The 279,733-nt window shown below is 35.7% G+C and overlaps 11 protein-coding genes and 1 long non-coding RNA gene across 35 annotated transcripts in view; 4 read left to right on the forward strand and 8 right to left on the reverse strand.

The window, feature by feature from the left end:
- Nucleotides 1-46,578: 46,578 nt before the first annotated feature.
- Nucleotides 46,579-126,532, reverse strand: Proc-R (Proctolin receptor). Of its 2 annotated transcripts, XM_017614164.1 has the most exons (8): nucleotides 125,464-126,532; nucleotides 58,178-58,618; nucleotides 54,290-54,462; nucleotides 53,490-53,606; nucleotides 50,462-51,160; nucleotides 47,756-48,075; nucleotides 47,479-47,703; nucleotides 46,579-47,394 (listed from the first exon to the last, which is right to left on the reverse strand). In XM_017614164.1, the coding sequence occupies exons 2-8, from the start codon at nucleotides 58,291-58,293 to the stop codon at nucleotides 46,999-47,001; spliced, it is 2,046 nt and encodes a 681-aa protein (XP_017469653.1). In that variant the 5' UTR covers nucleotides 58,294-58,618; nucleotides 125,464-126,532; the 3' UTR covers nucleotides 46,579-46,998. The 2 variants fall into 2 exon arrangements, with proteins under 2 accessions (XP_017469653.1, XP_017469656.1); XM_017614167.1 differs by lacking the exons at nucleotides 53,490-53,606; nucleotides 54,290-54,462; nucleotides 58,178-58,618; nucleotides 125,464-126,532 and adding an exon at nucleotides 51,513-51,800.
- Nucleotides 126,533-127,726: 1,194 nt separating this feature from the next.
- On the forward strand, nucleotides 127,727-129,349 carry LOC108361557 (uncharacterized). The gene is made up of 2 exons (XM_017614204.1): nucleotides 127,727-128,475; nucleotides 128,545-129,349. Exons 1-2 carry the CDS (start codon nucleotides 127,882-127,884, stop codon nucleotides 128,776-128,778), a joined length of 828 nt encoding a protein of 275 aa, XP_017469693.1. The 5' UTR covers nucleotides 127,727-127,881; the 3' UTR covers nucleotides 128,779-129,349.
- Nucleotides 129,350-129,412: 63 nt separating this feature from the next.
- LOC108361538 (pyruvate dehydrogenase E1 component subunit alpha, mitochondrial-like) lies at nucleotides 129,413-134,264 on the reverse strand. Its single transcript, XM_017614174.1, has 6 exons — nucleotides 133,071-134,264; nucleotides 132,799-132,988; nucleotides 132,510-132,712; nucleotides 130,903-131,074; nucleotides 130,237-130,559; nucleotides 129,413-130,166 (listed from the first exon to the last, which is right to left on the reverse strand). Exons 1-6 carry the CDS (start codon nucleotides 133,230-133,232, stop codon nucleotides 129,813-129,815), a joined length of 1,404 nt encoding a protein of 467 aa, XP_017469663.1. The 5' UTR covers nucleotides 133,233-134,264; the 3' UTR covers nucleotides 129,413-129,812.
- A 154-nt stretch (nucleotides 134,265-134,418) lies between these two features.
- LOC108361546 (probable pyruvate dehydrogenase E1 component subunit alpha, mitochondrial) lies at nucleotides 134,419-138,117 on the reverse strand. Of its 2 annotated transcripts, none has more exons than XM_017614185.1 (6): nucleotides 137,937-138,115; nucleotides 137,652-137,720; nucleotides 136,052-136,241; nucleotides 135,788-135,990; nucleotides 135,195-135,689; nucleotides 134,419-135,130 (listed from the first exon to the last, which is right to left on the reverse strand). In XM_017614185.1, the coding sequence occupies exons 1-6, from the start codon at nucleotides 137,994-137,996 to the stop codon at nucleotides 134,948-134,950; spliced, it is 1,200 nt and encodes a 399-aa protein (XP_017469674.1). In that variant the 5' UTR covers nucleotides 137,997-138,115; the 3' UTR covers nucleotides 134,419-134,947. The 2 variants fall into 2 exon arrangements, with proteins under 2 accessions (XP_017469674.1, XP_017469682.1); XM_017614193.1 differs by having other exon boundaries at nucleotides 134,423-135,130; nucleotides 137,930-138,117.
- A 2,702-nt stretch (nucleotides 138,118-140,819) lies between these two features.
- Nucleotides 140,820-151,083, forward strand: Polr3A (RNA polymerase III subunit A). Its single transcript, XM_017614211.1, has 13 exons — nucleotides 140,820-141,037; nucleotides 141,090-141,219; nucleotides 141,275-141,918; nucleotides 142,339-143,423; nucleotides 143,510-143,655; nucleotides 147,864-148,281; nucleotides 148,375-148,532; nucleotides 148,636-148,913; nucleotides 148,989-149,256; nucleotides 149,323-149,463; nucleotides 149,524-149,642; nucleotides 149,959-150,466; nucleotides 150,755-151,083. The coding sequence occupies exons 1-13, from the start codon at nucleotides 140,994-140,996 to the stop codon at nucleotides 150,947-150,949; spliced, it is 4,134 nt and encodes a 1,377-aa protein (XP_017469700.1). The 5' UTR covers nucleotides 140,820-140,993; the 3' UTR covers nucleotides 150,950-151,083.
- LOC108361587 (brachyurin-like) lies at nucleotides 145,842-147,750 on the reverse strand. Its single transcript, XM_017614230.1, has 2 exons — nucleotides 147,125-147,750; nucleotides 145,842-146,625 (listed from the first exon to the last, which is right to left on the reverse strand). The coding sequence occupies exons 1-2, from the start codon at nucleotides 147,215-147,217 to the stop codon at nucleotides 145,888-145,890; spliced, it is 831 nt and encodes a 276-aa protein (XP_017469719.1). The 5' UTR covers nucleotides 147,218-147,750; the 3' UTR covers nucleotides 145,842-145,887.
- Sou (required for meiotic nuclear division 5 protein souji) lies at nucleotides 151,081-153,151 on the reverse strand. The gene is made up of 4 exons (XM_017614222.1): nucleotides 153,111-153,151; nucleotides 152,524-153,040; nucleotides 151,686-152,467; nucleotides 151,081-151,622 (listed from the first exon to the last, which is right to left on the reverse strand). The coding sequence occupies exons 2-4, from the start codon at nucleotides 152,780-152,782 to the stop codon at nucleotides 151,350-151,352; spliced, it is 1,314 nt and encodes a 437-aa protein (XP_017469711.1). The 5' UTR covers nucleotides 152,783-153,040; nucleotides 153,111-153,151; the 3' UTR covers nucleotides 151,081-151,349.
- Nucleotides 153,152-154,626: 1,475 nt separating this feature from the next.
- On the forward strand, nucleotides 154,627-158,238 carry LOC108361697 (transcription initiation factor TFIID subunit 8-like). 4 transcript variants are annotated; one of them, XM_017614405.1, is made up of 8 exons: nucleotides 154,627-154,883; nucleotides 155,042-155,328; nucleotides 155,386-155,533; nucleotides 155,595-155,723; nucleotides 155,790-156,023; nucleotides 156,434-156,439; nucleotides 156,475-156,664; nucleotides 156,720-156,914. In XM_017614405.1, the coding sequence occupies exons 1-7, from the start codon at nucleotides 154,742-154,744 to the stop codon at nucleotides 156,624-156,626; spliced, it is 1,098 nt and encodes a 365-aa protein (XP_017469894.1). In that variant the 5' UTR covers nucleotides 154,627-154,741; the 3' UTR covers nucleotides 156,627-156,664; nucleotides 156,720-156,914. The 4 variants fall into 4 exon arrangements, with proteins under 4 accessions (XP_017469894.1, XP_017469908.1, XP_017469899.1 ...); XM_017614419.1 differs by lacking the exons at nucleotides 156,434-156,439; nucleotides 156,475-156,664 and having other exon boundaries at nucleotides 154,629-154,883; nucleotides 156,720-156,849; XM_017614410.1 differs by lacking the exons at nucleotides 156,434-156,439; nucleotides 156,475-156,664; nucleotides 156,720-156,914 and adding an exon at nucleotides 156,156-156,377 and having other exon boundaries at nucleotides 154,629-154,883.
- Nmd3 (60S ribosomal export protein NMD3) lies at nucleotides 157,844-159,853 on the reverse strand. The gene has a single exon (XM_017614388.1). It carries the CDS (start codon nucleotides 159,498-159,500, stop codon nucleotides 157,950-157,952), a length of 1,551 nt encoding a protein of 516 aa, XP_017469877.1. The 5' UTR covers nucleotides 159,501-159,853; the 3' UTR covers nucleotides 157,844-157,949.
- Nucleotides 159,854-161,046: 1,193 nt separating this feature from the next.
- On the reverse strand, nucleotides 161,047-242,925 carry LOC108361595 (protein NipSnap-like). 19 transcript variants are annotated; one of them, XR_001847340.1, is made up of 10 exons: nucleotides 216,109-216,574; nucleotides 203,145-203,364; nucleotides 202,950-203,016; nucleotides 185,471-194,180; nucleotides 181,077-182,210; nucleotides 178,600-179,096; nucleotides 162,447-162,521; nucleotides 162,177-162,356; nucleotides 161,927-162,095; nucleotides 161,844-161,867 (listed from the first exon to the last, which is right to left on the reverse strand). XR_001847340.1 is itself a non-coding variant. In XM_017614354.1 (8 exons), the coding sequence occupies exons 3-8, from the start codon at nucleotides 162,494-162,496 to the stop codon at nucleotides 161,302-161,304; spliced, it is 816 nt and encodes a 271-aa protein (XP_017469843.1). In that variant the 5' UTR covers nucleotides 162,497-162,521; nucleotides 163,021-163,121; nucleotides 163,183-163,352; the 3' UTR covers nucleotides 161,047-161,301. The 19 variants fall into 19 exon arrangements, 17 of the variants coding, with proteins under 17 accessions (XP_017469843.1, XP_017469856.1, XP_017469849.1 ...); XR_001847341.1 differs by lacking the exon at nucleotides 178,600-179,096 and having other exon boundaries at nucleotides 216,109-216,575; XM_017614354.1 differs by lacking the exons at nucleotides 178,600-179,096; nucleotides 181,077-182,210; nucleotides 185,471-194,180; ... (1 more) ...; nucleotides 203,145-203,364; nucleotides 216,109-216,574 and adding exons at nucleotides 161,047-161,450; nucleotides 161,531-161,673; nucleotides 163,021-163,121; nucleotides 163,183-163,352 and having other exon boundaries at nucleotides 161,743-161,867.
- Nucleotides 242,926-248,335: 5,410 nt separating this feature from the next.
- The window catches only part of LOC108361680 (putative metabolite transport protein HI_1104), a 37,547-nt gene continuing 6,149 nt past the window's right edge, over nucleotides 248,336-279,733 (reverse strand). The window contains exons 2-5 of the mRNA XM_017614381.1: nucleotides 250,025-250,271; nucleotides 249,683-249,946; nucleotides 248,763-249,604; nucleotides 248,336-248,694 (exon numbers count right to left, since the gene is read on the reverse strand). Coding sequence (XP_017469870.1) covers nucleotides 248,432-248,694; nucleotides 248,763-249,604; nucleotides 249,683-249,946; nucleotides 250,025-250,251 — 1,596 coding nt within the window. The 5' untranslated portion in view covers nucleotides 250,252-250,271 and the 3' untranslated portion in view covers nucleotides 248,336-248,431. The remainder of the gene's footprint in view (nucleotides 248,695-248,762; nucleotides 249,605-249,682; nucleotides 249,947-250,024; nucleotides 250,272-279,733) is intronic.
- Nucleotides 261,764-273,014, forward strand: LOC108361718 (uncharacterized). Its single transcript, XR_001847349.1, has 3 exons — nucleotides 261,764-261,850; nucleotides 269,735-269,737; nucleotides 273,003-273,014. It is a non-coding gene; the product is annotated as an uncharacterized LOC108361718 (long non-coding RNA).

Raw genomic sequence — 279,733 nt, forward strand, 5'->3', positions numbered from 1 at the left:
CCCGTCTAACCGAATTTAAGCTAATCTATAAAGTTACTGGATTTTCCTAAAGTTGCAGACAGCATTTTCCATTGCGCCACGCCAGGGGTGCATTATTGGAGCCACTCCGACGAATGTGGTTTAAGCGCGCGTGCGGCTTGGAACAGGCGCCTCGCTATATAGATGTGTGCTCGACAAATTTGGCACAGGATATTGTTGGTGGCTGGGTTTACGATCCGCCAGGCAAAACAGAGTTCCAATGCAAAGTACCATTTTACCCTTTTCTTTTGATGAAAAGCGAAACCAGTGACCGTATCAGTTACAACTTTTATTAAAAAAAAAATCGATTTTTAACAATTATTTTTTGATTTTTATTTAATTACTCCTTAAATAACAAATATTTCTGATTTTTATTTTATAAATCCAAAATAACAATTATTTTTGATTTTTATCTAAATAATCGGCATATAAAAGTTATTTTTGATTTTTAAATTATTTGTCTTAGATAACAGTTACTGAAGACATTTATTCATAAAAGTCATAAATAAAAAACAGTCAGTGATTTTTACTTTTAAAAGTCATCAATGTAAATCAGTCACTGTGTTTTATTTTTTTAACCATTCTATTAAAAGTTATTTGCATAAGTCGTAGTAAACTTTTGTTCTCCAACACGTTCTTAACTTCCAAAAATGATATGACTTTTATACGTATGAATTAAAAAATATAAGTAGGCGACTGATTTATATTGATGACTTTTAAAAATAAAATTCACTGACTGATTTTTATTGTTGATATCTATAAATAAAAGTCTTCAAAAACTGTTTTCTAAGACACTCAATAAGAATTTAGATATAAATCAAAATAATTGTGATGCTAGATTTATAAAATAAAAATCCAAAATAATTGTTATTTTTCTAAATAATTTTGCATAAAAAATCGCTAATAGAAATGTATTTTCAAATTTGATTCGCGGTGAAAAAATAAATCGATTGGTATGTATTACCTAGTTGTAGAAGATTTCTTTAATAGTGAAGTTTTCAATGACAGTTTTCATCAATAACTGTTATGTTCGGTCCCTGACCGAAAGCTTAAAAGCATATGTGCCTTTGCTTAGCTGGTTGAAGTGCTCGCGATGACAAAGGCTGGTTTTAACGCCATCCAAGAAATGCGAGGATCGGGGCAAAGCAAGTGAAATGTGGTGTCTCGTGACGTGTACTACAGCTGCCATTAAAACAACGCAAATTCGGTTTCACATTTGTGGTGAAAAAGAGACTTCGCCGCCTAATAAAGACTTATCGTTCACCCTAGTGCACGAGTGTCATACCAGAACACGCTTTAAAGTGAGTTTCTTCAGCGTCTCATTCAATCGCGCCGCGACGGAAAATAAAGACCATACGACCACAGACCTCTTATATAAGCGCTGTCCCCACCACGCTTGTCGATTTCAATGTCAGCATGGGCAAGAAAGCCACCATTGGTCTCATGTTCGAAAAATTCAACCTCCACGGCAAAACTTGTGTTTACGTACTGAGGCTGATTGACCTCGCCGATGCCTGAGACATTGTAGTCGGCAGCAGCACCCATTCAGCTGCATACCTGTCTCCTGCTCGAAAAACGATTGTAATATGGTACACGGAAGCCACGTTCTCAGCGTGTTAAATGTGCATACCACAGTCCGCCTATTACGAGGCCCGAATAGCTGTTTCGTGGCTACATAAATAAAACAAGCCTAATGGAACTGACGGGCTGTCAGCTGAGCTATTCTATTCCAATACGGTAGAGAGGAATTGATAAAGTGCATGCATTAACTCTTATGCAGAATATGGCCAGATAAACGCATACCTGATGACTGGTATATATTTGATTTTAATTTTGGGAGTCATGCTCACACCAAAATTAAACTGGAAAATGAGCACAGAGCACCGAGTAAAAAAAGGCCTATGGTGCTCTGTATTCTTGCAAGAAAGTACTGGGTAAGAAGTAGGGCCTACGACCTTATCTTAAGGTATGTATGTACAATGCAGGTTTGGTGGAAAGCCTACTACGGATGAACTATATACGCACAATGTTAGGATCAGAACATATCCAACGGAAGCATTGAAGGCCATCTATCATCTGCAACCGATTGTTCTCTTTATTAAAGAAAGTGCTTCACATAGTGCCCTGAGGTTGAAGGAACTTAAGCTGTGGGAATAACGTACGTACGGGCATGGACGTATCCTGTACTCTTTCAACGACCCAAGTATTTGCAAAAACTCTTGACTACATTTGTGCTTCGCTTCTCTGCAAGAAAAACTTCGACACGATGTTTCCACTAAGGAGGGAGTGGAATGCATTGAAATAACCTACGAACGCCCAAAAAAACAAGATTGTGACGTAGAGGCGGAAATTTTTTTAACTGACCTCCAAATCGAAGAGTCTATTCGACTACCGAGTGCGGCCACAGTGTTGCCACTGACGACAAAAAATACTTACCATCCGCTTGAAAAAAATTTACCAAATCTGGAAAATATCTACCAATAAAATTTTTATAGTTATTTTAATAAAAACTATAGTTTTGTTATTTGTTTAGTTATTTCAATAAGAATTAAAATTGCTTTTAAGGAATTTTTTATTTAATTAATTATACGGTATTCAACCAAAAGTGAAAGTGAAACTAAAGGCAACAATGAAACTTCATCATTTGAAAAAACTTCATCTCGAGTTATTACAGACAAATACAGTGACTTTAAAGCGCTTGGTGATTTTCTTCTTAATATTCACAATGTTTTTCAAGTAAAAAATATATGTATGTGATTTTTTTGCGTTTTAACCAACTCCATATAAAAATCAAGGATTTAAACTATATACAACATTTAGAAAGATTTAAAAAATTGTTGACTAAATTTCGAATTCTTTACTCGGAATTTGTAAAACAATTTAAGGTATGGAGTTTTATAGCGCATAATATTTGAGTATAGCCAACACTGTGCAGCTAAAAATTCCCGTTGATTTTTTAAAATTCTTTTGCCGCCAGTCTTTTGTGGTTTTTTTTTATTTAAGAATTTCCATTGATAAAAAATGGCATTGATTTAATATTTTTACCGAGCAATCATTTATATTTAGGCAATCAAAAGCTCCTCGGAATTTCAGTAAAATGAGTTTTGAATGGAGCACGAAATGTTCGCCTTATATCGATATATATTTATACGTATGTATGTAAGTTCAAAAAAAATCTACCAAAATTAGAAAAAATTTACCTTTTTACCAACCCAAATTTTTTCTACCAATTTTGGTAATAATTTACCAAAGTGGCAACCCTGTTCGGCCAGTGATTTTAAGGCAGAGGTCTATGCCTTCAAAGGGGCACAGCTATTTTCTCGGATATCCAGACGGCGATCAAGGCGCTTGGCTCTGTAAGCATCACCTCCAGCATAATGAAACAGTGCAGAGAGAACGATATGGCTTTAGTTGACAGGCATGTCGTTGCACTGATTTAGGTGCCAGGGCACGAGAGAATTCATGGCAACGAGTCGGCTCTGGATGTCTCAGAGGCAGAGGAGGTTCCTGTGCCTCTGAGCTACATATATGTAGATTAAGTACACTCATCGTGATAGATCGATGTTTTTACCCAAAAATAAATATCGATACATTTTTCTGTATCGTAATAGTAATGGCCTAATTATCGATGTGTTCATTAATGATATTGATATCGCTGTATTTAACGTTATAGTTAAAGATGCATTCTTCGATTTTATTTTTGATCGATTTAGTATAGTTATCGGTACATCAATTTATATATTTATCGATTCACTATTTTTGTTGATAAATTAATCGATATATTATTCTTATCAATGCATTTATCGCAAAACTTTCAAATTTACTACATATTGATATACATTGACTCAAACAATTGACCACGTGATGTTTTTTTTTTTTTAATATTCGTAATATTTTTTCAGCTAACTTTTTTTTTTATTTTTATATAAAAATATCGTCTAAGCTTTAACCAAAACCGTGTAAATCACAGTTTCAAATTTTATACAAAATTTAGTAATTTTAGTCTAATGAAGTGCAAGTTTCAAACGGCTAAAAAATCGCGTTGATTTTTGAGAAATTTTTTTTTGTGACGGTTTTTTGCACTTTTTCATATAAGTTTTTCAGTATAAAAAGTTGAAATTTTGATGAAAATTTGTTAAATTTTCCTAAATTTTGTATAAAGTTTGAAACTGTGATTTACACGGTTTTAGTTAAAGCTTAGACCGATATTTTTATTTAGAAATAACAAAAAAATAAAAATTCTCGAAAAACATTCTCAATATTTGAAGAAAATCAACACGTAGTCATTTGTTTGAGTCACTGTATGCACATACTTATCAATGCATTTATCGATAAATTTATAAATTTATTTGCATTTATCGATATATTTTAGGATCTAGTACTGCTATCGATGAAGTTATCGTCATGCTCATTAATCTTCTATAATTATCGATATCTTAGTCACTGGTTATGGCAATCACTATCGCTATATAAATCATTTCTTAATCGTATTGCAGGATATTTTGGCCTTTACGCAGAAAATGCTTTCTCATTGCAAGCATTTTTTTTTTAATTATAGTATACAAAAGCTTATCGTTGAGCGCTTTAACTAATTCGTTGCCTAATCCTTCAGAATGTCACAATTGCAATTGTAATTCTAATTAATTTAGACTAATTAAATTGCACCACAAGCGGAAAGTCTTAGAAATGCTTAAGCTGGAAGTAATCATATACATTCGTACAGACATACATATATACATGTATGCATAGCAAATTGGTACTATTATCTGCGCCCCAAAGTCCAGTAAATGGCTTAAAGCTTATTATGACTAATGTGACCAACCGTACTTCATTCTTGTACTTCGTACTTCGAAGTACAGTCAAATGTACTTATTTGCGATATTTTGTACTTCAGGAGGGAGATTCTGTAAACACTGTCACTCCTGAGGCGATAGTCAAGTACATTCATAATCTGAGGGTTCGAAACCAACTTAATAAGGATTACCTACAGCTTACTTCATGACAGAACTGTCGCGGCGGAGTGGGGGAGCTTCTGCACTCAGTGCAGAATCAATAAGAGCACTCTACAGGGTGGGGTGGTGTCTCTCTCGCCCCTGCTTCAGTTGTAAACGACCTTCTAGAGGAACTGGAAAAAGTGGGCTGGTGGGCGATCGCCTATATAGATGAGGTAGAACTTTTGTTTAAGGAACGATTTCTATACACCCTTTTTGATCTGGTTCAAGTTTAGTTGAACCAGGTAACTAGGTGGGCGATCAACAGCGGTTGTCGTGGTAGCCTAATATTGAGGAAAGGGTAGGAAAGATGTCGGTTGCCTTGTACTGCTGTAGAGGAGCCATTGGTTAAAGGTCGTGTCTCTCGCGCAAATTAATTCATTAGCTCTAGGAAACCAGATTTAAGCCTATATTATTTTAAGGAGCCATTGTCTGGTGGAATTAGCGCATTAGGAACCACACCTACACTGGCGCTTAATATACATACCTTGAACGCGGCGCCTGCTGATATTGCAGACAGAATTGTCGCTGCACGAGCTGCTAATTAGGCTAAGGGAAACCGGGTCCTTTTTTGCGATTAAAAAGGAAAAGAAGACGTTCTATGCTGCAGCAAATATTTTTGTAGAGCACTTTAAAACACGTTACCTCTCAAGGGCTAGTGATGGCGGCTCTGACAGGCCATTGTGCGATTGGTATTCATGCGCTGAAACTGGGAATTTCAACTGATCCTTTTGTATCAGCTGTCAAGAGGAAGATGAGGTGGAATCATCTCAACTCTTTTTTTTTATACTGTCCAGCCTTCGCAAGGCTAAGATGGAAGCATTTTGGCTCGCACTTCTTAACAAACACTGAGCTCTCAGCGATCGAAATCAGCCGCATACGAAATTTCGTAATCGCTGTATAGCTTCTTAGAACTATGAAATAGTTGGTCACATTAATTATGACTGTAACGATTGGTTTGAGCGATTGCAATTCGGAGGCAAGCTTTTGTTGCCGAAATATGTAATGCTCGGTCGAGATAACTCACAAATTTTCCAGCGGTGATCTTTACAAATGTGCGTCGTTATATATGTATGTATGTATTGTTGGAATGCAAGGGGAAACATTATTGTTTTTTTGCTAGCCGCACTGCATAGCCAAAATAATATCAAAGCATTATCTATGCAACAATAAGTTGCAAATACTTGGAAATGCCACAAATGCTTGTCTAACTGCTACTATAGCTTTTTACATGTCAGTATACATACATATATATTTATGCCAAGCTCTCATTTGTGATGTTGCGTTAGTCAAGCTGTCTGTCTGTCTATGCGGCTATTATCTTTTTAAACATTTTACGGCTTTTGCGTATTTTAATTGGCTGCCACAAACCACATCCTGACTTTGGTAGCTCGTCAACTGCTCACTGCCGCTGCAAAGCACTACATTGTAGCTGAATGTCAATGCATTTTGTTTTTATTTATGTTTTTGCTTTTGGTTTGGTTTTGTCGTAGCTTCCTTTTTCTACGCCCTTCACTTTGCTTCAGCTTTATTATTTACTTTGATTGCCATGGCTTTTGGTTAAGCAGAGTGGTTTAATTACCAGCACAAACAACAAGAAATACCGACCGTTGTCTACCGACCTTTTTCAAGAGTTACCTTCATACAAAAAGATGAGTATTTAGGTAAATACGTTGTATTACAAATACTTACCACAATATTCTAAATAGCCACCAGCAAAATATTTTTAAGCAGATTTTAACTTTTACTCGCCCCTAACTCATTCACTTCCGGTGATTAGTAATCTTTTTTTTTCAAACTCCTTATTAAGTTGTTTCACTTTTTCATATTTTCGTCCCCTTTTTTTAATTTCTTTTCTTTACTTGTAGTCGATTCTCTGCTTTAATTGCTCGTCTACAACCGCATTTCCTTGTAACATTTGCATGGTTTTGCATATCAACTTGTTCATTTAAATACAGTTGCTCTTGCGTTGTGGGCACCCACCTTTTCGGATTACCAAGTAGAAAACAGCAAAAGGTCAAATGTGGTTAGGTAAAATGCACGATGCGGCGCACCAAAGAGGTGAAGAAATGCGATGTATTTCTCGCAAAACTCAGTAGGTAGTAGTCGCATTTCAGTAACAAATCCAATGCGGTTTTTCCTGTGGCTTGAAATATCCTTTGTATCTTCAAACAGAGTCTCTAACCCAGTATACGCAAGATACTACTTTCGGTTTCCTGAATGATCGGCGTATTCTTTATTTGAAAGGATTCGACCAATAGAGCTTTAAAATAAATTAAACTTTGTCTGCCAAAACTGGACAGTAACAAAGAATGTGTTCTGAAGTGTCACCGTCTCGAAGACACAGTCGGCATTCTGACGCCGCGATGACACGTATTAAGTGAATGTGAGTCTGACGTAATTTCTATTAAATAGAAGAACATCCTCCCTGTTGAAATCGTAGCCGAAGAACCTGGCCTCTCTGTGTGGCCCCTACAGCCTCCAGAACTAACCACGTTCAGCGTGCACTCACTCAGTAATTATGGCTCTCGAAGAAGACCAACTGACCCTACAAAGTGAGCTAAATGTCCTACTCATAGCAACTCAACAGGAACCTCACGGCCTGCGATCCCACAGTGATCTGGTACGCAGCAGTGTTACCGTATTTTTAGCTGTCAACATTTGAAGCGTCTTAAAGCAGTCTAATTATGTACCTTAAGTTTTCTTTTCCTGTTAGACAGGGCCCGGATGGCTGCTTGGCTATCTCGAAAGATAACTTAAGAGGCGCCCTTTAAAGGCTTTAGTTGGCGCTTGTTAAGATTACTAATACTTCAGCCGAGAATACCTTCGGCCATCTGTCCATGGGAATTTCAAGTTTGGTGGGGACTCCATAAATGCCTCCACCTGTTCTGCCCTTGATCCTTGCAGCATCTGTGGTCATGCCGATGCACCTAACTAGAATCGCGGGCAAGTAGCCCATTTTTCCTATCTTCGCGATCAGAAATTTTCAATAGAAACCTTCTGCCAAAGTAGCAGATCACTTTAGTTATGGAATCAGAAATTCCGCTTATTTCCAGCCGTGGCATCTTCCAAATAGTTCTGCATGAAGCTTTTTTGTATGGAAGCAGTCGTTAGAAGGTCGAAATTACAGCTTCCTTGTAGATGTCGTCGCTAGACTAAAAATGTGATGGGAAGTCTCAATGGTCCAGCAACGTTGAGACATAATGGAAGGACCTAGTTCAGAAGAACCTGTCTGCACTCGGCGCAAATTCGTATAGGAGAGAGGCAATTGGAGAAGCTTTTTGGACTCTGCCCAAACCAACAAATGGTTGCAGTGCTAAATAATAAAAGGCAGAACCAACTGTCCTTTGATTTCCCTTTATTAGGTAAGGAAGTGGATTACCTCAGCATCTAAGTAATTTGAAGGTCCAACAGTCTCTCGAGAGTTTTGAGAATGAAGGAAGTCAGTCTAATAGACATGGGTGGTTTAGCTGAGGCAAAGGACCTGTTGCTTAATTTAGGAATACATAATACGGATACCTTCTTCCATGCGTGTGCTATGTATTCCCAGCAATAACTAGCTCCAAGAGGTTAGGGGATCTACATATGTATTGGCAATACGTCTTTGTAGTAGTGATGGAAAAATCCCATCACGATTCCATAGCTAAGCTAATAATGTTCTTTGGAATTCAGTGGCGAAAATTAGCTTGTTTAGTCAGCTAAAGAAGATGCAATGAGCTGTCCTTATTATATTAGAATATCAGCCGTCGACATTGCCAAAAACTTTCAAAACACTGTCCGTCTTATCATACTCTTAGTTACGCCTTCCCTTTTCGCAGTTTTTCAGAACCCCTTCGCTATTTGCAGTACCCAATTTTTCCCATATCTAAGTTCGTCACCTTGTGTTCTTCATACGCTTCAATTTTGTATGTCCCTTCCGAAATAGGTTACCTTTTTTTGCTCTTGCCGCCGACATGACTTCATTTCCTTTTGCTGTTATTATCCATCCCCACCCAGGCACTGCCCGTTTACCATTTGTTATCTTACCTTTTTACTCGTGGTACTCGAGTTGTTAGTAACTCGTTGCGCATTTCTGGGTCGCTTGCAAGCTTGGAACTTCTACTTCTTCTCCTACGCATTTGTTGGACCCACTTAGCTCAGATTTTTTGTCTGCTGACATTTTTTTTCTCGCATAAATAGCAACCAAAATGCTGAACAAAATATGCACATAAACTTCACCTTCGTCCACATCGTCCTTAATGCACGCATTTCTCACCTACCTCTCTACTCTTCAGGGTCACTTCGCTTCTCGTGTGCGGACATCAGGATGTCAACGACATTGTTAAAAAAGGATAATTAATTTGCGCGCAAGCTTTGTCAGTTACAACAGATTGTGTGCTTGCTGTTGTTACATTTGTTGTTACATTGTCCACTTAGTATGTAGTTCTTGTTGTTGTGCCACGCGCACAAACAAATAATTGAGTTTCAACGGAAATTTTTGTGGTTGTTTTGTGGTAATTCCGTTTTTATTTGTTCTGTAGTTTTTTTTTTTGTGCGTTATTGCTTGCTTTTAATCCATTTTGACTTTGTTTTTACTACATACAATTGTGGTTGCCATTGCGTATGAGTGATGTCAATTAATTTGTGGGAACTTACGCGTGCACGGCACTTGCGGTGGGAAATTGAAGTTGGCAGTGTGGACAAAAGTGAAATTAAGTGCTTACTTTAAAGATGAATTAAACATTTTTATGTACATTTTTATTTTTTGTGGTTAAAGCTTAGATTTCTCAATAATATTGTTCGTGCTCAGAATTAATCTGCAATTCTTAATTGGCTCATAAATTGTTTTGTATAAGTGAGAACACTATCTGGGGGCAATCTTTTGGGATATAAATTTTTAGCGCATTGGATTAAATTAGAGTGCTGCCGCGAAAGAGACTGAGAACAATTATTCCGTACATTGTATTAAAATTTTTCTCGAATGAGTAACTGCACATAAACCGTGTGAAGTTAGAAAAATCGTTGGATACTTAATATAAAGTTCCGCAGCCATCTGATGTCTATTCTATAGAGGTACTCGGGAGTGCTGATGAAACACAAGTCGTGGTTTTTACAACTTAAGCTAGCGAAAGCCGCACAGCTGATATTAGAGTGCTGAGATAATGCCTCCAAAGTTCACCAAACAGCTGCGGCAGTAGGGATACATGTAGATATTAAATCGCACCGGATGGGTACCTGAAGGTCAGTGTTTTCTCCGTGCACCCGTAAGAATCGAGAGTTGGCGCTTAGCTACCCGCAGAAGTTCGTTTGACCGCGCACGGTCGAACACCGCCCAAAAAGACTTTGCAGCCTTGCGTGTCGTGGATTTCGCCAAGGCCTCCATATCCAAATCTAAATAAGCCAATTGGCTGACCCTTTTTTAACGACCACCTTTGCCCGAAAAAGGCTGCAGAAACCCAGCAGCCGGTATATGACATTTACGGAGAGTTCTTGACAGGATATACATCCTTCAACACTGCAGATTCATCCGTAAATATGTTTATTTGACCTCTGTTCCATGGACTGCCACTCTCCTGTTTACCCCTTTGAGGACGGCGTGTACAGCAAGAAACGTTCAGAGCCGGTATCGAAACGCAGCGATCCATTTCTTCCGGTATGAAGTCGAATAAAAACCCAGAGCTTCTTAACCTGATGGCGAAGCGAATTTTGGAAACTTTACCCGCAATGTAAACAGGTATGACGTTAAGCATTGCGTTAAAAGGAGGAATAGGAGTGCTGCGAAGCGCTCTGCTTATTCCATCGGTTTCGACCGTTTGCACGCGGTCTAACTGTTTAATTAGAAAATACTATTCTAGTGAACTGCACCAGACATTTACCCCACATAACGTAGTTGGCTTGATTACGGTTTCTTGTTGGTTGTAACTAATGTCTTTTTTACCTGTTCCTAAACGTTTGGATTTTAAGTTAGCTCTCTGTCAAAGACCAAAAACATCACCGTGTCAGCGAGCAAAATTGGAACGCCATCCTTCGAGGGAACCTGGTCATAATGCACTTTATATCATGACTAAGTTTAGGCGTCCCTGTCAAAGATCATACAAAGGGTCAAAAAACTTGCATCTTATGATGAGTGCCACGTTGTCAGCGTAGACAATAACCTAATATCCTCACCTTTCCAGCCCCTCCTGGAAGGAAGCAGGGAAGTCTAATATAAATAACAGCACCGGTAGGGTTGCTCTGAGTGGAGTTAACTGGGAAACTTGGCGATTCTTCTCCGTTCATTATCAAGTTGCTTCCTTCGTCTCTCAATTAGTCCAAGGGAACGGAATCCCTTGCTAGGATGTGCCTCAAATGCGACGATTCATGGCAGGTCTTTACGTTTTCGCAGAATTTCCTCCATGACTCGCTTTTGTCCTTTCTTATCTTGGACTTGCATGCATATATGTAGATACCCAGTGCGTTCATGTAAAGTTCCCAGTCGGAGCGTGGTCCTCTCTGCCTGGCTTTATTGAAAATATGTCTATACCGCCCATCAACTCGGTCTGCCTTTGTCCGAAGGCCAGCTCAGCGAGTAGGAGCTTTTGATAGCACTGTTACATGCTGATGTGAACATCAATCGAACTCTCGATATGAAAGCTCTCAGGATGGCTTTTGGGAATAGTTCTTGCAGTTTCCTGCTGTAGAGGATCCAGTTTGTCTTGAAATTACTAAAGGAAATATTTGGCCATAAAATTTGTATGTGAAAAATGTTTCAAGAAACATTTTTTTTTAATTTTTTTAAAATTTTTCTTTTCATAGAGAATTCTGATGTGTGCATGTGTGATTTTTTTTTTAAATATTTTCCTCGCCCCATTCTCGAGATATGTGGAAAAGTATTAAATCGATTTGTTTTTGTTTTTGTGCTGTAAAGTTTTTATAAATGTATTAATCAAGCTCAAATTTCCTATTTATTTATTATTTATGTTTAATAAATTTGAAACAAATCAAACAAATGAAGTGTGAACCCCATCCGTTTGGGTATGGAACGCCCCATATACATGTCTATGGCCCTACTCTTCACTTCATACATACATACATATAACTGTAAATATCAATAATCGACGAATTTAAAAAGGAAAATATTTCACAGAAAAGCAATTAGTAAACTCAATAAAAAAATCATAATTACTTCATTGAGCGTACAATTTAATATTAAATGAATATTTATGCGTATGAGTAATCTAATTGATGCTGCCAAAGGTTGAGGTCATAAATGAAAAAAGCAACACAAATTAATTAGGAATTATATAAAGCTATAAAATAATTAGAGCAGCAAATAGCTGTGGAACAAATATACATCTCATTTTCAGATTTTAAGCAAAAGTGAATATTGAAAGCTGCATAAAGCTTGGAAGCCTTAAATTTAGTTAATTGATTTGGTTTTTTATGATTTTATTGCTGGGAATTGAAAAAAAAAATGGTTGCTGTTTTTTTTAGAGAAGTAAACATATTAAAATAATTACAAGTAAGCAAAGCTTTAAAAAAATGGCTAGTGTTTGTACATCTCCTAATATCCTAATATTGAAAAATAACGAAAATATAAATTTATTGGGATTGTGGATTATGTATCAGTTTCTGAAGTCAGCAGGTCACTCCTTCTCGCATTTTCTAAGTTAGATTTATTTGCCATTAGCCCTCGTCAATAAAACTCAACATACCTAAGCTATTCAAAAGAACAGGATATTTTCAATTTTTTTAACCATCTTCAAAATATTTTCAAACTAATACTTTCCTAAACATCCCTCTTGTTTTGAAATGAAGCCCTTTCAAAACCATTTCATTGAAATTATTGAATAGTTTGAATTTAACTTTTTAAACAGCTTTTCAAATTACCTAATTCCTATAATTCAAATTGAATTAGAATTTTCAAACAAGTGAAAACCCTGGTATACATATGTAGCTTAGAAATAAAGCCTTTTCAAGACTCTTTTGATTAATACCTCTATTGTAACCACCCATTTAACTTATAATATAATTACATTTGAATTTAGGTTTGGAACAGGTGGCAACCCTCTTCAAATACCTGAGAAAGTTCTACATGTGCAAGCTAAACATTTCTAAACACTCTTACGTTTGACATTTTAACTTGAAGGGCAACCCTCTTCAAAACCTTATTAAACCCCTTTCGTCTGACACCCATATTGTGATGCATATTCCGATTGATATTGATTAACTGAATTTAATTTTCAAGTGGGTGGCAACCCTTGTAAAACACCTCAAAAATATTCTAATTGTCCAATCTGACAGTTTCTTGACAATCTTTCTTTTTTTAGTTTTTCATATAGCTTGCGGTTAATTAATTTAGATTTGACTTTTCAAACAAGTGGCAACCCTTTTTTAAATATTTTAAAACTACAACCTTTTTAGGCATTTTTGTTCTGACACCCATATTTTTATACAAATTTCAAATAAATGATTCTCTTAATTTAAGCTGATTGCGATTTTTTAAACAGGTGGCAGCCCTCCTCCATAAGTATGCAATTGATTTTATGTATCTCCATACCAAGTTCCAGTACTCTATCACAAATATTTCCTGCGATATGCAGCATAAAAAAATCCGTTTGTATAAGAGCCACGCCCCCTTGTCTAATCGAGATTAAATCTATCCTATTGTGGTGGCGTAGCCTCTAGGCTGAAAAGTTTTCTATAGTGGAGATTGCTTGTAGATTTAATAAGACGGCCAGGTTTAACCTGCTTGATTGATGGTGTTCGCCGATCTATGAGGGATTAGGTGGCCGAAACGACAGACCTTCGACGCTACAACAGAAGGATTCGACAACCTAGACCGATTCTCGTCCTTCCCCCGCGCTCTTAAGAATTGTTTTCAGATTCTTAAATTTCATAAACTCGCGACGGGTATGCGATTCTTAAATTTCATAAACTCGCGACGGGTATGCACCTAGCTTCCAGTTCGCTAACGCCGAAGGCATTTCGCGTTCAAAACATCCTGCTTTACTATCAGTTTATTCACCCGAAACAAGCTTCCTTAAAGCTGCTTTAATTGCGCCTTTCATTGCATATTTTAACACCATTATTTGTTTACATGTAATTGATATAATATTTATGCAAATTTATGGCATACCATTTATGTTATTTGGCACGCGGAAGCGGCAACGCTAATTGCACCCAATTAAAAGGGCAAATGAAGCAAACACAACAAATTGAAAAAGCAAAAAAGAAAAAAACAACAATGGAAGCAATTAAAATTCCAACCCCCCACCCACCCCCACACACACACACACTCAGCAATATAGACAATGAATTATTTGCTGATATGTACGCGTTTAAGCACTACTTGGCAGCACTTCAATTGTTTTTGTTGTTTATACAACAGCAAGGAACATTGACTCAAAATGTACAAGTGTTTGTGTGCAAAATATTTTTATGTGTGTGTGTGTGTGTGTGTGCGTGCTTAAAACTTTTCAGTTCCAGTATGTATTTCAATGTCGGCATTTACTTAAGTGCATTTGTCTGGCAGCAACAGTCGATTTTTGGCGCGTCTGCAAAATGGAATTTATTCCGGCGGATGTAACTGGACTTTGAAGTGCGCTGCTGCCTTTGACTGCTCATCGAAATTTGCTAGTCAAATGGCTGGTATGAACTTGATTCAATTAAGCGGAATTTATTTAATACTTGCTGGTCATCATAAAGTGCCAAGTTATTAAAAATTAGTTAAGACTGAAGGAAGCTTAACGCTTGAAGAATTTAAAGGATGGATGATGATGATTTGGTTTAAATAGGAATACTTATACATATATAGTATATTAAGGAATTTCTTAGAATAACAGTAGCGCACCTTAGCAAACTTTACGAGCTTAGAAAGGCCATGGTTCTTGCCAATGAGTGAGGTGAATGAAGCTTGATTCCTTTTTCTGTTCAACTTGTCCTACTGTCGCAGATACTCGAAGCTTTTCCTTTTTTATTAATTAACCGATTCATTTAAGCTCGTGCCTTGACTGCCGATATGACTTTTGATCAAAACTTGTTTCTAATTTGTCTCTTGTTGGGGCCCTTAAGGAATTATATTTGCGTGGTCTACTCTGTATTACGATTCGAAAAGCAAATCATTCGAATTCGAATACTTGACTCTATGAATTTGTATTAGTCCGCGTGGCCTTTCGAATCGCAGTACGCAGTAGATCCCCAGAGCTGGAACAGTTTCAACCACAACCAATGCCAGCCCGTCTGAGTTTAGTATGCCTATTTTAAAGGCCGCGAACGGAGTTTCTCAGAGTGAATAGTCAAAATCTCTACTCTGGCTGCTCTTGCTAGGTGACTGCTTATTGGTTAATCACAACAGGCCATATAAACTCTCAGCTTGTTTTAGTCTCTTTCTACTTTTGGACACATCAAATGCCTGCAATATTTTTTTTTTTTTTTTACCAACAAAAAACCTCCCCTCTAAATATTAATAGACATTCATTAGGCAGCTGACAAATGTTCATAAATCTTTGCCTGCCTATGCTTAAAGCTCAGGCACACAAGAGAATAATACATTTGCCGCTTTTACTTAGAATGACTTTCGATTTTACATTACAGCCATTTCTCTTGAAATTTTACATTTTTAATGGCTCAATAAGGACTGTCTGCAGACTGATTGCCATCAGCGTCAATTCATTTGAGGCATTACACAATACTAAATGCTAATGAAAATGAGCAACTGTTGGCGTAGCAGCCTTGCTACGACTTATGTCTCCAAGCGCAAATGAAAAAAAAAACAAAAACAACAATTTTAAAGCCATCAAAAAATACACACAACAAAATTAAGTGATGATGATGAAGAACCCACATCTGCCGCCTTTCGCATAAGTTGCGCACTTCCTCTCCAGCGCGCGTCAAAATAAGGCAAGCACTTGACTTGCTCGGTCTACGTCTGCCAACAATTAATAATTTTTCAAGCGCGCAATCAAACAGATAAGTTGCAAGCGATACGAGCGCTGCTGCCAAGCAATGAGGCGTATTAATCTTTTTGATGATGAATTCATTTCTACGAACGGACAACTTGCTAGCCAATGTTTGGCAAATATTTGCACCGAGAAAGTACTTGACAGCACTGAAAAAAAAATAGAGAGAGCGGGAATGAGCAGGGTAAGCAGCTAGCAGAGTTGCTGGCAAGTACATCGCTCGCACCTACTCAAACACACATACACTTACTTATAATTATTTTGTCCTTTGGCGAGTATTCTGTTGCCTTCGTTTAAGTTTTTTCCCCGTAAAGTTAGCTCAGTAAAGTTAATGAAAATTTGTCTCTCTGTAACTTTTGATAATCCACTTAATTCATAATAATCGGCGAAAATGTCAAGGCAATGAAAAGTGGCTTTTATTTGTCCTTAAAAGTGTGGGTAATTAATCAGAAACATATTTTAATAAGAATTTAGTTGGCTTTCGCGAGTAAAAAAATATGGCAACGGAGTATTGCTAAGCAGATTTATTAATGATACCTCTATGCGTTAGCTGTATTATTTAGAACCGTGAATGATTGGCAGAGGATGATATTTGTAATTACTGAGAAACTTTGCTAGCTTTACGAACTAATTTATCGTAGCAGTTTTGTCTAATCAAAATAATCAAACAAAAAATTTTTGCGCCACAATTATGGAATTAACAGGAAAGAATAAACATTGAATTTAAAAAAAGTATTTTTCACGCATTTACATATTATAAAAATATTTTTATTAAAAAACGTTTTTCAATAATTTGAAAGGAGGAATAGATATTTTTATTTTTTATAAAATAATGGATTTTCTTAATATTTACCAAATAATTGATTAAAAATTTAATTTCGATTCATCAAAAAGGGCGTTCGTATTTTTTCATTTCTAATAGAATAATTTCTTGTTTCTTTAAAAGAAACACTAAAAATATTAAATATTTTTCTGTTTGTCACAGATTTTTTTTCGGTTAAATGTTGAACTCCAAAAAATTATAACAAAAAAAAAATTTATGTTTTTCATGTTTGTTTTTGTTATTTTTTTGGCCTTTATAACAATTATATTCAACAATTTATATTGAGCTCGAGGCCACAATAAAAATTTTCATTTAAAACGGCCTCGAGCTCAATATAGATTGTTGAATATAATTTTTCATGTTTGACAAAAGAAATTTTAAAAGTCGAACTGTATCAAAAAAAAAAAACATAAAAAAAAAATATTTTTCACGTGTTAAAACAAAATAGGCTTAGAACTATTTTTAACTCTAGAAAATTTAAAAAATTCAAAATAAAAAATTTTTTAAACATAGGTATCTTTGAAACCACAAAAAAAATTTCAATACAAATTTTATTTCAGTTTGTTGAAGAAGCACGTTTTTGAAATTCGCGCTTAATTTAATTTTTTAAATATTTGAACAGATTAGCTTTTTAATTGTCTCAAAAAAATTTAAAAAAAATGTATTCTTTTGATTTTTTTAAACGTAGTATTCTCATTTTCAACCTTTGAAAAATTATATTTTTAACGATGAACGGCCTTGCGTTTGTATTATTCAAATTTAGTCGACACTTTTCCATTCGCAAAAAAAACTCCGAAAGTCGTGTCGCAAATTTTAAGAAATTTGTTATTCATTCGAAAATTTAAATTAAAAACTAAGAAACGTAATTTTCATACATTTAAGAAAATATTTTTAGAAATTTATTGCAATTTGTTGAAAAACATACTTTAATAATAATAATAATTATGATTATAATTGTCCAAATAGTAGTTAAGAAAAGAACACTGAATATTGAATTTAATAAAAATAAATAAATTATACACGTCCTCAAAGAGTTTGTTGATTTTTTAATGTTTGTTTTTTCTAACCTCTTTAAAATTGGTTTGAAAGTAAAGCGAATATTTTAGTACTTCCTATAGATGTTTGGGCTTAAAAAGTTAAACGAAAAAAAAAAAATAGTTTTCTCAATTAAAAATAAAAAATAATGATAAAAACTATTTTCATGATTTTTGAAAAGCTCAATAGAATTCTTACATTTTTTAATTTTAAACAGAATTTTTAAAATATGACCTTATCCAATTTACAAGACTTTTCTGTTAGTTTGGGGCTCTTTACAGCGCTCTAGAAACATCGCAAGAAATATTTTTCATTATTTCTGTTGATTGAAAAAGTACTTTGTTTTTGCTGTAAATTTTCTTGAAGAAATAAATACTCTTAACATTTTTTGCTTGACAGCCGCAAACTGATTTAAGAAATTTTGTTGGAAGAAAATTTATTTTCCATTTCTTGTGCGACGATTTATATGAATTTTTCATTTTTCTTGAGAGCTGCAAACAGCCCTTTAGGGTTGAAAATTTTTCTTTGTAATCAGGGTAGTGTTGCCACTTGTGATCGCTATATTGGACAGTGTTTTTAAATGCATTGACCTACATTTATTCCTTTGCTTTAATCACACCTTCCGACCAATCACTTTGAAATTGCACCCTCGACTTTTCGCACAATCTTCTTTATACGCATCGCACCATCAAGTAAATTAAATTCCCAATAATTTTTATTGGGTCTTCGCCACATTTTTCGATAAGCAAATTGCAATATTTTCGCACACTTTTTTATGATTTTCGATGAAGCAAAACGCAGCGGAATTGGAAAAAGTGCAAAGGCAGCAAAGACTGCAGCCGTGGCAAAAGAGCGCTTACAAAGAAAACACTACCAAAGCCAATAGCCGGCGCAGCGTCGAGCTTGGAAAGGAAATTAAGCGCAAACGCAATAATAAAGAAGCCTCTACTGCGCCTGGGGTAAATTGCCAAACGAGCAGAGGGAAATGAAATCAAACGCAAAGCCGGTAGTGGCGAAGGCAGTTGCAATCATAGCAACAGCTGAAGCTTGGGGATGCAGTTGCGCCGAAATAGTATGTATGTATGTACATAGTACATTTGCAAAAGTGGATGCGCCGCACCGCACCGCACGATAGTGTTGGGAGCATGAAAAACGCATGCTTTGGTTGCGAGTTTCTTTGCGCATGGAAAAAGTGATTAGTGCAAAAATCTAAAGCTTTTTTTCTAGGGAGTGGCAAGAAGAGAGCAGCAGAAAAAGTTGTATCAAAGCTTTTTCTATCTTTATCGCTTAATAGAATCGAAAAATCCAGGAAATAATTTGAGTCTTCAAAGCTGAAACAAAAACTTTTAACTTTCCAGATGAGAGTGCCATATTTAATTATTTATAACTCATTCTAAAAAATCTAAAAAGTGTTCATCCTTAGTATGTACCCATGTGTACCTAAATATGTAAAAATAAATGTGATTTTTATTTTTGTTATAATCTGTGTTCAATAAACCTAGCGAGTAACAAAAGTGTACTGAAATGTACTGATTTTTTGGCGCTGGAAAAGTCGAAAGTAGTGCTTTCGAAAAAAAAAATCTGGCAACTCTATCTGGATGGTATATATGAAAAGCAAACAGAGCGAAGGCATCTCTGGCTATTTGGCTATGCGTCGACGCCCATCTCGATACTTATCAGTACCGACTGTACTCTCATCAAGTAGATACTAGGTGCGATAAACTTCAAGGAGAAAATGAAAGGAGAGTCAGAGGAGAAGTTAAGGCCAAATACATTTTTTCGGCTCCACGGTCACCGCAGACAAGCCTCTCCGCGTTCTTCACTATAAAAAAAAATGATTTTTTGCTCAGCATGAGGAGCTCTCGTGATCTTTTAATGTTCATTCCAATCACTGGAGTTTTGTCATATTGCAGGTGTTATAGTTTTTCAACTTTTCCTCAGCTTTAGATTGGAAGTTCCCTCACATATCCAGTTGCAGGTGGCGAGTGCCAGCGCGTCCTAAACTGAGACTAGAGCATCGCTCTCGCAATAGTTGGAAGTAGTCGTCTAAGAAAAATGTTGAGCAGCATTACCAACGAATGAGTCCTCAGACCAAACGGTAATAGATGTTACATATTTTTCGGTTGGATGAACTAATAGATAGACGTCAGAAAGCGTCGAACAACACAAAAAACGATTGCCCGCTCGCTAATTATTTTCGACTGCCCAAGTATTAAATGCGGGTACGCGCTTTTCCCGTTGTACATAAGTGCAAGTACATTTTCGCATTCACATACATACATACATACATACGTATATAGAGTGAAAACTCATATCAAAGCAATCACCGTTATATGCTTGATCGCCTGCCTTTGTGCGTTTTTACACGCACAATTTGCTGTCTGCAAACTGTAAAGCTTTTGGATGCAATTTGCGCGCATACTTTTTTCATATACAAAAAAAAAATCGTAGAATTTTTTTTTTATTTTTATTTTTTTTCACAAACTATTTCACTCAACTAGCGGCATTTTCTCCACGCAGCCACTGACTGACCTTTGTGCTCAAACGCTCTGGCGCACTTGTGGTTATAAGTGTAATATTTTCGAATTCAGAATTTTCTTTTTTTAAGATTTTCTTTCAGCGTTTGATGTATAAATTTTTTTACACTAACAACGGCGCATCGCTTATACCGTCTTGTGTAAAACAAAGTGTTAAAAAAAACGTATTTCATTTTATGTACTTTTCATGCATTCCGCTCCATTTCGCGACTTCACTCAGCTAACCAATCAACCACTCAGCCAGTTAGCCTGTCATTCACGCACTCACTCAATCACGGTTGGCAAGCTTTGGTAACACTAATTGCTAGTTTAAGTAGAATGTGATATTTTAGGAAAAGCAGAAATTCTTCATGAAGAAAGGGGTATGGGGAAATGAGCTGGGATTAATGATGAGTGCGTGAAAGGGTTTCGTGGATTGGAAAAGAAAGGTGGTACCTCAGAGCTGGTCCAATTCTAATTTGGTTCAGATCCGGTCATTGGATCATTAAGAAATTAACGGTACTCTTAAATTTTTATTTGAGAATTGAAGCCGATTTTGTTTTTTGTAGGGACGGGAACCGTTTCCAAAAAATCTGTTTTTTGATTAAACACCTTTTAAACCGTTTAAAAAAATTAATGGATTAAAAACCTGATATTTTCGGTTTTCCAAAAAATTCCCGATTTATACTAAAAAGACTGCAAAAAAAAACATGAGCAACACATCGAATTAAACTAAATTTTCATTTACACTTATTACATGCTGCTGTGCAACGCAAACCAATTAAAACAATATTTTTGCTTTATTTTATATAACATCTTTATTTACATATATATGGTAATATATTATTGACTTTGTCATGGAAAATATTTTTTGTTAATTCTTTATTAAAATATGGCTCATGTTCTAACAAACGACATATAAAACCAAGTTTCAAACTTAGTACGAAATTTCAATATTCACAATCGACTTCACAATCTACTATGCTTAGCTACCAGATCAGCAACAAAAAAAATTAGTACTCATTTTAAAATTTTTGGTCCGATCTTATTTGAACATCCCTAGTTTTTTGCTTAAAAGCTGCTTGCTTTATTCTAAATCTTCTATATCTAATTTTCTATTTTAGTTGATCATATTGAAACGTATTCTATTTTTTATTTTTATTTTTTTTCTTATTCAACATTTTCATTTAAAAACTTTTAGCGCTTTTTATTTTATTTTAATTCAAGTTGCACATATTTTTCTTCAAGTTATGTAATTTTTTTAACTTTAGTGTTGCTTCTTTTTATGTTATTTTTTGTTAATTTTTCTGAAATTTTTATTAATTTAGATTTATTTTTTAGTAGATTTTATCGTATTTACTTTGTTTATTTTTTTGCTTATGTATTTGATTTCGTTATGTTTTGTTTCATGTTTTTGTATCACTTTTGATTTATTTAATTTTTCATTTGTTTTATTTATTTATTTCTTTTTTTGTTTATGTTTATATTGAGGCGTATTCTTGTTTTCGTACGAATCGAAAATCTTGAAATTTCCGTACGATTTTCTATAAAAAAATTTCAAATTTTCGATCCGTACGAAAACCAGAATACGCCTCTTATATTTTATCGTATTTAGTTTATTTAATTTTCTTATTTAATTATTTGTTATTTTTTTTACTTTGTTTTATATATTTTTATTTAATTTTCTATTTTAGATCATCATATTTAACTTTATTATATTTTACTACTTATTTTCCTTTTTCACTTTTAGTTAAAACTTTTTTTAATAATTTTAATTTAAGTTATTTTAGCTCTTTATTTTATTTAATTTTTTATTATATTTTAATTTATGCTTTATACTTTTTACTTTTTGTTACATAAATTAAATTTTTAAATTTTCTATATTTTTCCTTTGCTTTTAATTTTGTATAACTTTTTATTTATTTTATTTGTCTGATATTTTTTTTAGTTCCATTTTAACTTAATTTATTTTTCTGATATTTTATTAGTGCCATTTATTTATTTTATTTAATTTTTTAATATATGTAGATGCTTTATTGAATTACATATATCTTTAATACTTTTTCTATTGATTTCTTTACTTTTTTGCGACTTATATTATATTCTACATTGTTTTATATACATATTTTTTAATTTATTTTTTTTTTTGGGTTTTTAAATGCGCTTACTTTTATTTTATTCTTGTTTTTTTTTGTAATTTTATATTACATTTTATTTTACCTTTTTAATTTGCTTTTGATATTTAATTTAATTTTTTTACTTCACTTTTGAATTTTTGTAATATTTTCTATTACATTTCATTTTGTTGCATTTTTTTCTCTTGTTCCAGTACCATTTTACGCTTATTTCAATATTCCCGGCACCATTATTCAATTTAAAATTTTTCCTCTGTGACTTTACCCTTTCATATCTCTTTGTTTCACTTATTTTTACAAATGACGTATTTTCATTCTATGTAGATAAAAAATGTTCCATTAAAATAATAAAACGCTGTTTTCATTATAAATTCACAAGCTACTCGCTAATGCATAAAACTCGTAAAAGCAACAACTCCTGCGCGCAAAGTAAACAATGGCAATGCTAAAATAAAAGGCACAATAAATGCAAAAAAAAAGCTTATCCATGAAAAGAGTAGAAATCGAGATTTGCTTTGAATTAAAAGAGCAAAATAAATAAAAAAAAACAAAAGTGAAATCCAAATGAACAAATCGCATAAAATTAGCGGTTTATATAATTTCCTTTTTTTATCTTACCAGGAATTACGCTTTCACCGCGAGTATTAGTGATGCTTCAAATTTATTTTGAATTTATGGCTTAACTAATACCATTATATTCGCTCAAGGACAGCAAAGAGTTAGATTCCTAGCTACGAAGGGATGCTTGCAGACTGTAGCGATGTCCTCTCTGTTTTGAGTCATAGTAATAGACGAACTGTTTTGCCTCCTCAGTGAGGAAGGCTTTGATGTTCAGGGATGGGCCGACCTAATTATAGGTAGGCTTAAAGTTACTATTTCTAACCGCCTACGAAACGCGCTGCACATAATCGTCAAATGGTTCAGTAGCTAAAGGCGGATTAAATGTTAACCGCAAGCAGAGGAGCGCAACCATTTTCTCTAGAAAAAGGAAAAGGAACAAATTGCTACAACCATTGCTTTAGGGAGGAAGGATGAAATTCTCTAAAGAGGCAAAATATCTAGAAGTTATCCTTGATAGCAGGCACTCATGGAACTCGCACCTAAATAAGACTATTCGAAAGGCCAGTGCTTCAATCTGGACTTGCTGGGAACTATTGGAGCAAAAGCGAACATCAGACCTAAACTGGGCGTATTATGCCATCTCCGGATCCCTTCTATCATATATCGCGTTCATCAAGAAAGTGGACAATGTGGAGGATGAGAAGCTTATACACCTCTCCACTCGCAGAGATATAGAAGAGGAGGATGTACAACAAAACCAACTGGGACAAAAAACCACCAAAGCTTCGGATGGACAAATTAAGTACTAAGTGGCGTCAGAGCAGAATTTTAACCCAGTTGTCTCCTTTTCACTATCTTGGGTAAATTTCAGGCCCGGGCGGCAGATATTCTCAGCACTAAAGAGGCTGCACAGGGATATGTTTGCCCAGGCCCCTTTGTTGGTTTACCAAGTGGCTCCGTCAGACGAAAATATTATATGTGGATGAAGTTCGAATCGCAACATAACTGCAGGCTAAGTCATTCATCTCAAAAATTTCAACGAGCCGAACCGTTTTTTTATGGTTATCTGGATAGAGATATCTTCGAAAATATTCGTATGAAGTTTCCACCTATTGGAAATTATATAAATTAAACAAAAAAAATCTAAACATCTACATTTCAAGGATATTTTTTAAAAGGTTTGCCACCTATGTTCCATTTTTACTTGAAACCGAAGGTACAATGTTACACTTCACGGGTGCTAGGGGTACGCTTTTAAGCAATGCTTTTCCAAGCGAAATCGTTGCTTTTTATGCGCTAACTATATCCACGCTATTAAAAGCTCATAAAGTTCGTCATTCCATCTTCTTCGTTATCCGTCGCCCGCAAGAATAGGGCATGGTTTTTGCATAGAATAAGGAGTCCCCTCATCGGCATCCTCCACGTGACTGCCCCATTAAAAAAAATACAAATTACTCTAGACACAATGTTTGCGAACTTTCAAGAATTTATTCATGCAAAGCTTATAAGAATCTGCAGAAAATCAAAAAAGTCTGCCCTAACCGCATATTCGTACTTTTCACTGGTGGCAGAAATAATAGTATAATAATAATTTTGAAAGGTTTTGACTAAATTTCTTTTGTCTTTTAATGTTTAATTAGTATTCGCCCATCGGTTGAAATTCAACCACTAAATTAAAGAGAATTGAGGTGAATTAAGGTGAGTTGAGTTATGCTGAAGGGAACTGAAGCTACATAAGTGAGTTCAGATGAGGTGAGATTAGATAAGTTAAGGTGATGTCAGCTGAGGTGAGGTAATTTGAAATGAGCTGTGATTAGACGAGGTGAATTGCGTTGAAAAACATAACATAACATAATATAACAAAACATAATATAACATAATATGTATAGCATACCATAACAAAACATAATATAATAAAATATAGCATAACACAACATAATATAGCATAACATAACACAAAAAACATGACATAACATAGCTCAACATAACATAACGTAACATGACAGCATTACCTAATATAGCGGAACATAACGTAACATATCAAATCATAACATAATATAACTCAACATAGCATAACATAACAAACCATAACATAACACAACATAGCGTAACATAATATAATAAAGCATAACACAAAAAATGCGCACTTTGAACTTTGTAAAAAAATTCAAAAAATTTCACCTACATCTCAAATTTTTTATTCAGAATTTTTAAATTTTTTTTGTTGTACCTCTTTAAGTTTTAGTTAAGTGCAAGTTTTAAGTGGCTACAAAATTTGGCTCTTTCTAATTTTTTTAGCTGACGTTGTGTGTTTTCTCCGTGTTTTCATAAACTGCACTTGTCATATAAAAAAAACACAAAAAGGCCGGCGGCGAAAAAATTGTAAAACGTTTTCTAATCACTTGAAATTTGCACTTTATCCTAATAAAGTTTGAACTTTTATAAGTAAAATTTTTCAAAAAATTTTAATTAAAAAGTTTGAAATTTAAGGGAAAAATTGTTGATTTTTTCAAATCTTTGTACAAAGTTTGAGAAGCGTATTTATGTATATGCAGTGTATTACTCACATAGCACACTGTTATATAACTTGGTGTAAATTTGTGAATTTTTATACAATTAATCAGATTTTTACCAAACCTCGTAAATTTATACCAAGTTATACACGAGTGTGCTACTTGAGTATATAATTTAACTCATTAAACGCTTAAAAACAAATACTAAACACTTAAAGACAAAATAAATGTAGCCAAACTAGGTCAAAATGAGGCGTTTCTATTATTTCTGCCACCAGTGTATGTATATTCAGTTGTATTGCGCTTGCGAAATTATTCAACAAGCTCTTTTTTTGGTGTTGCGCCGGAAACAAACAAATCAAATAGCCTTCAAAAATATATTTGCAAAATATGATCCACTTTTCTGCCAAATAGTAAAACACGGCGGCGCTTTCGCTCATTAAAATTATGCTAGCAGTCATTTATGTATTTTCAAAATACTATTCACATATGCCGCCGACAACGCGCATGTGCATATGTACGTTCCTAAACCTCCGAAAATAGAGTAAACCACTCGGCTATTAAGTAAATGCTTTGCTTGCTCGCATACACATACCTACATATACATACATTTACATTTCAAATCTGTGCAAAATTTTCGCTTTGTGACCACACAACTCAGCCACATAACGCACATATGTATGTATGTACTATATATCATTCATACGCCTAGTGACCTAATTCTGTGATGGATAGTAGAAAAACAACAAGTAAGAAATGTACCGTTAAAAATATGAAACTCAAAATTAGCAACTGACTGCTTTGTATATGCTTTCGCTTTCATGCTATAAATACTATGCAACAAACACATGCGTACATACACATACATACATATGTAGAACTCACTAAAATATCGCGCATACGCCGTGGCTTACACTCGACTGGCGGTCTGTGCGAATGCAATACCACAAAATGCATATGCAACATGTTATTGCAGCACAATTTAAATGACAACATGCGCTTTAAATTATTTAAATGTGTGTTTGGCTTTAAAAACAAAAAAAAAGCAACAGCAAAAAAAACGATAACGACAATGGCAACTGAAAATTGCACAACACAGCGCAATTGTAGCGAAATTTTCGCGGTGCAGCTGCCACGGAAAAACGCTAGCAGTTATGCACGTGCGCACCACTTGGCGTTTCCTGGTGAGCAGCAGGTCGTAACAAGCATACACACACACACTGCCGCCCATTTGCATATGTGAATGTTATATATGTAGCACTTTCAGCAAATAATAATTCATGCAAACAAACGCCCACACGCTCACGCAGCCAACGCAACAGACAGTATGCAACAACAAAGGGGCAGACGAAGCTGAATGAGGCCAGCCAGTAAAGTTAAAACTGTAGAGTTTGAAGTGCGGAGTTGGCAGTACAGCCTTGCTCATTGCGCGGCGCATAAAACACATTTGCATGCCCATACGAAAGTTGCAACGAAATTTAGCGAGCAACCACCCAACAAACAAACTAATGTGCGCCAGTACCAGTGCCTCTTCTGGTGGTGGTCCATTCGCCAACGCACGCACGTGTCATTTATAAGCGTTGGCACGCGCGCACAAACAGTAGTGCCAAATAGCGCGGTAGCTGCAACACCACAACACCAAACACTTAAGTTGTCTACCTCTTTTTTTATTTCAGTTTGCAGTAGCATTTTTATTTGCTCACTGATTTTACTGCTTTGCGCACATCCGTTGCATTGCCTAGCAGGCACAATAGCAAACAACGTTAATTATTCGTACGTGTTATACTGTTGAGTTGCGTTGGCCGTGTGTACAAGTGTGCGGCTTGTGGTAGCCGACTGAGTGACTGCAATGCTGAGTGTTTAAGTGCTACTAGTTAATGGGGTGTGGTGAACCCAGCAGGTGATGCGAACCGGGGTGAATTTTAAAAAATAAAATTTAATTTACTGCATGGAAATTTGTCAAAATAGCTAGCTGCAGCAGCACTTTGTATCTCTCCACTGTGTACAGTTCCCCTTCATTCAAGCATGTTTTCTAAGGACACTAATTGTAGCCTTTTTTTAGCTTAATTGGCACGAGGGGAGACTATTTAGTTGCCCGCCGAGGGCAAATCACAAGGGCCTAATAAATGCCAAAACCTGTAACCTATAAACTTAATTGCGAAGAATAGTAATTTGCATCCGCTGCCTGTTAAACCAGACTATGACGTTTCTCAGGACAGTTTTAACCCTCTTGGAACTGTACACCTATTATTAAAAATAAACACGACAAATTGAGAGCCCACGCCTTTTTTGAAGTCAATGTTCCTTACATATGAGATTTTTTTTTTAAATATCGAGAAAAAATAACTTTTTTAAATAAAAAAAAATATCTTAAAAAACTTTTGTTCTTATGTTTAATAAAATATTTTTGCCAAAATTTAAAAATTTCTTCAGAGAATATTAGGTTTTTAGAAAAAATATATATATATAGATAATAAAGCTAATTTTTACGAAAAAAAAATTGAAAAAGAGCCTTACTTTTAGGAAAAAATACATTTTATGAAAAAATCCATTAAAAAATATAAATTTTTAGAAAAAAATTAAATATGAAATAAATTATATTTGCCCGAAAAATTAATTTTTTTGGAAGAAAAAAATTGGCGCCGCACGAAGAAACACACCTTAGCGTCGTTTGGGAAATTTTACGGGACGTTACATCACGTTAAAAATCGACTCATAACTTACAAATAACGATGAAAAGTTAAAAGTCGAATTTTTTGACGTTCTTCGTGCGGCACATATGATGTAATTTTGATGCGTTTGTAAAAAAATTTTTACCAGCAATTTTTTTCTTCCAAAAAAAATTATTTTTCGGGCAAATATAATTTATTTCATATTTAATTTTTTCTAAAAATTTATGTTGCGTTTGTAAAAAAAAACTTTTTACAAAAAATTGTTTTTCCTCCAATAATATTATTTTTCGGGCAAATATTATTTTTTCATATTTAATTTTTTTCCTAAAATTCTCTTTTTTAAAGGATTTTTTTCCTAAAAATGTATTTCTTCCTAGAAGTAGGTCCTGTTCCAAAATTAGTTTTTTCTAAAAATTAGCTTTATTATTAATTTTTTTCTCTAATTTTTACGATTTTTTTAAATTTTGGCAAAAATATTTTTCGAATTTCATTACATAGAAAAAAGTTAAAAAACGAGGCAAATTGAAAAAAAAATTAAACTTCTTCACACTTTTCTTTAGAGCGGAAAACTCCTTGGGAGAAATGTTTCCCTTAGTCCTGAAAGGGTTAAAAATCGGACACACTTTAATATAGAGTAAGACAGTACGAGGATCTAAAATTAGTAAGGAAGTAGGAGCTGCTGTACTTTCTTCGGAGCTTCGGCTTGACTAGCCTAAACATAGTTACATATATGATTAAATCGCACGAGTTCTTTTTTGTGTCACTCCCTTCGTTAGCCAGAAAAATACGCTAAAGCATTCTTCATGCCTTTATTTCAATCCATGGAGTTCCAGAAACGAGTACAATGGATAATAAATCAAGTTTTTGGACAATTTTAGCCTAAAAACTTTTATTTAGGCGAAAAAGTACCGAAATTGCTAATTTTTTGATCGTCACTCAAAAAAATAATAATAGTTTTTTTAATAACTTTGGAAAGTTTTCATATATAATGTTCATAGTAGAGGCAATTGAAGATGATGAGAGTTGCCACCTCTTTCAATTCAAAATCAATTTAATTAGTAAGTTAAATTAAATATGTTTATATGGATATCAAAAGAGAGAAAGCTTTATCTCGATTTTTTGAAGATGGTTGCCACCTGTTTTTTAATTCAAAATAAATTTAGTTAACTTGTTAAGTGAACTATTTTAATATGGGGGTAAAAGGAGACAGGATGGAGGATGGATGGAGGATGGTTCCGTGCGCAGAAGTGGAAAACTTTTGACTGCCATTCACCTGGGAGTGGCCAGAAGCGATTCTTGTGCGTACGGTTCAAATCGCAGCTCACAACGTCCGGATATTTATATCCACGTATCCTCTGGGTAGCAACCAAACACCCGTTTGGGAGCGAGCTAAAGTGAGAAGGCGTAAAACTTCGCGTGCGCTGGGTTTGGGTCCCGCCACGTTAAAACCCCGCCCAATGAAAAGAAGCAAACAGCCTCGGATGAGACCCCCTTTTTCTGATGACGACCACGGCAAACGTATAAAGGACTATGATTTAAGGGTATGCACCTGGAATATCCGGACCCTTAATGGGGAAGGTGCCTCTGCCCGGCTGGTTGATGTCCTCGGGAAGACAAAGGCTGACATCACCGCCATCCAAGAAATGCGATGGACGGGGCAAGGTAAAGTAAGCGTGAAGCCTTGCGACGTCTACTACAGTTGCCACGTAAAGGAGCGCAAATTCGGTGTTGGATTCGTGGTAGGAGAGAGACTCCGTCGCCGAGTACTGGCGTTCACCCCGGTGGACGAACGTCTAGCCACAATCCGCATCAAAGCTAGATTCTTCAACATCTCGCTCATCTGCGCCCATGCCCCGACGGAAGAGAAGGATGAGGCGTCCAAGGATCTCTTCTATGAGCGCTTGGAACGTACATATGAGCGCTGCCCCCGACACGATGTCAAAATCGTGCTTGGCGATTTTAATGCCAAGGTGGGCAAGGAAGGGATCTTTGGCGCCACTGTCGGAAAATTCAGCCTCCACGACGAAACGTCCGATAACGGACTGAGGCTGATCGACTTCGCCGGGGCCCGAAATATGGTAATATGTAGTACTAGGTTCCAGCATAAGAACATCCACCAAGCTACATGGCTGTCTCCAGATCGAAAAACGAGAAACCAAATCGATCATGTTGTGATAGACGGAAGGCATGCTTCAAGCGTTTTGGACGTACGTACACTCCGAGGGCCAAACATCGACTCGGACCACTATCTTGTTGTAGCCAAGATACGCACCCGCCTCTGTGCAGCAAAAAATGTGCGCCCAACAATGCAAGGAAAGCTTAACGTCGAAAAGCTGCAATCACAACAGATGGCCAATTTATTCGCCACTCGACTCACACACCTGCTCTCTGAGAGCACTCTTCAACAATCCGACGTACGCGAGCAGTGGAACCACATTTCCCGATCATTAAGTACCGCCGCCGAAGAAGTAGTTGGATTTCAGCGAGCCCGAAAGAACAACTGGTACGATGAGGAATGTCAAGAAGCCGCAGAGAAAAAAGATGCCGCCTACAGGGCCACGCTGCGATCGGGCGCAACGCGAGCCATGTGGGACCGTTATAGGGAACTGAAGAAGGAAGCGAGACGTATTTGCCGCAATAAGAAGAGAGAGGCCGAAATACGTGAGTGCGAAGAGCTTGAGATGCTGGCCGACAGGAAGAACGCCCGAAAATTCTACCAGAGGGTTAGGCGACTTACGGAAGGTTTCAAGACCGGGGCGAACTCCTGTAAGAACAACAATGGCGACCTAGTGACCGATGTCCAGAATATACTTAAATTGTGGAGGGAACACTTTTATAACCTACTGAATGGTAGCAGCGCTGAAAGTAGTGAGGAAGACGAACCCGAGTCCCCAGTCGATGATGATGGAGTAGCTGTCCCACCGCCTGACTATGACGAGGTACGAATAGCGATTACGCGGCTGAAAAACAACAAAGCTGCTGGAGCTGACGGCCTGCCAGCCGAGCTATTCAAGTACGGCGGCGAGGAGCTGATGAGGTGCATGCATCAGCTCGTATGCAGAATATGGTCAGATGAACGCATGCCCGACGACTGGAATTTAAGTGTGCTCTGCCCAATCCACAAGAAAGGCGACCCCGCCATACGCGCCAACTACCGCGGAATTAGCCTTCTAAGCATAGGTTACAAGGTCTTATCGAGCGTATTGTGCGAAAGACTGAAGCCCACCGTCAACGAGCTGATTGGACCTTATCAGTGTGGCTTTAGGCCTGGAAAATCCACCATAGATCAGGTATTCACAATACGCCAAATCTTGGAAAAGACCCGCGAGAATAGGATCGACACACACCATCTATTTGTCGATTTCAAAGCCGCTTTCGACAGCACGAAGAGAAGTTGCCTTTATGCCGCGATGTCTGAATTTGGTATCCCCGCGAAACTAATACGGCTGTGTAAAATGACGTTGAGCAATACCACCAGCTCCGTCAGAATAGGGAAGGACCTCTCCGAGCCGTTTGATACCAAACGAGGTTTCAGACAAGGGGACTCCCTTTCGTGTGATTTCTTTAATCTTATGTTGGAGAAGATAATAAGAGCCGCAGAACTGAACCGCTCAGGCACAATACTTTATAAGAGCGTACAATTGCTGGCGTATGCCGACGACATCGATATTATCGGTAAAAACAAGGGCTACGTCTGTTCTGCCTTCTCGGGATTGGATAGAGAAGCAAAGCGAATGGGTCTGGTGGTGAACGAGGACAAAACGAAGTATCTCCTGTCAGCACACAAACAGTCAGAGCATACGCGTCTTGGCACCCACGTCACTGTTGACAGTTACAAGTTTGAAAAAGTAGACGACTTCGTTTATTTGGGAACCAGCATTAACACCAATAATAATGTCAGCCTTGAAATCCAACGGAGAATCACTCTTGCCAACAAGTGCTACTTTGGGCTGAGTAGGCAATTGAGAAGTAAAGTCCTCTCTCGTCGTACAAAGATCACACTCTATAAGTCACTCATCATGCCTGTGCTGGTGTATGGCGCGGAAGCATGGACAATGAAAGCATCTGATGAGGCGGCTCTTGGAGTTTTCGAGAGAAAGATTCTGCGAAAGATTTACGGACCTTTACGCGTTGGTGATGGCGAATATCGCAGACGATTTAACGATGAGCTGTATGAGCTTTACAACGATATAGACATAGTGCAGCGAATTAAAATTCAGCGGCTCCGCTGGCTTGGCCATGTCGTTCGGATGGACAGAAACGCTCCTGCTCTGAAAATATTCAACGCGGGCCGCGATGCTGGGAACAGAGGAAGAGGAAGGCCTCCTCTGCGTTGGAAAGACCAGGTGGAGAAGGACTTGGCTTCACTTGGCATTTTCAATTGGCGTCAGTTAGCACAGAAGAGAAATGACTGGCGTGCTGTTTTGGACTCGGCCAAAATCGCTTAGGCGGTTACAGCGCCAATTAAGAAGAAGAAAAGGAGACAGGTATCCATCAGTTAATTGTAATATGTGTCACTATATCAAACGGAAGAGATTTAAAAAATATTTGGTTTGAAATTACTTTTAAAAAAGGTTGCCACGTAATTGAAAGTCGAATTTGTTTAGCTTATACATAAGTTACATTAGATACTAAAATATGAGTGTCCAGCCATGTTTAATTCGAAAATGTTATTGATTAGGGTTGCGCGAGAACCCTCTTCTGTCACAAACGGCTGAATGGGATTAAATGAAACATTTGAAATATTTTTTTAGGTTTCTTATTAGGGTTGCCATCTGTTTTAAAAGTTAAGATATTTACTTGGACCTAAAAAATATTATTAAATTATCAAAAGATGTATTAATAGGTGGTAACCTTCATTTAGATACTTATGTTTGAAAGATATATCTGTCCTCTTTCATTTTTTTAATTTGGACAAGCGGTGTGTTTATTTTAACGAAATTTGTTTTGGCCTGACAAATGATATTGAATTATAAAAAAACGTTAACTGTTATTACTGGACTAAAAAATAGAAGTCCGAGTTTTTCAGTTATTACTGAACTAAAAAAAAAAAACAACTCCCGATTTTTCAGTTATTACTGGACTTTTTCCCAAAAAAATCGAAAATAAAAAGAATCCAGGATTCTTGTCCAGGCGGTCCTAGGATCAAAGTAACACTGATAATTTTATTCTACGACAATATTTTGCCAAGGACTTTTAAAACATCAAAAAACAAAAATTACTGTTATTTTCGGTCCCTGGTTTTATCCGTCTTACATTTCATTATTCTCATTCCCATCCCTATACTTATTCTTTTCCTCAGCCCTATGATTGTCGCTATCCTATCTCTATCATTATCTTTTGCTTGCCCCTGTTCTTACTCATATCCTTATCCCTATCCTCATTCATGCCCTTATCCTTATCATTATCCTTATCCCTGTCATTCTTTATCCTTATTCTTTAATTGCTCCTTATTCTCATCCTTATCTTTACCCTTATACTTATCCTGATAGTTTTCCTTATCCTTACCCCTACCTAATCCCCATCCTTAACCTTACCCCTATCCTTATCCTTATCATTATCCTTATTCATATACTTATCTTTATCCTTATCTTTTTTCCTATCCTCATCTTTAACATTATCCTTATCCTTGTGCTTATTCTCTTCCGTATTATGGTCCTTATCTTTATTTTATCCTTATCCGTATCTCCATCGTTATTGTAATCCCCATCATTATACTATTCCTTATCCTTACCGATATCTGTATCCCTTTCCTTACCCCTATACCTGCCAAAACTTCTAAAACAATGCACTCTTCATACTTCCTACTGGGTTCATATTTTGTAAGCCATCTACATACAAAATACTTAACTGTTGGTGCAGCAGTTTAAATCGCACACGTCTGTATTGACAGTAAATTATGTTTAACACCAAAGCAAACAGGACATGCAAACATCCACAAGACTGAGCAGAGAGATAGACAGTGAAATAGCATAGAGTGGCAACAAAAAAAAAAACAACAACGCGCTGAAAACAAATACCGCCCGACGAGTACAGCTACCAATTGCAGCTATGCAGAAGGCGAGGAAAGCTTTTTGTGCTGACCCGCTTGCCAAACGTGCGCTTTGAATCCACCAGCTGATGCAGCAGCAGCAACATCATTTCCAGCATTCACTCATTCGTTCGCTCGTTCATTTATCCTTGGCGCATTCATTGATTTACTCATATTTATGCGCTTTTCCATGCATTGGCATAAATAAAGATTTTCATTTTCATTTTCAATGCAATATTGATGATTTACTATTTATGTGTGTGCGACTAGTCGAGCGATTGGTGCGCAATGCAGCGCTGCTGGTTTAATGCAATGAAGGCAAATCAACAAGGCCATATGTGTACGTGGTATACTTTTAGGCGCCAGATATACATATGTAAGCATGTAAGTCGTATGTCATTATGCGCGGCATAGCATAAATTCAAGCGTCATTATTTTTGCTTACGTTTTGTTTTATATGAAATTAACCCAGCCAGCAAAGAAACGTAAATTTTGCCGATAGTGTAGTCTAGTACAATTTTCCGTTACCGGAAACGAATAGAAACGACCGTGTTCGATTTCCGACAGTCGCTTTTTTAATTTCATTTAATTATTTTTTTTGAACCATGAAAAGGTATCTGTGAAGTGCAGAAGAAAAGCGTATTGGGCGAAAAATTCAATCAGACAAATTTCAGAAAACAGCAAAAAAAGTATGCGTTTGAGAAACAATTTTCGTTACTTGGCTGTATGTACATTTCATCCGCAATCTAATATGTTTACCAAGAAAATACTAAAAGTCTCGCTGATGCTGCCATAACACACTGGGACAGAAGGCTGAAAAGGTGACCAAAAACCAATGTCATTTAAATAGAAGTTTTAAACAATAAAATTATTTAATTATGACAATTGAAACATTTTTTTTAGGTTCATAAGAAACTCAGAATACATTAAACCTGGAGAAGCATTTGTAAGCCTTAATTATGAAAAAATTTTAACAATTTATTAATAAACTCTAAAACAACATATCTAGCGTTTGGATTTATTTTTTTAATTATCAGTAAGTCTTAGAAAAAGACTGTAACACATGTATGTTCATAAATATGTATATATATATATTTTTTTTTTTGAAAACACATTTGAATTTTAAAAATTACATATTTAAGTAAAGTACACCGATTATCGCCACTGCTAGCCACCGCTCTTAATAAAAATATAGGGGATATTTTGCGCTTTTGTAATTAATTGTTAAATTTTAAAGAAAACGCGTGTGCGTCAATGAATATGTACATATGTATGTACACGGCGTATGCGTAACCTACCTCTCTGGCCATATCTATCCTTAGTACTTATAAAGGAAAGTCGAGATTCTTTGAAAACGCTAATCTCGAAAATTACTGAACGGATATGGGCGAGATTTTTTAATATAATCGGTATCGATAGAAGTATTATCTTTAGTACTTAAAAATTCTTTAAGGTTGCCCCCTGTCTAAAAAATATAAGATACGTCCGCCTAATTACCAAACGTGAGTTGTCAAATGAAAGGGCTTGGCCTGTAGATGTTCAATAATGTATTATTTTTGAAGCAGAGTTGCCACATTTTTAAAAATCATAAGATCTTCACCGTTCGTTGGACCAAAAAATTAGGTACTAAGTGAAAGGATGTGGTTTCTGGATGTGCAATAAGCTTTTCCTTTTTTTTGAGTGACATTTTTTTTGTTAATGATCATTCATTGCTAAAAAATGAGGTGTCCAATCAAAGAGCTTGGCCTTCAAATGAGATATAAGGTTTTATTTTTTCGAAGAGGGTTGCCACCTGTACGAAAAATTATAAGATGTGTGCTGTTCGTTGGACTAAACAGTGAGTTTTTAAATAACTTTTAAATGAAAGGACTTGGTCTCCAGATGCCCAATAAGGTTTTATGTCTTCGAATAGATTACAAAATTTTTTTTGCATACATTTTTTTAATTCCTAATTTTAGCTTTATTTTTTACATTACGTTGGCTGCGTCAACACTCTTTGTAATATTCCGATTTAGAAATGTCTGGACTTTATACGATTTACGGACAAATGATTCAAAGCAACCGCATTTTTGAGTGATTTTTCTGCATAAAATATTTAGATTTTTTCCAAAAAGGATTCCACTTTCTGATCAATGCTTAGATAGATTCCCAATGATTTTTTCGAATTTCAACTTGAGTCTCCATTTTCTGCACATATATCTGAAATGCTATTTTTTATCGGACACTTAATAAGAAACTGGGAAGTAAAAAACAATGTAAAAATTTTTTCGTGGGTTTCTTTAAAAAAAAATTACTTAATTATAAATTCTGTTTAAAGTATATTCAAACATCTTAATATTACAAAGAAAGGTGTGTACGAAGATTTTAAATATTTTATTTAAAATCTACAACTTTTGCTAACAAATATTTGTTAAAAGTATGTTCAAATTTCAAAATTTGTTTATACATAATTTTTTTTGTTCGCACCTGACATATCTACCACACAAATCACAACATTTTTACTTAAAAAAAAAAAAAAAATTCAAAGAAAATTTTAAATTGAAAATTTTTGAATACCCTGTATAAAAGTTTTAAACTTTTGTACTAAATGTCTCAAGCATTTTTTGAAGAATTTTTATTTGCAACAAAAAACCAACTTTATGTTTGCATGTATGTATGGTTATACATATCTACCACAATAATCATTTTATACATTTTCTAAAAACATTAAAAAATTGTATAGTTACAGTTTTTATAATATACTGTCCAAAATTTTTAAATACTTTTACAAAAAGTTTTAAATATTTTTAACCGACTTCACAAAAAGGAATATTTTTTTTATGTATGTTATCGCATAACTTTCGACCACGTTAACCGATTTCTCAAACTTTTTTTAAATGAAAGGTGTTACCTCACAGGCGGTCCGATTTTAATTTGGTTTAAATCCGATCATTGGATCATGAAGAGATTAACGATAATCTTAAATTTTTATATGAGAATCTTTAAATTGACGATCCCCGAACGGGTGAAAAGTTGGCCACAGGGCAGCTGAAGAGAAGCAGTCAGAAGGAGAAGTCTCGGCTTTCGCGAAGGTGAGTGTTCAACCTCCTTCGTACTTTGACTCTGCCCCTGAAGTTTTTATATAATATTTTCGCTTCAAAATGTATTTTTATAACTTTTTTTTTTAAGAATTATGATTGCTTTTAATTATTTTTAATTTTTTTTAGCAACTCTATTCTATATCATTATTTTATTGGAACTTTTATATTATTTTATTTTAGTTTTAATCTGTTTCATATGTTATTAATTTTTTTTTTATTTTTTAATACATCGCAGTTATTTCCATATAACCGTATTTAATTTATATAATTTTTTTCTATTTTATATTTTTATAAGTTTTTATTTTATTTTGATTTATGTATGTAATTTTTTAAGTTTTCTTTTAATTTTTTTATTAATTATTATGCGATTTTGTTTCGAAAATTCCTTTTTATAATTTTTGTTTGTTTTTTATTTGTTGTATATTGTTTATAATTTTCTTAATATCGTTTCTTTTTAATTTTATTAATTAATTTTATTTTTTGTTTTCATTTTTTTATTATGTATATTATTTAAAGAAAATTATTTTCTTATTTTGATTTATTTATTTTTTATTAAATTTGAAATTTGTGTTGTTTCATTATTATTTTACTATAATTTTTTCTTTATTTTGATATTTAATTTTTATATTTAGTTAGATGTATGTTTTATCATTATTTGTATTATTTAAAGATAGTAACTTTTTTTATTTTGCTTGATTTATTTTTTGTTTTATTTTGGTTTAGTTATTTTTTATTAAATCTTATTTTTTTGTTATTTTTTGCTGTATTGTATTCATTATTTTATTTTTATTAATTTCCTTTGAAAAATGTTTGTTTCATTTAATTTTTTCATTTTGTTATTATTCCGTTTTGCATTAGTTAATTTTTTCTAAATTTCTAGTTTTATTTAATTTCATTATTTTGTACAATGTTTTTGCTGTACTGTATTTATTATTTATTTTATTTTTTATTTTATTTATAAATTTCTGATTTCATTGAATTTTTTCGATTTCTGATTTCATTGAATTTTTTCAATTTTTAGATATTTTTTTTTTTTGTTATGGTTCTTCTTCTTCTTATTTGGCGCTGTAACCGCCTAAGCGATTTTGGCCGAGTCCAAAACAGCACGCCAGTCATATCTCTTCTGTGCTAACTGACGCCAATTGAAAATGCCAAGTGAAGCCAAGTCCTTCTCCACCTGGTCTTTCCAACGCAGAGGAGGCCTTCCTCTTCCTCTGTTCCCAGCATCGCGGCCCGCGTTGAATATTTTCAGAGCAGGAGCGTTTCTGTCCATCCGAACGACATGGCCAAGCCAGCGGAGCCGCTGAATTTTAATTCGCTGCACTATGTCTATATCGTTGTAAAGCTCATACAGCTCATCGTTAAATCGTCTGCGATATTCGCCATCACCAACGCGTAAAGGTCCGTAAATCTTTCGCAGAATCTTTCTCTCGAAAACTCCAAGAGCCGCCTCATCAGATGCTTTCATTGTCCATGCTTCCGCGCCATACACCAGCACAGGCATGATGAGTGACTTATAGAGTGTGATCTTTGTACGACGAGAGAGGACTTTACTTCTCAATTGCCTACTCAGCCCAAAGTAGCACTTGTTGGCAAGAGTGATTCTCCGTTGGATTTCAAGGCTGACATTATTATTGGTGTTAATGCTGGTTCCCAAATAAACGAAGTCGTCTACTTTTTCAAACTTGTAACTGTCAACAGTGACGTGGGTGCCAAGACGCGTATGCTCTGACTGTTTGTGTGCTGACAGGAGATACTTCGTTTTGTCCTCGTTCACCACCAGACCCATTCGCTTTGCTTCTCTATCCATTCCCGAGAAGGCAGAACAGACGTAGCCCTTGTTTTTACCGATAATATCGATGTCGTCGGCATACGCCAGCAATTGTACGCTCTTATAAAGTATTGTGCCTGAGCGGTTCAGTTCTGCGGCTCTTATTATCTTCTCCAACATAAGATTAAAGAAATCACACGAAAGGGAGTCCCCTTGTCTGAAACCTCGTTTGGTATCAAACGGCTCGGAGAGGTCCTTCCCTATTCTGACGGAGCTGGTGGTATTGCTCAACGTCATTTTACACAGCCGTATTAGTTTCGCGGGGATACCAAATTCAGACATCGCGGCATAAAGGCAACTTCTCTTCGTGCTGTCGAAAGCGGCTTTGAAATCGACAAATAGATGGTGTGTGTCGATCCTATTCTCGCGGGTCTTTTCCAAGATTTGGCGTATTGTGAATACCTGGTCTATGGTGGATTTTCCAGGCCTAAAGCCACACTGATAAGGTCCAATCAGCTCGTTGACGGTGGGCTTCAGTCTTTCGCACAATACGCTCGATAAGACCTTGTAACCTATGCTTAGAAGGCTAATTCCGCGGTAGTTGGCGCGTATGGCGGGGTCGCCTTTCTTGTGGATTGGGCAGAGCACACTTAAATTCCAGTCGTCGGGCATGCGTTCATCTGACCATATTCTGCATACGAGCTGATGCATGCACCTCATCAGCTCCTCGCCGCCGTACTTGAATAGCTCGGCTGGCAGGCCGTCAGCTCCAGCAGCTTTGTTGTTTTTCAGCCGCGTAATCGCTATTCGTACCTCGTCATAGTCAGGCGGTGGGACAGCTACTCCATCATCATCGACTGGGGACTCGGGTTCGTCTTCCTCACTACTTTCAGCGCTGCTACCATTCAGTAGGTTATAAAAGTGTTCCCTCCACAATTTAAGTATATTCTGGACATCGGTCACTAGGTCGCCATTGTTGTTCTTACAGGAGTTCGCCCCGGTCTTGAAACCTTCCGTAAGTCGCCTAACCCTCTGGTAGAATTTTCGGGCGTTCTTCCTGTCGGCCAGCATCTCAAGCTCTTCGCACTCACGTATTTCGGCCTCTCTCTTCTTATTGCGGCAAATACGTCTCGCTTCCTTCTTCAGTTCCCTATAACGGTCCCACATGGCTCGCGTTGCGCCCGATCGCAGCGTGGCCCTGTAGGCGGCATCTTTTTTCTCTGCGGCTTCTTGACATTCCTCATCGTACCAGTTGTTCTTTCGGGCTCGCTGAAATCCAACTACTTCTTCGGCGGCGGTACTTAATGATCGGGAAATGTGGTTCCACTGCTCGCGTACGTCGGATTGTTGAAGAGTGCTCTCAGAGAGCAGGTGTGTGAGTCGAGTGGCGAATAAATTGGCCGTCTGTTGTGATTGCAGCTTTTCGACGTTAAGCTTTCCTTGCATTGTTGGGCGCACATTTTTTGCTGCACAGAGGCGGGTGCGTATCTTGGCTACAACAAGATAGTGGTCCGAGTCGATGTTTGGCCCTCGGAGTGTACGTACGTCCAAAACGCTTGAAGCATGCCTTCCGTCTATCACAACATGATCGATTTGGTTTCTCGTTTTTCGATCTGGAGACAGCCATGTAGCTTGGTGGATGTTCTTATGCTGGAACCTAGTACTACATATTACCATATTTCGGGCCCCGGCGAAGTCGATCAGCCTCAGTCCGTTATCGGACGTTTCGTCGTGGAGGCTGAATTTTCCGACAGTGGCGCCAAAGATCCCTTCCTTGCCCACCTTGGCATTAAAATCGCCAAGCACGATTTTGACATCGTGTCGGGGGCAGCGCTCATATGTACGTTCCAACATCTCGCTCATCTGCGCCCATTTTGTTATGGTTACTATTATTTTATTTTTATTATTTCTTTTGAAAATTTCTAATTTAATTTAATTTGTACATTTTTTTTAACGCTTCTGTTATTTTTTTATTTTTTCCCCCAAACCTTAATCCGCTCGTCACATTCAGCCTTCATTTCACAACAACACATAGATAGCTTCCATATTTCTATATACAAATTTTCGCACATTTTCCATCATCACATATAATATTTATTTTCAAATATTTTTTCAACCTTGTAGGTTATATGCACAGGTACATACATTGGCTAGCATCGCTATTCCATCGAGTTCAATACTATTTGTTTTGCTTCGCTGAGGTGTGATGACTGGCTATTGATAACGGCGGCGGCGGTGCATGTGCTACGTGTGCGCACGTGTGCCTAGGTCGGGGTCAAAATATGCACATTTTATATGCCAGCGGGCATTTTATGAGCCAGCGAGGCTAGAAAAAAAAAACTAACGAAACAAAAGGAAGAATGAAAAATTGAGTCCAAAAAAATATGATAGTTAAAAAATATCCACATACAATAGTAAAAAGGATTGAAAAAGATTGAACATCCTTTGCCGCTGCAGCAACTGTCAGTAACTGAAATAGTATCTTTTTTCATTTTCTCTACTCAGTGCCGTGAGGGTAGTGGTTACTAGTTCGTCTCAATTTGTGCGCATTTTTGTATAGCTTTTTTCCATTTCTTTTTTCTAACACTGAAATATGCTGAAAATGCTGTGAATCGGCAAGAAATACATATTTTTTTTTCGATTTTTTTATTTCAACTGCATGCCTTGCAGCTACAAATTTTTTATGTGGTGTTAGATTTTTTGTTTTATTTTTTTTTTTTTAAGGAAATTCACTCCCTTGGTGCTAACCACTGTTGGATATTCTATGTAGCAAAGTAAATATTGATTTTGCATTGAGCAAATATATGCGCATAAAAGCGTGTGAAAAATGAAAAGCGAATGCAAATTGCACAAAAGAAAGAAAGAAAATAAGTCTTCAGTGTTGCGTAGGATTGAAAAAAAAAAGATTAAATTAAAAAATTGTTTAGTCGTAGAGTTTAATAACTTTCATCTTAAAGATTTAAATAATTTTTAATTTCCAAATGATATACTGAAATTTATCAACGATATATTTTTTCTTGAGTTTAAGTGTTGCCTTCTTATCCACCACAAACATTTCCAGGCGTATACCCGTGTGTGCATGGTATTTTCTAGTACTAAATATGTTTATCAAAACTTCATCAAAAAATTTAGTTCATCAAATTTTCTCTTATGCGTTGTACCACTATTTTCATGCACTTCTTATGGGCGCTCAACTTTTTTACGCTGCATAAATTCTAATTGGTTTCCCTTCTGCATGCTGCGTTCCACTTGTCGCCGGCTGCTTTTAGCACTATTAATAAGCAGGCGAAAAAATAATTGAGCGCGCCAGCAACCATATCTAGTGCATACTACTCGTAGTCGTAAAACCCTAAAAGCTTTGCAAATGTTTATTGCATTACACTTAAAAATATGTATGTTATGCCAAGCGTAATTGCATGCGTCAGACAGCGAGCGTGCGGGCAGTGTGTTGCGGTGAGTGCGAAACTCATGTATTACGGTAAATAGGAAGAAAAATTAACAGAATGCGAAAAGTTTGAAGAGTGGAACACTGCGCAAATGTTAGTAAATAGAAGTGATCAAATGTAGAAATAGTCCAATACATTTTAAAATAAACATAAAACAGTACTTTTCAAAAAATTTTACAAAAAAAATGCTACTATTTCTTTTGCACTTTCTACTACTTTTTTTATTGTTTCCTCTTTAACATTTTAAACTACTTTCATATACCCATTTTAATGCCTATGCTATTTTTACTTTAAATTTTCTGGTAATATTTTTATTTTTTCTTGTTATATTGTTTAGGTATTTGTTACTTAATCACGCAAAACCGGGTAAACAGATGGGAATAAAATTTGACGTGTTGGCAGATTTTTGCCTGGATTAACATATAGAATACTTTTTTCCTGAACCGATCTATTCGAAAAAATCTTATTTATGGTCTGATTTGCTTGAAATTTAGCCGTAGAAAGCTTATTGTCTGTATTAACATAAATTTGTTTGTTTGTATATTTCTTTTATTTTTTCGGTACAAGTCATTTAAAGTTGTTAATATTTCTTATTATATTTTAATTAAATTTCAAAAACATCTACTACGCTATATACTACTATTTTTAGTACATATTTCAAAAATCAATATAATTTTTTTATTTTTACTATTTTGTACCCTGCTGTCAGATGAAAGCTTACCCAAATTTTTCTACAGTTTTTTTTTCAAACAAAAATCGACTGCAATTTTTGAACTCTTTTATCTATGTTTTCTTTGCATTTGCTTTGAAATTATCAATTTACTTTGGCGCTACAAAAAAAATATTTCTTCTTTTTTTCTTCCTAAAATTTTTTTCATACGCTAAAAATTTTCATCTGATGGCCATTTTCTAGTCACATCTCACCACCATTGCTTGAATTTACCACTCACTATAAAAATTGCATATTTTCTAAAAAAAAATTTAAACTTTATTTTCACAAATTTTGGAAATAAAATCTACTACATTTCGTACTAAAATTTCTACTGCTATATTTTGGCATCTCACTTTTTTCCACTCTGTTTTATTTTTCAATGTGCCTACCTATTTGTTAACACAATGGGCCTCATGCATAAAAAGTGAGCTTAAGCTCCGACTCTATTTTCAATACAAAGCTTGATCTTGAGCGGCCCTCCCTAGTCCGTGTTGCGAATTTCAATCACGAAGTTTCAAAAAAGTTTATATCTTTTCTACTGCATTTAATTTGATTTATTTACTACACTTGTGAAAGTTAGTATCTCAGCATATTTAATTACATTTTTTTTATTATTTATCTAAAAAAGTTCGACTCCTTTTTCTACTACAGCTTTTAACCTAACCATTAAGCTTTTTCCCCCTTTGAGCTACTTTTTTACATTTAAAAAACTAACCATTTCTACTACTTATTTATATTTTAAGTTTTAGTACGTCTTTTAAGCGTTTTTGTTTTAATCTCTTTACTTTTCTTAAACTTTAAAAGAAAATTAAGCGTTTTTGTTTTAAGCCCTTTACTTTTCTTAAACTTCAAAACAAAATTATAGTACTATTTGTACTACGTTTTTAACTGTAACTTTTAGTACAATTTTTATGCTTTTCTCTTTGAATTTTTTAATATTTTTGAAAAAACGATCACTTTTATTTTCACTACTATTTTATAGTTTTTTTTTTTTTGTTTTTCTCTGCTTGCTTTTTTTAAACTAAAGTCATACATGTGCTGTATGCTCATTTATATGATCTGCCGCCTAGCCTTTCAATCAATTTTTACTCCCTTTCGGCTTCTTTCAGTACTACCAAGCAAAATGTAAAAAGAAGCAAAACGTATATGCATATCTTACCATTATATTTTTGCGACTTTTTCTTAAACAAAAAAAAAAAACAGAATTTTAAAATCTACTACTATTTCCATGGATTTTTGTACTACTATGTTTTCTATCGCTCTTAGGTTTTACCACGTTATTTCTATCTTATTGCTTATAATTTATGAAATAAACTCACTGAAATACTTGTCTTTAACATCATTTACTGACTATTTCCTCTGATTCATAAAACTTTTTACATTCACACGTCGACAACATTTTAACATTTTCCTCTCTATTTGTAAACACTTCTGCTTTTAATCTTCGCGAATAGTCTACATTAAACTGCTACCCTTTTGGGTACGCAGAGTTTAATTGCTCCCGTTTGCTCACATGTTGCATACTCTTTTACATTTCATTGCCCAATCTAATACTACTCACTTTTCATAATGTTACTAAATATTTCCACTCATTTTTATGCATTTTCAACTCACATTCCTTACACCCTCACTCACTGCTCTTTGTCATCAAATTTTGTTGACTGACTGAGGAAAGCTATCTATGTATGTAAGCAAGCTGGTAGTTAAGAAAAAATCTGCTACTTTTTCTTTTTTTGTTGTTGAAGACGAGAAAGTTATAAGGTTCATCCATGATAAAAACATAGCAAGGTATAACCGTTCTCTCAATTTGTCGGCCATGATTTTTTTTTGAAGTTTGCCAACATTTTAAAATCATATAAAAGTGAAAATAAAAAAATGAAATTGTTCGAAATTGTTGTTGCTTGAGATTGAAAATGAAAATGTGTGTGTGAGTTTGTGAGTAAATTTAAAAATTAAATTGTTTGGAAACGTCAAGAATTTTAAAAGTGACTCTCAGCGGTTCTACCTTACTATATTTTTATCATGGGTTCATCGACCACGCTGACATTTTGGCCGCAGCAGCTCCACAGCGCTGACTTCGGCGACTCGTGGCTTTTTTTTTAATGTATCATTTCTTTTTTATGAGTTTTGAATGATTCAGGCGAATCACGTGCATATACTAAACATGTCCCGACGAAATGTCTGCCAAATCGAAAAGAAAGTGAGCAAAAACTTATTTGGAAAAAAGTAAAGAAGAAGATAGTAAAATAAGAGAAATGAAAAATTAATTGTGAGTAAATCAGATTGGCTGTGCCTAGAGGAATGCAAATAAACTCAGATATTCTATATCAGATCACACCGCCCTCAAATATGCATTGATTTGAATTTTTAACAGGTGGCAACCATCTTCTAAAATATTTTCAAAATTAAGCTTTCTTAAACCGCTCCCGCTCTATTGCCCTATTAAAATATTTCGTTGGACTTTTTTAACTATACAGAGTATGAATTTCTAAATAGGTGGCAACCCTCCCCAAAAATATTTTCGAGAAAAAGCTTTCTCTCTCGTTTGGTATTCATATTAAAAAATTTGATTAAATGTGTTCGTAAAATAGGTTTCAAACTTTTCGAACAGGTGGCAACCCTTTTGAAAAAAAAAATGGAAATTAATCGTGTTTGAATCCCTTTCGTTCGACACCCGCACTATTGTAATATTTTATTTAACTTATTTTGATTTTAACTTTTGCAAACGGTGGCAACACTCTCCAAAAAATATCCTATGTTAATCCAGGTTATAACCTATCTATATGTGTGCCAAATTTCATTGAAATACGTTCAGCTGTTTATTGGAAAGAGCAGCAAGCCTACTCACACACTCACTCACAAACTTTCACAGTTATAATATTAGTAGAACGTATGTGCATTAGGGTGCAGTATTTCAACAGAATTATAAAATTTGTTATATATTAAGTCTTCCGCCAAAATATTTCGGACAATTATTAAGATTCACGTGGGCTAGATCGATTTGAAAATATCTCCGAAAATCAAATTTTTCTGATTCCGTTGATAAAATGTTTAAATATATTTATGCAGACCTTTTAAGCCTATGCTCTTCTATCATCTGCGGTGATTTCAAGAAAAAAGGAAAATTTTCAAAAACTCATTTTATTTGTGTATACGAAAACTCGATTTTTGTAGGATTTTTAAATTGGGTCCAGCCAGGGTAAGTCTTAATATTTTTCCAAAAAAATTTGTCGAAAGTCTTAAAATATAATAAATATTATCATACCGCTGGCTAAGCAGAATGATACACCCTAATGTACATATGCATGTATAAATAAATTGAAATAAAAAAAAAGATGAATGGACTTTTTTGTTTAGATATATTTTCGGTATATATTTTTATTATTAACTTTTTATTTAAAATTATTTTGTTTTCAAAACAACACACTTTTTTGACTTATGCAATAAAAAATACAAGTAATGCTTATATAAATTTATCCGTATTTTAATACATTCTGAATAATATGTATTATCAAAAAATTTCTAAAATTACCAAAAATTATACTAAATTTCGACCCATTTTCTTAGGCACGTAATTAATAACAACTAATCGCTTAACTTAAATACAATACTTAGCCAGCGCAAAATATATTTGCTTTTAAATTTCATACTTGTATAACTAAATAATTCTAAGCTATAGATAACGAGTTAAACTCAACGATCGAGGCACTCAGAGACAACAACATATAGCACACAAAATTCAACTATAAACAGCATACAATTTTAACTTCAACGCTCACTTCACGATTAACGACGTCGACGTCGGTCGATAACGTCGACTGCCATTCAACGCCTGTGACGCATGCGTACTCGTGTAGAGGCTCGCCGTGGCGCTGGTATTACGCGCATACGCGCGATATTTATTGCCAGTTATCAGCTCGCGCACCGTCTTCCGATACTTGTCCGAGAGTACGCAGTAGAGGAAAAAATTCGCAGCCGCATTGATGGCGGCAAGAAAATTGAAAATATTACCAATTATCGCTTGCACATTGTTATCGATATCGACATTCTCCGAAACAATTAGATATATAGCCCAAGGCAGTTGGCAAACGATGAAGAGCAAAACGACAGCGATCAGCGTAACAGTGATGCGATTCTCCTGCGAAACGGATGAGCTGTGCGCTTTGCGTGGCTGTGGGGGGTAGGCAGGAAATTAAAACACTTGCTGACACCAAAAAAAAAAAAACAAATAAATCCCAAAAACGTATACACTCACCCCTTTGCTGCTGCTGCTCATGCGCGAACGTCGTATACTATTCGCATTTGTCATTTCGCCGCGTAAATTCTTCGAACGTCGCACAAGCATTATCAGGAAGCAATTGAAGGTGGCCAGCAGGCATAGTGGTATCAGAACGAAAATGAAAAGTGTGAAAAAATACCACAGGCGCGTATAGAGCGCATTCTCGCCCAAGCTCGATAGGCAGTTTTGATAGTAGGTCACCTAAAAGCGGTCGATAATTTTAGGGTAAAATTAAAATTAAAATTTAACTCACCTCCTCGCAATAGTCCGTTATATTGAAGAAGACCGCTTCGGCATTCTGTTTCGTTGCTGCTTGATCTTTGGTTTGCGTTTGTTGCGTCCATTCCTCATCCACACCATTGTAATCAGCAATTAGTTGTTCTTTCTTGGGCTCTTCATCCTTTTCATTAACGGACTGCTCGCTTCCAAGTGAAATTCCAGCGCTCATCAAAAACTCTGAATCGAACAAATGTTCGGAGTGTCTATCCAAGGGTAGATAGCTTACAATGATGCTAGGAATGTTTCTATTGGCTGCTGTTAAGAAAGCTCCTTTTAAAAGCGAGCCTGCAGAAGCTGTATAAGAGAAAAGAAGAAGTGAATTAAAGGCGAAGAATTCGAGTTTACAGAATTTCGTCACAACTGCCCAGAAAAATTTATATATATTTTTCAGCAGCTAAAATTTCAACAGTCAAGCTGTCTGTAACGGAGAAAAAGTTTGAAGGGTAGAGAATCTGGCTGAGCCAACTTCAATATGTGTGATAACAACAACAAACGCATTCCTGCTGAAATCCGCCAGTTTATATCCCTTAGTGTGTTCATCTCTCTCCTAAGCTGCTCCTTTATAGTATTGGGACCTTCTCCCAGGAAGAGCTCTGGGCCAACTGTAGTAATGGCTGCGAATGGCTCATTACCCTCTATTCCCCTATGACCCTCTATTTCCCTTTGTACCCTCTACTCATTAATGTCTCCGCACATAGATAGATGGCATAGACTTCTGCTTGGAAGATGCTCGGATATTTCCCCATACGAACAGATATTCTGATTCTGGGCTCAAGGGCTCTAGTTCCTACTGATTCTGGGGTTTTCGAGCCATCAGTGTACCAGTGCAGTGTGCAATCCTGAATTTTTCGAGGTGAGGTTGGAGTTCTGAACTTCCTAGCCAACTAATTGCCACAAGAATATATACCAAAATATATATCTTTAGTTTAGACATCTGTTCGAGGAGTTCGATTATTCCTGCAAGTAAACGGTTCCTCTGCGTGGGATATGTAGTAATATAATCTTCTTGGGAACACGAATATAAGACTTATGTGTTTCGTACCTATTTTAAGCCAAGTCCTATACCAAAATCGCTTAGGCGGTTACAGCGGCAAGCAAGACAATACAATATTGGAAATTTTTCCGAGGTAGTCGACATCGTTTTCCACTGCATACATACATATGTTCCTTCAATGGAGCACGTTTATTGATCGGATACTAGACTCGGTTTATCTCGGAAAACATTGGCTGGTAACATGGGGGGAGCACATATGCAGATGGTTTCAGAATTAATAATTTTGCGTAGAAAAACTGGGTAAATATTTATGAGTATGAACCGAAATTAGATGGTAATGATTATTGTTCAAATTTCTAATAGAAATTTCACTTTTTTTTTAAAGCATTCCACGTTAAATATTCTGTAAGAAGCAAATCATATTGAACCGGTAGCATATGATTTTACTTTTTGTTTACATTTTACTCTAAAATTTCAAACTTTGTTTGCGTATATGGCTTCCAAAACCAACAGCAAAATATACCTCGGATACCTGTCCAATGTGCTGCGGTGTGCAGGCAATTTTCAAATTTTGTGAAGAGAGAAGATATTTTGTTAATTGTATGAGGGATAGTATCTTAAACATGAGAAACTCTAAATAAGAAGGCTACCATTCGAATCTTATAAAAGTAAAGAAGTTCTCAAAGTTGAATGGGAAGTGGAACCCTTCAAAGGTACGCTTTGCAAATCAGTTCCGGTTGCTATTCACTGCATTGCGCTTAGCCGAAATCCGAGTCTGAAAATAATCCTTTGAATATCACTCGTGCTTCAAAAGTAGTCGGATATTTCTTCATGTTTCCCTACCTAGGTTAGGTTAGGTTGTAGTGGCAGACCGACGAAGGGGACTCACTTAGACATTTAATTGCCCATTGTGATACCACATTACCCAAATTCTTAGAACGGTAACTGTGTTGAAACTAAGAGAAGCGCTGGTTGCTCACAAAAAAGTTCCGCAGACCTCTGATGTCCACTCAGGAGAGCCCCTTGGGAGTATTGACGACAGCCGGGCGGCTGTGGTGGAAGTACTTAGATGATTCCACCTCGTCTTCCAAGCAGCTGTGGCAATTAGCATTTAGCAGACAGTCTAGCCAGAGAAATGGCGGCCAGCACTCCAACTACCACTGAGCTATTTATTTTACAAAACCGATTAGGAAAGCGCCTGGCATTAGAAAAAGGTGCTTTTCAAGACTTCAGTATCTAGATTGCTTACTCTCCCATGGACAAATGGCATAGTTCCAACAGACCCACTCGGGACACAACACCCACATAAAGAGGTAAGGTTCTTTCCATTATATGTACTCTTCCTCTGAAGCAAATTGTTTGATTTGACATCTCCGTCCGATAAGCCAATCTTATCTTCGAAGCTGCAGGCACAATTTCTCGTTTACCTCAGCATCAAGAGTGTTTCACAAGTTCATACTACCATTGAGCCATACTACTCAATCGCTGTTAGCCATTCAAGCGGCAAAACTCCGCTTTAAGCTCTCGATGACACCATTTCGAAAACAACTACAGCACAAACGCATTTATACAACTCACATTGGTAGTATTTTGCCTCGATCTCTCCCCTTCAATCCACTGGTCTTCGTTTTGCCCCACTCATACAAACTTACCCTCAGTGCCCGCCAAAGTACCCATATTACTCACCTTTCACTTGCGTGCCACTCGGTGCGATTGCTGATGCCGTCGATGCTGCCGCTGCTGTTGTTCCTACCGCTGCCAGTTCGGACCATCCAAGCGTTACCGCATCCCCAGTTGTTAGCGCTATTGGCAGAGGTGTAGCAAGAGAAAGTAGCGGTGTGTGCGGCAAGGCGGTTAATGGCAATGGTGTCGTGGCTGTGATGGTGGCCGCAGCTGCATGCTTGGACCCGCCTTCCGCTTTACGTTTCAAACGACGCAATATTACATCCGGTTTTAGCTTCCTACTTCGGCTGCTACTGCGGCTGTCCAAATTGTCCTCTTTGTTCGCTACTGCCCCAATTGTGGAATCCAACGACCGTGTCTGCCAACTACGTTGCTCTGTGCGTTCATCCGCAACAGCCTGACCGCCACCACTTCCCTCGATATCGATGTATGGCGTCGCTATTGACGTTGGCATTGTTGGCATATAATGTTGCACAGGTAAATTTTGTTCGCCATCTTGTTGGTCCTTTTGTCGACGCTGTTGCTGTTGTTGCTGGCGTACACGTTCATTGTAATTCAGTTGTAGCAATGATAGGCGGTCGGGCGCATTCGCTAGGGTTATATTACATGCGCTGCCATGTATATCAATTGATTTCTTAGTGATGCGATACTGATGTTCGAAAGCTGTCGAAATTGTGGAGAACAGGCAGAAGAGGACGACTCCTTGTGTTTTCCATTTATTGTTGTTTTTGGGTATTTTTCGCAAGGCATGTTGCGTAAATCGATGAATAAGGCCATAGCATGAAACGCATGATGCAATTGCGGTGTAGATATGTATGTAAGAAGGTGGAAAGGTAAAAATGTGAAAAAATTTTATGAAAATTTTCAGCAGTGTGAAGGTAAAAGACGAACAACAGCAATCGAACAGCCACATATTGTTTTTGAAAGCACACAAGTTAGGCTACTTTGTAAGAACCTCATACGCAGCTGTATATTTAGTGTTGCTTTAATTATGATACTCAGTATAGCTTGTTGTTGATCCTTTTCCCATTTCACAGTTGATATAGTTACATACGTATACAGCACGAAAATATGTACATACGCATGCCAACGCACAGAACACATTGTTGTTTCAGCGAAATATTGTAGTGATGAGTGACCGGCAATTAATCGATTAATATTGCAATAGTTTAGATGAAGAATATATATCGATAAAAAATCAATAATTTTTAAGACTTACATCGATTGGAAAAAATTCTGAATCTTAATATCAATAAAATTATCGATATTAACATATTTATCGATTAATGATAACTACAGATTTATCGAAAAATATAATTATTGACTCATATAAAGCAAAAGTGGATGTAAATTAAAAAAAAAGATTGACCTGAAAAAGTTATTGAGCAGAATAACAATTATCAATCGATATTTTGGAAAGATATAAATTTTAGTATATATTACTTACATATATATCTCAAACTTTAAAGAAATCAGCAGAAACCAACATAAACAAGGTAAATACAAAATTAAAAAACAATTAAAATTGGCGACCGATTATTTCAGTTTTTCTTCGTTTCATCCGTGAAATTAAAAAACAACTTGGAAGATTTTAATAAAAACTTCAAAACAATAAGTGATCCAGAAATATAATATAAATATGTATGCAAAATTCAAAAACATTGAAAAGTTTATCAAGAAGTTATCGATTTCCACATCAGTTATCGATCTTTTCTTACCTGAATAAAATCGAGACTTTGGTTTATGTAAGAGATCGATAAAAATCGACTTTTGAAATCCAGGATATCATGGAATATTAAAATTTAATACCATTCTCACGGTTTTTATAACAACAAAAACAATAAACATTAAGTTATCGACCGATATATGTACATATCCATTTATCGATAACACTCTACTTATTGAAAAAAGAACGATATAGCCAAACAGAATTAGTTTGTAAAAAATTTAAAGAAAGTATTTAGCACCACTTAAAAAATAAAATAAAACCGGTCGATCAATTAGTAGAAAGTTTTCGATTTGTTCAAACTTGAAAATCAATACTTGGGCGTAGATTTAATTAACACTTGTAAGATTTCCTTTTAAAAAATTCTGTCAATGCAGATAATAATCGATAAAATATCGATTTGTAATAAATGTACTGTAAGGCAATAACTAAATTTGTATGCTATTTGTTACAAATTCAATACAATAATAGTTTCAAACCAAAGCGTTTATAGAGAAACGTATTGCAATAAATGGAATTATTTATGTACCTACCTAGAATTGTAGAATTGTAGAATTCTTAATTTTTATGAGACTAGTTTATCGTTTGAATAATGCTTGATATCGATTATAAGCGACTTTAATATAGTTTTAAGGAAAAAGGTTTAATCAAATCAAAATTGATTTAAAAGTTTTCATACAAAAGGGTTGATAGACAATATTTTGAAAATTTTGGTTAAGTATTCATAAAAGTTGACTTATCGCAATTTGAAAAAGAATCAATAGATAAATAATGTTTCTCGATAAACGGGCATGTTTATATTTATAAACGCTTCAAGAAATCTATTAATTAATTTCCATATCGATTAATCACTTTGCTATCGAATTCTTTAATCAGTTTTAATTAAAAGCTAAAAATTTATTAAAAATCAATTTTAACAAAAATATTAGGAAATTTACGCATAAGTTTGTCAATTAATTTTGTATATATCGAGATAAACTTTTGTTTTAGAAGGTTATCGATTATTTTTTATCATTGAACCGATCGTATATTTCGATAAACTGTAGATCTAGAAAATCTTAAACAATTTATCGATTTACATATGTCGATTAATCAATTATCTATTTCGATAAGAGACTACATACGATATCTAGTTTAAAATTATCCAAAAAATATCTACACTTAGTCAATTTCATCGCTTACTGTTTATGGCTAAAGCTATCGATTATTAACTTATTTTTCACTCCTCACTATCAAAAGCACATCACTAACGTGCACTAAACAACACGCATACACATCGGCACACACGCTCACATTCATACTCACCTGTGATGACGCTCTTAGCCAGCGATTCTGTGCAGAATGTCTGTCGTTTAAGCGGGTAACGTATCGCAATAAATCGTTCGATCGTAAAACACACAGCAATGTAAATGGAAATATACGCTGTAATAACAACAACAATAACAACATCAACAGCGGGCATAGTGGCATTGACAAAAACAATGTCAGTTGATACGTTGCCATTCGTTGCAATGGAGCCGAGAAGAAAAATAGCGAAAGAGAGAGAGAGAGAGAGAGAGAGAGAGAAAGTGATGACGGAAAAAAAAGCAAAGCATATTAAGGTATTAAGACACTGCAACTACGTGGATAAGCTGTATTAAAGAAGAAGAAAAAGAAAAACCCATAGTAGGCAAATGAGTGACGGGAGTAACTCAAATTGGTTTTCGGCGCCTCGAATCAATTCGAACGTGATGCTGACTGAATTACAATGCAAAATGTGTGCGTAGTGGTGAAGTTGGATGGCCAAACGGCTTGAAGGTTGTTTCTATGATTAAGTCTCAATGGCAGTCGCTTTGTTGTAACTATTTTTAATTGAATGGTAATGAAATTGCTTCGATGGCATACGATTTTTAAGTAGGCCGCGCTTAACTACATTACTCGAAGCATAACTTAATCACACTCAAAATTTTGTACTCTTAACAACACGTGAGTTTTTTCACCAATCTAGCAAATTTTAGAGACACCGAAATTGCAGTTACATATGTATGTACATAGGTACCTTTTACAGCCTCAAATCCTATCCTTCTTCTCTTTAATACAGCAATTACCCACGACTATGCACTTACCACAAGCATCGCATAGCCACACCACATAGCCATAGCATTTCCAATAAATTTCCACTTGACGCTGCACATAGTCATAATGTTTGAGTGATAACAGCAATGCCATGGTGAGGTAAATAATATCTGTGATGGCAAGGGCGGTGAGGTAAATATTTGTTGTACACCGCATGCGTTTTCTAAGGAAATCAAAAAAAGGAAACATTTTAAATAATGAAAAGAATTATTGCAAAAAAAACACAGTTCAATATTAGTTACATATTATTATTATGTACATATTTGTATATATACTAGGGTGGTACAAAAATGCATGTGAAAAAGGAGAGACGGAATTTTAATGCCGCCACCCCCTAGGATTGTTCTATAAAAAAAAACCAAATATACCCTATTTTTTATTTTGAAATCAAAAAATATTTAGGGAGTGCTCAAAGCGTTCAAAGTTGTCCATGTATTTTATATGGGGAAAAACAACTTTTTGTAGAAATAGTATAGAATTCTTGAAAATCAATATTTTTATATCGGAAAACTGTGAGAAGACTTAAAATTAGAAATTAATAAAAATTTAATTTATGTAAATAAATAACTTAAGCATTTTAAAATAGATGATTTATATCAATAATTTTTCCTATGGCTGCGCAAAATACTTTGAAAACTTTTAATTTTATTTTATTTTCAACTAAAGAATCTTGTTTTTAACCAACTTCAAAAAAATTAGTAGGTTATCAATTCGTCGAAACATTTTTTTTTTTTTTGTATGTTACCGCATAACTTTGGACCACGTGAACCGATTTCTATAATTCTAATAAGAGAAGAAATCCACGTTAGCTACTATTAAATTTTTGTCTTGTGTTTTCTGCTGGATTTCAAAATTTTTGTATATTTAAATATAGGACTAGATCAATAGCTCACGTATTTTAGACTGAATAGTTTTTTGATTTTTTTTCTGAAGATGCAAACAAATTTATAAAAATTTTAGTTTCAATGTTTTTAAACCTCAAAGAATGTTGCTGAAAATACATACATATATGTACAGTTGTCCACAAAATAATAGGAGTGCGATATTTTGACCAGTTTTGGCTATTTGTCTTTTGTTTATTTAATGTTTATTATTTTTTTATAAAAGCCTAGCTGGCTATACAACAAACACCATATAAATTCAGATTTTAAACTTTGTATAAAAATTATAAAAATTTTGCAATTTTTCACCCAAATTTCAAACTTTTTAATCAGAATCTTTAGAAAAAATTCTGGTATGCAGTTTTGTAGCACATTCAATTCTAGTCTGAAGAAGTGCAAGTTCCAAGCGGCTAAAAAATTCCGTTGATTTTTGAGAATTTTTTTGGTTAAAGGTGTTTTTTCCATACAAAGTATGTCGACAATTTTCTTTTATATGGAGGACACTGCCAGCAAAAAAATTGCCAAAAATCAACGGAATTTTTTAGCCGCTTGGAATCTTGCACTTCTTCAGACTAGAATTGAATGTGCTACAAAACTGCATACCAGAATTTTTTCTAAAGATTCTGATTAAAAAGTTTGAAATTTGGGTGAAAAATTGCAGAAATTTTTATAATTTTTATACAAAGTTTAAAATCTGAATTTATATGGTGTTTCTTGTATAGCCAGCTAGGCTTTTATAAAAAAATAATAAACATTAAATAAACAAAAGACAAATAGCCAAAACTGGTCAAAATATCGCACTCCTATTATTTTGTGGACAACTGTACATTAGACTGATTTCACAAAAAAGTTGCGGTTTTTCCGCCGGGATTACAAAATTTATTATGTTTTAAGACGTCCACCAAAATATTTCGGAAAAATATTAAGATTTAAGCGAGCTGGACCGATTTGAAAATACCTCCAAAAATGGAGTTTTTTATGAATAAAAATAGTTTCTTAAAGAACTTTTTGAAAAAAGTCCCCTCAGATGACAAAACAAGTTAGGCTTAAAAATTCTGCATAAAAATATTTAAAAATCTTTTCAACGGAATCGTAATAATGAGGTTTTTGATGCTGTTTTTTTTTACTTTTTTCAAAGATTGATTTACGAAAAACTTAAATAACTGGGCCAAAACTATTCTGATATAGACTTATGGGATCCCGGTAGAAAGGTATTTTCCCACTATTTCTATTTATGTGCAAAAAAAGTCATTCGTGTCTCAATATTTTTTTTTCAAATATCAACACATCTTAATTCAACTTTGAGTGATATTCGTTCATCCTACCTCTCTCTTTCAATTCTCCTTTGAATGAGTTTATTAGCAATGAAATAAAAAGGGCGAGAAAATACCTTTCCAATGATATCTCACAAGTCTAAATCGGGAGAGTTTAGGCTCAGTTATTCACGCTTTTCTTATACCAATCTTTGAAAAAAAGTTAAAAGCAGCATCAAAAATCGCATTATTACGATTCCGTCCAAATTTTTTTTAAAATTTTTTAAAAATATTTTTACGCAAATTTTTTAAGCTTAAACCGTTTTGTCATTTGAGGGTATTTTTTCAAAAAAAAATCTTTAAGAAACTATTTTTATTCATAAAAAAACTCCATCTTTGGAGGTATTTTCAAATCGGTCCAGCTCACTTAAATCTTAATATTTTCTTCGAAATATTTTGGTGGACGTCTTAAAATATAATAGATTTTATAATTCCAATGTAAAAACAGTACCGATTTTTTTTTGTATGGGGAGTGATGCAGTCTAATGTATATATATATTTTTTTCAATTAGTGCAATTTTATTAATTAAAAAAATTGCAAAAAATTTCAGCTGACAGAAAATACAAACACTTTACTTAGAGCTAATGAAACAACACCACCTTAAATGAATTCGCCTTGGTTTAGTCTATTAAAAAATAAAAATAAAATAAAACGAAATTGAAAAGAAAATTTTAGTTTAAAAAATTAAAAATAGAAACTACTGAACCACCAATACAACAGAGTTTTGAGTTTTTTAAGAATTTACAATAGAAACAATCGTATTTAGAATTTTGTTTTAGGCTTGTTACTGGTTTTTAAGCTTATAAGATTGTATACCTTAGTGCCAATATATTTTACATATTTAATGTAATACTTATATTTATTATACATGCATATTTATTTTTAAATTTGAAAATTACCTAATTTTTGGTTGAGAGAAGAGAGAAGACAAGTAATTTTTAAGCAAAAAATAAAACCGAATTCAGCTCGCATATGAAAATTTAAGATTATCGTTAATTTTTTCATGATCGAATGATGGGAACACAATATATTCCGATGAATCGACAACCACCTCCTTTTTTGAAGTCGGTTAAAAAAGAAAAAAGGACCAATTTTCTTTAATTAAAATTTGGGTGGAAAACTTTTTGATAAGTAAAATTTTTATTTTTTTGTTATTTTTTTGGCGCCATTTATTTTTCTAAAATTTAAATTTAAAGAAGAAGAGTTTTCTTTAATTAAAATGTTTGCAAAATTTTTTTTACAAAGAAAGATTTTAATGCTTTTTTTTGTTGTTTATGTTCTTGGTCTTTTCTCTAAAAAAAAATTTTGATTTATTTGTATTTCCATTTCGCTGATTTTTTTCTCATCGTTTTTCTTTTTCTTTTAGAACATTTAATCCTGAGTTTATTCAACAACCAAACCAAATCTATATTTTTTATATGCAATAAACGACAAGAGCACAACAGCACTAAGCACACCAACTAAACCTGACTAGCACAGCTGGTAAGTTGCATTTCATTATTTATCATTCAATATTAAAATTCATATTGACCATTTTTATTGTTATTCGAAAAATCTGTGTTTTGCATTCTGCGCTGCACAGCAATGCCATTTCCTACTCCTGCGAATTTTTCAAATAATTTAATGCGTTTTTGCATGCATTTATTTTTTGATTTTCTCTTTTTTTTTTGTTTTCGTACTCACCTGGTCAGTACGTAAATGCTCACAGAATTGCCCAGCAATCCGATCACAAATACACATGGCACCAATATGCGTTGCACCACATGACGCACTGCGGCCACATCCGCTGAGCTGAACATTTTTGCTGCACAATTGATTTTGTTGTTCCATAAAATGTTGCGTGGTTTTTGTCGCTTTTTTTTTTGTTTGCCGCTATGTTTTGGATTTGCTAACCACTTCGGTTTTATGTTTTTGGCTTTACTGCGTAGTGGTTTTCATAAATTTTGAGAAGAATTTCACTAAGCATAATGCGTTCTATGTTATTGGCTTCGATATTTGCTAATAATATGTAGGCACTTTAATGTTGCTGCAACAAGTTGCTAAGGCATTTCGTGGTTGAGTGTGCTCGGTTAGCTGCTTTAAAAATGGGAATATACATATATTTGTGGTTTTTTTTTTGATAAGCTGAAAAGAGAAAAAGGAGGAAAGTTATGATTTATTCCGAATTTAGTGCAAATAGAAAGTTAAATAATAGATGATTGCTTAATATATCACAGCAATCAAATAGAAAAGATCAGCTAATTTTATTGCCTGACTTTGATAACGTCACTCGTCATCAGCTGATATTTTCTTCATCAATTAAAAAAATGAGACGTCATATGATTTCATGCTTATGTTCAAATGTCACATCGCATGTCAGCAATTGATTTTTTTCTCTATCGTCTGATGTGCCTTATAAAACTACCTAAATTTTTAATAAATCGCACTTTGATTCTTTTTTATACTTAAATACATAAAATGCACCGCATCACCTCTCTTTAAGTCACATGATCAAGCACACAACTACCCACAATCTCAAACTCGTATACACAAATCAAATTTTTTCATTTGAAAATTCGCAATAAATGCTTCAAGCTCTGACAAATTTTACATGCAAATAAAGCATTTAAATTTTTTCCATATACATACACACATTTACATTTTTTTTTGTATTTATTTTACCCTGCACACTTTTTTGCCAGCTGAATTATTGCAAACTGCGCGCAACGATGTCGGTACAAAGTGTCGAAAATTAATCAGCTAGGCAATTTTATATTTACTTTTAGCTTCGCCGTAGCGCCAAATAAAATTTTTAGAATTCTTTTGTTTTAGCTCATAATTTTTATAGTATGCATTTATATGAGCAAATATTTTTCGCATGAAGTACATACTATATCATAAACTCATGCTGTTTAATATTTACTTAAAGTTTTTTCGTCAAAGTTTTCAAATACATTAAATTTTATATTAAATAAAAGCGGAAATTATAAGCAAATATTTAAACGTGAGTAAGTACATATTAGGGATGTTAATTTTTTCGATTTTTGCGATCTCGGGATTTTTGGGACATCGTTCTTACAATACCGGGATCCCGGGATTAGTCCCGGGATTTAGATATTCATTATTTTCCAACAACTGAACATGAAAAAATTGCATCAATATAGTTTGAGAAGCTGTCCTATCATATAATAAATAATAAATAAATGGGTTTGAAATTTACTTTATTATTCAAGTTGAAAAATATTTCATTAGTAAAATAACAAAAGACAATAACTGAATTTATACGCATTTACTTTAGCGTTTACATATCTGATAAAGTAACTTAGGGATGTCGAAAAAAGCAGGATGCCAAAATACCCTCTTTAAAAGAGTCACAACTGAAAAAAAAAATAAAATAAAAAAAAATATAAAATAAAAGCTCTCCGTACATTTTTAGCGCACAATCTCAAAAATGCCAAATTTTGAGTTGTGACTCTTTTTTTAGTAGCAGAAATAAAAGAAACGCCTCATTTCAACCAGTTTAGTCTATAGTTCTTTTCTTTATTTAATATTTAAATTTTTTTTATAAAAGTCTACCTCATTTTTATATAATTAACTGCACTTGAATGCACATTTCAAAATTTGTACAAAAATTTAAAAATTGTAAAAAAATGACAAAATTACAAACTTATTACTTAGCATTTTTAGAAAAATTTGAGGAAAGCAGTTTTAAAGCCCATTAAAATAAAGTAGGATAAAATGCAAGTTTCATGCAGTTACAAAATACCGCTGATTTTTGGGGAATTTTTCAAACGATGCTGGCCATTTTCTTCCATATAAAAAATTGTCGAACATACTTTAATGGCAGAAAATGTGTGTCACCGTAGGCAAAAAAATTATAAAAAATCAACGTTACTTTTAGTCACTTGCAACTTGCGCTCTATCCTCCTGTAATTTACTTATAAAATTGCGTACCTAAATTTTTCTAAAAATTCGGAGTAAGAAGATTGAAACAGTTTGAAACAAAAAAATTACAAAACACACCAGCAATCAATATACTCACGACACTATGAGCCAAATGTAGTAAAACTGCGTTTTTAGTTTTAGATTTTTTTTATTAGAACTTTATGATTTCAAAGATATGATGAATTCTAAAAAAATATTTTAAAAATTCTGTGCAATGTAGAATAAAAATGGGTACCAAATGAAAGACAAAATTCAGTAGGATTTAAAAAAATTAAATTTTGTTGGGTTCACCTAGGACGAACAGGTATTGAAATGCCGTTTTAATCAATTTTATTTTTTTAAGCTAATAAAGATAGAAGGACTATATTCGACGACGTTGTCGAGTTTATATTAGTCCTTAACATATCATTTTTTCAAAATAAATATTGCAAAATTTAAAGGATATTCAGGGATTAAATTTTTAAGGACATTTTCAATACCTTACGGACCAAAAACTTTAATTTGTTCTTTCTTCACAGAATTTTCTTTTTGATTTAATACCCATAGTGTTTTCCTAAGTACATGGCACTAAATTTTTTAAACCATTTTTTTAATTATTCATATTATTTAATTTTCAAAGTCCTTTTAAAAAATCCTGACGTCAGCGAGAAAAGCTAAGAACGCGATTTTACTGCATATATTAGGCCCAGTTTTTTTTTGTGTAAAATTTCCTGTCGCAGAATATCGAAATTTTTAAAGGTATTCAAAGTTTATCGAGTAATCGATTTATATCGAGAAGTATACATTTTTGAGTTATCGCAACTTATAGAGCGCTCGAATTTCACATTATCGAAATTAGTCGAGTTATCGAATTTTGTTGAGTTATCGGATTTTAGTGTTTTTTTTTTAATTCATCGAATTATCGATATGTATAAAATTATTGAAATTTATCGATAAAATGGAAAGAATCACGTTAATTCCAAATCCTGCAGAAGTCCTTCAAAGACACAGAAATTTTGAATCAGTTGAATTGGATTCACTTTGAGGTTTCAATAGTTCATTTGGAAAATTTGGAATTTGTCCGTATAAAAGATGTCATAACTTCAAAATTTTTTTTTTTTTGATTTTAATGAATGGTACCCAGTTTTAATCGGAATTAAACATTATTTCCGAAGTAATGACTAAAAGAGACTGTTTTCTTTTCAAATTTTGGCAAAAAGTGTTTTAGAAGTGGAAAAAATAATAAAAATTGGTCTAAATTTCAGATTTATTCCAAAAATTTTCCACCTATTTTCGTTTCTTTAAATCGTACAAATATTCTTCTTTCTAGAGCTATATAAAAACTTAAAATTGGTTAAAAAATAACCAAGCTAAAAATTGTTTGGTGCCAAAAGTCATGGTTTTTTAAGAATAACTTGAGAATTTGAGGGTGTTAAAAAATTCTCAAAACAGTTTCGTGAATTGCTCGGCCAGCTCTATGACCTGTGCTAGGTCACTTAAAAAGTTCGTGCAATTTTTTTATTTTGTAAAACCGTGTTATTCAAGTAGAACTATTAAAAAAAAAAAAATATCGCCGAATGTAGGTGTCACTAAAAAGTGTTCGGTGAAAAAATAATGAAATTTTTTAGAAATCGCTTTGCAAAATTTCTTTTGACTCAGGGGTATACAGCGAATTTTTTTTTGTGTTTGCTCGTAAGGTGGTACGATCTAATTTACATGCATGCATATACGTATGTGTGTGTGTGTTTAAGCAAACATATTTTTCTCGACTGCGTTAATGTGTAATTAAATGTATACAATTCCGCAAATTTTTTGCTATGTTTACGAAACATTAACACCCAAAATATTTGGACACATTTTATTTCAAATTTATGGATACAATTTTGTCAACAAAAGTTTTTTTAATGCACGCACTTAAAAATTTCATATGGAAAATCGCACATATAATTTCTGCACTGACATACTCCACAAAAGCCTTGCCCCCGACGCGAACTACCGGAATCTGCTAGTAACTTTTAAAAACATGTACCTCAAGTCGGCTCGGAGAGACTTCCTCCCGACCGATTCTGGGCCATTGGCGGTTAGGGAAGCTTAAGCTGACAGCCGGTTCAAGCAGGGAACTAAGTGACTGTTGAATTGACAAGGCCGAGCACCTTCGACTTGGTTTCTTTTGAAGACTGTGTACAACCTTCTGGTGGCTCTTAAAAACATGAACTTCAGGTCGACTCGGTGAGCGCTAAGTGGAGACCTTGAGGGCCAAAATTGTAGTTTTCCCCCCGGCCTATGCGGGACCATTGGCGGTTACGGAAACTTAAGCTGGCAAAACAGTAGAATGATAGACAAAAATTTTGGGCGGGCACTGTTCAGCTGGCATCTATACGAAGAGACTTAACAGAACATATCGTAATATAAGAAAATTAAGGCGAGATATCTCATCCAATTAAAAAGTAGCTTCCGTATTCTAGCCGCATTCATATGCTTGGCAATTGTCATCGACTATTTTCTGCTTCGAAATTGTCGAGTAACGAACTCCAGCGATGAAAATGAGCAGCTGAAAAGAAATCAAACTTTAATCCGGCTAGTTTTAAACTCCTACTGCATCTGGATAGTGCCGAAGGTTACTGGAAAGTGTCTAGCGTGTGAAAAGGATCCGCTCAACAACTTGCACCTCTTCGCAAGCGCCATAGACTCCACTTATCTGAGGTTAGCGGCACTCTGGAGCAAACAAAGAGAAACCACGTGTCTCTTAGGCATTTGGCCGACGAAAAGAGGTGGAGACGATTAGCCGACTAGCTTGTGAGGTAAGTGTTGCTAAAATAAGATAAACCACAACATTTGCCTATCATTTTCTTATATGTAAAGCGTCTATGCGATTCCCAACCGCTTTTCAAACTGGCCTCAATTAGTTACACAATATGAGTCACAGTTACGCCCAACTGGGTCTGTCCAACTGGTACTCTTATTACTTTTATGTTTGATTTGACTGAATTCATATTGCAACTCTTGTTATTTTATGGCACTCTTGCTTTTCATATTGAAATTTTTGAAGACGAAGATTTTACATAGCGGTGGGATTGAAAGTATTATAAATCACTCTGTCTCCGAAAGTAACTGGTTTCTATGTATAGATTAGAGCGGGCGATTCGTATGGGAGATTTTTTCGACGATGCGCGTATAGCACAGAAGGATTCTACGTGTGACATGGGTCTAAAATCAATTTGGACTTTGCCAAATTGCAAAAATAGGTTTCCTAACATTAGTAGTGTCGTAAAGAAGTGCTTAAATTTTGTATAAAAACATGCTATAAGGAGTTTTTTGGTATGAGGAATTTTTTTTCTGCACTTTTCTTCAACACAAAACTTTCACCAGAGGGCGCAACCGTGAAAATTTCCACATTTTCCTCGAAACCTATTTTCGCACGTTGGCAAACTCTAAATAAATTGTTGGCCCATGGTTTCCTCTGCAAATTTACTTAGAATTGCACGTAGAATCCTCCTATGCTTATACGCGCATTGTCAAAAAAAAATTGGCCCGCCCTAATATACATATGTACATACATACTTTTGACGCGATTTTCACAAATGAGGTGTCAAATTATAGGCTTGGCCTGTAGATGTACAATAAGTTTTAATTTTTTTTAAATGATTGTCATCTGTTGAAGTTAAATGAATTAGTTAAACCTAAATGCAAAATACATTAAAAATGCCATAAAGCGGTTCCAATTCCTGAGAATGACGGTGAGTCCACATAGTCAGCTTTCTGTGGACAAGCTTTGCAGGCGTTGGGGCTTTTGCAACTTATTTTGACAACTTATAGCCGAATAGAGTGCTGAAAGCTTGAAAAGTATTGTGTGAAGTTCTTACTTTACGATATCTGATCTAATGTGTTGGCGATTTTGTCTCCGGAAATATATGTATATTAGGATGCCTCACCAAAAAAAGTTGCGGGTTTTATATTTTATGACTTGCGCCAAAATGTTTGGATATATATTGAGATTTCAGTAAGCTGGACCGATTTTAAAAAAGCTTCAAAAATCTCATTATTTTGATACTTAAATATTTTTATGCAGACCTTTTAAGCTTAAGCTTTTTTATCATCTTAGGTGATTTTTTTGGAAACAATATTTTTAAGAACTTATTTTATTTATAAAAAAAAAAAACTATTTTGAAATCGATCCAGCTCAAGTACATCTTAATATTTTTCGAAAAAGGCTTAAAATATATGTATATAATTCCGATGACAAAACAGTATCGATTTTTTGTTATGGAGAGTGCTGCACCCTAATATACATATGTATGTAGGTTTGTATACTTAGTTGCGTACAAGAAGTAAGTTTGATAATTTTTTCTTGAATTTGATAACTTTTTTTGGAAATTTTGGTAACAAATACAAAAACATTGTGGCAACGCTGGCCAAAATATGGGTGTCAGACGAGAGAGCTTCAAGAAGAGTTTGCTTTTAAATATTTTGAATAAGGTTGATACCTGTTTGAAACGTCGAATTTAATTAAATTATACACAAGGTATTGAAATATTAAATGCTAAAAAATCTTCAGTTAGAACATTTATATAGAATATTTTTGTGGTATTTGAAGAGGATTGACAGCTGTTTAAAAAGTTAAATTCAAATAGCTTAATAGGTTCAGCTAATTTGTGAAATTTTGGGATCAAACGAAATAAATTCAAAAAGGCTTTATTTCTAAGCTGCATGTAAGGGATGTTTAAAAAATCAAATCCAACTTCAATTAAGGTACAGTATTCCCTGCTCAACTGTACTTCAAAAATTGCAGAATTTCTGTTTCAATTAGGCGGGGAATCAACTAAGGAGGGAACATTGAAGGTATATCTCTTTTCGATAGCACATATTTTTAACCCATTACATGGTGAGGGTCAATTAAACAGGGAATACTGTAACTAAGTAATTGAAATATGCATCACAATATTGGTGTCAAACGAAAAAGGCTCAAGAAGATTATAATTTAAATATATTTTTGAAGATGGTTGCCAGCCGTTTTAAAAGTGGAATTTAAATAAATTGTGCACAATGTATGCGAAATATTTCAATATTGGCAAAGTATTCACTACATTCATTTTAACGATACAATTTGAATTGGTTGATGCAAAAAGCAGTTTTATAATCTTTCCTATTGTGTGCGATTTCCTGAGCAAAGAGTTTGGCGTTTTAACGCCACACGAGTTCACTAGTCTTTTACTATATTTTTGCTTAATTCTTTCGAGAAAAACTTTTCAATTCTTCACAAGCATTTTATACACATATTTTATTTAAGTTGTATGCTTCCTTCCGTATTATATTTTCTACTTTAAAGCAAGCTTCCTCTTCAATAAGCAACCACATTTGACTTCTTTGTTATTCCTATTTTTTTTTTTGTTTGTATTCTTTTCCTGTAAAGCTCTCCTTAAAAGCCGGTTTTTCAAAGAACACTTTGCTCTAACTACACAAAAGCAGACTGCTGCTGCACTTAATCCTTACACGCCTTTCATGCCACCCGCCCCGCCCGCCCCTACTTATTTTCCTATATTTAATCTAACACATATGTCCTGTGCCAATTCTTGTTACATGTGCCATTATTTTGCCATAAAATGTTGCATCCTTACTGGCAAGAAAAGGGAAAATAAAGGAAACAATACTTTGCTATTGCCAGCTCGTGTGTAATATATGAGTGTAAGTATGTATGTGTGTAAGTGTATTTTTGTGTGCATTCACTTTCCTTACTTTACTTGGCTTTGGTCACAAACAATATGCGGCGACTGACTTACTTTACTTATGTACTTTATGCGCCTGTTTATAGCTTCTTAGCTTGTTTATACTTATGTGGGTTATTGTTTTCTTGCGCTTGTTCTTTGCGCCTTGTTGTTGTTTTTTTTTTTTCTTTTTTTTTATTTAACTTCAATTTTTCCGTTTTGTATAGCTGATGTGTGGCTGATGGTGGCGAACGGCATAGCCTTTGTTATAATGGTGTTGGCAATATTTGTCTAATTCAAAAGCAGAAAGCGACATCAACAATCAACAGCCAACAGCTAGGAGTCAACGGCTAACAACAGCCAACAATGAGCGCATATAGCGTTAGCTCTAACATTCATAAACCGCACAATTTGTGTAGCTTTCCGTTGTTTTGCTATCAACGTTTTTATTATATTTGTCTGACAGAGAGCAAAATGGCGTTGTTAACTTACAAAGATGCACATGCTTGTAGGACAATTTTGAAAGTTTAATACAAAAGGTCGCTTTGGGGGAATGGTGGGTGACAGTAAGGCATGAGGAAAATGCTTATATGTATGTACTTGGTTTTTACTTTTATGATGGGTCTAAATAATCTCTTATAAATAAAATAAAATAGTTGTTCGTAGAACTTGTAATAAAGAAGTAATACAATGGTTCCAGTTAGCCATTAGATATCGAGCAATAATAGCAGCTGTAAATGGCAGAAGCATACTCGGAGGTTTGCCTTTGTCTGCCAAGGAACGACCTCTATTTAATAAACAACTCTTTTCGATTTTGCTCGAACTAGGAATACAACCTGGGCGTCCTAGTACATACCGCTTATTAAAAGAAAACATCTTAAAATCATTTTCTACTAGATCGCTCTCACCTGCTTCGCTGAGTGTATGAAATTACTACGTGCTACATTAGGCGTTATTTATTTTAGTTAAACTCCACATACTTAAAATATTCAAAAATCAGGAGACTTTAAATTTTTTTTATATTTTTTTTTTTTTATTTTTTTGTTTTTTATTTTTTTTTCTAGTACTACAGGGTAAGACTTAGGTCTTTTAATAGTACTTCATCCATTATATACTGTACGTGGAAAGTAAAATAGTAATAGTAGTATCTTCAAAATATTTTCAAACCAAAACTATCTTAACCCTCTCTCTTGTGATACTTTTTCATACTTATGCACATGTAGTTTGAAATGAAGCCATTTCAAATCAATTTCGATTGATACCCATATTGTAATATTTCATTAAAATGGTTGAAGATTTTGAATTTTACTTTTTAAACCGTTAATTCAAGTTGAATTTGAATTTTCAAACCTGTGGAGTCCCTGCGATACTACATATGTTGCATAGAAATAAAGCCATTTCCAGTCTCTTCCGATTAAAACCTAGATTTTAATAACTCATTAAACTTATAATATAATTGTATTTGAATTTAGATTCAAAACAGGTGGCAACCTTCTTAAAAAACCTCAGAAAACTCTGCATGTTTAAGCTGAACATTTCTACTCTAAACTCGAATTTTAAAACAGGTGGCAACCCTCTTCGAAATATTTTCCCACTTAAACGCTATTAAATCCCTCTTGTAAGACGTCCATATTGTGATACATATTCCAATTATCAAATTCCTTTAATTTAAGAAGAATTTGATTTTTCAAACAGGTGGCAACCCTCCTACATGAACAGTTTAGAAATAAAACCCTTATCAAAAAACTTTCGATTGATACCCAAACTGTAGTAATTCATTTAAATTAAATGAATTAAATTTTTAAACGGGTGGCAACGCTTGTAAAACACCTCAGTAATATTTTAAATGTTCAATCTGAAAGTTTGTAAGCAATCTTTCATTTGACACCCATATTTTAATTTTTCAGATAGCTTGCGAATAATTAATTTATACATATTTGGCTTTTCGAAGAGGTGGTAACCCTTTCCAAAATACTTTCAGAGTACAACTTTTATAAGCCCCTTTTCATCCATCCTTTAATATAATTTTCAAATAAATAATTGACCTCGAGCAACGTTCGGATCTCACTCTAAATCGGATATACAGAGATATTTTCTGCTCTTAAATTTTCAGATATCGGGTAATAGACGGCACATTGCCCTGAATATATAACCTCAAAATAATGCGTGACCTATTCGTAAAACCAAAAACCCGCCCGGAACATCGCTGGAAATAAAGTTTTCATAACGGAAAACCCACAGGCATTTTGGGTAATTTCAAAACTGGATATAAATTTCGGTGCCAAACTGGACCCCATTTTAATATGAGCAGAATTTTATTTCCAGTTTTGAATCACCAAAAATGTATGTCCATTTTAAATGACCACAAATTGTAGCCAGATTTCTGATTACCAAAAATGTAGGCCCCGTTTCTTTTAGTTACGGTAAGTTCCGTTTTACAGTTGCTAAAAATTAAGTCTAGCTCTAAAATTATTAGAAATTATGTACAATTTCTTGATCACCTTAAATTTATTTGCAGTTTTTAAACGATCGGGAACTAAGCCCAGTTTTTTAAACGCCAACAATTTATGTTCAGTTTTTCAATTTACAAATATGTCACGTTCTTAAATAACCAAAAAAATTATCAGAAATGTGTGTCCGGTTCTTAAATATCCAACATTTTTGGCCAAGTTTTTGAATTACCAAAAATGAATGTCCAGTTTTCGAATTAGCCCTGTTTATAAATTATCAAAACTTTATGCCCAGCTGTTCAGTTGGCAAAAATTGTGTTCTGTTTTCAAATTAGCCCAAAATTATGTACAGTTTTAGGTATACCAAAAATGCATGCCCAGTTTTTAAAATTAGCAAAATTTGTGTTCAGTTATTAATAACCAAATTTTATGTCCAGTTTATCCAACACCAAAAATGTATGTCCAATTTTTAAATGATCAAAAAATGATGGCGCAATTATAAAGTTCCCAAAAACTGATGTCAAGTTTACACACACACAAATCAATATACATACTCGCAAAACTAGGGGAAAATGGCGTTTTTAGTTTTTGTTTTTCTCTGATGTCAAAAATTTTTTTAAAGCACTTTGAAACTTCAAACAATGTGGGTATCAAATTAAAGAGAGAAAACTGTGTCATTGAAAAAGATTATGTTTTTGGTGCAGAAGAACGAATAAGTACGGAAAATGTCCTTTTTAAATTTAACCTTGAACATCTTTGAAAATTTGCAATATTTATTAAGGCTCGACTTGCTATAGACTATTATATACACGATAACATCCTCGAATTTCGTTCATCTAACTTAACTAGCTTAAAGGGGCTTTTTTAATACCGCTACGAGTAATTAATCATCAAGTATAAGCGAGAGCTAAGGGGCGGGTCGTAATTAAGCCCAATCGATCTCGCAAGTCATGAGTTCAGGACTAATTATTGTGAGACTAGTCAAAGACTAATTAATCTTTAATGGATAACTAATTAATCTCCAACTGTACACGTATGAGATTAGTCGAGACTAATGACTGCACAATTGCGCTCATGGAGACAAATAGACCCGCTATTCTCTTTAGAGTTTACTCGCACAATTTGTTGCTGGGTATGCTTTTCTGCTTTCATGTGTGTGTGTGTGTGAATTATAATAATATTACTTCAACTGTCAACTATTTTGTCAAATTGTACATACAAATGTCAATTACTCGTTCGTCATTGTTCTTTATTTACATTTGTATGTTTATTTAAGCATTTGTATTATACACACACACGCACACAAGCATCCTCTCTTACGTTGGCTTGACGGCTAATGTTTATATCTCATATGCATACAAAGATATTTCATCGAAATTGTGTGTGCATTCATTATAGATACTTAAGCAGCTATGGCAACCCACACTCAGCCAAACGAACACACATTTATATGTATTTGTAGCTAATTAATCAACGGCAATGATATGTGCTCTTCAAGGAACTGTATAAGGAGCTTCGATTGCGAAATGGGACAACAGAGTGAGCGATTACACTGTGCAGCAAATGTAAGCGCACCCGAAGAGCAAAGGAATACAAATAATGTGTGGAGGAAAAAGGGATAAAATAATACTTGTTTTTCCTTTGAATTCTCACCTCTTAAGAATTTTTCAGTCAACGTCGAATTTAAGGTAAAAAAAATAAAGTGCGCCTGGGCCACACTGGAGAAGTAAAAATTACGTTACATATCTATTTTGTCTCACAACCAATATACATAATACATATGTACATCTGCTTTTGCTTAAGGTTATATTTTTTCTCTTTTTTCTATCTCTACCCATGTTCGTTCTAATAACATTAATGGTATTCTGTTTTCTTTTTTCTTCATTTCTATCTTTATACTCTATCGATATTAAAATCGATAGTAACATCCAACAAAATATTGATAACAAAACCGATAAAAAATCGATAACAAAATTGATGACAAATTCGATAAAAATTTCGAAAGCAAAATCGACAATACTATTGGTAACAAAATCGGTTAGAAAATTGATAACAAAATCGATAAATAATCGATTAGAAAATCAATAAAAGTATCGATAACAAAATCGACAAAAATATCGATAACAAAGTCAATAAATAATTAATAACAAAATCGATAAATACCTGATAATAATATCTATAACAAAATTGATAGGAAATATCGATAACAAAATCGATAAGTAATCGATAACAAAATTGATAAACAATTGATAACAAAATCGATACAATTATCAATAACAAAACCGATTAAGATATTGATTGTTATATCGGTAAGTCCCGAGAATCCCGAAAATCTCTAAAACCCGAAAATAGTTCCCTGATTGAGTCTCTGTGTCTCTATCTACATATATCCTTTACTCTATAACTACCTTTATTTTGATTTTTCTTCCTCTATCTTCATATTTACTTTTATCGGTATCCTCATCCTCATCTTTTTCTTTATATATATCTTTATTTTTACTTTTATATTTTTATCATTTTCTTCATCTACATATTTCCCTTCACCTTTGCCCTTATATAAGTAAAGTGTTTACATTTACCTTGGTCTTCATTATTGCCTTTATCTTTACGCATCTTTGTTTTGGTTTTTGTTTTTACCTTTGCCTTTATCCTTTATCCTTTTTTTATATACGTACGTACTCACTTTTACTTTCATTCTTGTATTGGTATTTTTCTAAGTGTTATTCTTTAACCTTTTATCAGCAAGTTTTTCTTAAATACTTAAATTCCATGTGCGTACACTCAAGAAGCACTTGTTTCAGCCTCAACCATTTCCGTTGCACCATTTCCGTTGAATTTGCCAATTTACTCCCAACCAACCAACCGCCGCTAAAGAAGTTTCACTTCAAAAGTAAAATATGTTGTGCAAAGCTGCATAGCATATAATACTTCCGTATTCGGCCGATTTTTTCAAAATTTAGAGTAATTTTAAGTGGTTCACAGTGTAATTTAAAGCGTCGCTGATTAGCACACAATGATATGAGCATGTCTAATGAAAGTGTATGTACATATTTATGTGTGCTCTAATAATTTAATACTCCCATGCACATTCTCCTACAGATATTTGTGTGTGTATTGTGTATTGTTTTAGTTTATACAAGGCATAAATAAATACCACGAGTACAAATGTCATTTGACTTAATGACAAATGCGCGCCTGACAGCGACAACTGCGACATGTCATTTTGTTGTTGCCTTTGATAACTGTTATGCGTTTGTTGCTGTTATTTACGATATTTGTTATTGTTAAGTCGAATTTAGTCGCATTGTTGCTGCAGCCGCTGCTTACCGTCGTTGATTTACGACTTTGACGAATGACATTTTTCATCACCATTTCATTTCAACAAAATAACCTTTTCAACTAAGGAATCGTTTAATTATAGGATCTTCCTTTCGCTCTTAATGGCTTTGACATGCAAGAAACTTGTAGGTTATGTGCTCACAGCGCATATAAGACGATGAAAGTTGTTATTCATACTTACATACATATGTACAGTTACAAATTTCATTAAACTTTTTCTCATTCTAAGTAAGTTAGTGGGGGTCGTAAAAGTGAAAGCTAAGTGTTTATGGCGAGTGAAATTAGGTTAAGAAAATTGTGTGCGTTAGAGACCATAAACAGAGGAGGAATAATACGAATATTTCTGCTTCTAGTTAGACAATACTAATTGCTTTATAAAGTGGACATTATATATATGTACATATACATGGTTTGTGACCAATTGGCTCAAAAATTAATTAACGGATTTCAACTATATTTTGATTTTGCGAATATCGAATAAACGGGATTTTTGGATCGTACAAACCGGTTTTTTTTTTCATTTCATCCAGATCATAACCTCGGAATAAAACTTATGTTTTTCGAAGTTTTGCAATTCAAGGAAGCCCCTAAATCGTTTCGAAATTATATCCTAGGTTATTTGGCGATGAATAGTATATCATATTTGATTTCAATAAACGAATGCTTGCTTAAACGCATTCTTCTTGTTTGGCCGAACTTCTCTTCGCATTCGTGTTCTGCTTTTTTTACTGCAGAAGTACACTCGGTGGGTTGCCACTGACTGCGGAGGGGCGAAAAAAATTTTAAAAAACTTCTGTTGACGTTACTGGATCCAGAAATTGAACCAGGAATCTCTCGTGGTACCTCTCAGCACTCGGCTACGTCGCCAAGAGCACTACTCCAAACCGAAAAAAGTCATAAAAATTGCAATAAAGTATTAAACAAAAAACCAAATGTGAATTTTTCACAGATTTTTATTTGTTTTAATTTTCATATAAAAAACTTTGATTTATTTTGCTTTGCTCTTTTCTTGATAACAGCTATATTTACTGTTAATAGTTTTATTGTATGTTTTAGTCATTACTTCATACCAAGATAAGCATTTTCGAATACCCTAACGTACTGTATACGTATAGGGTACTAAATATATTTGCAAAAAAAAAAAATATTGAAAATATATATAAAAATCCATTAGATGGTAACGTAAAATAGCACTCGCCTTTGCATCGTCTGGGATTGCTGCCACGTTATAGCCTGACGGTGAAACAGCACATACAATTAGGGTATTCACAAGATGTTGTAAGCGTCGTCATGTCTTGAAGTCGTAAAATTTAATTTTTTTATTTTGTCCAATTTATTATTTTATGATTTTATGATACGAAATAAGTTCCACATTTGATCTATACAAGTCGTTGTAAAAATTTAGAAAATTGGTATTCCACTCTTATTTTCAATTTTTAAGCTCATTCCGCAGACTGAAGATATTGTCGCAGAGAAACAGGATTTATTTTCAATAATAAGGGATTAAAATAGCATTTGTATTTTTCGACCCACCCTATTGTATATACGTGTTTGTACATAAGCCACTCTCAAAGTTACATTAAAAACGAAACACAACCCCATTTATACTTTCTGACAATCTCATTTTCACACAAACTCACTTTTGAGGTTTACAAGTCATCAACTGCCGAATATAATTTGTTAAATTACTTTTTTCGCATACGAAAAACTTCGCACACATGGTAAATCTGTGAAATTTAGTCTCTTAGTCAAAAATTCATACAAACTATATAAGAAACATAATTCTTGGCACCGCAACATTTTGAGAATACGCGCAAAAGTTTTCAAAACTGTCTAACACTATCTGCTATGCTGCGCTAGAACTCCATCCCACTCCACACACCACACACACATATGTACGTACATTACATTAAGTTTATGTAATCAGAAAATACCGCAAACATAAAATAAACTGTCAGCATTTATGAAAATAGTGGCGCAACATTGTGGCAAAAGCACGAAAAGTAAGGTACGAGCGCGCGCACAGGGCAGCAGCAGTGACATAACGAAATTTTGTCGAAATTTTATGTGGTTTTTGCTATACGTATGAATATGCTACATGTTTGTTATCGTTGTGTGTTAGTTTTGGTAAATATGAGCTATCGGCGCCCATCAAAACTTTCACACCTACACATGTACATAGGCAAACTAGTCAAGGGGGACCTAGTGCAATATGTACTCAGATACTAGCGACAAGTTCAACAACAACACCAAAAATATGTGCACGAAAACAACAATCCACTGTGCGGTATTGGCAACAATGTTGACCCATTTCGTTATTTGTTTGTTTGTTTTTGTGTGTGTAAGGGCGCGCTCATAACTTTTAACAAAAATTTATTAGGAACAATTGTTTGGTGTATTGCATATGCACAGGCGCTCAAGCGCGGCCAACCAACACATATGTGAGTATTATGCTGCAGGGAATAACGTTGCATTTTTGTTACTTTACAAGCTAGTTGGCTGTGTGTATGTGTGGCTTTTTCATAGTGGCTTTAGCCGCGCATTTCAAATGTTTTTTGCTCTTTTATCACTCAGCTAGTCAGCTACGTAGTCAGTGGGTTCGTTGATCGTTGCGCTTAACTTGTTACACAAAATATCGCTGCTAACATTCTGCAATTAGTGTCAGTATTTTTTTGTCCCATGTTATGCCACAACAATGCAACAGCGCGGAGTTTTGTCGCAACTTGCGCAACTTGGTAAATTTTTAATGAAATTGCTGTTTAACAATAATAAAAAAAAACATGAAAATATTAAAATTGAAGATAAATACTTAAAAGCACACAAAAACGAATGCTATATTTATCTGAGTGCTTTGGCATTGCCCTGCGGCAAAAAGGGTTATAAAATTCGATTGAAAAGCAGCTTAAAAAAAAATATTAAATTCTTTAATGATAGCTTTTTCAAGGCACCTAACTTCCGCTTGGCTTTGAGAGTAGATCCAGTCGCCTGCTTCCTTAATGCCAGCTACATATGTCTAGAAAACACTACGTGGATCTGAAAGCCTAAATTTAAGATGGATGTAGAGTTACCTGCGCAATTCTCACTCTCCGAACCCTGCGTCCACTCATCTCTAGGAAGATTTAAGAGGAGAACCCGTGATATGTTTTATTAAGGATAAAGTTAAGGCCTCCATCAATTTCCGAGTGTTTAGATTCTGAGACAGTTACAAAACCCACTGCACTAAATAAGTCCGACGGCGGTTCTTGCTACAGTAACCTTACCTTGTTCGTTGTTCCCGAACTTTTTGTCCTCAAAGTTCCCGAAAAATATCCAACAAAGCTCGACAAGTCCCGAAAAAATTTCGAAATATATTCCAAAAGCTGAAACTGATAAAATCTTAAAAGTTTCACAAAAGACCGAAAAATCCCGAAAAAAATTAATTACAATAATTCCCAAAAAGGTTAAAACAGATCTGTAAAAATAAAACACAAAGATTCCCCCAAAGCATGCAAAAAAGTTTTAAACGGGACTGGAAAAGGCCGAGAAAATTTCGAAAAGTTTGGACCGGAGAAAATTTCAATTTCCGAAATACTCTGTTAAATGAAAGACAAAAAATACGGAAAACTTCCTAAAATTCCACAAAACTTCGAAAAATGTAACACAAATATTTTGGAAAAGTACAGAAAAACTCCCGAGAAAATTTAGGAGTATCTTGCAAAACCAATTTAAAATAAAACGTGAAAGATTTCCGAAAAATCCTGAACGGAAACGAAAAGTCGCTACTCAAAAATAATAATTTTCAAAAAACAAGATCCCAAACACTAAAACCTGAAGAATTCAAAAGCGAGGAAAATTCAAATGATCCCGAGAAATTTCGAAAACTAAAACAAAAAAACTCTTGAAAAAATTTAAAAAGTCACGAAAAATTTTCAAAATAAGATCCCAAAAACTAAAAGCAGAAAAAACCCCGGAAAAATTCCAAACATCCCGATGAAAACTCAAATGGTATCAGAAAAATTTCGAAAAGTAAAACAGTAAAAGTCGAAAATTTTCAAAAAAAAACAGTCGAGAGAGTTTCGGTGTTTTAAAAAAAAACGAAGAATGCTCGAAGGATGCCCAAAAACCCTAAAAAAAGTTCGAAAGTGTGAACCTGAAATTTTTCGAAAAATTATAAAAATACTGCTGAAAAGTTTCTTAAAACTAAGAAAACTTTAAAAGGTTCTCGATAAATAAAATACGAGAAATACGGAAAACTGCCGAAAAGATCACGAAACTTTTCGGAAAATAAAATACGGAGAATACCGAAATTTTCCGAAAGCAATAAAAACTCACAGGTCCCTTAGAATCCCGAAAACATCTCCAAAAATAAAACACGTCCTAGAAAAAGTTCCGGGAATACTCCGACAGTCTCTAAAAAATCCCGAAAAAACAGAATACGAAGAAGCCCGGAAAATCCAGAACGGTGCCAAAAAATTCCGATAGCTCCCGAAAAGTCTCCAAAACGGAGCCTAACAAAAAATAAAGGAAGAACCCAGAATTTTGCCGAAACAAAAACCGAAAAGTCCCGATAAAACCTTAATAGTACCAAAAAATTCCAAGAAAGTCTCGAAAAATCGGCTAATCTTGAATGTCCAAAAAATACAAAGAAATAATTGTAGATAATCTTGCTCAAAATGATAAAAATTAAGTTCTTTATCTCAATAAATAGGTCTTCACTTGTGCGAAAGAAACTATGTAAATTTATTTATTATTTCATTTTATAGTAATTTCAAAATCTAAAATGCAGTCCCTATGTTACATAAATATATGTAAGTACATACATATGTACATATACATACATACATATGTATATCGCATGCATTTCACATTAAGTAATTCTACACTACATTCTAACACGTTGTCTTAATTAATTATGCGCAAGCAAGTTCACTAGTTGCTCAGTATGCAGCTGAGATGCCGCAGCAGCTGTCTACTATTTTTCATCACCTGCCACCAATGCATTTCTGAAGTATTTATGTAGATTCAAAATTAGTTTTGAAATTAATTCGCACACACACACACATGCATAGATATTCACACCCACTTAGTCAGCATAATTTTCACGTACTTTCCGCACACAAGTGAATGAGCGCAAAAAAACTTTCCAATAATGTGTTGTACCGCATGTGGCGTTAACCAGCGCTCATATGCACAGCTACAAACACTACAGTTCTCACACTAAACACGCAACCAGTGCACGGACTTTACCACTTTATTGGTAGATCTACCAACTTTTTAGCTATATCATATTTTCTACCATTTTTACCAACAAAGGCTAAGAGATTTAAGTGAACGCAGTGTAAGTGAAATTGCATCCCTATCAGCTGTTAATATAAATATTTTTCGTTTGCAATAAGTTTGTGTGGGAGACTGCCAAAAGAATAAGTTGCAAACTTCAACCATTTCAAATCTAATTTGTATAAAAAAACTTTGTAGCGCTGAGTAATTGTTTTAGCCGTTTTTTAAATTAATACAGGGCCCGTTATCGAATAAAATTCGATTCGATATTTCTTTTTGAGATTGCGGCATTCGGTAGTGAGTTTGCTTTTTCAATTAAAATTCTATTGGAGAGAAAACCGCTGTCTTTTTATTTTATTCGATTCGAATCGAGGCAAATTCATATAAGGCGGGGTAGTACCAGAGCAGCTGATTTCAATTCGAATTAAGCTGATTGACAAAATGATGTGTTTGTTGTACGATTGTTGTGTTCTGATTGTCATTGTGCGTATAATTTGTTAATGAAGTTTTTGTGATGCCGATATCATCTTATATGTATGTATTCGCCTCGATTCGAATCGAGTTTCATTCGATCACAGATGCCGTGAATCGGCCCCAGTTATATTGGTAAGGTTTTTGTTGAATATTTTATTGAAATGAAATACAGTTTTTGTTGTTTGATATAAAAATACAATTTGTAACAAGTCGAATTCATACAAAGTGATAGCAGGAGTACTAAAAAAAAATTGACCTACTTTTGTATGTAAAATCTACCACTATTAATTTTTTTCAAGTCCGTGCACTGCACGAAACCCACTTGCCAGTTCGGCACCTCCCTCACCTCCCGCATGTCAGCTTGCTTAGCGCATTGGCAACAAATTTTGTGCGTTGATTAATTGAGACATGTTGATGAGTAGATGAGCGCGCGCGTGTGTGCACCCTTCAGGCGTTTCTAAAGTATTAGCTGTTTGCGCCTAAAAGCACACCACGCATTCACTGGCAACAACGTGCATAAGTGGATATTCGCATTACTCGTGCCTGACAAGTGTATTTTAGCTGCATTGCAGGTGCTGTTGCTCCTGTTGTTGCTGTTGCTCTTGTTGTTGCTGTTGCTGTTACTTTTACTGTTGCATCAGCTGTTGTGGTTGCTACGTCATACAACTACTTCCCCAGCTGCGTATTTATGTTGGCAGTGTTACCTTAAAATGCCGTTCGCTGATTTGTTGTAAATTTCTTGTAGGTTGAAAGTTGGTGCTGTTGACGTTGTTGCAACATATGTTTGGATTTAGTGCGTCAAGTGGCTGATTAGATGCGCGCATTTGTCAACACCTCAGTTTTCGAAACTACATACGCCAAATAAATTAGTGACAAGCGCAAGCTGTGTTAGCGATTTGTAGCGATGAAGTGTAGGCATGGAGGTAAATTGAGGTGTTGAAGAAGCTTACAGTATGTATTTTGGGAAAGAGCAAAAATTTCAACGACAACTGCCAAAGTTTCTGTTGTTATGCTCGTTCCATTCTAAGCTCCTCCTCTCCTCTGCAGTACGATATTAGCAAGGATATCAACGATAAGTAACGCGGACTTGTGATAGAGTTGGAGATGTTGCCATGCAAGCCTTTTGAAAAATATAGCCGTTTAAGTTGAGACGCACAGAGCCCTGCCGTTAATAGCTAAAAGCCTATTGGACTTCGTTATAAGGTACCATCAATTCAGAATAAGCCCTTTAATAGGTGAATGGTTAACAATTTATCATGGCTTATTTGTGAAAAGGAGGAAATGTTTCATACTTCCGCAATTTGAAACCCCATTCTTCCTTGCACTGACTGTAGGAGATTATGATAGCTTTCTCAGCTTGCTACGCATTTCTAGAACTGTAGAAGTCAGAAACCATACCATGTTTGCCTTTATAAAAAACAAAAAACTAGTTCTATTTTTAGCATGAAAAAATAAGGTTTTTAGTTTATTTTAAGATATAAATGTGCTTTTGGGCCTGAAAGTTCCCAAAAAAGCCTGAAAGGTGCCAATAAATATCCGAAATATCTCGAAAGATTCCAAGTAATAAAACACAAAGAATACCGAATAGTTCCAAAAAAAAATCCGAAAGTTTCCGGAGAATAACGAAATTTAAAACTCAATGTAAAAAGGGTCCCGAAAATTCTTGAAAAACTCGGGTGAAAATCTCGAGAAGGTTCCGGAAAAAATTTTCTCATAAATAAAACACTAATTTACTTCCGAAAAAAACTAATTTATTCTGAAAACTTGCTTTAAAATTCCATTAAGTAAACTAAAAGCGAAGAGTTTGGAAAAGTGAAAAAGGCTACCAAGAAAATATTGAAACGTCTTGAAATAATCCAAAAAAATCGCGCAAAAATATCAAAAATGAAAGCACTAAAAATCCCGAAATCCTGGAGAAATGCAAAAAACTACCGAAAAATCAAAAAAAAATATTAAAATATCTGAAAAATAAAACCGCTGCGAAAATTTTTGAAAAACGCGAAAAAATCTAAAAATAAAATACGAAGAGTCTCGTAACTCATCGAAAAAAATCTTTAAATTTTTCAAAAACGGCTCAAAAAATTAAATACGAAGTTTCCCGAAGAGTTCTCAACATTTCATAAAACTCCCGAGAAATTAAAAAAATTTCGGAAAAGGCGCAAAATTAAATCACTAGAAAATCATGAAAAGTCACGAGAAAATCCTCAGAATCCCTAAAAGCCTTCATCAACCCCCTGAAAGGTCCCGAAAAATTACGAAGTTTCCGAAATTTGCCGAAAAATCGCGGAACGTAACACACTAAAATTCTCAAAAATCTCTGTCAAAAAACTTCCGAATAATCTAAGAAAAATAAAGTACGAAAAATCCTGAAAAGTCTCCAAATAAATGAAAAAGTCCCGAAGGAGTCCCGAAGGAGTCCCGAAAGAAATCTGGAAAACACCAGTTAATTCTGCTAAAAAAATCAAGAAGTTTCGTCTTTTATTTTTCCTTGAAATTAGACCAAAAAATTGCCGGATAAATTTTGAAATTCCAATTTTTCAAACATTGCAATTTTGCAAAAATTTTCAAACTTCCTGGAATCTCTTTAACACAATAACTCCCTTGGCTCTCTTGTATCTAACTGCCTGCAGCAGTGATTGCATACTAAAAATACTCAACTGAAACTGCAACTCCAATCTAACAAATTTCAGAAATCAGCTAACCGTTGAAATTCAAAATATTTGAACTATGTACGCAACAATTTTTCAAATAAACTAACTACAAACAAAATCAAAATTTCCATCAGAAAAATGCCGAACAGGTCAAGAATAGGGCAAACTGTATTGAAAGGTGAAATCGAAATGCCCAATGCAAAAGCAAATATTTATTATATAGGCAAAAATGCAATGCGGCGGCGGGTCGTGGCTGTGATGTAGTAGAGCAAAAGTTGTTATCAAATCACATTTGCACGTACTCGAAGAATATGCAACAATTTGTATGGGCGCGTGTGTGTGCGTGTGTGTGTGTGCTTCCACTGCAAATGCAAATAAACTAGCAAAACGCTCATTCACACTCAGAGCAGGAGCTGGAAACCAATTTGCATACATACTCAGGTGCCCAGTGGCATCCACAATGCCATACACATACCACACTACTAGCCCATTGACAGCATGCCGGCAAATGTGCATTTGCAAGTACTAACTATCCTACTCACTAGGGAGATTGACTCGGTTTTTCCAAACCGATTTCCACCGTTTTTTTTTTTTTTGAAAATCTATAGGCGTTTTTTTTGTAATCCTAATTTTTCGAATATCGAATAAACCGCATTTTTTGATCGAACATACCGGTTTTTTTTCATTTCATTCAAATCTTGACATCTGAATAAAACTTTTCGGTAACTTTTAGGTGTTTCCAAGTTTTACAGTTCAAGAGAAGCCCCTAAATAGTTTCAGAATTATCATATTTGATTCCAATAAATTCTGCTTTGTTTATGGCAGAAGTACACTCGGAGGGTTGCCATTATCTGCCGAGGGCCGGCAGCTGCTTAAAAAAACTTCTGGTGATGTTGCTGGACCCAGAAATTGAACTAGTGATCTACCGAGTAGCATTAGGCACCTCTAAGCACTCGGCTACGAAGGCAAGAGCACCACTGAAAACCGAACAGTCGGAAAAAATGCAATGAAGTATTAAAAAATTATCAAACGTGAATTTTTGACTGATTTTTATTTGTTTTAATTTTGTTATAAAAAAAAATTTCAACTTATTTTGGTTTGCTCTTTTTTCAATAAAAGCTTAATTTACTGTTAATAATTTTATTGTATTTTTTGCCCATGACTTCATACTAAGATAAGCATTTTCACCGTATAAAAACTATGTAAAATAAAACCTATTTATCCGGTTATTTCTTAATTTTTTTTCAATTTGCAAATTTTTCGCATAAATAGAAAACCGGTTTTGGAAAAATGGCGAATAACCAAATACCCTACTACCCACGCAAGAGTAAGAGTAGTAAGGTTATGCAAATGTAGCTGCACTGGAGTACTGGAGCAAGCCTGTGAAGCGATCGCTCGAGTGTCACCAATTTTCGAAAATTACATGCTACATGTGGCGTACACACCAGCAAACTAACTAAGTATGTGTTTATATATGTACATATTTACATACGTATCCTTGCATGTGACATGTGACACTACTATATTAAATGTACCGTTGCACGTTGCTTGCCATTATTGCGTCGCAGCAAACTGGGAGTGTGGCAAGTGGGGCAAATTTGTACCCATCTTCAATTGCAAATACTAGAAGAGGGTTTGTGGCTGCCGCAGGCGTGAAGAAAGCGAATAGGGTGTGAGAAAAGGCAAAAATGACATGCGCAAATAAATATTGTTTTCTATTGCATTTGCGTAACTCTGCTATTTTCAAATTACTATTGAGTTTGGTGAACTTTTCCGTTAGTAATCGGTTTTTTCTGTGCGAGTACTTGTTATTTTTTTGGGTATATTTGCAGTGAATTGCCTAAAAGTAGCAACATTCAGGTAATATACTCCGAATTTTGATTAATTCACCTAAGTAATCGTTTTCTTTTTTTTTTGATGATAATGCGCATATCTTTTTATTCGCATTTTAATGAAACACGTAAAAATTTTCAAAATATTTGTTTGTACCGTTTTCAAAATAGTTGTTTGTTTAGCCGAAAGCAAATGGATTGTTTCAAATTTTTTGTTATTGCCTGTAAATTACCGGTGTTTAATTATTAAATACATACTCTGTTAATGAAACGTAAAATTTTGCAAAAAAATTAATTTCAAATGTCTCACTTTGTACATAAATAATCGGTTTTTAACTATTACTCGGGGTTTTAGACGGTTACCTGCATATTTTTGCGAATTTTTTGCATCTCAACACTTATGTATAATATAACACTTATGTTATGTATAAATGGTTAGTTCATATTCTCAAATTGATATTCGTACCCAGGTAACAGGTTATATTGATACACAATTTTTTGCCATATTTTACTTGGCCAACGGATAGATTTCTAGAACATACTTGGTCTTAGCAGCGATTAATCGATTTTTATTTTGGGCACTCATAAAATTTGGGTAATCCGGTTACTAAGTAGTACAAATTTTTTTTAGTTTTTGGAATTATTTTCTAAAAGAAGATCTCTAAAAACATTTTTTAAAGATCTAAAAGCTAATCGACGGTTGTAATCCACTCTTCAAACTCGTAATACAAGAGTAGTGGATTTTGTGCACAAGTAACCGGATAAATTTTATGGGTACCCGGTTTTTTTAATTAAATTTGGAACTGCTGCTCAACATTCACACTACATTTCGAAATCAATTATGCTCGTAATTGGGGATGTTAAGCAAACCGTTTACTTTCTCGTTATTAGTACAGAAGTTTATTAGTTTTTGGAATTATTTTCTAAAATAAAAACTCTTAGAACATCTTTTAAAGATCTTATATCTAATCGCCGGTTATAGTTCACATTTAAAACTCTTAATACAACATCCAAACGGCGACAGATTGTACCCAACTGCTTAGTTTTCCTCGTACTCCCCTTTTTAACCTTTGCTTTCAGCGAGTAGTGGATTTGTGCACAAGTAACCGGATAAATTTTATGGGTACCCGGTTTTTTTTATTAAATTTGGAACTGCGGCCTAAAATTTACACTAAATTTCGAAATCAATTATACTCGTAATTGAGGATGTAAAGCAAACCTTCTCGTTTACTAATAGGTATATGGAAAAATCAACCGGTTTTAGTTTTACAATTCCACACGAATTTTGCAATTGGGCTTGACGACCTTCATTGGAATAACAATATTTTAAAGCATTTTCTGGCGGTTTTCGAGAATGTCAATATTTGCCTGTTGGCTTGACTGCGTTGGCATTCGAACGTACACTACCACATACAAACACCCACAAAAGTTTAGTGTCGAGAGTACATTCACAGATAAGTATATATGTACATATGTATATATGTACATATGTATATATGTACATATGTATATATGTACGTGCATATAATACTTAAATATTAGCATATCCTGTCTTCAGCTCAACTGACTTTTGCTTTTTTGCTGACTACTTTTTATTTTCTATTTTTTTTTGTATTTATTTTTTCCCTCGTTCTTATTTTGTTTTGCTTACCATGTTTGCAAAATGCCAGAAAATTTCATTTTCCACACATTACAGCATTACAAATGCAAAAGGCTGAAATGACAGGATAGAAATCATGTACATGTCCTGACAGCAAAATGCGCAAAAACGCATTACGGAAAATGAAAACATGTATGGGCATTAGGGTGGTCCAAAGGAGTTAAGTGGGAATTTTAATGCTCTCACCCCTAGGATTGTTCTATATCGAAAAACTCTGATTCTCTTCCGGAGACCTACAACAACAATATCCAATTGTTTATTTAACCATTTTTTAATACCAAAGATTTTTTATTCAACCCTCCATTGCATTTTCTGACATTTTCTAGGGGTTTTGGCGGACCTATAAAATATAGTTACTAGGAAAACCTGGTTAAAAAAATAATTGGCTGTTGTTATTGGGAATCTTCTGAAGAGAAACAGAGTTTTCCGGACGAAAAATATTGATTTTCAAGAATTCTATACCATTTCTACGAAAAGTTTTTTTGTCCCCCATATAAAATACATGGAAAACTTTGAGCGCTTTGAGCGACCTCTTAATAATTTTTTATTTCAAAATAAAAAAATAGGTATATATTTTTTCGGTATAGAATAATCCTAGGGGGTGAGAGCATAAAAATTCCGACTTTACTTTTCTACATGCATTTTTGGACCTCCCTAATGGGCATACATACATTACATACATTTGTATGTGTGTACAGGTTTGTGCGTGCCTGTGGTTATAGTTTGTGCTGACATTTAGAAAAGCTTATCTAGATTCACATATCCGCCGTTTGTAGGATTTTCTTTCAACAAACTAAGCTATCAAGCTATGCTGGAATTAAAAAAAATGTATGTGGATCATGGAAGGCAGCAAACTTTGGAGAATCGAGCGTGATAGAAAATATTGTTTTCTGGAAAAAATTTAGATATTCAAAGTAAAAGTTGGTACTATCAGTTAAATATCGGCAATTCTAAATTGTTTAGTTGACAGTAGTAATAATAAATAATTAGAAAAAAGTAAACTGGCTGTTTTGGAAGCTCTTCGGTCTAGAAAAGCTGTACAAAATATCACGTGGGCTAAAAAAAGGTTTTCCCAAGAGCATTGTACTTTAAGTTAATAAAAAAATTTAACGACATTCTACAGTGCATATTAGCAAGAGCTTTTGGCTTTTGTGAATGCTGTAAGGCTTTACGACATATTCGGAGAAAAGAGGAGTACAAACTTTTAAAGCCTCGTTATAGCTTTAAATCTGTCAAAAGTCAAAAAGTCACTACAGATGAAATAAACTTAATTTTTTTCTAACTGTAAGGTAAAAGTTTCCACAGTTTTTTGAAAGCTCAAAAGTTTTGTGATAGCCATAAAATCGTATTACAAAAAAATATATATGTATATTAGAATAGACTTTTTGACTACAGAAATCTGTTTGAAAGCTCTGCATTGAAGCTTCTAAAGTTTTATAAACTTTTTGCTGTGAATTGTAATCGAGAAAATTTGATCGTAAGACTTAAGCTTTTTTAACGTTCGAGGGAAAGTTTAAATGGTGTTGTAAAAGCTCTGAAGCTTTTGGAAAATTCAGTCTACAACATAGCTTTTGGATTACAGAAATTTTAGGGGCTTAGAAATTTTATTTTTCAATTTTTTTTTTCAATTTCAATTCTTCAATTTAGAGCTTTAACGTTTCCAATTAAAGCTTTAACGTTTCCAAGTAGCTGACGGAAAGCTTTATAGAGCACACTCGTTAAACATAAAATAAATATGAATTTCTAAAACTCTAAAGCTTCGGAAGCTTTATGAAAGTTTGATATATGTACCATATATGTACGTATACACATATATAAAATTATTTTAACAAGTTGTCCAAAACCAATATCACTTATTTTTTTACTATTTTGTTTCAATCGTTTCAAATTTGAAAGGTGAAAGCATGACATATTATAGCTTCAACGCTCAAAATTGGTATAGGCTGCACCTTGGCGACCTAAAGAGCTTTTTTGGGCTTTTTAAAAGTTTCGTTGTAAAGTAAAACCTATCCCTTTTCATTACTGATATAAATATGTAAACTGACGAACATGTACGTTTTGGTGAAAGTTTTCCGTTTACAATAAGAATTATGGCACACTTTTAGATCGTCTATCTATTAATTAAACAATATTAATTGTTTTATATAGTACTCACTATAGCAGCGTTATCACTTCATGCAGAGCTTATTTAAGCTTTCTGTACACTTTATGTAGGCCACTAACGATTAGTGAATATATGTTATAGTCTCGAGTGATATAGATGGTTGAAGGAGTAAAAGCTCTCTCTTGCGAACGCTGTACTACAGTTTTGTCTTATTTCACAAAAGCTTTGCTATTCGTAAAAAGTTTTAAGCTGAGAGAATACCGCGTTGAAGGCTCTGGTTTATACAGGCCAGGCACATGGGTAAAAGCTTTCTCTAGGCAAATGTTCACTACTCATAAAAGTCAAACATGACAGAAGGTTCGGTGAAAGCTCTTATATAAACTTTCCCTTCTCTGCTTTAGAAAGCTTTCAGCTTTAAGTAGCTTCCATTTTTTTATGCTTCACCGTTGAGATTCAAATAAAAACATCAAAAAAATGTGTACAACTCTTCAGCTAACAGCAGCTCCCATATAAATATACTATAGATAGTACATGTACGTATTTTACAACAAATAAATATTCACTGTCATTGCCGAAAGCTCCCAAAACACACGCGTACAAATAAAAGCAATTAATTTAATGGCGTAAAAAAACTATATCGTAAAAAAGAACTTTGTGATGACAAGCATTTTTCATATGGAGGCACGAGCTAATGGTGCAATGTGTGCGACTATAAAAATATCTATAAAAAAAAAATAATAATTTTAAATAAAAAGTTATGAATGGCATTGCGGCAGTGGCCGTTAAGCGAGAAGTATCTACTCCCAGTTTACTCATCTACTATTTACATTTACACATGAATATTGTTTGTAAATATAGAAGTACATACAATATTGTAAGCACTATATTTTTACATTTATGCCCGCGTTTACATGTACATATACGAGTAAGTATGTATGTATAGTTGTATGTACGCAGTTCACAGCTTTAATTGAAAATCTCACATTGCCAAAGAGGGGTTAACGATTTGTTTACCAATAAAAATGGTGCTTGCAGCTACGCAAATGTGCCGGCTATCAGTTAAAAAAAAATATATATATTTGTGTATGAAACAAAATTTTGTTTATTTGTTTGTAGTTATTGAATTGTAGTAGAAAAACTATTTCGGAGATCTCGGAAAAGATGTAAAAATTTATTGGTTGCTTGCGAGGTGAATGTTATTTTCAACGCCAACGATTTGGGACTGTTCTTTTCAATGGATCGGTTAATTACACTGTGAGACAAATAGTAGGGGTCAGTGATCGGGAAGGGTTCAAACTACCAGGGAAAGTTATATCGGTAAAAAAGAAGTTATACGTGTCCCGGCGTTTCGCTGGGTCACGTCTAGGAATCGAGATATATCGATTTGAAGTTAGTAACTAATCATATAGGGGAAATTGTCACCTTTGGTGGTCTTTTTTTTTGACATAACTCGAGAACCACTAGTCCGATTTTGCTCAAACAAATTTAAAAAAATTAAAAATTGCAATTCCTTTAATCTGTTCATATAACGTTTTTCTATATAATCAACAGTTTTGCCGGTAAAAATAAATGTATGCAGAAAAAAAATTTTTTTCCTAAAATATTAAATTTTTTTATTTTTTAAATTCATAAAAAATCCAAAACGGAAAAAAGGCAAGTCGTATTACTTTCACGCAAAGTCACATAACCTTTAAGCAAAATGAGACATAGATCATGAACATCGATGGACGCGTTTCGCTTTTATTCACAATTAAGTGAAGGTATCTCATGTATTTTCATGATGTATGTCTCATTTTGTTCATAGGTTATGTGACTTTACGTGACACTTTTTTCCGTTTTGGATTTTTTATGAATTAAAAAAAAAAAATAATAATTTTTAGGCAAAAATATTTTTTTTCTTCATACATTTATTTTTACCGGCAAAACTGTTGATTATATAGAAAAACGTTATATGAACAGATTAAAGGAATTGTAATTTTTAATTTTTTTAAATTTGTTTGAGCAAAATCGGACTAGTGGATCTCGAGTTATGTCAAAAAAAAGACCACCAAAGGTGACAATTTCCCCTATATGATAGTTACTAACTTCAAATCGATATATCTCGATTCCTAGACGTGACCCAGCGAAACGCCGGGCCACGTATAACTTGTATATAACATTTCCCGTTGGTTTCATCCCATCCCGATTTTGACTGTCGCATAGTGTTAACAAAGGGAAAAAGTCAGCATTCTTTTCAATATGATAATTTCGATGAGGTTAAATTCGTTTAAAGAACTTACATACGTATTTCTAGGTCTCACTACTTCAAGGTGAAATATTTTAAGAGATTAAAAATTTTACTTATAATATTTTCAACAAGTGAAATAGAAGATTCTTATGTTTTAATAATTTTATTGTTTAATTTAAGAGTAATCGGTTTTTTTTTTAACGGTTACCCGGTTTGTTTTTGGAAATACTTGAATTGCAGTACATTCACTAACAAATTATTGCTAACAAAAATTTAACTCATTAAGTGGAAATCCTCGGTAGTTTGCTGATTTCGCTACCCCCTCTGAAACATTATCAGTGTATCTCCAACGCGGCTATTTTAAAACTTAACTCAGCTAAACAATAACAAGATATATTGAAAGCGGGTAACCGATTTTCGCACAAGTAACCGTGTGTCTTTGTCGGGTACACTGTTTTTTAAATTAAATTTTAAACCTCGCCAAACCGCGCTTACAACAAACATTAAATTTCACTGTAAATATTACTCAATAATAGGGGTGTTAAGCAAAACTCCGAATCCACACGTTTACCGATTGATGAAGAAAGTAATCGCCTTTTTTCAATTTCGCATGAACTTTACAAGACTTTCGGATCAAATAAAAAAAAAATAAATAATACGCCATATATTGCTTTGTGTATTTTCGATAATTCGTTATTTAACGTATTCGAGACTTTCACATAACTTCGACAATAAATATGTCGGTATCTTTCGAGACTTTTTCCGAACTTAAGGCGTTTTTCGAAGCATTTTTGGTTTCGTTCAAAAGTATTCGGTATTTTTCACGTTTCATTCGGAAAATTTCTTGAGTTTCCAAACTTAACCTTAAATGCACTTACATAAATATTTACTTGCTTTTGGTTAAAGTTATAAAAATAAATGGCAGAAATTATCGGTGATTTCCAAGCAAACATTATATTCGATTTTTGTTTTAAAAAATAAAAGATGCTCGGTTTTTCATGCTCAGAATATTAAAAGGGTATGATGTGCTTATGTTTTACCCTCATTATTAAGTTGATGAAATTAAAAACTGACTAAAAATGTTTGTTTTATATCATTTCATTTTATTTTAGTTTATACAGTTTAATCTCATCTTAAATATTTTTTATTTTAGTTTATTATTTTGTTTTATTTAAATTTATTTTATATTACATTGCTAATTTTATATTTATTTTTATTTTATGAATTTATTTTTAATATTTTTTATATCTTATTTACTCGATTTTAGTTAAATTTATTTTTATTCCATTTTTTCTTTATCTATATTTTTGAAAGTTGTTTATTTTTTTCTATTTTTGTATTTAATTCTTTCGCTTGTTATTAATTTTACATTGGCTTAATGCTTAGATTGTTGACGCTTTTTATCCTCCACAAAAATCTAAAATTGTTTAATTTTATTTATTTTTAACAAACATTTTCTTCACTTTATGTTTTATATATTATTTTAATTTTCATTTTTTTAGTTAATTTTTTAACTTTCTATTTATGTGTAGTTTAATTAAAATTATTTTAGTTTTTATTCAATTCTCTTATTTACTTTTTTAGATTTTTTGGAGTTTTTTGTATTTAATTTTTTCGGTTAATTTTTTGATTACTTATGTATATATCGTTACCTTAATTCACAAGTGCCCTAACCAATCCTTTTTTCGAAACTGCGTTTTTCACAGATTTTGGTAAGTTGTATTAAAATTTACCAAACCAAAATAACGGAGTTAAATGCCACTTTTTAAAAAGCGATACCTGTTTTTGATACTCATTTTATAATGTTTTTTGCTTCTCCTGTAAAATACAAAATTTGTTGGTTAGGGCCATTGTGAATTAAAGTGACGATATGTATGCGTGGATCTTTATTATTTTTCGTCTTCAAAAAAAAAATTAAAATTTTTGCTGGTTTTAATTCTTTTTAATTTTTAACAAATATTTTCTAATTTTTGCACATTTTAAATTTATTTAGTTTCTTTTAAGTTTTAACCGCTTTTGAATGTAAACCGACGTCTCATCAAAATATTACTAAAGTCTTTATAATTTTCCTTTTAGGTAACTCTTAATTCAGCAGCTTTTTCAATTAATACTCGTACATACTGACATTCGATTTAAGTTGCCGCATGCCTTTCACTGTTTGTACGCTTCACTTAAGCTAATTATCCTTGGCCTTTCCGCTCATCGGCCATCCACTAATTGTTGCGCGACGTTTTACATTTTATTTCGTTATTCAACGATTATCTTTAGCATATTTGCCTTCTGGCATTCCGCTTATAAGTTGATATGTACATACATACTTACATAGCAATTGCCGATAGTTCAAGCTCACGCACACACTTTCATTTCACTGCCATATCTAACAGGGTCGTTGGTTTGTTTTTGCCCATCTTGTTACTCTTCATGCCATCATTAATACCCTTCTCATTATAATGATTACGTATACGCCGTGTATTTTCGCTGAAACGCTTATTGCTCCTGTCACTTACAATCCCTTATCACTATCCGCCTCTTTCTCCATCCCTATTTTATCCGTTGTCAAACACAAGCATGCGGTCGGCTTCTCCCCCACTAACAATAACAACACCTCTATTACTTCTCCTTAAATGTATGTACATATTTGCTTCGCTGTCAGAGGCGTTTGTTCGCGCATTTGCTTAAGTTAATTCCACCGCTTAATTAATAAAAATAGTTGTCTAGCGGATAAATATTTATTGATTCGATTTATCGATTGGCGTACTTAGTTGGCTTATTTTCCTTTCACGTCACACACACATGTGCCATTGAATAAAAAAAGTTTGCATTTATTGATTTGGGTTTAGTCGGCAAATTTTAATCAAAGTAACTACCGACTTCTACTCTGTCATATAAAGTGAGACCAAAGGAATTGTTAAGAAAAATATGGATGCCTTTTTTCACCTGAAGTAAGCAATAGAAAGGCTAGACGTGAGAAGGATTTATAAGGGAAACATGGAAGAACACAGAACACTGAAACTTCTAAAAATCATTTGGGCTCAAGGCCCAATTAGTTGTGCCCTATCATAGCCATAGCCATAACCATAGGAATTATCTGTTCTGTTCAAACGTAAAGGCAGTTCTGCAAACGATTATTTATGCCATAACATAACATCGTAGCCATAACCATAAACGTTGGTATCTATGGAGTTTTGGTTTTTCGCCATAACCATAAGCAGGTCTGAAGTAGTTGACAAAGTTATGGCTATGGCATTATGGTAAAGGCACTTCTAATTGGGCCTTCCAGCTGTTGTGAAGAAGTACATATGTCCTACCTGATAGGTAGTTATATAACGCTAGATGTCGAATAATTAAGAGCTGCACATAGACCAAAACGCCCATAGAAATTGACCAGATAAATTGAATGAAGCCTTGCTAAAAAATCGAAAGCTGTGTTTAATAATAATGGGGAGAATTAGAGAAACCTTTTCTATTCTTGACTATCAACTCAACATCGCATAAAACTATTATTCGCCTGCGAAGCACTGAACACTCACACTTTATTGGCTGTAGGAGTTCTTACAACCTTTTGTCTTCCGCCGACCAGATGAAAGAATTCGTCGCATGTTTGCCATTATAAATATGTACATAGTTTATCATTTCGATGCCATATTCTAAAACATTTATGACGATTTCAATAGATTATGTAAACAAGTAATTTTTAAGCAAAAAACAAAGCCGACTTCAATTCTCATATAAATACAAATATATATATATATATATATTTCATGATCTAATGATCAAATCTAAACCAGATTAGTATGGGACCACCTCTGAGATACTACCATTCCGATGCAAAAAGAATTATCGAGATCGGTTGGCGTGGTCCAAAGTTATGCTGTAACATACATAAAAAAAATAAAAATTAAACAAAAAATTAAAAAATATTCCGACGAACTGATAACCTCCTCCTTTTTTGGAAGTCGGTTAAAAAGTATCAGGAAATGTATCTAAAAACATCTCGGTGGCGATGTAGATAAATATGTATATCGATACAAATATCTATGATAAGATATATCGATAAAAATATCAATAAAACCCTAGAAAAATGCTAACCATTCACATTTGCATTGCGACAGGAATGGGTGTGCCGACATCAAATCTAAAAACATCTATAACGGTGCCGGAAAAACATATGGGCATTCCCATGGTGGCGCACGTGACAGTCGTACGATTTCAATGTGATACAAAAAAGGAATACCATTTGTTTTCTTTAACTTTTTTGGGCCATTGTATAGCACATAATTAGCTCTATATTTAACCGAAAAATGAAATCAATCGAACTGCTTGGTCCTGAAATATAAGCATTTAAAGAGAGTGTCGTTACGTGACAAAAAATGGAAGTTGATTTTTTCTTTTCTTACAAAATCGCAAAACTCTGCGAATTGTGGATGGCTATTTTCGTGAAACTTATTTTAATATGATTTGGAGCAATTCTATTGGTTTTTAGTGTTTTTTGAATTAACGCAAATTGTTTCAATTCTCTTTTACAACCCAAAGTGTGAAACGTGACGTGACGTGGCGTCACGTGACATAAATTTCCATCGTTATATTTTTGTTAATATTGCTTTTAAATGAATTTTCAACGCAAATAAAACATGTATTTTATGTAGAATATACTTTATATTTTGACTTCAGCGCCAATTCAGGGTCAATTTATTAGAAATCTATGATTTATTATGTTTCAACCACATACGCCAAATTCGAACCAAATCGGACCATAAATACGGTTTTTCGAAATATCTCGACCTTGGCACCACCTAGGAAGACCAATTTATGCAAACATGATTCTTCTTACATAGCCAGTATATATTTTAATAAGCAGACAAATCGGCCCGTAAATACGTTAGATATAAAACTTTTATTTTTTTTGTCGTGGTGGACCTTCCGCTGGAAACACCCATATACGCTTACCAGAATATGTTTAAGTACAGTGTTTTTTTTTTTTTAATATTTGCAATGTTTTTCCTAATAATTTTTTTTTTGTTAATTTTTAATATAAATGTAATTTATTCTGCATTAAATGGCATATAAATTAATGACTCAAAGTTTTTACAAAATTAAGGAAAAATTCGAAAATTTTCATCAAAACTTTCAACATTTAAACAAAATTTTTGAAGATTTTTTTTTGAGTATGCTGTTATGTAGCCCACTTAATTTCAGCATAATAAAGTGCAAGTTTTAAGTGGATATAATCTACCGTTTTTGAGATTTTTTTACTGACGCTCTTCTGTACTTTTTCCCATACAAAAAAAAAAACTATCACTCAAAAGAATTCTAAAAAATTGTGTTTAAGTTTAAAATTTTTGTGAAAATTTTTCAAATTTTCCTAAATTTTGTAAAAATGTTGACATTAATTTATATGCCATTTGATGCAGAATGAACTATATTTCAATTAAAAATTAAGGAAAAAAAATTTTTCGGAAAAACATTGCAAATATTAAAAAAAAACACTACGGATACATATTTTGGTGAATGCATATATATGTAGCGGTGAAAATATTATCGATTTTAGCGACAACAATATCGGTAATAATATCGAAAAATGCTATCAAAAATACACAACAATTTGCTTCTCCCAAAATAAAATTTTCGGTTTCTTGTCCCAAACTTATGATTATGACTTATGCTCCTTTGGACCAGGCATTCTATTGCATACTTTCAAAGAATCACTTCCGTACTATTCTTATCTGTACTTTCAGCTTCTTAACTTGAACGCCACATAGTAAACCATAATCACGGCTCACAGGTGTTCCTATATCCATACCCGCCACTGTACAAGCTATAGCATGCTATTTTCATCGACGTGAAAAAATTTCACACTTCAAAATTGATAAACTCACGTACGTATTTTGAAATGATTTTGATGTGATTACGCGACGACAGGCGAGCAACGACCAAACGACCGAGTGAATATGCGTTCATATAAACATTTCAGCTCGCCGCTCCCTGCGTCAATGTCAGGGTTGAAATGCGAGGAATCACGTACATACATACATATGTATGTATAAAAATAGCGGCAGCAATAATAATAATTTAAAATTTTATGCGCTGAAAGGTAAAAAAAAAAATCGGAATATGATTAGAAGAGATATTTCTGATGGCTGTGTTAATAATGTAACACATACAATGTACATATTTGTGTGGTAACATTGTATGATAGAAATGCGAATTTTAAAATATGTATTTTAATATTTTCAAAAATTGCCGTGACATGTAAACTTGCACGCTTTTTGGTTGGCCGCTTCAAATATTCACACATTTTTCATGGCTCCCATTAGCACTTGGCCATGCGATGGTGTTTTTGTTCTTGTGCTGGTTTACGTGCGCAACAACACTACTGTTGTACTTATTTGTTATTGTTTTCCTAATTCCGTTATGTTACGGTAATTAATGTTCGATTGTTTGTTTTGCTTTCTTGCTTTATTGGTCAGTTGGCAGCCGATGCTGCGTTGGCTTTTCAGTAGCTTGTTTTTGTTGTTGTTTCTTTTTTTTTTGTATTTGTTTTACTGCTTGTGTTTGCACGATGAGTGCTCCTCACTCGGCACTATTGGCCACTTTCCCAAAATTTGCTTCCTTCTTTCCTTCTTTCCTTCCTTCCCTTCTTCCCTCAACCCTAATCGTTAAGTGACTTGGCGCTTTTTGCTTGACTTAGCGTAAAGTATTGGGAATCATTTTTTTTTTTGCGAATTTCCTTGTTTTCTGCTTGGTATGTGCTACATGTGTTTTTGACGTTGCTTAATTTGACGTTTAAATTTTTGTTTTCGTTTTTTTTTTTGTGGTTATGCTACTTTTACTGCTTTTCAAGTTAAGCATTCTGACTTAGCGCGTCAAATTTTTTTGTCATATTTCCTATGATGAATTCTGAAAGTTAACACTCAACACAGATTACTCATTATTCTAAATTTTGCTTTTGAGATTGAACGTCAGAAAGTTGCGTTCTAAATAGTTTTCTGGTACGTAAAATCTCTGTTCCCAAAATATATATAATAATGGCAGAAAATCTAGAAGAAGGAAAGCTGAGTCCTTGGAACTTGCGGTTTATCATTCTAAAATTTTCTACAAATTTCGGAAAAATTTTAATTATGGCCCGTAAGTGAAATAACCTCGTTTTATTTACACTACATAAATAGATCAGACAAGCCAATCACAAAATAAATTTTCATTCAATTTTATTCATTTTTTTTTTTTTGATAAATTTCAAATTTTACTTTTGAATTTTTTTTCGTTTTTTTTTTTTTTTTAAATAAATTGCCCGTAAGTGAAATAACCTCGTTTTATTTACACTAAATAAATAGATCAGACAAGCAAATCACAAAATAAATTTTCATTCAATTTTAGTATTTTATTTTTTTTTTTGATAAATTTCAAATTTCACTTTTGCAAATTTTTTTCATTTTGTTGGAACCCTATAATTGTTTCAACTAGTTTTGATAGGCTTTTCAGTGTTGCTTTAGATCTGGTTAATCCAACATAGACAAGTTATTTGCCATCCGCCAATTCTTGAAAAATATACCCCAGAGGAGGGTCCAAACTAACTGTCTCTTTGTCGACTTTAAATCCACTTTCGATAGCACGTAAAGCTACTGCTTATGCGGCCCGATGTCTGAATTTGGTATCCCACTCAACCGGTCCATCAGAATTTCGATGAACCTCTCCGAGCCGTTTGCTACCAAAATATGTAGGTTTCAGACTGAGCGACTCTATCGTGCTATTTCCTTAAGCTAATGCTGTATAGAGAATATGAAATAATTCTACCACGTTACCGTCCATTCCAAACAATGAGGATCTGGTGTGAATCTTAATCAAACAGTATCCGCTCGATACACTTACCAGAATTAAGGCCTGCGGATTTGGGAGCCTCTTATCCCGTTTTTTTCTCCACTCACACACCCTAAAAGGAATGTTAGTGGACAAAGGTCTAATTGGTGCAAGTCTCTAGCCATGCTGTGATCCATGTTATCAGCGTTTAGTGGAAGTTTTTCTTAATTAGGCTTTCATAAAGTCAGGAGAAAGGCTCCATCTCTTACATATTAGCCCTTTGCATCTGCGGGAGAGCTCCTCGAGCCTGCTTTACTCTCTTTTCAAGATTCAATACTACGCTTTTGACTATACCAAGCGAGCAGGACAAATTTCGTCGTGCAAGGATTTACAGCAATTGCGGTGTTAACTGACCATTTATACGCCAGCAAGCAACCTTGGATAAATCGTTGAGGGTATCTAAAGATGTACTCATTAAAAATGCTGCGTAATTCGCATAGGCAATCAACCAGCAGTCTCTACTCACACTCACCAGCTCCCATAGCAGGTCGGTTACGCTCTATATATGCCTATAAGAGATCTGACAATTGCACGCGGATACGTACCACTAAAAGCCCATTTGATGTCGAGAAAGGCAAGTCTTTGTTTATGAAGTCTTGTTCATTCAATCAACGCTGTCTCGACTGATCTGCCCTTGAAGTACGCATGTTGAGCTAATGACAGGCGAGCACTAGGTATCCTGTTACTAAAATGCATAACATTTTACCATTTCACCAGAATTTTAAGTGCAAATGAAGAGAGACTCTGTGGTCTAAAATCCCTGGCCAGATGTGAGAGCTCTTGCCAGCCTTTCTGTATAAATGTCACCCACACTCCAAGCGCTGGGGATGCGCTCTAGCACAACTCAACTTACGAATATTAAGCCAGCCAAATGTATGACACCTTCTGAGTCTTTTGCAAACTGCGCAAGTATAATGGCGACTGATCCCGCTGACTTTAAAAAAATGTAAAGATTTTATCGTCCAAGCAAGGCGACGTTTATCCAGCAGTTTGTTGTTGTTGTTGTAACAACCTATAAATTCCCCAAAGAGTTTTTGGTGAATGAAGCTCAAGTTACGGTCCTTTTTCCGATATAAATCTGGATTATTCCGGTTACGTAATCCCGACTATCGTGGGAACGATCAAGTCGAGCAAGACGGTGCTGCGATCTCTTGTTGTTAAATCGGAGGCTTCTCTTGGCAGTGGGGATTGAGGAGAGGGTTAGTACTCAAACTAAGTTTGCAAAAACAAACGTCTGGTTGCGTGTCCCAGCGGCTATAGCACCAGCTTTTAAAAAAAGGCGCTCAGCAGGCACCAAGGTTCCAACTAAATGACAGTATTTTTTCGAAACATTATTTCATTTCGCAAGAACTTCATTACGCAGGCCAATGCTAACGAATCTTTGAAATGAATTTTTGTGAACCTCGGGTCGAGTAAAATTAATGCAGCTGGCAAAAAAGAAAGTTCGATGAATGGACTTTAAACAACTACAGAGCACATATTTCTTGAACATATTTTTACGATTATTTAACAATTAGTCGATTAATTATCGATTTATGGAACACAAAACTACGATACAATTAAATCGTAAATTGGACAAAAATAATCGATTAATTTAATCAAATGATGAATCGCTGCGATCCTTAAATAGGAGAGCTTTATCTCGATTAAACAAAGGGGCGTGGCGCCTCCCTGGAACTTCGTATGGATAAAAATATCGGTTATTGGAAAGCGGCCCGTGGTACCTCCCACACAAACTGAATTTTTTATACTACCACCTATTAAAAAATTTACTTCAATTCAAATTATAATAAAATGTATGTAGATCGAGTCGTTGTATCTCAGAAACGTTGATTCTTACGAACAAAAATGTCATAAGGGTTTTTTTTTGAGATAATTGCATAATCTACACTTTTGTCAAACCTAACCGTTTACTTGAAAAATGGCACAAATCAGTTTATGATTCATTTCTTTTACAGATCCGGGATCGATGAGGACCTTTTCACATTTCATTTGCTTTATGCGAACAGCAGTAGAAGTTCTAAATTTAAATTGACCGGGCTAGTAGGAACTAATTTCAAAGATATGGTTTAAATAGAGGAGCAATTAAAAAATATTAGTTACGCGGGTTATAACGTACTTCAATTAGGTTGACAAGTGATAATTTATGGCAACAAAAATATGATACTATGTTGGAATAAAAATATATATTTTTGTTGAAAAATCCCCGTCTCAAAAGATTTTCCCATATTCGTTTTGCTGGCGTATCTTGCCTCACAAGATCATTTTTCTCTCTAATGCCTCTACCTTTGGACCCAAATCAGTAGGTAGGGGTCTGTTATATTTCGCGACCACGTACAGTTTTGATGATGGCTAGGTTAGACAGTGTTTGAGGACAAAAAACCACTCATAAAGTAATGAAAATCTTTTTTCTCTTTCAGGACTAAAATTGCTAGTATCTTACTCAGCTATCATTTGCCTAACAACTACGCAATCCTACGAGTCTATATATTTGCCCATTCACTCACATCATTATCGTCATTCCATTTTTATCCATTGATGCATTTACCATTAAGATATACGAAGTTGGCAGTTTTCAGATTTTCTTAGCTTACGTTCCATACTTCAAAAGCGAATTGTTTGTTTATACTTAATTTCTATTGCAACGCCATTTCCCTTTCAAATTTGCAATACACAAAAACTAATGTCATTTCTCTAAACAGCTTAAGGAATATAAATGGACGAACAACAACAGCAACAATGCTAAACACATTTTGTATTTAGTATTTCTTCGAAAAGTACTCAAAATTGCGCATGACTCAGTTCATAATTTTTTGCTTTCGTAAGATGTTCTCAAATACGTACTTACAATATTTTTCGCACATTTGACTAAGTAGCTGAGCATGAGTAAATAATATTCTAAGTACATAATTTCGAAAAATCGTGTATTGTTTATTTTTAGCTGTATTTCGTACAGATGCTGAAAATGTTCAGAAAAAAGGTAGCCAAAAATCAAAATACGCAAATGGGAATGCAAATCTCAAAAATAAAACAGAAAAGAGAAATGAAAGCAAACAAAACAAAATCCGATATTATAAAATTTGTGTTTTGTGACAAAATTTGCGAAAATTGTTGCCGCCAGCTGTGCGCAAGTTGAAAACTTATTATTATGTATTGAATTGACTATAAAAAAAAAGAAAAAGAGAAAACTAAAAGTACCATTAAAATAAATGCTGTCATTAAATTTTTGTATGATATTTACACCCGAATTCATAAAAAATAAAGAAAACTTTAACTGCTTTATAAATCGAAAATTTTTATGAAATGAAATAAGGCCATAAACGGCTATAAACGAACCCTGGTTCGGTCACTCTTCTAGAAAAAGCGCTTGAATTCTCCTTGATGAGTTGATATATCTAGGATTCACGCTAGATAAGAGGCTTATTTGGAACTCCGATCTTGAAACCTCCAAAACTTTTGCCGAAATTTGGGCTTTTTGTGTAGAACACTGGGTCCTCATATTTTTGTGTTCAAGCAATAGTAGGAGCCACGAGGTTGCTGCAAAAATTCAACTTTCTCACGTAATCTTCTAGAAATCTCATACGCGTATTCTTGGGAAGATGCCAGGATTGGAAAAATGCGGACTTTCTGTTTCCATGTTCTGCTTTGGCAGAAAGCTCGTGGTAAAAATGCCAGTTCTCGAAGGGCTTGACAAACTGACTGCCGGTCTTTGATCACAGATGAGTACATTGGTGCACAGCCGGTTTAAGGATGGCCGAAAAAACGGGTGTTGGTATTTATGGACCTAGCACCATACTTGCAATTGCAGAGCAGGTGGCCAACTTTGTTCCAGGCCGCTGTATTAGTTACCTTAGTCTACTCTAAATTAAACCTTGTAGGGCAAGGCTTGCAAATTATATATTCTCCAACAGAATGATCTAATCTCTAGCCAAACCCTGCCTGCCGAAGTACTTTCAAGACTTTTGTATTAGGAAAGCCGAAGCTATCTGGAGCATTCAGGGTTGGAAACACCTGTTAGGAATAAAAAAAATGCAGGTCGCAGTATCCCTGGTTCTGCTACATGCACGTATTAACCCTTTCAGCGCCAGAAGCCTATAATTAAAAAACCTATGATTTGAATTGTAAAACGTGACTCAACGGGGGCTAAATACACAACTTTTGAAATAAAAAAGAATTCAATATGTTCTATGAAAAATAATTTTCTTTAAAAAATGTTCATTAGTTTCAACTAAAAACTAATTTTTTTCTAACCCAACATTTTTTATTGATATAATTTTGTCGTCGAACCTAATTTTTTCAAAACAAGGTTTTAAATTTTTTAGTTTTTAACTACTTTTAAAAGTGGTTTTTCCCCAAAAAAAAACGTCCCAAACAATGTTTTTACCACAAAAAAAATATTTTTTTGCCATACAAAGGACAAATTTTTTAGTTTATTTTTTAATTAAAAGCACTTTGCGTAAAATTTTGTTCCTAAAAATAATTTTTTGTTATTTTTATTCTCAAAAATAATTTTTGTCCAAAAAATCGCTGTTCCTAATGCTACTAATATTGTGGCGTAATAATATTTACAGGTTGGCCTCTGTTAACACGTACATAGATATTTTCTGCGACACGGTCTCAGTTTAACATGGTTAACTTTTTGCGACTCATTTTCAAATGAAAAAATGTTTCCTTAGACGGCTTTGAAAAAAAAATTTAAATAAAGCATTTACCAACGATCAAGCAAAAAATAATTGTTTTTTTTCAAACAAAAAAAGTCGAGACGCTCTCGTACACTGATATTAGCAGTGAAAAATTTATGTTATATCATACTAAGTATCTGTCACCTAACACTTTAAAGTTTTTAAATATTCCTTAAAAAGCAAATTGTGGCATAAAGCTCAAAAACGCTGTTATTTTTAATGTTCGGTAAACTTTTTTAAATTCGGTTGAAAGTTTTTTCCTAAATTATGTTTTAAAATTATTTTTATCGAAGGAAAATTTCTTAAAAAAATGTATTTTAAATTCGAATTAAAACAAACTTACTATGATAATTTTTTCTAATTTTGATGAAAATATTTTTTTCTAAAATGTCTTGATAAAAATAACGAATGAATAAGTGCCTCTTTCTAGACTTAAGAAAATATAAAACTACAAAAAACTCACAATTTTCTTTTGAATGGAATAACTTTTGGGAAATGTGTTCCCCTTGACCCTGAAAGGGCTAACCAACTAACTTACTAAGGATGTACATACGAAAAGTTTCGTGGAGTACGAATTTAGATTCTTACAAGGTATGGTTGAGCTTTATAACCAAAAAAAGCTTACTGAATTTTTATGCCAAAAGGGTTAGAGAAGCAGTATTAAATAATTCAAACTTGGTGGGAGAAAAATCATAAAAATATGCGCCACATACTACTTCATTCTAAATTTGTTCCAAATAACTTAGTGTAAGACAACATTGCGAACGCCAACACTGAACTGCTTTCCAACACCATGAATGTGACATGATTAGCTTGACTTCTAACGCCTTAAATTTTGTCATTCACCGTGCAGTGAAACAACTGCAACAACAACAAGTAGTGTTCGCCAAATGATCCACTTAAAAATCTGCGCCATTAGTGGCACACTTCAAAACAAGTTTTCAATCTAACCTCCCGGTGTTTGCGCGTTGTTTTTTTTGTTTTCAATTCAACACACTTGACTTCAGGCGATTTCAACGCCCTCTGAGAGGGCAACACTAAGCGCCTAGCAAGCAGGCACAACACTCATATATGCTGCTGTGCAAGTGGGCGCACGCCCCGCTGTCACCACCTTCAACTCAGTCATTGCCGTACATTTACGCGGTGTCGCTGGTGTAGGTTTTTCTTTTGTTGTTTTCTTCTGTTGATTTCTTTTCTTTATTTTTATTTTTTGCTATCGCTTGCTCGCTATACTGCCCTCCCCCTAGTTCACTTAAGAATTGGCATAAACAAAAAACATTTAACAGTGCATTATTTTATTTTCAATTACACCACATCTTCCACATCTCCATATTACATGCATTAGTACGTTGGTGTGTGTTTGTGTGAGTACACTTCCATTTTTTTTTTTTTTTTTGTGATTTTACTTTATGCTGCTGTCACTGCCTCTTCAGCAGCGACCTCCAATGTGGAAAATCGGAAATGTTTTAATTTTAAAGTGAAAAATATTCCACGTTGCACGTTTGATGACAACAAGATCCGTTGCCGACATGTAATTTTATTCGCTGAACATCTGCGCAAGTGTTTTGTAGGTATGTATTTATATGGTTATATGTAAGTGAATATTGTACGAGTTTGTTTTTGAATGCTGTGTCGATTTTTTAAATTCATTTCAATGCATTAAATCATTGGCCCTCGAATGCTGTTTGGAGATATTTTTTGAAATCAAATGAAATCGCAACTGAAATAATGTGAACTGAAATGAAACGAATTAAAATGAAATGAAATTGGAACTGATATGAAATTTAAAAAAAGAATGGAATGAAATGAAATGAATTGAAAGGAAATGAAGTACTACACTGTAACTTAATGCCCTGAAATAAAAAATAAAATAAATTGAAACGAAATGATTTGATATGGAATTGAATAAAATCAAAAGAAATTGAATTTATTGATCGAATGGCATATCGAAATGGAATATAACGGAATGAAATGGAATGGAAGGGAATGCCATTAAAAGGAGAGAAATGTAATGAAATGGCTTGGAATAGAATGGATTTAAACGTATTAAAATGAAGAGAATACCCCGAAACCATTACGAGCTAGACCCATTTTTGGACACGGTCTCAAGCAGACAGGGGGCGTGACCCGTTTGGGCTTGCCCACCTCCGAGCACCCCTGCCTGCTTACGATACCGCGTGGCTAGCGGGCGTTGTAGGGGGCGAACCACCCCCTGCAGCGCCAGCGGCCACGAATACATACGGGAGGGACTGGGCAATCTTTTGACGCCCTGGGGGACCGTACTAATGATCAGTTGTCTGTAGGTCACCAATCTGGACCGCCAACACCGCTGCCGCCCTAAGGCCGAGATCGCTGCCGAGGACCGCCCGCAAGCATTACCGGGGACCACTATTCATATTCGCTGCCAATCAGGGCCACCGTCACCGTCACCACTAGGGCCCGGACCGTCGCTCTCACCACCGTGGCCGCTACTACTAATGCCGCCCCAAGGCCGACATTTCTACCGAGGACCGCTCGCCAGCAACACAGAACCGCGATTCGTACTCACTGTCATCCAGGGCCGCCTCAATCATCATCATCACCGCTAGGCCCCGGGCCGCTGCTCTTATCACCTTTGTCGCCACCACTACTGCCGCCCCAGGACGAAGCTACAACCGAGGGCCGCCCGCCATCATCACCGAAGACTACGAGCGCTAACTATCGCCAACCAGGGTCGCTGTCACCGTCACCACCATCAGTGTTCGCTGCTACTGTAATCACCACTGGGGCCGCTGCAATTATCGTCGCCCTAGGCCGCCGTTACTACCCGTCACGAGTACGAGAATCGGTACTGCGAACGTCAACCATCCAGGACCGCTATCAACGTCTTAGTTGAAAAGGGCCACATTCGCCCCTCGCCACAATCAGGGCCGCATACAACACCACTGCGGGAGGTCGCTGCCGCCCTCATCATTATATGGGCCACTGCCAACGTCGCCGCTGAGGCCGCCACCATCACTGCAAGGGAACCGTAGGCTGCCGTCGAAGTCATCGCAGTCGCCATCACAACCACCGCGACTGCTCTCATTGCCACGCTCTTCGCTACGACTGGCGCGTACCACTGCCAATCTTGCTGCTACCAGTAGTGCTCCCGTCGCCGTACAAATACCCGCCGAATCATCTCCGACACCGACTGCTGACTCTCCCTTTTTATCTCCCTCTCTCCCCTGCACTACAAGTTGCCGGTATTCTAGATAGCCGCGTGTGTGTGTGTTCGACTTAATACACAAATCATTGCGTTTTATTTGGTAGGGGTTAGTGGGACGTTCGCTGGACTCTGGAGCGGCTGAGCATACCTCAGCCTTCGACAAAACCCACCCCATAACAGTGAAACGTTAATGGAATGAAAACGCTGATCTATAAGAAAGAAGAAACGAAGCATATGCTGATATGATTGCACCTCATCATTTTCCATACATGTACTACAATACGAGTTTAAGAGATGATGTTGAGCCTTGCCGCATGGAATCTTAGCTGACAATGGCCCGTTAAGTCTACCACCCATATAGCAGTATGCACCTTGTTTAGCTTTAAGACTTCGGCCTGAAGAAGTTAACGGCTTTATATACCAGGGAGATCGACCAGCGTCCGCTGAGCTGACTAGACGTCAAGTTTGCCAGCTTTAGACAAACTTTGGCTAATAGAGTTCAACACTCTCTTTACCCGGCGATAACTCCTCAAACGTAACCTGTCTTGCCAGTTCAACGGCCCTGTTGTAACAATATTGCTTTGACGTAAGATCCATAAAAATCTTATAGCGAATTATTCTGTGGCATTGGAAAGGAGTATCAGGTACTCTCCGAAAATGTTTAAGCCTACCATCAAAGAACCAATGGCGTTAATTGGGTAAGCTACCTTCCCACCCATCCTTGGTGCATCCATAAATAATTTCACTGGGCTTTTATTCCAAAAATTGCCCTTCGTACAATCTACCCTACAAGAAATATGAATGGTCAAACATTCACTCCGATCCAGCATCGGTAGGCAATAGTCGGATAAGACATCAAATCCTTTTTGTAATTTCCGTAGTGCCCGTAGTTAGATGCGCAGACATCGGCAGCTTTTCCTGATACAAATGTAAATCGACAGGCACAACGTTCAGCTCTGCATTAACCGCAAGGGTAAGGGTGGTCCAAAGTGTCTCTCTGATTATTTTCACTCTTTACAATTTATTAACCATGGTGACCTTATCGAGTGGGTTCAACCTGACGAACACACCATATAATAGCAACTCATTTAAAGACGGTTACATTGGCGGCCGCTGTGGTGTAGTGGTCAGTGCGCGCTACCATTCCGCAGGGTCTGGATTTAATAAATTTTGATAATGGAAGTCACCAAAAAAAAAATTAAACAAACAAAATTTATGGATGTTTAGATTCTTTATACTCCTATGTTTTTATTTTTCTTTTTATTATTTATAATTTTTTAACTCGACATTTTTTTACTTCATTCTACCTTTAAATTCCTAATAAATCAGCGTATGGTAAAGTCCATATCGATCATTTCAGAAACAAACAAATTAAGGGCGGATGATTCCCGATTTTTATTTTTTTTTTATTTATTTGTTTTATTATTTTTTCACTCGAAGATTTTCTTTATTCCTTCACTCGGTCTTGAAATTTCAATATTTTTATACCCGAATTTTTTTCTTTTTATTATTTCTTATTTTTTAACTAGAAAATCTATCTGGATTTAATGCATTCGATTTTAAAATTTCTAAATAAACCATTATTTTTCAAAATAGAAGAAATTTTGATTATTGAAATTAAAAAAAAACTAGGAAACATTGTTTTTATTTTATGAATACATTTTTAACTCGAAATTTCAATATTCTTTGGAGAATAAGTTTTGATATTGGAAATTAAAAAAATTGGAAAAAATTTTTTGTTTTGTTTATTTTCTAATTTCTTATTTTTTGACTCAGATTTTTTTCTGGACTTACTTCATTCGATTATGAAATTAATTTTAAACCGATTTTTTAACTAGAAATTTTTTCGGATTTACTTCATTCGGTTTTGAAACTTGAAATTTTTCCGGATTTACTTCATTTGGTTTTAAAATTTCGAAGTACGTAGGAAAGGAAATTATGATATGAAAATTTAAAAAATTTTTTAAACGATTATTTTCAATAAAGATTTAGTAAAATTTAAAGCAAGAAAGAAATTCAATAACATAAATTCATTTAAAAATTTACTCCCACAGGTTGACAATTTATAAATGAGTATAAATCGAATTAAATATGTACGTACACTGCCGGAACAAAGTATTGCCACAGCAAATTTTTCACAATTCACGCACCAGTTTTTATTCTAATATTTTTCCGCCAATTTTGTATAAAAATATGGTTCATTCAACAACAAAAAACATAAAAATATAATTCCTAAACTTTGTGCAAAACTCGCGAAAATTCAGCAAATTTTCATCAAAATTTTAAACTTTTTAATCAGATTTTTAGAATTTTTTTGGGTATGCAGTTTTGCAGCCCATTAAATTCTAGTAAAAAAATTTAAGTTCGGAGTTAGTCAAAAATCGCGTTGATTTTTGAGAATTTGTTTTGTTGGAGGTGTTTTGCATTTTTCCATATAAAGTATTTTCAAAAAAAAAATTTTGTATGGGAGACTGCATGAAAACAAATTGCCAAAATTCAACGGTAATTCCTAACTACTTAAAACTTGAACTTTATTATAAAAAAATTAATTGGGCTACAAATCTGCATACTCAAAAAAAATCGAAAAAATCTGATTAAAAAGCTTAAAATTTTAATGAAAATCTGCTGAATTTTCGCGAGTTTTGCACAAGTTTTGAAAGTTTAGGAATTATATTTTTATGCTTTTTTTTTGTAGAATGAACCATGTTTTTATACTAAATTAGCGGGAAAATATTAGAATCAAAATTTTTGCATATATTGTGAAAAATTTACTTGTACCTATACTTTGTTCCGGCAGTGTATGTATATCTACAAAATTCAAAAAAGTTGCACAAATTTAAACCCTGAAATCTCCTTATTATAAAATTTACTTCACAGAGTTTTGGAATTGAGGAATGCGGAGTCGAATTTCGAAATTACAACATTAAACCGGAAAACTTGCAAAATAGTATCTATGTATATTATTTTGACCACTGAACTCAAAACATGAAAATTAATTTCTTTCGCCCAGAATTTGAAGACTTAAACTAAAAAACTTAAAACTGAAAATCAACCATTATTTGTTTATTTGTGTCACTGTTTCCGTTTGTTTACATTTAAATAATATATTTTTTCATATATTTGTATGTATATTTTACGAATCTTGAAAAGAAATATCTAAAAATAGTAGATGCTAAATATGTTTTTGACTCAAGGCAAAGCAGAGAACCAAAGAAAAATGTCACAGTCGTCTTCACATTTGGTTGTGACAAATTTAAAAAAAAAAAAAAGATTTAAGAGATTATTCGAAAAATGCTACAAATTGAGCATAAGGTGAGCAATTGCCGTGTGCAGTAATTAAATGAACAAGAAATGTGTACACGAAATTAATGACGGTACATATTTTAATACTAATTGAAACTACTAATTACGGTGATTAATTTTTTACCTAGTTAATCACAGTCGTAGAAATATGGTCATTTAATGTATGTATGGAGACACTAATCTTCCTCCACGGTATAATATATACAGTGGTCAAAATAATTATTCGTATAATGATTTATTTTACAATAATCGCAATCTTTTTCATAATAATAATTTTGAAATTAAATTTACAAACCTTTTTTAAAACTTAAAAAAAAATCAACTAACTTTTATCAAAATTTCAAGATTTTTATTCCGAATTTTTAGAAATTTACTTTACATTTCTTCGGCTCTCGATTTTAACGCAAGTTTCAAGTCGCTGTAAATTACCGTTGATTTTTTAGTTTTTTTTTTTTTTGAAGGGAGCAGTAATCGCATAGTTCTATATGCTCTGAGATTTTCTCCGTAAGCTCAGAGAACCTGTAGTCCATCTCTGAAAAAGTCCCATTTTACAAAGGTAGTAACTACCTTAGCCTGTACAGTGATTGCTCTTCGACACTCCCGACAAACGTGAAGCAGTCGTGCAAAGGGTCCACTAGAGAGTTATAAAACTCTTGGATTGCCTTTTACCTCTTGTCATACGCCAGTTGGCTACAACCTGAGAGCCCTTCCGCCTTTTTAGAAGCTCTGCCGTGTATCCCTAGAATGGACCACAGAAAGGCTGAGGACCACGCAGACCTCTTTAAGCTCCGGATTTCGTTAGAGCGCCAGCCCTTACTTTGTTATTAAAGGCCTTATGACCCAAAACCCAACATAACGTAGCCTTGTCACGTGTTACTAGCTTGACCAATACACTCCCTGCTAGGATTTCCTGATATTTCGCTATGTCCCCATTGGTACACGTTTCTCGTTTTTCTCTAATCCTATTAGCAAGTTTGGATTCATCAGTGTACCAAACTAGGACTCCTTCGCTGATCCTTACAGGCGTCCCTTTCAGGAATCATAACCTTGTATGAAAATAGATGTCTAAATGTTGGAGTTAAGTATTTCACAAAATCTCATATCTAAACAATTCCTAAAAATCAGTTATATGTGAGCTATAACTTATTGTGGCCCGATCTGATGATTTTCCTAGCTGCCCTAAGTAGAGTAGTTATAATGCAAATGCTCTAATCTGAGCAATCAGTTATATGGGAGCTATGTATGTATATGTATTATTGCGCCAAATATTGGATTGGATATCTGGAAAATTTAGGAACTTGTTTACGTTCAAACAAACAGACACACATGGCCAAATCGTTTCAGCTTGTCATTCCGATCAGTTCGATATAATTTCTTTAGGTCTATCTCTTCTTCTTATTTCATACCTGGTCGCACGGATTACTGGCTCCTAGAAGCTTCATTTCTGCCAACTTTATCTCAAGGGAGGATTGGGCCAGGCAAACTTATGGAGAGGAGGGGCAGTGAACTTATTCATGGATGGATCGAAACTAGACGGCGGAGCCAGGGGCCTTCTGTCGAGAGCTTTGCATCAGTACTAAGTTGAAGCCTCCGGACTACTGCGTATTTCAGGCAGAAGTGGCTGCTATTGAAGCGGTGGAGTCCATGCCCAGGAGTGCAATGACAGTCAGGGATGTGAGCATTTATTCTGAAAGCCAAGCGGATGTCAGGGTCTTCAGTTCACTGGAGGTGAGCTCTGAGGGTAGACAGGGGCCGGTCGAGAGCAGTCCTCACTGTCAAATCGGTATTCGCGCAGTAATGCCGAACATATTGCCTGATACCGTGTGCCGCCAGTTACCTGGAAGATGACGATGTGGAATCACCTTAACACTACCTTCCTAGGTGTCCAGTTTGCGCGGGGCTAAGGTTGATATACTTTGGCTGTCACATCCTTAATAGCCCGAGAAGCTCTGAGGCATTCTATTTCGTAATTACATAATCGGCTCGATGTGCATTATCGATTAAGTATTGGGTACCGTTCACAAAGACAAGTGGATCCCCTACTTCTGGAACTGCTACCTAACCTCATGTTTATGAAGGGTATAATTAGCAATGAATCTCCAAACTACTGGATTACTGGGAAACAGCTGTTCCAAGCTACATAACACGTTAAATTCGAGTTTCATGAAAAATAGTAAATAATGACCACTTCTTCACAAAAAAAAATCAAAAATTTGCAAGTCTGTCAAATGTATTCACTTGAATTTTATATTTAGAAAAAGGAAAAATTTAAAAATAAAAAAAATGCAGGCCAATATAGATACGCAGATATATAAATATGTTTGTATGTATGCAGTGGCGGATTTACCGTACTGGCAACATAGGCAGGTGCCTAGGGCGGCAAAATTTAGGGGCGTAAAAATTTTAGTTGAAAAAAAAAATTTTTTCAAGTTAGCTGCACTGATATTGTTTAAATGATAATATTAAAAAAATACTAATTTAGTATTTTTGAAATTATAACTTGTCAAGTGAAAAAAGTTTGTTGATGATGGCTTTCTTTAAAAGTTGAAAATCTTTACTCAAGGCGAATCATACCACATTTTCATCTTAAATTGTAATAAAAGTATAGTAAATAACTTAAATTTGAATAATACTATTTACTGCTAATCGTTCCAAAACTGGTACTTTTACCACAAAATATTTTTCTTTTCGGTAGAAGGGCGGCAAATTCTGAATTGCCTAGGGGTGACAAATATTAAATCCTCCACTGTATGTATGTCATATGTAACTCACAGCAAACCATTTCGTCTAATTTCCGATTGGAATGTCAAGTAAGATTTTATAATGGATTAGATAAAATGTACTTGACTCTATGCGTATATTTTTATAAAATATTTGTATATACAAATGAGCAGCCTCTCGTAAATATTTAACTACATACATAAGTTTGTATGTACATACTATATACATATATTAGAGCGTGCCACCTTACAAGCAAACTAAAAAAAAAAAATTGGAGTCTAAAGTATTTTTGCAAAGCAAGTTCGAAAAAAAAAAATTTACCAAACTAGGAGTCGCCTTTTCACATTTTTCTGTGATTTCCAAAAAATAGTTCTACTGGAATATTCGGAATACTTCATGGTAAGCTTTAATTTGGTGGCCTTAGGGTGGTACGTTTTGGTGATAAGCACTGAGTTCTGATGGGTAAGTACTAGAATGAGGTACTTGGGGTCAATGCACTTCGGAACAAAAAATTGTCTTCTCGAGAGCGGTATACCGGATATATCTGACTTTAAGATCGGACTGTAAATGTCGAAGATATGATGAAAAATGTGAAAAGGTGACCCCTACGTTCCGCTAAAAAAATTGGAATGGTGTCCTCGACACAAAAACGTCGATATGTGGGTTCCGAGTGTGAATGCCGAATGATACGCCGGACAGATCGAAGAACTCGGAGATAAGTGATTTACCTTTTCGAAACATAATTTTTTCTTGGACTGCTCGAAGAGATTCCAGTCACAGCCAAATATTTTTAATGAGAGTCCAGAATTTGATATGGTATCGAAGGGAAAAGTTTTCCTCTTATTTTCTTTGATATATACATATAAGAACACATATTTACTTTTTAGGTACATCTATTTACTTTTAGGTCAAATTTTTCCGCAAACTAGGTACTATTTGAAAATTAAATTTTCCATCCCTGATGGAATATCTCGGCTGCAAAAGAGGACCAAAAGCAAATAGCTGGTTGCTATTTGTTCTATAAACATACCTCAAAGACAAAATTAAACATATTCTGCAGAGTGGCATGAAAAAATGCATTCAATAAGCACTCAATTAAGCACCAATCGAGAAATTAAGAAATTAAATTTTTTATGGTAAATCGTTCTCAATTGGCGCCTTAATCGAGAAAGCTTGGCTAATTGCTGTCTGAAGATACTTTTACAGGGCAATTCTGGCCACTATCTTGAAAGCTCTTTACTGACTCCAAATTAAATAAATTTTATAAAATAAAACCTAAAAATTAAATACTTCTATTTTTAAAACAAAATCTAAAAAATAAAATAAAATAAACTTAAATGAAATAAAAAATATATTCTCTTTTGAAAAAAATAAAATCTAAATCCAAAAATAAAATCAAATTGAAAAAAGAAGAAAAAAAACATTTAACTGAAAAACAAAAAAAAAATATTTCTAAAAGTATTACGAATTAAACAATATATTTTTCTGATTAAAACAATAAAATAAAATAAAAAAATTAAAAAAGATAAGTTTCGTACCTTATCTCTCGAAAGGCACGAGTCAAATGATATACATACAAGGACTTTCTCTCAAAATAGCTTTTCACCGCGAGTGGTTAATGAGAGAGCTTACAAAAGTCTCTCGAACTATCTTGCCTCTGTCTTGCATGTGTCTTGCGAAAGACTTTTCACTATCTTAGTTATCCTTTACTTCCTATCTTACTATTTAAGTGCCGTTTTCTTAAGTACCTATGTGAAATGGTCTTGCAAAAATACTTTAAGACTCAGGGGTGTACGGCGAGCTTTTTTTTCTGGTACGATCTAATGTCTATGTAACTATGTATGTATGCAAGTAACTATGTATGTACATATATGTATGTAAGTTTGTTTGGACATATGTAAATAAGAAGACATCACCTGCCAATACGAATAAATCAAGCTAAATTTGACGAGCTTGCTGCCACATTTGCTCACTGTATCCACCACCCAACCATGGAGACGATCGCCTCGTAACCGATCTAAGATAAAAGCAAGTCTGGCACATACAAAGAGTTCGGTGTTTTTTGTGTCAAAAATTATCCTCAAATCTAAACTATCTACATATGCCTTGAAAGATTAGGCAGCACTGTCGTCGTCATTGCTGTTGTTTCTTTGCATTTTACGCCGTGTAGCGCCGTCGCTACCACATCGTATATGTATGTACATAGCTCAAGCACCCAAAGCGGAATTATTCAATTTAAAAGTGTGTTCATATATTTTCTCACAAATAGCAATAACAACAATGACCAGTCATATGGTTCTAGCGTACTTGTATGTAGTTTGTATTAATTGAAATGGATATCTGTCTACACGCAGTAGCAATGTTATATGGAAATATACTACCATAAAAAGTTGAAAAACTAAAAAAAAGGAGAAAGAAAAAATTTAGGCGACTTTTGTGTGCTCATAAAAACTAGTTAAGTTGTTATATATGTAGATAAGTATTTGTGTTTGTATATACATATATATGTGGATATTTACATGTGACATAAAATCTTTCGCTTTTCTATATACATTAGGGGGGTCCTTAAATGTAGGAAGCTAATTTTTACATCAAATTTCCAAAGCCTCAACCCCTACGTCGAAGATATTACATATAAATTTTGGTTCCGATTGGAGACGGTGAAGGCAGGTCGCACAGGGGGCAAAGTTCAGATTCCTCTATGGAGACTCAAAAAATTAAAATTATTTTGTTTTTTTCATCTAATACCCAAAATCGATACTACCATAATCGAAGATATCACATATAAATTTTAGTCTCGATTGAGGTGGGTTAAGGTGTGGCGCATAGGGGTCAAAGTTTAGATTAACCTATGAAGACGTCTTGGCCGAGTCCAATCGTGACCAAAATTTATGTGTGATTTCCTCGACTTTAGTAGTATCGATTTTTTCTTTTAAATGAAAAAACATAAATTTAATTTTTTGGGTCCATAGAGGCATCTGGCCTTTCACCAATTTGCGACACGCCTTAACCGACTCAATCGGGACCAAAATTTATAGTTGATATTTTCGACTATGATACTATCGATTTTGGGTATTAGATGAAAAAAATTAATTTTCATTTTTTAGTGTCTATAGAGGAATCTGTGCGACATGCCTTAACCGTCTCCGATCGGGACCAAAATTCATAAGTGATATCTGTAACGGTGGTATTACCGATTGAGGCGGTGAGACTGAAAAAATTCGTTCATTTGATTTTTTAAAGACCACCCTAGTATACATACATACATACATAAAAATGTACTTGCACTACATACAGATTAACAAAACGTATCCACGCGATCCATCGCCAGTTGTTATTTGCTTTGTCGTGAATATTGCATTAAGCAATCACTAATCGCTTATGTACCTCCTCCTCGCTTCAACACACTGCACCATACATATTTTCCACTTGGCAATATTCCAATCGAATTGTTGACTTTTTAGTGGCATACAATTGCGGTCAAACATACTTGATCTGCGTGCGATTGTTGATGGATAATAAATAGATTTTAGCTGAGGCTAGTAAAATTTCAAGCGAAATGCATTAAAATTTCGACTTAAATTTTAATTAAATGAAAGCAATATGTAATTTGGAGGATGGTTCCGTGCGCAGAAGTGGACAACTTTTGACTGCCATTCACCTGGGAGTGGCCAGAAGCGATTCTTGTACGTACGGTTCAAATCGCAGCTCACAACGTCCGGATATTTATATCCACGTATCCTCTGGGTAGCAACCAAACACCCGTTTGGGAGCGAGCTAAAGTGAGAAGGCGTAAAACTTCGCGTGCGCTGGGTTTGGGTCCCGCCACGTTAAAACCCCGCCCAATGAAAAATTCCAACAAGCCTCGGATGAGACCCCCTTTTTCTGATGACGACCACGGCAAACGTATAAAGGACTATGATTTAAGGGTATGCACCTGGAATATCCGGACCCTTAATGGGGAAGGTGCCTCTGCCCGGCTGGTTGATGTCCTCGGGAAGACAAAGGCTGACATCACCGCCATCCAAGAAATGCGATGGACGGGGCAAGGTAAAGTAAGCGTGAAGCCTTGCGACGTCTACTACAGTTGCCACGTAAAGGAGCGCAAATTCGGTGTTGGATTCGTGGTAGGAGAGAGACTCCGTCGCCGAGTACTGGCGTTCCCCCCGGTGGACGAACGTCTAGCCACAATCCGCATCAAAGCTAGATTCTTCAACATCTCGCTCATCTGCGCCCATGCCCCGACGGAAGAGAAGGATGAGGCGTCCAAGGATCTCTTCTATGAGCGCTTGGAACGTACATATGAGCGCTGCCCCCGACACGATGTCAAAATCGTGCTTGGCGATTTTAATGCCAAGGTGGGCAAGGAAGGGATCTTTGGCGCCACTGTCGGAAAATTCAGCCTCCACGACGAAACGTCCGATAACGGACTGAGGCTGATCGACTTCGCCGGGGCCCGAAATATGGTAATATGTAGTACTAGGTTCCAGCATAAGAACATCCACCAAGCTACATGGCTGTCTCCAGATCGAAAAACGAGAAACCAAATCGATCATGTTGTGATAGACGGAAGGCATGCTTCAAGCGTTTTGGACGTACGTACACTCCGAGGGCCAAACATCGACTCGGACCACTATCTTGTTGTAGCCAAGATACGCACCCGCCTCTGTGCAGCAAAAAATATGCGCCCAACAATGCAAGGAAAGCTTAACGTCGAAAAGCTGCAATCACAACAGACGGCCAATTTATTCGCCACTCGACTCACACACCTGCTCTCTGAGAGCACTCTTCAACAATCCGACGTACGCGAGCAGTGGAACCACATTTCCCGATCATTAAGTACCGCCGCCGAAGAAGTAGTTGGATTTCAGCGAGCCCGAAAGAACAACTGGTACGATGAGGAATGTCAAGAAGCCGCAGAGAAAAAAGATGCCGCCTACAGGGCCACGCTGCGATCGGGCGCAACGCGAGCCATGTGGGACCGTTATAGGGAACTGAAGAAGGAAGCGAGACGTATTTGCCGCAATAAGAAGAGAGAGGCCGAAATACGTGAGTGCGAAGAGCTTGAGATGCTGGCCGACAGGAAGAACGCCCGAAAATTCTACCAGAGGGTTAGGCGACTTACGGAAGGTTTCAAGACCGGGGCGAACTCCTGTAAGAACAACAATGGCGACCTAGTGACCGATGTCCAGAATATACTTAAATTGTGGAGGGAACACTTTTATAACCTACTGAATGGTAGCAGCGCTGAAAGTAGTGAGGAAGACGAACCCGAGTCCCCAGTCGATGATGATGGAGTAGCTGTCCCACCGCCTGACTATGACGAGGTACGAATAGCGATTACGCGGCTGAAAAACAACAAAGCTGCTGGAGCTGACGGCCTGCCAGCCGAGCTATTCAAGTACGGCGGCGAGGAGCTGATGAGGTGCATGCATCAGCTCGTATGCAGAATATGGTCAGATGAACGCATGCCCGACGACTGGAATTTAAGTGTGCTCTGCCCAATCCACAAGAAAGGCGACCCCGCCATACGCGCCAACTACCGCGGAATTAGCCTTCTAAGCATAGGTTACAAGGTCTTATCGAGCGTATTGTGCGAAAGACTGAAGCCCACCGTCAACGAGCTGATTGGACCTTATCAGTGTGGCTTTAGGCCTGGAAAATCCACCATAGATCAGGTATTCACAATACGCCAAATCTTGGAAAAGACCCGCGAGAATAGGATCGACACACACCATCTATTTGTCGATTTCAAAGCCGCTTTCGACAGCACGAAGAGAAGTTGCCTTTATGCCGCGATGTCTGAATTTGGTATCCCCGCGAAACTAATACGGCTGTGTAAAATGACGTTGAGCAATACCACCAGCTCCGTCAGAATAGGGAAGGACCTCTCCGAGCCGTTTGATACCAAACGAGGTTTCAGACAAGGGGACTCCCTTTCGTGTGATTTCTTTAATCTTATGTTGGAGAAGATAATAAGAGCCGCAGAACTGAACCGCTCAGGCACAATACTTTATAAGAGCGTACAATTGCTGGCGTATGCCGACGACATCGATATTATCGGTAAAAACAAGGGCTACGTCTGTTCTGCCTTCTCGGGATTGGATAGAGAAGCAAAGCGAATGGGTCTGGTGGTGAACGAGGACAAAACGAAGTATCTCCTGTCAGCACACAAACAGTCAGAGCATACGCGTCTTGGCACCCACGTCACTGTTGACAGTTACAAGTTTGAAAAAGTAGACGACTTCGTTTATTTGGGAACCAGCATTAACACCAATAATAATGTCAGCCTTGAAATCCAACGGAGAATCACTCTTGCCAACAAGTGCTACTTTGGGCTGAGTAGGCAATTGAGAAGTAAAGTCCTCTCTCGTCGTACAAAGATCACACTCTATAAGTCACTCATCATGCCTGTGCTGGTGTATGGCGCGGAAGCATGGACAATGAAAGCATCTGATGAGGCGGCTCTTGGAGTTTTCGAGAGAAAGATTCTGCGAAAGATTTACGGACCTTTACGCGTTGGTGATGGCGAATATCGCAGACGATTTAACGATGAGCTGTATGAGCTTTACAACGATATAGACATAGTGCAGCGAATTAAAATTCAGCGGCTCCGCTGGCTTGGCCATGTCGTTCGGATGGACAGAAACGCTCCTGCTCTGAAAATATTCAACGCGGGCCGCGATGCTGGGAACAGAGGAAGAGGAAGGCCTCCTCTGCGTTGGAAAGACCAGGTGGAGAAGGACTTGGCTTCACTTGGCATTTTCAATTGGCGTCAGTTAGCACAGAAGAGAAATGACTGGCGTGCTGTTTTGGACTCGGCCAAAATCGCTTAGGCGGTTACAGCGCCAAATAAGAAGAAGAAGAAGAAGAATATGTAATTTTGTTTAATTTTTTTCGCATCTGAGATAAAGAGGTCCGCACGGCTAGAATTTTTGTTGGAGAAGAAGTCTGGTCCTTGCTATGCCTCGCGTCTTACTGCCTATCGATGATAGTTGAAGTGTCCAGGGACCTGAACCCAGATACGAAACACAAAGACCGGATACAGAAATCGGATTTAGAGATCAGAGTCATAGATCAAATGCATATACTAAACGCATTATGCGGATAATCACAGATAGCGGTTAGAGACGGAGAGCAGAAATAGAAAGGAAAGATAAAAACAGCGAAACAGAAGCCAAGTACTCTGCCCTCGCCATGGTATGACCTTTTCGTTCTTTTTTTAAGAAAATTCAAAAGCTCGTTTAAAGATGATCTTAAAAGATGTTCTTCTCTCATGGCTAGAGATTCGAGAGCTTATAATCCCCGCTCAGACTTTTGCGAAAAAAATGGTATGTAAAAAAAAATAGATGCAGATCATAAACAGAGACCAGAGATAGGTAGCAAAAACGGAGACCAAAGGCAGAAGAAACTGAGACTAGAAAAAAAATAGCGACAGAGACAAAAGACAATAAATGAGGATCAGAGGCGGAGATGAGAGCCCACCTACTAGGGATAGAGAAAAAGACCAATTGCAATAACATGCCAGAGAGCCCAGAAACCAGTGACAAAGGCTAGAGATGCAAACCAAATATTTTGACAAAAAATAATCACCAGACACAGAAATATCCTTCACACTAAATATAAACAAAAATTTCCTAATACTTATTCCACTCTTAGGGAACTTGCTTGTGAAAAAGAATGATTCGCTTCAATAAAATTTGTTATTTTTCATCCCTTGACCGGCTCATTTGCAAACACATTGCCCTTGATCGCTCAATGTGCTGACTGTTTCTTTGATGACGGGAGATACTTGCGTCTTGTCCTCGTTTACCACCAAACCCATTCGCTTTGCTTCCTAATGGCATAAGGCAGAGATTGCACGCTCTTGTAGTAAATTGTTCCAGGGCGGTTCAGTTCTGCAGCTCTTATTATCTTCTCCAACCAAGGGAGTTGCCCTGCTGAAATCCCGTTTCGGTGGAGAACGCCTCGGAGAGGTCTTTCCCAATTCTGACGGAGCTGGTGGTATTGCTCAACGTCATTTTACACAGCCGCATCAGTTTGGCGGTGATGCCAAATTCAGACATAGCGGCGTATAGGCAACTCCTTTTAGAGCTGTCGAAAGCGTCTTTAAAGTCGCGGGTGTTTTCCAAGATTAGGCGTATTGTGAATACCTGGTCTATGGTGCATTTGCCAGGTCTAAAGCTCCACTGATAAGGCCCAATCAGTTCATCGGCGGTGGGCTTCAGTCTTTCACACAATACGCTCGATAAGACCTTGTGACCTATGCTTAGAAGGCTGATCCCGCGGTAGTTGACGCCAATGGTTGCGCGGTGGCATTTCTTGTGGATTAGGCAGAGCACACTTAAATGGGATCTTACGCCAGTAAAATCATCTTTCCGGCGAATGACGATGAAGAAATCGTGAGCAACGAACAGTTTCCTTGCCACGCTCCCGGTCTGGCTAGACTCAAATGACGGTGTCTCTGAAATATTGAGTTTTTTCGACTGTTTGTCGGATTCACATAAATTTTACTAGACTCTGCAAGCTGCAACATTTCATTAGAGAGAATAACAGGTTAAGTGGCTTTCAAGGTAAACAAAATTGACGCCTTTAGGTCTCAGTGTGCCTTCGTTCGAAGCCTGGATGAGGGCAACCACCACAATTTAACCTGAGCTAACCTAACCTATCCAACCTTTGTCGAAATGGAGACGCCCCGCAACATGTTTAGCGCTTCTTCACATATTGACTCAAAACAACTTATCTAAAACCCGTCGAAACTGTTCGTGATTAGTGGATTCGCCGATTTACCAAGATTTAATATTTATTTTCGTATTTTATGTTGTTCAGCTATAAATAGAGGCACGTCTGAGTTATGATAGTTTGTCGGACAGCGCTGAGTTAGTACAAATTTAAGCTAGTCTTTCGCACTGCGTTAAAGATAGGATAGATTGACGGCTATCGACCAGATGAGATAAGGTAATTAGCTCAGGGCCAGGGATTTTCTTGCTCCCCCGTTCTTCTACTTTCAGAAAACTTTTGACATCCCATCGCAGTCAAGGTGTTCGGAGCTATTAAAGCAGTTTTGATTTTACTGTCAAAAAAAAACTCTACTTCATGCCTATATTCGAAATCCTATAAAATATCAGGAAAAATAAGCTAAAATCACTTAAAAAAACTCCAGAAATGTTTGTGAAACTCATAGTCAATTTAATTTCATGCTAAATTGTTTCCGGCGAAAATATTTGCATAAGGCTTGCAAGTGATTGTCAATCGTTATTCTGTTTTTTTTTTTTTAATCTTTTATCGCTGTTTCTATTCTATGCTTCTGTTATTTCCATAAAGTGTGCGCCCGTATTTTGTCTACGTGTTCTTTTGTTTTTAAATAAAGTGGGTGTTATATTTAAAATAGGTTTTTTTTTTATTTGCTTATTTTTGTTTGTAGCTTGAATATATTATACATACATACATATTTAAGTACAGCTAAATATAAATAAAAAAGTATATGCAGGTGTAAAAAAGCTTTTCCGACTATGATAAACTCGTGGCTTTATTTGTAATTCTCGAAACATGTGTTTGCATTGATTTTTCTAATACCTACTATACTATATACACAACCGATAGCGTACCTGATAAAAATATGTATTTAATTTTTTAGCGACATGGTCTACAAAAACATCGGTATTTCACGTTAAAAAATATACTACATTCAAGCTCACACTACGTTCTAGTAAAATTTTGCCGACTCAAAATAAGCTGACTCATCTTCATATAGAACCTACTAGCTAATAAATGGATAATTAGGCGGTACACGTCTTTAGAGAAATGTAGAGGAATAAATCGTAAACTATCACAAAGGCTTTAACGAAGCTGTAAAAGTGTCGCAAAGGACTGGCGAGACCGGGTCACACAAAGGGGAGGGACTTACAGTTTTACGCCGACTCCGAACGGCTATTGTATTTTTATGAGAAGCTGTCAGAATACACTCGGAGGTTTGCCATTGCCTGCCGCGAGGCAACTACTATTAGAAAAAACTTTTTTATGTTTTTAAATTGGATGGGAAACGGCTCGAATGCAGGCCCTGCGGAATGGTAGTGGCTCAAATAATATTTTGTCCTATTCGTTTGTGATAGATGAGTCGTACAAGCGTTCGTGCGCGAATATATTTTTTTGGGGTTTCGGTTAGGGTGGTGGAACATTTATTCCACGAAATTTAGAATTAAAAAATGTTGTTGTTTTTTTTAATAAAAAGTTGATATCCTCACCGTCAACGCAAAAAGCCCTCTTTGACGCTCTTTTAGAAAAAAGCATTAAACTTTTGCTGAAAAAATCCATTTGTATGTATTTCAATTCACAGGCAATGTCGATTTTTTTACCGAACGTAGGGGTTTTAATTTTTCGTCATATCTTCGGCATTTACAGTCGAATCTTAAAGTATGATATACACACAAACTTAATTTAAGAAAATATATACATATATACAAATTCTATTTAATTGCAAAATTGTGCATACGCATATATGTATGTATGTACGTATATTTGTGTATTCATGTCGGTGTACCTTTTCAAATATTTATTTATTCAATAATCTTAAAACGCCATTCAATAAACATATTTTGGGTTGCTGTGAGCAATTGAAATTACTTGTAATTTATGATGGAAATTCATTAGCAAACCTCATTTTAAGTGCATTTTTACGCGTGCCAAAATGCGGTCAAATGCAACTCTGCATCAATAATGTTTATAGCGATTTAGCTTTTATGTATTGACATACTTACATATATGTATATGAACGTACATACATACATCTTTCAAAGTGGTCTGTATTGATTGCAAGTCCTTGTGCTGTGGTGTAATTTATTGCACAATTCTCAAGTGTTTAAATAAACCGCATTAAAAATATTTACGTTTCATAGAAGTAAAAAAAAAAAGAAATAAATAAATGCAAATCGAAAACGTTTTATTAGGTGCATTGTTTATTTAGTATGTTTTGATTTTGGTTTTAGAAAAATACGCAAGTACATACCAAGTTTATGGCTTCTGCTAGAATTTTGAAAATAAATAAGAGTATGTCAGTTTCCTAGCAAATATTTGCATAAGTCATTCAGTTTCTGAAAAACTTTATAAATATATTTTCGAAACTTTATTAATAAAATAGGGGTAAAGCCTTAAAACCCCCGAAGCTCTCGAAATTTTTACTAAACTTTCAAAATAGTTTCGATTGCATTTTGAAAATATTATATTACACTCAACTAAACTAACCGACTAAACCGACTCTCAGAGGGGTTTTCACCTAATTTAAGCGGCCAAAAGTCGAATTTCCAAGAGACAAGATATGGTTTTCCAGCTCCTGCTTAAGCTCTCTGTGTATCTTTATTGATTTGCTCTGTCATATTTTAGCTGCAACAGCTACCTTTTGCATTCCCATACCCAACTCTGATGCATAGTGCATCCGTCTTTTCAGCTGTAGTTAGCTTACTGCCAAGGCCCATAGCAGACGAGATCGAACTCCACTCCACTGGAGTAAGCCCACCTGACAAATTTGCCCATTGATTCTCTTGCTAAATAGGCCTGCAATTGGTCTTCAAACATCACTCGTCACGAGTCAATGCTCAGATCCGTCATCGGTGTCGTAACTGATGAGGGCAGGAGGTCGTTGAATATGCCCTCGATAGAGGAATGCTATTAGGCTATATTTCTTAAAGAATAGTGATCTTTCAATATACGGCTTGATATGGGAAATACATTCCATTTCGGAATTGAAAACTTCTCTGGACTCTCTCCACTTTTTGAACATGTGGCCAAGAGTAAAACCCCCTCTTATTATAGCATGCAACCGTGTGTACTACGTTCCAATGTTTCTTTGAGTTGAATGGAAGAGACCCCGTCTACGTAGTCCCGGTCTTTTTTACGGCTTGAAGGTCTCCCATAGCCCGACTAATATTCCCTTTAGAGAAAACTTCTTATTATATAGGTTTATAGCACGATTGAGAGAATACAAAGGTTGCGCCGATCTCGGACCGCTATTCCTCTCTTAACGAATTTGACAGAATTGTTGTTTGCATGACGTCACACTTGTGCAACTTGTTTACGTTTTCCTTGCAACATTTTTTCTTCTTCTTCCATTCTTCCTCACGTTTTGGCATTTCTCTCTCGCAATTGCACCAGTGTGACGTCACACAAAAGTTATTCTCAAAAATCCTCTCTGATCGGCGCAATTTTGTATTCTATCATTCTTGGGTTTATAGTATAATTTTGTTGAGGCTCAGGCTTATTAGCAGTGGCAACAGAGAAGTGTGTCCTTAGAAATAGCTTCCTCTGTCCACATGTCGTCGAATCTGTGCAGGCAAGCTGGTACTGTTAAGAGCGCTCCGAGTACCATACTACATATGTATGTACTACATACAAGAATGATAGAATACAAGATTGCGCCGATCAGAGAGGATTTTTGAGAATAACTTTTGTGTGACGTCACACTGGTGCAATTGCGAGAGAGAAATGCCAAAACGTGAGGAAGAATGGAAGAAGAAGAAAAAATGTTGCAAGGAAAACGTAAACAAGTTGCACAAGTGTGACGTCGTGCAAACAACAATTCTGTCAAATTCGTTAAGAGAGGAATAGCGGTCCGAGATCGGCGCAACCTTTGTATTCTCTCAATCGTGTACTACATACATATCACTGTAAGTCAACCCAATAAACACTGTGGCGAACGTTCGAAAAAGACCTTCGATATCCAATATAAATATCGTACTGGGAACGAAGTCATAACCAACTTTAAGTGCGGAATACATTGAAAACGACGAGCTACGAACCACTGTTTCCTATTTGTTATCTTCATCATTTAAACGTTTTGTCGATGGCGACAAAATTTTTTGAGCGCGACAGCGACATAATGAATTTGTATGAGTTTGACATAAAAGAAGAGGAATAACCTTATCTGTCGCTGGAAAAATAGATATACATAGATCTAATCTGGAATACGTGGAAAAATAATTTCACACCTGTGGTCCGTAGCTCATATTTTCATTGTGTTCGGGCTATTAGTTTAGTATTAGTTCGAGTAAATTGGAAATACACTCGAAATGTGTTCAAAAAAAAGTGAAATCCAGCTCATTCTCGAAGACTCTCTCACAATAAAATTTCAATTCGATAATCGGCTGGATTTCGAATTCATAACGAAGGGAAAATACATTGGATAACGAATGTTTAGTTTTGCTGGAGAATGGTCTAGTTCTCGAATCGAATACTAACCTATTGCACATTCGTTATCGAAGGTGAGACTCGAAAAAATATTGGTTTCCAATCATTTTCGAATTGTTAACCAAGTCCAATATTTATTGGGAACCAATTAAAGTACATGCATTTGTATTCCGAGCCCTAACCGCGAACAATACGTACCTAAGCGACATTTTTATTTTTCTTTGGGTACAAAAGTGCTTCTAGAGCATGTGGATGCATGCATATCTGCATCGAAAATAAAATTTAGAAAAAGTCGTTTAATTTTTTTGCGGAAAGGGCACGATATGTAAGTAATTAAATAAATAAAAATAATAATAATAATTTATTGTGAGCGGGGCTCGGAGAGAAATAAAATACCGAAAAAACCTTTGCTCCGAAGCCTTGGAAGAAACTATATTTCATACGTGCGCCGGGTATTATACTTCTTTACTTGTTATAATTGATTTGATTTAATGTTCGCTTTAATTTTTGTCAGAATTAATTGGGTCCGTTTTGTTTTATAGTACCAGGTTGACCGAGCTTTGTCCGGAGTGCATATACTTTTTAAAGTTTTCAAGTTGTGGATAAAAATATTTTGGAAATAAAAAAAATCGATTTCGATATCTATTAAGTAAATTTTTTACTCTAAAATTTAGGTGGCAACCCTATTCCGAAATACGTTGGAATAAATGGTACATATCTTGAGCGTATATGTACTGTGTATACATAAAAAATGCTGATTGAAATTAACAAAATAAATATTTTTATTGCATAGGAGCGTGGCAAACCCGATGGAAAATATTTTCTGACCAAAGTTCTCAACGATACCTTTCATTTGATATCCATATTGCGATGCTTTAGATAAATTGTGAAGAATCGAAAATTTAGTGGCAACCTTACACTATTATCCTAAGGAATAACATTTTGTATATAGGGAAAACATTGTTTAAGAACCTACTCTTGGTACCATTGAATAGTAATATTTTACCTTTTTTCTAGACAAAAAATTAAATAACTGTGTTATTCAAAATAGGTGGCAACCCTATTAAAAATATTTTTGAATTAGGGACTTTAAAATGCCTTCGATTTGATACCCATATGATGATGTCTTAATTAATTTGTAACTAATTTCGAATAAGTGGCAACCTTATGCGAGTCTTCTCGGAGATAGTGCCTATTCAAATAACCTTAAAATCCAAAGCATTATCTGTGTACGAAATTTCATCAAAATCGTTAAAGCCGTTTCCGAGAACCCTATGGATATGTGTATATATACATACATATAATGTATATATACAAGAATTTAATGTAATAAGATAATTTTTCATTTAATTTTTATTAACCGACTTCAAAAAAGGTTATCAATTCATCTCAATATTTTTTCTTATGAACATATGTATTTTACCGAATGGTTTAGTTCGCATCATTAGATCATGCAGAAATTAACGGTACTGCTGAATTTGTATATGAGCATTGAAGTCCGTTTTATTTTTCGCTTAAAGATGACTTGTATTTTGTTTCTTTTTTAACCGACTTCCAAAAAAGGAGGAGGTTATCAGTTCGTCGGAATATTTTTTTTTTTTTTTATGTATGTTACCGCATAACTTTGGACCACGTCAACCGATTTCGATAATTTTTGCATCGGAAAGGTAGTGTCTCAGAGGTGGTCCCATACTAATCTGGTTAAGATCCGATCAGCGGATCATGAGATATATATATATATATTTTTTTTTTTTATATGGGAGTTGAAGTCGGTTTTTTTTTTGCTAAAAATTACTAGTTAGTTTATGTACTCTGATATTTTAGTTTCATTAAATCAAATTTTATATTTCTAATTCGGTTCAAATCCGATCATTAGATCATGAAGAAATTAACGATCATCTTAAATTTTTATAAGAGAATTGAAGTCGGGTTTGTTTTTTGCTTAAAAATTATTTGTTTATTTAATTGTTTTTGTGTTCTCTAATTTTTCTATGCTTGCTCATTACTTATTTTATTTTAACTTACTTATATAATTCTTTATTTATGTATCTGTGTTCATATGGAAAAGTAGCTTATGTCGAAGGGCTGGATTTAGTATAAATCGGCATTCGCAGCATGCGATTGCGAATAACTCACAGCAACTGAGCTGTTGAACAACGTTTGGCAAACAAACGTGCCAGAAATAGTAACGATACTAGCAAGTCATTATTCTTATTAAGTCTCATGGATAAATTTCTGGGCGTTTAAAGAATAAAGGGAATGCCGCATTATACTAAAGCCAGCGTTTCGACATAAGCTACTTTTCCATACTAACACAGGTATGTATGTGTATATGTACTAATTTATTATAATTTTTTCTGTACTCTGCTGTTCTAGTTATTATATTCAGTACTCAAACCAAATATTTTAATTTCTGATAAAAAAAAAAGTTATGTCACGACTTACCGCTACGTTTATATCCGGCTGGATCTTGTTAAGCGTTTTTTCTAGTCTTTTCGGGTATTTTTTAAATGATCTACGTTTTTCTAAAGGACTTCTGTGAAACACAAAATTTTTCGAAGCTTTCGATTTGCAAATTTGGTTTTGTCAACGTTTCACATTTTCTTTACCAACGAAGTAGAAAATTAACGGGTTTAAGTAAATAAATTGAAAACGATTTTATGAATTTTGTGCATTTTTTTATACTTTTTATTTCAATTCTTTCAAAATCTTTTCTCAGCATTTCACTGCATATCGATCGGTGTCCGACACACACACACACACACATACACACATCGACGTCCAACACTAATTCGATGGACACATGATGCCGTCGTCGCGCGCCAATATTTCAATCGATTCTCATAATTTCACTTTGTCGCCAACATTTGAAGGACACCACCCAAATATTCTTAAACAAATATTTAATTCAAATATGATGGCGCCACACTATTTTGATTGCCAGTTCATAATTGTGTTGAAACACTCAACAAGCAATTATGTATATTCACACGCGCATAATGCAACGACAAAAAAGCAATAAAAGCACGACACGCGTCACATAAAATATAACACAAATTTACATTCATAAATATATAGTATTTAGCTATATGTAGTACATACATATAACCAAACTTTTAAGCAACAAAGAAAATTTTCAAAGGAATTTATTTATTTCAAAAACTTTTATCGAACGTTATACTCGGCGTAGCGGTGAAAGACTAAACTGATATCCGTGCGAGCGCGATCCAATTCAAGTGACGGCGAGCGACAGTAGCTGAGCGCAAAAATATGATATAAAAAAAATTCGAAGACACCTCCTACTCATAGCAATGTACTTACAGCCCGCTACAAAACGATATCACTTCAACTTGTTAATCAGTTTTGACTTTTTATTTTCTTTTTGTTCAATGTTAATTATTTTTCTAACAAAGAATTTGATCTATTTATCCAACATAAACCGTATGAATCCAGACTTTGTACAAAAATTATACAAATTACCACAAAATTGTCATTCCAATTCGAAGCATTTTAATTAAACATTCTAGAATAATTTTTAGTATGCAGTTTTATAGCTTATTGAATTCTAATACAATAAAGGAGAACGAAAAATGACACTGAAGATGGCACAACGCCGAAACCGGTTTGTCTCCAAACCAAATTTGACAAGGGATGACGGAAAATCGTTCCACATTACATCATAAAGCACAAGTTTGAAATTGCTTAAAAATCGCAGAAAAAAGTAGTCAAAACTGGTCAAAATGTTAAGGTGCTCACTTTTGCCGCGGACTGTACATTCGCAAATGTAGTTGTTGTGGGAGAGTACACTGATCGGCAGCTTGTCGCTTGCGCAGCAAGGTGATTTCTTGTGAAGATGCTTCGAAGATATGTACATATGTATGTATGTACACACATATGTATGTAAATAGATAGTTAAATAAGCGTGAAAGAAATGTGTTTGAGGCAAGGTATTCGTGCATCAGTAATACATATGTACATACGTATGTATAAATGTGGGTAAATCAACAGCTCCCTCAATGACATTCGATGATTAGTTCTTTCAAAACCCACTTAGTACATTCAACTTCATAAGTCGTGTAAACGCGTGTAAAGAAAATTGTATTAGATAAATTTAAACATGTTTATGTTCCAAAAGACAAAAATTTCAACAAGTACTTCTGTTATGCTATTCTGTATATTTTTATTTAACATCTCTACATCTATTGTCATTTCCGGTTCCTTTTTTCAGTTCAATCATTCTCCATCCTAAAAGTTAGCTGGCAACACTAATACTATTGTTTTGTTGTTTCCTTGTTGTTGTTGCTTTCATCAGCTGTGGGCATTTAGTGATAAGAAATTGTGTAAAAGTATATGTTACTATTATATCGATTAATTGTTTATCGGCAAGACGAAATACATTGTTTATTTCCATTATTTTTACTGCTTTGGTTTTAAATTGTGAACTATAATGCCCCTTGATTACCCTGAATTACTTCTGTTGTGTTCTTGTTGTTCGCACAAAGTTGTACCCCTGCAGTGTCATCTGTACCCGATATCAGCGTAAACATCNGTACTTTTCTACTACCATTTTCGAAACACGGGATTACATTCTTGCCCTTTCTCTCCTTCGTAAATGCAACCTTTTGTAAGGGAGTGTCAAACCGCAGCTGTCAATAATTATCTAACCTTGTATTATTGAATCATGATCGATATGCATCAGAAATCGTATTTTCAATACACATTCCTATCCAAATAAGCAAAGCATAAATTTAATAAAAATAGTCTTTGTTTGAGCTAAGCATAAGAGTCGCTTATTTTTCTAATATTTTACCACTATTTTATTGTGCAAACTTGCGGACAAAGCCTTCCAACAAAGCTTTTGCAATGACAACACCAACGAGATTTGCCGTACTGGCACGCACTGCACGATTACAATTGATTCCACCAGCGCAGGCTGAGGTTGGTGTGGAAAGTTCTTCCATACCGTCAGCACAGGCTGAGCATGTAGAAAGTACTTCAATACCGTCAACGCAGGCTGAGCGTGTGGAAAGTACTTACATAGAGCTGCATAACTTCACAGTTGCTGCTGGTACGCTTATTAAAGTATTACCAGCATCTGACATTACGGCACAAGAGCCTGCAGTTGCGTCTACTGTTCAAGTGTATGTGTATGATACAGTGTTCCGCGAACCAGACACCACACGCATTTTTCAATGCACTCGCGATAGTTTGCTGCCAGTATCTGATGATTTGTGGCCTTTTATAGTTAGCATACCAGAACCACAACGTCGTTTACAACTATTGCTTGACCATGATCGCTGTGAATGGCTGAGCAATGCAATGCCAGGTGATTTAGTTTATGTGCCAAGACGTTGTTTCGCGCAAGAAGGTAATGTGCGTTACGATTGTATTATTTGCTATATTGGCCCAGTGCCGGAGATACATCCAGTTGGTTACTTCTTCGGCTTGGAGTTGCTGGTTAGTAGAATGGCATTGCAACGTTATTTGTGCTTTTGCGTAATTAAGCTTTTGCTATATATTTCACAGGATGATACGCCTTCGCCACATGCAACTGACATACCATTTACTAGAAGATATTTTGAATGTGATGCCGAGAATGCAATATTTACCACAGCTGATCGTATAATACCAATACCGCCAGCGCAGGACGAAGAACCTGAAACAGCTGAATCTGCGAATGAAGCACCAGCAGGTGACTGGTCGATAATTACAATGTTTAACAATGCTCTTGATAGCATACGTGCATCACTACCAATTTAAATTTCGTTATTTTCGTAATCCCAATAGTACATGGGTATAAGGATGCCAGTAGATAATTTCAAGAGCTAAAACCCTTCTAAAAGTCCTTCCTTGGAGTCAAGAGGCCTTTCACTCTACATTTCTTTCTTCTTTTGTATGGAGAGGTACAAATTCAAGGGCATCTGCTTTCGCTACCCATAGAAGTGCATTTGTAGAACTTACTTAAGAAGGCCTTTTGGTGACATTTTTCTTAAGCTACTTCATATTTTAAAATAGAAGCTTATACACTCTCGTAAATTGTAAATAGGAAAAGCCCTTCTAGAATGCTTGCATAGGACCACTTTTAGAATGGCTGCATGGATTTATTTGCTGGGGTGAAAACTTGAATAGTCTAATCTATATTCCTCAAACTTAAAAGTTTTCTATTAATTAGATATTTTTTCTTGTTTGGTATTTTTTATCATACTTATGTACATATTTAAGAACATACATACATATATTCTATAAGTGAAGTTTTTACAACTCTATGAGTGCATATTTTTTGTCAAATTATTGCGTAATTTTTTAGTTTTTAACAACTGGAATATGTTTTAAATACATATTTACATATATCTCAGTATGTATTATACAAAATTCCATCAAACTAATTGTTTTTTTTTTTCTTTGTTTTAAAAACGCTGTGAACTTACAAGCCGCAGTCAATTGTGGCAGAAGCCGCCATGTAACCTCTGTTCTTACCAGTTGTGCAAAAGTTTATTTGCCTAAAACAACAAATATATTTGTTTCTTTCTTTGTTTCAAAATGATCCAAATGCTCATTTAAAAGAAATGCAAATATAAAGACTTTACAAAATTACAAAAATCAAGCGGGAAACCATTCTTAAAGAATTTATAACATTATGTTGCATGTTTAATTTCTAAATATTTTTTACCGATCTTTAAACATCTGCTATACTTAAAATTCCGTTCCATTATGTTATAGGCCACCAACGTACGTAAAGTCTCAAAGGAATGTAAATAGCTCCGCACCCATTTCCAGTCCTCTCACGTTAGGATTTATTTCTTATAAGGTTTAGACTTTTCTGTACTATCCTCTTTCGATTTTGCTTTTGGTACCGCCTGCGTTTCCTTTATTGCCTCCATTTGTGCTTCCCCCTCCAGTATTTCCGTTGGTATACCTTTTGGCTCGATTTTTTCATCGGGCTTAAATGACTTTAACTTGATGTTGTCTTTTTCCATTGTCTTGCCGACCCGAAAATGCTTGTGTCGTACTCCGATCGTGTCACGTATGCCGTCTTCTTTGCATTCCATATAAACATCTGCCCACAGTTCCTCTGGCTTGATTTCCTTGTCTTTTTTCACCTTCTCTGCATTTGCTTGAATTTCCTTTTTAACTTCATCATCTACTTTCTAAATAAATGAGATAAAAGTGTGAAAACTTAAAATAAATGCTTCCATAGAATATTTTCTTTAGACATACTTTGCATTCATCCTCTGTTATTAATCCCTTGGCGATAGCAACTTGTTTCAAGTACAATATCGGATCATGTTTGGTGCGTTTTTCTGTTACTTCGTCGCGTGATCGATAACTTGTACCCGGATCTGACATTGAATGACCAAAATATCTATAAGTATGTGCTTCTATAATTATTGGGCCATTTTCTTGTACGAAATCTATGGCGAATTGTGCCGCATTACGCATAGCGAACACATTCATGCCATCAACATAAAGGCCAGGTAGTGGAACACCACGTGTATAATATTCAATGGAACAGGAAGAGCGATTCATTTTGGTACCCATGCCTTTAAAAAGGAGTAAAGAAAGCAGAAAAGTTAGTACGAAAAATTGGACTATGTATGAAAGCTTGTTAAATATAAAAAAGTGTAAGGCGTTTCAAATATCAAACCAATCTGGCTGATTAATTAATCATAATTAAATATCGTCAGCGGGAATGCAAAAAGCCGTAACTAACAACCATTTTTTTATGATAAAACGATATTGGAATTTATGAATCTCGTATTTTTTAATAGTTACGGTCTTTTGCATTTCAGGTGACGATATTTAAATCAATTAATTTAATTCAAAGAGCAACTTTTTACTCCTTAGCCTCAGAGTGCATCAACCTCAAAAGTACAGTGAACTTACCATATTCATTGTTTTCGCAAACAAAAATCACCGGCAATCTCCAAAGACATGCAATATTGTAGGCTTCGAATATTTGTCCTTGATTGGCAGCACCATCACCATACAGTGCGACACAAACATTGCCCTTTGCCTCGTTTTTAAGTGCAAGACCGACACCAACGCCCAGGGGTACCTTCATATAATAATAATAATAATAACACTTGGCGCTTGCCTTCACTTTTATTAAGCTGAGGGTAGGGCTGGCTCGATATATGTGTCGTTCAATTAAAGTCGGGATATGCCCTTTTGCCTTTAAGGCATATTTTCATTGCGTTGCCAAACAATATTTTAACGTTTAACTATCCATAAGTAGGTAGGTCAAGATGCCCTTTTATTAGAAGCTAAATAAAGGTATACAAATTTTCAAGAGAACTGATTATTTTTTAATTCAAAGCCAAACCTTGTAAAGTCACTTAAGCTACTTTAATTGAACGGCACAGATTTGCAGCTTTTCATACATTTTTTCTTGCTAATTTTATAAATTAGCATATCAACTTTCGATATGTTCTAAAGGTACCAATTTATGCATCTCATACTTTTACAGATAAATTGGGAATCACAATTTGAAATTGTCTGGAGAGAGTTTTTTTATTATGCGGTATTTTTTATTTGCCGTAAGAAAAATCATGTCTGCCGTTAAATGTTATTTTAACTTTCTCAAACGCATGCCTTTTTAAAGCACGCTATTATCATTTAGTGAGTAATTGAATGGCAGTAGCTGTTAGTACAATTCATAAAATTTTCCAGTAGTCGTGACTATCCCGAGCCCACAAAAAAAAAATATATATAAAAATTGGTTTGCAACATTAGTCTGGATAACAAATCAATTGTCTTGCTTTCACAGTAAATTATTCTGCGTGGGCCAAGAACTTTTTTGATGCGCTTCTTAAACAAAAGCTTAACCAAATTTTATCGACACTTTTAGCCTAATCGTGTTTACACAAAATGTCTCTATGAAAAAGTTGTTCCTCCGAAATGTCTCTAGAAAAAAGTTTTTCCTTCGAAATATCTCTTTAAATTGCTCTGGTATCACCACCAGTAGTCATATATGTACAAATTTGTCTACGAAAATCTTTGCAAGTTCCATATAATACCTTCGCTATTGTACGCTAGAGAAAATGGTAAATTCAGCCGGTTCGTAGAATTATCCACCGGTTTTTGTTTTAGCAGCAGAGCTCAACCCTCCCATTGAGTAATGTCTTTATCTTCAAACTTGGAGAGCCTTTGGCCAAGAAATCGGTTGGTGATTATAAAGCCGTCAGGTAACCATATCGTCGAAGGGATGGATGGTGTAACGTATTCTCTAACGGACAGATCTTCGCGACTTCCCTCGGTTTCGGAGAGAATTTAGAATGGGATGCATGAGCAACTCTAAAATGATCTAGTCTTTTTACCCAAAGAAAGGAATTTAGTACATTTTAGAAGATTTAGATAGTTTGAGGTAGGCTTAGATTGTCGTACTTCCAAATAATAGTTAAAATCTTGTGCCTGAAGATGGGAAGACTGAATGCCTGCACTATTTCTGAAGTGCTTCAAAGAAGGTAATGAAAGTATTTTCAAAATCTTACCTGAGCACCCACGATACCATTACCGCCGTAGAATCTTTTGCAGTACATATGCATAGATCCACCTTTACCGCGTTGACAACCCGATTCGCGTCCAGCCAACTCACCGAGTATTTCATATGGTGAGATGCCCATCACATGACACCAGCCATGACAACGATATGCCGTTATAAGGTGATCTGTGGGACGCATTGCGGAATTTATGCCTATTGGTTTATCAACAAAAAAAAATATATACATAATTAATTTAAAACGTTGGCGATTCTTTTATTATTTTATCTGCCCAACCCACCCACGCAAACGGCTTCCTGGCCAGTGTAAAGATGACAAAAGCCACGCACGATCTTTTCCTTATACATGGCATTCGCAACAGTTTCCAAACGTCGTATCGTCGCCATTTCTTTATACATTTTTTGTACTAGCTCCCTATTTATAGACAAGGTTTCAGGTGGAAATTTTTCCAGACGCACGCATTTGTAAGCCTATTTTAGTTGGGCGCAGACAAAAAATATGGCAAATCGTTTAAGAATTCTTAAACATGTATGTATGTATGTATGTACGTACATTATTCAAATCAACTACCGCTTCGGTGGCATAGGATTTAGTGGTTTGTTGCACTGTTAACTCTGGTGATTCCTTGAAAAACCAACGAAAAAGCCGAGAATTTTGCGGCCAACGTCGTGGCACTGACTGGCTGGTTCGCGCGCCCGCGGCAGCCGCAAACATGCTGCAAAGCGAAGTACGCAAAGTGTTTATGAAGGATTTAAAGTTTCTTAAATTAATTGTTTAAGAATTATATTAGCAGTTTTAAATGTAGAAGTCCTTAAGTGTATTGAATACGAAAATAAAAAAAATTTTGTTTTTGAAAATAATTTCGAAATAAATTATTTTTGACGGCTAAACGAAATTACCAGCGCGTATTTTTTGTGCTACTTTTTTTTTAATATGTACCTTAATTTGCTTATGCAATCTTAAAGTTTTCCACAACTACTGAGCTGAGCTGACTTCCTGTTCGAAATTAAAACTCGATTGGCTTATTGAAGGACTTAAGATTCTGTTTTTATGCTAGTTCTCGTAGTCAGCTTTCTATGATACTCAGGACCGTATCTAAAACATTTTTGCAAGGCAATTTCGAAAAAAACTAAATTGCCGAACTTCGTTATAACTTCGGCATTTACAGTCGGATCTTAAAGAGGATATATCGATGTTCCTGTCGAAGAGCCAAAGTTTTTGTTCTAAAGTTCATTGACCCAAGTACCCCGTCTTAGTACTTAGATACCCACCACATCTCAGTTCTTATCACCCTAACGTTCCATCGTAATGTCAGTAAATCAAAAATCATTCTTTTGCTATGGGAGTATTTCGATTATTCTAGTAGAACTATTTAGAAAAAATATTTATAACGCCAAGTATAGGTTTCACCGAAAAATGTCAAAAAGGCTCCTTGATTCGGCAAAAAATAGGGGTATTCGAGATTTGTTGTATATGCTCTTGTATTCTGTATTTTGTGATATTTATGGTTTTGGTAGTAAAATTCTACAATGCATCGCGGTTAGAAATTTTACAGAATACAGGCGCATATACAACAAAACCCGAATGCTGTTACAACAACAACAACCCCTAATGTTTTTTACGAAATTTCCATGCAAAAATGCTCTACCGACTCAGGGGTGCGAACTTTTTTGATTGCTTGTAAGGTGGTACCAAGGCGAATTAATTTTTTTTTTTTTTTTGAAAATCGAAACGCTACTCACAGTGGATGAAACAACACCACCTTATATAAATTCGCCTTGTTCGGTACGGTCTAGTTTACATACATACATATGTACATAGGATAGAAATCCAACAATTTCAAAACTGAATTTTTGAAAAACACTTGGTAAAAGCCAAAGCTAGAGCTAAAAAAAAAAAATTACTGGGTTTTTGTACATTTTTTACTTTTATTTACTTTAATAATGTATGTAATTCATTGCTAATAAACTTTACATTCTCTGGCTAGTGTGACTTTTTTGCTTACATTACTCGGTCAAAAATAATGATTTGCATATTTTGTTAATATTTATATTAGGTACATAAATACATGATGATTTTAGTTAAGCTTTTGTGATATTTACAAAAAATGTTTCAAGAGAAAACTAATTTTTTTTAGCTATATATGTACATATGCATATGTATCTTCGATGCAGGTTTGATGTTATCAACAAAATAAAATATCCAATATTTATATATGTATATGTAAGTTTAACTAGAATATCCGCAATTTAAGTCACTGTGTTTGTTGAGAATTGCATTCAAGTGGTTTGAGAATAATCAGAGTAATTTTTTACTAGTGATTCGGCTACACTTTTCAAACTTAAACTTATAAGCAAACGAATGAAAGTGTTTGCTTATACTTTATTTTGTTATTGTTGTTAACATTTCTGTTACTCCAAATGCTAGGCTTAGTGGTTGACACCTTTGCGTTGTGAGATATGCGTAATATCGTAACCTGTAAGACCGCGCAGCTTAGGTTCCAGATTGTTAGAGTACACATCAGTCCACAAAGCGGGTGGTGGGAGCTCTTTGTCGTTCTTTGCAATTTGTGTGGCTTCATCGATTTCCTTGCGCACTCTGGTGTCGATTTCCTACATTGAAGGCCGAAATATAATACAGATTGTCAAAATCAAATATTTACTACTCCATATTTACCTTAATTTCGTCGTTAGACAAAAGACCCAACTCAATACACAGCTCCTTGAATGATGTGATTGGATCGCGTTTCTGGCGCACTTCTTGGATTTCCTCACGTGTACGATAGCTGGTGCCGGGATCGGACATGGAGTGACCAGAATAACGATAGGTATTGGTTTCCAATACAATTGGACCCACCTTATTCACATATTCGATGGCGAACTTAGTGGCACTACGTACAGCCAACACGTCCATACCATCGACCCAGATACCAGGTACTACATCACCGCGGGTGTAGTAGTCTGTGTTGCAGGAGCCACGCTCGGTGCTGGTACCCATGGCATAGTTATTGTTTTCACAAACGAAAATTGCCGGCAATTTCCACAATGATGCCATGTTGTAGGACTCAAACACTTGACCTTGATTGGCGGCACCATCACCGTAGAGTGCCAGGCAAACGCCACCATTGCCCTTATATTTGCAAGCGAGTGCGACACCAGTACCTAGTGGCACCTATTAAGCAAAAAAGAAGGTTGATCGTACAAAAGTAGGACACACGAAATCACAAATGCAAAAAAAAGTTAGTATTTTCTCATCATCATATAACTTACCTGCGCACCCACAATACCATTTCCACCATAGAAATTCGGTGCATACATGTGCATGGAACCACCTTTGCCCAAAGCACAACCGCTCTGTCGGCCAGTCAATTCAGCCAACACGCCCAATGGTGAGACGCCCATCAAGTAAGTCCAACCGTGCACACGGTAGGCAGATATAATGTTATCTTGCTCGCGCATGGCGGCTTTCATACCTGTGGATGACAAATACAAATTCAAGGTTAAATGTTTTTGCTTGTTCTCTTTTTAACTCACCAACAGCACAAGCCTCCTGGCCGGAGTACAAGTGACAGAAACCACGAATGATCTTCTCCTTGTACAAATTACCAGCGGAAGTTTCAATGCGACGAATTGTCTGCATTTGCGTGTACAACTTGGTGGCATCCTCTTTGGTCAAAGTGACGCTCGTTTCGGGTCCTTCGTCGAGTCTATGCAGTTTGAAGGGCTGCATTAATAATTAGAATTTGTTAAGAATACTGCATTTATTTAATAAAATGGTGTTTGTTAGTAGGGCTACAGCTATTTTAATTCAATTTTCATTACATAAAAACCCCTGTAACAATTTTATTAATTTATATGTTTTAAAGACCTATGCAAATATTTCGAACCTCTAAATTTAAAGGATATTTCATTAAATTTTATTTGAACTTTCCGAATATGTACCTACTTCTCATAGTAAAGAATTTCTCCGGTTACCTTCAACTCGCAGTTTAATTGCATACGTCTATTGTTGTCATAAATTTTATACATTCTTAAAATATTTGACTGATTCATAAATAGCAACAACAGCACAGTTTTAAAATTTATGACTTTATGACAATATAACGGTTATGACACGTTGTATGTAGTAAATATACTATTTGCTTTATGAAGAAATAAAAATAAATTAGTGAAATCTCGAAATTCCATCACCACGACATCGCATTATCAAATACTTGACTTAAAAAATAACTAATGACGGGCCCTATAAATTTGGATTTCGATAAGATTTAAGATAAGTTAACATCATCTTGAACTTCGCTACTGTCTTTTTGACCGCAGCTGTATGTGTCTTATAAATGAAACATTAGGCCCAAAAACTGTACACCCAAATTCATAATAAATACATCGAAAAGTTTTATGAAAATTTAACTTTATAAGCTCTTCAAACCTATTTTATTTTATTGAATAAGGCACTAAACTACATACTTAGGTATATATTTTAAAATTGTTAATTGGTATGAATGAACTAAAGGGATGAAATGGCATTTACGAATTTAAGTAGTTAGTATACATTTACAGCTGCCTTTCCGCTTGCCGGTAGCTATTAAAACACTCCACGTTTGAAAAAGTTTACATACATCGTTAATGTGTTAACAAATTCATCTGGCCTGTGTAAGAATTTTTAGCCAAGTCTGTGCATTGATAACACACCGCGCGCCAATTCGCTTATGGAAATTAAAAAAAGGCAAGCGATAAGCAGGCCCCATTGACGTGAACTTAGCGTGCCATAATAATCAGATTTATTTCTCCGGGCATACATACATATGTATGTACGTACACGCATTCATTTGCACAGCTTCTATTACTTTCATGACCTTCAGTAGACAAATGTGCGCCTAATTACCAGCGTGGTATACCTAATCCCCTTTTTAATTTTCCATTTTTTTAATTTTCTACATGCATAAATGCAATTTAGCCACCTGACTCGTCACTTTTATTTTTCTTTGCTGTAAAACATGCGATAACACAGCCAACCCACACTACAAATCTTGCGTCAAAAGGTGTTATGTAACTACATATGATAGAAGTATAGGATGCAGAAGATAAGTGCCGTAAGCATACAACGCTACACTTATGAGGGTGGCAAACTTACGCGATTCACTTGTACGGTCGCCTCCGTTGCGAATTTGTTCGATTTTTGTGCACCAGCCTGGGCGGCATTCTGGAAGAAACCGAAAAATGATGAATATTTCCTGCACATGTAATAATTTGTTGTTTTGATTTTAGCTGTTAATGCCGCTGCTGCCGCCTGATGGTGTAAGCTGCAGCTAACCAAAGGAGCTGCATGCTGGCGCCGGAGCAGGGTCAACATGCTGCCACCAATGGGACGACGGCCACAACCAATTGTCGTCGTCACCAGCGTTCTGCAACTACATACTTTTTGCAATTGTTTTGCCACAATTGGCATTTCGCTGCAACGGGAAAGTGTACGCAACATTTTTCTCTAAAATATCGTATTTTTCGCAGGTTTTTATATAAAAAAAGAATTTTTTCGTGCACTCGAAAATCGCGTAACACCTCGAACCTCGATCGACCAAGAAGAATGTCGACGAATGTCAAGCGAAAGAATAAAAATAATAAAATATGTCATGCCTCTTCTTGACCGAGTTGTGAATGAACCAGTGTAACCACTTTGCTGTCATCACTCTGTACTAATTTTAGGAGGTTACACCACACTGAAAAAATAAAATCTAAAAGTTAAGTTTTAACTAACCGCTAACACAGTTTTTGATACAACGGGGGGCCAATTCCTGTTCCGTGAAAGCGTGAAGTGAAAACATTTCTCATCACTTCACATACATACAAAGGGTTGGCTTTCCTTTATGGCCGTTCGTTATAGGGGTGGTGGGCGAAAGGTAAGTGGGCGTGGCACCTCTAACCCACCTTTTTGGAGAGGGAATGAACCGCCATTGACAAAAATGCAACCCCCGACCACCTAGGTCGTCTATGGTTCCTTAGGGACCCCTTAGAAAAATTGCCAAAAATCACAATTTTCATTTGCGTTTATTGGCTTGAAAAATGTTAAATATTCATTTGCACAATACATTTTTATATACACCCAGTAACCAAAATAGACATCACTGGGGCGGCAGCCCCAGGTTTACCACACAGAAAGGGAATTCTAGTTACCTCATCCTTTCCCAAGGTTACATCACAGGGGCGGTAGCCCCATTTACGCAAAATTACTGTGGACGCAAGTAAAAATTGCGATTTTTGGCCATTTTTCTAAGGGGTCCGTAGGGAACCATAGGGGCCTAGGGGGTCGGGGGGTGCATTTTTGTCAATAGCGGTTCATGCCCTCTCCAAAAAGGTCGGTTGGAGGAGCCACGCCCACTCCCCCTTCACCCACCGCAGCTTTAACGAACGGCCATAATGGAAAGTTTCCCCCATACAAATACGATTCTGTTTTCAAATGTAAAAAAATTAATTTGTCAAAAAATTTTTACTGGGAAAACTTTTTTCACAAAGTTTTGTGGCTGTGAAAAATAAAAGTTGGGTATTTTTCTCAAAACCGTCATCTTGTGATTAAACTCACAATATATACCAAATAATTGCTTGCTAGATGGTAATGGAATAGCCTTTAATGATCGAGAATCGCTTAAAAAGATATAACGAAACGATAAAGTGAAAAAATTTAATTTTCACTCACATTGAATTTTTATTTTCACTTCAAAGTTTCATAGAACCAGCATTGGCCCCCAAGTTTGCCAATATGTGAAGTTACTGAAATTAAGTCTATACTAACTGAGCTTTTAGTCTTAACTTAAGGGTTAAATTACCTCTTTTGAAAGTGTGTTTGCATTGTTCAACTTTGCGTTCAATAGTTGCGTTCAACTCGGCGCAGGGTTGCACGAAAAAAAAAGTTGAATGGCTAAAAATATCAAAATATGAAAAAATATCAAAATATTCGCCATAAAAAGGTGTTTGCATTGTTCAACTTTGCATTCAACTTTTGGTTGAATGGCCTTTCAACTAATCGCTTTCAACAAAGTTGGTCGCCAGCCAACATTTAGCCATTCAACTTTTTTTTCGTGCAACCCTGCGTTGAGTTGAACGCAATTGTTGAACGCAAAGTTGAATAATGCAAACACTGCTTTACCTTCCTTTTATTAGCTCGGGATGTAACAATTGGGGTGTTCACAGTTCGTTCCAAATAGTGTCTCAAAATGTAGACGTCTACATTTTAAGACGTTTTCTAACCGTAAAATCTGTGGTGTTGTTGTTTCCCATACAAAATTGGAAAACGACGCCGTCTACATTTTGTCACACTCAAAGGTATGTTTTTTACGCGTCTACATTTTGCAACCTCGCAGCAGGGTTGCTTTATGGCAATACTAATCACATTTTTTTTTTTTATTGGGCACGTTTTCCGTATTTGCATTTAATTTCAGCGTAATTTCTGATGAAAAGAAACAAATCAAGGAAAAGAAATAACAAATATTACGAATTGGTAATTAAGTTAAATAATTACAATTTTTCAGAAACAAAATCGAAAGGCGACATATAAAAAAGCACGCAAAGAAGAAATGTCTGGCAACACCAGCAAAGTTTTGAGACGATTTTGCGACGACTGCTAGAAAGGGGTGCTCACAGTTTGATGCTAAAGATGTCTCAAAATGTAGACGTCTACATTTTCAGACACAATTTGGAACGAACTGTGAACACCCCATATGTAATATTGATGCGCCTACAAGATGCAGCGATTTCTATTCTCAAGTTACATACCTGATGACAGTACGAATGGCAATTATAATAGGGAGGTTTTAGTTTTTTAAACTATAATTTTATTAGTACTGTTAAACGTTATAAACTAACATGATTCAATAACAAAACGTTTGCTCAGAAAACAGTTTTCTCGCTCCTTCTTGACAAACGCGGCTTCATTAAAGCATAAACAGACGGCAGCGTTGATCCGGATCAACTCGGGAATTAACTTCAGTTGATCCGGGTTAAGCCCGAGTTAATCCGGATCAACGCTGCCGTCTGTTTAAGCTTTTAGCAAGGCATTGTGTGTGGGTTAGTGTGTGTGGGCACAGCTTTTGTAAGGGAGTTAAGGGAGTGTCAAAACTCGAATGGTGTACTGTGATCTAATGTCACTAGTGAGCAAACCTTTAATTATAAAAAATAATTATAATTAAATAAATAAAATAAATTTACAAAAGTTCAAATTGTCAAATTCCACTTGTAGGGGTACTACTGTACCTTATCTGCGAACAGCTGTTGCACCAATAATTTTTATCCCCTTCTAATTTGTTTTGATATATTGTGAACGATCCACAAAAAAACAGATCGTGTGCGGCATGTTGTGAATTTCGTCAATTAAGCGTGGCTGTGAAAAATTGCATTTTTATCAGATTTGTTCGTTGGGTCCTTTTAGTCATAGAGTCAGAGCCTAAAAAATTTTGTTCCTTATATTCCATATTTTTGCATAAAAATGCCGAAAGAACAGTTCCGCGAAGCTGACGTTATCAAGAAAATGTAAACTATATTATATCAAAAGTTATAAAACTCATATTTATTATTTTCCTAGTTCCCATGTGCAGTTTTGCATCAGCAGTCCTGAGGAAATCCAACAGGAATCACATTTACGCATCGTTTCAAAAAACCTGTATCAGGGTCAACGTCAACCAGTTCCTTATGGCGTGCTGGACAAACGCATGGTAAAAGATAGCTTTAATGGTATTTACCAATTTTTAATGCATATATTGAATTCAGGGCGTGAGCACCAAAGACGCCACCTGCGACACATGTGGCCAAGGTCTGAATGAATGTATTGGACATTTCGGTTATTTAGATCTCGCGTTGCCGGTATTCCACATTGGTCATTTTCGAGCAACGATTTCAATTTTGCAAATGATTTGTAAAAGTTGCTCGCATGTAATGCTTCGAGAGCCGGATAAGCGCGCATACGAAAAGAAGCTTCTAAATCCGAACTTGTCATATTTAGCAAAAAAGGCCTTGCATGGACAAATTTTAACTAAGGCCAAGAAACAAGCAAAATGTCCCGATTGCGAAGCGCCAAATGGTGGCGTAAAGAAAGGTCCAGGCTTACTAAAGATCTTACATGATCCCTGTAAGGGTAAAAAGCCAGACGCTATCATGACTGATGCGCTAAATGAGTTATTGCAGGCGACGGAAAATAATCGCGAGCTGCAGCAAATGTTAACAACATACAATCAAGTGGAGGAGTTAAATCCCTTAACAGTTTTGGAATTGTTTAAAACTATACCCAAAAGCGATATACCATTGCTCGGCATGACTTCAGATAACGCCAGCCCAGCAAATCTAATTGTAACACGCGTTTTTGTACCGCCTGTCTGCATTAGACCTTCGGTGCTGTCCGAAGTTAAGGCGGGAACGTAAGTTAAAACTTCATCAAGTTTTGTTTCTATCGTTAGCTTAGAGTGAAAAGTTGCCAAGTTCATTTCTTTTTTTTTTTTTTTTAATATACAAAATAATTACTTTACTATTTTCTTTAAGTATATGGCCAAATTTGAATAGAGCTTTGCGTGTGTAAAGCTCGATGTTAATTAAAAGATTTCATATTAATTTGGCGTTATTGAGTTTTCTTGTGTCTCTTTTGGACTTAGCTAATTTGCCTTTCGTTGAATATATGTAATTCGGAATAAACAAAGGAGGTTCCTTAATACCTTTGAAAAAGATGCATTTTTAATTTCTCTTGCTTATATCAAAATATCCGCCTGCACAAAAAGCGGACTTAGCAACTTTTTACTCTAAGCTAGCGATGTGTACATATATTTTATTGGATTTCCTTATAGCACTGAAGATGATTTAACAATGAAACAAAGTGAAATCTTGCTCATCAACGATGTCATACAAAAGCATATGACTGGTGGTGGCAAGATCGAGCTCATCCAGGAAGATTGGGACTTTTTACAATTGCACGTAGCACTGTATTTTCACAGCGAAATCTCTGGTATACCGCTGAATATGGCGCCAAAGAAAACGACACGCGGTATTGTGCAACGTTTGAAAGGCAAGCAGGGTCGCTTTCGTGGCAATCTGTCAGGCAAACGTGTGGACTTCTCTGGACGAACTGTTATCTCACCCGATCCTAACTTAATGATACACCAAGTGGGCGTACCAGAACGTGTTGCCAAGATACTTACCTATCCAGAGCGTGTCAACCCCGCAAATGTACAAAAAATGAAAGAACTGGTCAAAAATGGTACACAAAAGCATCCAGGCGCAAATTACGTGCAGCAGCGTGGTTCAACATTCAAAAAATATCTGGCCTATGGTAATCGGGATAAAGTTGCACATGATCTAAAATGTGGCGACATTGTTGAGCGTCATTTAAGCGATGGCGATATAGTACTCTTCAATCGTCAACCTTCACTACATAAAATGTCCATTATGTGTCACCAGGCTAAGGTGCAACCACAGCGCACATTCCGCTTCAACGAATGCGCATGCACTCCTTACAATGCTGATTTTGATGGTGATGAAATGAATTTGCACTTACCACAAACAGAGGAGGCACGTGCCGAGGCTTTAATACTCATGGGCAACAAATCTAATTTGATAACACCGAAAAATGGCGAAATACTTATAGCAGCCACACAAGATTTCATTACAGGCGGCTACTTGCTAACACAAAAAGATGAATTTCTAACCAAGGAGCAGGCAATGCAACTGGCAGCTTGTTTCCTAGCTGGACCCGATGCTAATATGCGCATAGATATGCCACCTCCAGCAATATTAAAGCCGCGCAAACTCTGGACAGGCAAACAAATATTCAGCCTACTGCTGCGTCCGAACAAGCAATGCCCAGTGAAGACAAATTTAATAACAAAAGGTCGCAACTACACTAGTAACTATGACTTGTGTGTTCGAGATTCGTGTAAGTTGTATACATATCTACATATATGTACTTCGGGGATTATTTAAAAACTATTATACAGTTTTTGTGTTTTATATTAATTTTAGGGGTAATTGTGCGGAACTCAGAGCTTATTTGTGGTTCAATGGACAAAAGTACGCTGGGTTCTGGAACGAAAAATTGCATATTCTACGTTATATTGCGTGATTTTGGGGAACTCTACGCTACCAAATGCATGTGGCGTTTAGCGAGGGTAAGTAAATTGTTACAAATGGTTTCAAACATGCTATTAAAAACTGAGATTTAAACAGAAACGGAAGGTTATTAAGATTATTCGTCACTTTGCTTAGAGAAAAATAAAAATAAAAATTAACCTCACAGTTCACTTATACGACCGGATACTAGTTTCATTAACAACTTTACTTATCAGTTAATCAGTTTTGTCTCAGCCTATTGAATGATTTCGTTAGCGGATTTTCCACTAAAGAACTGAACGAAAAACACGTCGCAATATTGTCAAAATAATTACTTTTGTCATTAGTAAGAACATGTATACATGCATACATTCCTATACAAATTTTTATTAATTTTAACAATAATCAGCCAAGCTTTACCGGCTGTTATTGTCTTTTCGCAAAAGTTACCCGGTTTTACAAGCTTTTATTTAACTTGTTCTGTATGTACTTATGTATGTATGTTCAAGGCAAATCTTGCAATCAATTTTTGACGAACTTCTCGATGACCTAGAGACTTGAAACTTCACAGTTGGCTCAGAACCTGATGACAATGCAATATGAAATATGAGTTAAACCGATAGGTGGCGCTGGAGTCGAGATATTTGAAAACCCGTATTTATTGGGATCCCTTTTTTGTAGTCACACGATTGGTAAAATACAGCCAATTTCTATTGAGAAATTTGTACAAATTGTTGGTCGTAGTTGGGATAACGAAAAATGTTTGTGCATTCACACGATTGGGATACGATTTGCACCAAGTTTTGGGGTAATTTTGCTATCGCATCGCATTACAGAGTAGCCCCAAAGTATTTATGGCCCGATTTCTTTCATATTTAGAAGGTTGCTTCAAAAATAAATGTTTTTACAATTAACTTATTTTAAATTAAAAGCTTATAAATAATCGCGATAAAATTATCGAATTCTAAATTTTTTGTGTTTTAATACACTGTGCACGCGCTCAAATTAAAAGCAATTTATGTTGTTTAGCAAACCAATTACTCCCATAATACCAAATAAACACATCAGTAAATCCCCTTAATTTATTTGCTGCACTACAGATTTTAGCAGCAGTATCTGATAAATACCCGTATATAAATAATATATGTATGTATATGTGCATTTCAAATTCAATTGATTGGTTCTCAATTTCTTTCGTATCTTATCAGGCTAAAATTTCAAGTTTTTCCGAGAAGCAATTAAAGAGCAGAAAAAAGTGTCAGTCTCTGTTGTTGTTGTTGTAGCGGCTACAACAACCCCGCCCAGATCGGTTGGTATCTCAGTCGTTGTCGTCAAGTTCCACTAACGGCAACCCTAGGAAGCGTGCAGCTTCTGCGGGGTTTGCCCATAAGGACAAGGTCGTTAGGGATGTCGGGTTTGCCGGGCATGCGAAGAGATGTTTCGAGTCATGTGGGGTCTCTCCGCATGCCGGACATTCATTAGGCACATCCTCATTCAGCCTACTCAGGTAGGAGTTTAACCTGCTGCAGTAGCCGGAGCGAAGTTGTGCAAGTGTGGTGCGCGTCTCCCGAGGCAGATGAAGCTCCGTCTCGTCAATGTCCGGGGGTGGTGTGCCTAGAACGGCATTCACAGGTCTAGAGTCTACATAACTCGAGACTGAGTCCCTGTGAATGCCGTTCAAGGCCTGTCTGTAGGCTGTCGGGTCCAGAGGTTGCTTAATGAACCTCTGGACTTCGTCCGTTAGTTCATATAGATGCCTCCTGACGTGCCTAGGCGAGGGCTCCTCTGCAAGCAGCTGTCTGCACGGGTGGCCACTTCTGTGGGTCCCGATCAGGAACTGCTTGCAGAGCATTATATTGTGCTCCTTTACCGGGAGCATTTGCGCCTCGCCGTGCAGGTGGTGTTCAGGCGTCATCAGGAGGCATCCCGTCGCTGTCCTCAGTGCGGTGTTTTGTGCGGTCTGTAGCTTCGTCCACTGCGTCCTACTAGTCCCAGGCGACCACACTGGCGCTGCGTAGTTCAAAACCGTCAGTCTCTGTAGAAATTCGCTGCAGTACCGATATTCATGTAAAGCGTATTTCTACTCTGATAGAAATCGATGTTTTATTTAAATTTAGTTTCAGTAGCTTTCTATTAAGAAAAAACCCAACTCAAGTGCTCTTGAAGTTTCTATGCAATCACAGCTAAAATATGCACAGCCTGTCCATTATTCTTGTGTAAAAAAATAAAAATAAAAAAAGTATTGTATTAAAATAGCCAAATTTATTTCTTTTTTTCAAGGCAAGTACTTTTCAAGTGCTATTAAAAGCTATGCCCGTCACCTGCGATATGTAACCCAGGAATGAGGTTAAGCGTGCGTAACCCGACGGGTAACCCTCAGTGCACATATCTTCTGCAACAAATGAATTTATTCCGATTTGCATCCACGTGCCCGTTCGATCTGTTGTTATTAATGGTCCACCAGAATCGCCGCTGCAGATTGACATATCAGTGCCATTTTCACCTTGAGCACATAATGTTGAACTAATAACCACATTTGCTCCAAATACCGATTCACAGTTGTTATTATTAATAATTTCAACTTGTGCATAGAGTAAATTATTTGAAAAATCCAAATTTTCATCATCAGTTAAACCAAAACCAGCGATCATGGCTATTTGGCCAATGAAATTGAAGTTTGCATACGAGCTTGGCACCAGCTGTATGGGTTGTATGGTTTTGCTAAATGTTAATGCTGTTGGTAGTTGAATAAGTGACACATCATTGTTTAGAGTCGCATCGTTATAATTGGGATGAACATATAATTGTGTTGCAGTCATATTCAATGCATTAGGATTGTTAAATAACACGGTACCAAACATTAGAAACATAGAAGATTGTCCATAGGTGCAATGTGCTGCAGTGAGTACCCATATTGTGGAAATAATCGAACCACCGCAAAGCAAATCGTCCTGAGGATCTAATTTCAATATCACTTGCCAGGGAAATTGTCCAGACGAAGCAGGTGTACCGGAAATAATGCGATTTTGCTGTTTGAAAAGAGAATTAGTTTATTATTCACTCAAGGGTTCATAATATTAATTATTAGCTTTACGAAATAAAAATATACATATTATTTAAGTATACAGTTCAAATAACTGGACTTTGGTATGGACGGAAGGAAGTGACAATCTAACTGTGGTTGCTGTCTGCGTTGCCAACTATGCTATATTTTTTTTGTTTTGTTGCAGTTATAAGGCAAGAGCATTTAACGCTTCCATCCAAACAATTTAAATTTTTTTAAATATTGGTGCCTGTGTTATCTTTTGGTTAGTTTTTGTTATTAGCTCTGTATGTAATAACGCTTGGGCACATTAAAAACAATTGTTTTCATGCAGGATTTTTTTTTTGTTTTTTAGGAAACATCTTAAAGATTTTTTACGCGCGCACAAAAAATTGTGATGATTCTTGCGTACCATCACACAAATCTTAATATTTTTTTTTTGTTTCCACACCAAATTCAATGACTTCATTTATTCTTTAACTCACAATTTGCCCTAGCCTGATATCAGGCCCAACGTAGCCTTGCACAGTCGCAAGTATCACCATCAGGTATAAGAATGGCAAAAGTTTAAGTCTCATTGTTCCGAGAAGTTAAATAGCACCTACCGCGAATATCACAACAACGCTAGCACTTTGCCAAATAACGTTAAACTGCTCTGACGCGTTGGCCATTACCAAGTTTTATAACTTGTGAAATGCTTACCAGCTCCGACGATTAAGACGTATCTATACTATGGGTATTTTTATCACAATAAATTGTTTAAAAAGTTGAAGCTCTTACTTGCTATCTCTTAAATGCCTTATTGTACTTTTTAATTGTATAATTCATTCAACAAATGTTGTTATTCAATATCTTATCGGCCAACAGGTGCCCGCTCTCTTAATTATAGTGTAGATGGCATGTTTTGCTTGCAAAAAAAAAATAATAATAAGAACAACTCTCAGCTGATTACAGAAAATATGTATGTAATTTCTTTACAAATCCGGCGTCAATTTTAAGCAATACTACTTGTTTTGGAAATGTTTACGCTTTACATCGATAATGTCAGTAATTTATTCTTGGCGATTTGCTCATCCATAGATTCTACAGCGGAAATCGCTTACATATTTGATTTAGAGATTAATAAATAACAAAAATAAAGTTTCATTTATTTTACATTCGAATATTTATTAGAACTTTATTTGTTTTTACAAGCAGCTATTAATTTAATTTTTACATTAACAGATCGCTTCATTTTTCATACAAAATCGTGGCTTCTCTTTTGGAATCAGCGATGTTACACCTAGCAATAAACTGCTTGAGGAAAAACAAAAATTGTTGGAAAGAGGCTACGCCAAATGCGATGAATACATTTTAGAGATGAAAAAGGGTACATTACAATGTCAGCCCGGTTGTACGCCAGAACAAACGCTCGAAGCAGTAATGTTGCGTGAACTCTCCTCAATTCGCGAACAGGCAGCTAAAGCTTGCTTCCGTGAACTACATCCCACAAACAGTGCACTTATTATGGCACTATCCGGTTCGAAAGGTTCCAACATCAATATTTCACAGATGATTGCCTGTGTCGGGCAGCAGGCCATAAACGGCAAGCGTGTGCCAAATGGATTTGAAAATCGTGCGCTGCCACATTTCGAGAAGTTCTGTAAGTTTGCAGATAAATTGCCCCACAAAAACTTTTCCATTTAAAATGCTTTAATTCATAAATTCGCAATGTTCAATTTTTATATTTTTTTAGCGGCTATACCGGCGGCGCGTGGTTTTGTGCAAAATAGTTTTTACTCTGGCCTTACGCCTACGGAATTCTTCTTCCACACAATGGCTGGTCGTGAAGGTTTGGTCGATACAGCTGTAAAAACGGCGGAAACTGGTTATCTCCAGCGTCGTTTGGTGAAGGTAATTGTCTGTTTGTCAAACAAGAAAAAGCAAGTTACATTTAATAAATGAATGCTATTTTTTATATTCTTCTATCTTTTGCCAATCTATTGTACTTATGTAGTGTCTGGAAGATCTGGTAGTGCATTACGATGGCTCCGTACGCAACGCAATTGGTGAAATAGTCGAGCTTATTTACGGTGGTGACGGTTTAGATCCGGTTTTCATGGAAGTTAAAAACAAGCCAGTGGATATGGTGCGTCAATTAAATCATTTGCGCGCCATTGTACCGGATCGCAAGGGTACACCACTACCTGCATCTGAAATTCCGCCTGTAGCACGTAAAATTATTTCAGAAGACGAATTCACCATGAGCCGAAAAGATTTTCAAAACGAAATTATGTAAGAAAAAGTTATTTAAAGCATGTACATATATTGTATATTTGTAAGTTAATTCCATTCAACTCCCCTGCACAGCTCCTTCATTGATAAGGTGGCTCAAAAGATCGCTGGCGTACAAGCAAAGTACAGGCGACATCCGAAATTAGCACATGAAATTGAACGTCTCACCGAAGAACAAATTCGTACTTTCATGCGTTGGGTAAACGACAAATACAATCGCGCTGTCACTGAGCCTGGCACTGCTGTAGGGGCTGTAGCGGCGCAAAGTATCGGTGAGCCGGGCACACAAATGACATTGAAGACGTTCCATTTTGCTGGTGTCGCCTCCATGAACATTACACAGGTGCTGAGATAGAACTTAAAATGATTACTGAGTTTGTGACTATTATTCATTATTTTTAATCTACAGGGTGTACCGCGTATCGTTGAGATTATAAACGCTACCAAAACCATTTCAACGCCAATTATAACAGCGGAAATTGAGAATAACATTAGCATGGAATTTGCGCGTAAAGTAAAGTCGCGCATTGAGAAGACCACGTTAGGGGAGGTAAGATCCAAAATTTTGAGGCTTTGAAATATTTCATTAATACTTATCACACACGCATAGATTTCATCGTACATTGAGGAAGTTTACAGGTCAGATGACTGCTTCTTAGTCATACGTTTAGACTTGAATCGTATTAAAGTATTAGGCTTAGAGATTAACGCCGAAACTGTACGTTATTCGTAAGTATAGCGTCCTTAATTCTTTGGTCATAAGCAATAACCGCCTAAGTCGAAAAACCTGAATTCGAGAAAAGGCTTTTTAAACATTCGGATTGTAATGCTATCCTTGTCGGGAAACCAAAATATTTTCGACCATAACTTTCTAAGTAGTCTAGCTGGCGCGATGGGTATTTCACATACGCATGGAATAGTAGTTGAAGAATACGATAGCATTTACAACACCATTCTTTCTTAAGTCAACTTAGGCGGTTATTGCTTGTAACCACAGAATTGTAAATAATGCAATGCTTAAAATAATACTGTCACCTTACACTAGGATTTGCACCTCAAAACTACGAATCAAGCCAGCGCTAGTGGATGTTGTCGGCGCGTCAGTGATCACAGTACATATTGATACCTCAAAACATGGTGCCTCACTCAATGCTGAGCTACAACGTCTAACCATTTCCATACAAAATGTTGTCGTAGCTGGTTTGCCGAACATCTCACGCGCTGTCATTGCTATAGACGACGCACACTCACCGCCCACCTATAAGTTATGCATTGAAGGCGCTGGTTTGCGTGATGTTATGGCCACATTCGGCGTTGTGGGCGCACGCACCAAAAGTAACAACATCTGGGAAGTGTATAATACGTTGGGTATTGAGGCAGCGCGTACCACTATTATGACTGAAATCACAGATGTAATGGAGGGCCACGGCATGACTGTGGATCATCGTCATGTAATGTTGCTGGCAAGCCAGATGACGTCACGTGGTGAAGTTTTGGGCATAACTCGGCATGGTTTGGCGAAGATGCGAGAGTCTGTATTCAATTTAGCATCGGTGAGTGGAGAATATTTCATTTTCCTATGAATTATTATTTATGTGAATTTGCATTCAGTTTCTATTAAGTATGCATTTTTTATTTCGAATATAATCAACTTTTTAATATTTAATTAAGTAAAAAGTCTAAACCGCTAGCATCATTCCTAATTCAAAGCCCGTCGTTTGTAAATTTTCATACGCCTGAGCCTAACCTTTTTAAATATCATTCTTTTAAGAACTCGCCAGTATCTGTGATTCGTCTATACTAAAAAAATACCCTTTATACCATGCTATAATATATTGCAGTTCGAAAAAACCGCCGATCACCTATTCGATGCCGCGTACTTTGGCCAAACCGATGCTGTTGATGGCGTCTCCGAGCGTATTATCCTAGGCATGCCCGCCTCAATTGGTACCGGACTCTTTAAGCTTATACACAATCACGAGGACACCGCGTTGCCGGAAGTGGATCCGCCATTATTTCATGCTGTAACAGCGTGACCATTTAGTTTAATGCCTATATTCGGGTGATATTTATGTAGGCAACTCATTGCAAATAATACCGGTGCTGCTGCGTTCTGCACGAAATAAATTGGGACTCCTATCTAAACGATATCGTGAACTCAATTTTCAAACTAAAAGTAATATATTTTCAACTCAAAAAAAGTACAGAACTGTACTAAATACGTTAATTACATCAACTTAAATAATAATATTTCAGTCGATTTGTTGCGAATTATCGATTGAATTAAAACTGCAATTGCAGTTATTTCTTATGTTTCTTATTCATTACATTTCGTAAATTTAATGATTTTTAATTAAAATATTATCCATTGAAAAGAGCAGAAAAATTTCGTTATGATGTGTAGAAAGATATAAATTTGTGTATGAGCTTGGCTGTTTAAAAATAGATTCGCACAGCATCATCGGCGTTCTGTTCGACGGGACAGTAAGGACATTTGAGTATATGACCATTACTCAACTTATGCAATGCATCATTGGAGATAACATGTCCGCATGTCAATCGCTTTGGCGGATTATCCTCCGTGGTCTGCTGGCGCAAAATGGGACAAGCGAAAATCGAGTGATAACGATACTCAGGATCAAGATCAATCTCTATTGGCAACTCATCACGCGCATTCCAAATGCTTAACACCTGACGTGACTGCATAACCTGAAGAATAGAACATAATTTCAACATAATTTTATTTATATAAAAATCCACATTAACACTTACCTGCTTAATATTGAGCAATGCTGGCAGAGCTGTGCATCCAGCGTTAATAACTACAGATAATGCTGAATTTTTGCTGATACCCAATGTATGGCAGGCGTCTTTCATAAATACATATGATGCCTCCATCCACACTTGTGGCGAGATCAAATGCTTATACGGCGACTTATCTATGCCCATGGGCAAATAAATGAAGCATCCCATTAAATTTGGTATTTCATGTTCGAAGCGATCGATAAACTTGTTAAAATTTTTGCGGGCGTAAGCGATCGCCTCCGCTTGTGCGCCTATACCACGCGACATGATTTGCAAAAATGCTAAGCGATGTAGTTTGAATTCAAGAGTCGAATTCTTAGCAATCAATTCGTTGGAATAGCGTGTTGCCCACTCTAGTGCTGGTCCCAATTCTTGCTGCTGTATACCCTTCCAAATGCGATAGATTTCAGCGAAGCTGCTTTCTGAGTCGAAAACTTCTTGCGCCATTTCTTCGGGCATGCCAGACTCCTTAATTAGTAGACGTGCAACGTCGTCCATACCCTGGCGACAATAATGCTTTGCCATTACTTTGTTTAGCAACATCAAGTTGTCTTCATCTTGCAGTGCATCGACGCGCGTTGTAGCCGTGAAATCGGAAACAAAATTGCGATCGATTGCTTTGCCCACTTTTGACACTGATCCGTGCAAATCACGATGTTCCGCCGAAAGCCGTTGCAATTTTTCGTTGGCCTTGTGCAATGTGTCCAATACGTGCTTCACTTGGCACTCGTTGAGTCGTGGTTTTGCCGCTAAAGAAAATAATTAAATTCTAATATAAATTGCACTCTGTTCGATAGCGACTTACGTTCCATTTCGACCTGCATTTCGGCTTCATCAGCCATTGGATCATCTACATCGGAAGGCGCATCCACTTGTGTACTGGTATTTATTGTGCCAGTCATCTCCTGCTCAGCCTCGTTGAGCACCTTTAACAACTCTTCCAATAACGTAGCTACATCCGCAATTTCTGCGGTAGCATTTTCACGTATATCTTGAAATTTAGATATTACACGATCTAACTCTTTCTCTACGGCATTCAATGCCTCTAGGTCTGCGTTTTGCATGTTGGAGACAGGAAAACTAGCAGAAATTTCAGTTGGACTAACTGCGTATTGCTCTGGAAGAAAATATGCCAATAATTCCAATTTTCTTCAGTCAGCCTTTTTTCTTCCCTTCGGAGATAAAGTTTTTTTCTTTGTTTCTGTATTCCCCACTTATCTTTTCTATGTTGCTGAACAGTTTTAACACCAAACGATTTTTCGTTTGACGAACTTACACTTTGCTAATTAAATCGTGCAAATTAATTTTAGTTTTGCTCTCAGCTAAAAGCGAAAAAAATACATAAAAATTAAAATGTTTTGTTTTTCTTTTAACTAATTTGGTTTTTGATACCTGATATTGCGTTTGCTTTTATTTGCTGATGAATTAGGGATGGAACGATACGAGTAAATTCAAGTACACACTCGATACTTTTCGTATTTTGGTATCGATATTTTTGAACCAAGTATTGGGTAGGTATCGAAAAAACATACTCGTATCGAAGCCCGGTACTTAGGCAAATTTCGCATGGCAATTTTTTCCTCCATTGTTATTCCCAATATGGATCGTCTTGGGCCTTATGGCTGCTTAATTTCCAGCGGCTACAACAACCCCGCCCAGGACGGTTGGTATCTCAGTCGTTGTCGTCAAGTTCCACTAACGGCAACGGCGTGCAGCTTCTGTGGGGTTTGTCCACAGGGACAAGGCCGTTAAGGTTGTCGGGTTTTCCGGGCATGCGTGAGGGGTCTCTCCGCATGCCGGACATTCGTTCGGCACACCCGCATTTAACCTACTCAGGTAGGAATTTAGCCTGCTGCAGTAGCCAGAGCGAAGTTGGGCTATTGTTGTTCTGGTCTCCCGAGGCAGATGGAGCTCCGTGGCGTCTATGTCCGGTGTTTGTGTGCCTAGAACGGCATTCACAGGTCTTCAGTCTACATAACTCGAGACTGCGTGGCTGTGAATGCCGTTCAGGGCCTGTCTGTGAGCTGACGGGTCCAGAGGCTGCTTAATGAACCTCTGTACTTGGTCCGTCAGTTCATATAGATGCCTCCTGACGTGCCTCGGCGAGGGCTCCTCTGCAAGCAGCTGTCTATTTGGGTGGCCACATCTGTGGCTCCCAACAAGAAACTGCTTGCAGAGCATCGTGTTGTGCTCCCTAATTGGGAGCATTTTTACCTCATCGTGGAGGTGGTGTTCTGGTGTCATCAGGAGGCATCCTGTCGCTGTACTGAGTGCTGTATTTTGTACCGTCTGTAGCTTCGTCCACTGCGTCCTACTAGTCCCCGGCGACCACACTGGTTCTGCGTAGTTTAAAACCGGCCGGCCTATTGCCTTGTATGTTGCCAGCAACGTGGTCTGCCCATCGTACCGTATGCTGTATTTTGCCTATAACTTGCCGTCTCCACAGGATAAAATTAATTGCTGCCCAGCTGCCATTTTGGTCGCTAGATATGTTATATCAGTGGCAATATTTGTGTGGGCTTTTTATATCTTAATATAAGCATTTATAAGACAGCTTCGAAAATGTATTTTTGCCGGATTTAATCGCTTAAAAAATTTTGAAAAGAGGCTATTTTACATTCAAGTACATAATTACAAAATATTTTAACAGGAACAATAGTCAATTTTTGCTTTTATATCAAAATAATAACGTTGCAGCCACAAAGTTTTCGTGCAAATGAAAATGTAGCTTTCAAACTATCAAATTGCCGACAACAGATGGCAAGATATAAACTCTGATATATATTGCTCTTGAAGAGCAATAAGCGGTCTCCATTGGCTATTTATATTCTAACATATATATCAAGATATAAACTTTATCTTGTGGAGACGGGCAGTAAGGTCTATGTTGCCCTCCCCAATTTTAAACTGGCAACATCATTCTTCGCTTCATTTTGCGAACCTTACCAAAAGTAAGAAGAAGAACATGAGCATATTTTTGTAAACAATAGATTTGTGTTTCTGAAAAGGGCATTTAATAAACAATGGATAAGATCGATTCGGCACAATCATGTAATCCGCGACGTAAAATTCTAGGCCTGGCGGTGTCACAAATTCTAATGGAAAAGGGATTTGACAGTGTGGACAAGGAGTGCTTAGAGACGCTTACTGAAATGTTACAAAGTTGTAAGTTTTTTAATATAATTATATTTTCATTTTATTTCTTAAACTACCCACTAAAGTACTCGTGGAAGTTGGACAATCAGCTTACTGAAATGTTACAAAGTTGTAAGTTTTTTAATATAAATATATTTTCATTTTATTTCTTAAACTACCCACTAAAGTACTCGTGGAAGTTGGACAATCAGCGCGTAGCTATTGCGAGCTTTCCGGTCGTACCATACCCGTAGTGGGTGATGTGGTAGTGGCGCTTGTCAACATGGGCATCTCAATGCAAGGTATCGAAGCGTTTGCTAAGCGTGAGGGGCGGCAAATAATCCCATTGCCACCACAAGCATCTCAGCAGAAGCAATTAAACTTGCTACAAGCGGGTACCAAATCTTCACATCCTCCGCATGTTCCTAACTATTTGCCAGCGTTACCCGATCCACATGCTTATGTTCGCACGCCGGTAAGCCAATAAATCAAATACATATTTAGCATTTCAATAAAAAATTCAATACAAAAGACCCATAAGCAACCAGTGACGGAATACGAAGCTATACGCGAAAAAGCAGCTACACAAAAGCGCGATGTGGAGAAAGCATTAACGAAATTTCTTTCCAAGACATCGGAAACGCATAGTTTATTTGATAATGAGGATAATATGTTTCCTTGTAAGTAAAATTTAATGTATAATCGTGTAAAGAATCAATATATAATGAATGATCTCCACAGTGATTGCTTGCAAGCCAGCATTTCCACCCTACCTAGCGGCCCTAAATCCCACTGATCAAGTGTTTGATTTCGAGGAGCTGGAATATCATTATTTAGTCGCAAATCGCACAGAAGATGTAACCGCAAAAGGTTTTAATGCACTTGAAATTTCTTAAATGTATACGTTTATTCATATACACATTTGTTGTATTATAGATGACAATGACGAAAATGAAAGTGGTAATGAAGAGGATGGGGATGGTGAAATGAAAACGGATGCCAAAAGTGACAAGGAACCTAAGCCGGAAAATGATATCAAGCCTAATTCTACTACCAATAAAGCAATTTTGGAGAACCCGAATATAGATAATCCTTACCTGCGGGCGGCGACATTGCCGAAACGTGCAAAACCAGATCCTGCATTACTAGTCGCCACGGCAACAAGTAGTGGTAATTCATAGGTTGCATTTATAGCAGATTTTTGGCCCTATTTTGTATGGCGACTGATAGCCGATGGCCAACCGAGTCTAGTAGCGCAATTTCCTGTTTCCCGCTTATAACGATTTTGTTATTTGTTTACAGAATCTTTCAAACGCATTGGAGCAAATGCACATGTCAAAAAAAGTAAATTCGGATGTTGTGTGCGTTTTTCTGTATACTGAGATTAATCACTATACATAATACAAAGTACGATACTGGTATCCACGGCTACTAGACCAGCAACTAGACACCAGTTGCCATACATAAAAGGGCCATTTATTTTAGAATTATTTTGTAATAAAATGCGTCAGTTAAAATTTTTAATTAATTCTTTCCACTCGCCCGTCAATTTTCTGTAATAAAAACGCAGTCTCTTTTAGAAGTTCGTCAGCGCACATGATTCAATTATTATTGAATCATGGTCAGCGCAGTAATTTAGAATCAGCTGTTGGCTCCGGCTGCCTGCAGCTTTTTGTTTACAGTGGCAATTTTGCAAACTCGCGCATTTTTATACAAGTTCATAATTTAATTTTTGTACATGCTGTGCGAAATCTCAATACAAAATCATGTTAAATTTTCTGAAGCAAACCCGAAAGTTCGTGAATTCCACTGTACGTAAATAAGTAGATAAAAGTTAGGTTATATTTTGAGTAGTTATTTTTCTAGGAAGCCATTTGCATCGTTTTGGGCAATGAGTCTTGTGATTTGGATTCCGCTGTGTGTGCAATTGCTCTAGCTTTTCATTATCAACAAGAAATTCGGAATACCAAAAACTTTCTGCCTGTCCTCAACATCCCGCGTCGTGATTATCCTCTTAAAACTGAAGTACGTTACCTCTTTAGCCAACAAGCAATTAACGAAGAACATTTAACTTTTCGGGATGAGTTACAACCCGAATTTTTGGAACGTAGTGACCTTATTTTGGTAGATCATCATGTCAGCCCTTTTGCAGCGCGATGCGTACAAGTTTTCGATCATCGAGCGCTCGATGACAAAGCGCAGTTACCGACTAGTTGCAAGACCCGTATAGAGTTAGTTGGCTCATGCGCCACTCTAATTGCAGAGCATATATTAATGTCGTATACATCAGCAACACAAGAAAAACTAGCTGAGATTGAACCAGTCTTGACCATGCTTCACAGCACGATTGTGCTGGACACCGTAAATTTCAGTGAATCGGCAAATCGTGCCACTACAAAAGATGTTGAAATATGTATGAGGCTTGAGGAATTTCTGGAAGAGCTGCCTGTCGATAAGGTGGGAACTAAGCGAACCCAGTTATTTGATTCACTAGTAGCAGCGCGTGCAGATGTAAGCAGCTTAACTTCGTTGCAACTTCTACGCAAAGATTTAAAAATACTAACTACTGGCGACGCTAAATTAAATATCGCCATACCAGGATTTCCGTTGCTGGTGCAACAGTTCATCGAAAAAGAGGATGCAGCAAGTGCTGTTCAAGAATTTGCCAAGGAAACCAATTCTGCAATAGTAGTTCTAATGGGAATGCTTGTCAAAGATGGAGGCGTACAACGTGATTTGGGCTTCATAGACATAGGTTGTAGCGAACTGTGCGCGGCCATACGGCAAAAGCTCTTAGCATCTACCGAACCGGCGCTCTGCTTGCAGCAATACGACAACTGTAATTTTCTCAGCGGCACCTTTTACAAGATGGTTAATATAAAGGCCACCCGCAAGCATGTTTTGCCACTGATAAAGCAGCTGCTTGACCAATGGCAAAAATAATGGCACCATTGAAATTATTTAAGGTAAGTGAAAGCAGGTGGATAAAATTAGTTTCTAATTCATTATTCTCTAATTTTCGTTTATTTTCTTGATAACTTTTAAAAATTTTCAGTTAAAATTCCATACATAATTAAAAAAAGGAGCAGTGGTTGTTCATTGCTCACCGATTTTGTCACCTTCAACATTTTCCTCACCCATTGCATCATCTTCGCATTCCAACACTAGATCTTCCAGCATTTCCGCCAACGTAATATGCGGGACACTATCATTTGCAGCTTGTGTGTCATTGCTATCCACCGGCAGCGATTTCTTAGCATCACGATAGATGTTAATCTGCTTACGGTACTCAACATCTTCCTCCAAATCTTCAAGAAATTCATTAAAGTCGTGTTTGCTGCGTTCATCAGTTGCTTCTTCAGCTAAATGACGTAATTTCCAATTTCGAGTGTTGGCGCGAGTCTGGCGATCTGCATAGCATTTGCGTACTAACAAAACATCAGGTATTTCATCAGAAGATAATTTTTCAAACTCAGTATTGTTCAAGTTTGCTTCACCCAAATTGTAGCCCATCACAGAATCGCCTACCTTTAGCAAATGACCAAGGTGTGAACGTGTATGTATCGTATTATCGTTGATGCCAAGCTCTGATGACCGCACTACCCAAATGTCACACAGCACGTGCCGGAAGGAAATGTGGCCCTGACCTGGCCTGTGTTTTCTGTCTTTTTCCATAATAGGCTCAATATCCATAACAACGTACTCAACCAACTGTTTTGGATCACAAAGCGCCTCGAAGGGATTGCGGAAGAATAACTGCCCTGGCAACTCCGATATTTGTGCAGTCATTGGATCGATCAGATGAATACCTGTTGCAACTTTAGACACCAAGCAAACTGGCGAAATATTACCCAACTGTTGGCGCAGTTTCTTCGATAAACAAACAGCGCTGTCCTTCGATAGCGGTGCTATCTCCACTGACCAGGTATATTTGTAATTATAATTGTTGCTGTGGATGTCGTGCGAAATCAGTCGCTTGGAGGTATTCACCTTTACTGGGACCATGTACTGCAAGAAATCTACCATTTTCTTTGCATGGTTGAAATTGGCATAGTAGAAATCCAAGCCACCGTGCAGCGGTTTTATGCCCAGCGTATTTTCGTGTGCCTTGTGTTTCAAAATCAGCTGCTCCAAATAATAGAATGTCTTCTTATTCTCGGCGCGTTGACGTACCTGCACTAAACAATGCCAAAAATCTTTTGCTTCAGTACGATGGCAATCATCGCACATTTGGTTCTGCACCGTGAATTCCACTATAAAAACCTGTTGCAGTACAGTACCTCCAGAAAGTTCACCATGTACTGTCAACTTGACTTTGATGCGCTTAGAATGTGGCTCAGTCCAGACAAAGCCGGCATCGACGAGTTTAACTTCTTTTAACCCTTTCAATTTCTTAAGACACAATGCCAACAATTCGCGCGACTCCAAAGCTGCTGTCACCCATTCGCCTGGTGGTTGGAGATAACGTTCACAGTTGCGACAGAAATGTAGCACCGCCTGCTTGGGTATACCCTCTGTAATGTCGACGTGATTGCGTAGGCATGTCACACACATATTTGAGGGATTGGGTTCAATTGGAACGCCACACTCACAACACAGGATCATGGTGGTTTTTGTGGATAGCGATGACGGCTCTATGTACTCCATGATGTGCCTTTGTTTGATTGTACGGAGATGTGAATGTTATTGATGTGACGACTTTCCTGCTAACTTTTCGACGATTTATTGTAAATTTATTTACGTATTTTACAAAAAATTTTTGTTTTGAGACACGTGCAGAAACGAAATGCACCAGCTGGCAGTACGTCAACACAAATGAAATATACAAAGCGTTGCCAACTAATCCAGCTAGAAATTGCCGATTGTTGCGAAATTGAAAATGTTTTTGTTGACATTGGCGCGGGTTTCTGTACCGGTTTCACGATAAAATTTTTTTTTATCTTTCTGGTTTATTGAACGTCAAACAAAGTTAATTGTTCGTTTATTTCCTGAGGTAAGGTTTGTTTTTGATGTTAATAAAATATTAGAATGAAATTTTCGTACTAATTTTTTGGGTTTTTGAATTGTCTGACGTGGCGCTGCCAACTATTTTTTCAGTTTGGCAGTTGCCAACTAGTTTTCAGTTTGGCGGGAATTGCCAACTGCGGTGATCAAAAAATTTGTGGCAACACTGGCAGAGTGCTTGCTACACAGTTCTGGGCGCCTGGTGTTTCTGCGACGACCTGTTACGCGACCGATTTTTGGGACTCAAGCGATAAATAAAATCTAGCATGACATTTTTTATAGCATGCGATTTTTTAGACAAAACTGAAAGACCATTTCATCCACTTTGAAGTATACATAGACGATTTTATAATTTCTCACTATTACACTTTCACCCCTATTGCGAGTGTCGACTGGCAGTAGAATAGAAATTTGTCGATCGAGTCGATCATCTTTTATTTTGCTATTGTGTAACTTGATCGATAAAAATTTGTACTATTGTGAATGGTTGACGGAATTGTAAACAGCTGTTTGTTTGTTTACATTTGTTTCATTTACATAATTTTTAAAATAATTGCTTTTATTATAAAATTTAAAAAATGGACACAGTTGAAATATGGTTTGGTGATGAGGAAGATGATGTGGAAGCTAATAGATTAGTAGAGTTGGCTAAAGCAAGGAGGGAATTGCGAGATTCGTCGGATCCCTTGGAGTTGGAAGATGAAGTGTATGTACATATGTGAATTTTATGAATAGAAGTTGCGTTCCCGATGCTTCAAGGTTTTTAGGTTTTACAGGATTTNCATATGTATATTTCACAATTTTTTACAACTTCCAATTCAATTGACTTACTTTTTATCCATTATAGTACCACTTTCTTATGTAAATTTTATAAACGCAAACTCCAACGACTAAAAAACAGCAATAGAAGGATGAGCGATTAAAAAGTATTCACAGTCGCTAATTGAGCGACTAAGCGACACTCACAATACCATCGATAATCGATAATCGCTTAATAGTCGTTTTTCTACTGCCAGTCGACACTCGCAATAGGGGTGTTTATTTCATATTTTTATAACAATTAAAATTTTGATTTTTAATAACAATTTTCGGATGCGTAGCAACAAGTTATGCACAAGTATTCATGATAAAAGTTGGTTCTTTTATAGAATATTAACTAAATAAGCTCAACAATTGCAGATACATACATACTTTAAACTTAGCTATGTGGATTATAGAAAAAATCAGAAAATAACACAAAATTTATAAAATGTTGACATGATGTGAAGCGTTTGTTAGTTATCAATATTGTGCGTATTATGCTGACGAGTGTGTGCCGTCAGCAGCTTTTTAAATGAGTATGTGTATGTTGCACACCATTTGCATAGAATTGCTTAAAAAATAAAGAAGCTGGCAATAAAAAAGAAAAAGTTGGCTATATCTGTTTACGTATTATAACTTTGCTCTACTGTGTTGGCGAGAACTCAGTAGGAGCTAAAATGCGTGTGTGCATATCTTTAATGAGTGGCACTGTGTAGGCAACACATTCATCCCAACCGGGTGAACGCCAGGCGGCTTCACGTGTCTCCTTACGGTCCAATAAAGACTTGTAGCCTACATAGCAATAAAAGAAGAATGTACATACATATATGCAAATAAAAATAGCAACAAAGGTAATTTTGTAAGCGACTTACACCAAATATGATGCACATTGTATAGACGGCCGACTTGTGAGAAGAAACCGGCAAAAGCTTCGTTGTTATGTTTACGGAAGTTAATGGCTCGCGCCCAATTGTTGCCCCACTCAATCATTGTGCCGGGTTTTAATCGATATGAACTGTTTTAAGGAAAATTAAAAAAATACTTTTAAAAGTTAAGATATGTTTTTGTGTTTGCTTAAGCTTACCGCATCTCGTAGATATGTTTGTCTGGACGATTTTCGATTTTCGGCCAGTAGCTGAAGGCCAACAAATATTGTAAATGACGTGAACGTAAATATTTTATGCGCTCATTCATTAAACTCATGTACTCCTTTAAAATTTAGGTATGTATTGATTTTAAAAGCAACGCTAATTAAAAAATCTACTAACCTCATCATTCCACAAATCTTCCTTCGCAATATCGATCTTTTCAAAACCGCCAGTGTACTTCCATAAATGCAAACACTGATCCATATCACCGACATGTACGGTCCAAGAAGCGACCAAGTTGCATGATAAATTTGCCTTCTTTTCATTAACCAATTGTACAGAAGTTTTGCTGGAATGTAAAAGAATAATCATCAGAACCCGCTCTTAAACAGTTAACAGCAGGCTTTCCGACTATGCAAATATCACTCACTAATTCTTCAAATAGTCATCCATATAACCGGGACGTACATTGTGCGTATGCAAGGCATAAATGATTTCCTTATCACTAAGCATGCGACTGTGTGATTCTTTAGTTGGCTCAATTTTACGCACCAACAACTTAGAAAACCATGAATCGGCTTCGTTGAGTGGTGCTGAGGTAGCTATGGAGCTGGTTGGAAAATTAAATACGAAAATAAGTTAAAAACGATAGTTAAAAATAAACTGTATAGGTATAATCAAATGAAATTAGCTTGCTTACCGTACTGCTGTGTTATTGATAACGTTCGATAAATTCCTTAGCTTAATCATTTTGCTTGAGTTTGTTTGTTAAAGGCTGCAATGATAAGATTAAAATATAGTTTATATTGCTGCCGGTAATCAGTTTGTTTAAATTTGCAGCTATGCGCCAGAACTTATCGACAGCGTTAATAAAAACAAAGAACAATCATACAAACATATGTACATAGTTCATAGGTACGTTGAATGCTTGCGAATCATCAAAAATTATCTCTGAAAGTAAAAATCGCGCAATACATTTATATACACATGTATGCACAATTGTTTAGTATATACCAAATCGACAATCATATTTCTGACGACATTTGCTTGTGGTTTTATTGTTCCAATTGGCTATTTTTGCCTGCGCACTGTATTGGAAAGGTTATACGTACAAATTTATGTAGGTAAGTATATGTAGATATAAGTCAAGCAATCATTGTTGGGGTTCGCGCATTCAGAATAAATAGCTGCACTAATTAACCTTATTTTCTTATCACAAAGAATGCTACAAATACGATAGTCAATTTTCTAAAAATTTTGCAATGTTTAGTTACCTTTTATTGCCGTATATGCAAAAAAAAATTCGTTATTCGGTAACAACGCCAACAGCGGCGACTGCAGCAATGTGTTGATGCAGTGTTGGCAGCGGTAGCAACTACAAATTTGTTTAAACTCAAAGAAAATTACAAAAAAACACCACTAACTGAAAAAATTACGAAAATATAAACAACTGCATGAATTTCCACTTTGTGCGCTCCACTTTTTCCGCTGCAACCAAAAAATTTCCACCCTCGCGTTTAATTTTCTTTACTTCTGCACCACCGTTGACATCGGCATTAAATTGTGCTGACAGCTGAACAGCGTTGCCAATAGCATTGCTGGACTTTATTTTGACAAGTGAAAGCCGACAAAAGTTGACACTTGATGAGTTGCCTGATTGTATGCATGAACCAAAAATACAAGATCACCTACTCAAAGAAGCAAGAAAAAAGTATATTTCTGAGTGTTTTTGACATCTGCCTAAGAATGAAAACAAACAAAGAAAACGAAAAAGGCGCGGTGATTGAGTGCGATTAAATTGGTATTTATTATAAAATATACAAAGTGAAACTTGATGACAATTAGCAAAAAAAGTTCATAAAATATGGTTTTCATGATTGAAAGTGTTTTACAATCGCATATCATTACCACGGGTCGATTTTTCAATGCCAACGTTCTGGCCACAAACGTGCACCCACTTTTCACGCAAATTTACGCCTTTTGGCAAACCAAACATACGCACAAACTTGTTCCGATCACACAGCACTTTATTTTATATCATAAATATGTAATAAACCAAAATTTATAATTAAAATCGCTGCAGAAAACACATTCAATCGCTACGAAGAGGTAGAAGACGGTGTAAACAAAACCGAAAAACGTCAAAAACGCTACGAAAACTTTTTTCTGAAAATCGATTACAAATACAACGATGGCTGATTAGGTGATCTGTAGTCGTTGGTTCATGTGATTGTATGGAATAAGTGTGGATTTTAAATTATGAATTCGTTTTAATTAGGTTCTTTCCGTTACAATCCGACCGAATCCGGTAATTGGAGAATAAGCGAAAAGTTTGCTCTCAAAAATGCAACGTACTCCAGAAGTACGAGAACGCATAAAACACATTTCGTGCCAAGAATTTGAGAAACAGCCGACTCACTTTGATTTTGTTTTTTATCACTTTAATGCAAACTCTTGGAAATTGAATTTTGGTTTCACAAATTTGATTTTAGGTATACCAAGGCCATTCACTATCATGATTCAATAATAAAAGGTTTGTTCAAAAAACAGTTTTCTGGCTCCCTCTTGACAAAATCGGCTCCCTCAGCAAAGCACTGTGTGTGGGTTCCTGTGTGTGTAGAAAGCTTTTGTAAGGGAGCTAAGGGAGTGTCAAAACATTAATGTCACTAATGAGCAAACTTTTAATTATACCCTGCAAAAAATTGTGCGACTAATATCTAAAGAGAGTATTCCGAGATTACTCTTAAACGGGTACAATTGGGCATTAATTAGTCGCAACTAGTCTCATACGGATACTAATGGAGGCCAATTGGTCTCGACTCATCCCTTATGGGTATAATTGGAGATCAGTCCCCAACTCATCTTTAACTGGTACTATTAACGACTTAGGGCCGGTTGTTCAATGTCTGGTTATCACTACTTGCCGGTTAAACATCATTATCGACGATTTCGACATCATGCATATAACATGTGATCGATAAAGCAGTCGTTGTATCTAACCGGAGCTTCTACCTCCGATTTGTGCTAATCAGACATTGAACAACCGGCCCTTAATGATATGTACGCACTTAGTCAAAGAAATTTCATGAGCGGCGTTGGCTCGCAGAGAGAGTATTCGTCTAACAAAATTGAGCACCCCGGTTCGAATCTCAGCTGGCGCGAATTTTTATTTTTATTTTTTAAAAGTGACTGGTCGCTTTTTATACCCGTTCGGGTATAAAGGTGAATAATTAGTCTCTTCATAGGACATGCTCGAACAAAAGCGAACAGTTCATTCCATATAAAGAGATCAAAAGTGGTATTAGTCGCATGCTCCTTTGCGATTGCTCCCGGAGTCATCCCGGATTAGTCCCATTTTTTGCAGGGTATTGAATCATGATTCACTATTACTTAGAAGCACCAAGTAAATCGTCGCTGGAATAATGAAATAGTGTAACATGAAAAGTAAAGTTTTGAGAAAAACGAATTGGAAGTTTCTATAAACCATTACAAACCATACGAATACAATTTCAGTTTTCGGGAATAAATTAGTGAGCCAAAGAGATATTTAAGAAAACTAAAGATTTTTCTAATAGATTAAAGGATTGCCTATTCATTGGTGCAATTATCGAATAATAGTGTATGTGGCATTTACACTGTTTCTTTATTCGAGCGACGAATGCAGGCAACACGTAAACACAAAACAGCTGGTATGCACTTTGACACTTAATCCATTTTTACCCGGAGAAAAAGTTCGGACTGTTTCGGACTGGAGGAAGAAGATACTTACGATCCAATACGTTCCAATTCGCTCTCTATTATCCATTTTGTTGAGTACGGGAATGATTTCTGGGCTTTTTGGGCACCCGCGGGAACCCGCGTTGCGTATGGGAAAGAACCTGATATCACAAGCACCACTATTTTACACTTTTCTTTAACTAAAGAAGAGTTAATTCAACACGACAACAAGTTTTATAGCCTTTTAATGAGTAATTTTACCTAAATTGTGTTTTAAGTCCCTGAAAAATTAAGTTAAATTTTCTTTGCGTTTTTTTTTTACTTTTCGTCTGTTTTCCAGGGAAAAAAGATAGCTTAAGGCTCTGTTATGCATACTTGGCATTGCATGCACTGCTATACCATTTTTACGTAGAAATCAAAAACCAACAGACTTTTACGTATGTAATGCTGTGCGTTGGGTAACCGCTTACAAGCGAAGCTCATTTAACAGATTCCTTATGTGACAACTCTCAAGCAATGCCAAGTATGCATAACGGAGCCTTTACTGCCGTCCCAAAATTGGAGCGCTAAGCGTTGCGTCTTCCAATCAACGCGGCGTAATTTTTGACGTTTTCTCATCTGTCAAAAATGAAAATTGCATTTGTTCGGCACGTTGTTGAGGGATGCTCCATACAAATTGTGCGGGCATGAGGATTTTTATATATATATATAAATTTCATATATATATAAAAATTTCATTCTGGCTACGCCGATGGGGACGGCAGTTAGACCCGATCGACTTCGAACCAACAACGAAAACACTCTGAAAACGAATTTTGTGGATTGTGGGCTGAAGGATGTTATGGGGCTTTCGCACGAGGAGATCTTTTAGGGCATTCGCACGAGGCGATTTTTCAGGCAACTTTTAGTTGAAAGTAAAAATCGCCTCGTCCGAACGGCCTTTCAACTAATCGCTTTCAACAAAGTTGGTCGCCAGCCAACTTTGAGCTCGTTCAACTTTTTTTCCTTGCAACCCTGTGTTTGTTTACATTCTGTATCAGTGTTGGGATATGAAATTGTTTCTTCAGTACGAAATCTATACAAAAAATGTACTTTTCGGCTATAAATTGTATACACTTTTTAATTAGCTCATATATTTTCTTAGTACATTCCCTTCAAGAGCAATGATTTTATGGTATTCATGAGAAAGTTTTATTGTTTATGTACATACGTTTACGTATTTTACACTTTTACAAATTGATTCCACGTGCACATGTATTGCATTTAACGCAAATATGTATGCACACAATTTTCAGGTATACGTCTTAACAAAAAGCATATTTAAGTTATTATTAATGGATAAAAGAGACATTTTCTTTGGATTCAGTACTAAAATTTGACAATTTAATAGAATTTCAAGTGCTTATCAAAACTACGAGAAGATTTGACCATTTATCTTAATATTATTCAATTTTAATTATTTATTGTAAAAATACGCTTTATATTTTAAGAAAAGCCGTACAAATCCAAGGTTCAAACTTTGTGCAACATTAAAAAAACCAACACACTTTCGTAAAAATTTCGATCTATTTAATTCGATTTCCTAGATTTATTTTGAGTGTGTGGTTTTTTAGTCCATTAAATTTTAATATAACTAAGTTTTTTAAGATTTCTTTGATGAAGGTGTTGCTAATTTCCTCCATATAAAAAAATCGTCGAACACACTTCGTATGGAAGAAAATGGCTGACATCGTCGACAAAACAAAATTGCCAAGTTCAACGATAAGTCCCAGCTACTTTAAACTTGCACTTTATTATACTAAAATTGAATGGGCTAAAAACTAAAGAATATTAATAAAGCTCGAAATTTTTACGACAGTATGTTGGTTTTTGGATGTTTCGCAAAGATTTAATCTTGGGTTTATACAGTTTTTCTTAAAGAATACATTATAGTTTATAAACAGATAATTAAAATTAAAGAATAATAAAATAAATAGTAAAACCTTGTCAATATGTGAGTGCCGTAAAGGTATATTTAAGAAAATCTCTTCTTATAATTAACGAAGACTTTGTTTTTATATGAAGCTGACTTTGACATTTTGTTTTAATAAAACTTAGTATCGAAAAGTTTCTTTGAAAATTTGGCTAGGCTATGTTATACTGGTTCGTTCAAGCCATTTTTCAAAACTTACAAAGGTAAATACGAACAGTCGAACTGTGAATTTTCAGAGCTATATATTTTTAGTATTCATTACAAAATTTTACTAAAAAGTACTGCGTAGTAGGAAAGTATATTGTAAATGAAATTGTATCAAACAAGTACAATTGTACCAAAAATGCCAACACTGTTCTGTATACATACTTTTTTTCTTTTTTACTTTTTTACTCTTGTTTTATCTTTCAGCTTCGCTAAAAGCACTTCTACCAACGCTTGGCTTACCAAATTTACACCAATTGATAAAATTTTGCGATTTTAATTAGTTTTCAATAATGTAAATAACGATTCGTGTTGAATCCAAAATCGCCTCGTCTGAATAGGGATGGCAACTTTTTCACTTTCAACTTCTCATTCAACTTCGTATTCAACTTTTGTTGCCTGTAAAATCGCCTCGTGCGAATGCCCTATTTCAGGCAACTTTTGCGTTCAACTTACGCAGGATTGCACGAAAAAAAATTGAATGGCTAAAAATATCAAAATATTCGCCATAAAAAGGCATTTGCATTGTTCAACTTTGCATTTGCATTGTTCAACTTTGCATTCTATTTTTGGTTGAACGGCCTTTCAACTAATCGCTTTCAACAAAGTTGGTCGCCAGCCAACATTTAGCCATTCAACTTTTTTTCGTGCCGCCCTGCGTGAGCTGAACGCAAAATCGCTTCGTGCGAACACCTTTTTAGCACTGAGGTGCCTTGGCACGGAGCTTTTTTTTCGCTGACATTTTTTACAGTTTTGCTAATTGGATTGGAAATTGTTCTTGCATTTGTTTGTTTGTTTACATTTTGTACTGAACAGCTGATTGTTGTTTCGCAGCTTGCCAAAATAATCTATGCTGTTGTTTTTGTAGCGGCTACAACGACCCCGCACAGATCGGTTAGTCCCCCAATCGTTGTCGTCAAGCTCTATTAGCGGTAGCCTCAGGAAGCGTGAAGCTGTGGGGTCTGTTCAGTGGGCATGCGAAGAGATGCTGCGAGTCATGGGGCGTCTCTCCGCAAGCCGGGCATTCGTTTAGCAAATCTTCGTTTAATCTGCTTTAGGTATGAGTTCAACCTTCTGCGGTAACCCGAGCGCAGTTGGGCAATTGTGGTCCTAGTTTCCCCAGGCAAACGACGCTCTATCACGTCCACGTCTAGTGGTTGTATTCCCAAAACGGCATTCACAGGTCGAGAGCTTGCAAAACTCGAGACTGCCTCTCTGTGAATGCCGTTCAAGGCCTGGGGATAAGCTGCCGGGTCCAGAGGTTGTTTAATGAACCTCTGCTGAGGATTTTCTAGGGGAGAGGGTTAGGCTCCATGCAGTGAAAAAGCGAGAAAGCTCGGCACAAGTCATCAATTCCCTTCCCAGACGCCATGATCGAGCAATCGTCAGCATAAGAGACAATCGAGATTCCCTCTGGTGGTTGAGCTTTGAAATGTAAAAGTTTAACAGCAGTGGGGAAAGTGGAACCCCCCCCTCCATTTTATTTTCCTAGTTTTGCTCGTTACTGACGAGTTACGACCACTCAGATAATTCGCCGACCACCGTTTGGGTCCCTGTGAGAGAGAGTAGGCCTCTATGTCTTATAGTAGCGTTGAATGGCTGACAGTGTCGAATGCCTTAGACAGGCCCAGCGCTACTAGAATGGTTATCTAACAGCGGCGGTTTCGGTTAAGGCCAGGGGATATTTGGGTGTTTATGGCGTTAAGTGCTATTGTTGCGCTGTGCACTTTCCGGAACCCATGCTGATGCCTCGCTGTGGTCAGGTGGTTTGTGTAGTAGAAGGGCCTCAAGTGTTCGCAACCGGGAAAGGCAGTTTTCGAGCGATAGGACTCTCCTTTGTTGGACGGTTTCCACGGTTTAAGCAGTGGGACCACTCTCCCCATTTTCCAGATGTCTGGAATGATGAGAGTGGCCATTGACAGATTGAGGACCTTGGTTAAATAGTCAACTCCCGCAGGACCCAAATTTTTCAGCATCAACATGTAAATTACGTCGGGTCCAACGTCTTTGGAGGCTTTCGCCTGAGGCGCACTAGGTGTTGGCAGTTTGTGCAGCCTTCTGGTCACTCAACGTTTGGCTTTATCCACCTGTGAATGCAGTATGAACTGTCGTCTAAAGTATCTCGCGCATCGCTCCGGGTCCGAGGAAGTGTGGTCTTCAAAATTTATTTCAACTCTGTCGTCACGTTTCGTCGGGTTGGACAATGACCTCACGGTTGACCAAAACTTACACCAGAGGCGAAGTTGCAGGTTTTTAGGTGCACTTCCACTTCTTCCGCTTATGTACATTCACAAGTTGCCGAATCTCCGAGTTGAGATCCGTGATACGGGGGTTTTCGGGATCGGCCAGACGAAGGTTGTCACGCTCATCGGCTAGGACAGCCGCTTCAGCAGGAAAACTCGGACAGGGGTCTGAGGTACATCCTGCTGGAACGAAGCGGGCATGCTGCAGCAGTGACAACCCTGCGGAATTTACGCTAACCTACGTGAACGTCGGTTCGTGTGGGTAGTGCAGTGAAGGTGCTTTCAGTAACATCCGCGAAGCCTTTCCAGTCAGCTTTAGAGAGGTTGACATAGGACCGGTGTACCGCGGAAGCAAAGTCGGCTGGTTTATCAATCGAGATGACTATGGGCAGATGGTCTGATGTCATGATATGCTGTTCATCAGACCAGCGCTGACAATTGTTAGATCTGGCGAGCTGCAGCAGCTGCCCATAATCCTGGTGGGTGCGTCGTCGTTCATTGTGCAGAATGTCGAGTCGCCTATCTGCTCAGCCAATTGTGTTCCCCTACGATCGTTTGGCAGGCTAGAATGCCAAAGATCGTGGTGCGCATTGAAGTCATCAACTACCATACGGTTTTCACCTCTGAGGAGCGCACCTATTTCAAGGTGATATCCTGCCGGGCAGCTAGCTGGTGACAGGGGGTATATACGTTAAATATTTCGAGCTCTACATCACCTGACCGGATAACAATACCCTGATATTCTAGGATGGTATCCCTGCGGTCGATGTCTACTTCGATAAGACGATACTGCACGGTGTGGTGCGTGATGAACGCTAGGCCACCATCATTATCTCGCTCGCGATCTCGACGGTGCAACAATGTTGAATTGCCATGCAGCTTCGTCTCTTAGACCGCAGCAATTAATATTCCGTGCCGACCCATGAAGTCTGGTATCTCCTCGTTCTTGCTGTGAAGTTCGTTACAGTTAAATTGTAAAATATTCGTGTGCCTAGGGAGACTTTCTGGAATGTGTGGTGTTAATCAGGCGTGTTGTCAGCTCGCCACATGCTGTGTGTGCCGCTGTAAAGGCTGTTGGCCTGTGGTGGTAGTGGGCGGGGTCGCAGTTGGTACTTACGACCGCGCAGCACAGCATGGGCCCTCATAGTCCCTCGTCCAATCTCGCGTGTTGGCAAGTGTTGCACTTTACTGATGTCACATTACGGAATATCCTGGACTGACACATCGTACAGATTGTCGGAGGAACTACGAGTTGTTGGAGGTGGCGTGTGGGTGGTGATGCGGTTGTGTGATCGTTTGTGTCTGTGGTGTTGTCTATTGTATTGTGATATGATGCGGTTGTGTTTGTGTCGAGTTGTTCAGGCAGACTCTGGTGCTCCGTGGAGACAGCTCGATTTGAGAAGTAAGGGGCCACGTTTGCGGGGGTCCACTGCCGGTGAGTCGTAAGGCCTGAGCAAACTCGGAGGTGGTACCACCCATTACATGCAAATATACAGGAAAATAACCCAAAATACTTACAAAACTTAATAGGACTGCACAGGATATGGTGGTAATGACCTTGGATTTGCATTTACAAATTCAATACTTGCTACCATGGCAACCGTTTGCATTTTATTGTTGTGAATTTACAAATGTAAGATCATTTGCACAAGATCCTGAGCATCTATAATATTTCTTCGGTATAAGTTTTAATAGAACAAAACATTCGGAAATATTTTTACAAGAACGAAAGTGAGAACAAAACTGTCGAGAACGCTCTCAATGGGAATTATATAAGAACAAAACCAAGTGGAACGTTCACAAAGAGAACAAAATGCGAACAATACTTTTGGGAACATTTCTAATAGAATAAAATGGGAACAAAAGTCTCCGCAACGTTCCGACAAAGAACAAAACAAGAACGATTATCTAAGGAACCTGCTCTCGAAGAACAATTTGGTAACTAAAGTCTCAGGAACTTTCTAACAGAGAACGAAACGGGAACAACTCTTCTCTGAACTATTTGCAAAGCATGGAAGCGAAAACAAAATTTTTCTCGCAGCCCTCCATTTGTTTGAAATGTTTGAATATCAAAATTAATCAAAAATGAACTGAAAGATAATTTTGCAAATTAAGTCAACGAAAGACTTAAGATACGAACTTTTCTTGCACAGGAGATGAAAAGTTGTTCCATTAAGTTCAAGGATGAAACTGACAGTTGAGTAGACTGTGGGTGTTTGCATAGAGATCATCAGATTGGCGACCCTCGCGTCGACGGACCCAACGAACGTTGGCCAACACTCACCTTTTAACGCAAGCAAGGCCGTCAATGACAGTTGTATAACCTTGCGTTTACACAAGACAAGACAAGATACATATTAATTGCCACATTGTTTGAGTAAAGTAGGCGTCCAGACAATAAACTATCTTCGAAAAGCCAAAGATAGTGAACAAGTTAAAAAAAAGTGTGAATGTATTGCTATTGTATCTGCAAAAATGACTTGCCTTAAGGAACAGCTGATTTTTGTTTGCAGACGCAACACCTTCATTGTGGAGTATCTCTACGCTACGTATGCCACTTTCTTCGCACACTTTTCCGTTATTGATCCATTGTAACGGGGCTATAAGTTCTCAAAACGTTTGTTCTCTAGCAGAAGGTTCCCCAGAATTTGGTTCTTATTTAATCCTCCTTGAAAACTGTTCTCAATAGTTTTGTTCCCGTTTTGGTTCTTTTGTGGGAACGTTCTTGACATTACATTTCGTTCTCATGCAGAACTAAACCTAGACCAAAACCGGAACATGTTCTCGGTCCCTGCTTCTAACTGAGACGGGGTCATTTACAACAGGGGAAAATCAACAAGTAATTTTTGAGCAAAAAAACAGACCGACCTCGATTCTCATATAAAAATTAAATATTATCGTTAATTTCTTCAATATCCAATGATCGCATCTAAACCAGATTAGTATGGCAACACCTCTGAGGTACCACCATTTCTTAAAAAAAAAAAAGAATTATACATTAACGTGGTTCAAAGCTATGCGGTAAAATACTTAAAAACAAACATTTCGAGGAATTGATAACCCCCTACTTTTTTTTAAATCGGTTAATAATCAGTAGAAGACGAGTTTCTGGCATACAGCCAATTTGAGGTTAAAGGAACGCATTTTGACTAAAACAAAAACTATTTTACGCATTCACTTGATTTTTCTATAAAAAAAAAAATCATGATCTCCCCATGGAAGAAAAGTTCTGAACTAAAACGATGAATCCGCCTCAAGACTACTAAGTATTTTTCAAAAGCACTGAATAAATTCGTTTAACGTTTCACACGGGATCACAAATTTTAGTTTGGTTTTTGTTCTCCAGACGCCACTATCCAATTTCTATGTAGAATTGCTCGGTGATTCCGAAAATCGAGTTCATGTTTTTTTCTATGGATACGTTTTCGAGATATTTGCAATTTACCGTTATTCAGTTTAAAACACAAAGTGGTTCCACTTAATCACGTATATCTTACGAACCAATTTAACAAGCTTAAAATGAGATAAGTCAAATCAAAGCTAATAAAATTCCGATAGGTCTGATGACAAATTATTTAATCATTCCAGTTTTTTTTTTTAATGAAAGAATTAAAAAAAAATCAAACCTTAACAGAAGAAAAATTTTAAAAATAACAGGTTCTGTGTCAAATTATTGTTGCATTTGTGCTAAAGCCTGTTCTGTTACCAAAACAAAAAAAATCAAGTTACTAATGAAGAAAATCGATGGATAAATAAGAAGTAATGGGTCCGCAAATATTTTTTGTATGATATATGAGCAGAAAAGCGTGTTACTCAGGTGTATGTGGCTTATGCGTAACTTTCCTGCTCATTTTTCATACAAAAAATCTTTGCGTATTTTCATTTGACCACTCATTATTTCTTATTTATGGGAAAAATAAACTTTTTCGTAGAAATGGCATAGAATTCTTGAAAGTCAATATTTTTCGATCGGGAAACTCTGTTTTTCTTCAGGAGACTTTCAATAATAATACCCAATTGCTTATTTAACCATTTTTTAATACTAACGATTTTTTATTGGTCGCCCCATTGCATTTTTTGGGGTTTCTGGCGGACCTATAAGTTATAGTTGCAATGAAAAAATGGTTAAATAAACACTTGGGTATTATTACTGGGAGTCTCCTGCAGATCAATAGAGTTTTCTGGTAGAAAAATATTGATTTTTAACTATTCATACCATTTCTACGAAATGTTGTTTTTTTTCATATAAAATACATGGAAAACTTTAGGCGCTTTGAGCGACCTCCAAATATTTTTTGATTTTAAAACAAAAAAATAAGAGTACATTTTTTTTTCGGTATAGAACAATTCTAGGGGGTGGGGGCATAAAAATTCCGACTTTACTTTTTCACATGCATTTTTGGACCACCCTATAACACATGCTATGGAGGTCCGCCCGCCCTTAAACTGCAATGGGTCCATTAATATTTTGCAATAGCGACAGAAATTTTATTTATATTTATTAATGTTTTAATAAATGTATTTTATATATGTATTTACTTACCTTTACTCTTTTCTCTACGTACTCGGGTATCACCAATTTGTCAGCAAACTACATACGTTAAGTTTTCGTCTAAGTTTAATTCAATTCAATTTATTCAGTGGCGGTATGAAAAATTATGTTCATAAGTTTTTTTTTTTGTATTGTAATCTAGCGTTTACGTATTCACAGTTAAATAAATTAAACATAAAATCTTTATTTGTTATAAAACTAAAAGTAAAACAAAGACAAGCTTTAACTACGCGCTTCGACTGTGAAACGGTATGCGTTTGGAGCATTATGTATGTATATGTACTTTAATAATTAAAATATGTTTACCATTTGTAATAATGTTAATTGAAAATAATTACGGTACCTTACTCTTAGATATAATTAAATTACATTCATGTCTTTCTCATATAAGTTTGACTATAAATAATCAGTTCCGCCTAATCTGCAAATCCACAAAAATGTAAGTATTCACTTCGCGCGTTGTTACATACATACGTACATATACAAAAATAGGAATTTCAGCTTACTTAATCGGTAATTAATTACTTAAGTAACTTTTTGAAAGTACTTATTTATGTGTTACATTTTATTTTATTTATTTTTATTTTTTTTATCCACGAAACATAACCTAAACGAGTAGTTTACCACTTTCGTATGCTTAGTAGCACATTTGCTGCTTAAATATCACGAAGGAACATGGTCTTATTCAAATCCTGTTGTTGTGCAATAAGTATGTTACACAACTCCACCACTTACGTACATTTGTAATTTCACCGCTCAACTGTATCTGATCTTATGACTCAACGGACAGGGTTTTATTGTTTTACGTTTCTTTCCAGCTGCTTTACGGTACTTTGTCATATCTGTGGGCGTCACAACTACGCGCGGCGTTATGTTGTACAGCAATTTGAACTTCGATATGGTGATTCTCGTCTGCACAGTATCTGCTGCCGCGATCTTGATAAATATTTTATTCAAATCCAATGGCACTATTGGCTTTCCATAGTAGCTAAACGGTTGCAATTGCTGCTGCTCCGCTTGCGATGTTTCACTATCGCTTACTATGCTAAAGTTGGAATTCTCGCTATCGTCCATCACGACATTCTCTCTAACCACAGCAGTCGGAGGTGGTAGTACCTCCAAATTGTGTAGCGTCTTCCTCTTTTTATTGCTGAACAAAATCCCAGTCGGTTCACCCGTTGGGGAGCTAACCGCTAAGCGCATCATAACAGACTCATCTCTACCTAATGCAATCGTGCTGCGACGTTTCATAATTTTTTGTGCGGTTAAAGTTGGTTGCAATGCCTTAGCATTATTGCCAGCCAGTTGCAAGGCCGCTGTGGTCGAGGATGAGGCTGATACTGTGGAGGTTGGTGAGTTTGCACCGGTTTCAGCCATTTTAGCTTCGATGGATTTTCTAGCGACTAAACGTCCCAACGAGAGACGCGGTATTGGTGGCTGCTGTGACGTTTTCTGTATCTCATCGTAGAGCAATTTAATCTGCTTGTTTCCATACTCTTTTAGGTATTGCGTTAAGCGTAGATTGCATAGATCTACCGTCAAACCATTGGGGAATATCAACTGCAGCTGCTGCAGGTATCTACTGATTTCGGCGCTAGTATAGATATAGCAGAAATTCTTTATCTCTTCACGATGATCCGAGTAACAATGTTGCATATAACCATTGAAAGAGGACTGTGGCTGTGTGCAGAAGTAGCAACGCTTAAAACCGCTATAATGATCGATCATATGTCGCAAGACGGTCATTTCCTGTTGCGACGTGAATGGGCATATCGGACACGAGTAGATTAGTTTACTCTCTATTATCTGCGATTTAATATCACACTCATTTGGGTGCGCCAATGATGTATGCTCCACAAAACCAGCCTCATTGGCGAGCAATTCCATGCAACTTAAGCATTGGACGTATGTTAAAGGGGAACCCAGAGTTTTCAATTTTTCGAGCTGTGCCAGCGACATGACTTTTAAATCCAAAGGTTTGTGGCGCAAACGCGTTGTGTGCTGTGCTAAGTGCGCCAACGATTGGCCTCGATACTCACAATGGCCACAAGTCAAACCAGCTGATGTGGCATATGCGTCGGCAGCTAAATATTTAGTTGCCTGGTGCATCTCTTTCATGTGAGCTATCAATTCAATACTGTTGCCCGTAAACGAAAGACAATGTGGGCATTTGAGTGTCGTACAAATACGATAGCGGAATGGTTTCATTGTATCAAGTTTTTGGCAACCGGAACTTTGCCAATGTATATCACGCAAATCCTCGAAGTTTGGAAATTTAGTATTGCAATAGTAGCAAAGAAATCCAAATTGTTCTAAATTTAAATTCTGAAAATTGGGAGGTAAGGTATTTTTGATTAAAAGGATTGAAAAAAGTCGCACTAAACTTTCTAGAAATTATCAACATTTGGAATGTTGCTATCTGAGAATGAGTAAGCATGCAGTATGGAAAAAATTTAAGGCAATAAAATACAGCTAATAGAATTCTATGTGAATATGACGAATAGATCTGGCAGCGTTGCTATAATGAGAACACTAGCCTGGTTAAGAATGATAGAATACAAGATTGCGTATTCCTGTGGCTGATGACGTCACGCTAAGCAACGCATAGGGGAGATGAAGGCGAAAAAATAGCGTCGGTAGCTAGATACAAGAAATATTTAATACTACGTACAGAAAGAGCGAAATTAAAATAAAAATAGGAACTGCTAGCTAGTAGACATTAGTTACGCGAATTTCTAGCTAGTTATTTCTGCTTATTTTTATGTTAAAAATTGTTTACTAGTAAAAATTAGTAATTATTATTGGTAGCTATCCATAAAGGAACAAACTTTGTGCGATATTACTATAATGACGTCTCTGAAACAGCTGATTGTGTCAAACTCGGCAAGGGTAAAGTAGCGGTACTGCTCAATGCGCCACCTTTGTCTTCTCTACATCGTGAATATGAAGGAAATATTAATATTTCAAAAGACAACGGTATGTGCCTGGATTTTTTTTTTTTTTGCAAATGGCGGACTGAACAGCTGTAAAACGAAGTGATGAGGCTTTTCGCTACTGACTGCCGAGGTGCGGCTGGTAGTAGAAAAAACTATCGTAATATCTCTAATAAGGACGCAAATTTAAACTAGCGTTTTGAAATTAATAATTCAGCAGTGGGATTAAATTGCAGCTGAAGTTTAGTGGAATTTTGTGAAGGTAAAAAGTGCACTGTAGTGTTAAAATAAGGTTAAAACAAAGTGAACTGTTAGTAGGTGTATTCAGCAACTTCTGTAAAGCAAGGTGTAAGCATTTAACCCTGATTGTAAGCAATCGCAATATGACGCTAGAGGGGGTACTGAAGGTAGATAGAAAAATCGAGATACCTGCAAGTATCAGCGTTCTATGTACTGCACGACGAGAATATTATGGGACAACGGACCACTAAAACTTCCGCTCCGGTTGCTCCACAGATAACTACGCTTCTGGTTTTTTAAGACCACTTTTCGAAGGCGTGAACACTTTAGTTTCTGCTTGGCTTGACAAATGGTCGAAACAGTTCAACGAAATACATCAACAGGGTTGGGAAACCCCACGATCATAGCACAATGAACTTAAACTAGCAATCTGAGAGTTGAAGAACTCCAACGAGACTGCCTCAATTTGAACTTTCACTTCGCGCTAAACTCAGTAAAATCTTCTTTGTTACGCAGGCACTTACTGACACAAAAAAAAAATTCTAGTACAACAGACATAGTTTAAGTACAAAGGAAGTGATGTTAATCACAGTTGACAAATATCTAAGCATAAAAATGTAAAATGTTAAGTTATAAGCTTTAGTTTAAATGCGTATAAAATTCTTTTGCACTGCAAGTTTGAATAAAGAAATATAAAATATTCAATTAAGTCAACTAAGCTTTATTACATAATATACAAACCATTTTTATTAAAATATTAAATATGCTTAACTTTAATACTTAATTTAATTGATGTTTATGAGAATTAATTACTATTTCATATTTGCATTGCATACATTCGTATCAATGAATTTCAGTCTGTTTTTTTTTTTTTTTGACATGCTAAATATGTACATACATATAAATAGGTACATATTGCCCTGTTTTAAGAATCAGAAGCCCCACTACATACATAAATACATGAACACTAACAATAAAACTTAAACACCTACCTCATCACTATCGCCATTTTCCGTTCCCTCATCATTATCATCCAAACATAAACGCTTTTGATAGCGTTCAGATTCTTCCTCATCCTCCATAAGTATGCCGCGTATGTGTCGTACACGTGTCGGATCGTCCCTTTGCCAGAGCGGACGCGTATCAATCGCCTTCGCACTGCTATTACTATCTTCCTGCTCCTCTAGCTTTTCGAAAACATAACGCGCTTCACGCTTTTTACCCGAATGCTTCTCATCGATATGTGTCATCACTTGCACCAATTGTGGCGCTGTAAATGCGCAATGCATACATTGATATTGATGTTTGCAGGAATGTTGAGATGCTGCATGTGCAACGATTTGTTGGTGTGTCATTGTTTTGTGGCCACACAAATTACAAGACCATTTGTTCTGTTTGCCGCCTTTGGATTTTAGCGCTTCGGATTTAGCGGCGGCTCCTGTTGTTGTCATTGGTGTTGCGGAAGTTACAGTGCTATCGGGGTTTTTGGCTGTTGAGTTTAGTTTTTTTTTCGAAATAACCAGGAAGAGTTTAAAAAAATAATAAATTGGAGATTAGTGCGGAGACAGGGGCGTTTTAGGTATTTAGAAATTATGATTTTCTTTTGATTATTAAAAAAAACGATGTCTTACAAATATTCAAACCGTTTCTCTACTTCTACTTGTAGCTTGAGGGGCCTGTCTTACAAGCATATTGTCGCTTGGCGCGCAATATTTCGCATACGCCCCAATCGCAATACCACGCATTAGGCTGCGGTTTCGCTAAGAGCGAATTTTATTCGTACGACGTCGCTTCAACAGTGAAGTACCTACGTTGGTATGTTAAGGTTTCGGTAAGCCACTTAAAGGCCAGTATGCAGCTCTCAAGAAAAGCAAAAACTCCATATAAAATGACTTACAAGAAATGGCTAAGAAATTTTCTTGTGTCAAATTTCCTTAAGGCAGTGTACGCAGTTCTTAAGAAATTTGCTACGCTCTTACTGAAACCGCGGCCTTAGTACGAAAATTTTACTTTTGAACAAAGAAACTTATTTTATATCATAAATTTTAAACTTAATTTCTTTAATCTTTTGAAGGGTTTTCTAACTGAACTTACTAAATATGTATGAGCTTCTACTATATATATTTATTCAACACTTAATTGAAGTAGGCAACCATTGAGACAGGGTAACCGAAAATAATTTTTTTCTCTGACGTGGTATAGTATTTGGCGGATACGAGGTATTACGCACCAAGCGGCGATATAATCGTTTAAGTTGTCAAAGCGTTTTTTATGGTAGAAATACAACACGTCTTATATGAATGTATGTACATACATAGTTGTGTGCAGCTGCAGTTCTAGTGATGTGTTGCATATAAACACACTTCATTTATTCACTTTACATTAATTCTCCTCCTTTAATTTTCAATTTGTTGACAGCATTTTGCATATCACTTTCAACTTTTTATTAATTTGAGAGATTAAATTTCACTTAGGTTTTCATTTTACTTCATTCCACTTCGTTTCACTGCACTTCATCTCATCTCATTTGTTTTCTTCTCATTTCACTTTCATTTCATTTCATTGCTTTCCATTTCGTTCCACTTCATTATTTTTTTCATTTCATCTCTTTTAATTTAATGTAGTTTTGTTTTATTTTGTGTATTTCACTTTATTAAATTTTTTATTTCTTTATTTTTTCTCTTTTAATTTGTTATTTGTTATATTTTTTTAAACCCAAATTCATAAAAAATAAAGGAGACTTTAACTGCTTTTTAAATCGAATTTTTTTTTGAAAATATCAGTTTATAGAGCTCTATAAACCTATTTTATTTCTTATGAATAAGGCCATTTATTTTTAATGTAGTTTATATAATTTTTTATGTAATGTTTTTTTTAGTTTTATTATTATATTTTTTTTTTTAGTTTGTTTGCTTTCTAATTTTTTTTATTCTATTTTTTATTGGTTTAACCGACTTCCAAAAAGGAGGAAGTTATCAGTTCGTCGGAATATATTTTTTTTTATGTATGTTACCGCATAACTTTGGACCACGTCAACCGATGTCGATAATTCTTTTTGCATCGGAAAGGTAGTGTCTCATATTAATCTGGTTTAGATCCGATCATTGGATCATGATATGTATATATATTTTTTTTTAAGTCGTTTTTTTTTCTAAAAATTACTTGTTTTCAAATTTTTTTTGTATGTATATCTTTATTTTTGCTTATTTTATTTTTGAATTTTATTTGTTTATTTAATTTTTGATTTAATATTTTATATTACTATGTACGTAAATACATAGTTTGTACTTTTTCTTATTTCATTAGATTTTTTTCAATGAAATTACACCACCATGTAAACACATCACATCACATCATTCACTTATAGTATGAATTCACCTCAGAATTAATTTCATTTCTCATCGCCAACATTGACTTCCCCTCAATTTTACTACACTTACAACTAGTACCATAATCGCTATTCACTCACCTGCATTCTCTTTCGTCCGATCGTACTCGATCACCTTCACGAATAACGGCGGATCTACATCATGCTGTCGTATATGCCGATCAACCACATTTTTCATGTAATGCAAGTACCCACAGGATTCACACTGATACAATTTCGGTCCATGAAAACGTAAGTGATTTAGAATCCGTTCAATCGACAAGTTACGCTTACAGATCTCTTCCTTGCAATGCGGGCAATTATAATTCAAAATATCACCGTGCAACGCATTCAAATGCGATCGGAAAATATCATCCGATATTGTCAAATATTGACAATTGCTAACACCGCAGGTATAACGTTTCGTATCCGGTATATATGCGTAAAGTACTTTGCCCTTAACGCCAATGGTTGGCGCGTTGTTACCATCATTAGCAGTGCTTGTCGCATTTCCGGTTGAGCTGCTGCCCACCACCAAAGAAGATGATGCCAGATTTGTCATTCTATCGAAATGTTTCTCGTTCGACTTCAAGCACGGTACCGGATTGATTGGATCAACCAAATTGGTCAATTGCTGTGGACCACAATTGCTGTCGTCGGTGTGCATTTGCAAATGACGCATTAAATTCGTGCGTACCTTTGTTTTATATGGGCAAACGGCACAATTTAGTATTTTATCAAATATCGGTGTTAGCGGCAATAAGCCGATTTCGCTCGGTTTGAAATGTGTGCGCGAACTGGATTTCTTGCGTTGCCATTCGACAATCAGTTTCTCACGAAACTGTTGAATCTCATATTGACTTAGAGTTGTTGTGAATATCACATAGTATGAATTGCTTGAACTTTGTTTATCTGTCGCTTTAAAAGGCAATAGAGTGGGACGTAATTTCTTACAACGCCAATGTTTGTCCTCAAAATGTTTTTGCATTTGTTCAATGTTAATGGCGGTATTTGTGCACATATAACAGAAATATCTGTGTATACCGTGTGATTTTATATGCGTCTTGATCTTTTGTGGCTTATTAAAGGTACACTTACAATGTGGGCACTTGTAGGTGTGGGCATTAATATTTATCTGGCCCAGGGTGGATAGATGATAAACGACATGTGAATAATAGCTCGCTTCCGTTAGTTTTGTCTTGCAATCCTCAATGGTGCAGCGGAAAAGTTTCGAGTCTGCAACGGTGAGAGGATTATCATTAATTTAATCCGAAGTGATGGTGGAGTTTTAAGCAGAGAAATGTTAATGTTTTAAACGAACTACGCCATCTGAGTATTTTTCTATTACTAGGCAACAGACATATAACGATTATGGCGTAAGGTAGGGCCAGAACATAAAAAGTTATTGAATTCTTAACATTTTCGTAATCACGTAATCACGATGGCCTAAAGAATAGATGACTCAGAATATACACATGCAGACTTGTCTGTACTAGATGTCCATAATGAGCCTATGTACATATGTATGTATGTGACTAGGGAATCCAATCCCGCGTAAAAATCGCAATCCCGCAAGCTTTCTCTAAACAGTTATATTCAAAATTGATATATAAAACATAGACGATTTGATTTAAAAAATCTACGTTATTACTTTTAGTTAGGTTGACTTTTTTGATAATATTTCCGAAGGAATGATAAATTCTTTAAGGTTTCATCTATTCAATTTGACCTTATTTTATTGATTTTGGTGATTATGCATAGTTTCGTAGCTATATGGTCAAAATTGCTATATCCCAATGGGAAAATAGGTAAGCACCTTACGAGGTAAGGCATGTTTTCATTCAGTTTTTAGTACCAAAATTGTCATCATGACTAGTAAAGCACAAAATTAACACCTCTGACGACGCATTACGTTATCAGTTGCAAATTAACGTGCAGCCGAAGTTAATTCCCTGCTCCATCACGTCAGGATTTGCTTCTAACTTCAAAACACATTGCGAAACTCAATGAATTCCTCCTAAAGGCCTGCTGAAGTACGTCCTATAAAAGCCCTTCTGGCTTCTGCGTAGCGAAAGAAGAAGCCTTTCAAATGATGACAGTCCATACAAAAAAAAAGGAGAAGGGAATGTAGAGTGGAAGACCTTTTGACTCTCAGGAGGACCTTTCGGAAGTGCTTTTAACTCCTTAAATTATCTACTGGGTTGTAAAATGATGTATGTATATTTAATAAAGCCATGCACGACGAACATTTTGGCGAGCTTTCACCGCTCGCAATCGTCTTTTTCATTTTTTTCTGTAGTCCCGCAAATCCCATGGATCCCGCCTTTGTAATCCCTCATTACTGATCCCGCAAAAATGGCGCGAGATCCCGCATTTTCGGGATTGGATTCCCTATATGTGACTAATTTGTGACTCTAAAGCTGGATTTACATGAGGCGATTTTCTAGGCGCTTCAACATAGCTCCAGAAAAATCGCTCGTGTAAGTGATTCAAAAATCGCTTGCCTCAAAGTAAACATTTGCATGCGATTATCGCCTGTCAAAAAATCGCCCCATGTAAAGGCAGCTTAAAGGTTGGTTGGCAAGGAGTAGCTCCGCATGCCACGATGTTCGCTCACTTCAAAGATTACAACGAAATATGTTTGAACAACGTGTCGCATAGGTGTATACCGAACTTATATGCGACCAAGTATGCATACAAGTCTGATTGTATATATTATCCTTGAGCCTCAGCTACTTTGGAGAGTTTTTTTTTTTGCAAAATTTCGGGAAAATTTTAGTAGACGGACGGCAAATTCTAGAAAAAGGGGGGATGAGGGGGGGGGGGGGGGGGTTGGTAGAATAGGACCCCCTGATTTCAAAACTACCCCCCTTTTTTCTAGCAACCCTATAGTTCTTATATAATTTATTGTTAAAGTTTTCATATAAACGATGAATAAGATAGCAAAATAACATACAACTTAGTGCTACCAGACTGGAATTTTGAATAATAAAAGCGGATTTTTAATTCGGAATTTTTACTTAGTAGAATTATTATTTCTGTGTTGCCGAAGAAGGGGGCTGAACACCTTTTGCAGAGAACACCTTTCTGCGTAGGAGGCCTTCGGCCGCACTTAGGGATTATAACCCTCAGGCAGTAGAATTCTCCTTTCTGTTTTGCGAAGAAAAGGAGCTGAACACCTTTTGCAGAGAACACCTTTCTGCGTAGGCGGCCTTCGGCCGCACTTAGGGATTATAACCCTCAGGCAATAGAATTCTCCTTTCTGTTTTGCGAAGAAAAGGAGCTGAACATTTTCTTTTGTATTGATTTCCCCTGTATTCCTTTTTAATCATTGCCTTCTTTGTATGTATTGTTTTGTACAATATGGCAACACATGTTATGTGTCAGTTTGCAACCATGTGTTATTGTAAGTATGCGTGAAATTCAATGTAATTTACAAGTCGATAAAAGTTTAATTAAAGTGATTTATATACAAGATAAAATAAAAGAAAAGTGTGTAAAGTATTAAGTACGGTGTTATGTGCATTTATATATAAAAGTATGCACAAATGCTTTTTTGTTAAGGAAACCAAGTGGAACGACTTAAGAAATTTTAACAACAAATAACTTATAAACAATGATATTATTTATATTTTTTAGTTATACATGTTTTAGAGGATACCTCCCTTAACATCCTGACCAAGTTTCATTTGTTCCACCTGGTTTTCTTAAAACACAAGGTGCGGCTGACTACTAAAGCCCACCCAAAATTTGTTTTTAGAGGTATGGATAGATAGAATAAAATTTCTTTTCCATTTCTTTTGCATAATTTTATATGACTTTCGATTTTGTTCAGAGCTGCAGGCAGGCCTGAATGATATACCTTCAATTTTTCGCTTATTGGAGGCAATAGATGGGGATCGGCCTAAGCTTTCTAACAAATAGCTTAAGTCAAATGTATTATCGCGCCTTCATTATTGAGCCGCAGAAACGGCTGGTAATACCAGCGGTGTGCCCATTTCCAGCCTAGAACTGCTCCCATAAGTGTCGAAAGCGGCTAAAGAATTTTTCTTGAGCAGTTGTTCGTGGCTGCTCTCGGCGGAAAGGATTGGTAGGAAAGGTCTAACAGCTGTAAAGCCTCTAAGTCTTGGTATTATTGCGAGTCAAAATGAAATGCCAATTTATCGAAACGAGAGGATATTTCTACATTTTTAGACATAGGCGGTGTGAACTCTTTCGGAAAGTAAATAAAGCATGGGGAACGAAACGGCGTACTATATCAAATCGACTCGCTGTGTTAATTCTACTCCCAAGCCTCAGACTGCGAGCAATTAAATGGCTAAGAGAGGTATGATGCCCCGGTTTAGTTGTGAAGGACGGGCACACTTGTAAAAGGTGCGCGCACGTTTTCAGATGATAAAATATATATTGATACGAAGTAGGGCGTATAAAAATCTAGCTTTAAGTAGAATTTCTCAACTAAATTACGTATATAAAATAATACTAATGATATTTACCTGGCACACCAGTTGCTGAAACAATATCCTTAAGTGCAGTTTCCCATGTTTCTTGCGTGAAAGTATCTTTCTTCCCCCAGCGCTGGTAGTTGCTCGCCCCAGTACTGGTAGTTGCGTTTTCACTCGCACCCTGTTGACTACCATTGCTATCCGGATTACGCAGTATGTCCCTTATCGTTCCTGTATCTGAAGCGCTTCTCATCAACATACCATGCTTTTGATCGGTATGCTGCATAAATCCATCCACATCTTCAGCTAAAAATGAGCATTGCGAGCAACGCAGATACTCACGTTGGGCGCTAAAGTTTTGACGGTCATGGAATTGCAAATGATCGCCCATGGCCAGTGGTAAGCGCGTCTGATATTTACAGCCATTTGCCATGCACTTAAATTGTGGTGCCGTTGGTACAACAACTGATGAAGTGCTCGTGCTGCTACCCGAATCCGAACGACTTATACGTGCTGAAGGATTCGCTGCAATTGAGATATTAAAACCCAAACGTCCTTCTTCATATTGAGCCGAAACTGTTTGGGTTATAAGGTAACTGCCAGTAGTTGCTTGTCCAACAGGCACAGTTTCAGCGACTACTTGCGGTTCCGGCGAGTCACTTGTGACCGAGTTTCTATCAGCACCGCTATCACGCACGGAATGCCTGTTCCTGGCAAGTATGCGCGATACTTCCAAAGACTCGGAAGCCGAACGTTCTAGCTCGGCGCGTTCCTCAGCTATGTGTTGAGCCCAAAGGGAGCCTGTGTTATTTGTTGGTGATGCGTTGGAGCGGGCATTTAAGCTGCAAACATTTGATATGACTGGCAGCTGCACGCTAGGTGTGGTTGGTGGAGGGGCGTTGTTTTCCTTCAAGCTAACCACACTGGCTATTTGTAGTTGGCATGGCGGTGTTGAAGCTTGAGCTTCCACTGTAGCTGAAGGGCTTTCCTTACTAGGCGAACGACCATCTTCTTGAGCGCCAATATTTTGAAAGTGTCTATTCTCAATTGGTTTCTCTACTGCTGGCGGTTGTATTTGGTTTAGGAATGAAGTTGAGATCGCCGATGAAGGCGATGTTTCTATGGTTGTCAATTCGACCTGCTGCGCGTTTTCATCGAATACTGTTATTGGCTTGGAACCTTGCGCCGAAGTGGGTGTCGGCGTTGTCGATAGACAATCGCCCGTCAAGCGTCTAATCTTAATACGCGGTCTATCATCATCAAGTCCTGGCGAATTAGACTTGGATGGCTGTTTTAACTCTTCTACTGCAGGTAGAGGAGTGAGGATCGGTGACGCTAAATGCTTCGTACGCATGTGATTCAATTCGACGGAAAGCGGGAACTTATTTTCCAAACCAGCATCGCCTTCAACTTGTGCTTTGCAACTGTGACAATATCCATTCCAAGTGCTCTGCTTGTGTTCACAACTGAAATGGGTTTCAAGGCCAATTGCCTCACTCGAATAGAGAAATGTGCAATTCTCAGAAAGACAGTAAAATTTGAAAGTATTATCATCGATGGATTTCGAATAGCCGATATTTTCTATGCGGTGTATTGATGTCAAAGCCATCAGCGGACCGATCTCATTGGCGGCTGCAGTAGTGGCCACTATCCTACTTTGTTCTTGCTGTTGTTCGTTTACAAAGTCCAATGCCTCCTGCATATCCGCTTGTTGACTATCGTTATCTAAATGCATGGGCGTAGCATTTGCCTCCCAATTGTCTGACATGTAATCGGAATTTAGTATGGACGAAACATCACGGAGGTCCTGCAACGATTCCATGGGTGTTAGCTCTGGTACCAACTCTATTGGATCATTCAGCGGTGAGTCGGGCAATAAGTCGGCCAAATTGGTAATAAGTGGACGAAAGCCGAGGGTAGGTTCATCACTAAGCGGTGGCACATGTGCCAAAATCGTTGGCCCGCTTCTCAGCTCTACATTGGAAATATGAACTGGAGCTGGAGTTGGAGTTGCAGGCGTAACTGGAGCTGGAGTTGGAGTTGCAGGCGGAGCTGGAGTTGGAGTTGCAGGTGTAACTGGCGCCGGAGTTGAAGGTAGAGGTGCGGCTGTAGGTTGAGCCGCTCCCTCTACATTGTTATTGCTCACATTTACTACGACGTTGTGGGTAGCGTTCTCTTTACTTGCCGCCTTACTAGGTTCCCCATCCTTCCTTTCTTCCGTCGGCTTCCTTTTGCTACCAATGGTGATTGATAAACTTCTCTTTAATTTCGTATTCGTCGCGTATAGCCGATTTAACTTATGCAACACATTCTTCTTGCTAGATTTACTGTTTTTACTGTTGATGGCGCTTGACGCAGTCGAAACCACAGACGACGACGTGCTCGGTGCAGACTCGGTTATTTCAATATCTTCCCAGTTATCATCGTCATCTTCAGCTGGTGAATCGACAGCGGTTTCAATCGCAGAAGAAGTTACTACATCTGTAACTCGCTTTTCAGTGGCCAGGCAGACGCTTCCCGTATTGGTAGAGAAGGCTGTTTCCGTTGAGGGATTTAACTCTGGCCGTACCGTGGACTTTTCGGTACATAAAGGATCTTCAGTAGCAGTGTTAGTGGTTGTACAACTTTTGTTTTGAGTCGCAACATGAAGGATGGTAGGCGCTTCGACACGTGGTGCTGCTGTCTGTGCTAGCGGGGACGTTACGACATTTAGCGTGCTTTTTGTTGTGCTGGCTGTGGTCGGTGTGATGCGAGGCGCTGCTGGTTTGGGGCTGCTGTTGGTGTTCGCCATGGATACTTTCCCGCTTTTTATACTTTTGAATCTCTGGCTTAAGCGTTCTGCCATCGATATGCTGCCACCAGCTACGCCGCCGACAGCAGATGCAACGCCATCAATTCCAGTTACCGGCTGTTCATGTGATATAGTAAACAAGCTTTGCGCGAAATTATTCATAGTGGGTGACTCATTTGTCTCGCGTGTGGGCACGAATACATTGGAGTTCAAAGCCTTCTCGACAGCTGACTTCTTTACATCGGAGTTCTGCTTGCACTGCACACTTTTTGCGATTGGTAAGTCGTCCGAATCAATGCTTTCGTTATCACTTTTCGGGGAGTTTGGCTCCTCCAATGCAGCGTTACTTTCCTCGTCCTCTTCGTTGGTCTCCTCCTGAGTTTTGGCTTCTTCGATGTCCTCTCTGTCTAAACCTTCATTCAAAATTTTTGTTTCCAACTCGATTGCTTTCAAAGCGTCCACATTTTCCACGTCTCTGATATCGAACAAATCAATTGTGTAGCCGAGTTTAGCGATTTTCGATTTGGCCTTACCATGCTGATTGATATAGTGATCGTCGAGATTCTGTCTGTTTAGCTGTATGTAATTACATAGGTGACAGACATGTCCTGTCAACACTGGACCGTGTGGCATCGAGTTCTTACGCACTACAGTCGCGCCAACGCACACTGTCTTCGTATGAGTGTCTAGCTGGTTTGCTTTGGATGAAGGTCGATGACAATCACTACATTCAAAGAGGTATTCGCCTGTATGCGTTATGAAATGCTCTGTCCAGCTGCTCTGTACCGTGCGATTGTGCTGCAGGCAAAAGGGGCAACGATATGACCAGTACATGAATTTCTTATGGTTTACACCGAAGAAGGGTTTAGACATTTTTCCCGCCTTCATTTTTTCTAAAATCTCAGGCGAAAGTCGCGATGCATAGTATTCGCCGTGGTTGCCCTTGTAATGTGTAGCTGGAAAATTGATTTTCGTATCACATATCATACACCATTTAGTCCACTTCGATTGCGAATGCCATTCTTTATTGGTATTCTTTAAAGGAGCAGACTTAGAGGCGGAGTCGTTAGCATTCTCCAAGGCATGGTCGCTTTCGGCAACAACTTCCTCGTCATCGGATAACAAGGCCTCTTTCGGTTTCTTACTTTTCGGTCCTGGTTTGGATTGCTTCGCTTTAACGTCTACCTTGACCTTCTTAGCGGCTGGCTCCTCAGACGGCTCATCTGAAGAATCGTCTTCTACTTCCGATTGTTTTATCGGCGTATGGGGTTTTAGTACAGGCATTTTTCGCGGTGGTGTTTTATCAGTTTTCGAAATGCTATTCACTTCACTCTCAAGTTCATCTGCGCTGTCATTCGCTTCCACATTATTTCCTTTTCTGTTCCTCGTTGACCGCCTTTGAAAATCATTGACATTCAATTGCTTCAACACAACCTTGGCTTTACGTATGCGCGGTATTGCAGGCATTACTACCGGCGTGTCGTTCACTTCAGCAGCCACTGCAGTTTGACTCGGTTTTTCAGTAACATCCTTTGCATCATCAACTTTATCCGCCTGCTCTGCGGCTGCAACCAGCGTGCACATGCGACGCCCAGTGGCCGTTAGAACACCTTGACTTATAAACATGGTGCGTATGTCCTCGTTTAGACGATCCAGCTCATTCTTATACTTTCTTTTGGCTTTTGGCGGTTTCGCTACATTTATGGCATCACTTTCGCCTTCCTTCTTGTCTAAGACATCTTCCGGTTTCTGCAAGTCTTCACATGCTGATGCAACACTTTCATTTTCACCGGCCTCGTCCTCGTGAGCTTCTTCAAGCTGTGCCGCATTTTTCTCTGCCTGTGTTTCTACAATCTCTTTTACGAATTTCAGGTTGTCTTCGCTGAGAATTTGCGACAGTAAACTGAAAATTTGTGCTTTATCCTTTTTTGGGTTTAGTATGTCCTGTACGAAGCTTTCCAGCAAGTGTCGTTTTTGTGCATCTTCGTCCATTAGCACGTCAATTCTACTAGGCTTTGCTGACTTTCCAACTGCTTTCGCGGCTGGCGATGGTTTAGCGGTATCTGCTTCTTCTAAGGGTTGTGCGTTCGCAGCCACATTTGATTTCCTTCCTGTAGCGCATTTATTAGGTTTTTCTTCATCAGCCAGTTTTTCCTGTTTTATTGTTTTCGCGGTGACGGAGCGCTTTTTCTTTTCAGTTTCTTCGGCCTCCACCTGCTCAGTAATCTCTACATCCTCTGTTACCTGGTCACTACCGGTTTCGTTAGTTTCCGTCTTCACTCTACTCTTGGGGCCTTTCTTTCCTCCTTTGGGTGGCGTTTTCTTTACCACTGGTGACGCTTTCTCGCTGGGCGGTTTCAACGGCTCGCTACGTCGTTTGTGTTGGAAAACTTCCAAAGTACGTTGCACTTCATTAAAGTTTACGTTAGTGCGTGTGCGACGCTTGCCGGAAATTATATTCTGTGTTGAAACCTTGCAGTTATCGTCGGTTCTCTGGAACATTTCCGCCAGACACTTGTTCTTTTTAGGCAGCATAGCGTCAATTTCCTTCCGGCGTTCCTCCTCTTTTGCGCCTTGTATATCTTCATACACCAACGACTTGAAGGGAAAGATCTTATCTTTATCCACTTCCGGTAGACTACCGCGCACAACCATTGTGTTGCGTCGTCTCAAAATACGCGCTGGTATTGTAGCACTGCCGAGGTTATCTGAAAATAATGATGGAGTGGTTGAAGGAGATTCACCCTCGCCTTTGTCAGGCTTGCTCTCTTCCTTCGTTTCATTGTCTGCAACTGGTTTCTGTGGCTTACTCTTGCCAGACTCTTGGTTTGCAGTGACAGCCTCAACAGAGATTTCAGCTTCAATTGGCTTTTGAGTTATGTTTACTTCCTTCGTCTCATCGGAGATACTTGCTGGCGCTTTGGAGGGTGTAAAATTGGACAGAGCGGTTTCTGCAACCACACCTAAGTCTGCGCCACATGCTGGTTGGCTTGCTCCGATATTATCCTTCCCAATTTTAGTGCCGAGTTCCTGTTTGGAATTCGCTGACGCTACTTGCGTCACCTCAGCGTTCACCGGTGCAGCACTCACTTTATTTTCTTGCATTTTATTTACGATTTTCGTTTTAACCTTCTCGCTAACTTTTTTGTTCGTTTCTTTATCCTTTTTATTTGCTTCTTTGTTTAGGTTTATTTTATCGGTATTCTTTTCGTTAACCTCATTCTGTTTTGTTACCTCTTTCTTTTGGACTTCTGCCTTCTCATCCTTCTTTTCGCTAACTTCTTTCTTGTCGCTTCTATCCTTCTTTTCGCTTACATCCTTCTTTTCGTTTACTTCCTTCTTTTCTTTGACTTCATCCATGTCCTTCTTTAGCGCTGGATTTTTCACAATCGCGATCTTACCACCTTGCACTGTCGCCTGTTTTTCAGCTGTCTTATTTTTTTTCACAGTGTCCGCAATATTCTGCTCTTTTTCTTTCTTTTGTTGTTTTTGTTCAGTTACTTCCACTTCGCTTTTGTTTTCTTTAGCTTCTTCTTTCTTCTCAACAGTTTTTGGTTTAGCTTCGCTGTTGTCGACTGGTTTTTCGACAGTCTTCTTTGGTATTTTAAAGCTAGTTTTCGCTTTGGGAAACTCACAGGTGCTAAAGTCGGTGCTTCGATACAATTTATCCAACGTAGATGCGGCTGGTGGCTGTTCGGAAAGCTTGGCTAATACACTGCTATCCACCTCACCCACTTCGCCAATATCTTTGCTGTTTTCAGCAGTCTTTGCTGCCTCTGCAGCTGCTCTTCTCGCTGCCTCTTCCGCGGCAGCGCGCGCTTTTGCTTGCTTATATTCCACATATGTCCGCGGTTCACTCTGTTTTTGCTTTTTCGATTCGAAATACTTGCTGCGTTCGGTTTTATCATTGAGCAATGCGCTAAATTTACTATGATTAGGATTATGAGGCGGTACTCCTGCGGCAGAAATTTGGTGAAGGTGCTGATTTGTGGCTAGCCGCGGCGGCATAGGATGCCCGACATTTGGGCGTTCAAAAGGTGGTGTTGGCAACAAGTGTGGATTGGCTGCCCGAAAACCACTATTCACAGGCGCATCTTTTCCCTTCAAGTATTCATTAAAGGACCGATTAATTGGATTTTGTGGAATGTGCAATGGCACTGGCGGCGGTATAATTTTTGGTACATTTACAACCGGCGGCGTTTCTGGATCTGAGTCCCAGTTTTCTTCGCTGCTGTAGCCACTTTTACTTCTCTGTGTCGACGCGGGCTTATTTTCTCGTGGTGCAAACTCAAGAGGGGGTTGAGAACTGCCATAGGCTTTCGGTGAAACAGTCACAGGAAAGTCTCTTCTCGAATATATTCCCACTTGTGTTGGATTGATTAGTATATTATTTGTCAGACGTTGCCTTGGATCCATTGGCCCGCTGGGGTAATTTGGACTGAGTGAGGCGCGCGGATCTTTCACACCAATATCCAGTATGCTGGGTATTTGGTATATTCGCCCAGGTGGCTTGGTCACTGTGGCACTAACTTTTGAATTGGTTTGCGCTTGCGGTGAAGTCATATTATGCGGTGATACTTGTGGTTGTTGATAGAGGCCTGTGTTTGCGCCAGCAGCTGTAGGCTTCCTTAATCTGGGATCCTGGGGTAACTGAGCATTAAAAGAATTTGACGCACTTGGTGGAGTTGACTTATTTGTAGCACCGACAAAACGATTTGGATTCAAGCGCGGATCTGCTGGCGGGGTAGCGTGCAAGTCACTATTATTTTGATAAGTGCTTCGCTCCGCGCGCGGATGTGGTTTATATTTTAAAGCTACGCGTTCGTTGGGCAGAGAACTTTCCATATCTTTCGGTTTTGTTGTTGTAACTGGTGGCTTCAACATATCCGGACTGTCTCGCCGCTGTGGTGAGCCTTTTGTAACAATGGCGAACTTTTTACGTATTTTGTCGAGATTTGACGCTTCACTTGGTGATATTTCAGTGGCTGAACTCATGGTGTTATTCGGCGACTTCGCCGGACGACGTGTACCTATTCCGGCAATACTGGGAATACTCTTATCATTCGCATTTCCTTCACTTTCACTCAGCAAGTCTGAGATATCACTAGCTGACAATGGCGGGCTTTTCAATACCTCCGGTATGGTAGGCACTTTGACGGGTATGGAAATGGGTGCAGATCTACCGGGTACCGTCTTAGGTGGGTCCGGATTACGTACACGCGAAAACATATCATTCGATTTCGGCAAGTGCTTCTTAAAATTGAATATCGTATCATGGTATCTATCTTCCAGCCTCGATATTGGTGGCGAGTCGGGTGTTAAAGATTTTGCGGAATGACTTGTGTTAAATGACGGTCTTTTATTGACCTCGAAATCATCCCAACATTCTTCGGGTGAATAGATTTCATGGGCGAAAGCATTCGATGCGCGAGGATCACGATTTCGCGACGACTCTACATGGTTCTTATCACGATTTATGGCGTTTATAGTTGGAGGTACCACATCTTTTGAGCTCTCCATGCCAGCACTGCGTCTATTAAATATTTTTGAAGAATCACTAGAACGATCTCGCTCGCTTGAACGAGCAACCGATCGATTGAGATTTGACTGTTGTTGTTGTGTGTGATGTTCACGCGATTGATGGCTGCTTTCATGATGTTCATGGCGCTGTTGGTGATGATAATGATGTTGGTGGTGTTTCTGTTGTCGCTCCTGTTTATGTCTATCTCTTGACAATTTTTCACCCTCCATGGGTGATTTCCGCCGTTCTGTGGGTATTTCCACAGGTGGTACTTCCTCCAGAGGTTGTGGTGGTGGACTCTCTGGTCCTGTTATATCTACTACATCAACACTAGACACTTTATCTGTTTTACTTGGCACTTCTGTTTCTGACATTGTTGTTGTGTTATTTATGTTGGAAGTATGACTTGTTGGTTTGGAAGTTTCAGTTTCACCCTGCAAAAAGGGTATCTACTCATTGTTTGGGCATATTTTTGGGTTTGTGTTTTTATTTTTTTCAATGCAACGCAAACATTTTAAAGCAAATAACAAGAAGCAAGAAGAATGAAAGGAAATTGTCAAAAATAACGAATTGAAAAGTAAAGACAAGTTATATTATAGGCAAACATAGGTAAAATTATAAGACTTAGCTTATTTATGTTGTACTAAAACTAAACTAAAAAGAACGCTAAAAGGAGAAAACTCGCTAAAACATAATTGCACTTGACGCAGCCTTTCAATGTCCTCCTCGCTATAGCACCAGATTCAAAACGTCGTAGGGCAGAGACCCGCCCTTTCTAAAAACTCGTTTTGTACCGAATGGCTCAGAGAGGATCTTACCAATTCTTACAGCGTTGTTGCTATTGCTTAACGTAATTTTACGTTAGTTACATGGGGATGCCAAATTCAAAAATCCCGATGTACAGACGGCTCCTTTTCGTGCTACTTGGAAATCCCAAAGAGTATCGATCTCTCGCAGATCTCTACAATCATTTGACGTACATATGACGAAAACCTGCTATATGATGGATTCGTCAAGTTTAAAGCTACACTGTTGAGACTCAAACAGTTCGTAGACGGTTAGAGTTAGCCTTTCGCATAATATGCTCAATAAGACATTATATGCAAAGTTTAATAGGCGAATTCCACGGTAGTTGGCGGATATGGCAGGGTCGCCTTTTCTGTGGATTAGGCAGAGCACACTTTCAAAGCCTGATAATGGCCACTTAACTTAACGGAACTTAGAACTTAGAGAATCCAAATGAAACAGATCTCAACGTGGCATTAAGTTACGTTAAGTTTCGGCTGTTCAATTATAGGTAACATCCATCTAGGAGTATTTTTAAGTGAGATCCTGTAAGTTACGTTAAATTGCCATAATCACACCATAAGACCAGTCGTCAGGTAATCGTTCATACGGCGATATGCTGCATAAGAGTTGATGCATACACCTTATCAACTACTCGCCTCCGCACAGTGTGTATTAAAAAAATGGAAAAAAGTAATTTTTAAGCAAAAAACAAAACCGACTTCAATAAACATATAAAAATTTAAGATTATCGTTAATTTCTTCACGATCCAATTATCGGATGTAAACAAAATTGGTATGGGACCACCCTTGAGATACCACCTTTCCGATAAAAAATTATTATCAAAATCGGTTAACGTGGTCCAAAGCTATGCGGCAACATATGTACATAAAAAAATATATTTCGACGAACTGATAACCTCCTCCTTTTTGTGAATATCTCGAGAACAAGAAGAGGCAGCGAAATAGTTGTAGCGGTATTTTACAGATTTTGAGATGGAGAATCCAGGAAAAGTAGTCTCGTTGGATAGAAGAATTACCTTGACCTGTTATTGTGACCTTCAAATATACGTTTTAAAATTTTCCTTTTTTCACCTGAACCCAGTTTGCAATGAACTTTTTAAAAGTTACAAACATATTTCTGCTAATCGTGCGTAAATTCCGTAAGGAATCCAGTCCCTTGGTAACAAGAACCGAAAAATGCATGTACATACAGTATCGGTCATATCTATAGCACGCCATTTCAAAGTGATATTGTGGGCAACTTATGTTCATTAATTTATTTTTGAGAATTTTCAATTAAAATACAGTTCTTTCTCTAACAAACCCCATATAAACCCAAGTTTAACAATTCGTAGAAAACTTCAAAAAAGTACAACAAATTTTAACCTAAATTTCAAACTTTTTTCTCGGAAGTGTTTGAATTTTTCTGAATACACAGTTTTATAGCCCAATGAATTTTAGTCTGATAATGTGCAAGTTTCAAGTGACTGAAAGTTACCGTTGATTTTTTAGAATTTTTTTCGCCAAAGGTGTTGCGGCTTTCCTCCATATACAAATAAATTGAGTTTATTCATTATATGAAAGCCAATGCCACAAAAAAAATTCTAAAAAATTAACGGTAATTCGTAGCCACTTGAGATTTGCACATTAGCAGACTAAAATTGCAGTGGCTAAAAAACTGTGTACTCAACAAAATTCTAACACTTCCGAGAAAAAAAAGTTTGAAACTTAGGTGAAAATTTGTTGCACTTTTTTAAAGTTTTCTACAAATTGTTAAACTTGGGTTTATATGGGGTTTGTTAGAGAAAGAACTGTATTTTAATTGAATATTCTTAACAATAAATAAATAAGCATAAGTGGCACACAATATCACTTTGAAATGGCGTGCTATAGATATGACCGATACTGTAAGTCTTAAGTTTATCTATTACGAGCTATATTTAAGGTTAAATTAATGGTGACATAACCATAATCATATAAACCAACTGTTCCAACCAACTTTATGGCCAACGCTGTATTCGATTAGTGGTGCCACACCCATTCATATGTATGTTTAATACTTCTATATTGGCAGTAACCTATGTGCGCAATGTGTTTGGATTCAACAATCATAGGGAGATAGTTTTGAGCCAAATGTACATTTTACGCATGCGCAGGTTTTCCATGTATTAGAATCCGTGAATATATGTGACAACCACATTCAAATGAATTTCACGTATCCTCAGCAGTGTTGCCGCGAATCATTTTTAGCGGTAGCCAAATTCCGTTAAAAAAAGGGCTAAAAAAGAGCTAAAAAAAGTCGTTGTGGCTAAAAATGGTAGCTAAATTTTTTACTTACATATACATATAGAGGAGAGGCTCGGCCAAACACTAACATATGTGTAAGCGCCAATCTATTATTATTATTATACATATATAAGTATACACGCAAACATTTTCAATAAGTAATGGTATAGAAAAACAATGAATTCCGGAAAAAAGCAATATTTTATCCAACCTAAAACCTTTTTGTATAAAAGAGGAAGNTCAGCGAAGAGATATTTGAGAATTGCATAAAAAATGCATACCCAATTAAGAACGAGCGAAATACTTTTAAACACAAGTGCGTGTGTGTGTTCGCTGCACTTGGTTTATGCGGGAATGCAATATAAATGCGTGTGGGTGTTCGCTGTTCTTTGTTTATGCGGGAAATGCATAAGTCGCTTAAACATTGTTAAACATTGTTTTTTTTTTTGAAATTCACAACTGCAATATCGTGAACTTAATCTTCCACAAACACGGCTTTGACCCATAGAGGGCAAGAAATTTCCGCCAAAATACTTTTTGCTTAGAAAATTTAGCTAATTTCACCACTCACGACACCAGCATGCTGGTACAACCATAAAATTTTCATATAGTTTTTGAAGTCGCACCAGCAGCTGGTACAATCGCACCACAAGAACATACACGGTCAATCGACTTGATGGGCCATTTAGCAAATAAAGCATATTAAGGGCCGTAAACTTATTTATTTTAAACTATAGTAGTATAAAAACGTAAGGAACATACAATACATATATGAATATATATCAGTCTTTCTTAGTTTAAAAATTTATANATCCAACCTAAAACCTTTTTGTATAAAAGAGGAAGCATACGACACCAGCTTGCTGGCTCCATCAAGTGATTGTACCATCAGGCTCGAAGCATATAACTTACCAGCATGCTGGTACAATATTTATTTCTTTACAAATGAGGTCGAGGAAAGATCGAACAGATTAGAGCCGAAATTTCATAATTTTTCTACCATTTTGNACAATCGCACCACAAGAACATACACGGTCAATCGACTTGATGGGCCATTTAGCAAATAAAGCATATTAAGGGCCGTAAACTTATTTATTTTAAACTATAGTAGTATAAAAACGTAAGGAACATACAATACATATATGAATATATATCAGTCTTTCTTAGTTTAAAAATTTATATCTTACATAGATGAAAAAAATATGAGATCAAATTAAGCATATACAACTTTTTCATGCCAAGTATGAATAAATTCTCCAAAGGGCTAAAAAAAGGGCTAGGGGCAATTTTAAATTTATGTGGTCAAAAAAAGTATGTGGTAGCTAAATCTAGCCACCAAAGGGCTAAAACGGCAACACTAATTATTACGTTGACGTTAATGTTGACGATTTTTACTGAACATTTATGATGAAGTACTAAAATTTTATTTTAAAGCTACCTGGAAATTCAAAAACCGATTGGAAAAATTTTTTAATGATTAGAAATTTATTATTTTAGAACGTTTAACTCAAACATACATATATCTCCATTTTTCACTGAGTAAACATTTCCTCACTATTCAGTTAAAAAGGGATAAACAACTATATTGACTCACTCAAAGTTGAAGTGATCTTTATATAATACTCTCAATGTTATTCATTTTAATTTTTTTTGCAAATTTTTTTTTTTATAAAAGTAGAGCTCAATTTCTAACGGAAACTAAATCAATCCAAATTCCAAACTTTGTCAAAAATAAAAAAAATTAACAAAGTTTTATTAGAATTGCAAGATTTTAGGTTAAAATTTCTAGAAATTATCTGCGTACCAAAATACGCATGTAAAGCTATTTTATTTAATTTATCGCTTCTTTTTTTCACAAAAAATTAATGAAATTAAATGTAAACTAAAAATTCCCTGTAATTTTCTTTTAACGTTCCGCCACTGTGATTTGTTTTGAAATCAAGTGTCACTTGATACATACGATTACTTGGTTTTCCTTTTCTTTTTTTATACATCTGTACTGTAATGTTTGCTGACTGCACTTGTAGATACTCCCAATTAGGGATGTTTCGCGTTTTAATCTAGTATCAAAGTACAAAAGGGGCATATTATATTTCAAAAAAAGTTATTTTGCTGCCTTTTCTCCGATGAGGCGATTTCTTAGAGGCTAGTATATATGGCCGGCTGCACTGAACAATTGCTCACTTGGAACGCTGGCGGGTGGAGCGCTCAAATATTTGTTTTCCACCAATCGGGAGGATTTTCTCGTTTTTTTTTAAGATAGGCCTTCAATTGAGCTTTAATTTCACATTTTTTAATGTCTCCAGATTCTATAACCGAGCCTTCGCTTTCGCTGGAGGATTCTAAAATTATTTATAGGTTGCTTATAAGACTTTTAGCAGTACTTGTTGAAGGCCCATCAATTTGCTTGATAACCTACTTAACCGTTTAGCGTCTGAAGCTAAAAGCCGGTTGTTTACCGCACACTTGTTAGACAGACTTAGAGCCATTTCAACAATATTAGAGTGGACTCTCTGCCCGGGGTTGCCACTGCCGAAAAAAATACTTACCATCCACTTGAGAAAAATCTACCAAATGTGGAAAGTATTTACGAACAACTTTTTTTAATTATCTTAATAAACACCAGAGTTTTTCTCTATTTTTTTAGTTACTTCAATAAAAAGAACTTTTGATTTAACTAATCATATCATTGGCATATTCTCTGTTTCCTTCAACCAAAAGCAAAGTGATAAAACTTCATCATTTGAAGAAACTTCAACTGGAGTTATTATAGACAAATAGTAGAGGGACTCAAAAAATCGCTTCGTGATTTCTTTTTAATATCAACAATGTTTTTCAAGTAAAAATTTGTTTGCTATTTTTTGTACAAGAGTATTGTTTGCGCTTTAACCAAACCCAAATTATCGTCTAAATTTCGAACTTTTTACTCTGAATTTTTTGATCATTTTTGGGTATTCGGTTTTATAGCCCAGGGAATTCAGGTATAACCCTCAATATGCAGCTAAAAATTATTTTGCCGCCGGTCAGTTGTTTTTTTTTTTCATTTAACAATTGCCATTTATAAAACCTGCGTTGATTTTTGCTTTTTAATTTTTTGACAACAATCATACTGTGTAATTACACACCTGCCCATTTTTTCTTTTTATTTAAAGAGTTTTTTAAAATATTTAGTCCATTAAAGGCTCCTCAGGATTACACTAAATTGAGTTTTGAATGGGGCAACATATCGCCTTTTAACGATATACATACATACATACATGTTGTTACCTTAATTCATAAAGGCCCTAACCAACACTTTTTTCGAAACTGCGTTTTTCACAGATTTTGGTAGGATATATTAAAATATACCTTCAATAAAAAATTTTAAGTCTAATGTTAAATTTTAACAGTCTGAAATATTTTAAAAATGATTGGTGATTAGTACCAAAACAATGCAGTTACATGCCAATTTTTAAAAACCCCTACCTGTTTTTAATATATATTTTTTAATGTTTTTTTGATTATCCTGTGAAAATTAAAATTTGCTGGTTAGGGCCTTTGCGAATTAAAAAGTGTGCATTAAAGCGTTCGAAAATTTATGCAATAAAGTAGACTATAATCTTTGTAAGAAATTCATAAAATAAAGATGTTCAGCAACGAAAAATGAAGCGCGCGAACGAAACGTTTAATTTGGTGTTAAAGAAATTACTTTAACAAAAATCTACGAAAATCAAAAAAAATTACATTTTTACCAACCCAAATTTTTTCTACCAATTTTGGTAATAATTTACCAAAGTGGCAACCCTGCTCTCTGCCCATGTACACATTCGCATTCGCAAAGCATTAGTATCATTTGATGCGAATATCGAATACGAATGTGTAAAATGATGCGAATGCAAATATTCGCAACATCCCTGCTCCCAATATAGAATTATTACATATAACGCCACACCATAACGCCATAGCCATAACTGAAGTGCGAGTAAGAACGTGTTGCCAGACGTTCAAAAAACAAAAAAATATTGTTCACAGCCAACGTTTTGGCATAAACGTAGAGTATGAACTATTTAGCTATGCAAAAACCATAAATCTGAACTACATAACCGATTCAAAAACTAATGATGCCAAAATAAAGACAATTAATTTATCTTTCAGTTGATGTACGTAATTTATATGCTTTTTCATACATTTAATCCAAAAATACTAAAAAACGAAAACAAATTTCGTATTTTTTCATAAAAAAAATTTTTTTAACAAAAACAAATTTATATTATTAAGAAAGTACTATTAAGTAAATACCTTTACCTTGATGTACATATTTTATTATTATGATCTGCTTTTGAGTTTTAAGAATTTAGTGTTAATTTAGTGATAGTGAGAGAAGTTCTGCGCAAATGTCCTACGATATTACACATTTTCCGCGTCTGGCAACACCGACATTGTAGACTACGAAAAATCAGCTGTTTATGGTTATGATACCTATAATCGATGATAGTTAATGTGGTTACGGTTATGGCTATGGCATTATGGTAACTATGTCACCACTAATTTAACCTTTAGGTAAAAAAATAAGAAAACTCAAGGAAGGTAATTTTAAATGTTTGATTGTATGAAAAATTACTTTGTTCTCAAAACCGACCTTCTCTTTTCATTTTTAACAAAAAAAAAAACTACATGCAATGACTTTGAAAAAAATGTCTGTGGATTTTTTGGCGCTTATGTATGAACATGAAAATGGATTCCTTGCTGCAAGAAGAGCAAAAATATGTGCGCAAAACTTTTAAAAAGTTCATTGCATACTAGTTTCAGGTCAAAAAAAAGAAAAGAAAATTTAAAACCTTCCATATTTGGAGGTAATTTTAAAGGTTATCCAATGACTACTTTTCCTGAATTCTCTATCTCAAAAGCTTTAAAATACTATTAAACTTATTTCGCCATCTCGCCTCGTTCTCGAGATATGTGCATGACTTTGTCCATTATTTTTTTTTTTCCAAAATAGAACACTGTGCGTCGTCAGCTTCAAATTTTTTCTGGTTTTCCAGTGGCGAAATTGGTATTCGTACATCGTTTTGGACAGGCGGTGGAATATTGGTTCCGCCGTTATTGACTGGGAACTTGCGTTTATCTTCTCCACTGGTTCACTGTTACCTTCTAATTAAGTATTGTCTTAATATCAGACAAAAAGTCGTCGTTTTTGTTCTTACTAGAACTCGCCCTGGTCTTCGGAAATTTTTCGAGCTTGATGTCTTCGCACTCACGCCTTTCAGCCTCTATATGGATTTACATGCAATCTGCTATGTAAGCAGCTTTTCGGCATTAAGCTTTCTTTGCATTGCTGGATGTTTTGGTCCGCGGAGCATGCGTTCCGCTTAACACAACATGATCGATCTGGTTTCTCGTCTTTACAACTGCAAACAGACATGTAGCTTGACGATGTTCCTATGCGGGATACTTGCAGTGCTGAAGACTCAGTCCGTTATCGCATGTTTTGGATCAAAGTTCACAAGAGTTCTGTGGCCGCCTCGTCCTTCCCTTTCACCGGGGCGTGGTCACAAATGAGCGAGATGCTGAGGAGTCTCGACTTGTTGCGGATTGTGGCAAGACGCTCGTCCACGGCGGTTTATGACAATACTAGGCGCCTACACCGAATTTGAGCTCCTTTACGCGGTAGCTGTAGTAGGCGTCGCATGGTCATATGCTTTTCCAATTCAATCGAATGTATCCATTGGAGGAAGATTGGGTTACATAAAAACTTACCTATGTTGTTTCAGAAATGTCACCCTTGGGCTTTGGGTATTTTATGAGGATTTAATCAGAAGACTTATAGAAGTTTATAAGCCATATATTCGATATTAATGAAAAACACATAGGCGAATATGTTTATGATTGCTAGCTGGACATTGAAAAAAATCACGCTAAGTGCAATTCTTAGCAGAAATTAGGAATTTGGAAAATTTCATATACATAGGTTCAAAATAATATTCATACAAGTAAAAGCATGCACAGTTACATGCACCATGCTTCTGTATAAATTAAGACAAAAATTAACATAATTAGCGCCAGTAAAAATCAATTATACATAAATAAAGTAATAATAAATTTACGCAAATAAAACATAGCTTAGGGCTAAACTAATATATAGAAATTTTTCAACTTCAACATACCCTTTCCATTTTGCTGGCAAGCTTTAATAATAATCCTTCACATTTCATCAATGTCTCCATTTTTAATCTGAAAAGTGTATTTATAGGGAAAAATACGATATCTCATTTGTTTGCTTAACAACTGTGACAAATGTTTGTCTTATAGAGTTAGTATTTTTTAATCTTTAGTTTTTTGCTCATTTTGGCTCAACGTACTTTTTCTTGTTGTCTTTCAGCAAATCGTGAAGCACTTCCATTTTTTTCAATTGCGCCATGCGCGGATTGTCATCATCTTGATCGGAACTGCTACGCAATTTCTCGATGACATTCCTGAGGAATGGCAGATATTTCTGCATTTCCATAAATTTAGTATCAAAATCCGTCATCTTTGCGTTTTATTTATAAAACGTATAACTAAGGTAATAAAATCATCTGACTGCAATGAAAATAAAAAAGCAAATGGGAACACATTAAGCAGTTAGTTAAGGGTTTTAATTTTTTTTATGTTTATTTAGTGGAAGTAGCTAATTTAGGAACGAATTTCTGAGACGCCTTGTAAAGTTTGTTTTGGAGACAAACCGATTTCAGGGTTGTACCATCTTCAGTGTAATTTGTCAAAAACAAAAAAACGGAACGGAAATTCATTTCAAAATGTGTACGGTGGCGGAAAAAATAACGGCGCCAAATTTTAACAAGTTTTGGCTATTTTTCTTTCGTTTTTTTTAAGGTTTTTTATTTTTTTTTATAAATGTATCGCCCGTATGAATAAAAGCTAAGCAATTGCTTTGTTTTTAATTTCAGACCTTTTACTTAAATTTGTTTGAATAAATCGAGTAAAAGGTCTGATGTTTGAATAAAAAGCAATTGCTTAGTTTTTATTCTTAAGATTATATGGAAATTTTTTTTTTCCAAATTATTGTATTTGTGTTTTTTAATCTAATAGCATATATGTATGTATATGAAGTTTTAAGGCCGTAGGATAACGATAACCCGTGCCGACTTTTAGTTGAAGTTTTAGTTAATCTGGCTGGTTCTGCCATTCACTTCCGAGTGGATTTCAATCTGTTTGGTTTTAAATTCAAATTAGTAGGGGTTGAAATTCACTCGGGAGTGAATTGCAGAACCTGAGTAAATAACTTGAACTAATCGTTCATGAAAACTTTGGAAATGCGAAAAATTCCATGTTTCCGATATTTGAACGCATTTCTAGTAAATCTACATCTTTCAATTTTTAATAGGACGGCAGGATTTCTCCCAAGGACATCCAAAAAATTAATTCAAGGAAAACAAAACGGGTTTATTTACGAGGTTTACGCAGGTAAGGCGGCATTTACGCGTATGTTTTAAGACAATTTGCTATTGTACATATTAGGGATGTTAATTCCGGGATCCCGGTCATTTCTAGGCGACGAAAATCCGGGGATTCTTGGCAAATAGTATGTAATTTGTATTTGCACTGATGGCAATTCAAAAATTATTACAAAATTCAGAGAAATGTATGGGTAAAGAGGAAATCCTGCAGGATTTAATCAGATTCAATTTTTTCGTGCAGAACGACTGGTAAGTATTGAAAATATCCTTTCAAAATTTTATCCTTGAAATTTCGCAATATTTGTTTTTTGAAAAAATTATGTTAAGAACTTATATAAACTCGATAATATCCTCGAATCTCGTCCTTCTAACTTTATCAGCTTAAAAAATTACCTATTCGTCCTTGTGAATCCAAAAAATTTAAATTTTTTTTAAGTTCGAAAGAAATTTCCTCTTCCATTTGGTACCCATATTTTTATTCTACATTGCATTGAATTTTTTTAAATAACTTTTGGAATTAATCATATCTTTGAAATTACAAAATCCTTTAAAATAAATCCTGACGTCAGAGAGAAATAAATAAAAACGCCACTTTAAATAAAAAAAAGTCGGTTTCAAACTCATTTATTTAATGGTAGGAGAGATAGAAGCAATTTTATCGATTTAAGTTGTTGAAAAGTAATTATATCTAAATCCTCGGACTAATCACCGGATTGTGAGAACGACATCCCAAAAATCCCGGGATCATAAAAAGCAAAAAAATTAACATCCCTAGTACATATGTATATGGGAAAAGAACGCGAGTTGGTACAAACGTGGTAAAAATGAGTAAAGCCGTCAGTGAAACGGCACCAAAGTTTTTGTTAAAAATTCCGATCCATAAGTTTAAAACTTTAAAGAAAGTTTGTTGAATATTCCAAATTTTTATACAAAGTTTGAATTTGGGCTACCATGGCTTTTGTTAGATGAGTTATACTTTTGTTAAAAAAAAGAAAAATTGCCAAAACTTTGATACAAAAAATAAGATAGTTTCATATATAGAATACATAGTATACACTTAGATCTCTTTTTATGCGGTTTTTTTATGCGGATTTTCGAACAATTTTTTTCGCTGTAGCGATTTTGCTTTTCTGAGTTCTTATTACTTTTTTTCGGTGTGTAAGAGACAATGCTTCTGATAATTAATTTGTTTTTGTATTCGTCATAATTCATATATTTACTGTGTTTTTTGCGTTTGGTTAAAATACGGATGAAATATTATTTATTAACTGACTTTAAAAAGAGGAGGAAGGTTATCAATTCGTCGGAATATTTTTTTTTTTTGTATGTTTCCGCATATTTTTGGACCACGTTAACCGATTTCTATAATTCTTTTTATAAAGGAAAGGTGTTATCTCACATGTGGTCGCATTCTAATTTGGTTTAACTCCGATGATTGTATCATGAAGATATTAACGATAACCTTAAATTTTTATACGAGAAATGAAGTCGGTTTTTTTTGTTTGCTTAAAAATTTCTTGTTTCATTAATGTTTAGTTTTACATAAAAAAAAGTGTTGAAATGAGGAAACAAATTGTTTTGTTTTGCTTAATATTGCCTCACTGGATTTTTTATGCGGTTTTTTAGAATTTTTACATGGAGTATCTGAATTTATGTGGTTTTTGAAAATGTTGGAATGCATCCTCTGTTTTGTATGAAAGTAAAGAGCTTTTTTAAGTGGATTTCATCTCCGCGTTCTATACCTCCATACCCTCTCTCGATCACAATGTGGAGTCAAAAAACTTTTCACCTTGCGTAAATTGTGACAGTTTCACGGCTGTTTCGTAATTGAAGAACCGAATAGCAGATGATTTTTATGAAGAAGCTTTCTTCATGGCAGAAGTACACTCACTCGGAGGTTTGTTAGTGACGAGGGTCAACAGCTATTGAAACAACACTTGTTTGGATGTTGGTCGGACTAGAAACCGAACCTGGGTCCAATTGGGTGGCAGTGTTCATCTCTAATCACTCAGCCACGGCAGCCGCTATTCAGAATTTAGCATCATCAAACTGTCTGATAAAATAAGTATTTAAAACCGCAAGGAGGGGAGAAAAAGCTCGTTTAACCTGTTTTAATTTCTTTGTTTTTAATGGAGAGCCTGCGATAGTACCGAAATTTTAAGCCACATGCATTTTTAAAACCACAAACGCGTAAACTATATTAGATTGTCTGTACCACAGTATACAGTAAACCAGCCATTGACAATATGCTTATTTGAAAATTAATACATGAAATATTGTGAATGTATAGGATTTATTTGTCATTAACCCATAGGCAACGACTGATGCAAAAGTACCCACAAATGTTTGTTGATGCATTTGACATGTAAATTTGAACAGCAAAATTCGTAAAAAAATACTAATAAAACAAAAATAATTTTAATTACTACGTGGGAAGTGGGCGTGGTTATTGGCAGATTTCGCCAAAGTTTAACACTATCCTAACTTATACCAAAGGCAACTTCGACACCGACTTTCGTTAAAATATCTAAATTTTGTTCGAGTTAGCGTGTTTACAAATAGAGAGGGCTGAACTAGTTCATCTCGTAATTTTGAATATTTTGATATATATGTATGCATATGTGTATATATGTACATACATTTTATACGGTTAACAAACGCGCTTGCTTATCTGCATAAACCGTCTTTACTTGGATTAATTCATGCATTATCCCCTTTCAAATGTGAATAAGCGGCTGAACAAATACATACAAATTTCGGGCATTTGAAAATTAGAGAGTTCTACCTTAAGCTAAGTAATAATTGTTTTACCGCCTAATCGATGGGACCATTTTAAAAAGTCAGCCCGCCATTACTCACTCACGTGTTTGGAACACGGTTTGACTTATGTAGGAACTGCGCCCGGTTATAATCGCTTACGCTTCACGCTTGATTTGCTTGGAATTTTGTTTTCTCTTTATTTTGTTGACTTGAAAATATTTTTCACTATAAGAAAATATTTAAATTGGATTTCATTTGGGTTAACGAAAACGACAACTGTGAAAAAATATCAACCAATACATTCAAACAATATGTCAAATAAGCATATTTACATTTATTGTTTTGGCTATCTCGATTACTGTATACTGTGGTCTGTACCATGATAAAAATATAGTAAGGTATAACCGCTGAGAGTCACTTTTAAAATTCTTGACGTTTCCAAACAATTTAATTTTTAAATTTACTCACAAACTCACACACACATTTTCATTTTCAATCTCAAGCAACAACAATTTCGAACAATTTCAATTTTTTATTTTCACTTTTATATGATTTTAAAATGTTGGCAAACTTCAAAAAAAAATCATGGCCGACAAATTGAGAGAACGGTTCTACCTTGCTATGTTTTTATCATGGTCTGTACTTTAATTTGTTTTAAATATTTTTACAAAAAATTTCAAATGGCAGATTTTGAACAGAGTACTTTTTTTAACGAATTCAAAGTACAGTAAAATTAAAGTGTTTTGGAGTGCATGACTTTTTTTTGCTCATTCTAACAACTGAAATATATCAAAATTATTGCAAGCCAACTATGGCTATTTCGAAGTGTACTCACTTTATCGCTAACTCCAAGACAAGTCAAGAAAATAAAGAAAACGCCGCATTTCTAATTGCGTGGCCAGCCAAGAAACACACACCGCAAAATAATTTGAATTTTTTTTAATAACCAATCATCGTATCAGCAGGTGTTTGTTTGACAACAATGTTCATGGCCTACTCTATGAATAACGGTGCCTTTATTTTACAGTGTCCGTCTTAAACAAACTTGTAAAGTGATTTTGGTTTTTCTGGCATGTCGTTTCTAATTATAAGGCCACCACTGAACATCTGAGCAACACGCTTTTCTACTCATATTCATACAAAAAATCTTTGCGTATTTTCAATTGATCACTATTATTTCTTTATTTATCAATCCGATTTCTTCAGTGGTAACTTGATTTTTTTTTGGAACAGAACAGGCTTTAGCACAGATGTAAAAATTTGGCACAGAACCTGTTATCTTTTAAACTTTTCTTCTGTTAAATTTTTATATTTTTTTCCATTGAAAAATAAAAAAAAACTCGAATGATTAATTAATTTGTCAGAAACTATAAAGGCCCGTCCACATAGAACTTTGGCGTTGCGTTGGCGTTGGCGTCGCTTCAACAGCTGACTATGAATACATGAATTCAAACGCAGCCGTCCACATAGCCAAAATTCGACAACGCTCACGCCAACACAAAGCAAAAAGATGGCCAACTCTCATCTTTTCGCGTGCGTCGCTCGTCAGCTGTTGCAAATAAATAAAATTATGTGAAATATTTTCCTTTTTAATCAAGTGCGGGCAAGAAATATCGTTTTTAATGCAATTATTGATATGAAATATTAATTTATCTGTCGTTAGTATGTTAATGTAGTGGCCCAAGCATTCGCTGCCAAGCGCTCATTGTAGCAAGCATACTTTTAACGTGCGTTCTGTCAAACCAACGCCAACGCCAAAGCCAACACGAAAGTTCTATGTGGACCGGCCTTAAGTCCTATCGGAAAGTCATGTACATATATGTGGTTTATGCAGAATGTTATTAGCTTTCATTTGCTCTCATATTAAGATTGTTAAATTGGTTCGTAAGCTAAATAACGGTAAATTGCAAATATGTCGAAAACGTAACCATAGAAAAAAAAATTAACTCGATTTTCGGAATCACCGAGAAATTCTACATAGAAATTGGATAGTGGCGTCTGAAGAACAAAAACTAAACTAAAATTTGTGATCAAGTGTAATTTATTCTACTGATATGGAATATGTATAAATGTATAAGACATTTTGTGACAGTTTTGTGCACGTTTTAGCAGGTTTAGTAAATTTTTCAGGTCATTAATTTCGTCATAAGCATAGAAATGTTTGGTAACATAGTAAAAGTAGACTTGTCTGCATTTACCGTGTAAACAGACAAAAAGTAGTATCAAAAAGTTTGATTTTCGAAAATAAAAACTGCTATCGAAAGTCACTTTACATGCAAAAGGTAACTGCCCCTGCAATCACTTCTGGGAATTCTTGAGTTTGACAGACCTTTGAAAAGGACTTGCACTTGCCACGTCTAGCAACTAAGGCAAAAATAAACCTCATAGGGTTAGTGGGCGGAGGGGGAGGGGGTGTGGGTCTTGCTATACAACCCACTAAAAATAATAGCACGGTTCACACTTCGTAAAAAGTCACACCTGACCCCTCGAAACCTTCCAGAGACCCCTGAGGAACCATTGGAAAATGGTCCAAAATTAGCATTTCTATTGTCAAAGGTACTCAACATTCCTTGAGCACTGCAAAGCAGTGGGGCCTAAAAGTACACAACATGGAAAAGTATCAGTAATCAGCCAAATCTGGCAGAATGAGGTACATGTATGTAACTAGATTTTGCATCTTGTTGCGCGCGAAGAGCAAAAAAACAACCCAATTTTGGTAGGAAAAGCCCAATTTGGGCAAGCCTGGTTATACGCTGTCTTTCCGTTTATATGCACATGAATATACATATAGTCGGGTAAAGTACCAAACCGCGTATCGCGATAATGCAAAACCGCTTATGTGAGGTTGCATAAATTATTTTCTAGAGAGTAAATACACTCATAATTCAAAATAGTTCTCTCTTTTATAAAGCTATCGCATTTATGGCTAGTATATTTCACGACGAATGGATAAGAATTGAGCCAAGAGCATGTGTGAGGAAATCCAATTTTTGGCAGCAAATGTCAGTTTCTCGGTTTTGCAGTTTTGTACTTTGAACGACGATATATTGTATATACAGTATAGACCCAGCCAGCAAAAAATCCGGAAACCGATCCGAAAAAAAAGAGAATGAACTACGGATTTTCGTCCGTTTACCGATTCCATTTTTGGATACTTTGACGATCCGTTTTCCCACTAAAGTGTTTCGCAGAAACGTACATATGTACAGACAACTACCGAAATTTTTTTATTTTCGGCAGCTTTTTTCTGAAATTTGTCTGTTTGAATTTTTCGTTCAATACGTTTTCCCTCTGCATTTCACAGATACTTTTTCATGGTTCAAAAAAAAATTAAAAATTAATTTAGGAAGCACCTGACGGAATTCGAACCCGCACCTCCTGGAAGCTAACAAATAGCGGCACGCCCCTCTGTACACTGAGCCACTGCCGACTACACATGCATGCTTTCAAATATTTAGCTTGAACAAATAAAATAAAATTATTGCTTCCGAATAACATCATCTTTTTCGAACGTTTCGAGCGTTTTCCGGATACGAAAATGAATGATAAAGGTGGATTCAACGTTCGTGACCGGACACGTTTTGTTAGTAATTTTACACGTTTCGTTCCCACTCTGTCTCACTGAGAGCGAGACGTTGCGTCTCCTTCTTTCTATTAACAGCAAACTTCATGATTCAATAATACAAGGTTCGATAAACTGACAGTTGTCTCTCTCGCACCGCTCACTTAGCAGTGGCACCGTGTTGCCGCTTTGCATATTTACTTGGAAAAAGTGTAGCTTTGCTGTGAAATAGAAGTATAAGCTTTTGTGCAATATGTTTATTTGTATATGAAGCACATTTAACTGATGAAAACATAAATTGTTTTTAAATTGGATGTTTAAATAAATCTCATAGTAGTTTTATTTTAATTTTGAGTCCTTTTGCAGTTTTTATACGGCTGAATAGCACATAAATTACGTAATTCGCCTACATATATTAATATATCGTCCAATATTTCGTTTAAAATGCCAGATTTCCAGCAAATACATTAGAATTTACAAAATGAATGTCACTACTAATTGCCTACTTTGCGTAATTTTCTATTACCATTTTCGCAACAAGGGATTGCATTCTTCCCCTTTCTCTGTCCTTCGTAAATGCAACCTTTTGTAAGGGAGTGTCAAACCGCGGCTCAATAATTATCTAACCTTGTATTATTGAATCATGAGCAAACTTGATGTTTCTACGCTACGCTACGTACACGTTTGTGGGTAACCACGCTCTTAACTGTAGTCGTTTTCTATTCGTTTCCAGATACGGAAAATTGTGCCAGCAGATCATGGTGAAATAATAATAAGGTGTTGTCACTTAGGGGGTGGTTGTGGTAGTTTTGGTAATTTCGACATACCAGCGTTACAGTAATGCCTACTCTATTTATTCCAATTTCATTTCTGGGCAAAATGGGACAAAAAATGGAGCAGACAATTTTGTGAAAAAGTATGCGCAGGTATCACTATTTCTTTGATTCGCTTTTGCTTTGGCCTTTCGTTTCAAGTTCATTGAAAAATTTGAGCGATGATTTCCAATAATTGTGATTTTGTAAGTAAATTTTTGGTAAAATATATACTATACATATCCAACATATTACGGGAGCAGTGCCTCGGATGGCTACGATAATGCACTTTGGTCTAACAATTTAAACGCATAATTATTTTATAATATACCTGATAGAGTTTAGAAATGTAAATTTAAAATGGTAACGAAAATAAAGGTCGCAATAAAATTCCCTTTAAAGTTTAGATATTTAAAAACTAAGTACGCATATACACGTATTCAGAACTTAAGGAAAAAATACAAATAAAATTCCATACGGTCATTTTTATTAGAATTTTAGAATAAATAAATAAAGAGAACGGTATAATTTAATTTGTTTTAATATGAAGAAATGAGAGACGGAAAATAGTCCTTATTTTTTAAGTTTTAACCATCATCATACATATGTGTGTGGTACGACCGAGTGGCCTTTTAAGTTTTAAAAATAATAAATGTGAGGTAGAAAAATTAAACTGAATAATATTTATTAAAATCAATATATTTGATCGAAAAAAAATAAAAATTAAGTAATAATTTCTTTTGAGCGAAAAAATAAAACTGTAATTACACTGGTTTACAGAAAAAAAAATTTTATTGATGCAAGCTTCATTTAACTGGTCTGGGGTCCACTGATATATATATGTATTGGAAATAGTACCCAAAAAGTAGTAAAAATAATCCTAATCTTTTCCCCTTTTTCTACTACCCCAAAATGCATGGCCGCAATTGGCATGCAGAAAAAGTGAGGTTATGTAAGTGACATCACCTTATATTTATTTCACCATGTAACAGATAATTATCAGGAAGAATAGTAAAATTGAGAAAATTACGCTCACAGAGAGCGAAATAAGGAAAAAGTAAAGAAACGCAAACTAGCAGACACTAGCAAGTAAACAACTGATCAGTGTATTTGACTATTGAAAATATTTGGCGCGAATTTTTGTTTATTCATTTTGACAGCCGCGTATTTCTGCTAGTAAAATTTTTATTAGCAGAAACTTGCAGGAGAACTAAAAAAAGAAGAGCGTAAGAACGAGAGAGAGCTGCTAGTTTCTGCTAGTTTTTTGCGTTGAGAAACGCTTTCCAGCAGAAATTAGTGATCATTTGTGATAATTATCTGTTAAGAAACAAAGCTTGTACTAGACTGCACTGTCAGCAAAATTTACGTTTGTTTGGTGACTGGGGATACATACATATGTACGTATGTAAAAGCTAGAAACCACTGAAGATGATCACTAACTCCATGAAACATTTGAGACAAAAACTAACGTACGAGCGGCTGTGTGAGCACCAGTGCACGGACTTCTAAAAAGATAATAGCGGTAGATTTTACAAACAAAAATTAGTAGAAGTTGGTAGATTTTTTAAAGAAACATACTCATATAGGATAAATGAAGGCGAATTCAGGCAAGGTGATTTTACCAGAGCAGCTGAATTTTCGCCTCGCTGATTCTTAATGCCAAAAGCAAGACCGATTTATACAAGGTGATGTTGGCAAAACAATAACATTTTCGCCGCGGTAGTTCTAAATGTTTAAGTCATGTTTTTGCTGTACATAATTTGTTATTGTAATTTTTGTTGTTCTTCTACCAACCCCACCTTGTATAAATTCGCCTTGAGCAAAATGATGTATTTGTTGTAATTTTTAACCCTTGAAGGTCATCGTTATTTTTATAAGCAAAGGTCATCCTTCGTCGATTCGACGACGGCGTTTCTAAAAGGCGTTATTTAATTAACCTGTGTATCAAAATGCACAAAAATTATTATTTTCACATAATTTTATTTATATTTTTATTTTATATTAATAAAGCAATATCAAGTAGTTTTTCTTTAGTCTTTTGATTGTAATTCAAGATTTCACAGCTCTGATTCATTTGGCTTTTTGTACAAAACATTAATTATAAAATATAAAAAATAATTAACTTAAAGTACATATAATTCATTTAAACTGTTTTTTTCTTAAAAATAATACTATGAACTAAAAAAGGAAAAAAATTTCAGATACGACAGTTCTCATTTTGCACNATTCATTTGGCTTTTTGTACAAAACATTAATTATAAAATATAAAAAATAATTAACTTAAAGTACATATAATTCATTTAAACTGTTTTTTTCTTAAAAATAATACTATGAACTAAAAAAGGAAAAAAATTTCAGATACGACAGTTCTCATTTTGCACAAGCTCTATTTTATGCTCTCCACAGAGACTTTTTTGGCATTTTGCACAGGATGATTTGTTATGCCCCGCTTAGAAGGGGGACAAATTGCGCAATTTTTTTTCTTCGCCGGTATAACTTTTGGTTGCATTGATCGTGTATTATAACTGCACAAGTAAAATATATAAAAAAATAAAAAAAAAACTTAAGAAAATTACTTTGAAAACATAAACGTAAAACATACACAAAGTTCATCCTTCGTCGTTTTGACTACGCACATTTAAAAAATAGGTACCTACACGAAGTGCATGAATCTAAGTAACCGCACACATCAACAGCACAACACCGACTAGCGCTGTACGAAAAATTAGCACTATACAAACAAAGGAAAACAGCGATAACGGTAAAATAAAAACTCGCGTCGCCGAAACGACGAACCACGGCCTTCCAGGGTTAATGTCATTATGGCGAAAATTTGTTGGTGGCATTTTTGTTTTTGAACTTCTGCTGTCACCTTATGTGACAGCCTTGGAATAAATTGTATTTATTTATGAAACAACAAAAAAATTATTTCACGCCAATAAAACATTCAACAAAAAACGAATCACGGCATCCGTGATCGAATGAAACACGATTCAAATCGAATCAATTCAAATTACAGCTGTTTTCTCTAACTACCAAATGCCGTACTTTCAAACCTAAATTTCAATTCGAATTAGATTCGATCACGGATGCCTTGATTCTGGCCCTTTATTGCATTAAAACAAACAATTAACTACTCTGCACTTCAAAATTGTTTGATTAAAATTAGCTTTGAAATGGATGAAGTTTGCACACCATTCTTTTGGCAGTCTCCCACGAAAAACGTATTACAAACGAAGAATATTTCAATAAACAGCTAATAGAGATTCGATTTCACTTTTGAATTAGTTATGGTCAGAGTTAATTTTTCATATTTAGCTCTGATCCAGTACTCCATGAAATTACACGAACTTGCAGGAAGTTACAGGAAAAATGTTCCAGTACTCCAAAATCCTGTAAATGAGAGCGATTTTTGGAGAGTTGATTGAAGTTGCAAGATTTTACCCGAACTTTTTCTTCTGGTAGAATCATGAAAAGTGTCAAGCGATAAGCTGTTCGTCGTTTTTACAGGAAAAATGCTTCTTTATTACCCTACTTTTTGGTTGTTACTCACTTTTTACTCTCACTTCAGAGTAATTTTGTAATTTGACCTTTTTACAGGGTTTTACACGACAAGTATTGGATCACAGCTTCTATTTTACATAGGTGTGTTCGTTGACAAAATATGTATACACTGCGTTAATTTAAATCTCTTTGCTTTCTTTCCGGAAAATATTGGTAGATTTTTAGCCTTTGTTGGCGAAAATGGTAGAAAATACAATGGAGCTAAAAAGTTGGTAGATCTACCAATAAAGTGGTGAAGTCCGTGCACTGGTGAGCGTTTTTTAGGTATTTCTTATCTCGCCTAAACTACGTATGTCTTTATGTATGTACCTACTGAGCAGGGCTGCCGCTGTCACTTCAATTGAAGTTTTTCCCTTCACTTTAGAAGCCTTCACTTCGTCACTTCATTTTACTTCGTTTTACTTCACTATCCACTAATTAGATTTATCTTCAAAATAAATAAAAAGTTCTTTGAAATATATGATTTATTTAATCAAAATTAACAATATTTTGCTAAAATTCTTGTTTAAAGTAAGTAACGCACAGAAATGAATGGGTGGATAAAATTTCATAATTATTTAGTAAATATTTGAGGAAAATAACCATTACATTTTAATTTTCATGCAACTTAAATTTTACAACAAAAATTAAACATTTAAGTGAATCTGGTGATGACGTTGTTGCTGTGTATTGCTGTGAATCGATAATCGGTTAACTATATTTTAGTGTTAATATTATCAGCGAACTGTACTTTTGGATTTTCTTTCCTCGACGAGTGAGACATTGTGATTTTAAAGATATTCCAGCACTAAATTTGCAGAGGAACACAATAAATTATAAATTAATAAAGGTTAAAGATTACTCTTATTGTGACAAAAAAATAATCGATTAACCAATCAGGTGATAGATAACCTAATCGAAAAACCCCACACCCCACACCCCTAATTGTGCATGAAAGTTGCCTATTCGATAATCCCTTCACTTTTCCTCCCAAGTCACTCCGAAACATTTCACTTTTAGTGTGTTTTCACTTCGCTCGAAAATTAGCAAACGGCAGCACTGATATTGAGTAATATATCTCAAATCTGCGGCCGCGCAACTTCTTTTTGCCTGTTGCCGGAATATTCCTTTCTTTGTTTTTTATCAACATGTACATAAGTATATACATACATACATACGTATGCACACTCACCTAAACTACTCGCCTTAACACTGCTGGCAGGGGTAAGTAAATTCATGCATGTATATATGTATGTGCATATATGTGTGTATATATGTATGTAGATGCATACAATTTTATGCTATGCTGATCCTTCGTTGTACTTTGGAAATAATGAACCTTTGGTCACATTTTTGGACAACTTTTATTTAGCACATTTAAAACTTCACACTAATTGCTTCCTTAACTATTTTATTTTAATTATTTATTGGTAATTAATGTATTTTAGATGTAAGAAAGAGCACGATTTTAAAACGCACTTTATTCGATCCACAAGCGAAACAAAACTAAAGCAAACTGACAATAACAGGAGGAAGAACACAAGACGCAATAAGTGGCGGTTGATATATTTGTACCTACTCAGCTGTTTAGGTGGTTTGAGTGGATTTTATGTTTTCAACGCGAACCAAAAGGCAGTGTTACCAGGAGGATCACGGTTTTTTAAGTTGAAAATAATAAATCTCTTGGATTGAATTCTTTAGATTTTATTAAAACCGATATTGTTAAATGAATATTCGTGTAAAATTTAACCTATAATTTTAGTGTTAATATTTGTATAGTCTTTGAAGGTTACGTAAAGTTTTATGTAGCTTCGTGGATAAGGTTGCGAACACGAAAATAGCAATACCACTACTTTATCTTTAGAACTCTAATATTTTTTATTTTTGCCATGTTTAATGACTTTGCAAAATAAAGGCTATGAATTGAATATAAACATTTTCGATAGTGCAAAAATGGACAACGCGACGAAGCTACTCGTTGTTTGAATGTTTCGCATCGTGCTCGGCCCTTTTATACCACAGGTGCTGGTCATCCCGTAAACTATCATATTATCGCGAAACTATTCCTCTGCCTCTCGACTTCTGCATACTCCAACGCGATAGTGAAAGAGATAGCGATAGAAATGGAACGCATCACCAGTGCTGCCAGAGAAACATTTCGTTTGGAGCTAAAACGGTCGAAAAAAGAGCTAAATAATACTAATAGCAGCTAAAATGAAGACCTACATTTTTTTTAAGTTGCACATTTATTGACGTAGAGTTTTTTTTTTACATTTTCCGCAGTACTATCGATAGTTGAAAACTATCCCCCCTATCGATAGTTTTTGAAGACTATCAGTGTCGGTGTTTATTACATTCTCTTTACATCTCGACACAACTTCATGGCTCGAGGCAATTTCAAGTTAAAAGTAAGATTTTCTTCATACATTACAGGAAATCACAATTTATTTAGGTAAATTTAAAGGAAATTCACCACACCGTCACAAAAAAAAGAATCATTGGGATTTTAGTGACTACGAATTCGCTCTTGAAATTTTGATGAAACTTTGTTGTATTTTTTATAGTTTGTACAACATTTATAAAAAATTTATAAACGTTAAATAGACAAAAAACTAGTCAAAACAGGTAAAAATGTTATTTTCACCAGCACTTTATCCGTTTTCTAATAATATCGTAAAAGGTTAATAATTTTCCTTGTCCTCGAGTAGTAAATTTAAACTAATATTTTGTTTTTTTGTTTTTGTAGTACTAAAAATGTATTACTATAACCATATTCACTCCCTTGCACTTGAAAAGGGACAAACAAAATCTGAATTAAATTTTTCCATATAAAAAATTCAGATTTTGCCTCTCCCTATTCAAGTGCATGGAAATGCATGTATGTACATAAGTATACATATCTTATTCAGATGTACGGATAAATTAATAAGTTTATTGTATTATTAAAAAAGTTCATTTTTTTAATAATTTTTCAAAGAATTGGGGGTTTCAATTGAACACGTTCACATAATGTGGTTAACGACGTTAGTACTATGGAAACTATCGATGTTTTCAACTATCTCTTCGAAAATTATCGAGTGGCGGTACTATCGATAGTATCCAAGCTCTACGTTGCAGAAACTAATCGACTTACTTGCCCATTTTCCATTTGCTTGCGCGCCATTTGCATTAGGAATTGAACGTTTCTAAGCACTAATCGAAATGGAATAATATGAAGGTATCGAGAATAACCCGAGATCAGCAAAGCCAAATAAATTTTAGTCAACCCTTTTCCAATGGAATTTTACAGATTTTTATATATGTACCAAATACAACTAAAACTTTCTCGAGCTAAAAAGATGCTAGATAATTTTCAAAAGCGACTAGAAGAAGAGCTAGGATCTAAAGCCCAATTTTCGGAGCTAAATAGAAAAATTTAGAGCTAAATTTAGCTCCAAAAGCACCTAAATGGCAACACTACGCATCACGTGTTGCGTGCGGTGATTGACGCGAATGGAATTTGAAAACTTGATTGTACGAACGCGGTTACCTACGAACGTATATGTAGCGTTTTCGTAGAAACATATCAAATTTACTGTTGATAAAGAGAGAAGCAACGTCAACGTCACGGTCATGCGGTGGTCAATTTTCAACGCGGCGTAGTTTTTGACGTTTTCTCATTTCTTTCCGTCTTCTGCATCCAACTTCAAAAAGTAACGACCTGTCAAAAATGAAAATTCAATTTGCTCGGCGCTAGCCGCGCGTTATTGTGGGATGCGCCAATTTAGAGAGGGAGGTAAAGGCCCGTCCACATACAACAATGGCGTTGCGTGGGCGCTGGCGTCGCTTTGACAGCAGCGCGAGTAACGCCTTAACATGCAGAGCCCATAAGATATGTAGATCGTGTCAGCTGACACGTTCCCCGTTTTTACGTCCGTGGGTAACTGCACTTTAACAAAATGAACCATACCGTAGCAAAATTAATTTTTTGTGTGAAAAATCATCAAATTTTATATAATTTAAGTGGAAAATATTATAAAAATGTAAGAAGGAAAGATAAAGTATGGGATGAAAATGAAAATGAGCTCAACGAAAGTGGTAAGTGCCAAACATTTATTTACATATATTCTATAACAACTATCCCCAAATTAGCACGTTGAGCGTTGCACTAAAAAGATTTTCTCCTTCTAACACATACAATTTGTTCATGTTTGAAGAAAACCAGCTAACAAGCGCATCGATCAACGTTCTAATTTAGGTACGGCAGTAACTTAACTTCGTTATTTTTCATGCAATGCAATCGCAACTTTATTTCTATCGCGTTGGTGTGCATTAGAGCGGGTCGATTTGTAGGGGACCGAAAAAAATCGCATATGCGAAAAATCCTCTACGGATCATTCTGAGCAAGTTTGCTTAAGAAACTATGGGTCTAAAACCGATTTCGAGCCAGCGATTTTTAAGGGCAAGTTTCACATTAGGTAAAAAACACTTTTTTGCCTGAGCACACGATAACTCGAGTAAAAATGTAGGTATCTTTACGAAACTTGGTATGTTTACTTCTTTTAAGCGTAGAACGGATGGTATTGAAAATGGGCAAAATCGGATCATAACCACGCCTATCTCCCATATAACGGTAGTTTTCAGAAATACGAAAACTGCTATATTTTAGTGACTACTGACGCTTGTTAGCTGAAAATTGATACATATTTGCAATGATTTTTAGAAAATATTATAAATATTTGGAAAATAGGCGTAGCTATGTACTTCCACTTATGATATTGTATATCTTGGTAACCGCTTAACCAATTTCTCCCAAACACAGTTCTTAGCCTTCGTATGACTTACCGAACGGCTGAACATTTTTAAAATCGAAGAATAACCGCGCCCACACTCTATATAACGGTTTTTTTTACTAACATCAGTCACAGCCATAACACTTTCACGATTGTATCGTTACGCGCCTAGAAAAACTTCTTAGCAGTTGAACTTATCGTTCAGTTCCATGTATGTGCCGTTTGACAAAAAAATTATAAGTTTAGTTTTTTTTTTAATTTAAAGTATTGGACTTTTGAGTTAGAAAAATTGAATGGAAATGGAAAATAATGTTTCGTATATGTCATCAACTTCAGAAATAGATATAGCATTATCTACTTTATCTAGATCTACCATATGTCATATGACTTCTCCAGATATTAGCGTTTTTGGAGCACCAGAAGATTTTAGTGGCCTTAACTTACCAAGCAAGCGTGATGTATTAAAGTGTTATTTTTTTTTGTCGAACCATGCGAAAGAAGAAGGAAAAATGTATGCTTACAAGAATATCACTGTTGACGTATCATAAAAATAACTGAAATATGGAATGTACTTTGCATTGATCTTATGAATGAAAAAAGCGTCATACCAAAATTTAACAAGTTTATTAAAAGGTACAAAAAAGAAATAAAAACTAAAATTAAGTTAAGAAGTTTTGTGGAATCGACTGATGATTTGTTTTTAATCGGGAAATGCAAATGTAATTTGAAAGCAAGCCTATGCGTTTGTGGGAAAATTCCGGAAAGGTTGAAACCACGAGCTTACCCCACAAGGTACTCGGCGGGGTTGAATTTCGCGATGATATGTGACAGATTTGGCATATCTAACAGAGCAGCTTCTACAGAGATAAAACTGGAAACCTAATTATTATGGATAAGAACAAAGACGCCAGAGAAAAGATGAAGGCACGGGAAGCAGTACGCAAAAGCCAAACAGAAGACAGCAACCTCAGCTACTTTTCATTTGATGAAAAAAAAAAATGACGCATTAAGAATGGAAAAAATTTATGGCAAATACCACCAAATCACGAACTCAAAACTATTGGGATATGTGAAAGTTCAAGCTGAATATGCTTTTACCAAGCAAAGGAAGCTTAGGTAGTTTTTCAGCGAAAAGGGTTTCAGTTTAAATAATTTAATTGGCATTTGCAGCGATGGAGAAAACACTAACACTGGCGATTTGAATGGCATAGTAAGGCGTTTTGAGATCGATTTGGGAAGGCCGTTGCATTGGTTTATAAGCCTTCTACATTTTAATTAATTGCCTTTTCGAAACCCATTCGAATTTCTCGATATATCCAAAACGAGCGGACCAAGAACAACTGTTGGATGTTGTGAGCAAATGATATGAATATAATTTTGTCGGAATATTTTCTTAGATTTTTTTTTTATTAAACACAAGTTTTTAAACATTTTCAGAGTGTATTTGATTTTAAAACCATACCACTAGAAAACATGCCACCTTCTTCATCAGTGATTGGAAGCGCGATTTATCGACTGATGTAAAGTATTTGCTTCAAATGGCTTCGGCAATGTCGGATGGTTTTATTACAGTTGACTTAGCTAACATAAAACCGGGACCTGTGGCGCACTCCCGTTGGCTAACCAAGGCCAGTAGAATTTTACGATTGTACGTTGCAACAAGTTCACCACCTTGTAACTTAAAAACTCTAGCAGAATACGTAATAGGAGTTTATGTTCCGATGTACTTTAACGTTAAGTACTACCATTCTGTTATATACGGCAGGCCGCTTATCTTCAAATTTATCCGCCTCCACAATTTCTTCCCTCCAAGGACCGGCAAGTTATCAACTCAGTAGTCCAGAATAACTCATACTTTGTTCATCCAACAAATGTCTTGCTATCAATGCTTTACGATGATCATAAATCAGTACGCGACCAGGCAATAAAGAAAGTTATGTACTACCGTGACAACCTTTGCGATACAGAAGAACTTAGAGAGTACAAGAACTGCAAAAATTAATTTTGACTGCTCCAATTATTTCCCTATGATAGATTTGGATGATGAGAATATTTTAACAGAAGCGCCAATTACTAGAAACATTCCGTATAACCATTTGAAGGAATATTTATAATTTGAAGACCCACCACTTCCCAAACCAACAAGTTCCATGTCACATACAAGGAACTGTACGATGCATTCAACTAACCAGTGTTTCTCGGCCCGTAACGGAAAAAAAATCGTGAAAGTGTTATGGCTGTGACTGATGTTAGTCGAAAAAAATACCACGCTTGGAAAGCAAGCAGGACCTAAAAACTTAAGTATTTAAGTATTCTCCAAAAAATAAACTGCTTTCTGTACCCTAATACTCATAAATCAGCTAAATATTTGTTTAAGTTTTTCCAACAATTTTTGTTTTTACCTGATGAGAAACTTCCCCTTAAAAATCGCTGGCTTGAAATTGGTTTTAGACCCATAGTTTCTTAAGCGAAGTTGCTCAGAATGATACGTAGAGCAGTTTCCGCGTATGCGATTTTATGAAAAATAAATCGTCCCGCCCTAGTGTGCATGCCCCATTATCGCTATCGCCCAATTTGCTAAACGACTACGAACGACGTCGCCGACGGGTCGCAAAGACGATTCGCCGGCGAGCCGCAAAAAACGATACTGCAAAACGATGCTCAAAATCTTTAACAAAAACCATACAAATCCAATTTCAAATTGTGTGTAAATTTACAAAACTAAATATAACAAATCAGCAAGCTTTCCTAAAAATTTCAGTGTAATAGAGTACAAATTTTGTATGGAAAAAATGAATTCAATTCGATGTCGTTTCGAGTTCACCCAAACCGAGTTCATCCAAACAACGTCGATTGGAACTCGCCCTCGCTCTGTGGCAAATTGGGCACAATCACTATCGCAATCGCGCTGGTGTGAGCATGGCTTAATTTTTTGCGTTTTCTTTTCGATCGTCGTTCTTAAGAACAGTGTTGCCATTTTAGCCGTTTTTCGGCTAGATTTAGCTGGAAGCGAAAGCAAACAGCCGGTTAGCCGATTTGACAAAAAATAGCAGTTTTTAGCCGATTTTTCTATTGGCAATATTTTCTTAAAATTTATATTTGTATAAATGTTTCCATTTTTACAAATTTAGCGACCCGAAACCTATTTTTCATGTCGAACTGTGTTACATATGTATGTATATACAATTGAAAGACAATTTTTTCTGATCCGAAAAGTCTTCAAATACTGGGCCGATTTCAGAGATTTTTATTTTTAAGCACATATACAGTAAGGTTTTAGTTAAATTTTGCAGAAATTTCATAATTTTTGCACAAAGACCGAGACTTGGATTTATATGGTGTTTGTTAAGTAATCAGCTATATTTTCATAAAAAATAATAAACATTAATAATAAACTAAAGAAAAATAGCCAAAACTTGCTAAAATGTCGCGTCCCAGTCTATATTTGGGTCACTGTATTTTTTCCAAAGAACGTAGCGGGGATTTTTTCATAATATTTTTGTTATGAATGTCTTAAATTTTAGTGTGGAAAAAACTCTCTGGAAAGACAATGGGGGCGTTCATAAGACCGTAGCTGTTGTCTAACCGTTGACTGTTTGTCTTAGAAACGCACAGTTGAGTAGTTCCGCACAGCTCAACAGTTGGCAATATTCTGTGTTCGTTAACTGAACTCAATGTGTTGGAACGTGTCGAAAAGACTTACGGCGTTTATATTAAATGTAACGCCGTCTTGTTAGGTGGCAGCTATAAATGAATTTATTCAATTTTATATAACTGATGTGATTAAGTAACTAAAATATTTTATAATAATACTACGTTTTTAAATATATGTTTATTAAGATGTTTGCTTTATAATTATACACTATTTAATTCATTATAACATTTAAAGATTTTTTCAACACAGCGGCAGCTCAGCGTTGAATTGGAAATATCATTTGTTTACATTTAACAGTTGTTCATTTGACAGCATATTCATCAAGCCGTTTCTAAGACGTTATTGTTGGATTCAACAGTTGCCAGTAGCTTCGTAGCAGTTGAGCTAAACAGCTACGTCTTATGAAAGCGCCCAACATTTATGAATATTTGTATCGTGGTGCCAATATTCTTTAGTGTTGCTTATTATTTCCCTCTGGCAGGCATGTGCAGAGAGTGAGCAGGTCTTTAAAAACGGGAACGTTTCAAATATATGGACATCAAAATAAAATTACATAGTTTAATTGTTAAAAACTTAAAAATCGACCGGCTTGTTATACGCTCAACATTTCGTCAAGTAAAACTGAACTGGAACAATAATTTAGTACTATTACAATTATTGTGGAGGATTTTCCTTAAAGAATGCTAGTTTGAAAATAAGAAAAGGCTAGAAAAAAGCCACGAAGCTAGATCCTAAATTTCGAAGCTAAACGATAAAGAAAAAGGTTAGCCTGGAAAAATGAAACTGGCAACACTGATCTTATGGGATATGCGTGGTAACAAAAACTCACCACGGCATGACCGTAACGTAGATGCTGCCTCTCTCTCTCTCTCTATCAACAGCAAACTTTATATGTTTCTACGCACATCTATGCTACGCTACGTAGACGTTCGTGAGTAACCGCGCCCTTAGAAACGCTTTCCATCAGAAACTAGTGATAATTATCGGCACGCCAAAAATTTCTCGCACATAGAGGAATAAAGAACGAAATGTGGCAATTACGTAAGGATTTAAAGGGTAGAAGCTCAGTTAGTGTAGACTTGACTTAACTTGCCGTAAGTGATTACTCAACACGTGAACTTAGGCTCGAAGCGAATTTTGTTTTTAGAATTTTATTTCTCAGCCGCCTTTACTCAACACGACAACTTATTCCCGAAGCGAAAATATTTTCTTGGGGAGATTCATGAAACGCCGCAAGGTTGCAAATGTCGCATTTGTCGCAAAATTTGCCACCTAGCGTCACAGCTGATTAGTTTTGTATGGAAACTTTCCTGCGACAAAATTGCGACATAGCCATAGTATTTGAGCTAGCAATCTTTGCAAAGTCAAAGTCGCGAAACACATATTTTTTATTGTCTTCAAATACTTCAAGAAAAAGCATATCAGTTGAGGCTGCTTCGAAATTTAATTGTAAAAACTTTTCTTTTTCTCTAACGTGCGGCATTTTTAAAACATTTTCCAATTTGAATGCGACAACATTGCCATTTCGCCAAAAATGATACTTTCCGACTTTTTTGGAATCGCACTTTTTTTTTGAATTTTATTACTGAGCCCTTAAATATGGATGCAGTTTACGTGATCTAAGTTTAAACTGACACAGAAAAACTGGCCGGTATACCTGGGTTATAATGAAAGTAACTGTCATTTATTTATCTATTGCGTATGAAATGAATGGAAATGGTTATAATGCACGTAAACGTAATGTAAAACGGAAGAATCTAAAATCAATAGATCCTTACGAATTCGTCGCGATTTGTTACGATTTCCTCCGTGCATTATAACCAAGACATTAGCGTAAACTTATATATGCACTGATCATGTAACAAAGGAAACATTCCGGCAAGTAGAAAAAAGATGCCGACGTAAACAAGCGAAGATAAGTGCATTCTACCGTAAAGCAGCCATTGAACGCGCACAGGAAAAATGAAATACATATACGAAGTTTTCGAATGGTACTCGCTTCATTGTGGACAATAGAAAACCTCCGATGATAATACTGGCATGGAAAACCTTTTGAAAAAAACTATACACATATTAAATAAAACAATGAATTTCTCCATTTGATGACACATTTATCACTTATTGAAGCAGCGTGTACTGATTCTAAACTCCATTACATTTCCTTAAGATTTTCAGATTTTTTGATAAACGTCATTCATGTATAATTTTTTACCAGCCCTTTGTAATTATCTCTCCTTTGTTTCTAAAGTAGTCGCAAGTTCTCTTTAATACAAATTTTGTTATACACACTTGCTGCTCACTCGGGGAAAATCGATTATAGTACTTTCCAGTCGAATGTGATTATCGATGTTTCCACAATCCTTAAACCCCCTATTTGAGTTTTTCGGCAACGAGGTTGTGGGTTCATGGACATGGTTTTTGACATGAAATTATAAAATCTTGATTCTTATAGCTCAAAAGAGAGTAATCCAAATATTCTACCAAGGCTTATTTTAACATTTATAGCTGTTGGGAGTCGAACAGTGTTAAAATCATGCCCATCGTTGCTTCGTTTGAACTTTCCTAGCAGACTGCTTTCTATTGTAGATAAATATAGTATGTATTTTAAAAGTATAAAACAGCCACTAAGCACCAAATTTTTGCAATTGCCAGCATAGCTCATTTTAAAACGAAGGTATATTTTTCTTCCACAACTATGTATACCATTCCATTATCGCTTAGCACATGAATGTCTGGATGTTTGTGAGAATAGCAGCACAGAATTTCTGATAAATTCCTGCCTTGCATCAGCTTAGCTACATACATACATATCGTATTCTGGTTTTTGCATACTTCGGCTCTATTGCATTTTCACTTCATTGTGCATTTCGGTTCAACAATTAGTTTATAACTATTTGCTGGAACGTCGACACATTTTTAGGCCCGAAGTAGTTGTTCCAGAACCTTTAACCTTTGTCACAATTATTATTTCCTTGTATTGCTTTCGCTATCTTAAATATCACTAAATCCGTGTGTGTTATTTGTTTGTGTCATATGGCTGCGTTAAATTAATTTGCAAATATGTACATACATATATACATAGTTGTATATGTATGAAGGTGTATAACTTTTAAACGAGTACATATTGGTATACATAAGTAATTATGCATATAAGAAAGCATGTAGTACAAAGTGTATGCAAATTCTTGTCTACTACTCCTTCATCCAATCGCTGCAGCTTTGTTAATTTACGTATCCATTTTAATACGTAGTTTAATTTCTACATTACTGTAGTTGAACGCATTCTTGTTGTCTGAAGTATCACCTCAATTTGTTTTTGCATGCATAAGCAGTCATATTTCTGACATTTTGTACTCGAAAGTACTTCCATATACTCATCACTGCCGCCGCCGCCGCCGCTGTGTAGTTAAGTGTTTTACATTAGTTCAATGCTTTGCTAAACTATTCATTATCTAGCTTTTTCTGTATAACTTCTTTTGTGCAAACCTTTTTCACTTTAAACTAATTTCATCACACAAACCAGGAACATTTTAAGATCGTTTTCCCACTTTTAAAGGCATACTGTGTATTGTAATAGGTAGAAGTGATAATAAATAAGTATGTATGTACCTACGCTTACAACCCTTTGCAAATAACATATTCTCTACTACAGCCAAAGTAAAATATTAGTGCGCCACAGAACAGGTCACAACTGTATTTGCTTGCTTTAAAGTTCCAACAAAAATCGCACAATGGCGTATATAGTGTTCGTGTTGTTAGCCGCATATTCGGCTTTATGTTCGTGCAATTACCGAATAGAACACGAGCAATACACGAGTGCCTCTCGGGCAAACAAAGTATTGTACATTCGTGTTTTTGTATGTATTCATGAATAGTAGTATTGGTGTACATATGTGCTTATGAATACAAAGAATATTTCAGTAGGTTTATGTACATATAACGTACTTCTGTTACGTAACGCATAACCTAAGAAAATTATTTGTATTTTCCAGCAGAAATTTTTATAAATTTGTTCAGATACTGCCTTTAGACCTTTTATATTTCATAATTCATGATTTTAAATTCTTCTATTTCCTTCCTCATTCACACAGCGAAAGCGCATACATACAATACAACATCTCATTTTTTTTTTCTTTGCAATACTTTTGCAATTCCACACAGGCGACTATTATTTTCAACTTGAGACACTTCACAACCAAATTTTAGAATAGTAAATGTTTTTTATTTACTTAATAGATAATTATTACAATTGATGCTTGTAATTAGTACATTTTAATATGGCCAGATTATCTGCTTGCAAAAACTCAACTGGAAATCTAATAATGTAATAAGAAACTGCTTGCTGCAGCTACCTTCCTGACACAAGCGAACACTGCAAAACCGAACCGTGGTATATGAAAAAGAAGAAATATTAAAGCGAACACAGAAGTGACAAAGGCGAAATTTGTGGAACGAACCACAAACATATCCATGTACATCCATATATAAGTACACATTGTAGGTATACGAAAGAACGACGAGCACTAGGTAGCGCTTTGCCTGAAAACCAGTCAATCAGTCGTTGGTTGGCAGCTGTGGGATATAGTCAATTTACGGATGGCGGAATAAAAATGTATATAGAACAGCTAAAATAAATACTAGCACAGCACACACACACACATGTATATATGTACACAAATACAAAAACAAGTATAGCAATGGAGCTCATAGTACATATGGATCTATAAATAAATATGTACTGCTTGGGTACTTTTTGTTGCTAAAACGCTGGCTTAAAAATTTAAAACGTGAATGAGCACAACAATTGCAATTGAAAGTTCCCTAAATAAATGGAGAAAAAACATGAGCTTCTAGAAAGTTTGCTGTTGTCGTCAAAAAAGGAAAATGGGCATTTGCACAAAACAAAATGCGACGACATTCTTGGCTAACCAAATACATACATGAAATCTTATAACGTAAACTTACTAAGGACTTTGTGGTTCTTACACTCTTATAACTGCTCATGGGTTTTTACTTATGCAAGTTTGGGTAGTCGAAGTTTATTGATGAGGTTTAATTGAATTTTCAATTTATCTTGAGGTATTCGTTTTAAAAATAACTACACTATCGATTCAGATGTCCGATTGGACTGTAAAATCTGGACGAAGCTTGCAACAACAAAGTTGTGCTTGGGAATGTTTATCTGTCTTTTTTTTGTGTTAAGCGGTTTAGTACGAGGAAAAAAGCATAATTAAATTGCTATCTGTACCATTTTTTCGCTTATGTGTTAGGGTGACAAAAATTAGCAAGCACATCGTTTACATACATATGTTTGCATGTTTTTGCCATTATTCCTCGTCATCGCTTGACGTCAGTAAATAAAATTAAATGGTTTGCTATTTTGAGCGAGCACTTGAGAAAATAAAAGAAACGTATGCGATTTATTTGACACCAAATAGTACAGGGTTGTATTTATCAGCAATACACATTAGATCCTCATACATATAGTCAATGACTTGAAAAAGAATCTCGGTATTCTAATTTAATTTTAATCCTTTTCTATGTATTTGATTTACGATTCTAATATATTTTCCCTTATATTCAGCCTTATCATGAGTTTCTTTTTCCCCGAACCGGTTCAATTTTGATTTCCATGGTTTAACTATGGGCGGATGAAAAATTTTCGGGTGAATTTTTTTAGGGCGAAACTCAGGCAAATTGATTTCTTAATCATTAATTGATTAAGACTCCATTTATATGCCATTTGATTTTATGAAGTTTTTTATTTGAGAAATAAGTACTTTACATCTACGCGCTCGGATACGGCTGTGGGCTTGAGTCGATTTTTCTGAGCAATTAGTCTATGACTAAATCTCAACGCATTTATGTGTTTATACTGCAGTGTTCTTATTTTCATTTAACTTTGCGTTTTGCAATTTCTAAAAATAATCCTTGGTTTTGTTTTAAAACGCTCCGGTATTCGCATGTTTTTGTTATCGATGTGTTTCATTTTACGCTTCCTTTCACATGAAGTTGAACAGCCATCTTGGAAATCCATTATCACACACAATGTTGCTACATGTTCGATATGGAAAACGGTCCAACTTAGTCAGAAGAAATGCCATTTATTCTCAAAAAAGACATTTTTCGAATAAAAAGTTATACCATTTATCAAAAAAGTAAACGGAATTATTAAATTTTCATATAAAAAATAAGTTTTATTTTGATATACAAAATCCTTTAGGTCGTTTGATGAATTTTGTTCTATGGTCTCCGTCGTAAAGGCAATTTAAGTTGGCAAAATAGAAAAAAGTCGCACTTAGTCATATGAGAAGAATATGGTGAGTGCGGTCGATTTTGAATCCCGTCAATGAGAAGGTCATTATCGTTATCTATAACTTGGGCAATTTCTGACGGATTTTCTCACAAACTCTTCATAACGCCAATTCTGTAATATTCTTCATTTTTCGTCTATCCATTTGGAATGAATCCATAAATGCACACGAGCGCGAATATCGAAGAAAAAATCGGCATTATCGTAACTTTCGAACGGCTTTGGCATACTATTTCGGTTTAACTTTTATTCTATATTCCGATCCTACTTTCTTGCTTGCATGAAAGACTTGCTTATGCAAGTCATATCCAAAGTTACCTGTTCCTGGTACCGTTTTTGAGAAAATTCAGCTCGGGAAACGATACCGTTAAGTGGATTAATAAAGACAAGATTTTAAACACATTACTACCAATATAAGTTCTTTTTAAAGATTATTCGTGTTAAAGAGCTCAAAAATCTTTTGGACAGATAAGATTTTAGGGCCCCTATCAACATTGAACATCTAAGTTGAGTCGTGAACCATAATAGGGGCCTAAATTAATTTCACATTTGTTTCATGAAACTTCCTTGAATATTTACCGAACATGTGGCATGAAATAGTGATGTAAAAGTAGGTAGAATTGTTCGTACTATTCAGTCTTTTAAATTAGAACGTATGTATATTCGGTACCATTTTGGAACGTAACTTAATAACTTTTCGGAAAATTTTCGCTTATTTTCATAGGCATTACAACCCGTTTTCTAATATGGGAAACTTTTCCAATAGCCCCCTCCTTTTGTAAAATGGCATAAACATTGGTTAAAGCTACTTGGAGAAATTCCTGTCAATGCCATTTTTAATAGCTAAATTTGTTGGATGTGAGTCCAAAAGTAAATATGGTACCGGAAGGAGAATTTTTCCATCCACCGCCAAAAATGTATACACATAAAACTACACACTTATTTGCTTGTTAGGTACATTTATCAACATTTAGATAAACCATTTTTCGGCATTTAGGTACAATTTTAAAATTTGTTTTTACCTCCCTTTTATTAGCTCAGGATGTAACTATGTAATATTGATGCGCCTAAAAGATGCAACGATTTCTATTTTCAAGTTACATACCTGATGACAGTACGAATGGAAATTTTAATAGCGAGGGTTTTGTTTTTTAAACTATAGTTTTATTTCATTTTTTTCATCCCCAGTGCGAGAAAGTATTTTATGACGTCAGCGAGGTGAATGCCCATAACCTCGAGTAGAACGTTTTTATTTTATGAACAACTGTCAATTGTTATCATTGGGGTGTTTAAGAAACTCAGATCTTAATTTGACAATTGTTCGTTTACTTTTTTTAATCCAGGGTTTAGACAGAAATAGTCCGAAGTAATCGTGGTGTAGAATACCAACCGTTTGGCAGAAAAGAAAGAAAAATTGTGACTCGATAGAACTTTTCATGCTGATTTCAACCATACCAAATTTGGCACAAATTAAAACCAAATACAATATAAGAAGCTAAAGTTAAACTTTTATATTTTTTACATTTATAATATCTCGGAAACTATTTGACTGATCACAAAAGTATTGATGCTAATTTAAAGATAATTAAGTACCTTTAACGCGACGTATCTAGTATAACCCTTTTTAAAACAAATTTTAAACAAACGCCATTTAAATAAAAATATATTTGTATATGTTTGGTTATTAGATATTTCTGGTTTAAAAATATTAAAGGGAAAAAATTATGCACAACAAGTGAAAACCCCCCTAATTACCTTTATTTTGGCGTCATTAGTTTTTAATAGGTTATGCTATTCAGAAGATATTAATATTTAAAAAATCAAAAAATTTAACTTTAACCATAGATATCTTCTTTATTTTTTACTTCCGCCAGAAACTTTTGGAGGGTTGAAATCAGCACAAAAAGTTCTACCGAACCACATTTTTGGTTTTTGCATAGCTATTTGTTGATGTTCTACTCGACCTCGGACAATTTCTGATTAAATCCTGCAGTACGGGAACAGGCTAACTATCGACAAGTCGGTTGCGGGTTTGGATTATCAAAGAAACACAAACCAAATTCGGCCAAAAAAGGGTTTCATTCCCATAAACTCCAAATAAAAGTGGTGTTAAAGGAGTTTAACGAAAATTATTTCTATGATAAACTCCGAGTTCAAGAGCCGAGTTTAGCATTAAACTCCAAAATGGCCCATACACACGAGTTAATGGCTCAACGTGAACATAGTATAACTTTGGATCTGAGGTTTACTTTTTTACTAGTAAAGAAAAGCAATTATAATATGGTGACCCTTTTCTTCGTCAACTACCCTTTTTTGCGACTTTTTGAAAATTCTCAACGCCAATGCAATTAGAAGTACGTTTACATGCAAATATAATCTCAACCAAACCTCGTTTGTTAATCACTTCGTTTACACAGGCAAATATCAGATTTTTAGCCGTCAAATTTGTTGTGCTTGTTATTCTCACAACTCAAGGAAAAGTTAAGTTTATTCTCTGCGTCACCGCGATCACTTTTTCTGCTATATTAAGCAATTAAAATATATTTTAACTTAATATTTTATTAAAAATACCTTTAGAAACCCCTATCGTGCCTTTTTATTTACTTTTACATTTGACATTTCTCCTCTTCTTCGCAAAAATAATCGTTAAAACTAGGATAGACACTAAAAAGTTATCGGTTTAATCTGAGATTATTTTATAATTAACGAGAGACGAATTTTGTATGGCTAATCTCCTTATATGTGAACCTAGTAGAAGTTCGAAAGGTATTCTAAACTCAAGGACTTCTAAAATGCATTACGGTAGCACTTGTAACATGTGCATACTTACAAATGAAAAAGGTTACATAAGGTGTATGTGTTATTGTATAGCTTTAAAATATTAAAATTTCATATAAACCATCGTATAGGCTTACAAGTATGGAAAGCGCCATTTTGTTTGTTTACATTTGAAAACAGCTGAGATCACCTGATTTTCAATTCTCTCATTCTCCGCACAGAGTTACATTCAAGTTTCAGAAAAAACTTTAAAATGTAAATTGAGAAATATTTTAGAAAAATGTGTTTTTATTCATTTGAATTCAATAAAAAAGAAATTAAAAATGCGTGCCAAGTCTTGCATTTCCAATAATAACGATAAATGTGTATGTTCCAGGCAATACTAACTAAAATATAAAAATGTATGAACGTTTTTGGTGTGACAATATAACTTAAGAACGGCTTCACCGAATTCAACCAAATGTATGCGGCATATTCGGGCCATCATGCAGATATTTTATGTGGAGTTTGCCCAAATTTGGACAAGGGGCGTGGCATATGTATGAAACTTATCGTTTTGCGTATTAATGAATTTCAGTGCATTTAAAGTTTCTGAGGTTTCGTTTACCTTTAGATCAGAATTGTCAAAATTGAGAAATTCAAAGTAGCGATACAATAATCATAGAAAAGAAGATTGCGCCCTGCTGTGATGATGAGTAAATTTACCACAATGAGGAAGAATATAACAATTAAGTGAAAAAATTTTATTTTTACAAATTTAGTGAGCAGTAACGCGTTTCAAGAACGATATTTCAGACAAATCGTTAATGAACAACTATTTTTGCTTCCCGTCTGCTTTGGTTTTGGCAAAAAAGTTCATAAGCTCCTGACGGCGATCAAGTCATTTCAACCATAAAATAATATTATTTGCAAGAACCATTCACTAAAATTTTAACTAACTTTTTATTATTTATTAATTCCTTTTTGATATTCAGCAATAACAAGATGGAAAAAAATTATAAACCAAAATTAGTAATATTTTTATGAATGTAGTTATAAAAGTTCACAGAGGAAACGCCGGAAAACAATGTATTGGCAACAACATAAAATTTATGGCAATTTAGATGTCAACAGAATAATAACTACGATAAAAAAGCATGAAAGAAGTGTGCGAGAAACGGTCAACAAATTTCTTATAAAATATTTTGATTTTTGCTGGGTGTAAATGAAAACTCAATGAGTATTAAGGAAAAGAAAAATTTGAAAATAATAAACAGAAAAAGAGATGGGTGCACAAAAACTTTAGTTAAATGTTTTTCCCAAATTCTTAAAAAGTAAGCAAATCGATTTTTTTAATGTTACTTTACATCTATTTTCTTTTTTATGAATAAGGTCATAAGCATGTACCGTTTTTATAAATAAATCTTATAGCAATATGCTATATATTTATTTATACACTTTTTGGCTGGCGAAATATGTAATTTTTCAACTTAATAGAAAAGCGTATTTAACCACATTACTTTTTTTTAATATTGAATGGCGCAACACAACAACTCTTTTTGTTGCACGAAACCCTTGAACACGTGGCTGTCATCTATTTCTTCTGTTTCGACATTTCGGTATTTTGCATTTCTTTCATTTTGACGTCATTCGCATTGTCAGATTTTTGAAATTCGTTTTGGTTCGACATTCTGCTATTTCATAATTCTTTCATTCTCATGTCATCCATCTTCCATTTCTTACCTTCCATTGCCGTTCGCATCGTCGAACGTGCCTGTCAAACACTGCCGCCATCATGCTTTTCAGTTTGACAGGCACGTCCGCTGTTAGAAAGAGAATAGACAAAAAGGGGCATAGGATTCCATACTTGTAAGTATATACGATGATATAAACACCGGAATTAATTAAATTGAAAGCATATCTTGCGAATTTTTACGTTTATTTTTACAACTTTAGTCACATAAAGCTTAGTATCCAGCTCTCAATAAAAGCAAAAACTCCATAAAAAAGGTTTAACGGCGAAAAAAATTTCATGTGTCAAATTTCCTTAAGGCAGTACGCAGTTCTTATGAAATTTGAAACGCTTTCTACTACGGTTTTCTAAAATTGTTTGTGAAACAGAGCACAAGGCAGCCCATGTTGGCAATACATATATCGTCGTTTAAAGTACAAAACCGCGTATCGTCATTCTGCAAAACCGCGTAACTGACATTGGCTGCCAAAAATTGGATTTGCTCACACAAGCTCTTGGCTCAATCCTTATCCATTCGTCCTGAAATATACTAGCCAGAAATGCGATTGCTTTATAAAAAAGAGAACCATTTTGAAATATGAGTGTTTTTACGCTCTAGAAAGTAATTTCTACAACTTCACATACGCGGTTTTGCATTTTGCTGATACGCGGTATTGCATTTTGTTAATACGCGGTTTTGCACTTTAAACGACGATATATATATATATATATATATATATATGCCCCTTCCATTACTTCGTGAGGAAAGAGTGAGACAACAGGCAGGCAGGTGAAATATCAGATGTCAAAATTCCTTGGAATCACACACGAAATAATGGCAATTAGTTTCTTGACAGTGTCCTTTAGAGCTGGTTACTAAGCTTTAAGCATCCCCGCTTCGCTTATGTCGCGGTAATTTTACAGGTTATTTTTACATTTTGACAAGATATTTTCTATACAGAAGAATATTTTTCACTTGAGTATGCAAAATTTTACTCTATCGCTTTAAAAAATTCTGTCCACTGGCAATTTCTTTTGGATTTTGCTAACATTGTAGAAACTACTACGCCTATCGGGGCACTCTTGTACATTTAACACAATACAGTCTGAAGAAAACTAACACATCATTGTTTGCTAAAAAAAAAACAACCAAGTGGCAGCACTTTTTCCAACGGCACCCTGCAGCCCTACTCACACACACGCACGCACTTGCGCTACACGAAATGGCGTCGGAAGTTTTAATAATTAAAACTAAAATGCAGAGCACAAAAAACACATCAACTGCATGAAGATTTTTTTTGTTTAATCCTTTTATTACACTTAATTAATCCATTTGTTTGTGTGTGTAGATATGTATACATACTTTAATGCCTTCTAAATAAACACTCACTTGCGTACACTTTCCGAACACGAAAAATCCATAAAAAATACACTTCACCACGCGATGGCCGAACGAACAATGAAAGATGTAAAAGCAAAACGGATAGAGAAAAGTGGAATGTGGAATGCAGTGGATGGTATTTGGGTGTGTCGTGTAAAAACTGTGCACTTATTTGTACGAATGCTTGATCGCAAATACCAGTTAAAGTAATCGCAAGAATGGTATGCACAGTATAGACAGTAACCAACCTTTTTGGGTTGTTGTTGTAGTAGTCATTGTTGTTGTAGTTATATTCACTCCTGAGGAAGGCACGGGGTTGTGTGCTGCTATTTAATGGCCTTCCTCAGACTTTTTCTTAGATTTCAGGGTTGTGTGCTGTATTATTATTAGATAAATAAATTTAAGCATTTGTCAAATCGTGATTTTNGGCAAAAATGTATGTACAAAATACGTATATTTATATTAAAAATTAAGTGATCAATTATGAAACATATAAATCTTTACATGTTCTGTTAAAAAATATCTAAAATAACAAGTTCTATATCGTAGCAGTGGCCACGTTGCGTGTTTGTCACAGACACGGTTTATGTCAAAAATTTTGAAGTGAAACTACCTTCTAAAAATTATTGTATCATGGTATGAACATTTTCTGCATACTTAAGTAATGTTAGTTGTAGGGATTCATGATGCAATAACAATATCACCATATGTAGGTATGTAGTCAAAGCTCGTTTCGACGCTCCCTTAGCACAAGGTTGTATTTTGGAAGTCATTTGTCGAATTTAGTACTCTTTTTTGTAACAAAGCATTCATTTTATGTTTAGAAAAAATTAGATTTTCGACAATTTTTTATGAAAATTTTATTAAAATAAAAGCGAAATGATATATGTTTCGGGATACTTGTAAAATAAATGTTTACTAAACTCAAACACAAGATTTCTTGTAATTTTAAAAGTTCGATATATTGGCGTGTATTCATAGTCCAGCTACTTAGTCGAACCTAATAAAGTTGCAACTTAAATTTAAGTACCAACTTAAAATTCACTTCTATTCATAGTCGCATTGCAAGTGTTAAAATGTATCGATTTTTCTTTACAATATTTTACGAAAATTTTGGGCGAAAGTTGCTGAGGTCATTGCTCTACTGGGTGAAAATTCGCCGGTATTGTGTTTCAACGGAACGGTTCAGAAATGTAGGTATTTGCTAATTTTATTGGCTATGTAAGATAAATACAAATAAAATCATTGTTTAGGACTGATTTGTTGATTCCGGGCACGAAAAGTGTTTTTTTGCGTTCCTCATGCTCTGGGCACTTTTGGCACGGGTAGACACATTTTTGACACTTGTGAGAGAGTAACTTATTTTTATGCTCTAATTACCGAAAAAGCCCGGACGCGTGTGGAACAAACATATAATCTTTTTAAAGGAACAACAAAAAAAATCCGTATTTTTTTGTGACTTTTGACACACATTTTTTCGGAGTAAAAATTGTCGTATTGAGATTTTAGAAAAATAATTCTGAAGCTTTAATGATGGTACATTAATTACAGGTATTCTCTTCACAGAGAGTTTTGCTTTAAGCTTAGTATCCAGCTCTTAAGAAAAGCAAAAACTCCATATAAAATGACGTACAAGAAATGGCTAAGAAATTTTCTTGAGTCAAATTTCCTTAAGGCAGTACGCAGTTCTTCAGAAATTTAGTACGCTTTCTACTACGGTTTTCTAAAGTTTTTTGTGAAAAAAGAGCACAAGGCAACCCAGGTTTGCAACAGAAATATATGCCCGTTCCATTATTTCTTGAGGAAAGAGTAAGGCAACAGGCTGTGCGTTATCAAAAATGTCAAAATTCCTTGGACACACACGCGAAATAATGGCAATTTTTTCTTGACCGTTTTCTTAAGAGCTGGATACTAAGCTTTACATCGAAATTCGTGCTCCCTTATTTTCATTTTCATTTCATTTTGGACTGGCTTTTTATTTTCGCTCAATTTAATTTCTATATTTTTTCAAAACAAAAAAAAAAAACGTTTGAAATGACGTGAGCCATACAAATATTGAATTTATTTACTAAGTAAATGTTTTTTTCGGCTTTTGCAAATTAAATAAGTCCTCTGCAAGAAGGTTTGTTTAAAAAAATAAGTGTATATATATGGTATATGGGGTATGGAAATATCCCTTTTCCCTAGCAGTAAATAGAGATGGGCACGGGACTAAATATTTGGTCACGATCCCGCCCATCCCGAAATTAAATTTTTAAGACCGAACCCGCCCATCCCGACGTTTTTCAGAATTGTACCGGAGGTCCCGTGGTTGCCGACATCTATCACTAAGAAAAATTCAATGAAAAAATGAAAGATCTGGCCTCTTCCGATTATTTTGATTTGCTTTGCTGTTAGTTTTCGTCCCAATAAAACATAAAAAAGTGCATATTTCACACATCGTTTTTAAGGACGGTTTTCCGAATTTTCTGAGGTTGCGGTTTTATCGGCAGTGTTGGGAAAGGAGTTTGGTCCCGTCCCGCCCGCAAAATTTCACAGACCTTCCCGATACCACCCATTCTGGCCAATTTGAAATCAATACCGTGGGTCCCGATATTCCGCGTCCATCTCTAGCAGTAAACCTTTTAGTGTGGGCAACAATGATGTTTTTTAAATAAGATAGATCGGAATCTGCGCTCTCTGGGAAGACAATACCACTAAGGTTATTGTACCATGAGCTTTAATTCGGTTCAATTCTTTGTTGGTTTATCCTAGCACAAAAATTCTACAATTAGGTATATTACTGTGCTTAAATATAGATTCAAAGATGTTATCATTAAAAATTTAAAATTTTTTTATAGAAATTAAAATTAGGTAGAGCTACATGAATACATTTTTACGCATATGTAGAATTGAATTGAATAAAAAACATCTAATTGTCGAAATTATCTAGGTTTTGGTAAAGTACATACATTTATGGCGTTATTCATAAAAAATAAAGTAGGTTTAAAGTGCCGGCGTTGTGCCGAAACCGGTTTGTCTCCAAACCAAATTTGACAAGGGATGACGGAAAATCGTTCCACATTACATCACACTCCTACCCTGTCGGAAACACCAACAACGAAAATGAGTTATCTAAGCGCTTCAAATGGATTTTTTCTTGCTTATTTTCTTCGGCCCTGCTTATTATCTACAATGTAGTTAGAAATAGCATCTGTAATTTTATTGGCGCATATTCATAGTCATATTTAGTACTCAACTAAGTCGAAACTATTCTAAGTCACAACTAAACCTATTCATAGTCGCCTTAGTTTCGACTTTTTTGGCTAAGTACCAACTTAAAATTTAGTTTCGGCTGCAGCTGCAACTAAGTCGTAACTAGGAAGAAGTATTTTATCAAATTAAGGGAAATCAGACGAAATATGTAAAAATTAAGTTGGTAGAGGGTGAATTTGATAATATTGAATAATCTCCAATTAAAATTTACAAAGATCGATACATTTTAATCGGAAGATGAAATTAAATTCGTATTACAATTCGAATAAAGCTACTTCACAATTTTATAATTGGAATAATTTAGATAAATTCTCAAATAATAAGTCAGTTTCACGCTAGTTCTTTTAAAGTAAATTTGTGCATAACATTTAGATATCTACTATTTGTATGTTTCACAGCATGCTTTCGATAAACATCGACTTCACATCACTGCGGTTGTTCTGGCTATTTCACACAATTAACAAGAAAATGATACCTTATTCTTTTGCATAATCATGGAATGAAAATAAAAATTACATAAACGGATGATCAAACTTGACATTATTTAAAAAAATGTAATTTTTCCAAAATATCGTAAAGAAAAATCGATACATTTTCACACTCGTTTTGCTATATCGTAAACTAAGTCGAAACTACTTAGTAGAATTCTGAAATGCTACTATGAATAGAGGTAAATTTTAAGTTGGTACTTAAATTTAAGTTGTTAGTTTCGACTTAGTTGCTGGACTATGAATACGCGCCATTGTACTTTACGCCTCCCGAAACACTTGACATAGGGGCAAAAACATCATCAACGTGGAGTTGACAACTAGGTAAATTTCATATCATAAATTCAATTATACTATGTCTCCATTGTGAGATTTAATGAAGATTTAGCCCTCTGACGAGATTTGACGTTAAATCTTTTGAGATTTACCATATAAAATTAAATCTCGAAAGGCAGTAGATTTAAGTTAAATCTTCGTCAAATCTTCAATAATATTGATCAATAAGTACAATTTGTTGGATGTGGCAACCACAAATTCACATGCCATAAGTCAAATGACATTTGTGTTTTCAATATACAGTTGAGGACATTGAAATCTAGCCTATCATAAAAACATGAATTTTCGTATTTTTAGGGATTTTTATATTTTTGTTAGTTTGGGAGGAAAATTAGTAATACATATTTACATAACTTTGGTTGTAATAAATTAAGAAAATATTATTTTAAAAACTAAAAATTTAGAAGAAATGTTTTATAGTAATATCATGCAGAGTCTTCTCCGCTTTCTATAAGTCATTTACGCGCTGCGACAAAAAATTTATAAATTTCGGTAATGGTTCTGCTTCGATAACATTGCACCGAACATCCTCTAGAACTCAGTTCGTATTCATGATATGCCAAAGGCCCACGATTGGATTTTCGGTTCCCTCCTATGAATAAGAGAGTTCTACAAAAATTTTTCTTTCCGCAAATGTTTTTTACCGTTTTGAGAATTTTTCTTAAATTCGGGAAAATGATTCGGAATATAGTACCATTCTTTACACTTCCCAAACTATACATTATACATACATATTTACCACGAATAAGAAGCCAATAATATTCAGAATTCATATAATGAAATTCCGCTTGGTACCTTCCTTTTATCTGTCTGTATATCAATGTTCGCAACTGTATTTATAAAATCATACATAAGCAAACGTCAAATATTTAAAAATATGAACGTCAAACATATCTCGGTGTGGTAATGGAGACGGATGTGATTTAGCAACTGGATTTATTAAATCTTAATGGATAAATCTCTTAATGGAGACATAGTATTAGTCTCTATTTGTATATATGTAAGTTCAAATATTTGATTTGAAAATTAGCTCTTTAAACTAATCCTTGCACTTTAATTGCTCATCTGTAATTTTATGTTAAAAATTAATTCCCAACGTTACAAATGAACAAGTAAGAAAGTCTAAGTTCGGGCGAAGCCGAACATTAAATACCCGGCGCAAGTATTAAATATATCTTTTTCACCTTTCCGAAAGCAACCGCCACATGGTAAGCCTTAAATTTCGTAATATTGAAGTTTCAAGCATTTCTGAAATTTACCGTTATATGAAAAGCTCCGTAATTTTAGTCCGATTTCAATAATTTTCAACGGTTTGCTTTTATGTGGCAAGCACCATAACCATACCGAGTTTGATACANTCTGAAATTTACCGTTATATGAAAAGCGGCCTCAATTTTAGTCCGATTTCAACAATTTTCAACGGTTTGCTTTTATGTGGCAAGCACCATAACCATACCGAGTTTGATACACATTGGTAGAACGGTTACCGAGGTACATATATGTGATCATAAGTGGGCGGTGCCACGCCCATTTTCCAAAATTTTATCATAAGCGTATTTTTTGGTAAAGAATTTTTGCAAGGCATCAATTTTGAATAAATTAGCTTTAATATTTACTGATTTATCGAAGATATCGTATTTCTCTAAATTACCGTTATATGGAATGTGGGCGTAGTTATTGTCCGATTTTAAAAATTTGCGGCCATTTGGTATGCTGTAACAAGGCCAACAAACTGTGCCAAATTTGGAAGAAATTGGTGTAGCGGTTACTAAGATATACACATGTAACCATAAGTGGGCGTGTCTACGCCCATTTTCCAAAAATTTATAATATTCTTATTTTTCGTCTAAAAATTATTGTAAATATTAATTTTGAGTAAATAATCTTCAGTAGTTACTAAAATATCGCAGTTTTCGTATTTCTGAAAATTACCGTTATATGGGAGGTAGGCGTGGTTATTGTCCGATTTTGCCCATTTTCAATACCATCCGTCCTACGCATGAAAGAAGTACACATACCAAATTTCGTTAAGATATCTCGATTTTTACTCGAGTTATCGTGTGCACAGACGGACGGACATACAGTCACCGCTTAATCGATTTCTCTTTTCATTCTGATCATTTATGTATACATTTGTCTATATCTATCTCGATTCGTTTTGCCTGTTACAAACAACCGTTATCTGAACAAAATTAATATACCCTTGTGCACAAGTGCGCTCGGGTATAAAAAGTATGCTGTAAAACAACGTACAGTTTCCTAAGTAAAAACACTATCAGCTGATTGGCAAAAAATGCTTCGTTCCATTTCTATTACAATTTATTCAAATTACACTAACACACTGAACCAAAAACACAACTATAGCTTGCCAGAAAAAACAGTAAGAGTTACGTTACTTATGGACAACGCTGTAAAATGCTCATCAACCAAACTCTATATCGTTTGCAAGAAAAAAAGTACAACGCAAGGGCTATTTTCAAGCCCGTGAAGACGGCCGGTTATATGAATTCGCCTTGGCGGCAACCCTCGTTACCATTTATGAAATTAGGTTCTTTCCGTAACAATCCGGATCGGATCGGGTAATTAAAGAATAAGCGAAAAGTTTGCTCTCAAAAATGGAACGCAAACGCAAGCAAACGTCAAATATTTAAAAATGTGAACGTCAAACATATCTCGTAATGGTAATGGAGACGGTTGTGATTTAGCAACTGGATTTATTAAATCTTAATGGATAAATCTCTCAATGGAGACATAGTATTATCATGAGTTTCATTTTTCCCGAAACGGTTCACTTTTCACTTTTGGTTTCCATGGTTTTACTATGGGCGGATGACAAATTTTCGGGTGAATTTTTTTTCAGGCGAAACTCAGGATAAGGCAGATTATATGAAAGATTTTTTTCAGAACACAATTACAAATAAATTCAGGTTACACTAAATCTTTACTAATTACCCAGTCACATATCAGCGGCCTCATAAAATTATTACGCGGTATTTAAAATTTATCAGTAGTGGCAGCACTCTTCTAAATTATATTGCAAGCTGCAACCCTTCACCCAAGCGTACTTACGTGCGAATTATAAAATGGTAGCCGCCAGCCTTCGTGGAAAGGATAGAAACTTGAAAAAACTAAATTCACCAATGCATTTTATAAAAACCTTGTTGACTTTTTGTTAGGTACGCTTAGAAAAGCTCTTATTGACTATGCACATGTGTATGTATGTATGTATTTATGAACAATTACTTCCGCGCACTAAACACAAAAAACTAGCGAAGAAAAAACGTGGCACACCGCACAAGAGCAAAACTGAAAATGAAAGAAATGACATAAAAGAAAAGAAACGGTGATTCGATTTGTGGAATGTAAGTGGATATTGTGTACATGGGAGTGATTGTGTTAAAGGAAAATGGAATACATAAATGTCGTCGGAGAAAATCTTGCAATGCAGAACCGCGCGGTAAATGCGGTAAATACATACATAGATAAGTACATACATACATACCCTACAAGACATTGCTGAGCACTTTAGGCAAAAATTCTCACACATTTACACTTTTGTTTTTGTAGTACGGCATAAATGAGTAGTTTGACTATTAGTACTGAGGACTTTCTGATGACAACATTGAGGGGAAAGTACTCAATTTTTTCCCATGGCCTGAACGAAAATGAGGACTTTGATAAGCACTTTTGTGATTAGGGATAATGATAATATGAGTACTCATATGATACTCAGCTGTCTTGTAGGGTATGTACATAGATACACCTAGTAGGACAAGTCTGCGTCTTTTTTATATATTCACAATGTTTTTTAGGTAAAATATTTTTCGCTAATTTTTAAATAAGAGTAGGTGAATGCGAAGTTATTCTGCTAGATGTATGTATATGTAGATATGCTAATTTTTTGCATAAACATACATATCGTCATTTAAAGTGCAAAACCGCGTATAAACAAAATGCAAAACCGCGTATGTGAAGTTGTAGAAATTATTTTCTAGAGCGTAAAAACACTCATACATCAAAATGGTTCTCTTTTTTTATAAAGCAATCGCATTTCTGGCTAGTATATTTCAGGACGGATGGATGAGGATTGAGCCAATAGCTTGTGTGAGCAAATCCAATTTTTGGCAGCCAATGTCAGTTACGCGGTTGTGCAGGATGAAAAATTACCTGAGTTAATTCCCAGAGGGGTCGAAGGAATTCATATTCAGGTTTTTACTTTTACCACCCTTTGTTGGGAAGGTTTGTGACTGTGATGTAAAGATTGACTCATGTTTTTGATAGATAATACAGCAAGCTTCAAATGAATGTAATACAACCTACGTGTTAAACAGACAGTGATATTAATAAAAATGGCACGTAAAATAATTTACAACCACATTTGAAGAACTTTTTCTATATTTGTAGAACTAGATGGTATGTACGTATATCCTGTATCAGCTGTATATTGAAATCTCTACAGATTTGTTTTTTTTTTCATATTCAACAATCTGTTGCTTTTTATATGGCACACCCTGTGAAGCAGCTGGAATTTGTATGGATGTGAAAATATGTCACATTGTTACTGTTGTGCTTCCGTTTATCAAGTGAGCGGACAATTTAAATAGCTGTTAATTACAAAATATTTTAGCTTTATATTCATAAATAGGTATGTATGTATAAACCTTTAGAAAAGGATAAAAATAACACTTCATTTTTTTCTTTAAATTCTCGAATTGTTGAGCCGAACCGAAACCCTTGTCTAAAGACAAGAAAACCCGTTTCCATGAACCAATTCAAAGGTGCAAAAAAGCTCACGTCCCTGGTTCAAATGCAGTGAAAAATTGGTTTTGACAACAAAAAAAAAGCACACTATAGACCTCCGATCAGGACATGCGAAAATCCTAGAAACTTTCCTCTCCTCTGACTAGACAGTGAATTCTTCATAAGAGTCCCAGAAAGGAACGAATGCGAAGGTGCCATGGTCTTAGGCTCCGGGTCTACGGCTATCTACGCAGATAATAAAACTGACACTGCAGCGTTTTTCACGCGGTTGATACCTTACGCTGCATTATAGGCGCCATAGACGTACGTATTGACTCGCCTTGCGACTAAACACAGTTGAGTCGTTCAGAGTCATGTCGGTGTAACTAACACATATTTAGGGATTCCCTTAAACTCGTAAAGTCTTAAACCGTGTAAAACTCTTAAGTTTACGAGGCTTTCATGGGAACGCCCACTTTGCGAAAAGGTGTAAATAGGTGCGTAACGGGACTGTTTGACAACAAGGATTTTGTGAAGCAATTTTTGTTGCGTAGTATTTGCCATAACAGCCCGCCATCTTGTCTCTATCACTCTTGGCTAAAATACAATTGAAAATGCCGAAAATTAGCAGAAAACCTCAGTCAATAAAGTTAGTGGATGAAATTCATTTCATTCATTTAATTCGCGTATTATTTTTCTCATTATTTTATCATACATTTTAGTATACAAATTTCGGCCCCTCGGCAACACTGAATTTTACGAGGTCGTTTGCACATCAAATTTGCCTCGAAAATTTACGAGGGACTCGTAAATAGGCTCCATACAAATTTTGACAGTTCTTTTACGAGGCTCGCAAATTTGCGAGCTTTACGAGGTATACTAGGCTTTTACGACTTTAAAAAAAGACCCCTATTTATTTTCATAAACACATCCAACTCGACTGGCGAGTCAGACGCACCGTGTATGCTGCCTATTAGAGCAGCCTATCACGATATTTTCGGACAGTCAGACTCATATGAAACCTTTAAAATATAATGGAACAACCAGTTGTCATCGAAACGCTCGATATTCGTTGTCTGCTCACAGGGACGTCCCTGATAACTGCATGACCTGCAAACTGACGAGGTAAGGGAAATAAATATCCGTCGTGAATTCCGCCCAGGAAATAGGCATGCCTCTAACCTCCTCAAAATATAAATAGAAAATTTTCTTGGGCGAGGAGGTAAACTCCAGTTGGGGCTCCGGAACGCACCTGTCAGACTACATCTCTCCGCTCTTAGATTAGATACTGCTTTATGGGCACACATGGTTCGAGAAAGTAGAGAATTTCGTTTACTTGGGAACCAGCATTGAAATCTAACGCAGAATCACACTTGCCAACAAGTGCTACTTTGGACTGAGTAGGCAATTCAGGAGTAAAGTCATATCTCGACGTACGAAAACCACACCCTATAAGTCACTCATCATGCCCGTGCTGGTATATGGCGCAGAAGCATGGACAATGACAACATGAGGAGGCCCTTGTAGTATTCGAGAGAAAGATTTTGCGGAAGACTTACGGGTCTTTACGTGTTGGCGACGGCGAGTACCGCAGACGATGGAACGATGAGCTGTATGAGCTTTACAACGACATGGACATAGTGCAGCGAATTAAAATACAGCGGCTCCGCTGGCTTGGTCATGTCGTTCGAATGGACACCGATGCTCCAGCTCTGAAAGTATTCAACTCGGAACCCGCTGGTGGTAGCAGAGGAAGATGAAGACCCCACTGAGATGGAAAAACCAGGTGGAGACTTGGCTTCACTTGGCATTTCCAATTGGCGCCAGTTGGCACAGAAAAGAAACGACTGGGGTGCTTTGTTGAACCCGGCCAAAATCGCTTAGTCCCCTTTCAGACACGTCAAGTCTTGCTTTCAAGTCTGCTCGTTCGTAGGCGAAGGAGGTGAGAAGATAGGGGAAGAGTACAGATACCTCCGTACCGTCAATTCGTTTCAAGTTTCTTGTCTCTTTTGATCTTTTCGTTGCTTCCCATTCAAAGAACCAAGGACTTGAATTCAATTAAAGTTGACGCGTGTGGAAGGAAATAGAAAACACAAAAGAGAATGCGAAAAAATTGCTTTCAAAACTTGACGTGTCTGAAAGGGGACTTAGTCGATGTTCAGACACGAAAACTTTTGTTACAGAAACTCGAAGCTTGTAGGGGAGAGAGCGACGAGGAAAGGGGACGGGTACCGAGTCGCCTGTACTCGGGAAACACGCTTCGTGCTCTTGTTCGTCTGAGTAATTCAAGTTAGCGGTTCACAGCTGACAACAACAATTGCGTACAAAAGAGTTTCTGTGTGTGAATACAAAGGGCAACACCAAAGTAGAAATCTCGATAATAAGCAACTCGAGTTTCCGTGTTTGAACGCAGACTTAGGCGGTTACGGCGCCAAATAAGAAGAAGAAAAAGATTTTTTCCGCAGCTGAAGGGACGAGGAAGATGTAAAGAGCATTGAACACTATCTCTGCCATTGTTCCACCCTGGCTAAGACGCGTGACTAATTCATTAAAAAGTGCTTTACAGTTTGTATAGCCGACTTAAATCCAGCGAATGTTCTCGATGTTCTATGCTACGTATTTGAATACTGGACGATGAAGGAAAAGCATAAAACAAATCTGCAAATTAGAGAAAAGTTCTCCGTAATTTTTTTTTTTGGGCAATTTAGGATACCAATGGTGAATGGCATATAAGGTGAAACGACGTGCTAGACCAACTCATAGAGGACAAAAATATATGCAATTTGTTTCACGAAAGTGAAACGAATAAAATGGTTAGGCCTCGCATTGAGTATAGACTATTTGAGAGGACAAACGAAAATAGTAGACGTCAAGGCATTCACCACCAAAACAAAGGGTAGACCAAGATCAAGATGGGCTGACGAGCTGGTAGAAGAATAGAAAAAACTAAAGAGGAAGAACTGGAGGGGGGTCTCGAAGGATCGAGTTTGTGTGGAGATTCTATGTGCAGCAGACCAAGCCACACATAGATCTGTGTCGCTAAAAAATTATGACAAATAAAGCGCGCTTGGGGGTTTAACTACTGTTCAAGGACTGTGGCACCAAAGAAGTTCAAAATCGAATATTGCAGACTTCTAACCTTATTTTAACGTTGTGAGCAGCAGGTATTTAAGTCTAAACACGCTATGGGTTTTAGTCAAGGCAGCTGTAGCTGCTTCTTTACGATAGATTCACACACTGCAACTCTCTTTTACATTTCGTTTTCAAATTAAAAACAAAAAAAAAACAATTGCTTATAAAATTATTTTAAGTACAAATTTTATTCGATATGTACAAAATACTTTTTTGCAATTATTCTAAGTTATTAGTGTCATTGGTGTAAAAATTAACATCTAGTTTATATGAACAAATACTCTGTTAATTGTTAATATTAACTCCTAACAATTAAACTAAATAATAATTGCCTTTACGTAGTTTGAAACTTCTTGTTTCCACTATAGAAAACTTTCTGGGTGCTACAACTAAATTAAACATTAACGTATTTTTATAACATAGTGAAATAAAAAAAAAAACACTTAACAAACTTTAATATTTTATAACAATCTCAAGCAATTGTTTGTTTCTTCTTTTTCACAATTTCCAATAAAAAATAATCCAATCGATTTAAACTTAATGCATATAAAATATACACTACTAGTGAGGTACGTGAAGATTTTGAAAAATTCATCAATGTGTCATCATAATCCTTGATAAAAACATTGTAAGGTGAAACCGTTCGCTCAATTCGTCGGCCATGATTTTTTTTTTGAAGTTTGCCAACATTTTAAAATCATATAAAACTGTGAGTAAAAAAAGGAATTGTTCAAACTTGTTGATGTTTGAGATTGAAAATGAGAATGTGTGTGTGAGTTTGTGTGTAAAATTTTGAAATTAAATTGCTTGCAAACGTCAAGAACTCGAAAAATTCCTCTCAGCGGTTCTACCTTCCTATTTTTTTATCATGATCATAATCTACATATTATGTATATGAATGTATCAGAAAACTTAGGCCCATTTTCGCCTATGTCGTTGGGTTCGCAACTAACTTCACAGTCTGCTGCTTTCACGCGTTGCAGGCGCGTACTTATCGCGTCCATTGCTCGATAATTGCAGATGCTGTGGAATTACCGCGGGACGTCCATTATGTGGCAGTGTATCATCAACGGTGAATACAGAGTTGTCATGACCGCGCATTTGACGTGTGTGTGCCTCCAGGCTATCGATCTTTTGCTCACCTTGCGCTGTGCTAGAATCTTTGTCCTTTGGTTTGCCCTCCAGCAAGAAGCAGGTGATGAGGAACAGCACTGAGCCTATTGGCATAGATAATAAAATAAGTTAATACTTGGCCCATACATCTTTATACACAATTTAAACTTACTTATGCCATAGAAGCCTGCGTAGAAAATCATAAACGCCTCTCGGAAACCGATTATCTTGGCTATGGGGTCGAGCAGAATTGGCAAATTACCACCAACGTTGTTCATCACAAACAAGAACACGCCGATTGTTGATGAGCGCACCTGCAGCGGCACTATTTCTACCACAATCGCAAATACAATGCCGAACCACATCTCAGCGAAGAAATAACTGCAGCCCAATGTTATCATAGCCCATAAGGGATCGTAGTATACAGAGCCAAATGCCGGCAATGTTGCTATTAGCTGACTTAAGGCTAGCACTAGGGCGCGTGAACGTATACCCATTTTAGCCACAATCTTATCGGAGACAACACCACCCACAACAACGCCAATACTGCCAATACCAATAGTAACAGCAAACAACCACCAACCGAGATCCACGTCTGGGAAGTAAGTGTTGTAGTATAGATCCGCGTTATAGGCGAAAGTCATGCCACCGGAGTGACGTATGGAAGCAGCAATCATCAACATAATCATGGCAGGATTGGCTAGCACTTTCCACAAGCCAATTTTCTTGCCATCTTTGGTGCGATCGCCCTCGCCAATTGCTTTGCGTTCAGGTTCCTTAAGTGTGGTGCCAGTTAGCGCAGCCAGTAGCACCGCTAATACGCCAGTACCCAGATAACACACACGCCAGCCCAGATTGAAGAAATTCGATTTGGTAATGTAGCGACCCACGGGGAAGGCAATACCGTATCCACCGTAAATGCCCCAATTGAAAATGGCCATGACAAGTGCGCGTTTATTTTCGGGGAATATATCCGACATAATACCTGTGGCTAGCGGATTACAACCAGACTCACTGTTGAAGCAGACAAAAAAAAACGCAAATCATTAGTTTATGGTATGTATGCTTATTTATGAAATTTTCGATACTCACCCTAAAGCCATGACCATACGCAATAGCACCAACTGCCAGTAAGCGCTCACAGTACCTTGTAAAATTATTGCAACGGCAAAGATTAGCGTACAAACTGTTAACATTTTGACACGATTATATTTATCAGCGGCGAAACCCATGAAAACACCAGCAATAGTGAAGACCAAGATGAAGGTGGGACCAGCAAGTATTTGATAATCAATACCCAAGCCATTGTAATTCCATTCACAGTACGCAGTATCATTTAAAGCCAATGCGAGACAGCTGTAAGATGACAGAGGAAAAATATTTATGTAAGTCTATTGGTATATAAAAAGAAAAGTGGACGCATGCTTTACATACCTATTCTCTTCTTTTACGACTGAACATTGCTGTGGTAGCTCGAAGCGATTGAAATTTGTATTATTCTGCTGGCAAGCTTTGTCGCCATAATCCAATTCAATGGCGGTCTGTTTGGATGTTACACCGATGAGATAATGGCCCAGTTCACCAAGTATATAGCCAACTGTAAGCACGGCCAAAACGTAGACATTGTAAAAGCCGCTTAGCTTCTTAAGTATTGAAACCATTTTGTGACTAAGAGTGTGTGCTGAAATGAGATTAATGCAAGAATTGAGATGTTAACTAAAAAGTGCTGGTAAGCGAAGTGTTTTTCAAAATTCAGAAGTGGCATAATTACTAGTCATATACTATAATGTTAAATTAAAACTGGACGAGTATAGGACGACTGTATAAATGTACACAAATCAGTTGCGCAACGCCACAGCCGGTTTGTCTCCAAAGCAAACTTGGCGAGGGAGGACGGAAATTCATTCCAAAATAAACCAAAAAGTTTTCTTACCATGTTAAGACAGGACTGCGGCTAGTTAGATTTTCGCTAAGAACGTACCTACAAATTTCGAAAAAAGTTGGAATAATGTGTCGAAGGCTCTTCAGTTGTAATGAGTTCGATTAACGGGCAAGCTACTTGGGATTCAAGGTAAGAGGGTATAGTAGATGTAATTCTGGATTTACTCCTGCGGCGAGTTTACAAAATAAAATGCAAGTGCAAGAACGGAAAGTTTCATATGTATGTAAGGCTATATATGAGCTAAAAAATTTTATGTTTACTTTTTATAGATCTGCTTAAGTTTTAGTGAAATGTATATTTTATCATTTCAGGTCTGTTGCATTTCTTAATTTTGATTTCTATAAATTTTATTTGCACTCATGTCAGTATTTATGCATGTGGATTGGAAGGTCCTTGAAACTCGCCCTCTTGTGATTCACACACTTTTCTGGTGACAAAATTAGGGGAATAGGGGAAATATCCCCTACCAAATCCGAGTCGGTCGAGAAATCCGAGTTTGGCTAAGAATTTCAATTACACTAATTGCTAATTGAAATTTCTCTCTGATATGAAATTCGCCATTTCTTATAGATTATGTCGCTGAACTCATATCTGAAAAGTAGCGCACAGCATTTTAAAATACATCTCTTGTCCTTTCACAAGCCGCACAGTGTACTTTTTGAACACTGCACGTGAATTAATCGTAGCGCTTTCGACAGAAGCAGCATTTTGATACGAAACCAAATGGTTTTGAAAGCTAAAGTAAATCCGTCGAAAAATCGAAAAAAACATGCAAAATACACGGGATTTATTCCAAAACAAAAAAAATTTATGTATTTTTTTATTATACTAGTATTATAGATTTTGAGACGAGCGACACGATTCCACTGTTTAAAATTCGAAGAAAAATTGGAACACCTTAATTTAAAAAATGCATTATTTATTGCATATTTTTGTTTTCTATTTGCATGCAGCTGTGCATCCTTCACTCAATTTTTTATCCCTCGAACAATAAGTGCAGCTCAAGACCTTTAATTTGAGCCAAATTCCAAATTTCACATTCAGCGGGCGTTGTCATAAATGGTGGTTTAATATTGGCAAATGTTCAATATGCATGCACCAAATTCGTTAACAATAAAAAGTATGGCTGACTTCCAAAAACGTATCAATACAATGTTTGGAAACTGTTAGACTGCGGTATTCAAACTGTTTGTAAATGCAGAGTTGCGACACATTGCAACCTTATACATTGCATATTTTAAATATTCAATTTAGCAATGAACAATTTTTCTGAATTTCCTATTTTTAAAACACCAATGGTAACCAAAAACAAACGAAACATCAACTTTGTTTCTGATGCGCTGATTGCTCTAGTGATGCGTTTCGATAACTTTTCGAATGCGTTTTGGAAAAGTATACATTGTCAACATTTTGTAGTTCGGCGTTATGGGACATTATACTTTGTATGTATGCAAATCAATTGACGTTTTGGAAGTCAGCCTATTATCACATCAAAACTAAAGCTCTAACTCCACAACCTACTTTTCACGTGTTGCGACGCATTTACATGATAGCGCACAAAAAAAATTATTTGAAGGGAAAAAATCGCCAATGGCGATTTCCTAGCTTTTTACGCGCAAATATCAAAAAAAAAAAACATCGCCAAGTTGGCGCTACATCGCCAAATCTGCACAGTCTGGTTACAATTCCGAAATAGTAATTTATTATTTTAGAAGAAGAAAAATAAATAATAAAAGCCACGATAAATTGTCGCCAAATACCGCAGTGCTACCACTCGATCAAGTAACTATGCCTATTTGTATGTGTATGAATAGAGAAGACCCCGTAGGAAACCAATAGATTTCGGTTTCGTGCTATTCTAGAGAAAAGGCGATTTCTGTAAATTAGATTTTCTTCTACCTTTCAGGCTAGCAGATTGTAACAAATCTACTCTGCCGCTTCTGAAACTGATGGATTTAATTAGGTCTACACGTGGTCCTGCGTTTTGAGCGCAACATATACTCAGCTTTGCAGTGCATATCGTCACTACACACGAATAAAGGCGCGCTAGTGTTTTGACGGCGAAAAACGGCGCGTAAAAAAATTTTGCGAAAAAATATGCTTATGAAATGTGTCTAGTGACGATATCTTCCATTATATGGCAGACATACATACCATATTATCCTTGGAAAACAAGTAGATTCTTGGTTCATAGCATATAATCAAATCTCTTGCTTCTTTTTCTCTTACCTTTATCTTTGGGTCTTTTTAATGGATTCACAAAGGAAGATTTGTCACGCTTGTCCACTGTTTCTTATACTCCAATAGCCAGTTTCACTTAAACAATTTAAGTAAAAAATAATTTTTTTTGTTTGAATTTATTATGAAAACTGACGGAAGTGAAAAATCATTTTTAATTTAAATTCCTGGAATAACTGACAGTAAGGCGCTCACTTCTGACTTAACCTAGGCAAAAGTTTAAATGATCACAAGCTGTTCAAAATTTTTTAAACATTTTTTAATCTTTATTTAATCAGAGAAAACATTTTAAGGGTTAGTCACAAAAGGTATTAAACTCAGAATGCATTCATGTTATATTTCTTATTAGCACTTCCCTTAGAGACCTCGGTTCAACGAGTCAAAACGTAGTCAGTCTTCAACATATTAATCTCCTTTATGAATCTAGAATGAACTTCAGTATAAAAATTTATTTTTCATTTACTCCCCTTTTCCCTACAGGGTTAGTACCTGTATACAAATTGCACGATTGTCACGATTGCGGTCGATTTATGCGATGGAGTTTTCATCTACATATGTATTTATTCGACTGTCTGTCTGTTTATCCGTCTGTCTGTATGTATGTATGTACATATATATGTCGCTATGTGTTAGGCAAATATTCTAATAGTTGCTCTCATTTTAGACGTGTGCTAATATTTTAATTGCACACTTTTTTTTTTGTAAAAAAAATTCAATTTTTACGATTCTATCTATATATGACTGTATAAAGATTTACCGATAAACGTGACTGGTATTTGAAAGGCAAAAAGGAAATTAATTTTGTGCTCGTAATTAGCAAAGGCTTTTAGGACTTAACTAGCTAGTTTCAATTTGATCAAAATGTAAGAGTAGTGAGCATTCAAAAACATTCTCATGTGATGCTATAGTGATTCAGTTTTTAATGGGCAAACACCTGTACTTTTATGGTTATAAGCATTATTAGAAGCGTGCTTACAAGTGTGTAGACATGTATGTATGTACATATGTACATACGTATTACTCAAATCATTTAACTACGTCTGCTTATAGATTGTTTCTTAGGCATACGAGTACATACATACATACATACATCAAAACAAAACAAGTTAAATCTTTTGCCTTTTGCACAAACAGGAGTAATATTCGTAGAAATATAGCCAATCCCCTTAATCAAAATTTTTATTCAGATTTCTCCATAAAATATTTGGTATGCTAAACGCTTCCTAGCCAAAACAAACGCCAACTGGTGGTTTCAAACATCTGAATATCTGACATGATCAAAGCGCGGAATTCAATTCATTATACTTTTTTATTTTTTCTATCTAAGTAATCTGTCATCCCTGTAACTTTTTTCATTACTGAAAGCCAATTTGTTTTTGGCATTCAAGATCAATTAGCAAAGCAAATGAAGAAGAAAAACTATAAATATTTATATTCACAGTCGCATTTTAAAGTAAGGAATGCTGTATTTTTGTTTAATTTTTTTTTCAGGCGGGTTTTATGTCATACCATATTTCTTAGAGTTCGTGCCTCACAAGGCCTCACTAAGTATAAGAATCTCACTCCTGCAATATCCATATCTTAAGTGTTAGGTTAGGTTATAGTGGTTGTTCCATACAAGGGAGTCACTTGGAGAGTTAGGAGGTTCCTCACCTTACCCCGTGAATACCAATCACTCAACGGCCTGTGAGAATCCCCGCCAATAGCGAGAACTGAGGCTTATCAAGCATAAGAGGCTCCTTCGATCCACTCTAGGCCAGAAGAATGTTGCAAATACGCGTGTACTAGTTTTTACCACAGGATGATAGAGGCGCCCCCGCTGCTCCCTGTCCGGTGATAATGTTTCAAGGGTGACTTTCCTTGCCAAGTCATAACTCACAAAGTTTCGCACAATGTTACTGTGGCCCGGCACCCAAATTAGCCTGATTAGAAATACGCGGTTGATAGCGAGGTCAGACATTCCCTGACCAATTTCGAGCGGACCCTCATATCATTCTCGGCTGTGATAGCCGCCTTTCTGTTAGAGTATGTATGTATATACTTACTAACCTCCCTAACTGACGTCACTCTCATAAGCAGTGAGTAGCTACTTTGGCCTCAAAGAAAATGCAGAAGTTCGGAAGCCTGAACATAGTTTTGAAGGAGAGCTCCCGGCTAAATTCACCTCCACCAACCCTGTCTCAAGGTGTTGGTCCATCCGTGAAGAAGTTCACTACACCCTTCCTTCAGTCACCACGCTTAAACTAGTCCGCCCTTGAGGAAATGTAGGTAGAGAAGGAGTCACTGGGAACCCTTTCGGGGGCGCAGTAGTCTGCATGGTCAGGGATGAAATAAAAACAATTCAAAACTCCAAAGAATTTTCGACCAAGTTACCCACCCGGTTTTCCTGGGCCTAATGGCGATTCTGCCTGCAAAATCTGCAGACGCCAATGTAGGAGTGATTATTAATGCCCCACTAATACCGTTTAGGGAAATCCGCTGCGGGCGATCTAGTCGCTTAGTAAGTGTAGGTTTCTCTAGTGAGTTCCACCAGACAAGGGCTCCGCAAAACAAGATAGGATTAAACATGGTTTCATAGAGCCAATGAATTACTTTGGCAAGAGAACCCATCTCTTATTAAAAGCTACCCTGCAGTAGTGTGAGTAAATTGGCGCCTTTTTGGTCCTTTCCTCAATGTTTGGCTTCAATGACGGCTTCCTATCGAGAATCAGGCCTAATTTCTTGATCCTGTTGCAGAACTATAGTCGGACAACAGCGAAGAGCCACATAGGGGTCTTATACTTTATTTATTTTTTTTTCAACTTATAAAAATTTTTTAATACTTCTTTAAATTATAAAATTTGTTAATTACACAGAGAATATATTTGCTGTAAAAATGTTTGGCAACCCTTTAGCAAATGGCTTTAATGAATAGTCAAAACAACTAACTAAACTTGTTTGAATTTATGTATGTACGTATGACGAGTTCTATTCTACCTACCAAACAAGCACGTGTGTCTGTGAAGTTATAGACGTCCATTGTTAAACTGACTTTTCTTCTTTTGCTCAACTATTAATAAGTTGTTTTACCTTTTTTTCTAAGCGGATATGCCGGCTAATGGAATTCAAATGTAAAACATTGTTTGGGTTCAAAAGCCAATTTGAAGGTTCAGCGCACAGTAAGAAACCATGTATGTATGTATTGGTTGTACATAATACATATGTATGCATGTATTATTCACCTGCAGATAATCGCATAAGAATTCGCTTTAGCCAAAAACAAAAAGACATTAACAGACATTTTGTGATTCTGACTGCCTTTCATTTCACACTAATTTCAATTAATATAGCACTCAATGATCAAGCTTAAGCAAATTCCTACATTTAATGCATTAACAGATATATCAATCGCAATTTGACAGCAAAAAAGTGATAAAATTGACAGCAGAACTATTTTGACGGCATTACTTTGTACAATCAAGAAACAATAAAAATAATGAAATAGTTTACGAATGTAAAAATGTAGGTTTGCAATTGAATTTTTTTACCACAAGTCTGTGGTTATTTAATTGATTTCTCGGACATGTGAATAAANAAAAAAAAAAAAAAAAAAAAAAACAATAAAATATGAGTTGTAGTTTTTCTTTGGTCGGAACTAGCACTCGGAGAACATACATACATAAATAATACAATTGTATGTATGTATGCAAGTATGTACACTTGAAGTAGCCCAGATGTCAGATCAATAACATTGTAACCTAGCATATGTATACATATAATTTATTTTTCAGTGCCATGTCACCATACTACGGACGCCACTGTTCACATTCCGCATGAACGATTTGAAGATACACTTTTTCTTGCGGGGATTGAAAATGATGTTATATTCCAAATATAATAGCATTCGTGGGCCCCACAAAAGAAACGGTTCGCGTTGATACCTCACACACACACAATTTTTTCGTTCCATTCCATAATAACCTCTACCCGATACTTCCATAATAACCTCTACAGGTTAGGTTGGGTTAAGTTAACGTCGCGAGCCGATTACGAAATTTCTAATGCGGCTAATTGCGATGCCTTAGAGCTCAGTATTTGTTCAGAAGTGCGAGCCAAACTGCTTCCATCTTAGCCTCGCAAAGGTTGGACTGTCTAAAAGAAAGTGTTGAGATAATTCCACTTCATCTTCCTCTTGACAGCTGGTACAAAAGGATCAGTCGAAACTTTTTAGTCTCACTGCATAAATACCAATCGCACAATGGCCTGTCAGAACGCCCATCACTAGCCCTTGAGTGGTAACGTGTTATAAAATGCCCTATAAAAACTTATGCTGCAGCAGAGAAACGTCTTTCTTTCCTTTTTATGTCACAAATGGACCCGGTTTCCTTTAGCCTAAAGCAGCTCGTGCTGCGACAATTCTGTCTGCAATATCCGCGGAAAATCCCTAGGGGAAACATGAGAACCTTTTCCGGCCTTCGGGATGAACGCAAAACTAACTACCCTCCAAGCCTTGGGGATGTACCCGGTCCTCACGCAGTTCGTATAAATAGGATCCAACCAATTGGAAAATTGTCGATAACTGGTTACAGAATCTCCCTCCTGAGGTACAAAATATCGCAAAGAAGTACATTTGACTGTACTTCGAAGTACGAAGTACAAGACGGAAAAAAGAAGTACTGTACTTTCGAAAGAAGTACGGTTGGTCACATTAATTATGATTATAATTCAACGCCGTTGTTGCTATTGTCGCGCGGGTATTAAATGCATATTTTCCAAACAATTTTTGATATACATTTCTAAAGGCGCAGTCCTAATTCGGATTAAGTTTCTTATCAGCAAGCCATTGTTTTTAAATTTGAGGCTAAAGAAAGCTAATGGGTGAAATTAATTTATTATTCAAATTCGGGTGTGCGTTTCAGTGAAAAGCATAAAATTGGATATAAAATAAAATGTAAAAGCTGTCAAATTAATTTTTCATGTATTCTTATGTAGATAATTATTATGGCGACGACTGTGGTTGTGGCCAGATTAGATCTATGTATTTATATTTTTCCAGCGACAGATACGGTTCTTCCTCTTCTTTTATGCCAAACTCATACAAATTCATGATGTCGCTGTCGCGTTCAAAGAAATCATGGCGCCATCGACAAATCGTTTAGATAATAAAGATAACAAATTGGAAGCAGTTGTCTGTAGCTCGCCGTTTTCAATGGGTTCAGAACTTAAGGGTTCAACAGTTCAATAATTTTCTAATTGATATTTACGTCTAATTGCTATTGTCTACATTAGACAGTAGTTTTTCCAGTATGTACAATTGTGGTTTCTACCTCGATAAATATGTTATCAAAACAATGCATTGACTAATCGCAGCGTTGCTGTCGCAACGGATTAACCGAAGTGCCACTCATGTTGACAGCAGTAGTAGCAGCAGCAGACGACTGACACTGTGGCATTGGTACTGCAATAGCACCAAGCCCATTTTTGTTGCAAAAAAAATAAATAAGTAAAATAAAATAATGAAAATTATGATAATGAAAAAGAGTTCCGATTGACGGCTTCAAATACAAGGGCTATGTACAAACATATAAACAATTTAATTTGACAGTTTTTCCCATTTTCGAAATCTTGTAATGATTCAAGTTTCCAAAAAAAATACACAGTTTTAAATAAGCAACTATTTTAATACATGCATACAGATTTATCAACTTATTTGTATACGTATACAGTTTTTTAATTTACCGCTTAGCTGAAGTATTTGCTTAAGTGCGCTAAAATATCGGCATCGAACGCGTCAATAAATGCTCTACTTAAAAAAACCTAGTCCTTCATTTTAGCTACTATTAGTGTTATTTAGCTCTTTTTATCGACCGATTTAGCTCCAAACGAAATTTTTTTCTGGCAACACTGACGAGAAGCAATTTTTCTTTGAACAAAATAATTAAAAACTAAAAATGTATTAAAATGTTAAATCTATGCAGAATATAAAGCAATCATCCAGCCTTAAGTAAGGGGTCTATACTTCAAACACTGCTTTTTTTGTAGTTGTCTACAAAGTTTTAAACTCGGCCTTATATGAGTTTTGTTACGCCCGGTTTCACGAAAGAAATTTAAGTGAAAATTTTTTTTTTTTTTTCTGTCAGTATGAAATGTAAAAATAATTTTTACTTAAATTGCTTTCGTGAAAAAATTAGAAAACGAACTGCATTTTAACTGAAAATTCCTAAAAAAATAAATAAACATGAGTGGCAAACAATATCACTTTAAATTGGGGGCCCTTCACTTCACTTTAAATCTGTATGGCCTGTCGAAACTAGCTGCAGTTCTTCAGCGACACTTTTTTAACCGACTTCCAAAAAAGGAGGAGGTTATCAGTTCGTCGGAATCTTTTTTTGTTTTTTTTGTTTTTTTATGTATTTTACCGCATAACTTTGGACCACGTCAACCGATTTCGATAATTCTTTTTGCATCGGAAAGGTAGTGTCTCAGAGGTGGTCCCATACTAATCTGGTTAAGATCCGATCAGTGGATCATGAGATATATATATATATATATATTTTTTATATGAGAGTTGAAGTCGGTTTTTTTTTTGCTAAAAATTACTTGTTTATCTTAATCATTCGCATGCGCATCGCATAACCCAAACCATCAGTTTAACAAAGGCGCGCCTGTTAAACCACTTTTGCTCTCGCTCGCGCAAGGGAATACCCTAGAAAATGTCGTGATGCCTTCGATGGATGGCTTTTCTTGTAAAGTTTTTTAAGAGCTTATTTGCGCGCATTTAATCCGTAGTAAATCTGCGGTGACTCATTTGGCCATGCGCCTGCTACGTTTTCAAGGCAATGCAAGAGAAAAACCGGTTCAGTTGCAGTTGCAATTTGGAATTCGTAGACAAAGTCAATGACAAACTGGTTACTAGTTGTAAACACAAATGCTGGTGTTGGAGGTAAACCGCAAAAGTGTGGTGGTAGGTAAATTAAAAAGAATTTCACGCGAATCGAGAGTGATTATGTTAATTTTTGAACTTGTTTAAGTGAAAGTAATATCGGGTTGCATTTACATACATAAAATTGTGAAAATTCGACACGGAAAAATATTTGTAGCTAATTTATGATTCTACTAGAAAAATAAATTATAAAAATTGTTATTCATTTCAATAGTCTGTTATTGAAATCGCCTCATTTTCATTTTTATTTTTTAATTCGAATTCACTAATTAACTTCCCTCAAATGAATCACAACGGCCTTTCACTCAGCGTTGTCAACATTCACTTGTTTGCATACCTACACTTAGTTCCATGTAAATAGGCAGTGGCGGATTTACCGTAAAGGCAACATACATAGGCAGGTGCCTAAGGCGGCAAAATTTAGGGGCGGCAAAATTTGGGTTACATTTTTTTTTTCAAATTAGCTGCACTGAAAACAAATTATGCTATCAGAAAATAGGACGACACTGTTAGGTATTTTTGATATTATTTAAATGATAATATTTAAAAATACTAATATAGTATAACTTATCAAGTGAAAAAAGTTTGTTGATGATGGCTTTCTTTAAAAGTTCATCTTAAATTGTAATAAAAGTATAGTAAATAACATAAATTTGAATAGGGCGGCAAATTCTGAATTGCCTAGGGGTAACAAATATTCACATCCGCCTCTGCAAATAGGTGTGTAGTTATGTAAACATGTACATACAAACACACATAACAACTTGCGCATACATATACCGCCACCTATTACAAAAAAAGGCTATTGAAATTCACTTCTCACCTGCCACGTTAAATTAGCTGTAAATGCGCCCCGTAAAGTAGCCACATAAGATTCTTAACAACATAATTAAGTTACTCAGCCCGTTAATTGCATTAATTTGTTTATTTGATTTTACGCAATTGTGTCGTATTATACGTAAATTATGCCATAAATTGTTGATTGCGCATGAAAGCTGTGCTAAATTTACCACACTACACTCACTAACGATAAAACACTAAAATAATTTGTAATAATTTTTTTTGTAACAGTGAGGGTGAGAGAAGGGTTATTTAAAAAAAAAAAAACCAAGAAGCTCACGGAAAGAAATGCACTCCTGTGTACCCTTGGGCGCGAGTAGTGCATAAATTAGCCGTCAAACTGGTTATTGTGGTAAGCAGTGTCGTTGCGGTCAAGTGTATTAAAAACAAATATTTTTTCCCTCCACGTTATTTTAAAATCAGCACAATCTTGGGGCTTTACACGCACTTAAAATGCAATTTCCTGTTAAATGATTTTTTTTTTAATTATGCAGCTGAGTTAACACAATTTTTTGTTTAGAATTTTAAGGCACAACCTGAAAAGGCGCATGCGTAATGCATTTGCTGCAGTGCAGTGTAACCTGCAAGCCTGCAGCCGCGTAAAGAAGTGGATAATAAAGTGAATAACTTTAGTAGATAATTTCGTAAATTTAATGCATGGAAAAATGCTTGACTGTGATTTGGTATTTTTAACTTTACTCGTGCTCAGCTGCGATTCCCCAGCAAGCACCTGCCGGAAGCACAGGAAGTCTGAAAGCGCAGAGAACTTCTTTTCGTGCGCATTTTTAACTTTAGTTTGCTTATTTATATGCTTCTTACATAATTTCTTGAACGATGATTTTAGCCGACTTGCAGATAACACCGCGCGACAGTAAATTTTAAACACAAAAAAATGAATATATTTTCGGAATTACGGGTAAATTATAGTAAAACTGCTTACATAGTTTTTCCCTTTGACATCAGGATTTTTTGTAAAAGGACTTCAAAGTTTAAGAGATATGATTATTTAAAAAAAAATTATTTAAAAAATTCGGTGCAATGTAGGATAACAATAAGGGTAGCATATAAAATAAAAAAATCCGGTGGAATTATAACAGAATAAATTTTTTGGTGTATAAGGACGAATGGGTATGGAAAATGTCCATTACAGATTTTTTTCGTAAATATCCTTGAAAATTTGCAAATTTTTTTTTTAAATATTGTTTGAGGACTCATGTACGCATCATCGAAATTTGCCCTGCAAACTTTATTAACCTAAAAAGATAAAATACATTAAAAGCGCACTTTCAATAACTATTCGTACTTGTAAACCAAAAAAGTTTATTGTTTTTAAATTCTAAAGAATTTTCTCTCTCAATTGTTAACCATATTATTATTCTACATTACACTGATTTTTTAAAATAATTTTTGAATTAATCATATCTTTAAAATTTCAAAGTCCTTTGAAAAACAAAAAAATCCTGGCGTCAGAGTGAAAAATTAAAGACGCAGTTTTACTATATACATATGGCCCATAGTTTCTTGAGTTTATCGATTCTTTCGCGTGTTTTGAAATTTTTTTTGTGTTTGTCGCATGGAGTAATAAATTGTATTTCTTCAAACCATGAATTACGTTGTTAAAAACAAGTGAAACATATAATACATAACAAATTTATTACCTTAAATAAATCATATCTGCCTGGAATACTAATGAAAAGTAGAGAGTACTTGGCAAATGAAGCTTAACAATTTTTAGCTAACTTCGTAAGTTTTAGTCGCGCTGCCAACTCAAGGTTTTTCATCAAAAATGCACTCCAAATTGAACTTTCGACGAAAATATTTTTTTCCGAGTCATCACAACTGTGTGAGGCCTAGCCTTGTCATGATGGAACACAACTCCTTTTATGTTGGCCAATTCTGGTCGCTATTTCTTAATTTCTTCTTTCAATTGGTCGAGTTGTGCACAGTAGAGGACCAAATTGATAGTCTCGCTACGTTGTAGCGGTTCATAATGGGCAATTCCCTTCCAATCCAACTAAACATGGCAATGTTTTCCAGAATTTGTGGTGGGTCGTCGGTCTTTGACAATGAATGGCTTGCGTAGCTTATTCTCGTATTATATTTTTCATCATCGGTGATGATTCGCCTTGAGATCGTTGTTTCCGCAGCGTTTCACTGATTTTCAATCAAATTTCTCCTGACAGCTTGCACGCCAGTCTCGCTCAACCAATTTCACTATTTCATCCACTTTTCCAGAGACTGCTCGATCAGAGGAGGTGCATCTTTGACATCAAAATTTCCCCAACGGAATCGAGAAACCCACCCCTAAATATCACCTCCCAAACGTGATGCAATTGTATTAGTGTTGCCAGATGTATATGCATCAACACGACATAGTGAAAAAATCAGCAGAGACTTTTCACATGACGCAATATTTCAGATCAGTAATTTTCTTTCGCGACCCTATTAGAAAAAATTCTCTGGAGAAAACGGAAAAATTTATCTGTTCTTGCGACTTAGTTACAGCACAGTTTATACAAGATTTTCCGTATCGTTGCTAGTTTATTCTGGCATCGGACCAAAAACTATGTTCTATAAATCCTTACGATGGGTTGTGATACAAAAGCCGTCATCGATTCGCCACTTCTCGCTCGCTATGTTTGAGTTCCGGTCGCTTAAAGAAGAATTTTGCATGTGAAAGCAACAACAAAGTTAGCTAGCACGGATAGACGATAGCGAGTTTGGTTGTACCTCATTGAGTTCGTTCGTTTCGCCATTCGCTAACTGTTGGCGAATCGATGACGGCTAATTAGTATCTACATTTAGCGCACTTTTCATGGGAACTGTTTTGTCTATAATTCTTGGTCGAACCATCTATAGATTTTTTGCTGAATTTACCTACTTCGATTTGGACCTTTCTCCTGATAGGCTGCTTTTTAATGATACTATGTGTCTTCCGAAAGTTGTATACCTAATATTTGGAAGGCCTTGGCATTCACACAGGAACAACTGCCCACTTGCTTCTGTATCTTCTATATGATAGCTGCAAGAATTTCTAATGCAGAAAAGTTCGAATGTTTTCTGGCGAACTCCTGCCTCATGAGTCATGATGGTTGCCAAAATTCTTAATATTTCCGTCCTTGATCTATTGAGCAGAGTCAGGGTTTTCATTCTATTATAGTCGGGCCAGACTTCTCTTGGTATCTTGAAAAGAAATATTGTTTCAGATCGAGTGAATTCAGCTGTTGATTAAATTTTTAATTCCTCTGGAGTTGCTTAATTTTTTCTAATTTAAAAAAAAAAAAAGAACAACAATAATCAATAAATCTCTTAGAAATAAATGAGAAGCGTCTCAAGGGCTCACTAACAACACTCACTTTCGTAAAACGGCAATATATAAATTAGAACAAAGATGCACACACAAAAAAATCAAATTGCAATTGTAATCAATAGCATTTAAGTCTACGTTTAGCAACATATTAAGAGCTTGCTCGCGTGTTCACGACCAATTAGGCATATGGATGTGTGTAGAATTTTTCAAAGCAAATTATCACAATACATACTTAGTCGTATACGAGTACCATAAAAATACACTTTCCCATCAGCACATATGACAAATTGCATGTTGCGCGCGGGGAACGTTTATCGACGACGAGAATTTCAAAAATTTTTTCGAATGACACAATTTTTTGAATAATTTTGCATTTTCTATCACCTATTTTTCACTAATTAAATGCTATTTAATGCTGTTTCAACTAAGTTTATAGCGCACATGTAATCGTTTGAGCTTAATGTAGGTATTATGTATGTATGTTTGTAAGTACCTATATATGTACATATGCAAGCATGCAAGTAGGTTTGTAAGTAATCACTTAAGCAGCCGCCATCAAGGTTAACCGGTTGCTCCCTGCTTCATTCAATGTTTGCATTTCTACATATGTAGTACTTATACAGCTCAATGTATGCACTTTAATAAAAGTTCTTATTTATACTCCTACATATGTATATATGTATGTACATATGTACATAGCTAGCCGCTTAACGTTGGGCAAATTCTAGGCAAGAATCAATTAATAGCCATAAAAAAGTGTACTTAGTTACATCAACGCATGTGTATACATTTAGGTATGTATAAATGTATGTATGCATGCTTTAAAGTAAGTATACTAATTTAAATAGTTTTATAGTTATGGTGTATTTATGTATATAAAACAAGTTCATGAAATGCGCATGCGCGCGCACACTTTTATTTTAATAAAAACCCAAGTGGCAAAAATCAAACTGCATTCATTCTTATTTCTGCTTACGTATGTATGTATGTATGTATGTATTTGATTTATGGCAACAGGTGGGCAGCGCTCGTTAACAAATAATAAACAAATGTCGTGCATGACAACAGTCACCGGAATTGCATACCGCAGCTGTCTGAATTTAGCCAGATGTATGACAGACTTTCTGCAGCGGTAAAACGAAATTAATGGTTTGCGATAATGTGTGAAGTTAGAAATAACTATTAGCAGCTTTTTTTTAATAAAAACATATTATGCAACTAACTTTAATATTAAAATGCAAGAATTTGTGTTTCATGCGGTTTATGTTTTCAAAAACGTGTTTGTCAAAGTGACATCTGTCAATTGACAGTAGAAAGATACGAGATGTGAAGTGAAGAAAAAAAGTGAGGGGGACCCCCTAAAATATGTTTCCAAATGCATTGAAACCAGCAGATAACTGAGAATTGAAGGATGTTTGGAAAGCAGTTTTGAAGGCATTTTTGTTTGTCAAACTCTGTTTACGCCGAGAAAATGCTTATTAGTTTCTTAACGAGATCATCTAATGTCATACCCTGTAAAGTACTATATGTATATACATATGATGGGGTTTGGAGTTCTATTGCGTAGTTGGCTCGGAAAAAGGATTAGTGGTCTAGTGGTGGGGACTAGGACTGTTTAGACCAGAAAACTTTATTAATCTAACCTATGTAGTTCCTCACATACAAATGATAAACGTTTGACTGGGCTTCAAGTGCCCGTGAAAAATACTGTTTAAAGAAAATCGATCCCGTCCTACTTTCAATAGAATTTGTGGCAACCTCATCAACATGTTTAATATCAAAAGTTGCACTTGGAACTATTGTGCCTTTCTAAAAATGTTTAAGAAGGTTCAATGAGAATCATTGTACCTACCAGCAATAGGATTCTGGGTTCAAAAAGTGTATTCTAATATCAATCGACTCATTTTCTAGTTCAAGAAAATTCGTCTAATTACATTACAAGTGTCTGCAACTTAGTATCATCAGCTAAAACTTTTTTTTTGGCGCTTACACATATGTTAGTGTTTGGCCGAGCTTCTCCTCCGATTTGTGGCGTGCGCCTTGATGTTGTCACACAAAGCGGGGGGACCTACAGTTTTACGCCGACTCCGACCGGCGATTGTATTTTTTTTTATGAGAAGCTGTTTTTCATGGCAGAAATACACTCGGAGGTTTGCCATTGTCTGCCGAGGGACGACCGCTGTTAAGAAAAAACCTTTTTCTACATTTTTTGCGATGTTGCTTTGACCAGGGCTTGAACCGAGGCGTTGCGGAGTGGAAGCGCGCACTGCTTACCACTACACCACAGCGGCCGACGAACAATCAGTGGCGGTAAATATTAACTGCTTTTTCTTCAGCGAAAAAGTTCAGAATAAAGATTATTTACATAAAACAGATAATGGCTATTCCCAATAAGTGTATATTTATGTACAGTAGACAACTGAATAGTGAAGTAAAATCGTTTTGGGAAAACACTACAAATAAATTTTGTATTACAGCATAGGAGCAAACCTCGATGACTCAAGGTACCTTCAGCTGGCTAACTGGAGGCTAAAAAGGTCTATTCACTTTGCCATTTGGAAATTAACTGATTGGCTTATTTTGAAGATGAAAACGAATAGGAATCAGCTGAGAACATCCTGTGCAAATGTCCAGCTTTCATGAGGAATAAAAGGATTGCTTTGGGTATGTTTGGGTATCTATGTAGATCCAGTCCAAACACAGCAACACTATCACGACCTCGGATCTTCTTGATAGGTCAGGGATAGTAGCAACCAACACGAGGCACAGACCTTTAGGCTAACATACGTAAAGGATAGGAATTCCCAATAGTAGAACTTGTCGTAGCTGTTAGCTAGAAGATAGCCTATCAGAAGCTGCTTGAAGCAAAATAGGTAACTTTACCAGGGATTCTCGATGGTTCCCTAAGAAATGTAGGATTTGCATAGATAAAACTGCTACTAGAAAACACTACCACCAACTACCCAATATAGCCCAACTCTTATGAAAAACCTTTCTTCGGCCTGAAAAATTGATGTTCGATCGCTTTCTAGTAAAGGCACTCTGGAATACCTCTAGTATCACTTGCGGAAGACAACTACGCTGTATACAGCACTTAACGGAAGACAACTACGCTGTATACATTCTTCTTACATAAGTTTTATCGAAATTCGTCCGTGTTCTTACTGGGCTCTACTTTAGCTTTAGCTTTTATCTCAATATATTGGAGATATAGCAGGTGCGGCCAAAAAAGGTTTCGGTCGTAAGAGATCAGCGCTAAACACTTATTCAGCTACCACCTCAATGTCCTCATTTCATGAAACTACATTATACTCATTTGAATATTTACACTGTTAATAAAAAATGTTTAATGGTTAGCTTTAGCTATGCGAAATCGGCTGGAGGTGTTACTAAGTGGCTGAATAAAAACTACATAAAACGATGATTTAATGCATTTTTTTTTTTATTTTACTTAATATATTAGCATTTGTCGCTGGTAAATAATTATTAATTAATATGCGTAGCATTAGTTCAGCTGCCGATTTTGTATTAATTAAATGCATTACATGTAAAGTGTGCACGTGCTAATTTACATATCAAATACAGAAATGTACTAGTGGAATATCAAAGTTCGAATGTAGTACATAGTGGTATGTACATTAAATCGCACCAGAAAAAGAAGTTTGTAGTACAACCCTGGCTCTAAAATATTTTTGCAATGTAATTTCGAAAAACCATTTTTTTTGGCCGAACGTTGTAGGTGCCGCTTTTTTTACATTTTTCTTCATATTTTCGACATTTACAGTCGGATCTTAGAGTATAATATCTTAATATGCTTGTCTCGAGAACATTTTTGTTTCTACCAAAATTAATCGATCTCAAGTACCACATTCTAGTATTTACCCACCATCTCTCAGTTCATTTCATCCCAACGTACTACCCTAATATGTAAAAAGGTGACCCCTAGGAAAATGTAAAAAGGCGACCCCCTAGGTTCGGCAAGAAAAAATAAATAAAAATAAAATCGAATTGGAAAAATACTTTAAATTCAGGTTTGTTTGCTTGTAAAGTGGTACGGTCTAATGTACATGTGAGAACATTATGTATTAATCACATGGAAATATTACTAAATTTGTTTTTATGTTACTAATTTTAATTTCACCCATTCTTTTTTCTGTGTCATTGTCTGATTTACCGATTTAATTACTTACATACATACATACATATGCACACATGTACGACTACATATCGAGCACTTGAATAATTATCTAACAGAAGACATGCTGCAACGCTTGACTAACTTGGCGGTGCTTAAAGCAAAATATGAACTAGAATTGACTGCCAGGTACTTAACGGTAATTACTTAATACGTTAAACTTTATGCAGTACATACAAACATATGTATATATACGATGCATTAGATTGAATCGCAAGCAAAGCTTTGTAATACCAGACGCTCTCCTAGTTTGAAAACTTAGTTGGGAAGCACTGTACTCTTTCACTCGGAGCCCGATTTTATATTGTTGTGTAAATTTTTCTGCCTGGCTAAATTTAAATTTACTAATCATAAAATTAAATATTATAGTATGTTAGGAAATTTTCCTTGATGCTTAAGAGCTCTATTGTATTCAAAAATACCTATTAAGCGAACATAAACACAAATGTATGAAGAAAAAATTCTTTATGACAGCAAAATCCTCCCAAAGTAAGCCCTTGAACTCGATACAAACTTTTTTTTCATATTGAGAACGATCTGGTCTAATGTACGTACGTACTTTTTTATGTTCGAATGTGCCGTCGATTGCTTTGATTGATTTCTCTTTCGCCAAATTATTTAAATAATGTAGAATTATAGCTTAATACTACTAGATATATATTTAGATATGCTACCTACATATATACATATGTAAGTATGTACAGTACAAAGCTCGAAGTACATATTACCTTGATGCAACACAGTACTAGTTGGTGTTAAGTTCAGAGTCAAATAGAAAGTTATTTATGTACATCGTTAGCTAATTGGGGTGGTTAAAACCAGAATAGTTAAAAAATAAAAAAACTTGACGAAGGAGTTTTCTGAGGTCCCATTTTGGCTAAATCGAACTACCGACCATTGTCGAAGTCATTTCTGTACCCAGATCTGTGGTCTCTATTGAAGATAATGATTATACCCCGGTACACGATGCCTAGATATTCACAGTTTCAACTCATAATTTTTACCTATGATCATGTCAGGTATTAGAGCCCTAATTCACTCAATATTGCCTAGGAACCACAAAGAACTGTAGGTGTTCTAAGAACTTTAAAAATGCGCGCTTATCACACATCATTTTTATTAATGCGCGAAAAAAAACCAATTTTATTTGTTTCTGTAAATTTTACCTTGGAAGTTTCCCTCTAATTTTTTTTTTTATCAAAGTGTACTTCAGATTCTGACCAGATTTCTCTACTATTCAACAAATTTTTGAAAACTCGGTACATCGATTTAAAAAGTGCAGTCAATCAATTGTATGTAAGAGAAAATTGCTTCCGAAAACTTTTTCTTGATTTTTTTTACAATTTATTTGTCGCCAGAAATGGACTAAAAAAAATTTTCGCTACGCTCAATATACTAGGGCGGCTAATAGTAACTTTCACTTCAAAAAGCTGCCAAATAAAGATGCTACTAATTACTTTGTTAAGCTAAAGTCACAATGACGGAGATCTACCTACATACTATGTACACGCATACGAATTGCCAGCAAGATGTGTTGTTTGATTAACACCTCTAAAAGTGTTGAACAGCGGCGATATTTTAAGGCTGATGAACACTTTAGATTTTTACTGAATTATTAAATAATTTCATTTAAACCTGGGTTATGCCAGAGTTAGACTTGACTTGACTTACCTAGAAACTTAGACGCGATTACTCAGCGTGTCACCTATTACCTTTTCTCTTTGTTTTGATTCTCAGCACTTGTATATGTACACGTAAAATTGTAAACGTTTAATTTGTTTTTACGCCAAAATTACTATTAAACTAAATGTATTTACGCGTTTCAAATTGTGATTGTAATTTTCTGTCTTTATTTGAAAGTTTGTCTTTCGATTGCCAGATGAATTACATTTATATAAAAAATTATATTTGACTGGCATATTTGTAGGGATTTTATAAAAAAAATAAAATGGCACCGCTCCCACTGCTCTCTTTGCACTTAGAAATTTAACTTGGAAATCAAAAATCTATAGTTCTCCAAGTTTCTAAGTGAAGTTGGTCAGACATACAATTTTCAAGTCACGTCTAAGTCTTGCATAACTGAGCTTTTAGATAGATATGAATGATTTCCACTAGGCATTGAAATTACCTAAAAATTGTGCCAGTTAAAAATGCAATGCAGAAACGAGCTGAATGACAATTTTTATAAAATAAATTATGCAGGTATTTTTTAATGTGCAACTTTGTCAGTAAAATGTTCGCCATTTAATGCCCAGTGAAAATCTGGCATTACTAGTAGAGAATCATATACATATGTAAAGCTGAATTTCCACTAGGCATTAAATTATAGATATTTTAATGACAATACTGGATATACCCGTGGCATTGCGTTCATAAAACTAGTGATTGAGTTTGTTTCCATAAGGCATTTTTTTAATGGTATACTTTTTTGCATTTAAATACCCAGTGGAAATTCGGTATAAGGACGTTGCCTTGAATAATTTTTTATTTTTATTTTGTAATTTTTTGCCCCTTTTGTTTTGCTCACCCACTTGGTTTGTTCGCATGTGCAACATCCGCTAACATTATTACGTTGGCTTTGTCACATATACATATGTATGTATGTATGTAGGTACATAAATTGATTATCTGTCACTATATTAACCTTGAAACAATGTTAAGAAATCCAAATGATATGCGCGGGTTTTTTTAGCAAGTAGCAAGAATGTGTGGAGGGAGCACTAATTTAAATTGTCTGCCACACGCAATGTTTAATAATGAGACAAGATAAATATACTCGCATATCTGCATAAGTACATATATGCAAACGGACATTTTAAGCGCCGACCTACAATAAAGCAAATACATAAATGCATCGATAAGAACATTTATACTACATACATATGAATGTATATTACGAATAGTAGCTAGGCAAAAGTGACAGCCCTAGAAATGGTAGGTATGCAACTCGCGACTCTGCATAATCGACAAACATACATACATACTAACTCGTACTTATGCACTTATCTTGCATCATTAATTACGACGTATTCGCAATTAGTGCTACTGGATTAGTAGATATATTGATTTTTTTACATATAGGGTATATATGTATGTATGTAGGTATATGAATATGCATGCACACATCTACATAGGTTTTAATTCCTAAGTGTTGTCAATTAAAATTAATTTATATTCATATCACAAAACATATCTGTATGTTTGTAAGTATAGTGATCTATTTAGCAACGCGTTGCACCTTCTGTGATACCAAAGAAGGTATTTTCCCACTTGCAGACTGTTTACAGAATTGCACTTAGCAGCTGATTTTTTTTTTCTAATTAGTATGATTAGTAAAATTATTTTAATTATATGTTATAACTACTATTGGTTTAATGTCCATATTTATGCACAGATGGCCGTAAGTTGATATAAAGTAGAGCAAGTTTTGCTTTATTAGCTTGAAGAGCTTTCAAATATTATTTTAAAATTATTCCTATGAAACAATTGTTGCTTTAATTAATTAATTACATAGAAAAATAATAAACAAGTCTTATGAAAAAAGTTTTTTTTTTCGAGTACTTGACGGGTTGTGGTTAACCAGTTGAACGTTGAAGCGATTTTTCTAAACAGAGACGCATTAATATAAACAACATGGTTTCGTTATCATTTAAATATGCCAGGTCGAGCTATCGGAAGCCTACAGATATTAGGTGTATTCGCGAAGTCTTGCAAAGCCCTTGCACGGTGCACGGATTGCACGGTTTGCAAAGCTGTGCCATAGGAAAACCGGTTTTTACCATGCAATTCGTGCACCGTGCAAGGGCTATGCAACACTTCGAGAATACCCCTATTGTATTTTTGTAACCTGATACATAAAATCAAAAAAAAAGGTTTACGAAACTTTTTATTGCCTTTTTGCTATAGTTGCCTTGTTAAAAGTCTTTCTCGATTATCTATAAATCGATCAACTCAGAAAATTGATCAAACAAAATCTTTCCGGTCCCGTTTATCACGAATAATCTAGGCTCACTACATATTCGAGTAATACCACAGTTGATAAAAGCTTCACCATCAAGCCCGTTTTTCAATATTTGAGGAGCTCCCAGCTTACTGCCGTGATTGCCAGAAAACCTAAACCGGCATGAAATCAGCCCGAGCGACTGTAGTCACGAAATACTCCATTTGGCAAAACTTACTAGCCCTTTTATTTTGTGAATTTATCCTGTAATAAAAAAATATCAACCAATTTCAATATGAAGGTGAAAGAACCTATAGATTTCCTCTTGGAAGAAGTATAAAAAGTTTAAATAATTTATTTATTTATTTTATTTATTATTTTAATTTGTAGTATTTCTTCGTGGATCTACATAGTATTCAGCTATCCTCTTATGGTTTATGATTTTTTTAAATGGGGTTTAGTTATGCATTTACAGGAAATTCCGAGAAAATCTGACAGATGTAATCGGAGCAGAAGAGAGAACTCCGAAGGATGCCTTGAGTTGTATTCCAGTTTATTTAAGCAAAATCTAGGACGCGCTTCAGTCTGCCTCTGAAAAATCGCTTATCTCGGTGTCTCAAGATATTTATAAGCTAATGCGATCAAAAGAAAACTTTCGAATCAATTACTTAGTACTTGCAAGCTTCATGAAGTCTATACTAAAGACCACCGCCCTACACACGTCTAGATTTTGTACTACATATACTAAGAACTTATACTTATAGTATACTGAACTATTTAAAACTGTGTAATTATATGTATCTAAGAATTATTATTTTATTCTTTTTTTCATTTGTTTCAACATTCACATTGATTTTTTTTCTATTTAAACCTACATTAATAGGCAAAGTCCACTGTCTAAGCGCTCTACGTTTGTATTCCTTTTTACACACTTGGCACTCAGCGTGTTAACAATGTGTTTTTCTTAACAATCATCTACAGATTATCAAGTAATCGTAATTAGCACATGCGTAGAATTTATTCAGATTTTTATTTAAAAAAAAAAATCATTCAATCTCATTGCTAATTGGCTTTCAGTGTTGCATGAAAAGTGTGTTAAGTATTTAATTCATAATTTTTTACGGAGCAATGTAATACGAAATCGTCATTCATTACAAATCACCTCATACATATCTAGCTATCTTTTAGAGCAATGCTTTATTCAAGCATGTAATTCATAAGAAAATTGTAAAATATATATTTTAGTACATAATGCGTTTGTGTAGCTAATCAAATAATACTATTTATTGAGAATAATTTGCTAGATAGTTACATAAATGCATTTGGGTTATAACTAGTTCTCGAAATTAAAAAAAAAAATGTTTTACTTGGAATAATATTTAATATTTTTTAATTGTTAGAAACCAATCGTGTTAAGAATAATATGATAATTAACTTTTCGATGCAGAAGAGAATAAAATTCAATACTTGCCAAAACAAACTTTATGTGAAAAACATTAAATTGTACAGGGAATAAGAGTTGTCAGCCTCAGCATTATTTGCTCAAACAGTATAAAGAACTCACTACCGGCACTTGTCAGTTGTAGGTCTCAAATCCTGGACAGTTACATTTTCGAAGGCCTTGCTGATCTTAAGTCTCAGCCCGATGGAACTCGTCCAGAGAACCAATTTTTTTAGGGAAATGAGGCAAAGCGAAATATGCTCTGTGCGCTTTGTAAGAAGATCGTCTTACCGCCGAGCGACAAAAAAGAAGTAAGCTTCGCAGGCAGCTGATATCGGTCCCGGAAAGCTTCATCGACCTGGTTCCAATAGTGTCGCGCTAGTCTTGTAAAATCTGGGCAGTTTAAGTATACATAAATCGACGGCTTTCTTAATGGCTGCTACCTGTACCTGGACCACGCAATACAAAACACTCGGCGACGCACCCTTCCATCAATATTCGACCCATCCGCGTAAAAGTTCACCGGTGCCACCTTTCAACCACTGCCTCCCGTTTACTCATCCCAAGAGGTGATGTATGTGGAGAAAGAGCTAATCGGTGACAATCTAGCCAGGATCCGTGTTATCTTTGATGAAAACGAAGCCTCCAAGAATATTGGAGTGACCATTAGCTCGTTTCAGTAACTCTTCTCTACCGGTTATATCTCTACTGGTAGAGAATATACATACGTCATTCTCTACTACTCATTAGCAGTAGAGACCAGGGCGGCGAATTCATATCTCAATTCGTCTTGGTAGAGAATTGTTACAGAAACGATTTACAGATCCGGTATCAATTAGGCAGCGATAGAGTGGGAGGGCTCATAATCAAATGAGGCGGCCCATTATACCCGCTGTAGCATTCGGAAAGGAAACTACTTTTGAAGCCTCAACCTCTTCAGGGTTTAGAGCAAAAATGAAAAGAAACCGAATGACCTGAAAACCTTGTGAGACAAGTGAGAGCTACAGCCGGCTTTCGATATAAACATCACCTTTACACCTCTCGAAGCCCTCACGACTCACCTTACCTAACCTGGGATAGTTATTTTAATATGAATTTTGCTCCAGAATAAAAAAATTATTGAATTTCCTAATTTCTTCTACGCTGGTACTGCGTGAAATTGTACTCGTGTTCATCTGAGCTATCGATATTTTTATCGAAATTGTCATCGCCAAATTTATCGATATCGTTATAGGCTATTTTACGGTATCATTATAGACAATTGTATCGATATGTTTGTGCCCCTTACTATCTATAAATTTATTGAGTTAGGCTAGGTCATCTCGTTTGAATGGGCAGAAACGCTCCAGCTCTGAAAGTGTTCAACGCGGGTCGCGATGCTGGTAACAGAGGAAGAGGAAAGCCTCCTCTGCATTGGAATGGCTTCACTTGGCATTTGCAATTGACGTCAGTTGGCACAGAAGAGAAATGACTGTCGTGCTTTTTTGGACTCGACCAAAATGGCTTAGGCGGTTACAGCAGCAATAAATAAGAAGAAGAAGTTACATTTATCGTGATAGTTATCGATATATGTATAACGACTTCGGTAAGACACTTTATTAGTAGATCTACCAACTTTTTAGCTGTATATTATTTTCTACCATTTTTACCAACAAAGGCTAAAAATCGACCGATATTTTCCGGAAAAATAAAGATTTAAATGAACGCAGTTTATGCATATTTTGTCATTGAACACACTTAAAATAAAAATAAGAAGGTAACTCTGACCATAACCAATTTAAATGTGAAATTGCATCTCTATCAGCTGTTTATGTAAAAATTTTTCGTTGCAATACGCTTTTGGTGAAGGACTGCCAAACAGGCCATTCGTCTTCAAGCATTTTAAATCTACTTTTAATCAAAAAACTTTGAAGTGGAGATATGCAACTGTTTGAGCTCGTTTTTAAATTAATACAGGGCCTGAATTATGGCATCCTTGATGAAATCAAATTCGAATCGAAAATATTTTCGAGATAATCTCAGTGAGATTACGGCTTAGATAGCGAGCTCGTTTTTCAATTTAAAACGACTTTTGACAAAACAACTTCTCTCGAGTGAGGCTGTCGAATGATATTTGATGATATGTTTAGTCATTAATCGGGGTATTTCAAGATGCCATCTTAATGAAAGTTAAATAAAAACATAAAATTTTGAAATGAAAGTTCCTTTTATTTCCAACCTACAGAAAGCACAGAGGTTTTTTTGTCAATGATTCGGGCCCAGTGTTATGTATATGTTTTTTATTGAATGTTTTATTGGCGTGAAATAAATTTTTTGTTCTTTTACAGCAAAAAGACAATTATACCAACCTTATAGCAGGAGTACAGAAACAAAAATTACACAAATACTTCATTTTGACATTAAGAACCACCGAGGCGAAAATCCAGCTGCTCCGATAACACCACCTTATTCGTTTAAAAAAAATCGACCAACTTCTACCACTTTTCGTATGTAAAATCTACCAAAATTAATTTTTTTCGCAGTCCGTGCACTGTGTACATACCAGGGATGAAAAAGTAGGTACAATTGTACCTTTTTCCGACGTTTGATGACTTAAAGGTACATTAGGTACAGTCAGTAGATTTTAGGTACAATTATTATTATTGACCCATATTCGCTTTTTGATTTCCGAAAATATATTTAAAATGTTTTCGAAGTTACTTACGGCAATTTGATTATTTCTCTACACTTGTTGCACCTATTAAAAGGAATTGGATAAATTAGCAGACTTTTCGTGTTGTTGCTGGATAAAGGAGTATACTTCGCAAAGCGTGTTTTTTGTCTTTTTCACCAATATTTTTCAGTAGTCAAAGTTAGACAAAAACAACGCTTCTCCGATTCCCATTAGAGTATAGTCTATACATATAGGCTCAGTTGAAAAAAAAAACATAATCATGTTTAAAGTACATCCATCTTTTGTATTCATGTTTTAAACAAAATTTATAAAAAAAAAATACAAATTAATGATTTAACTTTTTTTAGGTACAATCTGTCTCATTTAGGTACATATATTTTATGATATTAGGTACAATCTGAAATTTCCATTTTTCATCCCTGGTACATACATAGGAAAATTGATAAATTTAAAAAAATTGCTATTTGCAATTTGTATTAACCAATAGCTTTGCTGGCAGTGTAAATACATACTTTCACAGAGCGCGACAAATATCAATATTGACACTAGAATAACGTTATTCATACATAACAAATCGCTTAAGTGAAATGTGTGTGACTGTAAAAAAAAATAAGTGAATGCAAATAGAAATATGTATGTACAAACGCAAAAATATATATTTATATATATGTACGAGAATGTATGAAAATGCTGATAGATATGCCTCTACAACTCTATATTTATACATACATATGTACATATGTAAGTAAATGTGCAAAAACCCATAATTGAAGAATGACTGATGCTGGCAAAAAGTTGTTCTATAAACTGTCATATAGGAGTACGTACCTACAAATGTAACTACTAGTTATGTATGTATGTATGTATGTAAATACATATGTTGTAAATGAGCAACATAAATCAATATTTTTAACCACTCAGTTGTTTATTGTCAGCTACTTAGCATTTATAATGTTAGAAATATAAAATTTTTTATGATTGCCACTGAGTAAGCAAATAAAATCGATTACCGCCTTTGAGTGCATAGCTTTTAATGACGCGAGTGCGGTTGTTTCAGAGTTATCGGCGGCACATGGAATGTTTGGCGCTTACACTTTTGCCGGCCGCCTCCACCGCCTCCAAATGGCTTTATGAGAAGCTTTTTCATGGCAGAAATACACTCCGAAGTTTGCCATTGGCTGTCGAGGGACGACCGCTGTAGGAAAAAAAGTTTTCTATTTAATTTAAGTTGTTGCCCAGGCTAGTGATCGAATCCAGATCCTACAGAGAAGTAGTGCGCGCCACTAGCCGTTCGGCTACACAAAAATATAGTATTCGTATATGCATAATTTGTTAAATGTCAGCAACTTGACGCATTAAAATTTATTATTTATTTCTTCTAATTTAGTATTATTCCGTCGTAATGTGTGTAATGCGTTTAATTAATATATTATGTAATATTTTTATGCTTCAATTGTTATTGTATAAAGACATTTGTATGTGTAAATGCATGCGCAGATGCATGTAATTAGCAATAATGTAATTGGTAACAAAATAGTAAACAAAAACTTAAGACATTCTAAAGGCCCATATACGCATATGACTGAGCATCATGAGGCTGTGTCATAAAAAGAGTCTCATAAAATATATATGTCTCTGATATTTCAAAGCTCTTGCCGTAGCTAGTAAGGCGGAACAGTGGCGTTGATTTTAGTTGAGCCATAAATTTAATCGCTTATTTTTTAAACATTTTAAGTTCAGTTTAACGGTGGCTCATAAAACTTATTATTATTTTCGTATTAACTTTTATAGGATTTCAACCAGTTAAGCAGGAAGCTTAAAGTATTTTTCCGTACTTGCATTGATGTAATTTTATAAATTTATAATTAGGCAGGGAAGTTTATATTTTAATTTTGAGTTGACTTTTTTTGATAATAAGACAATTGTATTTTTTTTTTTTAATAAAAAAAATTATTAGGTTTAATCGCAGGCAATTTACTCACTCTAAACCTGGCCTTCACATCACTAAGAGTACATGGATATAATAATGTCATAAAGTGCACCAACCCAAATTGTTTACCGTAAACTAGAACTATGCCCACTAGTTTATCGCAATTTTAGAGTTAAACGTTACGGAGCTTACAGCCGTGATTAATAAAATCACTAAAAATTATGCCAGAAAATAAGGTGTCAATCTTTTATGAAATTTGGTTTTAAAAATGGTTTTCTTCTATCGCAGAAAAATCAGAACAATTATTAACATCGGATGACCTAAACTTTACCAGTTGTATCGATTCCAAGTTTATTAAAAGTTTATTATTAGCCTGGAAGACACTACAGCAGTCCGTAGGATTTCACTAGAGAACTCCCCCTCGGCTCTCTGTCTCATATTCAGCTCTAAATGTAGAGAACGTGGATTCGAATTAAGTGTAATAGCCTTAAGGCTATTCAAAGGTGTCATAAAACTAAAGGAGTTTGATATGTAAAGCTCGCTCTCCATAGGCACTTTAGTTTATTTTTAATCATTGCCAGCCTATTCAAATAATATTTTTGATAGATCACTGTGATAAAAATTTAAAATTTTTTACTTAACTTAACTTACTTAAATTTAACTTAAGTCTCGTTTATTATAATATTCTTTAGTAATATGCAAATGTCTAATAAAAAAAATGTAAGCAACAATATTAATTAGCACGTTTTGCAAAAATAATGAAGTACATATTTGTATTTGCATTTCTAATAAAGTGACAGGTTCCCTTTTACTTTGATAGTTAGCCACATGCAATATATTTCTAGATATACATATGTAAGTATAGTTATGTGTGTATGTAAATGACAAGTCATGAATTAAGCCCTTTAATCAAGCCAAGCATCAAAGTATTAGTAAGCACTATAAAATCAACACTTACCACTTTACTACTATTGCATAAAATATTTAATTGAAATTGCTATAAAAATAAAATTAACAATTATAGGCTGACATCTACAATTATTGTATGTAAGTTAGGCTGAGTTTGAAACTCTTGGGGCAGCTGGATAATACATTTATTAAACTAGTGAGTCATAGAATCTAGTGCGGACAATCAAGCGATAAGAGTCGGTAAAGCCCTAAAGCTCCCACTGGCCGTCAGCGAAAAATTGATAAGCCCAAAGCAAGTTCTAAAAGCATAATAAAGAATTCAAGATCCCCACAACTTCGTCAATACTTTAACGACAACTTTTACTTAATCCCAGTAAATAAGACGTTTTTTATGATAATTTTGAGTAAAGCCACAGGATCTAAATTTTCTTGCTAATAGAAATCGTTAAAAAATCACGATAATAAATAATATCGGAAGACCTTAAAGTAGTAGTAAATAGTAGTAGTATTAGTAGTAGCAAACGTTTCCGTAAAGTATAGCTGCCTTCAAGGGTTGAGTACTGGTTGGGGTTAGAGCATTTTACTTCCCCCAACCATTAGAAAGTGTACTTATGAAGTTCATGTGAACTTATTGCCGGGCAACACTGGACCACAAATTTCAACTTTTTCTCTTTACCAGAAACGCCGTTATGAAATTCTTATGTAAAATCACCCCCTGATTCCGAAAATCAAGGTTATTTTTAAATCTATGGTACCGTTTTTGAGATATTTGCAATTTACCGTTTTTGCAAAAAAAAAAAAA

The sequence above is a fragment of the Rhagoletis zephyria genome, unplaced genomic scaffold, assembly GCF_001687245.7.
Source record: "Rhagoletis zephyria isolate East Lansing unplaced genomic scaffold, Rhagoletis_zephyria_1.1 Rzeph_scaffold_00019, whole genome shotgun sequence".
In the NCBI taxonomy this organism is placed as follows: domain Eukaryota; kingdom Metazoa; phylum Arthropoda; class Insecta; order Diptera; family Tephritidae; genus Rhagoletis; species Rhagoletis zephyria.

Bases quoted from the DNA above. Each gene is read 5' to 3' on its own strand.
- Proc-R (XM_017614164.1), bottom strand. From the start codon at position 58,293: ATGTTCAGCTCAGCGGATGTGGCCGCAGTGCGTCATGTGGTGCAACGC. The intron at 54,463-58,177 runs GTGAGTACGAAA...TGATTTCCTTAG, and splicing joins AGCATTTACGTACTGACCAG to AAAACGCATGCGGTGTACAA. The intron at 47,395-47,478 runs GTGAGTGTATAC...TACCCCCCACAG, and splicing joins TGAGCAGCAGCAGCAAAGGG to CCACGCAAAGCGCACAGCTC.
- LOC108361557 (XM_017614204.1), top strand. From the start codon at position 127,882: ATGACAACACCAACGAGATTTGCCGTACTGGCACGCACTGCACGATTA. The intron at 128,476-128,544 runs GTTAGTAGAATG...TATATTTCACAG, and splicing joins TCTTCGGCTTGGAGTTGCTG to GATGATACGCCTTCGCCACA.
- LOC108361538 (XM_017614174.1), bottom strand. From the start codon at position 133,232: ATGTTTGCGGCTGCCGCGGGCGCGCGAACCAGCCAGTCAGTGCCACGA. The intron at 130,560-130,902 runs GTAAGTTCACTG...TCCTTTTTAAAG, and splicing joins TTGCGAAAACAATGAATATG to GCATGGGTACCAAAATGAAT. The intron at 130,167-130,236 runs GTATGTCTAAAG...TCATTTATTTAG, and splicing joins TAACAGAGGATGAATGCAAA to AAAGTAGATGATGAAGTTAA.
- LOC108361546 (XM_017614185.1), bottom strand. From the start codon at position 137,996: ATGTTGCGTACACTTTCCCGTTGCAGCGAAATGCCAATTGTGGCAAAA. The intron at 137,721-137,936 runs GTATGTAGTTGC...GGTTTCTTCCAG, and splicing joins TGGCAAAACAATTGCAAAAA to AATGCCGCCCAGGCTGGTGC. The intron at 136,242-137,651 runs GTAAGTTTGCCA...TTATTAATGCAG, and splicing joins CGACCGTACAAGTGAATCGC to CCCTTCAAACTGCATAGACT.
- Polr3A (XM_017614211.1), top strand. From the start codon at position 140,994: ATGCCGAAAGAACAGTTCCGCGAAGCTGACGTTATCAAGAAAAT. The intron at 141,038-141,089 runs GTAAACTATATT...TTATTTTCCTAG, and splicing joins GCTGACGTTATCAAGAAAAT to TTCCCATGTGCAGTTTTGCA. The intron at 150,467-150,754 runs GTGAGTGGAGAA...AATATATTGCAG, and splicing joins CTGTATTCAATTTAGCATCG to TTCGAAAAAACCGCCGATCA.
- LOC108361587 (XM_017614230.1), bottom strand. From the start codon at position 147,217: ATGAGACTTAAACTTTTGCCATTCTTATACCTGATGGTGATACTTGCG. The intron at 146,626-147,124 runs GTGAGTTAAAGA...CTTTTCAAACAG, and splicing joins ATATCAGGCTAGGGCAAATT to CAAAATCGCATTATTTCCGG.
- Sou (XM_017614222.1), bottom strand. From the start codon at position 152,782: ATGCAAAACGCAGACCTAGAGGCATTGAATGCCGTAGAGAAAGAGTTA. The intron at 152,468-152,523 runs GTAAGTCGCTAT...TATTTTCTTTAG, and splicing joins AATGCAGGTCGAAATGGAAC to CGGCAAAACCACGACTCAAC. The intron at 151,623-151,685 runs GTAAGTGTTAAT...TCTATTCTTCAG, and splicing joins CATTGCTCAATATTAAGCAG to GTTATGCAGTCACGTCAGGT.
- LOC108361697 (XM_017614396.1), top strand. From the start codon at position 156,620: ATGTTAAATTTTCTGAAGCAAACCCGAAAGTTCGTGAATTCCACT. The intron at 156,665-156,719 runs GTACGTAAATAA...TTATTTTTCTAG, and splicing joins GAAAGTTCGTGAATTCCACT to GAAGCCATTTGCATCGTTTT.
- Nmd3 (XM_017614388.1), bottom strand. From the start codon at position 159,500: ATGGAGTACATAGAGCCGTCATCGCTATCCACAAAAACCACCATGATC.
- LOC108361595 (XM_017614281.1), bottom strand. From the start codon at position 203,314: ATGACGGATTTTGATACTAAATTTATGGAAATGCAGAAATATCTGCCA. The intron at 203,017-203,144 runs GTACGTTGAGCC...TACACTTTTCAG, and splicing joins CTGAAAGACAACAAGAAAAA to ATTAAAAATGGAGACATTGA. The intron at 194,181-202,949 runs GTATGTTGAAGT...AACAATGAGTAG, and splicing joins TTGCCAGCAAAATGGAAAGG to ATACCCTTTTTGCAGGGTGA.